At 42.4% G+C, this 288,358-nt stretch overlaps 1 protein-coding gene, 1 long non-coding RNA gene and 1 other non-coding gene across 4 annotated transcripts; 2 read left to right on the forward strand and 1 right to left on the reverse strand.

Moving 5' to 3' along the window:
* Window positions 1–66,304: 66,304 nt before the first annotated feature.
* On the reverse strand, window positions 66,305–163,761 carry LOC126299133 (speckle-type POZ protein-like). 2 transcript variants are annotated; one of them, XM_049990879.1, is made up of 3 exons: window positions 163,562–163,761; window positions 101,549–102,107; window positions 66,305–67,951 (listed from the first exon to the last, which is right to left on the reverse strand). In XM_049990879.1, the coding sequence occupies exons 2-3, from the start codon at window positions 102,094–102,096 to the stop codon at window positions 67,468–67,470; spliced, it is 1,032 nt and encodes a 343-aa protein (XP_049846836.1). In that variant the 5' UTR covers window positions 102,097–102,107; window positions 163,562–163,761; the 3' UTR covers window positions 66,305–67,467. The 2 variants fall into 2 exon arrangements, with proteins under 2 accessions (XP_049846836.1, XP_049846835.1); XM_049990878.1 differs by having other exon boundaries at window positions 163,683–163,757.
* On the forward strand, window positions 128,174–128,248 carry Trnas-cga (transfer RNA serine (anticodon CGA)). Its single transcript has one exon. It is a non-coding gene; the product is annotated as a tRNA-Ser (tRNA).
* LOC126299134 (uncharacterized) lies at window positions 139,062–237,347 on the forward strand. The gene is made up of 3 exons (XR_007552728.1): window positions 139,062–139,126; window positions 230,104–230,186; window positions 237,293–237,347. It is a non-coding gene; the product is annotated as an uncharacterized LOC126299134 (long non-coding RNA).
* The last annotated feature ends 51,011 nt before the right edge of the window (window positions 237,348–288,358 follow it).

Raw genomic sequence — 288,358 nt, forward strand, 5'->3', positions numbered from 1 at the left:
ATCTCTGACCTTGCCGGGAAACGAACACAGGCCCTCCTCATAGCAGTCAGACGTGCTGACCGCCCAGCTAGGGGTGGGCAAAGTAGGAGTCATAATCAGAATGAGGAGTTGGAGGCAAGCGGCTGGTAGAGCTCGTCACTGGTCGTTCTGGGGGAAGCAGTCAAGGCTGACGGTGTTTTAGACAGTTAGCTGTGGGACTCTGTGTTTTGTCCTGGGTGCCACTGACAGATGTACTTTAGAGCAGTGGAACAGTAACAGGCAGTAACCATCTTTGTTTTAAGACTTGGCCACTTCGTGGGTACACTGAGCCAGGGCAGTTGGCTTGGCCATTGTAGTAGTTCTGATAAACTTAGAAGTTGTTAATCTTTTCTAACGGGGTTTATTTTCTAAGTCACCTTTCACACAAGTCATTCTAACATCACAGCCAGAACAAGTCTCCTGTTTACAAAGGTCGATCGGCTAATTCCCCTATTACGAATCGTGTTGCCCAATCTAAGACAATAGCTCTGGTGTCTCCGATATTTCGCATAATGAGGCTTAAGGTTAGCACTACCATAGACACTACTACAGTGTATTCACCGAGAGATGGGACGAAACAGAAAGCTTCACGTGACAGAGGACAACCTGTTCCAGTGGAAGCAGGGGTGTCGAAAACATTTGGTGCACGCTGTGCAGTTGGCTGGCGGTCTGACGTCACAGGGCAGCGTGCGGGCTGAACGATATGTACGGACCCTGCAACGAACGAGGCCCACGAGAAAGACAAAAAAATGGTTCAAATGGCTTTGAGCACTATGGGACTTAACTTCTGAGGTCATCAGTCCCCTAGAACTTAGACCTACTTAAACCTAACTAACCTAAGGACATCACACACATCCATGCCCGAGGCAGGATTCGAACCTGCGACCGTAGCGTTCTCGCGGTTCCAGACTGCAGCGCCTAGAACCGCACGACCAATACGCGAGAAAGACAGGCCGCGCGCGTACGTCACGAAGGTAGGCCTGACTCGCTCACCTTAGCAGACAAACTATGCTTCTGCACCTGTTAACTCTAAATTGAGTGATTACGTGCAAATCTGAGTTGCATCTTCTACAGTGAATTCGCTATTGTGGAGTCTTATTGTTTATTAGTCCTACAACGATCGAAAGACCATACGTCTACTAATAATTTGTTACACTGTACTGCGTATAATAAAATTTTATCTGTTGGATGAGGCACTACATCCTGAATGAAATGAGGACTGTTAAGCTGTACAGACTAAATGCTATAACCGAGTTGTTATACCATTTACGCAGAGCATAGATCTCAAATTACAGCTATTGCACATTTGTGTATTTTGCTGTAGCACTAGTAATCAGTAAGACCATATAAAAGCAGATTTCAGTAGAATATGCAATTCTCGTTAGTATGCAAACACCCAGCTACGAGTTAACACGATTAGAAACGTATTTCGTTACCTGAACTGAGCGAGCGAGCGAGCTAGCTCACGCCTACCCTCGTGACGCTCGCGCCGCGGCCCGTCTTTCTCGTGGGCCTCGGCAACGGACTTGTGACGTCTCGCTAGTCGGCTTGTCCACCACATTTCACGAACGTTCGTCTCTGTGCAGGGCCCACGGGAAATCAATGTTTGCTTGAAAAAGTACCCAATTAAAAAAGCCTTAATTTTGTCGTGAGCTTCCGAGAACTTTCATGCATTTAAACACACAGTCAAAAATCATTAAACTTGTCTGGAATAGTTACTTGCTTCCCTCTGGAAACGGCTGCTGGCACTCTTAAGAACTGTAGTTTCACGGGCTGTGACGTACGCGCCACGACCTGTCTTCCTCGTGTGCCTCGGAAGCGCGTGTTGCTCGTGAGAATCTCTTTATTGTGGGCTACAGTGTAACGGAAGAAAGCGTAAAAAATCGACATGTGGTGTATCAGATTCAAACACAACCGAATTTAGTAACAATTCCAGTTACAATAACGTTAAAGGAACGATAAAATATTTTGATTCTGTCCTACCTGACCTTTTTCATTCAGGTTTACAGCAAAACGCACTTCTTTCTCCTCTGTAATGTAATCTAATTTCCACATTTGTGTTTCAAGTATTTCCACCAAATGGAGGGCACATTTGTTCCACTCTCCTGTAGTCACTGTTCTCACCGCTTTTTCTAACATTTTTTTTTTAAATTTCTGTGCGACATAACCTTTGCTTCTGGCCCAAACTAACTCGATGGCGTTTAATTTGCAGTGGTACGGAGGAATTCGAAGAACAGTTTTCCTTGCATTCTTAACTACTTCATCTACTGAGTATTCATTGTTTCGCTTTTTTTCTTTTTTTAAATACGGTTTCTTGTAATCCCTAGTGATAATGTTAGCCTTTCTGATATATCTTGCTTATTGGAATCCTCATGAAAAAATTTTTATTTTCGACCTTGAAACCATTATCAGTACATCTACTACACTGGCCGTACACCTCTGGTGATCGTCGAGGGGACACTGAATAGTGCACGGTACATCCAAACCGTCATCGAACCCATCCTTCTACCATTCCTAGACCGGCAAGGGAACTTGCTGTTCCAACAGGACAATACACGTCCGCATGTATTCCGTGCCACCCAACGTGCTCTAGAAGGTGTAAGTCAACTACCCTGGCCAGCAAGATCTCCGGATCTGTCCCCCATTGAGCATGTTTGGGACTGGATGAAGCGTCGTCTCACGCGGTCTGCACGTCCAGCACGAACGCTGGTCCAACTGAGGCGCCAGGTGGAAATGGCATGGCAAGCCGTTCCACAGGACTACATCCAGCATCTCTACGATCGTCTCCATGGGAGAATAGCAGCCTGCATTGCTGCGAAAGGTTTGATATACACTGTACTAGTGCCGACATTGTGCATGCTCTGTTGCCTGTGTCTATGTGCCTGTGGTTCTGTCAGTGTGATCATGTGATGTATCTGACCCCAGGAATGTGTCAATAAAGTTTTCCCTTCCTGGGACAATGAATTCACGGTGTTCTTATTTCAATATCCAGGAGTGTACAATATCGTAGTTATCCGTCGACACCAGGCAACCGACGTTCAAGTATAACGTCTTCCCTGTACCGGAATATACATAATAGATGTACGAGTACAGGTTGTAGACACATTGTTGACGACATATAGAAGTTTGGGTGTGGCCGTGAGTCGTGCTCGGATAGCCAAATGGTAGCCGGCACGGAAGCTCAGCGTTTTGGGTCAGAGGGTTATTTGCCCTCTGTGGCAAAAACTGAGTAGATGGAACAACAATGAACTTAAACGGATATCATGGGATGTCCGCCCCGAACAAATGCAACGAACAATAACGAACAAAATGAGACTAAAAAAAGTGGTAATAAACGGGAATTCCAGGTTCGAGTCCTGGTCTGTCACACATTACCACTGTCGTCATTCCATTATACAGCTGATGGTTGTCCATATTCGCAACTGCGAATACATTTCATGTGTTTCATAAGGACTGTAGTCGCTGCAGTGCCTGACCCTTTTGCATCCTAATTCGGAATAACTCAGGCAGTGCAATATCGTATCGTATATAAATGTAGGAAGGTGCAACAGTTGAGGTTTATCTAGAGTATGGATATGTATTCCATCTACCGGTTGATAAATTGTTATGTATGTCTACAGCTAAGCATAAGATACCAATAGCGTAGGAAAATGCAGGGAAGTTAGTGGATGCCAAGTCCTACAGGCTTCCGGAAGCACAGAGAATGATCTTAAGGCAGCATAATGAGCAAATGCTGAAATATGGTATAATTGTCGAAAGCGAGAACAAATGGAATACCCCGTTAGTATTGGTTCCAGGAAAGACAGACGGCAGTGGTAAACAAAAGAGGAGACTCATGACGGGCTGCAGGTAATTAAACGATATCTGTATAGTCAATGAATTTTCACTTCTGAATATCTTCGATATAAAGGACAAACTTGGGCAGGTAGTGCATTTATCGATGCTTCGTCTTGCGAGAGGATTGTGTGTGTGTATTGTGTATTGAACTGGGGACCTAGAAACGATGGAGAGGCTTCGTCCCGCCGTAGCCCTCAGTGGTTCACTACAGGATACAGGCCACAGCAGTCTACCCACCCCACCGGCGCCCCACACCGAACCCAGGGTTATTGTGCGGTTCGGCCCCCAGTGGACATCCCCAACCTCCCTCGGAAACGTGTCATACCAGATGAGTGTAGCCCAAATGTTTGCGTGGTAATTATGGTGTACGTGTACGTGCAGACAGTGTTTGCACAGCAATTGCCGACATAGTGTAACTGAGGCGGAATAAGGGTAACCAAGCTGCATTCGCCGAGGCAGATGGAAAATCGCCTTAAAAACCATACACAGGCTGGCCGACACACCGGACCTCGACACTAATCCGCCGGGCGGATTCGTGCTGGGGACCAGTACGCCTTCCCGCTCGGGAAGCAGCGCGTTAAACTGCGCATCTAGCCGAGCGGACTGCAAGAGGATACTATCAGATATTGACGGGCGAGAAAGACAGAAAGAACATTGCGTTCAGCTAGAATTAGGAGCACTACGGGTATAAGCGGATGCCAATGGGAGTGAAACGAACACCAGAATCTTTCCAGCGGCTCATGCACACTGTCTTGTCAGGCCTGCAAGACATAAAATGTTTTGTCTATCTAGACGCGATCTGGTCAATATAGTGTGCTATGGAAGAAACTGGCAGGAGACTGATGAGCACATCCTGGAAATTATTGATACACAGTATTGCGAGAGCATAATTTAAACACACAAAGTGACAATCAGTGAAGGAATATATTAGGGAATTTGTTAAAAAAAAGTTATTTCGCATCTCCAGTCAAATCTTTACAAGTTACTCCCTGAATAACTTTGGCTGTGCATACGTTACACAAGTTGCCTGCCTTTCAGAATCGAGGCAGTTCTGTTCGGTTGAAGCTGCCGACGAGAGACGCCTTTAGCCCTCTGCTGAAGCTGTTAGTGAATTGCATGATCCGTTCAGCGAATAACATGCATGGGAGACAGGTCACGTGTGTGGACACAGGTCACGTGTGTGGCAACCGGTTCTAGGTGCTACAGTCTGGAATCGCGCGACCGCTACGGTCGCAAGTTCGAATCCTACCTCGGGCATGGATGTGTGTGACGTCCTTAGGTTAGTTAGGTTTAAGTAGTTTTAAGTTCTAGGGGACTGATGAATTCAGAAGTTAAGTCCCATAGTGCTCAGGGCCATTTGAACCATTTTTTTGTTTCTGCAGAGCAGCCCTCGAGTAGAACACACATCTTTCTTGGGAGGAAATGCCTCTGGCTCTGCGCCTCAGGACCGGCCACCAACAGAACTTAACATATAGCGCCACCTCTCCTCGTTGTCCACTTCTTTAGTTTGTTCGTCCTCTTAGACTGGCCTACGCCTAGTAATTTCCTATCTTAGGTTGTCCCATGTATCCCTACACTGAATTCGGTGCATAGGACGGCTGTTTACTTTCGGTTCATATTTGATGTTGTGTGGAGTATTCGCCGCTCTTATTCAGCTGCGAGCCGAATCTGGGTGCTGCAGCGCTGCTGCTGTTGCCGCGCCAGACGCTGCTGCTACACATACCAGGTCCCGGGACAAAGTCTACTACGCAGCAGAACACCGCGCCCCACCAACACGTGCGCACTGAGTGCAACGAGCAGCGCTTTGCAGCGCATCAGAGTACTGTATGGGCGACGGTACCATTTGACTGTCGCAGCAGGCGTAGCTTCAGTCGCCGCGGCTGCGTCCTACTTTAAGCTGCGGTAGCGAGCGAAAGTGTGCGACAGCTTCAAGCAACAAACAGAAGCCCAGGTATAGCAACGGAAATGTCCCGCGCTACAACTTGCGACGTTTGAATTCAAACGTATTTGAACCTTATCGCTGCAGCGCGCGCGATAGTGAAAGCGACAGCTACGAGTCTTCTCGGTAAAGCACTGGAGCAGACACCAGGCTGCTATGAACTATTTATCCCCTGTCTACGGGGTGTTCAGAAAGTCTCCCCGCAGTGCAGTATGATTGTTAGCCGCGCGTGCTGTATGATTGTTCGCCTGCCTGGGTTACTTTCCTTCAAGTGGACTCTCCCAACATTCCACTTGTTCGTTTATCTCAGCCAGCGTCAGTAGTATCGTTGGTGTGTGTCGTTACGTGTTGACTTGTACGTTTAAGTTTTGTTCCTTTGTTTCGTTTCCGTCACTGTTAAAATGCTAACCATCGAAGAGCGTGTGTTTTTAGTCGAGCAAGTGTTCAAAGCTGGCGGTAAATACACAGTTTCAGTTCTTCAAACATTTAATTCAGTTTTCCTAGAGACAACACTCCCACATCGCGATTCTGTGCGAGATTTGACTAAGAAATTTCGAAGTACGGATTCAGTGACAGATGCACCGAGAAGTGGTCGTACTAGCGTCTTGTCTGAGTATACACTACTCGATATTTCCGAAAAAATGTCCATGAGTCCGAACAAATCAGTAAGAAAACTCGCCCAGGAAATCGATGTCAATGTCGGAACGGTCCACACAGCTCTAAGGAAAAAATAGAACTTTTCCCATACAAAGTGACAGTCGTGCAAGAACTGAAAAATACTGAACATGGCAAGAGACTGCATTAATGTCAATGGTTCAAAAATGTCGTTCAACAGAATGGAAGGGATATTCTTAATGAAATGTGTTTCACTGATGCGGCGTGGTTTCATTTATCCGGGTACATGAACTCACAAAATTCCCGTATGTGGAGTCCTGCAAATCCATTGTGTATTCATAAGGAACCACTTCATTCTGTGGAAATAGGGGTTTGGATTGCAATTACTAGACGTCGGATTGTGGGTCCCATATTTTTCAACGAAACAATAAACGCACAACGATACTGCAGTGATATTCTGTACCCATTCATAGGATAACTTGTGTTAAGTGAAAGACTGAACGGTTATTTTCAACAAGATGGTGCAACCGGTTCAAATGTTAGCTACTAGCTATGAAAATGAAGTTTAAAAAGGTCATCTCTTCAAGGCGTAGTTACTTTGCGCATAAAAACATACATTGGTGTGATATTAAACTGCCAAAAAGACTTCCTTCGAATCAAGCTCTAAATATTGTACATCTCGAGAAGAGAAGACGCTAGGAAGGCAAATGAGGTGTCAGTAAGTACAGAATTTCTGACTAAAATTTGTAAGTAAAATGATAAAAGAAATCGCTCAAACATTTTGTTAAATGATTTGTGTAAAAGAAATAAAATAATTTACATACGCATTAGATGTGCTGTCGAATGATGCTCGAAATAATGCGCTGCAAATGAGGTGCACCAAATGTTTCTCTATTCTGTTTTGTTTCATACTTTTAGACAAATCATTTCCCAAAACTTTTTACCTTTGTTTTCAAAAATTGTGTGTGTGTTTTTATGCAGACTATTTAAATTAATTGGAACACTTGGCATTAACACTGACTGATGGTTCAAATGGCTCTGAGCGCTATGGGAATTAACATCTGAGGTCATCAGTCCCCTAGAACTTAGAACTACTTAAACCTAACTAACCTAAGGACATCACACATCCATGCCCGAGGCAGTATTCGAACCTGCGACCGTAGCAGTCGCGCGGTTCCGGACTGAAGCGCCTAGAACCCCTCGGCCACCGCGGCCGGAACTGACTGAAGATGTACGTTCCCAACAATCAAATATGAGTAAAATTTCATGGTTGTTCAATGTGATTTATAAGGAATTTAATGTCTGTGATATAATGGGATAGATGCATGTTTATTTAAAGATGAAGCACTTTGGCAAGACCTGACAAATATCATTTGAAATGCAGTGTAAAGAGTATAGATAAAACTTGGTACCCAGAACAAGCGAAGACCACGAACAGCTCGTATCAAACACTTCTCATTATTTAGTATTTATATTAGTCAGTCATTCTTCTGCACTTATCGGTTGGTGAAAGTGCTTGATCACGTAAGAAACACTCCTCGGTAATTCATTTATAAGACACTAGAACGTATCTGCGCTCATCCAGCAGTTCCCAGAATTTGTTTGGTGGTCTTTGTAGCTGACTATACAAATTACGAAATAATCCATGAAGATTCCTCTGTTTGTAAATTTCATACACAGCGCTCCTTCATCTCCTTACAAGATAATTTTGTTGCCTTACTCTCGAATTACAACATTCCACGATTCGTTTTACAGGAAAAGATGGTCGGCTCTGTTAACCATCTTGTAGCAGGAGTTTGTCGCTCGCACGCAGGAGACGCTGCTGCTTTTATACTCTGTTCATCATAAGACTAAACCTGATGTAAACAGTACACAATTTCTTCCTCCGCGTCTGCTTGAATCTCATTGGATTTCGTTTCACGTGGAGCGGAGACCAATACGTCTCCAGTACAGTCAAGTACGATCTTAAGGATACGTTTTATGCTGTGCATTACACGCACATATACTGGGCGATAATGCGGGACAACAGCTTTAGCGGCGCATTTATCTTGGATAGTACTGGCCAGCCAGCTGGTCCAACTAACCTGCAATGGCGTGAGCAGTTGGAGTTTAGACTTAAAAAGAGAAGAGGAGAGAAACACTATAGCTTCGAGTGTCATTTAATTTTTAAAGAGAATGAAATATTCGACAAAACTCCAGCAATACCGCACGCTTCATAGGGGACAAGATGGAAAGCATAATTTAAACACAGGGTAATTTTTCTGAACGAGCTATATGTGATGCAAAAGCTTACTGCAGGAATTTCACCATATTGTTGAATAGCGCAGCCACTGCGGCTATTAATTACAGTAAGTCGTCTGGTAATCTCTTAGCTCCTTCCTTATCCTAATTCGAGAAATACATTTCAGTACTGGAACTGTTGATAACGAGCTGATCATCAGAATCCAGGAAGCCACCGCATTTTCTCCTCATCTTTTATGACGTGCTGTTCTATACACTGTACAAGCAATGATCACACGCACGGCACAGCGGACACACCAGGAACCGCGGTGTTGGCCGTCGAATGGCGCTAGCTGCGCAGCATTTGTGCACCGCCGCCGTCAGTGTCAGCCAGTTTGCCGTGGCATACGGAGCTCCATCGCAGTCTTTAACACTGGTAGCATGCCGCGACAGCGTGGACGTGAACCGTATGTGCAGTTGACGGACTTTGAGCGAGGGCGTATAGTGGGCATGCGGGAGGCCGGGTGGACGTACCGCCGAATTGCTCAACACGTGGGGCGTGAGGTCTCCACAGTACATCGTTGTTGTCGCCAGTGGTCGGCGGAACGTGCACGTGCCCGTCGACCTGGGACCGGACCGCAGCGACGCACGGATGCACGCCAAGACCGTAGGATCCTACGCAGTGCCGTAGGGGACCGCACCGCCACTTCCCAGCAAATTAGGGACACTGTTGCTCCTGGGTTATCGGCGAGGACCATTCGCAACCGTCTCCATGAAGCTGGGCTACGGTCCCGCACACCGTTAGGCCGTCTTCCGCTCACGCCCCAACATCGTGCAGCCCGCCTCCAGTGGTGTCGCGACAGGCGTGAATGGAGGGACGAATGGAGACGTGTCGTCTTCAGCGATGAGAGTCGCTTCTGCCTTGGTGCCAATGATGGTCGTATGCGTGTTTGGCGCCGTGCAGGTGAGCGCCACAATCAGGACTGCATACGACCGAGGCACACAGGGCCAACACCCGGCATCATGGTCTGGGCAGCGATCTCCTACACTGGCCGTACACCTCTGGTGATCGTCGAGGGGATACTGAATAGTGCACGGTACATCCAAACCGTCATCGAACCCATCCTTCTACCATTCCTAGACCGGCAAGGGAACTTGCTGTTCCAACAGGACAATGCACGTCCGCATGTATCCCGCGCCACCCAACGTGCTCTAGAAGGTGTAAGTCAACTACCCTGGCCAGCAAGATCTCCGGATCTGTCCCCCATTGAGCATGTTTGGGACTGGATGAAGCGTCGTCTCACGCGGTCTGCACGTCCAGCACGAACGCTGGTCCAACTGAGGCGCCAGGTGGAAATGACATGGCAAGCCGTTCCACAGGACTACATCCAGCATCTCTACGATCGTCTCCATGGGAGAATACCAGCCTGAATTGCTGCGAAAGGTGGATATACACTGTACTAGTGCCGACATTGTGCATGCTCTGTTGCCTGTGTGTATGTGCCTGTGGTTCTGTCAGTGTGATCATGTGATGTATCTGACCCCAGGAATGTGTCAATAAAGTTTCCCCTTCCTGGGACAATGAATTCACGGTGTTCTTATTTCAATTTCCAGGAGTGTATGTTCCTGAAGTCCACCACAATACACATATTGTGAAACGTCCCCTTTGAACAATTTATGCAAGATTGTGCTTAATCTGACACACAATAATTTTAGCGCAACGCAATCTGACTTTTAATAATCCCTACAAAACAATGGCCCTGACTGACATTAACCTATACCTTTCACAAATCACTTACCTCACCAAAAATCTTCGTTACTAGAACTACTGCAATACAGCGAGCGCCACTACTGCCAACTAAATAAAAGATTCAAACTACTGAAGGCACTAACTACTGATAGGCATAGTTAGCAAATGAAAGATTTTGATAGAGAACAAACAATGTATTTACCTTAATAGTCATAATATATATAGCAGTTCATGACATCCAGTCTTACAAATTTCAAAACTCCGCCATCTCTCTCCCCACGTCCACCACTGCTGGCGGCTCACCTCCAACTGCGCAACGCTATGTGCTGTTAACATCCAGCTGCCCAACGCTACAATGGCGTGTATTACAACAATGCCAACCAGCCACAGACTGCACACAGCACATCCAGTGATTTTGATACAGAGGTGGTGTTACAAATAAAAAATCCTAAACAGCCAACTTACATAGCCCCCACGCTCCCCACAAAAAATTTTACAAATTGTTTTGGGCACTGGCCAATACAGATTTGAAAAAAAAATTTTCATAATTATAATTACAATAACAAAGAAATCAAATGCACACACCTATTGATACAATGTTGGTCAAAAGCTGAAATTTTCTCACAGTCCATAAAGGCAGTCCTGGTCGTTCATCACAGCAAAATAGCAAAATTGAAACTAATATAAGGCAATTAAAAAAAATGGAAGTTGTCAAAGCAAGCAGCAGTATTACAACTAATATAAGGCAATGCGCAGCAAACAAGAAAAATAAATCCGTAGTAAAACTGGTTTAACAGAGTAATACAAAGTAAAATTCAGTAACATTATGCCTGGCAAACAGCAGCAGCAAATGCAATAACTTGTATCTAAACATGACAAAGCTGAAGCAGAAAAAATATTACAGTATAAATGTTTAATACCTATGTCACATCTTAACACTAGAGTGATGCATCACGAGAACATACGCTAGCAGATAAGTTACCAAATCGTAAAAGAATTATTTTTGCAACTCCTGTGAAGAGAAATGTCTATTTGTGCTCTCTTTTCTAAGAAACTACATCATAAAATGATTCTTTACTGCGTCTGTAGACAGAAAATAGTGATATTAGTACATCTATTAAATTTTATTTTAACCAATGCTAAAGTGCAGATAGAAACTGGATATTAAACAAATGAGCAATCTCTCAGCTAGAAAGACAGTCGATATAAAATGTTTCTCATCATTTCATTTCAGTAAATATCATAAATTAAGAGCTTCACAGTGTAATCATATGTTTTCAAGTTGGGGCGTGTCGTATTTCCGATGCTTTCTACAAAGGAATGTCAATAGCGAGGTTAATGGCCTCCTTTTTTCTCCACCTGTGCCTCTGAAAGGCACACACTAATGACTTTTCTCAAGGCGGCTGGCACACCCGGCCGCTCACAACGCATAACGTCACGGTCACTTACCTTTCTTACCGAAATATTTACGACAGGAGTTTCCGCTACAGTGACAGTCTCATGTAAAAATATTTTCCCAGGTTGAGAATTTGCGTTACAAACGTGTTGAAAATAAAATCCTATAAATATAACAGTGTCCAAAAAATTTTCGACAGCATTGTAATACATTCACGCATGTACACACATTTCATAATTCTTAAAGTACGATTCTTGGTTTGCAACATCCTTTTCCACAAATCAGAGTCCCTAACCACTACACATTATTCCTTACCTTATTACACATATACATATTCGTCACACTTCTTCAATATTTCATCATAACAGACACATAGCATAACCAAATAAATCATATGGCATCAGCTTAAACATACCTCAGCAGCATAATTCACATCGTTATCGTAATAATAACATCATAACACCTCAGTCAAATCTCAAAAATGTCATAGCTTTCTGCAATAATTTCAAAACCTAAAAAAAATTCTCTGCTCATGTCAAAAGTGTCATCTACCTCAAATGTACTTAACAAATCATGATCCCATACCAAATATGTCATTCAAAGCTCTCATAGTATCACAATGGTTCGGAAAAAAAAGGAACAGTTCACAAAGAACAGACAAAATACAATTTCGTAAGTGTGAAATTACCCAACTGTGTAATTACGTAAACATCTGTCACTGATGTAGTAAAATAAATGTTTGTCTCTCCCAGTTAAATGATCAGATAGCTGTGTAATTAATGTGTTAGAGAAATATGGTACCGATGTGTAAAGTTGTATAAGCAAATACTATATTAGCTAGGGCTCCTTGTGCTTGCCATTCACATGGTACACAAAGTAAGCGTGTACCCCCCTGAGGATTAATGCAATTATATCCTCAGGTGTTACAGATTACAGCAATGGAATGAAATGTATCACGGAAAAATTTCTTTGTAATTGAAAAATCTTGAAAAGTAAATGGTTTAAGTACAAAATTAATCACTCAAATGCGTGTCCTGTAGCGCTAAATGTGCGTCTTGCTGCGGAAGTGTAGTCATCGTCCTCTGTAAGCAAAGTTCTGCTGAAGTCAATGTACTTACGACATCATAAACGAAAGTGAAATGCTTTGCTTATAGATATCGTAGTTATTACGCACCTTACCATGATCAAGAAAGTACTATACTGTAACGTATTGTTGTGCTACAGAAAAGGCTGTCTCATTGTAGCTATACCACAAAGTTACTACTAAAACATGTTTTCCTTTCCAGAAGAATTCAGAAAAACTGTGCAGATATAAAACAGATACACCGCAAAAGCACAATGTAAATTGTGTCACACATTAGTAGCGTCGTGATATAACCGTGTAGCTATCAAAGAAACCAAATGCTAAGTCATCTTTAATCTCACAGACAGTACTTCAAATAAAGAATGTCTTTTCAACTAAAGCAAAATGTTGCATTAAAGTCTCATTAACAGTATATGTTCTAAGTATGTAAGCCTTATAGTCGTTACGTAATCGTGCAACTAACAAGCAAGAATGTACAAATAACAACACTGTGTCGTCTGTTCACTATAACAATGCATTCGTAATTTCTGTTTAAAAATGTCCCCTAGGTTCTAGACTGGATAGTTAACTTCAAAACATTGTTGCATGTTAACAGTTTCTCAGTGTGACAAAGCATACTAGAAATGTGAAGTGAAATGTTTTATGGCAAAGACAAAGTTAAAAAGCAGATTAACTTACAATAAACGGTTTTACATGTGAAATGTGGTGTAAACCTTTACTCTTCCTAGTACGCAGAGTTTCAACTTCAACGCAATTATCATGTGGTATACGTCGGATTCTGTAAGGTTCATTGTAAACTAGAAAGAATTTGTGAGTCAAATGTTTCTTCTTATGTGACAATGAATGAGCTTTAATGAGAACTTTCTGACCAATATATAATTTCTTTGCATTTGCTTTAGCGTGTGGTTTTCTCCTTTTGTCTGCAGCAGAATTTATATTTTTAATAGTCAAATCAATTATGTCTTTGTGTCGAAGTTTACGTGTATTCGGAAAAGGTACAAGCTCTCTGATTCTGTTCGGTGGTTCTTTATTCTTCAGTACAAGAACAGGTGGTAAAGCAGTGGAGTCATGAGGCATTTCATTCAGCACGTTTTGAAATAAGTGTAAATATCTGTCCCAATGCTGATGCTTTCTGTGACAATAAAGTCTGCAAAGCTTATTGATTTCTTTCATAATCCGTTCAGACGGGTTACAATGTGGTGAGTACAATGAAATAAAAACGGGTTTGATTTTATTATTCCGAAGCATGCGTGACTAAACAGCAGATCTGAATTGCGGTCCGTTATCTGAAATGACTTTACTAACATGTGCAACTTCACGTAAGAAATTTTTAACAAAGGCGTTGGATACAGACCGTCCAGTGGCTTTACGTAACGGAGTGAAAGAAACAAATTTTGAAGTAAGTTCAACAGCGACTAGAACGTACGAAAATCCATTCGATGTTCTGACAAGGGGTCCCAAGAGATCAAAAGCTGCAAATTCTTTTAATTTAGAAGGAATGATAGGAAACAACGTAGCACGATGTGAGATAGTAGATGGTTTCGCCTTTTGACAAAGTTTACAAATAGACAAGACTCTTCGAATTCTCTTTTCCATATTGTTAAAATAACAAGTCGTTTGAAGAATATGATAACATTTACGTGGACCAAAATGTGCGTAGCTGAAATGAATGTACCAAATGAGCTTATTAACGAAATCGTCTGGAATGCAAAGTACCCATAGCTTGTCATCAACAGTGCATCGTTTGAACAGTATGTTGTTTCTAACCAGAGAATAATGCCGAATCTGTGTGTGTGTCTTTTCATGCCATTTACTTTTGATGTCTTTCCAAATCGGATCTTTATCTTGTTCATGAGCAATGTCTTTTAAAGATGTGGTGATGACGTTTTCAAAGGCCACTTTCTGAATGTAAAGAATACTGAAATTTTTCTTGAGGTTGCTTTCTGTGTTACTTTTCTCGAGCCCAGCCGGTGCGCGTGACAGTGCGTCCGCAACAATGTTCTCCTTGCCGGGAATGTAGACTATTGTGAAGTGGAATTCTTGCAGAAACAATGCCCAACGTTTTAACCTGTCATGATTTAATTTTGAAGACATAAGAAATTGTAATGCACGATGATCACTGTATACTTTTACGTGCTTACCATAAAGAAAGAAACGGAATTTGTTAAATGCCCAAACGATAGCTAAAGCTTGTAATTCAGTAAGGGAATAAATTTTTTCAGATTTTGTTAGCACTCGGCTAGCAAAAGCAATGGTTTTCTGAACAGTAGTGTCATTTTCTATGGCTTCTTGAAATAAATGGGCACCAAGACCGACTTTAGAAGAATCCGTGCTAAGGCAAAAATCTTGTGAGAGATCTGGATGAGCTAGTATTGGCGCATTAAGTAGCAATTCTTTCAAAGAATTGAATTCCAACTGTGCTTGTTCTTCCCAGTTCCAAATAGTATTTTTTACATTGAGAGAACAAAGTTTTGGTGTAACTATAATTTGCATATTCAGAAAACGACGGTAAAAATTTACGAGACCTAGAAAACTGCGGACTTGTTTTTTTGTGGATGGAACTGGAATGGCTCTGATTGCTTCTAACTTTTCAGGATCCGGCTGAATGCCTTCAGAAGAAATAATATGTCCCAAAAACTTCACCTGTGTCCTACCGAATTCAGTCTTGTCCAAGTTAACTGAAATTCCAGATTCTGTAAAAATATGTAGCACGCTGTTGAGGATGCGATTATGTTGTTCCCATGAGGCTTCTGCTATCAGAACATCGTCCACATATAAGGTGATGTGACGTTTCAAGAACTCAGTTAATATGGAATATAGCCCGCGAATGAATGCTGCTGAAGAAATGTTCAAACCTAAAGGAAGTTTCCGAAACTGATAACAAACGCCGAAACAAAGGAAAGCTGTGTATTTTCTACATTCTGGATGAAGTTCGATCTGATAAAAGCTGGATCTGAGATCAATGGAAGACAACACTTTTACACCATTAAAATTTTGAAGAAGTTCTTCCAACGTTTGCGGCCTGTCTGTTTCAGGAATAATGATAGTATTGATTTGTCTCGAATCTAAGACAAGCCTGATCGATCCATTTTTCTTCTCATCAACATGTAATGGATTGTTGTATGAGGTTAGTGCACGCTCAATAATGCCCTCGTCAAGCATAGATAGTATTTCTGTTCTAACACGGTCCCTATAATGTGCTGGAATTACGTATGGTCTAACACAAAATTTAGTATGCTCACGAACTCGAAATTGGTATTGAAATCCCTTGATTGTTCCTGTTTTGTGAGTAAAAACTGTGGAATGTGCTTGTAAAATCTCAAAAAGGTTCTGCCTATCAGTGTCATTACAATTCTCAATTGTTTGAATTTTATTCTGAATTAACTCACTAGTTTCAAATGTGCCGTCGATATCATCCCTGTCAGTACTTGCAGAGTGATTGTTAGTGTCTAGTTACGTAGAAAATTCTGAACAGTTGTCTAACAGAAGGTAAAGCCGATTAATTTCCTCGTCATGGTTTGAGAGCCAATCTTCAAATTTCAAAGCTATTAACTTACCTTCTTTCTCTAAACTTATTTCAGCATCGTGAAAGTTTAAGATTGCTTTGTATTCATTTAAAAAGTCTACTCCCAGTACAATTTCCGTCGACAATAGTGGAACAATAAGAAAGTTCATAAAGAAGCTGTGGCTTTGACAAAAGAATTCTAAGTTGGTTTGTTAGCGTACATCTACACTTTTTCCAATGACTGCGCCTTGTAATTTTTTCTTGCGTAACGGAAGTGTGGGGCAATCGTTCGATTTATTGCATTTGCTAAAAGCTGTTTCACTAATTACTGAAATGGGACTGCCTGATTCAAGTACTGCCGTAAATTTTACGTCATTTACAGTAATGTGAATCACAGGATATGCAATGCTGTTATGTTTTACGTCGTGTTCCTGGAGTAAGATGTCCCTAATGTCTTCCATTTTTACGTAGTTACTAGCTACGGCAGCTGCGTCGTTAGTTTCATAAGTACGTTTTGTGGCTGCCAGCGATATGAGTCATTGCCTATTGTGTCTTTGTTGGCGCGCGTCGTTATTGGGATTTGGAGACCTGACTTCTACAAATTCACCTTGTCGAGACGGCCATGCTCTGTTTGAATTCCGCCAGTTCTGCTGCAATTCAGGTCTGTCGTTACGATCATATCGTCTGTCGTCATGTCGGTAGATTCCATAGTTTCTTTCTTGTCGGTCACGTGGTGGAGAATTTGTCCCTGAATCGTAACTGCGCGCTGGACCGTTGCGTCTTAAGTTATTCTGTCTCCCTTGATAATAATTATTTTGGTTTCCATATTGTCTGTTTCTCTGATTGTCTCTGTGATAGTCATTACCGCGGAGAGGTGATCTTTCCCTGTAATTATTACTACTCTGCCAACGGTTGTCATACGGTTGGTGTCTCTTTTGGTCACGATTTACCTTGTACAAATAGCCATGTCGTGTACTATTTATGTCATCGCGGAATTGTGACAGGTGTGACCTGTAATTGTTGTGCTACTGTTTTCGCGTTCCGCGATTGCCTATGTCAATTTCCAGGTCTTGTAACACCCCCTGAAAAGCTTCAATATCGTCTTTGCATCGTCCTGCTAAAATAATCTGTCGTAAATGTTCAGGTAATTTGATTAAGCAAATGCGGATGAGTTCTGAGGGGCTGTATGGGTTTGAAAGATACTGATTCTTATGCAACACGTCTTCGTAATATTTGACAAGACTGGAAAATTCAGATTGTTCGAAATGTTTCATCATTATGATACTGTGTTTTACTCGGTCTTGTGTGTCTTGAGACCAATACGCTGAGAGGAAGGCATGATAAAATTCTCCTTCACTATGACAATCGTGAACGACCGATCGCATTCTTACAGCTGGTTCATTCTCCAAGTAGCCACACACAAATTCTAATCTGTGCTCCAATGATCACTTGGGAGGAAAACAATGAGAGAATTGATGGAGCCACTCTTGTGGATGAATGTCGTTGCCAGAATTCTTATATGTTTTGAATTTACGTGCAGTAATGAACAGCTTATAGTCAAAATCATCATGTCGGCGAGTCGCATGTCGGTCATTGTTACGTCGTGTCGGCAGTTCCATCTCAAGATTCGGTGTACCTTGCCAATTTCTGTCATAATTTTCGAAGTGCCTTGTGTTATTATTTTGTGGCTTTTCCGTATTTCTAAGTTCCTCTTCCCGTGTTGGAGCGCGAGTGTCCTCTGAAATACGTAATTCTTGTATTACTTGTGTCAGCTGATCTTGAACTTCCCGGATTTCTTTTTGGTGTTGCGTATTAATTTGATTCTGATTTTATTTGAGTTTCTTAATTTGTTCATACCCTTCTGTGTCAGTGATGGCTACAGGTCTTGTATCATTCAGATCACATCTACCTTTGCAGATAAATTAGTGAACTGATCCGAAAGTAAGGCTACTTTCTCCGATAGTGAGCACATTTCCTCAGTGTGTTTTTCTGAACCAAGTTTCAGAGTGTCCATTTGTGTTGAAATCGAATCTACTGTGTCCTTTAAGTTTTCCTGAGTTCTTGCAAGTTGCGTAACCGAATCGGTGGATGCAACTGAGTCCATTTTAGCTTGCAAGGTGTCGTGATTTTCACGAACAATAGTCTGCAGTTCTTTTATGGCTGCTTCGTAATTCTGTAATACATTTTCATGCCGCGAAAAAATAGGTTGAAAATGCTCACAAATTTGTGTTTTTACGTCATTACAGATTTTTTGACATTTAGATTCATTGTTATGTAACTCAGTAGTTAAATCTTCACGTATTTGTTCAAATGTGGTGTCTAACTTCCGAAGGTTTTGTTCCATTGTGTCTAACTGTTGCTGTGTTTGTCTCTGATTTTGTTCCATTGTGTCTAACGTTTGAACATTTTGTCCCATTTGTTTCTGATTTTGTTCAAGCGTTGTGTCTAACTTTTGTAGCCTTTGTCCCATTTGTTGCATTAACTGTAATAACAGCGCACTGGTGTCTGAAACATGTCCCTCAGTGCTATTCGGCAGTGCATTTGAACCGGCAATATTCGCATTTTGAAAAGCAGAAAATGTATCTTGATTTATTTGAGAACACGGTAAGGACGCAAAATCTTAATCTACAGTATTTGCAAGATTGTGTCCTGTCATTTCGGAATCCTGAGGCGAGCCGTTGCCGACCGATCGATCGATAATACTTCCCTGTTCACTAATTGTTTCACTGCCTACACCATTATTTGCAGCCCGCTCCATTTCCCTATGCACAATTACCAAATTACTACTTTGAACATTAGTTAATTCATTACATGGTGGCGCTAACACACTGCTTTCGTCGTCGTCACTGTCATTTCTCAGTTTACTTTGGAGCCTTGTATTACGTTTTTCACACGCCATTATTGTCACAATATTTCACACGATAACACAGGAAAGCACAATTTGAAGAGCAAAAATAAGAGAACACATTAACGTAGCACTGAAAATAATATATAGTTAATTGCGAGTACAGCTGCGAAATACCTGGTGCAAACCTGCATGCATGCCACAACTGTTTTACTCTACAACAATGAAAAACTACAACTACAGAGGAAATTCTCTCTACAATTACGGGCTATCAATAAACAAAGGCTACACTAACTACACAAACTACAAGAAAAAATTAGAAGATTCCAGTGAGGTATCCTCGGCTAAGGGTCGACATATGAAACGTCCCCTTAGAAAAATTGTCCAGTGTTGCGCTTAAACTGACACACAATAATTTTAGCGCAACCCAATGTGACTTTCAATAATCCCTACAAAACAATGGCCCTGACTAACATTAACCTATACCTTTCACAAACCACTTACCTCACCAAAAATCTTCGTTACTCGAACTACTGCAATACAGCGAGCGCCACTACAGCCAACTAAATAAAAGATTCAAACTACTGAAGGCACTAACTACAGATAGGCATAGTTAGCAAATGAAAGATTTTGATAGAGAACAAACAATGTATTTACCTTAATAGTCATAATATATATAGCAGTTCATGACATCCAGTCTTACAAATTTCAAAACTCCGCCATCTCTCTCCCCACGTCCACCACTGCTGGCGGCTCACCCCCAACTGCGCAACGCTACGCGCCGCTAACAGCCAACTGCCCATCGCTACAATGGCGAGTATTACAACAATGCCAACCAGCCACAGACTGCACACAGCACAGCCAGTGATTTTCATACAGAAGTGGTGTTACAAATAAAAAAAACCTAAACAGCCTACTTACAATTGTACATAAGTTATGGTGGCACACTTCCTAATATTCTTGAAATGCGTGTTGAGCATCGTGATGTGTTATAAACTGGATGTTATTCATTAGAGTGCAAGAAAACTCAGAAGTTTACAAGATTATCTATAACAATTGCCACAGCTTTTATCTTGGACAGACCGTCAGAAGCTTCAGTATAAGATATCGAGAACACATGGTTGCCTTTAGACTAAAAAATTTAAATAAATGTGCAATAGGCACTCACATTAACCAATATGGACACACTGTTTCTGACATTAAGGACAACTTGCAGATATTACATATCACTACCAAAGGGAAGAAAAAGGACCTCTTGGAGTAACTAGAAATACGTGTTCATACCCTCAGCTCACTCCAATATATTCTAAAAGAACAACTGGAGCTAGCCAATAATCATTTTCTAAATAATATCCTCGGACTGTTCACAAAAATAAAAAAAACGAATTCCAACCCTAAAAGTTATACACTGCAGTTTAAAATAACAGCCTGTAAGTATATACAAATGTGTTGCTCTCATCCATCCTTCAGCTTTTTAATTTTGTATTTCCTGCAACAAAGGTATGAACTGTAGTGATAATAAATTTGTGTACATATACGTCTTCTTTGTAACATACGGTTCAAGAATCATAAAAGAAGGTTGTATACATGGAAGAATCCTGGAGATACTAAAAGGTATCAAATAGATTATATAATGGTAAGGCAGAGATTTAGGAATCGGATTTTAAATTGTAGGACATTTCCAGGGGCAGATGTGGACTCTGACCACAATCTATTGGTTATGACCTGTAGGTTAAAACTCAAGAAACTGCAAAAAGGTGGGAATTTAAGGACATGGGATCTGGATAAGCTCAAAGAACCTGAGGTTGTACAGAGTTTCAAGGAGAGCATAACGGAACAATTGACAGGAATGGGGGAAAGAAACACAGTAGAAGAAGAATGGGTAGCTCTGAGGGATGAAGTCGTGAAAGTTCAAAATGGGTCAAATGGCTCTGAGCACTATGGGACTCAACTGCTGTGGTCATTAGTCCCCTAGAACTACTTAAACCTAACTAACCTAAGGACATCACACACATCCATGCCCGAGGCAGGATTCGAACCTGCGACCGTAGCAGTCGCACGGTTCCGGACTGCGCGCCTAGTACCGCGAGACCACCGCGGCCGGCTACGTCGTGAAGGCAGCAGAGGATAAAGTAGGTAAAAAGACGAGGGCTGCTAGATATCCTTGGGTAACAGAAGAAATATTGAATTTAACTGATGAAAGGAGAAAATATAAAAATGCAGTAAATGAAGCAGGCAAAAAGGAATACAAACGTCTCAAAAATGAGATCGACAGGAAGTGCAAAATGGCTAAGCAGGGATGGCTAGAGGACAAATGTAAGGATGTAGAGGCTTATCTCACTAGGGGTAAGATAGATACTGCCTACAGGAAAATTAAAGAGACCTTTGGAGAGAAGAGAACCATGTGTATGAATATGAAGAGCTCAGATGGCAACCCAGTTCAGAGCAAAGAAGGGAAGGCAGAAAGGTGGAAGGAGTATATAGAAGGTTTATACAAGGGCGATGTACTTGAGGACAATATTATGGAAATGGAAGAGGATGTAGATGAAGACGAAATGGGAGATACAATACTGCGTGAAGAGTTTGACAGAGCACTGAAAGACCTGAGTCGAAACAAGGCTCCCAGAGTAGACAACATTCCATTAGAACTACTGACGGCCTTGGGAGAGCCAGTCATGACAAAACTGTACCAGCTGGTGAGCAAGATGTTTGAGACAGGCGAAATACCCTCAGACTTCAAGAAGAATATAATAATTCCAATCCCAAAGAAAGCAGGTGCTGACAGATGTGAAAATTACCGAACTATCAGTTTAATAAGTCACAGCTGCAAAATACTAACGCGAATTCTTTACAGACGAATGGAAAAACTGGTAGATGCGGACCTTGGGAGGATCAGTTTGGATTCCGTAGAAATGTTGGAACACGTGAGGCGATACTGACCTTTCGACTTATGTTAGAAGAAAGATTAAGAAAAGGCAAACCTACGTTTCTAGCATTTGTAGACTTAGAGAAAGCTTTTGACAATGTTGACTGGAATACACTCTTTCAAATTCTGAAGGTGGCAGGGGTAAAATACAGGGAGCGAAAGGCTATTTACAATTTGTACAGAAACCAGATGGCAGTCATAAGAGTCGAGGGGCATGAAAGGGAAGCAGTGGTTGGGAAAGGAGTGAGACAGGGTTGTAACCTCTCCCCGATGTTATTCAATCTGTATATTGAGCAAGCAGTAAAGGAAACAAAAGAAAAATTTGGAGTAGGTATTAAAATTCATGGAGAAGAAGTAAGAACTTTGAGGTTCGCCGATGACATTGTAATTCTGTCAGAGACGGCAAAGGACTTGGAAGAGCAGTTGAACGGAATGGACAGTGTCTTGAAAGGAGGATATAAGATGAACATCAACAAAAGCAAAACGAGGATAATGGAATGCAGTCAAATTAAATCGGGTAATGCTGAGGGAATTAGATTAGGAAATGAGACACTTAAAGTAGTAAAGCAGTTTTGCTATTTAGGAAGTAAAATAACTGATGATGGTCGAAGTAGAGAGGATATAAAATGTAGACTGGCAATGGCAAGGAAAGCGTTTCTGAAGAAGAGAAAGTTGTTAACATCGAATATAGTTTTATGTATCAGGAAGTCGTTTCTGAAAGTATTTGTTTGGAGTGTAGCCATGTATGGAAGTGAAACATGGACGATAACTAGTTTGGACAAGAAGAGAATAGAAGCTTTCGAAATGTGGTGCTACAGAAGAATGCTGAAGATAAGGTGGATAGATCACGTAACTAATGAGAAGGTATTGAATAGGATTGGGGAGAAGAGAAGTTTGTGGCACAACTGGACTAGAAGAAAGGATCGGTGGGTAGGACATGTTTTGAGGCATCAAGGGATCACAAATTTAGGATTGGAGGGCAGTGTGGAGGGTAAAAATCGTAGAGGGAGACCAAGAGATGAATACACTAAGCAGATTCAGAAGGATGTAGGTTGCAGTAGGTACTGGGAGATCAAGAAGCTTGCACAGGATAGAGTAGCATGGAGAGCTGCATCAAACCAGTCTCAGGACTGAAGACAACAACAACAGGTTGGCTTTGTAGCACACTGTGTGATCAAAAGTATCCAGACACACCCAAAAGCATACGATTTTCATATTAGGTGCATTGTGTTGCCACCTAAAGCCAGACACTCCATATCAGCGACCTCAGAGTCATTAGACATCCTTGAGAAAGCAGAATGGGGCGCTCTGCGGAACTCACGGACTTCGAATGTGGTCAGGTTATTGGGTGTCACTTGTGTCATACGTCTGTACACGAGATTTCCACACCCCTAAACATCCCTAGGGCCACTGTTTCCGACGTGATAGTGAAGTGGAAACGTGAAGGGACACGTACAGCACAAAAGCTTACAGGCCGACCTCGTCTGTTGACTAACAGAAACCACCGACAGCTGAAGAGGGTCGTAATTTGTAATAGGCAGACATCTATCCAGACCATCACACAGGAATTCGAAACAGCATCAGGATCCACTGCAAGTACTATGACAGTTAGGTGGGAGGTGAGAAAACTTGGATCCCATGGTTGAGCGGCTGCTCATAAACCACAAATCACGCCAGTAAATGCCAAACGACGCCTCGCTTGGTGTAAGGAGCGTATGCATTGGACGACTGAACAGTGGAAAACATTGTGTGGAGTGACGAATCACGGTACAGCATGTGGCGATCCGATGGCAGGGTCTGGGTATGGTGAATGTCTGGTGAACGTCATTTGCCAGCGTGTGTAGTGCCAACAATAAAATTCGGAGGTGGTGATATTAGGATGTGGTCCTGTTTTTCTCAGAGGGGGCTTGCACCCCTTGTTGTTTTGCGTGACACAGCACAGGCATACATTGATGTTTTAAGTACCCTCTTGCTTCCCACTGCTGAAGAGCAATTCGGGGATGGCGATTGCATCTTTCAACACGATCGAGCACTTGTTTATAATGCACCGCCTCTGGCAGAATGATTACACGACAATAGCATCCCTATAATGGACTGGCCTGCTCAGAGTCCTGACCTGAATCCTACAGAACACCTTTGTGATGTTTTGGAACGCCGACTTCATACCAGGCCTCACCCACCGACATCGATACCTCCCCTCAGTGCAGTTCTCCGTGAAGAATGGGCTGCCATTCCCCAATAAACCTTCCAGCACCTGACTGAACGTATACTTGCGAGAGTGGAAGCTGTCATCAAGGCTAAAGGTGAGCCAACACCATACTGAATTCCAACATTACCGATGGAGTGCGCCATCAACTTGTAAGCCATTTTCAGCCAGGTGTCAGGATACTTATGATCACATGGTGTATTTCATCAATAATTTCCACTGACAATAAAAAAACACTGCTAAAAACTATTTATGTTGCCGCCTTTTAATAATAAATTTAAATCTAAGGTGCAAACATTTTTCTGTTGTTAACATGTTACATTTTGCACATCCCACACATCACATTCACCTTATGGATCTGCAGCTCTAGTCCTTTCTTTCCGCATTTGCAGTTAAATTATGGGGTGTCAGTTCCAGTTTTTGCAAATGCACTGCTTCTTCTTTTTATCCAAACATGTTTCAGCACCTCTGTGCCATCATCGGTGGATTTTTGTATATTGAAAACTGTAAAAAGTGAAAATATTTTAGGTTATAAGTGATTTAACAAAGTGAGACCTTACGAAGCAAAACGAACAAAAACTTTCCTTTGGCCTCAAATCAATTATAACCTAATTATTTTCACTTTTTAGTTTTCAATAAACAAAAACCCACTGATGAATGCACAGAGGTGCTCAAACATGTTTGAGTAAAAAGAAGAAAGCAGTTTGTTTGTAAAAGGGCGGAACCGATATCCCACACATCATATTTGTGTCTATTTTTAATGACAATATTTGCGTTGTAAACAATAACATCGAGTGTGTAACACATGGCAATGCCCAATACGCATTTGAAGAATATTATGAAGTGTGCAACAGTAACTTACTTACAGTATGTGTGTTATGGTGGAATTCAAGAACATATACATCGAGCTAGAAAATCACATGGACGACAACAAAACAAATCGTCATTTACTGGAACATATGTAAGTGAACACAACTATTTTGCATCATATATATAAAAAATGCAAACAGTTAAGTGTATTTTTGTTTAAAAAACAACTGATGAAAACGTTACTAAATACTCAAATATTCTTGTGCTATGTGGAGCAGATGACACGGTGTTGATTAGAAAATCTATGTAACGAAAAATATTAGCCATCTGAAGATGGGCATGGTAGCTCTAAACTGGTTATGACACTAAAATAAAACATTTAAAAAGTGTTTGTGGTGGTTGCGTCATTCACCAACTATCATTAATGGTCTAGGAGTTCACAAGATCCAACATGGACAAAATAAAATACGAGACAGCCTGTTAACAAATACAAGCAGCACTTCTTCCGCAATTCTGCTGACGTATTCTACAGAGGTTAGAAAGAAAAATACTGGAGATGGGTAAAATTCTGCTGCCGTTAAAAACCAGGAAAAAGATAAGCAAACTAGTATGTCTTTTTAATAAACCATTATTTCATGGCATTTTAAGTGATACGGCATTTAAGCATTCTACTTTCATTTGTCAATAGTTGCCGCTTCTTTTCCTTTGGGAAAAATAAATTTAGGCTGTTACAGCGCATGTAAAATAACTTAAGCACAGGTCTAAATTTCGTTGAATCCGCCTGTGTCCCTAAAATAACAGCATTTCAGACAGTGTTTTACATGGTGTTAGTAGACATTTTAATAATGGTTTTCAGTTAAATTTCACTGTTGTAGCTCTAATACCTTGGGAGGTTGAATATTTTACCGTTTTATAAACAGAACTAAACAGTCCCGTTTTTCTGACTAAAATGTTTCTTTTCTCGAAAACTGCTACTCCTATAACAATGAAAATTTTACTGCTGTTTTAATACAGCGTAGAAATAAAAAAAAATAGCAATACAACGTGGGAAAAGTCCCTACTCATTTCGTCACCTCTATAGCAAATTTTTCCCCGATAAATTCGGTATCATAATAGGTCAGTTGCGTTCCGTGATATCTCACCATTGGCAACATTTAGACCTATTTTGACTGCAGATACATCACACACAGAACTCGCAGAAACAACTGCGTGCTCAGAATTCACCCAAGTGTTGCCAATCGGTAGTTATCGCAGCACAAAAGTGACCAATTTTGCCACTGGGTTTTTTTTTCTACGCTTGTGATTGCTATGGTGTACTGAAGCGGCATTAAAAATTTCATAACAGTAGAAGAAGCAGTTTTACATAAAGAAAACTTTTAGTCGGAAAAACAGAACTTTTTGTAGCTCTGGTTGCAAAACGGAAAACATAGACTCTCCTAAAGTATTATAGCCGGAGCAGTGAATTTTTAACTGTAAACTCATATTTCAGATCCGTAATAACATCATGTAGAACACTAACTGAAATGTTGTTACTTAAGGGACACATTTGGATTCTACGAAATTTAGACGTGTCCCTAAACTTTCTGCAAGTGCTATATTGATACATTTGACGAACTAAAACAGCAAATATTTTTTTGCAGATCTGTCTCCAATATTTGACTCTTTCAGTCGGAAGAAAACATTGACAGTATTGTTTCAAACAATGTGACTGATTCCAGAGACTATACAGAACTTGTATCCATATCACTTATATGGGAGAGCCTGACATGAGACAGGGATGCAAGGTCGATTAAATATTTCCGATGAACGTACGAATTTCGTGCAGGTAAACAGAGGCTCTTATCTCAGTGGCATAAATTTACATAAGAGAAAGAAGGTGAGTGTTGAGAACAAGATGTATCTTCTTCTTCGTCCTGTTAAGAAGCCACGGTAATATTACCGTGTCATGCTGTTCATCATGTTATAAATTATCTAATTAGTTCAAATCCAATTCCGTCATGCTTTTCTCCATCACGTTGCCGACTGCCCCGCTGGTGCCGCGGCTGCGCCTGGGCCGCTAGAGAGCCTGTATAGGGAGAGAATGGCCAACCGGACGATACGGCGACCATTTTTGCCAAATTGCGGGTGGGTCTTTTGAATGGCCAGTAGTGGAGTAATGGAGTACAGACTCACCGCATCAAAAGCACAAGACAATATGGTGAAATCATTCGTTAAATGTCTTTCTTTACAGCTATAATATACTCATAGTAGCCTACTACGTACAGCACAGGAAAATTTGATACAGTGGCTGTAAAAATTATTCGTTACTTGCATTTATCTCCTTTAAAGTTCGTTTACTGGACATTGCAATAAAAGTAACGCAAATAAAAAAGTAGTGTATAGCATTTGTTTTGTATCGGAAGTGCACAACGCTAAAGATTTAATTTATCTGTATTACGTCAGATGAGTGAAAGTCGTAAGCAATTGTTTAGTTGTGGCATGCAAAAAGTGTGAGACGTATTAGTACTTCTTGTCACGTCTTCAAACTTTTTGCATGTCATAAGTAAACAACTACTTACAACTTTCTTTCATGAATACCTCTCGTAGATAACAAACGGAAAAGATTACAAAAATGTTGGCTACTGTAATAACGACCAAATATAACAAGAAAACTGACGTATCCCTTCTACCCCACAGGAAGTAGGCCTATTAAAAACTGTCTTCAAGAGAACCTACAATTATTTACCACGAACAACGTTTCAGCAACATTAGATACACAATCCCATTTTAATTCTATGTTTATAAGAATAATGCATTACAATAATTTTCACACAGCCAATTTACAGGTCTGTTTTCAAATTTAACTATGTATATTGCAAGTTGTTTTAAATGTAGTAAAACGCAAAAACGACTTACTTCGCGTAGATAAGAGTACTTGGTTGGTTCCCACAAGGCTCCTGTTTGATTTGTGTCAGCCCTGTTGACTGCGACTGCCCACTGCTTTCGTCTTTCTTCATTGCGTGGAAATGCTAACTTGCGAAATCCACCTTCGCCTCTATTGGAACAACAAATGCAGCACAACCTGGCATTGTTTAAGAACGCCTACAGAACGAATTACAGATGTTAAAAACAATACTGTACAATTAATAACGTGTTTACTTCAAACATGTAGGCCTACCGACTCCATCACAATACGCTTCATTATTTCAACTCGTATTTAAGATCGCGAACGCTAATTACGTACTAAAAGCGATATACAACTAAATCGAACATGCATGCACAACACATAACAAGTCTCTCAATAATTCAAATACCTTTTAATCGTTTCCAAAAGTTCTCTGAACATCAATTCAACTCAAAAGCACGACGAACATAGGAAGCGCGAGAGACGTTTGGCAGAAAAATGGCGCCAAAGCTGATCAACCAATCACGGGCAACTTCATCTATAGCCACTCTCTCTGTATACAGGCTCTCTTTGGGCCGCGTCTTGGGAAACAGCGGCTACTGCGGACGAAATTCGGGTGCGTCGCAGGATACCTGAGCGAGAAGACAGCGTCTTTTGCCGCGGGGGTCTGTCGCTGACGCAAGGCGCGCCTCGTTTTATCGTCCGAGAAGACCGCGTCGCGGACACTGCGTGGAGACACCTGCCATCGCGCCGCCCCACGTTCGCCGCGGAGGACTCTTGCTGCCGTCTCTGTGATGGTAGTGGCGTCGACGCCCGGGCGCTTACTTTCGCCGCCGCGCCGTTCGGCCAGTGGGCCCCCAGCCCGTGCCGCCGCTAGGCTGGTGTCGCATCGCACCGACCGCCGCCCCCGCACTCCACACCGTCTCTCTGTCGCCGTCTACGCGCCGCAGCTATTGTAAGTGTCGACATAGCGAAAAGAGCAGACTACTCTCCTGATGGAAGTTTTCCCGTTTGAGAGGCCAAGACTAGTGTTTTTTGTGCCAAGAACTTCAATCCAGAGTGGCGTTTTGTGTTTCTATACCAGATTGTGGTTTTATACACCATTTCTGCTGCTCCTTGTGTGAATTATTTCCCTCAGTCATTGAAAGTACGTGGTGTAAAATTAAGTTTTGTATGTTATTTAGTTATCGCATTTTGATGAAAAGTATCTCTATACAGTAACGTTTTGAGTTTAGACAGCTCCCCTATTTTCTTGCAATATGTGTGTCAGCTGTACTGTTTGATATCATACTGAGCGCTGTTTATTTCACTGTCGTTTATTTAATTTAGTGCGTGGTTGTTGTGATGAGCAGAAGTTTCTGTGGGTGTATTTTTCAGAGTATTCGATTAATCTCCAGGGATTTGCAGCTGGCGAAATGTGTCTGTCAATCATAGAGACTCCCAGCCGTTCATGGCATTTTCTTTTCACTTTCGCACCACGATTCATCTTATTTTCTTTCATCATTTCTATAAGTACTATTCCTGCACCCCGATGAGAGTAGGCTCTTAATCCTTGCTAAACAGACGTGAGAGCACCACGGACCGCGACAAGCCCCTTCTGTCCGAAAGCCGTGTTTGCAAGGCCGCTGAAATAATCGGGGTGTTCGATCCCTGTACCTTGACGGGGATGTGTTTTTATTGCAAGACCTGGCACAGACGCGAAATCGCGTCTAGACCGTGTGAGAAAAGTAGCAAACCATTAAATTCTGACCATCCTGGCATTGTTTAGCAGACTACTAGTGGGGCTGCGCGACTTCAGACTCCAACCGCGTATACGGTCGTAATTACACGATTAGCACTTCCGTTGCCGCTGCCTGACATGCCGGATTGCGGGGGAAAAGGATTGAACTTTCTCGGTCTTGTCTTTCTCTTCTTTCAATATCTCTCTACATTTTGTCCCCTCATCTTGAAGTCTTTATCTGCCCGTTCCTTTTGTTTTTCATAACTACAAGTTGCTTAACTGGTTAACTCAGCGCACGAAGCTACGATGTATTAAGTGATGTACTGAAATATGGTGTATTGATCTCTTGTACCTATCTAAGTTAACGTGTTGCCCGCAGAATACAGCGAAGTTTTGTTGATATGAAGATATGTATGAAGTTGTTCTTATTGAGGTTATTTGTAAGCAGGCGAGAGGTCCTGTGGATAATATGGTTGAACGGAATTACGTGCAGGCAAGAGTTCGTGTGTCAATCATTGTAAGTAATGTCGTTTCTGTTGTACAGATAATGTTTTGTGGTAGAAGCTAAGGAGGATACGTTTTCTGATAATGTGGAGTTGACTGAGCGATGTTAAACGGTGGATTTTATGCTGTCGCCCCGAGAGGTCAGAATGAGCAGCGAACCATGTGTAAGTAGGCTGTTAAGGTTTTTTTATTGGTAACGCCACATAGCGCTCTGTATGAAAAATCACTGGCTGTGCTGTGTGCAGTCAGTGGCTGGTTGGCATTGTTGTAATACTCGCCATTGTAGCGTTGGGCAGCTGGATGTTAACAGCGCGTAGCATTGGGCAGTTGGAGGTGAGCTGCCAGCAGTGGTGGACGTGGGGAGAGAGATGGCGGAGTTTTGAAATTTGTAAGAATTGGTGTCATGAACTGATATATATATATATTATGACTATTAAGGTAAATACATTGTTTGTTCTCTATTAAAATCTTTCATTTGCTAACTGTGCCTATCAGTAGTTAGTGCCTTCCGTAGTTTGAATCTTTTATTTAGCTGGCAGTAGTGGCGCTCGCTGTATTGCAGTAGTTTGAGTAACGAAGATTTTCGTGAGGTAAGTGATTTGTGAAACGTATAGGTTAATTTAGTCAGGGCCGTTCTCTTGTAGCGATTATTGAAAGTCAGATTGCGTTGCGCTAAAAATATTGTGTGTCAGTTTAAGCACAGTCTTGTATAATTGTTCAAAGGGGACGTTTCACATGTTTCATTTTACTACGAAGCGCGTTTCAATTTCAGACAACAATGTGTCTTTGAAATCGTTTAAATTGTAGCGTCTGTTATGTGTGAACGCTTAGTAGTATAAGCAGAGACCGCATGGTACAAACACGTGGACTAGCACAGCTTTTGCCTTGCAATAAGCCACCCACGCACCCATATGCTACCACTTCCATTTCCCGTCTTAGTCTTCTCTGCCATAATTAAGTTTAATTTTCAGTCATTTGTGGTATAAGTTTTGAGTGAGTGTAAACGGTGTTGAACATCGTGGGTATCTGTTTTCTTTCGAAAGAATGCATTAATTTAACCTTACGTAGGTTTTTCTACAATGTTACTTTTTACAAGTCTGATTTGTTCGGTACTTCGCTTTGTTGTCAAATAAAGAATATACGGTGTCTGTTTTGTTTGCCTTTTATTGTTCACTGAACCATTACACTTCAAATTTTCATCTAATTCTTGTAATTAATGCCCCACTGCTCCGCAGACGAGCTAACTGCTAAGTCCATTGTCGGCTTAGAAGCATTTATTTCCGCTCCTTTCTTCCAAAGTATCAGTAATAAGAGCTAAAAATCGTTTTGCGTGTATTTTTAATTCCACTGTATGTTGAATAGCTTATCCTTCTTATCCTTTCTTTTTCCGATTTTCTCTTGCCCTGTGATCGGTGAAAAAATAAGCACTCTTTTTTTTGCTCATCTGACATCACCAGTATAATTTTCATCCGAAACTTATGCTACAATATCCCTTGACACGTCAGTTCTTTTACTTATTAAAATAGTGTTATCCTAGAGCGTCTGTGTTGTGTGCCAATGCAAACAAATCCCGTAAATGGCGGCCAACATTTTCTGAGTTTGATGTTGCTGAAAGTACACACAGAAACTCGCTAGGACACCACCGAAATCTGAAATTGTGTATTCTTTGTCTACCTGTTTGAGTCGTTACACTTTGCCTTATTGTAAAGATGAAATTCTACTGTACCACTCTATTTCTGCCACTGCCGTTTTATGTCAATTCAAGTACTGTACTAACGGTCTGAACAAACCCTTCTTAGACCTTGTTTTCGTCATGCAAACGTTAACATTCGTTCACTTACAAATTTAGTGTCACTCTCTGCTGGCAGTTACTAGTGTTAAAGTTGCTGTCAGATAGTATTGTCATACTGTTTTCGCGCGTACTTAGCGTTGTATCACTGGAACATACCACCAGCTATGAGTTTAGAAACATAGTTTCTCCGAGGTCGCTACAGCAAGCGCACGTAAAACACGAGCGCTGGCTGGTAGGCTTTACTCTCCCGTCTGACCCTTCCGTCCCCGAGCGCCTATACCTCCACTCTCCCCTTCACACCTCTATTACAGACCGCAAGCCACGAAAAGCAGCCAGCAGTTAGTGGTGGGGGAGACATCTATTACAATGCAGTCAGGCTGCGCTCTGTTCGGCAGTTGGAGACCGACTGTCGACAAGTAACGTTACATACGCATTCAAGAAAGGTGACAAGCACAGTGATTTACGCCTTTGTGAGGAAGACCACTTGATCAAACTGTATAAAACTTGTAACGTAGAAAAATAACAACGCATTGTAATAGGATGAACAATGATAATAATAATAGATTACATTATTTGTCGTTTCTGTCGATGAATGCAAGAAATTACCGTGATGAGTAACTGGGGAAAACCACAGCCCATTTATTTATCTTTCCCGTTCGAACTGGGAGTGAAGTCTTGCGAAATAAAATTTAAAAAGAAGAATAAAATAAACGTAACGAAAACTGTATATTTACTCGCACGTCCTGGACCAGCAGCGGCTTTTCATTATTCTGAAACAATATTTACAATACTCATTAAATTTTTCGCAGTACATGAGATTAATTGGAAAAATTGCGGCACATTTCAGTGATTTAAGCAAACGTCTAAGCGGTCTACATGTACAGTATCTTGCCGTTACGCAGCTGAAAGAATCTTATTTCAGAAAACATAAAAAAGGTCTGTCATACATTACAAACCATTATTTTAAAAAACAGTGGCTTTTTCTGTTTCTAGACACCTCACTTACATCAAATAATTTATGTTTGTCGTCGATATTGTTTCTATTGTACGGAGTTGTTACCATACCTAACATAAAACAAGTTTCCTCTCGCTTTTTGTTGGGGCTAATCTCGGGGAGAGCAAGCACAGATCTCGATAATCTATCGAATAAAGTGCGCGGAACAGGGCGTAGCGCATCTTTCCTCCTCACTCTGCCCCACTTAGGCGGCGTACAACGTGAGCGAACTATTGCCAAGGCTGCACGGCTCGGCGAGCGACCGCGCGAAAATACTTAACAGTGGCCAGCTGTTCAATTGTCCTGCGTGAACGCATACGCGCGGGGCGGACGCTATCGGTTGGTTTGTGGACGAGGTTGCGGTTTGTGGTTCGACTTGCAACGTCTGAAATTTTGGTCATAGCTGTTCTCGAACGTGGTGTATTGTGAGACGAAAGAAATAAATTTGGCACTTAATGGATTGTGGAAAGTCTTGTTCGCCGATCAATATATTGACGTGTTTCGATACACCACCATAACATAGCCGTGTTACACGGAAATGGAGAATTACGATATGAAATACCGCAGAATAATTGTATGCAGAAGGTCGACGTTCCATCAGTACGTCCAATGAAATACAAGATCGTGCCACATAGCCATACAGCTGCGAACACAACAGACATTGAAAACAGCTCATACATTTATGTAGCCTAGTGCCAAACTGAACGTACGTAGAGACCAGTAACGGTGAGGAAAACAACTGCCATCCCCAGACGGCATTGGTCAGTACAATACAGCGCATTAATGACTGCTGAAGAATGAAGATCATACACTGAATATCGAATACATACTACACAATTTGAAAACCATGGAGCGGCCATGCAGTTGTAGTATTATTTAAAAAAGTTATATGCTGCACAGAAAAACAGTAAATAATATAACAAAACATACAGATAATGTGGAATGTTAGCTCCTACAAACACTAAATGTATAGCAGATACCTATAAGCCGCAAACTATAACAACATGCAAGATATAAAATACAGAAATAATGACTTTAGTTCACAAACGATTTCAATATGAGCGTGAAATGTGACATAGATTCATGTGTATCACCTTACTGATACCTTCTTTATGTTAGTAATTATAGCATCCAACATTTCCAATAAAAACAGTATATTTTCATGTACGAGTATAATTTATTGTTATTCTGTTCAGCACATAATTTAAAAAAAAAATACTATGCCTGTATGACTCCTCCGTGATTTCCAAATTATGTAGCGCGTAATCGATGTCCAGTGCGCGATCTGTTAGTTACACTTTTCGAAAGTCGTTTGTGCAATGTATTAGTTGCCAACGACATCTGACGATTGTAACTGTTTTCCTTGCCACTACTTGTCTCAATGTACGTTGAGTTTGGCACTAGGCTTCATATAAACTCCTGGAAATTGAAATAAGAACACCGTGAATTCATTGTCCCAGGAAGGGGAAACTTTATTGACACATTCCTGGGGTCAGATATATCACATGATCACACTGACAGAACCACAGGCACATACACACAGGCAACAGAGCATGCACAATGTCGGCACTAGTACAGTGTATATCCACCTTTCGCAGCAATACAGGCTGCTATTCTCCCATGGAGACGATCGTAGAGATGCTGGATGTAGTCCTGTGGAACGGCTTGCCATGCCATTTCCACCTGGCGCCTCAGTTGGACCAGCGTTCGTGCTAGACGTGCAGACCGCGTGAGACGAAGCTTCATCCAGTCCCAAACATGCTCAATGGGGGACAGATCCGGAGATCTTGCTGGCCAGGGTAGTTGACTTACACCTTCTAGAGCACGTTGGGTGGCACGGGATACATGCGGACGTGCATTGTCCTGTTGGAACAGCAAGTTCCCTTGCCGGTCTAGGAATGGTAGAACGATGGGTTCGATGACGGTTTGGATGTACCGTGCACTATTCAGTGTCCCCTCGACGATCACCAGAGGTGTACGGCCAGTGTAGGAGATCGCTCCCCACACCATGATGCCGGGTGTTGGCCCTGTGTGCCTCGGTCGTATGCAGTCCTGATTGTGCCGCTCACCTGCACGGCGCCAAACACGCATACGACCATCATTGGCACCAAGGCAGAAGCGACTCTCGTCGCTGAAGACGACACGTCTCCATTCGTCCCTCCATTCATGCCTGTCGCGACACCACTGGAGGCGGGCTGCACGATGTTGGGGCGTGAGCGGAAGACGGCCTAACGGTGTGCGGGACCGTAGCCCAGCTTCATGGAGACGGTTGCGAATGATCCTCGCCGATACCCCAGGAGCAACAGTGTCCCTAATTTGCTGGGAAGTGGCGATGCGGTCCCCTACGGCACTGCGTAGGATCCTACGGTCTTGGCGTGCATCCGTGCGTCGCTGCGGTCCGGTCCCAGGTCGACGGGCACGTGCACCTTCCGCCGACCACTGGCGACAACATCGATGTACTGTGGAGACCTCACGCCCCACGTGTTGAGCAATTCGGCGGTACGTCCATCCGGCCTCCCGCATGCCCACTATACGCCCTCGCTCAAAGTCCGTCAACTGCACATACGGTTCACGTCCACGCTGTCGCGGCATGCTACCAGTGTTAAAGACTGCGATGGAGCTCCGTATGCCACGGCAAACTGGCTGACACTGACGGCGGCGGTGCACAAATGCTGCGCAGCTAGCGCCATTCGACGCCCAACACCGCGGTTCCTGATGTGTCCGCTGTGACGTGCGTGTGATCATTGCTTGTACAGCCCTCTCGCAGTGTCCGGAGCAAGTATGGTGGGTCTGACACATCGGTGTCAATGTGTTCTTTTTTCCATTTCCAGGAGTGTATGTATGAGCTATTTTCAGTAACTTATGTGTCCACCGCTATGTGACTCGTTCTGGTATTTCACTGTAAGTATTGATGCAACGGATGACCATTGTGCATTTGCATTTCATATTGTAATCCTTCTTCTTCTGTTTAACGCGACTATGTTCTGATGATGATAATGATGTATTGAAATGGGTTAATAAATTAAATTGCGACCAAGACTTTCCACAATTATGTACCAGTTCTGGATGGTTTCCTATCTCATAGATGGATGCATTTATCTATCAAGTGAAGACAAGAGAAACAGAAATGATAACAATCGTCATATTTTCCCTTCTCTGTATGAAATTTTGTTCAAAATACAATTTAAAATTTTTCCTCACTATCACGGTTGCTCGTGATGAGGCATTATGTCTCTAGCCTTGTGCTGTTTTTGGTATATTTCGGTACATATCCTAGAAAAATGCAAGTTCAGCCTTATTTATTGATTAGCGAACACAGATCATATTGAGTAAATAAAGTTATAGCTGTTCAAATACATTTCGGGCTTGCAGCCGGTCGTCGTAAACTTCTTCGCACGATATTTCGGCTGGACAACTGCCAGCCATCTTCAGGTGAGCCGAACGAGGACTGACGAAGACGTTCTCCGTCCCGTCTTATATAGTGCGCTGATAGTACTGCCGCGCATGCGTTGCAGTCGCGGAGACAGAAGGACCACACCGCCCAGCAACAGCGCCCTCGCTGGTGGAACTGCGAAACTCAGGTGCCGTCGGTATTGTCGCTGGCCGCAGGTATCGATGTCTTCTGGCGTCTTCGTCTCGAGAAAATTTCTGTGATGACGGGATTCCATGCATTATTCAATTGGTGACCACTGTCCCGGTTCAATAAATTTCCAGCACTGCGTATTTCAACGGATTCTTTAATAATGGAGTCCCAAAAAGTTGTTGCTGTGGCCAAAATCGAAGTTTTGTCGTACTCCATTGAATGTCCGTTAGAAATACAATGTTCCGCAATTGCAGATTCACTGGGTTGCAGTAGACGGGTGCAACGTTGATGTTCTGTACAACGCTCTTCCACAGTACGTGTTGTCTGTCCTATATAGGCCATACCACATTGACACGGTATTTTGTAAATTCCCGCCTTCCGCAGCAACAGATCATCCTTCACCGAACCCAGCAAATCTGAAATCTTAGAAGGCGGACGAAAAACAACTTTCACATGAAAAGTATTTAGAATACTTGCTATTTTAAAAGAGATATTACCAACGAAGGGAAGAAACGCTAGAGACTTGGCTGGCGCACTCCCTTCTTTATCCACTTCCCGGTTCCTGGCTCTAGTTGCGAAGGCCCTGTTAATTTTCCGGGTCGAGTAACCATTGTCCCTGAACACCGTTCTTAAATGTGCAAGTTCCTTAGGCAAATTTTCTGCATCCGACACCGTGTGTGCCCTGTGCACAAGGGTTTTAAGTACACTCATGGTTTGGGATGGGTGATGGCAACTGGAAGAATGCAGGTACAAATCAGTGTGAGTCGGCTTACGGTAAACAGAGTGTCCCAGCGAGCCGTCACTCTTCCGTTTAACCAGAACTTCCAGGAATGGAAGGACACCATCTTTCTCTAGTTCCATGGTAAATCGAATATTCTGATGGATGGAGTTAAGATTCTAATATTCTCACTGATGTAAGACGCTACGCGAAATTCAAAATAAATTTGCAATGAAAAACATGGATCGCTGTGCTTTTGCGTTTGGTGTACATATATTGCTGCGAATGAAATTTAGCTAAGATACTGAATTTTTCTTTAGTCTTGGAGGGAAGTCTCTATCTGCCTTCAACCTCGAGAAAATAAAATTTATGTAGCACATACACTTCTGGCTACACGCGCCCGAGAATGAAATATTCATGACGTATCTCATGTCTCGTAAACCAATCAAGATATCGATACCAGATTTTGGTAAGTTATACCATGCAAAGAGGAGAGTATTTTGCCATATGGGTAACATGTGACACTTTCTCATCTATGGCGATAGAGCAGAAGCTATGGTTTTTATGTTATTTTTTCTATCCATTACTGTAATTTTTTAGCCTCTTCGGCAACAATTGAATAGAGGATTTGTTAGTATGTAAATAAAAATGAAATTTCTTATCTTATGATACAGGAAACCGAGATAATGAGGTTTTCTGTAAGGTATGGACACCCTGATCACCTATCGCTTGTTTAATAAGACACTCTGTTTCAAGATTCTGCGACAATAGGTATTACTAGGTGAGTTTGTGCAATTTATACTGCGTTTTGGCAAAAAGAGCGGAATTAAACTCGCCGAAAAGAGAAATGTAATCCTTCTCTACAACTTATGAAGCTACTTGAAATGAGAAATGGCTAACAATTCAAACAAAGATAAATTACCAATTGTATTGCAATTTTGGCGGAATCCTGCAACGAACCGTATTTTTAAAAGTGACTTACTGGAATGGAAACTTACCAAAGGATTTTCTCCCTGTTTTTCATCTGAAAAATTAGAAAATAATTCGCAGGAAATACTGTACCATATTTCTGTTCCTATCCCCATTTAGAGCGAAGTGGCGAACTTCTCCACTATATTTATCTATAAATGTGTTAAAGATAGATTATAAATATATTTTATATATTGTAACCCTAATCAGTAGTCTCAAGCGGTTCATAAAGTAATGACTATCGAGTTTCTATAACATTCTTACCCGCAGATACACAGGCACTAATTTAGTTATTTCTAAAAGAACAAGATTGTATTTTTGCTGCAGAGTAGAACTGAATCAATAAAATTCTTGTATCCATGATAATGGAATCAACTTAGAAATTAAATACTTCAGTCATTCCTTTCATAAACTGTATTTTACTTTAACTCAACTGCCTTAAGCGGCTAAACTTATGATTTTGAATTGTTTACCTTAGGATCTATTTTGAAACCTCTTTTTAATCTTATAACCAAAACTACCTCTTCAAATGGAACAATCTACTTATATTTCATGAGCTGTTATTTTATCATTACTGTATGTCACCGCTATAATGGTAGAGCACAAATTCCTCGGATTCTAAGGAAATCAGTCACCTGTTTATATTCAGCAATCAGAAAATTTTCCGTTATTCGGAATGAGTATGTGCTGAGTAATATAAGAAAATATTTTGTACTTCTGTATTTTAGTGTAGGTTAACATAAATACTATTTTTGTGTGTTTTATGGTACACCATCTCTTGCATTTGCTAAATGAAATCTGTATTATACTGAAATTGCCTTAAATAATTGCAGTCTGTGGAACTTTGTGCAATTCTTTTAATTTACTAAGAATATTACATCCTTACACAAAAATTGAAAATTTTACATTTTACTATTTACTTACATTATGAAGTTTGATAAACTTGACTACATCTACGTCTCCTCCCACTTACAGTAAATGTAATATTTCAGTGGATCCCTCCCGTAGCATTAAGGCCACTGCTAGGGCAAACGGTCTTTTTGTTGTAAACGATGTTAGTCTCCACTCTTCTTGAAGGGGGAGGAATGTGAAAGGTGCAGACAGTCGAGGAATATTTTTAGGAAATTTATTTAAAAGATCCCAGTCAAATATGTAAAAGTTTTCTCCTCGAGTAATTTTGGCTGTGCCTAAGTGACCCAAGCTACCCGCATTTCAGAACAGATGCAGTTCTCTCTGGTTAAAGCTGCTGACGAGAGACGCCTTCAGCCCTCTGCTGAAATTACTAGTGAATTCATGCTGTGGGTTCAGCCAATAACGAACGTTGGAAACTGGTCACGTGTGTGGACGCTGGGGGGTTCTGCAGAACAAAATACAGTCGTTTCTCTCTCTTGTGATCCAGCCCTCGATTAGAACAGACGTCTTTCTTGGGAGGCAGAGCCTATGTACATAAAGCTGATAGTTAGGGACTATTGCATTATGGACAAAGGAATCTCTCCAGACATGACGAAGGTGGAAAATGTGATGTTCTTCCTTTATCCGCGTTGACGAAAGTACTAAATGACTTCTGGGGCTTACTTAGATATTACCAAAGATTTGTAGCAAATTTATTTCTGTCTCGGACTCTTTGGCCCATATTTGTTTAACGATGTTTCTGGTGTTTCGCCACCATTGTCAATGGTACACCGTCCATTGCTGAAGGTCTTTCGCCGCATACATATTCCACTCCTTTTTGGTGACCACCAGCAATGAATGGTGAACCTTTGAAAATGCCATGCACTTGTGCTGCCGAAACGTCAAAAAATCGTTAAACAAACGTTGACTGAAGATTCTGGCATAAAAACCAGCAGGCATCACGTAACAAGTGGCCACGAAAGACTTCAGTGAAAAAAAAAGAAAAAAAAAAACTCGCCATCACCAAGAAGGAGTTACGCGACATAAACGAAAGTTGGTAATCGTGTTTCTACATCGGAAAGATGATGTCTACTGAAATTTCGCGTCAGTCGCACAAGAGTGGCGCTACTGACACCACTGTGAGAATACAAATCAGATTTGCTTTAAATACACGCTGTAACGGTCGTGAGTGCTAGTTACCTTTGAGATTGGACGTGGTGAATTGACGTTAGTCAAGAATGCCTTCAAGGCGAAAAAGACGCCATTGTTAACGCCTCAATGAGTTTGAACACGTCCATGTAACAGGGCTACGAGAAGCTGGAAGTTCGTTTTGCGATATTGAAGAAAGACTTGACAGGAGTGTAGCTACTATATATTGTTGCTGGGAGCGATGGTTACGGGAATATACTGTCGCAAGAAGGCCGGGCTCCAGACGACCCCTTGGCACTACCGGAAGGGAAGATCATTGTGTTCGGCGTATGGCTCTGGCGCATCGTACTGCATCTGCAGCAGCAATTTGAACATCAGTTGGCACCACATTGACACAACGAACTGTTGAAAGTCGGTTACAAGGACAGCTCCGAGCCAGACGCCCATGTGACGTACATTCCACTGACCCCAAACCAACGCCATTTGCGACTTCCGTGGTGTCAAGCGATAGCTCATTGTAGGACGGGTGGAGGTCTGTTATGTTTTCTGCTGAAAGATGGTTCTGCTCCTGTGCAGGCACTGGACAACTCCAGGAAACCCTCTGGTTAGTCGACCTAGCCGTCTTCCTGCAGATAAGCTGTGGACAGCCAAGGAAGAATTCGCCAAGATGATTGCTGACGGATCTGTATCTCGTTCTCACAGTGTTGCTCATCTCCATTACAGATGGTTAAAAAGAATATCGGTAAATGGAGAATGTGTAGTGACTACAGAGACCTGAACCCTCGCACGATACCTAAGAGGTACCCAGTACTAAATGCAACAGATTTTACTAGGAGCTTGGCGGGTGCGCTTCTCTTTATTATGCTCGATTGTACAGAAGCTTTTGCACAGAATCCAGTGGCCCCTAAAGACAAGTAAAAAACTGCTATAACATCTCTATTCGGAGTATCTGAGCGAAATGTGATGCCGTTTGGTCCACGAAACGCGGCTCAGACGTGGCAACGTCTTACGCACAAGGCACTCCACGGTCTTTCTTCTGCTTTCTGTTACGTTGACGACATTCAAATTTTTCCTCACCACAAGAAGAACATGTGGATCATGTGAGTGCGGTGTTTCAGAGATTGGAAAGCTATGGGATTATGGTTGATGTCAATAAACATGCTTTTTATGGAGGAGGAAGTTCTTTTCCTGCGATATGTGGTATCATGCAACGTCATGTCACCTACACCTTAAAAAGTATCCGATATCGTTCAGATGCCCTTCCTGATACTTTAAAAGGGCTTCGCTTGTTTGTAGGTATGCAGAACTACTATCGTAGACACCAAACAATGGCGACTTAAATTCAAGAGGTTCTCAACAGCCTCCTGAAGGACAGAAACAAGTCGCAATAAGAAGATTTCTTTGTCTGTAGTGGCAACGAGAGCTTACGAGGATAAAAGAAGTGCACCCGCTCAGGCTTCATTGTCGGCGCATCCAATTGCCAATGCTCCCATAGCCCTGATGGTGGATGCTAACCAAACAGCAATAGGAGTGGTCTTACAGCAGTCAATATCTAGACGGTGGCAACCATTGGCTTTCTTCTCCAATAACGTCTCAGTCCAGCAACAATTATGGAGCCTCTTGTCCGAGAGCTTCTAGCTATTTATTTAGCGGCAAAACATTTTCGTCCGTTTTTTTATTGTTCATTTGGGACTGCAATATAGGAACATTTAGAAAATGACATTGTTATGAAGAAGGTCCAGAACAGCTGAATGTAATTATCAGTCTTTATTTTACGACACATCTGTTTCGGCTTTCATTGTCATTTTCAAGTAGTCTGCGCATACAATGTTGGTTACATCATTTATGTACATAATACATATTGCACATTTGACTGATTACCTATTAGTACTTACGTGTAGGTGAATGTCCATATTGCATCCATAGCAAACTGTTACGTAACTGCCAGTGCCCAGCTGTTGGTAAAACTACGTAACCAATACGTGTTATATGTTGAATGTGTTTTGACAGTAATCTGACAGTTCTGTTACTATGAAGTTCTATGTTTACAAAGTTGTAAGACGTGTATATTTCTATTGTCTATTGTCAAACCACAATTCATGAAATATGTTTATATTTTATTAATAGGATTAAGTAGGAACAATTAATATTTGTCATTGTGGAAATAATTGTGGTAGCAGGAAACGTCTGCACCAACGTATTGTTGGCAGGAGAGACCGCACATTGATATAATTTTAAAAAGGGCGGGTGAGACCGCGTATGGATAAATTTTAAGAAAAGAGCGGGAAAGACCGCGCATTGATACATTTCGTAATGGTAGCAGGGATTGTCTGCACTAGGAAGCATTGTTGGCGGGAGAGACCGCACTTTAGCGTTCGTAAGAAGTCAGTAGTAAGCGAGAAGTGAAGCGAGTCGGTAGCAGATCTGAAGCGAGATGTTGAGAGGAGCGGTGTGCCTGCCAGCCACCAGCTATGATTTTCAAGAAATTATTAACGGATGTACAGAGACACCAGCTAACTATTATCATAAGAGGAACTAATATTATTTAATTATTTTTTGAGAAACTCAAGACTACTGAAGGTATGTTCGCGTAATGCTAGTTGTAAGATTATTGTAAAAAGTAAGTCCCATTTGAACGTTTGTAAAATCATTTAATTCAGAATACAATTAATTTTTGCCAGCAATATTGCATTTCTGATTATAATACACTCCTGGAAATTGAAATAAGAACACCTTGAATTCATTGTCCCAGGAAGGGGAAACTTTATTGACACATTCCTGGGGTCAGATACATCACATGATCACACTGACAGAACCACAGGCACATAGACACAGCCAACAGAGCATGCACAATGTCGGCACTAGTACAGTGTATATCCACCTTTCGCAGCAATGCAGGCTGCTATTCTCCCATGGAGACAATCGTAGAGATGCTGGATGTAGTCCTGTGGAACGGCTTGCCATGCCATTTCCACCTGGCGCCTCAGTTGGACCAGCGTTGGTGCTGGACGTGCAGACCGCGTGAGACGACGCTTCATCCAGTCCCAAACATGCTCAATGGGGGACAGATCCGGAGATCTTGCTGGCCAGGGTAGTTGACTTACACCTTCTAGAGCACGTTGGGTGGCACTGAATACATACGGACGTGCATTGTCCTGTTGGAACAGCTAGTTCCCTTGCCGGTCTAGGAATGGTAGAACAATGGATTCGATGACGGTTTGGATGTACCGTGCACTATTCAGTGTCCCCTCGACGATCACCAGAGGTGTACGGCCAGTGTAGGAGATCGCTCCCCACACCATGATGCCGGGTGTTGGCCCTGTGTGCCTTGGTCGTATGCAGTCCTGATTGTGGCGCTCACCTGCACGGCGCCAAACACGCATACGACCATCATTGGCACCAAGGCAGAAGCGACTCTCATCGCTGAAGACGACACGTCTCCATTCGTCCCTCCATTCACGCCTGTCGCGACACCACTGGAGGCGGGCTGCACGATGTTGGGGCGTGAGCGGAAGACGGCCTAACGGTGTGCGGGACCGTAGCCCAGCTTCATGGAGACGGTTGCGAATGGTCCTCGCCGATAACCCAGGAGCAACAGTGTCCCTAATTTGCTGGGAAGTGGCGGTGCGGTCCCCTACGGCACTGCGTAGGATCCTACGGTCTTGGCGTGCATCCGTGCGTCGGTGCGGTCCCGTCCCAGGTCGACGGGCACGTGCACCTTCCGCCGACCACTGGCGACAACATCGATGTACTGTGGACACCTCACGCCCCACGTGTTGAGCAATTCGGCGGTACGTCCATCCGGCCTCCCACATGCCCACTATACACCCTCGCTCAAAGTCCGTCAACTGCACATGCGATTCACGTCCACGCTGTCGCGGCATGCTACCAATGTTAAAGACTGCGATGGAGCTCCGTATGCCACGGCAAACTGGCTGACACTGACGGCGGCGGTGCACAAATACTGCGCAGCTAGCGCCATTCGACGGCCAACACCGCGGTTCCTGGTGCGTCCGCTGTGCCGTGCGTGTCCGGAGCAAGTATGGTGGGTCTGACACACCGGTGTCAATGTGTTCTTTTTTCCATTTTCAGGAGTGTAGATAAGGTTTGTATTACATGTGTTTTATGGTACTCTATCTCTTCGACTTTGTACGCTAATCCGCCATTTTACTGAAATGTGTTAATATTTCATAGACTGAGCAACTTTGTGCAACCACTACCCTCAAAAATAGTCAGATGACATAGCAAAATTTTACTGAGGTTATGTGCTTAATCCAAGTCAAACCAAGCCATGTGTTAATGCTCTGCAATAAGTCGATTTATTATACAGGGTGAGTCACCTAAGATTACCGATGGATATATTTCGTAAACATCAAATACTGACGAATCGATTTCACAGACCGAACGTGAGGAGAGGGTCTAGTGTAATTGGTTAATACAAACCGTAAAAAATAATGCACGGAAGTATGTTTTTTAACACAAACCTACGTTTTTTTGATGGAACCTCGTTAGTTCTGTTAACACATCTGAACATATAAACAAATACGTAATCAGTGCCGTTTGTTGCATTGTAAAACGTTAATTACATCCGGAGATATTGTAACCTAAAGCTGACGCTTGAGTACCACTCCTCTGTTGTTCGATCGTGTGTATCGGAGAGCACCGAATTACGTAGGGATCCAAAGGGAACGGTGATGGACTTTAGGTACAGAAGAGACTGGAACAGCACATTACGTCCACATGCTAACACCTTTTTATTGGTCTTTTTCAACATCTCGTTGGCTAAGTCTCGTTATAGAGCTACCGCTTTTAACCTGTAAATCATCATAAGGCCACGAACGTCACCTTAGCATATGTATGAGTAATCTATCACGCTTGCGAACGCAAATTTTGAGGGAGATTTAACGTTATTTTTTATAATTTTGAGACAGAATGGTAATTATCGGAAATATGATAGGTAGGATTATGTATCATGGCCTGATGATTATCATGTACATCTAAACTGATACCACAATAAAGAGATTGACTCTGCAGCAATCGCTGTGCGTTTCAACAATATATTCAAAAAGTATTAGTTTTTTTCAGCTATGGTTCCGTCTTTTGGAATATCTCGCGAGTCAACATTACTTCCTCAAGACTGTACGTTTATGTTTATTTAAACCAGCAACGGCCAAACTGGCTATAATATTTCATGTATTCACAGACTTGTCCGCTCGAAAATGGCTATGGAGAATTTTTCTTAATTAACAGCGGAAACTGACACGGGTTAGTGTAAGCGATTATGGCCGTAAACATGGTTCTGAAGACGAGCCGTTTCCGATAACTGCGTGGATCCAAGGCGTCACTGACTTTAGTATGAATTACACTGAGGTGATACAACTCTTGGGATTCTTCCTTTTGCCCAGCGTAGTGCAGGAACTCGACGTGGGATGGACTCAACAAGTCGTTGTAAGGCCACCGAAGAAATGTTGAGCCATATTGCCTCTACAGCCATCCATAATTGCGAAAGTGCTATCGGTGCAGGATTTTGTACACGAATTGACCTCTCGTTATGCCCCATAAATGTCCGAGGGGATTCATGCCGGGTGATCTGGATGGCTAAATGATTCTCTCGAATTGTTCAGAGTGTTCTTCAAACCAATCGCGAACAATTGTGCCGTGGTGACATTATGTATTGTTATCCATAAAAATTCTATCGTTGTTTGGGAACATGAAGTCCATGAATGGTTGCAAATGGTCTCACAGTATCCAAGCATAACCTTTTCAGTCAATGATTGGTTCAGTTGGACTAGAGGACCCAGTTCATGCCATGCAAAAGCAGCCCACACCATTATGGAGCAACCACCAGCTTCCAGAGTGCTGTGTTGACAATTAGGGACCATGGCGTCGTGGGTCCTGCGCCACACTGAAGCCCTATTATCAGCTCTTACCAACTGCAATATGGACTCGTAGCCTATTAACGCCAAATTTCGCCGAACTGTCCTAACGGATACGTTAGGCGTACGTACCACATTGATTTATGCGGTTATCTGGCGCTGTGTTGTTTGTCTGTTAGCAATGACAACACTGACAACCCTGTGCAAATGCTGCTGCTCTCCGTCTGTATGTGAAGGCCGTCAGCCACTACGTTGTCCGTGGTGAGTTGTAATGCCTGTAGTTTGTTGGTCTTGGGACACTGTTGACGCTACAGATCTCGGATAACTGATTTGCGAAGTGGTATGTCCCATGCGTCTAGCTCCAACTACTGTTTCGCGTTCAGAGTATGTTAGCTCCCGTCGTGTAGCCATAATCACATCAGAAACCTTTTCACATGGGTATAACTGACAGCTCCGCTAACGCACAGCCCTTTTATACCTTGTGTACGCGATAATACCGCCACCGTAAATTTGCATGTCGGTATCCCATGACTTTTGTCACCTTAGTGTAGTACAAATGTATTTAACATGTGAGCTTTTTGATGAAAAGTCCCAATCTAGTTGGGCTCTAACTTTACTCACGGAGCATTGTTGGGAAATGTGGTACGAGCGCGCGCTGAAAAGTAATACCTTAGAATTTTTTATGCGGAAACTCTTAAAACTATTTAAATAGAAGAAACGTTATTAACATTCTACATCTTTATTTTCCATGTTTACATATTTACAGCCCTCTTCCGCTAGAGGGCTGCAAATTGTAGCTTATGACATGGAGGTGTGTAACTCAACTATGTATGTGCGTGGGAAAAAGCGTGCTGTAATTCAGTTTCGAAGTCGAAGAATTCGTCCACACATTGAGCACCCTCTCCTTCAGCATCACCTTGTTAGACCACACTCGAGCGCTGCGATATCGGAAATTCGGAAATTTGTGGTAAGTTCCTATGGGACCAAACTACTGAGGTCATCGGTCCCTGGGCTTACACACTACTTAATGTAACTTAAACTTACTCTACAGACAACACACACACACACACACACACACATGCCCGAGAGAGGACTCTAACCTCCGACGGGGGGAGCCGCACGAACCGTGGCAAGGCGTCCAAGACCGGACGGACACCCCGCGCGGCGCTGCGATATCGGAAACATCACTTTCATCGATGATCCGCCGCATAGTCCCAACTTGCCGCATATTATTTTCATTTGTTTCCAAAACTTAAAGAACATCTTAGAGGGTTTCACTTTGATAGTGATGAAGCATTGGAAGCACAGGTGAGGTTGTGGATCCGTCAACAAAGTTAAACGTTCTACAGTGATGCTATGAAAAAACCAGTCCCTAGTTGGGAATAATGTGTTTGTCGTCAGTGTGACTACGTTGAGGAATAAAAAAGTAGATATAAAAATAAAGATGTAGAATGTCAATAACGTTTGTTTTATTGAAAAGGCTTTAAGAGTTTCAATAAAAAAATTCGAAGGCATTACCATTCGGCATACCCTCATAGATCCACGACCAGGCACCGACACATTTTGCTACTGGTGTGAGGCGACATCTAATGAATCAATATTGTCGTGTCCAGAGGAATAGCCAAGTCTTACGTTACAATTATTAACAAGCCGGAAATAAGGACAAGTATTAGGGCAAAAGGCTAGTCTGCCAGGCCATTGAGTGGGCCGTTTCGTTACTGGATAGTGAGCCACTGACAGGCGACGCATCAAGTTTACTTACCTTATAATCACTCATCACAATCGAATATTAGCGAGACCGGCATCTCTGGTTAGAGATAATGTGGGGTGAGAGGAAGAAAGAGAGAGGTCCTTTTGGTGGGGACGACTTTATGCCATGAAAAGCCAATGAAGGGCTTAGGATGCAGTGTGTGACCATATAGAGAGAGGAGCCGATATCCCTCCACACAGCCCCTTGAACAACTGCTGAAGAGCAATGCGTAAAAAAGAGCCGATGGGGTGGCAAGGATTCTTCGTTATTATATCATGTCGGGGACAGGCGGAGTCGAAAGGAAAAAATAAACAAAACTCGGGAGCAGAACACTTCGAGGGCGTCATGAGGAAGTTCGTAGTCGTAGTCTAAAGTGAGAAGTTTCAGGTACGCAGCTGGAAGAGCTTGTCAGACGTTACTGCAGAGGTAGTAGCCGGACCTGATGGGTTTTTAGGCAGTTCTCTGTGAGACTCTGTGTTCTGTCGTAGGTGCCGCTGACAGGTCCACTTTAGAGCAGACGGAACGGTGATAGGCAGTCATCGTCTCTGTGTTACGGCTTGGCCACTTCGTGGGCACGCCTCAGCCAGGGCAGTTACCTGGGCATTGTTATAGATATGGATAAACTTTGAAGTTGTTAACCGCTTCCAACCGGGTTTAATCTCCAACTTATACCCCGTTCCTTCCCTTGCACACAAGGGATTATAACATCATAGCCATGTCACGATCTCCTCTCACAATGGTCAACAAGCAGACTCTCTTTGTTAGGAACCACGACGCTCAATCTTAGACAATACTCATGTCTGAGACGTGACAATATGGCCAAGATGGATAGGTCGCGCAGAGTCTGTATCCTGGACTCCAAGGTCACCTGTCCTGAATCATATGGACTTTTGTTTGCCACAGGTTGTGACAAAAGTGAAGTCTACAGCACTCCTGTTTATACGGTTGAAGAACTGAAGTAGTGAACTGCACACAACTTTCAAAACTTAGGACATGATCTGGTATGTTTGGAAGGATTCGTAGCTCACTGCAGAGCAACAGTAAGGTAGGTCATGAGTGAAATTTGAGAGCGATTAGAAGAGGCCTTAATCGGATATCAGTAGTGGTTCGTAACCACAAATTCGCAATTATCTCGCAAACGGCTCGTTTCTAGAGCCCTAATTCCTGGTTCCTTTTTGCTCACATTGTCGTCTACAATGTGTTTCACAATTCATGTTACACTCTTCTAGAGGTTGTAGAGGGGACTTAGTGGATAAAATTTTACATAGGAACCCATGTCCGGAAACATTTTCCAACGACGCTACAGAGCATTAAAGTTGTAGACGCCAGAGCCTGTAAATTTGTGTATATACAGGGTGCTTCTGTGATGACGTTACAGACTTTCAAGGATGATGGAGACGGATAAATTTATCAATTTGAGGTAAAGGTATCTTGTTCTGAAACGAACGAGTCGAAAGTTAAAAGCAAAAATTATTCTGATACCTCTGACAGTGGGATACATGCGCTGGTAATGTTGTTGTTGGGAATGTGGGGTATGCAACTTTCGGAGGTGGTAGTATGGACCAAGACAAGAAAAATGTCTGGTAAACATGGGCTCTATAATGCATGTCTGGGGAGCTATGAGCACTTGTCCATATTTTTTACTGTGAAACACATATCCTCTAATGGACAAGTGCTCGTAGTTCTTAAGGTACGCATTTTAGGGCCCATGCTTACCAGACATTTTTTCTTCTTTTGGCCCATACTACCACCTCTGAAAATTACCTATCCAACGGTCTTCTGTATTCCACTGTCAGAGGGATCATAACTTTCGACTCGTTCGTTTCCGCTACAAGGATCCTTACCTCAAATTGATCCTTTATCCTTCTTCATAATCCTTAAAAGTTTGTAACATGATCACGGAATCAAACTGTATATACATAGATCGATACTTTGAAACTCTATAGCGTCGTTGGATGACATTTCCGGACATGGGTTCCTATGTAAAATTTGATCTACTAAGACCCTCAACAACCTCACGAAGTGTGTAACATGAATTGTGAATCACCTTATATTTCCTAGCAGTCATTTATCGTTATTAATTATCATACACCCTTTCTGACCATAGCACCCCATAGGTAGTGGAAACAAATACAGTTGTGTTTCATAAAACATGTTTCACGTGTTTTCTTCTGTTAAACGTTTATGTGTTGCCGTCCCAGGCTGAAGATCGGGAACCAAACGATCATTCTTCTTAAGAGGTGTGAGAATGGTCTTATAATAATCACACACAGACTAACAAAGGTTCGTTATACATAACTGATAATTTGACACAGAGTGCTGACGAACATAGATGTTAAGGAAATACAGGCAACGTCTGCAGAGTACACTGAATTTAGTAAACATGGTCATTTCTTATTATGTCTGTCAATATTATTTTATGTTTTATTCATCATGATTGGAATTTCGAGTATCACTCCTGATCTTCAGGGAGAAGTCTAAAATATTAATTGGCACCCGGTCATAAACTCAGCCGTTAGTCCAAACATCATGCGAGTACTAATGTTGTCCAGGTCATAAGGCACATGAGTGCTCACAAAACGGGATATAGACCACGATAGTAACGTATTCCTTACGTTCGTATGGGCCCACTTGAGAGTAAATAAGTGTTCAGATAAACAGGCACGAGTAGCGCATTATTTTGTTTTTATTAATTTAGCCCTAAAACGTGATTGTCTTCGGATATTCATTGTTCTGATGGTAACACGTTCAGGTTTACTCTGAGGTGACAAAAGTCATGGGATAGCGGCATGCACTTAAGCAGATGGCAGTAAATTCGCGTACAGAAGGCATAAAAGGGCAGTACGTTGACGGAGGTGTCATTTGTGCTCAGGTGGTAAATGTGAAATGGTTTCCGACGTGATTATGGCCGCCCAGTGGGAATCAACAGACTTAGAACGCGAAGTGGTACTTGGAGCTAGACACATGGGATATTGAATTTCTAAAATCGTTAGGGAATTCAATATTCCAAGATCCTCAGTGTCAACAGTGTGCCGAGAATACCAAATTTCAGGCATTACCTCTCACCAGGGACAATGTAGTGGCCGACGACCTTCACTTAACGACCGACAACAGCGGTGTTTCCATAGAATTGTCAGTACTAACATACAAGCACAACAGCGTGAAATAACCGCAGAAACCAATGTGTAAGGTACGACGAACGTATTCGTTAGGACAGTGCTGCGAAATATGGCATTAATAGGCTGTGGCAGCAGACGACCCCCGTGAGTGCCTTCACTAAGAGCACGACATCGCCTGCAGCACCTATCCTGGCCTCGTGACCGTATCGGCTGGACCCTAGAGAACTGGAAAGCCGTGCTCTGGTCAGATGAGTCCCGATTTCAGTTGGTAACAGCTGATGGTAGGATTCGAAGGTGGCGTAGACCCCACGAAGCAATGGACCCAAGTTGTCCATAAGTTCAGAAATGGTTCAGATGGCTCTGAGCACTATGGGACTTAACTTCTGAGGTCATCAGTCCCCTAGAACTTAGAACTACTTAGTCCGCAGCTCGTGGTCGTGCGGTAGCGTTCTCGCTTACTGCGCCCCGGTTCCCGGGTTCGATTGCCGGCGGGGTCAGGGATTTTCTCTGCATCGTGATGACTGGGTGTTGTGTGATGTCCTTAGGTTAGTTAGGTTTAAGTAGTTCTAAGTTCTAGGGGACTGATGACCATAGATGTTAAGTCCCATAGTATTCAGAGCCATTTGAACCATTTTTAGAACTAATTAAACCTAACTAACCTAAGGACATCACACAAATCCATGCCCGAGGCAGCATTCGAACCTACGACCGAAGCAGCCGCTCGCTTCCAGACTGTAGCGCATAGAACCGCTCGGCCACAGCGGCCGGCCTGTCCATAAGTCACTGTGCTAGTTGGTGGTGCCTGTGTTTGCATGGGATGGATTGGGTCCTGTGGTCCAACGAACCGACCACTGACTGGAAACGGATAAGTTCGTCTATTTGGAGACCATTTACAGCCATTCATGCACTTCATATTCCCAAACAATGATGGAATGTTTTGGATGACAAGCTGGTGTTTGCACTCAAAGCAATTTTTCACGGTAATAGGACAAAGTACCATTTGGAATGCCATGAAGATCACCAACGGGCGAGGCAGCCACCTCGGCCGCCCAGGAGACTGCCGCCGTCCGTTTGGGCATGTCCAGCCGCTGGCCCCGCCGGCCGCTCCGCTTACAACGCAAGCGGGGCATAGGAACACATTTCACCACGCCGCCGCCACTGGCGCCCGTATCAACGAAGAATAACTACAGCTTTGCCTAAACTGCACTGTACAACACCTGAAATAACTCCCACCGGCACACAACACACCAGTAGAAAACGACTACATTGCGGACAACGAAATGGAAGAACCTCTGCCACACGAAGTTTCTTCATCGTCACAAAGCAAGGAAGAAACGGAGCAGCAAAACGAAACGTAAAATCCACAGGTGAATGAGTTTGAGACGGTGTAATATAGACGCTGTCACCACCGGCAAAAAACAGCGGAGGAAAATCTGCGTTAACGACAAGCGAAGGTGGAAACGGCCAGTCGATTTACTCAGATTGACACCTTCCCTCCTGCACAAGGAGAGGCACCAGCAGACACGAGCAACGCCCCTGCAGACACCGCAGGACCTGCAGAAGCGACACCAACACACTGCAGAATACCGCCAATAACCATATATTATACGAAAAATTATGTAGACTACAACCCTCAAACAACAGCTACAGGGTTCACTCAAAGCAATTTATCAGGGAAACAGGACAAAGTACCATTTGGAATCCTATGAAGATCATCATAGGGCAATGAACTTCTTCAAACAATACCAACTTCCATTTTTTACCCACCAGCCCTCTGAGACAAAGGAACTGAAAGTGGTAATTATACGTCTACTTGCATCGGTTTCAGTGGCGGAAGCGGCCAGGGCACTACGGGTAGAAGGCTTCCCGGCTGCAAGGGTACATCAGTATGACGGGAAAGAAGCAAACAGCGACTTGGTACCAATGCCAATCTTAGTCATGAACTTTCCCAAATCAAAGGAAAACGACAAGATCTACAACATACAACATCTACTGTACACAAGGGTGTGAATTGATCATAAGCATGAAAGATGGACCAAAACAGTGTAAGAATCGCCAGGGATTTGAGCACACAGCTAATTACCTGTATTGCTCGTTGCCAGCACGTTGTGTCCGCTGTACAGGCTTCCATGCATCGAAAGGCTGCACAGTGCCGCGCACAGCAAAGGCAAAATGCGCAAGCTGCGAAAAGGAACACCTGACTTCTCAGAAAGGCTGTGAAACAGAAACAAGAATTTCGTCGCAAGACCAAGACTAGGAAACCGAAGACGCCAAAAAGTGCAACTGACGCAACCGAAGCTGGTGTTTGCACAGCAAGAGACACCACTCCAGCAGACGCAGGGCCCACCACAGACCACAACACAACCCTCAACTTCGCACACAACTGATACACCTGCAGGAGTCAGGCGGACAGCAAGAACCTTCTCTGATACATTTCACAATTGTCCGGGAACGCAGGAATCAACACCCTTCGTCGCAAGTCACCTGACATCGCAAAGTATTATGAAGCCATTTTCACAAGCTTTGCCGGACATTGCATTGCTTCTCTCAGCGTTCTAGCAGAAAACCACATCCTTACTCAGCTTGGTGGAAGGAACAATCAAAGCGTTTGTGTCGCCTTAAATGGACCTACGAAAGGCAACGAAATACCTCCGCTTACTTAAGACGTTATTGGCCGCATGCGACCTCTCAGATAAAAAGCTATCTATTCTCGTAATAGCTCCCACCTCTTCTATTCCTCTAGCTAGTTGCGAGACTAATACAGTCTTTCCTACGTTGGAACACTCAAAAAGAACAAATGGCAAATCCCCAATGAATTGAAAGAGATAAAAAGGAAAGGAGCCGTTTTCTACTATGTTTGCATTCCGCAAAGAGGGCACTGTGGTGTCGTATGTGTCCATAATAAAAAGTAACAGGAAAAACGTCATTGCGAATTCCAGCATGCATATGGATGGAGCGATTGACGAAGAAAGTGGGGACAAAATGGCTCTGAGCACTATGGGACTTAACTGCTGAAAGTGGGGACAAAAAGAAATCGAATATGATTACCTCTAGGTGTGGACGTGGTCGATAAAATGTGTTCTGGATACAATGTTCAAAGAGGCGCAAAAAGGTGGCCAGTCGTGATTTTTTACGCGATGTTGAATGTTGCTGGCATAAACAACCAGATCATATCTTTAGCAAACAGAATCGAAGTGCCGGCCCGCCGAATCTTCCTCCGTAATCTGGTAAAAGAACTAAAAGAAGCCAGATGCAAAAGCGTTCGCTGCTGCCCCAGCTGCCTAGAATTATTTAATTCCGTCTTCGGGAAATTCTTCCCCAAATTGTAACACCTGCGACTCCCGGTAACACAACAACCGAGGGCACCAAAACGCGAAAGTGCTGCCAAATATGTTTGGAGAACAAGACTACAAGACTCTACCCACGGTCAATATTTGTGTGCAATGTTTTGTCCCGATAGCTGTGACGTTGATAAAGACATCGAAGACAGTGGGTGATGATACGTCTTCCGTTTTTACTTTACTTCCTTAGAAAGGGACGTTAGTTTTTACTGCTTCCGTACCTGTTTCGTTGTAAGATTCTAGATACATTACTGTATTCTGAGTAAAGTTTCTACATGGTAATAAATAAACGTTCTAGTGTTCCTTCTCACACAATAAATGTTCAGTTGCTATTGCTTTAATACATACATGTTTTGTTCAGCGCTATGTTTACGTATTCACTACAACATCTGAGGTTAACTGAAGCTAATGGGACAACGTTGATAGAGTATCTCGCAATACAACGCAACCACCAATGTGCCCGCTAGTGACGTGACCATTGGAGTATTAATCGGAGTGCGAGCGGCGTTCACAATAAAAAAGCGGAACTAACCGATATTACTACACGTCACCGCGTCGATGTTGCGACGGTGATGAAAACCAAGCTTACGGACTCAGTCTTCTCTCGTCTCCGTAATATGAAGATGTACAGGACGGTTAGGATGGACCGGAGCTGAGGTGACACAGCGATTTTCCCACGAAATTCGATATGACACCATATGGAGACACTACCACTGCTGCAGACATCGGAGGATACAGCTGTTCACACAGCAGTTGGAAACATTACGTTGGTGACAGGATATATCAGCCCAAACTGCTGGCTGATTCGAGAAGATTGCTCACAGTCTTTGACAGGTTCCCCAAACTTCTCCTAGCGGACGATTTAAATGCCAAACACTCTAAACATTCATGGTGGTTTCTGTTTGTTCTATATCGTGTCTCCCTACCACTTTCGCTCAACGACGCTCTGAGCGTGTTTTTTAGGGAATTGACTAGTTTGAACCTGGGACCTGTTGCTGGTAAGGAAACGCCAGACCACACATGACATGTAGAATTCAGAAGCGTTCAGTGAGACTAGCGATGATATAACCAAATACTAAATGATCTCAGCGTCAGCTCCACTGCACTCCCTGTAAAAGAATCTTAATACTAACTAAATTTAGTGTAAGGGGTTCAAGGCTTTCCTATTTTTAGTTAGCTGGTAAAATAACGTCGGAAAAGCAGTCAAGTTTACCATTGGAAATTTTATTCTACTCACAAAACATTGTTTATAAATTGCACTATTGATAAAAGGAAGTGTTTTAATACAGGATGGTAAAAACCAACTGCGTTCAACAAAAATGTGAACGAGTATTCCCTGAGTGGGTTTCCAGGTTCTACAAAGGATCGAAGGATGACCTATGCCATATCACATCTATAATCTAGGTTTAAATTAAGTTTCACAAAAGAGAAAACTATCAAAATGGTCTACAGTGACCCTCAATTATCTTTAATTACTTATCTAACTTATCTAACTGCTGATGTGGCTTCTCAATAACTATATAAAAGAAAAATTATCGTGTTTCAGATCTGTTCTTCAAGTGTCAAATGTGAACACCATGAGTTTTAATTAACGATCGACACTAGTATTACGAAAAAAGGGGGTGTAACAGATGAGACTTCTGCAGTTCTGAGTGAAGCCTTATGCGCTCAAAAATGCGGCATCGCGTGCGTTCATTACCTTGTCGGTGTTTAGGCAGCGTCAGGGCAGCGGCGGGCAGCACAGCTCCGCTCACTTCGCCATCTCGGAAGCAACTCCCTTCTCCTTACTACAATTTACCGAAGTTGGTTTTAAAAAAAACTATTTGGCTGTGTTTTCATCTGACCAATGAGGGTCTCAATGTCAACCTTAAGCTCCGCCTACAAAAATTCTGTATATCCAGTGAGAAACGTTATACTTTTCGTGGTGGGGCAATGTTTTTAAAGTTTGCAACGTAACAGAGACTCGAAAAAATCTCACGCTAAAACCTGCAGCTGGTGTGGTCCTTTTAGCGTTATCGTGAGGTCTATACTGTTCTTCTGGAGGGCTCTATCTTTTAACGTGGGCTGGGGGCTGGTCCTAATGTAACAGACACGTGAAAAAGTCTCACGCAAAAACTTGCAGGTGGTAGTACTCTTTTTGTGTTATCGTAAGATCTATACTGTTTTTCTGGAGGACTTTAGCTTTTAACATGGGCTGGGGGGTGGTCCTTGACGTAACAGAGACACGAAACAGTTTCACTCTAAAACGTGCGGATGGTAGTGGCCCTTTTTGTGTTATTGTAAGATCTATACTATTTTTCTGGAGGGCTCTAGCTTTTAACATGGGCTGGGGGGTGGTCCTTGACGTAACAGAGACGCGAAAAAGTCTCAAGCTAAAACGTGCGAGTGGTAGTCTTAGAGGTAGGCTGGCGACGTGGATGTCCAGTCCGTCCCTTATCGTAGGGCCTTCTAGCTTAACACGGTTCTTCTCTCGGCTTCTGTCCTCGTTTCTCCCCTCGAAACTGCGTCTGTCTCACGGTGGGAAGGTACGACATGCATTTAGGCATTCTTGTGTTAGTCTGTAGTATTCCATTTGCTCACTCGTTACTCGTATTGGTTAATTTAATGTCACGATTTATTCGGAGCTATGTGACATACTACTGGATTTGCTTATCATGTCAGGGTTTTCATGGAAGGTGTTGGATTTGCCTGACACCTTACAATACTCCGCTTGGAACTCCAGGAAAACAACCAGAAGGGTTACACACTTTTAGAGCTTCGATAGGACCTAATGTGTCGTGCACGGATCACTGCATCCTACCAAGATCAGTCACTTCCAGGGGCAATCAGATGATTTCCTCGACATTGCGTTAACAAAAGACATTGATTCAAACGTACATGTACGCGAGATAAATGACCTATAATCGGATCACCTGTCTGTCGTAGGAATCAACAGCCGCTGCAGATAGGTGAGACCACCCATTAACCAAACGGAAGTCAACTGGGATCAGTTCGAGAGGTTCCTCACTAAATTAATTGTTGGTAAGGCGGGTACCAGGTTGAGATTAATTGGGAGAGTCCTTAGAAAATGAAGTCCATCAACAAAGGAGGTGGCTTACAAAACACTCGTTCGACCTACACTTGAGTATTGCTCATCAGTGTGGGATCCGTACCAGATCGGGTTGACGGAGGAGATAGAGAAGATCCAAAGAAGAGCGGCGCGTTTCGTCACAGGGTTATTTGGTAACCGTGATAGCGTTACGGAGATGTTTAACAAACTCAAGAGGCAGACTCTGCAAGAGAGGCGCTCTGCATCGCGGTGTAGCTTGCTCGCCAGGTTTCGAGAGTGTGCGTTTCTGGATGAGGTATCGAATATAGTGCTTCCCCCTACTTATACCTCCCGAGGAGATCACGAATGTAAAATTAGAGAGATTAGAGCGCGCACGGAGGCTTTCCGGCAGTCGTTCTTCCCGCGAACCATACGAGACTGGAACAGGAAAGAGAGGTAATGACAGTGGCACGTAAAGTGCCCTCCGCCACACACCGTTGGGTGGCTTGCGGAGTATAAATGTAGATGTAGATGTAGATGTAGAATGTCAGGCCAACAATATTTCTACACAGGACAAAGACAGGTTGTTGACGACCTGGGTAGGATCGAGATCGAGATGCTGGAAGATTATTTGTGTAAACAGCACGATTTAGAGTAGGGAATGTCAAATGATAAGGCAGTTATAGTTACACAACAATTGCACCTGGTTGCACGTGATGAACATGGGGATGAGGCTTTGAGTGAGGTAGACGTGGATTCAGATGAGTTTAGTTAGAGTATGTAAAACCGAACGAAATCATACTGAACCAACCGGCACAATATAGGGCCGAAAGAACGAGTGGTAATGCAATAGCCCTCTGCTCTGAACTCAAGGAATCGCCACTGGAATCAAAGAATAGGGAAAGACTGCATGACAATGGTTACAGGGGAAGGTACGAACGTACCAGATAATGCGTTTGCAGTACTTGACTCAGACCATGCAAAACCATGCAAAAGGGGTTGCAGCAAACCCTGAAACAAACGAATACAGGGATACTAAATCTTGAAACGGAACAGAAAAAATGCTCGAGGATATCAGTCACAAAATCCAACACACGCTAAAAGATCTAAATAAACAATTATATCAAATTCGAAAGGACACGAAAGAATCACGAGACGTGATTGAAATGTGCACGGCTGGTCACAAACAAATGCGGAAAGACATAGATAAGATACAAAAGGACAGGAACACGTTGTGTGGCTATACTCAAGAGAGCGTCGAAAGAGTTAACCAGTGATTCAGAGTATTTTGCAAGGAGCTCAACTTGTCAAACGCAACATGTAACCGAGGAAAGAACAATAAAGAGAAGTGTTACAAAAACAGCTTTAAAGCGATTTAGTAGCCGAATTCTGAAAGTAGTGTAGTGTCACGGAATAGTAAAGAGTTGGAAACGTGGAATATTATCAAAGTTTCGTTGCCAATGACGAAAGCCAGAGGCAGTAGGTTAGCCAAGAGGTAAGAGAATTGCACATGTATTGGAATGTGTCGTCACACAGGGGCAGTGGCCTGGTTACACACAAGAGGCGAGAGAAAATTGTTTAGCACGCGGGTTTGTGTTAGACGGAGACTTTCGTAGAGTGTAAGACAGAGGTATAGCGTCAGCTGTACTGCATTTCATAACTTCGTGTAAGTCTGCTGTAATAACACGCAACTCTGTCAAAAGAACACCTAAGGGGCGAGTATGACAGATAAATCAGCAGTATGAGTGGAACAAATGCATTCATTACAAACGAGCATGACGTCAGGACGTTGCTCGTGCTTCCTTTAAATACGCCAGCCCGCATCTCGTGGCCGTGCGGTAGCGTTCTCGCTTCCCACGCCCGGGTTCCCGGTTCGATTCCCGGCGGGGTCAGGGATTTTCCCTGCCTCGTGATGGCTGGGTGTTGTGTGATGTCCTTAGATTAGTTAGGTTTAAGTAGTTCTAAGTTCTAGGGGACTGATGACCATAGATGTTAAGTCCCATAGTGCTCAGAGCCTACACCCCCCCCCCCCCCCCCTATAAATACACCAGCTTTGATAGCAACAAGGCACTCGCAGTTAGATGTGTACAGGGACGCTCCGTAGCGCTGAGCTCGGTGATCGACATGTTAATCTTTATTAAGGAGATGCTGCAGTAAGGGCGGCCCATCCAGCAGCAGACCTGAGGGACAGTACCAGCTCTGGTCCTCTCTGCTGCCGCTGTCAATCATCAACTCAGGATTAGCAGACGTCGCGGCAGATGCGCTCGCCGCCAATGCTGACCACATTAGTGAGCCATCGACGCTGGGGGACTGCAGCCCGTTCTGCCCGTCCACCGCGGACGAGCCACCAGCAGGAGCAGGGAAGAAGACAGGGTGGGATAGAGTACACATTACGAGAACGCTTCTCGTGACGACAGCGCCGGGACTCCAACCTGGAGCCTCCTACACGCAGCGGCCTGCTGTCCGCCGCCGAGCCGGCCGGCCAGCCGGGCGCCGCCAGCCACGCGCGGCCGATGTAAGGGCATCCCACCGCTACGTCACAGTACGCGGCGCTACGCTAGCAAGATTGGTGCGGCCCGGAGCTGGTGTCATCGCTCAGAGTCAGCGAGGACTCGGGGAAGGTCGTTGATATCACCAAGCTCAGCCATCCTGTGTTACGCGGGCCACATTGTACTCGGCAGGAATAAAGGTGTTCATGAATTAATAATGTTTCTTTGGCGTTTCTGACGCGTCCACAGTCTTTTGCTGGCATCCTGTCAACTGGATAGGTCACTGCTCGGCTTCCAGTCCACCGTAGGCCTCCAGGACCACTGGGGCGCCTACAGTAGAATCGGAAAGCAAAGAACAAATCCAATGGCTCAGATCAGATTTGTCGCAGAGTATTGAATGTCGGAGTGACAATGATAGCTTGTGTTCAGGGTAAAGTGTGACGCCACAGCCAACAATAGGTCCGCACAACAGAGCTGGTAAGAATGGAAAGAAATCACCTGCATGTGGTAATAACCCGGAAAGAGATCGCGAAGCAGTTAACAGACGCGAATGTGAGTGCGCGGTTTGCAAAGTGAAGAAACGTGCGAAAAGTCAAGTATTCCAATGCACACAATGAGTACTGACAATCAACACATGGAATCACGACTTTCGCAGGGGAAAACGATACCTCAGATAGGAACGGAACTCCGCGGAGCTCACCAGAGTCCACCACATCAGGCATAAAATGTAACTTGCGCTTACAGGTGTCAACAAATTAATATACAGCTCTATTGTAGTCGAATCAGGTAGCACAAGGTCACTGAATAGGACAGTACATACCGTACAATAGTCCAGTGCCACTGGCGAGACAGGACACAGACTTTGAAATTAACAGCATGTACCCAGGTCGCAAAGCATTACCCATGAGCCGACCGCGGTGGTCTCGCGGTTCTAGGCGCACAGTCCGGAACCGTGCGACTGCTACGGTCGCAGGTTCGAATCCTGCCTCGGGCATGGATGTGTGTGATGTCCTTAGGTTAGTTAGGTTTAAGTAGTTCTAAGTTCTAGGGGACTAATGACCACAGCAGTTGAGTCCCATAGTGCTCAGAGCCATTTGAACCATTACCCATGATAGACAGTCCAGTACTTACGGCGCAGTTTGAAGCACATAATGCGTATAGTTGCGACACCGTAATCTGAACAATTTGAACACGAGTATCCCTCCAGGTGTTGCAAGAGCAACAGAATCTGAACACGCGAGGTGATCAAAGGCGAAACGAACCACAACCTGAGGTCGAGATTAGACCGCTTAACTCAGGAAAACGTCAAAATTGACCAGCTATGGAAGCTGGAAACCGGAGGAGAATGCACAACCCAATGAAAATTGCGAAGTTGGCGGTAAACAGATAAAATAGACTCATTTATGTTACAGGAAACAAGCAAATAGTACCAACGATGGAACAGATAAATCGGAAGTCAAAATTAACATGTTGGGATACTATTGATTGGGATTCAACCAATGACGAGTGCGAATTACTACCAATAAATGTAACAAGACCTGAAGGTGCTGATCCGTTACATTGTTTGTTGCAAATGTTCTACACAGAGGCTGATGAAAGCAAAGCTCAGGAATATAATGCGCGCCCAACTGAAACATAGCCCATGCGCAATCGAAAACAAAAACAAATGTATACCACTCAGGGGATTATGACGCCATAGTGCTAACGTGCACTCTTGCTTATGAACAAATTTCACCCGTAAAGGCTAGACATGCAGTTAACGTTAGAGGAGACGGATTTGTCGATATATGTCTGCTGCGAAGCTTGGTTTCCAGAGCTAAACAAGTTAACCGACTTATCTGTGATTCAATTGAGGACACAAATCGAGGCTGGAGGGACAGAGAAAAATCACCCACAATATGCATGGACAGACAAACCAGTTCCCAAAGACGAGGAACTTATAGATGAAACAAAAAATTACAGCAATTAAGTGACGTCTCTGATCATGAAGAGTTCATTAAAAATTTGAAAACAAACGGGACGGTTAGCTTTAGACGTAGCATTAAAGATGATGGTACTGAACAACTATTTCATCCTCTCTGTATGAGACATAAAGTATGAAGCAGGTAACGCAAAGAACAGTGAAGGAAGTGTGTACATCCATGTTTGTTTAAGTTAAGGGTTATACTGAACTGCAGAAATAAAATGTTGCTATACGACCCCATTACGAATTGATTAAAAGCTGCAGTAAACGCATCACTAAAGGTGGTCTACGAAGCTGAAGTTGAAAACTCTCCTATCGCAGGGCGGGACATGTTGTCATCATTGCTGGTGGACTTAAAGAGCCTCAAAGTTTGAATGGAGGAAGGTGTAGGCCGAGGTTCCGTAAGCAGAATGCAACCAAATCATTAAAGATATTTGGGCTCATAGTAAAGGGCATGAGATACCGACATTTTTGTAGGACTCGGCGAAGGTATGAGAACCTTTGATAATAGTTAATAGGTGACAGGAAGGGCTGTAAGCGGTATTTTTGGATTAGCATCTAGGGACAAAAGTTGGGCGATTATAAGAAAGATAACTCGTTATATGAGGGAGAAATGTTGAGTAAGGAGGAGTAAGCCAGTAATGTTTTAACTTTCGTGTGGCGTTAATACGTCTTTGTTCATCATGGTCATTACAGTTGTACACATAATTAAGGAGAAATGGAGTAGATAGTTGGACATTGGCACATATATTATCCGGATAAAAATAACTATAGAAAAGATAAAGAGGCAAGGAAGAGTTTATAATGGTACAGTAAATCAATCACAGGTATTCGAATGATAATTCGAATAATAATTTTGAGATGCCTATCGAGTGAAAGAAAGAATCTAGTCGATAGCATAAAACGCCTATGCTTCGAAGGTTTCAGGTACCAACAGGAAAGACAGAGTACTGATGGGAAACTATAATGCCGATATATAGGCAAAGGTCAATAAGTAAAAAACGTTATATTACTAAACATGATCATACTAACCTTTTCGCAGATTTAGATTAGAAGGTCAAGAAAAAAATGATGGGTAACCAACCGCATGATATGACTAATCTCCCACATCCTGCATCATCATTATTCTATACCTGTACTTTCTGTATGAAACTGAGGAAACTTATAAGATTTGGATAAAGAAATTGATGTTGCCACTTGGATGCAACACCCGAAACATGTTTTTTACGGTTTAATATTAATTCCTTTTGTTCTAATTTAAATTTATGTTGAGTTTATACGCCTATTGTAAAGGCCATTGCAGGGCGACATGTAAAGGTAGGATTGCGTTATTATAGAGTAGAATTTAACAAAGACTAACATTGTAAGCATGAGAGGTCGACACTCACCACAACACAACGCCACAACTGATCAGCGATCTAGAGGCAGTATGAACTTCCAGCATCGGAAGATATGACAGCGGAAATGCGACAGAAAAAGACAGAAAGAGTTAACGGAGATGTGAGTGTAATTACCACTCATATTGTTGCAGTAGTAGACAATTTTAAGAAAGGTAAATAGCAGAGTCAGTGGAATACGAAAACGGAACCAGGCGTCAGGCATACACAGGGGCAGCAAGAATTTGGAAGAGCTGTTCGGCAGGAACCGTATACCTGATATTGGATGCGTGAAACGAACTGCTGAAAGAATGTGTTTTGGCAGTTGTGCTACAGCAAATCCTATAATTACCAGACCACACATCATATCCCGATATAACAAATATCCTGGTAAACCGAACCTACAAATTTTATATTTTAATACATTTCGCCATATACCATGCCAGAGAAGAAAAAAATACAAGAGAGAAGAGGGGAAGATGCGGCAAGAGCAGAAGAGAAGACCATAAAGAAAAGGGGAAGTAAGAAGATGGGCTATAAGCATGAAGAATTAACCTTCTCAAATCCCATCCCAGAATTTTAGTCATGAGTATGAGACAACGATCACTAATCTACATTGGAACAATTTAACTGCATGTCGTATCCATACTGACAGCACATTTTTTCCTTGGAAATCTACACAGCAATGTCCAAAGTAATCGACTCCAATGTTGAATTGATACAACTGCTACGGGGCGACACAAGCTGATATCTATGACCCATATAGGAGGCGTACCGATGCTCTGCTGAATCAGTCTGCTAATGAAGCTCATCTCTCATGGCACTTTCTATGGAGGCCGAACGTGACATTCTCCGAGTACACACCCTAAGCCGTACCCATCCCTGAATCCTTCAACCAAACGTCATCACTCGTCACGTTCTACAGACTGTGTCGTCGACAGTGACAAATAAATATATTGGTTTTATGTGACTGTGAATCACAGCCGATTAACAAAAAGCAAAAAATGTTCAGAATGTTGCGTCATGAGCAGTGCAATACCATTTAAGTGTCACCAGAAACTGTTTTGACATCGTAAAGGTGGACGACGCAGAATGGCATGATAATCTCATATCGCAACTATATTGTCAAACACCCTTACCGGACTGTCACGTGTAGCTATTAAGATAGTTTTCTAAAAGGAAAAAACTACGTTACAGTGGACGGCAAACGTTCATCGAGGGAAACATCAGAAGCAGGTCTCCGACAGGGATCTGTTATTTCACCACTGCTGATCAGCGTACATATAAATGACCTACAAACGATCCTCTGGTGACCTGCAGTTTATCTGCCGACGATACTGCATTTGTAATGTCGGGCCGCAACCAGGACCAGCTAATAAACAGGGCACAACGCCAAACAGATATCATCTCAACGCCAAGCAGAAGTACCAACTCTGTAGATCGACAGCCCAGTCAAAACTCGTCTACCGCTGTGCAACGTGGCGAGTCACATGCGATAACAAATACGTTCACTCCAACCAGTTCAGAACCTGTGCCTAAGTGGTCGCTGGGTACTCCTCAATGGACGAGAATCAGGGAGCTACACGAAGTTCTAAGTCAGATATACACGCACGAAAAAATAACAGACTATGGCACAAAGCTCTTTAACAAAGTGAACCACTGAAGAGATGAAATACTGCAGCTCCGGCTAATAGGCACCATTCAACTCCAGCGCTTGCATAAGTACAAAGAGCCACAGGCCTTGGTCCAATGGCACCCGCCATAAGTTTGTGCCCCAATCATTAAAAACTTGCTAGTACCACAGCTCGTGGAACGAATTAAGAAAAGGTCCCTACAATACCAAATACTCATATTGTAATGAAAAAACGTCCCTAATTAGAGGACCAAAGGATCCAATGAGCGTCCAGCTACCTCACAAAGTGTATAGTAAATTGTTAGATAAAGAGATATAAAGATGTGAGTACCTATCACACACCAAGAGTAAACTCCAGTCTTATGGTCCACTACTGACAATAAAAAAAAGAAAAAGAGAAATTAGGAGGTATCCCATGACTTTCGTCGCCTCAGTGTAAAGCTCCACTCTATATATACTAAGATGGTGTCTGTTCTTTCGGACATGTCCGGTGACCATGGAGCTCGTTAGAATGAAATTACAATGAAATGAACACCCTTAGCTGTTTACAGGCGTTGACATACGTCAACGGGGACAGATGAAAATGTGTGCCCCTACCGGGACTCGAACCCGGGATCTCCTGCTTACATGGCAGACGCTCTATCCACTTTTTTTTTAATGTCATTTTGTTCGATATTGTTCGAGATGGACGTCCGATGACACCCATTTAGGTTCTTCATTGATCCATTCACTCAGTTTTTTTGTTACAGAGGGTAGCTAACCTAACCGAACACGCTGAGCTACAGTGCCGGCAGCTAAGCCACCGAGGACACAGAGGATAGCGCGACTGCACGGATTTATCTCTGGCACGCCTCCCGCGAAACCCACATAATCAACGTATTGTCCCGCACTACATTCGTAGTGCTCCCGCCCATTATACTCATTACTCGCGGCGCGTTGGCGATTCCCGTAAGAGTTCGGGCACTGTTTGTGCATTAGCACAGAAGAAGAAGATGGTCAAGTGGCCGGTGAGCCTTAACTATATATATACTAAGATGGTATCTGTTCTTTCGGACAAACAGAGCCCGAGGAGCTCTTACGGGAATCGGCAACGCGCCGCGAGTAATGAGTATAATGGGCGCGGGCACTACGAATGTATTGCGGGACAATACGTTGAGAATGTGGGTTTCGCGGGAGGCGTGCCATAGATAAATCCCTGCAGTCACGCTACTCTGTGTCCTCAGTGGCTCAGGTGGGTAGAGTGTCTGCCATGTAAGCAGGAGATCCCGGGTTCAAGTCCTGGTGGGGGCACACATTTTCATCTGTCCCCGTTGACGTATGTCAACGCCTGTAAGCAGCTATGTGTGTCCATTTTATTGTGAAACTCCACACAGCACAGTCGTTAACACACTATAATACGCGACACGTGGTGACTATGTGTGGTGTGTGTACTGTAAGACCTTCCCGTACACACACCAGCAGATTATTTGACTTGTCGCTCTAGCGAAGTAGACGAGTGTCAGCAATATGTCTCGTGGTCTTATCGTGGCGTGCTTATCTTCTGCTGTTAGGTCAGACGATAGAAATGCCACTTGCACGCTTAGAGTAGCAGATTGACGGTGACCAACTTTAAACAGAACTTGATTAATTTTCATACACATTTATTAAAATAATAAAAAGCATAGACATTACGTAACTTGATTCTGGATGCTGTTTACAATTGACAATCTGAAGTTCCTTTGGTCTTGATACGTTAATCTTATTCTCACATATCTCTGATACTTGACAAAGTGTCTAATCATTTATCTTCATGGCTTTGTACAGGAATATGGTAATCTTATTAGGCACAGACTGAAACTTGACTATAGACTGGTACAGACTAATGCAGACTGGTACAGACTGGTGTAGATTGACTGATCGGAGGTCTGTACAATCGTTTAATACCTCGCGCATTCAGATATCACTGCACGAGTGTGATCCGCGAGCAGAAAAGGTCCTACGTTAGCAGCAATCTCATTGGCTGCGTTACATATTAATACGCGGATCGACGGAGCAGAATTTGGTCCATCTCTAAGGCAGCGCCATCTCGTAGTGCGGAGACGGACGAGCGCTACGGCTGCGTTGTTGTGGTTAGCAGGGCGCGCTCTAGTGGGGAAGTTGTGTACGCACTGGCTACGCGGAACTATGTACACGACACCTTGGTCCACTGGCACCCGCCATAAATTTGTGCACCAATCATTAAAAAGTTGCGAGTACCACAGCTCGTGGAACGAATTAAGAAAAGGTCTCTACAATACCAAATACTCATATTGTAATGAAAAAAACGTCCCTAATTAGAGGACCAAAGGATCCAATGAGCGTCCAGCTACCTCACAAAGTGTATAGTAAATTGTTAGATAGATATAAACATGTGGGTACCTATCACACACCGAGAATAAACTCCAGCCTTGTGGTCCACTACTGACCATAAAAAAAAAGAAAAAGAGAGGTGTCCGGTAAGTTTCGTCGCCTCAGTGTAAAGCTCCACTCAACACAGTATAATACGCGACACATGGTGACTATGTGAGGATGTTGACGACTTCGCTTCTGCCGTAGCGCGCGGCCAGGTCGAACGGCGTCTTGCCGGAGTGGTCGGTGGCGGTGGGGTCGGCACCGAGCTGCAGCAGTGCGCGCACCACTTCCGCGTGGCCCAGCTGCGCGGCGCAGTGCAGCGGTGTGCTGCCCGACGCCCCCGGTGCGTCGAGGTGCGCGTGTGCGGCCGCCAGTAAGCAGGCGGGCGAGACGCGCCGCATCCAGGCCGCCTTGTGCAGCGGCGTGTCGCCGCAGCGGTCCCGCGCGTCCACGTCGGCCCCGGCGCGCAGCAGACTCGCCACGACCAGCTCGTGGCCCAGCGCCGCAGCGCAGTGCAGCGCCGTCCAGCCAGCCGCGTTCCGCTCGTCCACCGGCGCGCCCGCGGCCAGCAGCCTCCGCACGTCCTCCGCGCTGCCTCGGATCGCCGCCTCGTGCAGCTGCGGCATCCTGTCCGACGACTCCTGCGCCGACCTATGGGAACACCAATCTGCTCTAACGTTTGCAGTAACTACTAGAGACAGAAGCTAGACAGGAAGAAGAACGGGGGCTTAATGTCCCGTCTATGACGAGTTTCCTAGAGTGCGCACGGTAGCGGAAGCAGGTTACCCGGACACTGGATGACAGCGTGAGACAGCTGGAAACAGAGCGAAGGATATCGACTTGTTGCTGTCCGGCTCACTACACTGCGGTAACGGCAGCGCGTGCACGCCGGTTGGTGTGTGGTGTTTCTCAATCGATTTTAAAGAAAGTATTAGATAAAAAAATTATTTTTTTCGCATCTTACAGTTCATTCGTCGCTTTCCTATCGTTTTCGTTAATCATAGTAGTTATTGCAATATTTCAAAACTAATTAACCTGCCACACGAAATTCGAATAGTTTGCAATGAAAAATAGGAGTCTCTATGCCTATAGGTTTGGTTCATGTTAAGTCACACATTGTTGCGCGCGAAATGTAAATAACATATTAAATTTTTCCTTAAACTTGGGAGGAGATCATATTTATGTCTCTTCTCCAGAAAATTGAACTATGTGGCGCACTCACTCTTTCCCGCGTGCGCAAATCGGACAGCTATTCGTAACATATGTCGTATCTCATAAACTGTTTATGTTTCCTTGTAAGAGGTATTCTCCGTTACTAACCATCATTTTATGGAGGACTGATGTGGGCATAGTATAGTTTCTGAACTGTGATCGGGTGTGGACAGTGGACGCTATACATCTCTGGAAAGTTATATTGTGCGTGTATCTGTCCACTTCTAAGAAAAAAAAAATTACCGAGCTGTACTTGTCAGATCAAATGAAAGGAGAACAACTGTAACTTCATGCAATTAGAAGTATCAGAGTTCAAGAATTGAGAAACCGTACTGAGGGATATTTGTGAAGGGAAGAGATATAAGATGCGTAAGATCAATACGCGCTCATTAAGACACATTTGAACCGCAGTTGGACGTCAACAGAAATTTACCATATGTTACGTAAAGGAGGAATATCGAGTAGCAAGTCGGATCACGGATTAAACACGAGATGGATCTATTTGAGACTGCGCCAAGAGGCACAAGCCCTGACGGTAAAGGGAGCTTTCCACTATACGTAAGTGGTAACATCGTGTGGAAACCTATAAGAGAAATCGAACATTAAAGTGTTTACGTGTTTGAGGAGCCAGCGAATGGAACTATCCCGAACGGATCTTATAGAAGGTCAGCCGCGACTTAGAACGGTATATAAGCAAGAGATTCTGAGAGCAATGGGCATAGCGGAATTCAGTTTAAGATTAAACGGAAAAGTGTTGGGTAAGCAGACTTTCCATGTATTACGCAAGGGAACAGATGTTCCATATGATGGACTATTAGGAAGAGATTTTCTACAACGGCAGAGAGCTATAATCGATTACCACAGGAGACAACACAGAGTGAATGGGCATGACATTCCGTTAGTAACAGAACTAGAAGGACAGCAAGGCAGGGCCAAGGGCACGTTACCACGACGATATCGAGCTGAGTACGGCACGTTAAGGTCACAGCATAGAAGGACACCAGATCTAGAGCTCCCGCAACGCAAACTTAGGGAAATAATCGGACCTAGGGAAGAAAGAGTAATGATAATTAGATTAACTAAACACACACACACAAAAAAAAAGAAATCCCGAGGGAGGAGATGTAATAATACCGAAACAAGAAGTACTTAAAGGTATGTACATTCCAGAAGCAATAGTGAAAAACATTCAAGGGAAATGTATTATTAATATGTTAAATGCTAATGAAGTAAAATGTGATGTGAGTTCTGTATGCTTAAGCACAGAACCATTATATGTGGAAGCAACAGTAAGGAGGGTAAATGAAACGCCGGAATAGGCAATGGATTACAAGAATCGTACTGTACAGGTTAGAGACCCATTACGAGTGGGTGATTTAAATGAGGAAGAGAAATATGAAGTGAAAAAACTGTCTAGTGAGTACTGTGATGTCTTCCATTTAAAAGGAGATAAATTATCATTTACAGAGATGGGAGAACATAGTCTTCCGATACTGCCAGAGCATGCAGGAAGTGTAATCAATGTCAGACCATATAGAATACCAGAATCATAGAAAGAAGCATTACGAGAGTACGTAGAAAAAATGCTAGCAGACGTTATTATTGTAGAAAGCCAAAAACAATGGAATGCGCCGATTCCATTAATCCCGAGGAAAGTAGATGCCTTGACGGATTATCGTAAAGTAAACGGGATTTCAGTAGGAGAAGCATTCCCGATCCCGAATACATCTGAAATATTAGGCATCTAGGACAACCAAGTACTTTTCCAGATTGGATTTAGCCAGCGGATATCACCAGATAATAATGGAGACCAAAGACATGGAGAAAACAGCGTTCAGCGCTAATTATCAACATTATAACAGAATGCCTATGGGTTTAAAAGGAGCGCCTAGTACGTTTCAGAGATTAATGAACGTAGTGTTATCAGAATTACAAGGAACCAAGAGTTTAGTGTATTTAGACAACGTAATATGTTATGGAAGTTCGCTAAAAGAACATAATGAAAAAATGGTTCAAATGGCTCTGAGCACTATGGGAGTTAACTTTTGAGGTCATCAGTCCCCTAGAACTTAGAACTACTTAAACCTAACTAACCTAAGGACATCACACACATCCATGCCCGAGGCAGGATTCTAACCTGCGACCGTAGCGGTCGCGCGGCTCCAGATTGTGGTGCCTAGAACCGCTCGGCCACTCCGGCCGGCACATAATAAAAAATTACGAGAGATTTTTGATAGATTACGTGAACACAGGCTAAAGTTACAGCCAGACAAGTGTGAATTTTTACGAACCGAAGTCATATTTTTGGGGCATAAGATAACAGATGAAGGAGTACAGCCAGATGAGCGGAATGTAGAAAAGGTAAAGAAATTCCCAGTACCAAAGACAAAGAAGGAATTGAAAGGATATCTAGGTCTCGTAGCATACTATCGCAAATTTCTAAAGGATTTCAGTGAAATTGCAGCACCTTTACATAAATTATTAAAGGATGACGAACAATATGAATGGGGAAGGGCACAGCAAGGAGCATTGGAATAATTAAAAGAAAGATTAATCAATCTTCCCATTCTGCAGTATCCTGATTTCGACAAACCTTTTATTATTACGACAGACGTAAGTGGAATAGCACTTGGTGCAATACTGTCACGAGGGAACATTGTAAGCGACCTACCGTACGCCTCCAGAACATTAAATAAAGCAGAAAGAAATTATCCAGCCACTGAGCTGAAATGTTAAGCATTAGTATGAGCAACGAAACAACTTCGACCATATGTGTATGAAAGAGAATTTAAAATAGTAACAGATCACAAGCCTTTAACATGGTTTTTTGTGTGAAAGATCCATCATCCAGGTTATTAAAATGGAGATTAAAATTAGAAGAATATACATACGAGATTGTATATACGCCAGAAATATTAAATGCCAATGCAGTTGACTTAAGCAGAATAAGGTACAGCGATGAAGATGCACAGGTAATCGAAAACAAGAACCAGTTAGAAGAATAAATGAGGACACGGCATTAAATGAAGACACCACAGAGCTAAGCGAGGAACAAAAGGCCGGCATTATGAAGAAAGTACATGACACTCCATTACGTGGACATCAAGGAATACAGAGAACACTGGATCGTTTAAAAAGATATGGTACATGGAAAGGAATAAAGAAAAGATATTGAAAAGAATATTAGAACATGTGATAAATGCCAAAGGAACAAATTTACGCAGGGAAAAACAAAAATGCCATTAGTTATTACGGATATGGCAGAAACAGTGTTTGATAAATGTTATATGGATGTAATTGGTCCATTAGACAAAACCATGGAAGGGAACAGATATATTTTTACATTTTAGGACGATTTAAGCAAGTTTACAGAAGCAATTCCAACAGAGAGACAAGATGCGGTCACAATAGCCGAGAAGTTCATAGAAGAAGTTATTTTGATGTTTGGTATTCCTTCACTATTATTGACAGATCAGGGATCAAATTTTCTAAGTCAAGTGTTCAAGAGAATATTTAAATTATTAAGGATAAAGAAGATACAAACGACCGCATTTCATCTGCAGACAAATGGAGCATTGGAACGAACGCACAGGACCTTAGTAGAGTATCTAAGGCACTTCATCAAGGAAGATCATAGTGACTGGGACAAGTGGATATCGTATAGTTGTTTTGTATTTAATACAACACCACACAGCAGTACACAGGCTATGCCCTGTTTGAATTAATGTTCGGAAGAACAGTGAACGTACTAGGAATATTGCAAAAGGAGACAGCCACAACAGGATATGATTACGACGATTATGTATACAAAGTAAAATCTAGGATGCAAGAAGCGCAACGAGTAGCGAGAGAAAAAATAAGAGAGACCAAAGAAATAGGCAAGGTGCATTATGACAAAACAGAGCATCAGAGAGCTTTTCAAATAGGCGACGGAGTGTTATTGCATGACGAAATAATACGACGTGGGAGATCAAAAAACTTATATTCTCAGTTGAGAGGCCCATATGAGATAGTGAAAGTGGAACTGCCCAATATAATCATATAGACGAAAAGGGGAGAGGAATTGAACGTGCGTGCAAATAGATTAAAACCATATTACTAAAGAAGCTAGACAGGTAACATCAAGATTTGTATTACAGACCCATCAGGATGGCATCAATCCTAATGACGTGGATTCTAATCATCATCAATGGATGGTTGGTTTACAGTTGCCACGGGCAAGGAAATATGGATGGACTTGTGAAGATTGATCAGATAAGAGTATCACCAGGAATATATTACCATCACTGAGGCGACGTTGAAATTACGAGTACAACATGGAAATTGGTAACATATGTAAATCTGAAAACGTTAGATGACAAATTTCACGCTGTACAAAGAGTAGGATTAAAAATTATACAGCAGTGCAAAGAGAGACTGGAACAGTTAAACATTAGTTAAGTAGAGTGTAATATGTTGACTAACGAGTTTACGCACCAAATTGAGCAATTGAAAGAAACCAAGTCCCTCATAAATCAATTAACCAGATCTGTTACTATACACCGATAAGGGGTGCTAACATCCTCGACATAGGAGCATATGGCGAAATCTTGTGTACTTGGATGGGCGAGAACTCGGCTAGCTCCATTCATTCACTAGACGCGGAATATAGCGGTCTACTTCCGGTCAGCTGCAGATTAAGTCGGTAATGGTGTTGCAGGGCGGGCTGGTCAAAGACAGTGTGTGGAGACTTTTTAGTCACTAATTTTAGCCTAAGACGGCAAGAATGCTCTGTGACTCCCACCCGCATAGAGATAGATCGTAAATTATGCACTATGCTCAAGGTGCTAGAAATTTTAAGAGCACTGTCTGGTATATTTGATGATGTGTGTGTTCGACAATTAACAATTAATGGGCGTACTGCACTGTCATCTATCTACATTCGCAATGATACTCGCAATGTGGAGAAGAGGTGGTTTAGCTATGATACTGAAAGTGTGAAACATGCTGGCACATCATTGGTTGGTGTTGAAATTACAGTAAATTTTCTAAAATTGTTCACACTGTCAACTGTTATGCTTATTATTTCAGTATATCGGCGCTCTCTTTTCCATCCCATCTGTCCACTGACACACTGTTGGTTACCACATAATGATTGACTGACAATGCTTGCTTGAGTTGGAGAAAGAGTTTTGTGGATAGGTGACATCTTCTGGGTATGGCTAGCACCAAAACAGTAAAAACAGTACATAAGTGTAATATGAGGAATCAGCCGAAACGGAACACAGAGCCATCAGCTCTTCCGTCACTGTGACAGATGAGTTTAAATGTAGAAGTAGCCTAGTTGACCTATCTTCCCTCCAAAATTCAAACTTTCCACCACGGGGGGCTTGGCAGGTGTGGGGGGGGGGGGGAGGGGGGGGCACTTTCCCGCTATCATGGGTAATGGTACTCGCTTCATCAGCTGACGTGGCAGTAGCGCTCTTGAATATCGTCAATCGCGTCACAGTGTCTAGTTTTCTGCAAGAGGCTGTCGATCAGAACGTGTTAATGTCAGCTTAGAACCTGACACAGACCTCGAAGTTGTGGCGGAAAAACAAAACGTATGGCAGTGTACAAAGCGTGCTAGAGCAGGGGGGAAAAGAACGTTGTTTCAAACAGCTACACGGGGTCACAGGAAGCGTCTCTTGCGATTTACAGTAAAGTCTATGGGATACAGTCGTCCTCCTACTGTACAGGTGATGAAACTTTAAACTGGTCTGTGCAGTTGATCAATACCTGTATATTTAGTAGGATTGTCACATGTGCTCGATGCCAGCATGCAGATGGTATTTGTTTTTTATATATGGGCACAGAGATATGCGGTAAGAATCTTATCAAGTTCTATATTGGATGAAGTTAGTGGAGCTTTTATATTTCGTAATTTTTCTCTGATAGATGGTACAGAATAATGATGATAGCATGTTGGCCTGATAGACATGAATGGGACCTGAGGGATGTAGCTCTGCTTTGGACTGTAGTATCGGTATGTCGTTTGGCTACGCACCATGATGCGCCCATTTCCACCGAATGGTCAAAACACGGACCTGTCGCACTAACTCTGGTTGCTCTGTTTCTACACGGGTTGTAGAACGTGGTGGATATGACTTTCTCCAACTTCTATCCAGTTCCAACTTAAATTGGAACGATCATATGCGCAAAGCTGAGGAAATGGCAGCAGTCACAAGATGCGTAGGTACTGATTAAAACCACATTGGAATTTTACTGTAGCAGACAGGTTCGAGAAAGGTGATTCGTTTCAAGATACGAGAGTGCCAGAAATATGATTCACTAGTGTTTCTGTAAGGTGACTCGGTTAGAGATATGAGAGTGCCAGAAACATGATTAGAGGACTTCCCCATAGGATCCAATGCAGGTATGTGGTTGAATGGAAAGACTTGATTCCAAATCATAGACATCATTTCTAGCAGATAGCGTAAAACTAGAGATATGAAAAGCTAGTGTATATTTCTATCTCAATCAGCACACCATCACCACAGTTAGTCATCTCCTATAACTCAGTGGATATATTGCAGAACCTCTGACATGGTATTTAGACAGAATACAATACAAATACTGGAGAAATATCTAGTGGCGGCGGCGTGGCGGGGGGTGGGAGGGGGGTGGGGTGGGGTTGCAAATAGTGGTTTCATACCACATTCCTTAGCCGAATCACTTTCAAAATACAGCGATTTCATGACGAGGTCGCATCATGGTCTACGTGTAACCAGACTGCTGGTCTGATAATATAAACTCCTACTACGATCACCGTCTCGGTCTTTGTCTGGAAAAATCACGTGATTCGTAGGTAATGCCATGTGTGGGTTTATAAAGCTGGTATAGCTTTTAGCATGGAAACTTGTGTGCACATGTAGAACCAAGACCGCTTGTGACAAAACATACAGTAGTTGTTGCGATCGGGTTTTTTAACGTCTGGCGGTCTGTAAGACGATTATACCTCTCTTTCTAAGACACGGTGGTAGAACTCGCAAGAAAAACTTATGAGACATGTCCACCCATCGTTGATTTTCGGTCAGTATTATTTCGGATCGCCAGCGATCAGTTAGTGGTAGGGGGTGCGTGATAGGTTTGCCTTGAGCATCAGGCTTATAAAGTATGTATATATGAAGATGGTATCTGTTCTTTTGGAATTGTCCGAAAGAACAGATACCATCGGTGATGGTGCAGCTCGTTAGAATGAAATTACAATGAAATGAATACCCTTAGCTGCATACAGGCGTTGATATAAGTCAACGGAGAGAGTTGAAATTGTGTGCCACGACCGAGACTCGAACCCGGGATCTCCTGCTTACATGGCAGACGCTCTATCCATCTGAGCCACCGAGGACACAGACTGCAGGGACTTATCTCTGGCACGCCTCCCGTGAGACCCACATTCGCATCTTATTGTCCCACACTATATTCATAGTTCCCCTGCCCATCATACTCATTACTCGCGGCTTTACTGCCGATTCCCATATGAGTTCAGGCACTGTTTGTGCATCCACACAGAAGGAGATGGTCAAATGGCCGGTGAGCCTGAACTATATGTATATGAAGGTGATATCTGTTCTTTTGGACATTCTCTATTTTTTAGAGTTTCTGTGTAAATGTCTTCGCAGACGTGACAACTTTCTAGTTGGTCAGTGGTTTACAGCACGCTCCACCTAGCTAAACTTTCGAGTTTTTAGAGAAATAATTTCCAGTCTATATCTTCGGAATTGTGTTAAACGAGCGATCGGTAGGGTGTGACTGATATCGAGAAGTACCGCGAAAATGGTATAATATTATGGCAAACCATGCGAAAATACATGTGTTCTTGTAATCCCAGAATCTGGATATGGGTGTAGAAAAGCAAGCAAGCAGGCAGGTCTGGACCAGAAACAGTAATGTATTTGTGCCGAGGAGGAACTAATCCGAATTTGCAGAACAGTTCTGAGAGTGACTTCGGTCCACTGAGGGCGCTCTGGTCACCCTTCTGGGGTGGATGACCGCCGACCTCGCAGGGAGCGTATGCAAAGAGTGTATACGGTGCTGTCTGACTTTGCTATATATGTACGAATGATGTAAAACGGCTGATTTTGTATGGTGCAGGATACGAATTGTATGTTTATTATATCGACACGATGCACAGATATATATTGATCGGTTGGAGATCTCTTTCACATTCTAATACTCAAGCTCCTGTCCTCAGTGGAGAGCAGTGTAATTGACTAGAGTCTTTCCGTATTTGATGATCTATAGGCCACTTTGCATGGTTTAATTGTCAGTGCAATGTGGGGATCTGTACAAAATATAGTCATAATGCTCTATTCATTCACAAGAAATCCTTTGTGCCACGACGTAGGAGTGTCTGCAAACTGATTCGATCAAGATGGAGGCAAGTTATGTAGAGAAAGTTCTGAGAAAGCAAGTGTTCAAAGACGAATTGAAGCAGACCATTCATATCTGCCGTCACTTATCTGCAACTGTAGCATTAGGACATGTCCAGACCTGCAGCTGTTGGATACGGAAAATTCTGGCCATTTTTTTCTCTTCTGTAAGACAGTACTTCATTGAATAATTGTTCTGATTTCCCCCCATCTGTGCTTAGACAGTGCTCTCTTTCCAAACAACAAGAATGCTTTTAAGATTAATTGTGTTTTCACGAGCGTGCACAGGCTTTTAGCGGTGAGAACGTTCAACGTTTCTGAGATGTATATTGATAGAAGGACAAACATTTCTTGCGATGCGTCAGCCACGCTGGGTACACGTGTGTGGCTAGATGCAGCTCTCATGTCCCATTAGAATCCCTAGGAACAATGCACGCTGTGCTATTCTGTGACGTCAGTATCCACAGGTATCGCATCAGCAATGGTAAACACACGTGCTGCCAGAAGCGTCTCGCGTATTGGGACTGGCGTGAGCGCGCCTTAAAGTTCTATGACGTCAGTATAACACTCGAAGAACTGTAACTATATTCCCGAAAATAGACCCAACTTTCACCTGCTAATTGTAGGCAGCAGCAGCGTGAGAGCGATGGCTTGTGCTGGCTTGCATCTGATGGTGGCTCACATCGACGTCGACGTGTGCGTGCCCTTGAAGCGTCTGTGCACTGCAAATAGGTCTGGTCATGTCTGCAACGGTGCCTAGGTGATCATGTATTTCAACAGGAATTTCTCAGATGTCAAGTATGAAAGTGATGCCGCTGTCTCATGCTTGTGGGATCCAAACAGACACCTGTGCATCGCTTGACAGTTGATGGATTCATCGCCACTTCGCGGGGCCTGCCGATGCACCCGGACTCCAGCGTCAGCATCGGGCATCAGTGCACAGGATTTGCTTTTTATTAGCGATCTTTTGTTTAAACTATATTCCATCGATTTCACCGACCAATAGGATGCTCTGAATTAAGAAAAACTACCCCATACATGTGAAGAATACCGATTTAATTAATTTGCATAAATTTTTTTATATCAACAGGGTATCAGCAGTACAATAGTTAAGGGGCAGGTGTGTGTGTGTGTCAGTGAGTGACATGGAGCAGAAAAGCAAGTTCAGTGCAGAGCACTACGTTAGTTTGAATAGTTTTTATGTAAAATGTAGTACAATAATTTAAGGGGGGGGGGGGGTGAGAAAGAGGAATGCGCCAGAAATGTCGTTCAAAAGCATGTGATAATCGAAAAGTGTACCAGAAGATGGTAGGAGGACATAACTAATTTCTTAATTTGGTATCAAAGGCAGTACAACAGTTTAAGGAAATGGGGGTGACTTGGAAACCACTTAACAGAACAATAGGTTAAGTGCCAACAAAAGCCCAAACATTAGGTTAAGACACCCAGAGTACAGTGCCAAACATTAGGTTATGCAACATGAATGCCCCATGTAACTGCTTCTTACAAGACCTATATGTTTCCAATCAGCAGAGGATGATGAGCAAGAGAAATCCAACCCCACAAACTGAATTTTTTATAAATAAACAATATACCTTTGAATTTCCTGTTATGAGATCCTTCCTCTCCACCAATTTCCATAAATTCCATACACTGTCTTGAATCAACTAAATTGTTTAAATAAACAATATTCCACACAATGTCTAAATTGTTTAAACAATATTTCATACACTACAATCGAATTCCCTCCAAATGATCGATCAACTGAGTCTTTTTCCCGCCAGTTCCTAGGAAGAGGTGGTGGTCGGATGACTTAGGTTAGTAGAGGTAGCCCAAGTGCCCTTTTTTCCCGCCATTTTCTTAGATTAGTGGGGATAGCCATGGTGTGCTCCATTGTACTGATGGAATTTGAACTTCCCTCCATTTTCTGGAGGAGGGAAGACGAAGGGGTTTACCAGAGGGTGAGAGGTTAATTAATAGTTCAATTTAATTAAGTAGCCAATCAAACTGATGAGGGTGAGAGGGGCTATTCCAATTACTCAGCCCTGAAAGTGTACCTGTAGCAGCAAGGGGGAGGGGGTGGGTTGGAGGTTTCCTGAGGGGGAGGGGAGTGGGAGGGGGTGGGGGAACAATAGGTTATGTGCCTGTCAATCAAAAGGAAGGATCCTTTTAGGAGAACAATAGGTGAAGTACCTGTCAATCAAAGGAGAACAATAGGTTAAGTACCTGTCAGTCAAAGGAGAACAATAGGTTAAGCATCTGTCAACCAAAGGAGAACAATAGGTTTGCCTCTGAGTGCATACCTGCCCCTGATGTAGGCAACCTGCACTAACAGAATGCGCTGATGCCCCTGTAGACCCCCTACTATCGCCGTCTCATGACTCTCACCTCACTGCAGCGATACGTAAAAATTTATGCCGGACTGGCTGCCCGTGGACACCAATTACATTAGAATTAATTTCAGACGGCTGTCAATCGTTATTAACGACTGTTCACCGAGACATGCAATTAAATAATACCTATGTTTTACTTTTAGATTGTAAACATGAATGAAAATTACACGAAAACTCCTGCAGTGTGTCCCGTAACAGCTGTTTCTGTTGGAAGTGGAGTTGATTTATCAGCTGAAAGACCCATAAAAGAAACATTAAGAAGTAAAGTAAAATTGTTGCAAGGAAAAAAAGGAAAATTAAGAAAAAAATCGCTTCAAGGAAAAACCGATATTTGCAAAAGGCGAAGTAGCTTCATTGTTCAAAAATGGTTCAAATGGCTCTGAGCACTATGGGACTCAACATCTGAGGTCACCAGTCCCCTAGAACTTAGAACTACTTAAACCTAACTAACCGAGGGACATCACACACATCCATGCCTGAGGTAGGATTCGAACCTGCGCCGTAGCGGTTGCGCGGTTGCAGAATGAAGCGCCTAGAACCGCTCGGCCACACCGGCCGGCAGCTTCATTATTATCTGAAGCTAAATGCAGTGGCAGTTCTCAGCCTGCAGATGTTAACAGCACAGTAGTGAATTTAGAAGTTTATATGATGAGTTTTTCACTACCGATTTATCACAACTTGCTTCATTAGTGTTATCTTTCGCAAAACTTCTCATTTATTACGGTTCATTAATTCTCTTTCGTAAGAATGTCAATTCGAGCCTTAGTAGTACAGGTAAGCAGCTACCGTTTCGCGTTTACAGCGTTTCAATATTGCGTCGAGCGCAACGCTTCACTTCATACAGGTCAATGGAGCCGCCCTCTCGTTTCCTTTCTGTATGCTTTCTGTTCTGCGGTATGACTTCGCAGGTAGCGGCGTATTGATTTGAAAATCTCGGCTGTCTTCGGCCAGTGTCGGTCGACATCGGAATCTGCCAATATCTGTGTTACTGTAATCGCAGTCTTACAGCAAGGCCCGCACATTTGCACAGGCTTTCTTGGCTGCAGCCAATGGGTCCGCACTACGACGATATCTGCATAACAAAAAAATTAAAATATATAAATACTTGCTTAACACTGTGGTGCGGTATCACTTCGCATGTAGCGGCGTATTGATTTGAAAAGCTTGGGTGTCTTCGGCCAGTGTCGGTTGACGTCGGAATCTACCAGTATCTGTGTTACTGTAATCGTAGTCTTACAGCCAGGCCTTCACATTTTCACAGGCTTTCTAGGCTGCAGCCTATGGGTCCGCACTACGACGATACTTACATAACAAAAAAATTAAAATAGGTAAGTCCTTGCTTAACACTGTGGTGTGGACTCTCTTACAGTAGTATCAGAGGTGGGAATAATAATTTTATTTGGGTTGATTCGGTTGAATTTTTCAAGAACGGCTGACAGAAATTACGGTAGCATTCATCTCTCAAATCCTGGACTCCCTCGTGTCAAATTCCCCGTGGCGTCCAGTCAAACGAGCGGCTCTTTAGTTGAGATAATCGCAAAGACTTTGAAAAGAATGGTTAACGGAGTTTTGGCATTTGGAAGTGAATTCCATTTCGCAGTACGTAGATTTCATGCAAACCTCATGTCATCCAAACTAGGGCCTACCTTATTTTTTTTTACTACCTGTCGCCAGATGCATATTCTTTGGCTCTTGGAGCTTGATCATTTTTAGCTAAGTTTATTGTCTTTGGATATACTGCGGAATACATAGAATATGTCTTCAGACACATGGTGCCAGGGCAAGGTCAAGCAACTGTTGCATCTTAATTAAATATAGGTAATATTTGATTGATTGTTGCATTCCCTTCGTTATCTTGTATTTGTTTAACAAGCCTTGTACCGCAATACATTAATTTTTAAAATTCAGATACTGATGTTTTTGAATTGAAATGATTATTCCTTCTTTTAAAAAGCGTTTAGTTACTCACTGAAATGTTACAAACTGTGTTGGATGCCTTAATAATCTCCGTTCACTTTATTTTTTAAATTTCATCAACACATTAAATCATTAATTGTACAGTGCAATTGTTTACAATTAAATAATAACCTTAAACGCTGCCTTGTAGGCTTACTACCCAAAAGCAGCTCTGAAATGCTGCATTTACGTGTTAGTTATCACAAAATTTTTCTTGGTAGCGGCCACACCATGAGTTCAGCATACAGGTCCTTAGATCCTCAATCTGGCCTCGTTACAACATCCGATTCCATCATAGCTGTAACAAAGGGTTCATGTCCCTCATAGCTGGGAGATCAGATTAGATTAGATTAGATTAATGCATGTTCCATAGATCATGAATACGACACTTCGTAATGATGTGGAACGTGTCAGGTTTATGAAAGATGTCTGTACAAGATATTACATTACACAAAATATTGCATGACACTAATGTTTAAGTTAGTTTTTTTCCCTCCCTTAATTTATATCTAAAAATTCAGCCAGTGAGTAGAAGGAGTTGTCATCTAGAAATTCTTTTAATTTATTTTTAAATGTTGGTTGACTATCTGCCAGGCTTTTGATGCTGTTTGGTAGGTGATCAAAGACTTTTGTGGCAGCATAATTTACTCCTTTCTGTGCCAAAGTCAGATTTAACCCTGGATAGTCAAGATCATCCTTTCTCCTGGTGTTATAGCTATGCACACTGCTATTACTTTTGAACTGGGTTGGATTATTAACAACAAATTTCATAAGTGAATATATATACTGTGAGGTTACTGTGAAGATCTCTAGATCCTTAAATAGATGTCTGCAGGATGACCGTGGGTGGGCTCCAGCAATTATTCTGATTACACGTTTTTGAGCAATGAATACTTTTCTACTCAACGATGAATTAGACCAGAATATGATACCATACGAAAGCAGTGAATGAAATTTGGCATAGTAAGCTAATTTACTGAGATTCTTATCACCAAAATTTGCAATAACCCTAATAGCATACGTAGCTGAACTCAGTCGTTTCAGCAGACCATCAATGTGTTGCTTCCAGTTTAACCTCTCATCAATGGACACACCTAAAAATTTTGAAAATTCTACCTTAGCTACAGACTTCTGTTCAAAGTCTATATTTATTACTGGAGTTGTGCCATTTACTGTACAGAACTGTATATACTGTGTTTTATCAAAATTTAAAGAGAGTCCGTTTGCAGAGAACCATTTAATAATTTTGTGAAAAACATCATTTACAATTACATCACTAAGTTCTTGGTTTTTGGATGTTATTACTATACTTGTATCATCAGCAAAAAGAACTAACTTTGCATCTTCATCAATATGGAATGGTAAGTCATGAATGTATATCAAGAACAGTAAAGGACCTAAGACCGAACCCTGTGGGAGCCCGTACTTGATAGCCCCCCAGTTTGAGGAATCAGCTGTTGTTTTAACATTACATGAACCACTTATTTCAACTTTCTGCATTCTTCCAGTTAAGTATGAATTAAACCATTTGTGCACTGCCCCCCTCAAACCATAATGATTTAGCTTATCTAAAAGAGTTCCATGATTAACACAAATGCATTTAGTATGCAATGAGAAAGGCAAGTTCAGAGAAAGCTGCCTAAGCTTCTTTCCTGTATCGAATGTGAATTTACAACGTACAAATAGACTGACAGATATGGTAAACGAAAGTAGCTCTTGAAGACAAAAATAAAGTAACGTTAGAGGTGGCTCCGAAACAGTTTCCTCAGCGTGGCACATTGCTAACCGAAGAGTCCCGTATTCGATGCCCAGCCGGGTTGGAGGTTTTCTCCGCTCGGGGACTGGATGTTGTGTTGTCCTTACGTTTGTATCGTCGGACTAACAAGAAAGTCGTCTTCCATTGCACTGCCGTATTGTCCATCCATTACTGAAATTGTTGAATGGGCACGAACCGAAAGTCAATGAATTGAAACGAAAAAAACAATTTCCTCATAATTAAGTATCACAAGACACGGTTGACGCACTGCGCCGGTGACGCAGTGTCGCAGGCACAAACAAACACGACGTAGATGTGAATAATGACCGTGGTGACATCGAGACTGTCGCATAAAAGTTAACTAGTGAACTCCTTGAAGAACTTCCAAGAGGTTTTTCAGCAAAACATGAAAGCAAAAACAGCTAAGTACTGAGTTTGATCCAGAAAACAGACGAAAATCTCTCACTGAAGCAAGTACCTATATTGAACATAACGGAAGAAATACACAACGAAACACTAGAAAACAATGAAGAGAAAACTCGAACAACGACCGCTGAAATTGTGGACACAATACAAGAAACTAAGCAAAGTATCAGTAAGAAATTTAAAAAATCACAGAAATTCCAGATTTCTTTGAGAAGATGTAATAAATAGGGTATTTATGGGTGAACAGAGAAAACACACATAGTTTGAGAGAATACAAAGGGAGAGAGTAACACAAAGAACGACATCGAAACCTAGGCACAAAGGACCGATGGGCAATGAATGCCAGCGATGGTGACGAACGGAAATATTTCTCCTGTTTGAGAGTCGTAAGCTCTAGCAAAATCTCTATACAAAAAGATGAGAAAAACATACGTTAAATAATGAACCGAGATCTAGGAAGGGAATAGACAATATAGAGCTCATGGGGAAGTAATTAATATAGTTAATGTCAATATAAATGTGATTAAGACTGAAGCTGTAATACGGTAATACATTTTGAAACTCTGGTTACATGTAGTATTCACAAAAACAAAATTTGGTTAGTAAGACAAGCTGAAGAGTTGGGGCTTCAAATAAAGAAACTGAACCTTGAAAAAAAGAAAAAAAAAGAAAAGCTCTCATGGAAATCTACCTAGAATCTTAAATTATAGACCTAGAAAGAGATAATTTTAGTTGGTTTGAATACAACGTTGAAATAGGAAGGACTAAGCTGACATGTATTTAAAAATGTATTACAGTGTATTAAGAAAAGGAGGAAAAGGAACTAAGGAGGAAAATCGTTATTCAATTATTTGTTTCATTCATTCTACTATTTATGTGTTTATTCAGTGTGCTGTACGAGAAGATCGTTTACAGTGAAGTACGAGTAAGGATGTGAACAGACTACACAATTCCAGAGACAAAACCAGAATTGAATCGAATGGGGAGAAATGAAATTTACAGCACACCTTTATTAAAAGAAAAAATGGTTCAAATGGCTCTGAGCACTATGGGACTTAAAGAAAGGATCATTTGATAGGACACATCCTGTGGCATCAGAGAACAGGTAATATCGTAATAAAGAGAAGTAAAAATTGTAGAATGAGACTATGGCTAATTTATAGTAAGCAAGTTCAAACGGACGGAGGGTGGCTTAATTATAACATCTATTAGTGGATATTAATATGGGGTGTGTCTGTCCTTTACCTTCATGACGGTTTGAACTCAACTGAGGGCGCTTTCAATGAATGGCTGTGGAAGAATGGCAGCCCATTATTCCTCAACAGCCGAAACCAAGGTAGGTAGTGATGTTGGATGCTTGTGTCTAGTGAAAGGCCGACGTTCTAACTTACCCAAAATGTGTTCCACTGGGTTCAGATCGGGACCATGGGCATATTAGAACTTTTCGGGAATATTATTATTCACAAACCATTGCCACACAAATGCTGCTTTATGACAGCATGCACCGTCATGTTGGTACAAACAATCATCGTCTTCGATCTATTCCTCTACTATACGCAGTACACAATGCTGTAAATGGCGTTGATATCCTTCCCCACTTAGCATTTTCTTAAGTGCAACAAGTAAACCACACCCAAACCACAGAAAGTACTTCCCTACCGCAACAATCCCGCCATTGTACTTCACTGTTGGCACTACAAATGAAGGCAGGTAACGTTCTTCAGGCATTCGCCAAACCTGGACCCTTCCATCAGGTTGCCAGAGGTTATAGCGTGATTCATCATTCAAAATCACTCGTTCCCACTCATCGACTGTCCAGCGACGTTGCTCTTTACATCATCTCAAGCGTTACTTAGCGCTGACTACAAACTCGTGTAGCTTACGACGAGCTGCTCGACCATTGTACCCCATTATTTTTAATTCTCCATGCGGTCATTGTGTGCTAGCTTCGCTACGTAGCACTTTGAAACTCACGAGTGATTCACTCCACTGATTTCATGCGATGCTTTACAACCACCATCTGCAATTCTCAACTGTCCTCATGCAGTACATGATATCTGCCTAGTCTTGGTTTAGCTGTGGTTGTTCCTTCACGTTTCCACTTCACCAGCAGTAGACTTGGGCAGCTTTAGAAATGCTGAAATGTCCCTGGTGGATTTGTTATTCAGGTTACATCCAGCCACATTCGAAGTGATTGAGCTCTCTTGGCCTCTTGACCGACCCGTTCTGCTGTTACTACTCTCCCTACTTTTATACTCGCGGGTCCGCTTGTCATGACTACTAGTGCTCAATTCCGCATTACATACGGGTATCCGGATATTTTTAATCAGATAGATCTACTTAAGAGGCAAACATACAGGGTGAACAGTATTTAAATCGACAAACTCTGGGAGGTTTTCCCTAATGTCATTTTTTCCTATGAGGAGTATTTAAACCGGTAGAGGAAGATTTCTCTCTTCGCAAATTTATTTAACCAAAAACTCTTTTCCATTTTTTTATGACCAAGAGACAACACATTAACACAACCCAATTTCAGTTACATTAGATTTTCAAAAATGCCTCAATTGATACGTAAACAAAGGTTACACCGATTTACAGATATTTTCGTCCTGTTACGAGTATACAAAGACAAAGAAGAAGGAGAGACATATGCTGATTTACCAAAATCCTTATTAGCTAGTTCGGAAATATGGTAGGTACGAAAAGCAATAACGTCTCTGTCCACAAAACTTTCACGTCCTGGAACATTTGGTACTCCTGTACCTCCTCGAACAATGGCTACAGTTAACCATCCGTTGCCATGATCAAATGAATCATTTATATCTAAACTAAAATTAAGTCTGCAACTGCAGAAGACAGCAGGTCCATCCAGTAGGGCTTGAGCAGCGTCAGACTTAACTGGAATACGATTCTTCTTGTCTCCAGCTGTAGTAGCAAACTCGATGTTCTCGATGGTCTTGTAGACTGTCTGCTTCGAACGGCGGCGATATCTTCTGTACGGCATCTTGGCAGCGTTCAATGCAGTTGTCTGTGCAGTAGCAGCAGCGCGACATAGAGCTCGCTCGCTTATATACAAGTCCCAACACGCGTGACCTTGTGTGGGACTTAGAATATTTGTGCCTGCTGGCGGAGCGTTATCCCGGACGCGAGCACTGGGTGTTCTAGGCGCTCGCGACCCTGTGCGCCAGGCAGGCGCGCTGCCAAGATTACGTAAGCTGGCCGTACAGAAGATATCGCCGCCGTTCAAAACAGACAGTCTACAAGACCATCGAGTTTGCTACAACAGCTGGAGACAAGAAGAATCGTATTCCAGTAAAGTCTGTCGCTGCTCAAGCTCTGCTCGACGGCCCCGCTGTTTTTGTCATTTGCAAACTTAATTTTAGTTTAGATATAAATGATTCATTTGGTCATGGTAACGGATGGTTTACCGTAGCCATTGTTCGTGGCGGTACTGGAGTACCAAATGTTCCAGGACTTGAAAGTTTTGTCGACAGAGACATTATTGCTTTTCGCACATACCATATGGCTGAACTGGCTAATAAAGACTTTGGTAAATCAGCATATATGTCACCATCGTCATTGTCTTTGTATACACGTAATAGGAGGAAAATATCTGTAGATGAATCTGTATTTATTTGGGTAAAAGGTAAAGGTGTATGTGAATATGTAAAATTTGTTGGTGATTGTACTGTATATTTTCATAAATAAATTGTTTATATGCAAACTGATCTGTAGCGTAGCTGAGAACCAGACAATTGTACATCTAGAACCGGGGGGCTCAAGGATGCAACAGCATGTCACGCCACAAAGGCGGCTGACGCAACTCGCTGAACAGCTTACGTAATCTTGGCAGCGCGCCTGCGGCGGACTGAGCGCACAGCGGATCATGTGCTGTCTGACACAGGCAAAAACTCCAGGAGTATCCTGAATTGTTCCTGCTGCTGCTACTATCCGGGCAACCAGATCCTCTTCTGATGCAACAGGAGTTGCGTAAACAGGATTGCGCATCTAGCCTCTAACAACCATACCTACATGACTACTCTGCAATTCACATTTAAGTGCTTGGCAGAGGGTTCATCGAACCACAATCATACTATCTCTCTACTATTCCACTCCCGAACAGCGCGAGGGAAAAACGAACACCTAAACCTTTCTGTTCGAGCTCTGATTTCTCTTATTTTATTTTGATGATCATTCCTACCTATGTAGGTTGGGCTCAACAAAATATTTTCGCATTCGGAAGAGAAAGTTGGTGACTGAAATTTCGTAAAAAGGCCTCGCCGCGACGAAAAACGTCTATGCTGTAATGACTTCCATCCCAACTCGTGTATCATATCTGCCACACTCTCTCCCCTATAACGTGATAATACAAAACGAGCTGCCCTTTTTTGCACCCTTTCGATGTCCTCCGTCAATCCCACCTGGTAAGGATCCCACACCAAGCAGCAATATTCTAACAGAGGACGAACGAGTGTAGTGTAAGCTGTCTCTTTAGTGGACTTGTTGCATCTTCTAAGTGTCCTGCCAATGAAACGCAACCTTTGGCTCGCCTTCCCGACAATATTATCTATGTGGTCCTTCCAACTGAAGTTGTTCGTAATTTTAACACCCAGGTACTTAGTTGAATTGACAGCCTTGAGAATTGTACTATTTATCGAGTAATCGAATTCCAACGGATTTCTTTTCGAACTCATGTGGATCATCTCACACTTTTCGTTATTTAGCGTCAACTGCCACCTGACACACCATACAGCAATCTTTTCTAAATCGCTTTGCAACTGATACTGGTCTTCGGATGACCTTACTAGACGGTAAATTACAGCATCATCTGTGAACAATCTAAGAGAACTGCTCAGATTGTCACCCAGGTCATTTATATAGATCAGGAACAGCAGAGGTCCCAGGACGCTTCCCTGGGGAACACCTGATATCACTTCAGTTTTACTCGATGATTTGCCGTCTAATACTACGAACTGCGACCTTCCTGACAGGAAATCACGAATCCAGTCGCACAACTGAGACGATACCACATAGCTCTGCAGCTTGATTAGAAGTCGCTTGTGAGAAACGGTGTCAAAAGCTTTCCGGAAATCTAGAAATACGGAATCAACTTGAGATCCCCTGTCGATAGCGGCCATTACTTCGTGCGAATAAAGAGCTAGCTGCGTTGTTTTCTGAAGCCATGCTGATTACGTGTCAATAGATCGTGACCACAACAAAGGTCAAAATTTAATAATGATTGTGGTGTTGCTCACGCTGCTAAATACTGCATTTTCGGGCAACAACAAAGTTATTATGTAGCAGGTGTCATTAGAGCACAGTTAATAAAGTCATTTCATGTAATAATGAATAAACTAGGCACTCATCCCCTCGTGTTTCCCACGCTGGTCTCGTTGTAAAATCATGGCTCAATCGTCGAAAATCTAGGTGGTGATGATTCCAAGCTCGGATGGAAAGAGGCCTAGGTTTTATTTTGCTATATTCAAAAGTTTTATAGATGTGTTTAACAAACCAGTCTTGAAGATTAAACCTTTGAAAGTTAGCACAATGGCGTTGTAAAAAAGAAAAAAAAAATGAGCACTCCTTATTTAAGTTACACTTCCTTTTTATTGTTTTTGTTGCAATATCGCGTAACATACAAAATATCACTTCACAATACAAAACATACTTGAAAACATCTTCCTCACTGTTAAAAGTTCACATTTTATAAGCTGACTACGTTATGCGTCTTTCCAAGACTTGACTTTCTCAAGGTCCGACCCTCTAACTACTTACTAATAATCGCTTACGCGCCCAAAGTTACAAAACGTCAAAGATCATAGTGACAAAAGAAAGAATACACATAAGAATAATATCATTGCAACATAAACATATCGATGTATCAAAGTATCTCTACATTAATGAAATCAAATCTGAATGTTGTCTCAGAAACATGTTAACTACTTTACAGAAACACAGTATAGCTGGTATCGAGTGGTTCAGGTGAGCTGCCGTAATGGTTACGTAATTCAAGTACCATTACAAGCCCCACACAAAAAAGTCCAGAAGGGACATTTCTGGGGATCGAGCACGCCATGGTACAGGACCACCTCTGCCAGTCCACGTTTCTGGGAACCGTCGGTCCAGGAATCGACGCACACGACGACCGAAATGTGCCGGCGCCCGTCATGTTGGAACCACATGCGTTGTCTTGTAGGGAGCGGGACGTCTTCCAGCAATTCTGGCAATGCTCTGGCGAGAAAATTGTAATAGTGCTTGCCATTTAATGGCCTAGGTAGCAAATACGGCCCAATTAAACAGTCCCCAACAACACCGACCCACACATTAACGAAGAACCGCACTGATTGAAGGATCCCGCTCCACATGCTGCAGGACAGCTTCCTCAAATTGCAGCGTTCTTACCGTGCGACGGCGTCCCTATCCAGGTAATCTGCTAAATGACCCGGTCTCACGCAGACGTTGGCACACGGCAGCAAAGGTCGCATGATGCGGGATACGGCGATTAGGATGTTGTTGTTGATAAACCCGCTGTGCAGCTCGTCCGTTGTGGTGCGCTACGTAGTACGCACCAACCATGTCAATGTACTCACTGCAGGTGTATCGCTCCATTAGTAAACAGAGACAATGCACGACTACACTGGTGGACAGCAGTTGCCTACAACTGAAGAGCGTAACACACTGTCTAACACCGAAGATCGTAATACGGTCTCTAACAACTGACGAGCATAATACGGCCTCCACCAGTTTAAATAATCCTCATAGGAAAAAGTGACATTAGGGAAAAATATTTGTTTTGATGTCTCTACAACCTCCCAGAGTTTGTCGGTTTAAATACTTTTCGCCCTGTATAACCCAAACGTCTTTTCAACAAATTCTAGCCGTAGCAGTCGTGCGGTTCCGGACTGAAGGGCCTAGAACCGCTCGGCCACCACGGCCGGCTAATATATAAAGTTTTCGACATTATTACTTTCAATTTTTTAGCTCTCGCGATGAGAGCGAATGAATGCGGCATGTATGTGATACATGAATCTGGACTTTTCTTAACAATTAATGATGAGCGTGTGAATTATATTGTGTAATAAAGCAGAGTCACATACAAGGTTTAACATGCTTAGTGTAAAGTAGTCAATTTAAGGATTCTAGAAGCAAAACTCTTTACGACAAATAAAGAAGGAATCATTTTCAGTTTATTTGATTTTCGGGAAATACTAAGTCTGGAAAATTATTTAAGTAAATTTTGATGGGAGAATTGGTCACGAACGGATATTACCATGCTGTCCGAGACCATCTTCAAACCGACTGGCCAATCAGAATTCTGGAATGGAGAGAGATTTGGGCGTGCTCGTCTCGAGCAGTCGTAATTCAGCTTTAATAGCGTCACGCCAATTGGTTTTATATTCTAGTAATTTGGAAACATTTTGTAATTTACTTTCACTAAAAAGTTGACTGGATTGGAAAATGATGAGATCAGCTATAAACAACGTTTCCCAAATTCTTGTGGATGGCAGACGTTCGCAGTGCCACGCCAAAATAATCCACACACTAACTTCACTGTCGTTGTTTCTGGTAGGAGTCAGACTTAAGCGCGCTTTTGGCTACGTTTAGTATGGTTACCCAAATAATGTCGCACCTGACATTATACCTTTCTAAGAGCGTCCAAAGTAGATATCTGACCGTAGCACTTGACATGCTATGGCATTTAAACGAAACAGCGAAAACATATTAGCAAAAATGAACTTGCAATAAACAAAGTAAAGATTTCAAAAGTAACAAGTGAAGAATCGACATTTTTGTATCCAATCTCATGTATAACCTCTCACTTATAGGCTTATGAAAACACACATGACATTAGTCTTGAGAAGAGGTCAATACGTCGAGATGTAAAACCCTCCATGATATGGCAATTGTCATCAGTTAGTGGAAATTGTGATCGTTTACGATATCAGATGGTTGTTTAAAAACATCTCACTTAGTGATTGAACGCTATGTCGATAAAAGTTGCGGGTCCATTACTGCAGTAGTTGACAACAAGTAACCAGCCATCAATGTAGGATACGCTAAAGCGAATTTCTCCCGCAGCTTGTGATTTCCCGACTACAGTAAACTGGGAACAATCAATCCAGCTCGCTGCATAAACAGGTCTCAATACCGTGGACTGTGGACGAAGTCCACTGCAGCTACGCGGGAAATGTGTGGCAAATGTTCAAATGTGTGTGAATGCCTAAGGGACCAAACTGCTGAGGTCATCGGCCCATAGACTTACACACTACATAAATTAACTTAACGCTAACGACAACACTCACACCCATGCCCGAGGGAGGACTCGAACCTCCGGCGGGAGAGACCGCACGAGTAGTGACATGGCGCCTCCAACCGCGCGGCCACTCCGCGCGGCAAATGTGTGGCGATCACCGTCTCCGTCACATTTTATAGTCACCTGTTCACCACTGTCTTCCACTTCCTTGTATCCACTGACTACTCAGCTACATACCTCCTGTAGCAGCATGAATTGTAGATGACCTGTAGTTTCGTTTTCACGCAGCTCAATGTTTATGACGTCATATCTCTTGAATTACATTGAGGTGACGAAAGTCATGGGTAGTGATATGTACATATACAGATAGCGGTAGTATGGTGTACACAAGGTATAAAACAGCGTGCATTGTCGGAGCTGTCATTTGTATTCAGGAGATCCATGTGAAAAAGTTTACGACGTGGTTAAAAGCCGCACGACGGGAATTAAGAGTTTGAACACCGAATGTTACACTATGTGATCAAAAGTATCCAGACACTTGGCTGAAAATGACTTACAAGTTCGTGGCGCTCTCCATAGGTAATGCTGGAATTCAGTATGGTGTTGGCTCACCCTTAGCCTTAATGACAGCTTCCACTCTCAAAAGGCATACGTTCAATCAAGTGCTGGAAGATTTATTGGAGAATGGCAGCCCATTCTTCACGGGATGCTGCAATGTGGAGAGGTATCGATGTCGGTCGGTAAGGTCGGGCACGAAGTCAGCTTTCCAGAACATCACAAAGGTGTTCTGTAGGACTCAGGTCTGGACTCTGTGCAGGCCAGTCCACTACAGGGATGTTATTGTCGTGTAACAACTCTGCCACAGGCCGTGGATTATGAACAGGTGCTCGATCGTGTTGAAAGACGCAGTCGCCGTCCCCGAATTGCTCTTCAACAGTTGGAAGCAAGAAGGTGCTTATAATATCAATGTAGGCTTGTGCTGTGATAGTGGCACGCAAAACAAGAATAGGTGCAAGCCCCCCTCCATGAAAAACACGACCACACCATAACACCACCGCCTCCGAATTTTACTGTTGGCACTACACACTCTGGCAGATGACGTTCACCGGGCATTCGACATGCCCACACCCTGCCATCCCCGCATTATGCACCGTGATTCGTCACTCCACACAACTTTTTTCCACTGTTAAATCATCCAATGTTTACGCTCCTTGCGTGCCTCAGCTATACAGATAGCCATACCGTAGAACCACAACGGAGGGGTATCTGTTGAGAGGCCAGACAAACATATGGTTCCTGAAGATGGGTAGCAGCCTTTTCAGTAGTTGCTGGGGCAACAGTCTGGATGATTGACTGATCTGGCCTTGTAAAATTAACCAAATCGGCCTTGCTGTGATGGTACTGCGAAAGGCTGAAAGTAAGGGGTCAACTACAGCCGTAATTTTCCCCGAGGCATGCAGTTTTACTGTGTGATGAAATGATGATGGCGACCTCTTGGGTAAAATATTCCGGAGGTGAAATAGGGATCTCCGTGCGGGGACTACTCAGGAAGGCACCGTTATCAGGAGAAACAAGAGTGGCTTTCTACGGATCGGAGCCCGCATCTCGTGGTAGTGCGGTAACGTTCTCGCTTCCCACGCCCGGGTTCTCGGGTTCGATTCCCAGCGGGGTCAGGGATTTTCTCTGTCTCGTGATGGCTGAGTGTTGTGTGATGTCCTTAGGTTAGTTAGGTTTAAGTAGTTCTAAGTTCTAGGGGACTGATGGCCATAGATGTTAAGTCCCATAGTGCCCAGAGCCATTTGAACCATTTGAACCATCTACGGATCGGAGCGTGGAATGTCAGGTCCCTTAGTCGGGTAGGCAGACTAAAAAATTTAAAAAGGAAAATGGATAGGTTAAAGTTAGATATAGTGGGTATTAGTGAAGTTCGGTGGCAGGAGGAACAAGATTTCTGGTCAGGTGAATAGAGGGTTATAAACACATAGTCAAATAGGGGTAATGCAGAAGTAGGTTTAATAGTGAATAAAAAATAGGAGCGTGGGTAAGCTACTTCGAACAGCATAGTTAACGCATTATTGTAGCCAAGGTAGACACGAAGCCTACGCCTAACACAGTGGTACAAGTTTATATGCCAACTAGCCCCACAGATGCTGAAGAGATTGAAGTAATGTATGATGAGATAAAAGAAATTATTCAAATAGTGAAGGGAGACTGAAATTCGATAGTAGGAATAGGAAGGGAAGGAAAAGTAATAGGCGAACATGGAATGGGGGTAAGGAATGAAAGAGGAAGCCGCCTGGTAGAATTTTGCACAGAGCGCAATCTAATCACAGCTGACACGTGGTTTAAGAATCATGAAAGAAGGTTGTATACGTCTAAGAGCCCTGGAAACACTGGAAAGTATCAGATGCATTATATAATGGTAAGACACAGTTTTAGGAACCAGGTTTTAAATTGTAAGACGTTTCCAGGGGCAGATGTGGACTCTGACCACAATCTATTGGTTATAAACTGTAGATTAAAACTGAAGAAACTGCAAAAAGGTGGGAATTTAAGGAGATGGGACCTAGGTAAACTAAAAGAACCAGAGGTAGAGAGTTTCAGAGAGAGCATTAGTGAACGACTGACAAGAACGGGTAAAAGACAACAGTAGAAGAAGAACGGCTAGTTTTGAGAGATGAAACAGTGAAGGCAGCAGAGGATCAAGTAGGTAACAGAAGAGCTACTGAATTTAATTGATGAAAGGAGAAATATAAAAATGCAGATAATGAAGTAGGCAATGAGGAATACAAACATCTCTAAGTGAGATCAACAGGAACCGCAAAATGGCTAAGCAGAGATGGCTAGAAGACAAATGTAAGGATGTAGAGGCATATATCACTAGGGGTAAGGTAGATACTACCTACAGGAAACTTAATAAGACCTTTGGAGAAAAGAGAACCACTTGTATGACTATCAAGAGCTTAGATGGAAAAGCAGTTCCAAGCAAAGAAGGGAAAGCAGAAAGGTGAAAGCAGTATATAGAGGCTCTATATAAGGGCGATGTACCTGAGGTCAATATTATGGAAGAGGACGTAGATGAAGATGAAATGCGAGATATGATACTGCGTGAAGAATTTGACAGAGCACAAAGACCTAAGTTGAAACAAGGCCCTGGGAGTAGACAACATTCTGTTAGATCCACTGATAGCCTTGGGAGAGCCAGACTTGACAAAATTCTACCATCTAGTGAGCAAGATGTATGAGACAGATGAAATACCCTCAGACTTCAAGAAGTATATAATAATTCCAGTCCCAAAGAAAGCAGGTGTTCACAAGTGTAAAAATTACCGAACTATCAGTTTAATACGTCACAGCTGCAAAATACTAACACGAATTGTTTACAGACGAATGGAAAAACTGGTAGAAACCAACCTCGGGATGATCAGTTTGGATTCCGTAGAAATGTTGGAACACGTGAGGCAATACTAATCCTACGAATTATCTTAGGAGATAGATTAAGGAAAGGCAGATCACGTAACTTATGAGGAGGTACTGAACAGAATTGAGGAGAAGAGGAATTTGTGGCACAACTTGACTAGAAGAAGGGATCGGTTGCTAGGACATGTTCTGAGGCATCAAGGCATCACCTATTTAGTGCTGGGGGGGGGGGGGGGGGCGGCGCTGAGGATAAAAATCGTAGAACAGGGCCAAGAGATGAATACACTAAGCAGATTCAGAAGGATGTAGGTTGCAGTAGTTACTTGAAGATGAAGAAGCTTGCACAGGTTAGAGTAGCACGGAGAGCTGCATCAAACCAGTCTCTGGACCGAAGACACAACAACAACAACGCCAAGCGAGGCGTCGTTTGGCATTTACTGGCGTGATGTGTGGCTTATGAGTTTTCTCACCTCCCGCCTAACAGTCATAGTACTTGCAGTGGCTCGTATTGCAGTTTGGAATGCCTGTGTGATGATCTGGATAGATGTCGGCAGTCTCTTGTCAATCTACAGACAAGGTCGGCGTATAAGCTTTCATACTGTACGTGTCCCTTCACATTTCCACTTCACTATCACATCAGAAATAGTGGGCCTAGGGATGCTTAGGACTGTGAAAATCTCGCGTACAGACGTATGACACAAGTGACACCCAATCACCTGACCACCTTCGAAGTCCGTGAGTTGTTCGGAGCGCCCCATTCTACTCTCTCACGATGTCTAATGACTACTGAGGTCGCTTATATGGAGTACCTGGCAGTAGGTATCAGCACAATGCACCTAATATGAAAAACATACGTTTGTGGGGGTGTCCGGATACTCTTGATCACATAGTGTAGTTGGAGCTAGACGACCGGGACATTCTATTTCGGAAATCGTTATGGAATTCAATATTCCGAGATCCACAGGTGTCAAGAGCGTGGCGAGAATACCGTATTTCAGGCATTACCTCTCACCACGGACAACGCACTGACCGACTGCCTTCACTTAACGACCGAGAGCAGCGGCGTTTGCGTAGAGTTTTCAGTGCTAACAGACAAGCAACAATACGTGAAATAACAGCAGAAACCATTGCGGTGCATACGACGAACGTATCCGTTAGGAAGGTGCAACGAAATTTGGCGTTAATGGACTGTGGCAGCAGACGATCGACGCGGGTGCGTTTGCTAAAAGCACGACATCGCCTGCATCGCCTCTCCTGGGCTCATGACCATATCGGTTGCACCCCAAGCGACTAGATAACCGTGGCGTGACCAGATGAGTCCCATTTCAGTTGGTAAGAGCTGATGGTAGGGTTCGGGTATGGTGCATACCCCACGATGCCATGGATCCAGGTTGTCAATAAGGCGTTGTGCAAGCTGGTGGACGCTCCATAATGATGTGGGCTGTGCTTACATCGAATGGATTGGGTTCTCTGATCTAACTGAACCGATTATTGACTGGAAATAGTAATATTTGGTTATCTGGAGACCATTTTCACCCATTCATGGACCTCAATGGTTCGATTGGTTTGAAGAAAATTATGCACAATTCAAGCGAATGATCTGACCAGCCAGATCGCGCGGTATGAACCCCATCGAACATTTATAGGACATAATCAAGAGGTCAGTACATGCACAAAATCCTGCACCGGCAATCACTTTCCCAATTGTGGATGGCTATGGAGGCAACATGGCTCAATATTTCTATAGGGGACTTGCAACGACTTGTTGAGTCCATGCTATGTCAAGTTCCTGCACTATGCTGGGCAAAAGGAGGTCCGACGTGATATTAGGAGGTATCCCATGACTTTTGTCCTCTCCGAGTGCAGTGCTGATTATCAAAACAGTGACAATAGGAAGGATAGGAAATAACGAACTTTTACTTTTGGTGTATGTGCAGTATTGTAGGATGAGTACGTAATTAAATTTATAGACGACTTGGGGGTATACAGAGTGCGAAATTTAGTACACGGAACTGGCGCCTCTGTCAGTAACAATGGCTCTAATTCACCTGGACATGGAGTTGAACTGTGCATGAATGAAAGATACGGCTACACTTTAGCATACAACGTCAACTCTTCATCAGTCGTAGTGGCTAGTGACTGGTGGCATGCCATTCCCTGAGCAGCCCATGACCAGCTGCTTTCGGTGGTTAAGATACCTGGAGAACGTGCTGGTCAGTGTAACAGTCAAACACCGTCTGTATTAGGGTAGGTCAGGACAATACAGGGAACGTGTGGTCTACGTGTTATATTGTTGAAAGGAAACGCCATGGAAACCTCCAAGATGCGGCACAGACACGGGTCTTAACATAACAGAAATATAATGGTTACTGGGTAGACGAATCCTAGGTCATCGTGTTGTGTACCGGATGGCATACAATACCATAAGACCAGATGTTGGGCCTGTTTGTAAATGACGAATGCAATCTGTCAACGTTCGATCTCCTCAGAGCGTCCATACATGTATACGTTCATCATCATACTATACATAGAACCGGCACTAGTCTGAAAAGAGACGTGGTGCCAATTCTGTATCCAATGTTGTCGCCAGCCACACCACTGTTGGCATGCCGCTCTCTGCTGCCGTGTCAAAGGAGGCGGTAACAGTGGTCACCTTCCTGCCAATCTGCACCGCTCCAGACATCGTCACACCGTCTGCGTGGACATTTGTCTTGCTCATTTTCTGACTCAAGGCACGTGACTAGGCTGTACAATACTTCATGGCCAACTGAAGTATATGTTTGTCCTGTCGGGCGCTAGTCGAGCGGTACCACTGACATTCTGCATAGTGTTGCGTATGGCCCTCCGGAACAAATTGGTTCCACGTGTGAATGGCAACTGTGGAATTCTAGTCAACACTATCATCCATGACACGGAAGAATTAACCACAGTCTTTATAAGCCTCGATCTTCCTGCTGTCAAATATCGATAATGCTGGTAGAAATTTCTCCTTCTTACTCGGCAGATGATACGATCTTATCGAGAAACCAACATTCGAATGAGACTTCTGAAAGATAAAGCATCTGCGTAATATTTCCTTATTTACAGAATGTAAGAGACACGTTCAATTAGTAATGCAACACATTATTTTCTGAAAGGAGGTTGGTGTTATGTAGGATTCCAGTACACCATATTATTTCCCACTCTTTCGGCTACAAAATCTTGGTTTTCAACATAATCTCCGTTCAATGCGACAGCCTTACATCACTCTACTGGATGTCCCGGTATGGTCGCATGGTACCACTCTAGTGGTCGGCGTCGGAGCAAATGTCTTACTACATCATTCAATAACCTCCCCATTATCCTCGTACTGCTTAATGAGGAGTGCATCCTTCATTGGACCAAACAGATGGAAGTCGGAAGGTGCAAGATTTTGGCTCTAGAGTGGGTAAGGAAGAACATCCCAATGAAGATTTTCGAAGTCCTCTCGGGTGCGCAGACTTGAGTGATACGTTGCATTGTCATGGAGAAGGATATGTTCGTTTGCATGCGGCGATCAACTCGAATGACAGCGTCCACATGTAACGCTCCAGGAGTCACAGATGTGTGCGGCCGGCCGGCAAGCTGGCGATCGGACAGGTTTGCGCGACCTTGCTGAGATTATGACAGATGTCTCGCCCAACGACTCAGAGTGCTTTTATTCACTGCCAGCTCTCCAGTAGACATTCTGCAAGAGCCTATGAATATCTGAGTTGCTCTGGTTTTACACCAAAAGAAACTCAATGACAGCTCTCTGCGGCCGGCCGGTGTGGCCGTGCGGTTCTAGGCGCTTCAATCTGGAACCGCATGACCGCTACGTTCGCAGGTTTGAATCCTGCCTCGGGCATGGATGTGTGTGATGTCCTTAGGTTAGTTAGGTTTAAGTAGTTCTAAGTTCTAGGGGACTGATGACCATAGATGTTAAGTCCCATAGTGCTCAGAGCCATTTGAACCTTTTGAACAGCTCTCTGCTTGGAACGCACCTTCGTTACAGACATCATTCTGAAGGCTACTCATAGCGCCGCCACCTGTGGGAACTTCATGAAACTGTAGGGGATGAAGCGGGAATATTCCACGAGATCTCCCAACAAATTCCGCAAACTTTTAACAGAAGTTCGCCTAAAAGTGTTACATTACTTACTGAACGCCCCTCGTAAATGGTGCTAGTCCTCCCTATTATGTGTGGTTGCGTAACCAAGAATTTAGTCCCTTTCATACCAGTCTAATGCTAGTTGCAACTGCCTTCATAGTACTGCAGTTTTAATCGCTAACAGAGTATACATGTTACCTCGCTTCCAGTTTCCTCATACTAAGTGGTTCGCAACAATGACCTGTTTAGGTTGTGTTTCTTCAAAGACAACACCTTCTTTCCTCATGGGTTTATTGTTGTATCTCATGAAATATCGTTTTTTGTATGAAATTCAGTGGTGGACCATAAATTCATGTGTATTACGGCAGAGATGAAGAGACCCAACGAGGTAGCGCAGTGTTTGGTACACTGGACTCGCATTAGGAGGGCGATGGTTCAAATCCCCATCCAGATTTAAGTTTTCCGTGATTTCCCTAATCATTCCAGGCAAATGTCGGGATCTTACCTTAAAAGGGTACCGCCCACTTCTTTCCCCACTCTTGAAACATTCCGTGCTGGTGTTCTGTCTGTAATGACCTCGTTGTGAAAGGGACGTTAAACCATTATCATCTTTCCTTCGGGTCAAATCCCCGCCCGGTCCACCAGATGTAAGTTTCGTGTGGTTTCCCTAAACCGCTTAAGGGGGTAGACCAGCGTAACATAACAAAAGAAATTACAAAACAGCGTAACATAACAAAAGAAATTACAAAACTGACCTTGGACCTTTATTGTCCACCATTAAAATTGTATTACGATTTTTTTAAATTGAAAAGCTTACTCCCAGAGGACACTACACGACATCTACTATAGGCCTTCGTATAATGCGAAGCTCTGAACGCCACAATTTTCAACTTAGAACAAAAATTGAAAAACTGCTTTGAAACTGTTGATATTGTCTAGCGAAATACGTTGGCTATTTTAAAAGAAGTTGATTTTAACAAAATGGTGGACCCTGAAGTAAAAATCGATTTCTTCCCAAAAAAGTAGTTATAAAAACGTACACCAAAATCGATATTAAAATGTATCATAAAAATATTACGTACTACAGTAGAAAAACTGCCGACTCACAAGTTACGAAAAGCTATAATGTAATTGCATGTATATTTCATGAGTTATAGCTCCTGCCAACTTGAAAACTGTTATTTTGAGAAAATAGCGTTTAACGTTTTAACTTGTTTTTTTTTTTTTAATACTGAAACTGATGTCGAAACACTCGCATTTTGACGAAATTATACCAGTTAACTCATTTCCACTTGCCAATCGAAGCGCTTTTTCACGTCTGGGATTACTTTTCGAACCTTTTCTATTCGTATAAATACATTTGATTGTCACGTTGTACTTCGTATGAGAACAAGCGAAACAAGTTATGCAGACACGAGACAAGCATGTGCTTTCAGCCTGTGTACTATGCACAAATCATGTTACGAAGAGAAATCTGGTTGAGAATCATATTGTAGTTGGTACTGTCAGAAACTAATAGGACCTCTATTCAGTTGGTACGGTAACTGTTACAATATTACATCGGTTATATTCGACCACTCAGATGCGCCAGACCGCCGGCTGCAAATCGCCGTTTGAACATATTTTAACATTTATCGTTCACTTTATATGAATCATTTTTCTAAAAAACAGACTCTCTAAGGAACATTTTAAGCCAATAAAAATTAGGCGCCAAAAAATTCTATCCTGTTCTACCCTCTTAAGACAAATTCTGTGATGGGTCCTTTGGAAGAGTACGACGGAATTTCATCCCTAAGACAAGCCAATGGTCCATTTTTAACGACCTCTTTGACGGAACGTAAGACACTAATCTTTCTTCAGTCTTTTACACAGACGCAGAGGTATATAAAAAGGACGGAAAGTTAAGCTGTAACCTCCTGTTGACGTCGATGTAATCCGAGACAGAGCAAAAGCTTATATTGGACAAGTGGGTGGGAAATGTGCTTTCAGCTTATTTTAAGGAACTATCCTGGCATTAGCCATGTGATTTATGGAAACTCGGTCAACCTGATTACGGATAATAAGACAGGTGCCACCCCCCCCCCCCCCCCCCCCCCCCATCGGAGGTTCGAGTCCTCCCTCGGCCCTCGGGCATGGGTGTGTGTGTTGTCCTTAGCGTAAGTTAGCACAAGTTAGACTAAGTATTGTGTAAGCCTAGGAATCGATGGCCTCAGGAGTTTGGTGCCATAGGAACTTACCACTACCAGTCATTAGTCTTCGAATACGAACACGTCGTCTCAAGCATTGCGCTACCTCGCTGGGTGTGGGAATTTAAAGTGTGCAGTAATGCGAACCTGTTGGGTGACGTCGTCGATGCGACGTGTCGACAGACTTCGATGAGTATTTGCGGGTGGTTCCGCAGCGCCTCCTCCCAGCCGCGGGTGCCCATGACCTGCACGGGGTGGCTCCTAATGAAGGCGGCGGCCGTCTCGCGTAGCAGAGGACACGAATGCAGCACTGCGAGCACGGCGGTTCTTGCCGCATTCTCTACGCACAAGTCACTCGCCAGCTGCAGCTCGCACCTCTTCTTGAGCAGCGCCACGTCGTACTTGTCAGCCGCCGCGAGAAGGTCGTGCGCCATGGTCGCCATCGCGGGCGCCTCGTCCGTGTAGACGAAGGCGAGCAGCTGGCCCAGCACAGGCTCGGATACGTCAGGGATGTGGACGTGGCCGCTGCTCGCCTCTTGCGTGGGGTGACGCAACATGGCGGCGAAGACGGGGCTGCGAGCCGCCAGCACGGTGCGGTGCGCGGGCAGCTGCGAGGCGCCGGCCACCAGCGTCACGTCGGCGCCCTCCCCGCTCACCATCAGCCCCTCCAGGTCGCTGGGCAGGTTCCGCGACATCGCTGCCGCCACTGTACCAGGCAAACCGGCATAACATGCTAAATATTGCTCGTATTCAAGTAGAGAGTTTTAATCTTTGTTGCGAGGAAATTGCACAACTAAAAGAAAAAAACCACTAAAAGATTTTTTGGTTTTATTTGTTTCTTTTTACCCCTGCCAGCCCACGATACTGATACAGCAAATACTATTCCTGAACCTTTCAAAATTAGAAGATGGAGAGCAATTATTGCACGAAGAAAGGAAGTAAAAATGAAATGTTACACAGAATGAGGTTGCAAAGGATATTTTTTCACAATACTGAGAGCGAATTCACGCAATACTAAGGACACCAGATAGCACCCCAAGTGTGGTCACACCTCCGGTTGTGACTGTGCATAAAGGTTTTACAGTGTTCTGTAAGTGCTGTGAATGTCCTCAATACAGAACTCCACCTACCAACTTTAAGAGGTGGCAGTGCGCACCGAAACAAGAAAAAAAGTCTAGTAAACATGGGCTCTAAAATGCTTATCTGAAGAGCTATGAGCGCCTGTCGATCTTCACAACTGCCAGACACATCTCTTCTACTGAATGACCCTCGCTTTCCACATTTTGCGAGATGGTAGTATGGACCAAAACAATAGAGAAATCTAGTAAATATTGGCTCTAAAACGCATACCTTAAGAGCTATGAGCACTTCTTCATTTTCGTTACTGTGAAATACATCACGTCTACGTAACAAGTGCTCATAGCTCTTAAGGTATGGATTTTAGAGCCCAAATTTACTGGACTTTTTTTTCTTCGTTTGGCCTATACTACCTCCTCCCAAAAAGTGGTAAACAAAGAGTGTGCAGTAGAAGAAACGTGTTTCACAGTGTCGAAGATGAGCAAGTGCTCATAGCCCTTAACCTGTGCAATTTAGATCAGTTGTTTACTACACATTTTTAAAGTTTTGGTCCGTACTACCGCCTTTGAAAGTTTGTCGGTGCATTTCTGGTTCCCTAGTTATATACAGGGTGTTACAAAAAGGTGCTGCCAAACTTTCAGGAAACATTCCTTACACACAAAGAAAGAAAATATGTTATGTGGACATGTGTCCGTAAACGCTTACTTTCCATGTTAGAGCTCATTTTATTACTTCTCTTCAAATCACATTAATCATGCAGTGGAAACACACAGCAACAGAACGTACCAGCGTGACTTCAAACACTTCGTTACAGGAAATGTTCAAAATGTCCTCCGTTTGCGAGGATACATACATCCACCCTCCATCACATGGAATCCCTGATGCGCTGATGCAGCCCTGGAGAATGGCGTATTGTATCACAGCCGTCCACAATACGAGCACGAAGAGTCTCTACATTTGGTAGCGGGGTTGCGTAGACAAGAGCTTTCAAATGCCCCCATAACTGAAAGTCAAGGGGATTGAGGTCAGGAGAGCGTGGAGGCCATGGGATTGGTCCGCCTCTACCAATCCATCGGTTACCGAATCTGTTGTTGAGAAGCGTACGAACACTTCGACTGAAATGTGCAGGAGTTCGATCGTGCATGAACCACATGTTGTGTCGTACTTGTAAAGGCAGATGTTCTAGCAGCGCAGGTAGAGTATCTCATATGAAATCATGATAACGTGCTCCATTGAGCGTAGGTGGAAGAACATGGGGCCCAATCAAGACATCACCAACAATGCCTGCCCAAACGTTCACAGAAAATCTGTGTTGATGACGTGATTGCACAATTTCGTGCGGATTCTCGTCAGCCCACACACGTTGATTGTGAAAATTTACAATTTGATCACCTCGGAATGAAGCCTCATCCGTAAAGAGAACATTTGCACTGAAATGACGATTACACATTGTTGGATGAACCATTCGCAGAAGTGTACCCGTGGAGGCCAATCAGCTGCTTTTAGTGCCTGCACACGCTGTACATGGTACGGAAACAACTGGTTCTCCCGTAGCACTCTCCATACAGTGACGTGGTCAACGTTACCTTGAACAGCAGCAACTTCTCTGACGCTGACATTAGGGTTATCGTCAACTGCACGAAGAATTGCCTCGTCCATTGCAGGTGTCCTCGTCGTTCTAGGTCTTCCCCAATCGCGAGTCATAGGCCGGAATGTTCCGTGTTCCCTAAGACGCCGATCAACTGCTTCGAACGTCTTCCTGTCGGGACACCTTCGTTCTGGAAATCTGTCTCGATACAGACGTACCGCGCCACCGTGCTAATCCACACATCAAATGGGCATCTGCCAACTCCGCATTTGTAAACATTGCACTGACTGCAAAACCACATTCGTGATGAGCACTAACCTGTTGATGCTACGTACTGATGTGCTTGATGCTAGTACTGTAGAGTCGCATGTCAACACAAGCACCGAAGTAAACATTATCTTCCTTCAATTGGGCCAACTGGCGGTGAATCGACGAAGTACAGTACATACTGACGAAACTAAACTGAACTCTAACATGGAAATTAAGCGTTTCCGGACACATGTCCACATAACATCTTTTCTTTATTTGCGTGTGAGGAATGTTTCCTGTAAGTTTGGCCGTACCTTTTTGTAACACCCTGTATACATATAGTGCCATGTGTTCCTTGTGTGTTGCAGGCTGTGCGATTGACAAAGCGACTGTAATCAGCAGAATGACCCGGTATTCATGTCGGGAACAAGCCGAGGTGGTATCTGTGAACGGCCAAGCAAGCAGATGGATGAGAGGCAGAACGGCTATGTCTAAACAAGTAACTTCACAGACTTCCAACGTACTCCACCGGTCGTTATGACCCGTCCTTATTACTTGCCACACACAAATACATCTGACAGAACTAAAGTACCTGTGAACCCAGGCCCTGCAGGGTAAGGAGATCCCAGATGAAGTCACGATTAGACATCAGAATAACAGCCGTCATACATGCCCTAAAATATTTCAGTGAGGAAGAGGTAGCCTCTGTTCTAGAACACACAAACAATTGTTACCCGTACTAAATATTTTTATCACAGAATCACCAGACACATTGGGTTCAGTTGTGTAGTTGGTGACATTGGAAAATTCTCCATAATTTGGAAGATCCGGACAATGAATTCACAATCTAAATGAAATTAATCGTGATAAACGTGAACACATACCACTCTTTCAAAAGCGTTCCTACAGGAGACAATAACCCCAAGCATAACTTACAATACAATAATCACAAAACAATTTACCTTCCAAAATATTACACTCACCGCACTTCAACATGCCTTATTGTCTATGCTATTTTAGCTGGAATATAACGTGTATTTACCGATACCTTTCTCGACTTTTAAGAACACACATGCGATACGTGGCTAGCATGGACACGAGGAAATGAGAAGAAAATGCATAACACGACTGCAATCTCCAACAGAAGTGAAGTGCACACACACTTTAGTAACTCCCGTACAGAATGCCTGAGAAATGCGATATTTACTGTACTTTGTCGGCGGCTGCTGTGGTCGGCAGAGGCGTATGATGACGGCGGCGTGTCGATGCTGTGCGCACCTGTAAACCTCAATACTATTCTGGTCTTGATTGTATCAGCAGTCGGAAATTGCCCTGAGTTATCATGAGGTGAAAAACTGTGTTTTTCCCTAGATAAACTATTGGCAATGTCCACTCGCTTTCGCCGGCCGCTGTAGCCGAGCGGTTCTAGGCGCTTCAGTCTGGAACCGCGCTGCCGCTACGGCCACAGATTCGAATCTTGACTCAGGCATGGATGTGTGTGATGTCCTCAGGTTAGTTAGGTTTAAGTAGTTGTAAGTCTAGGGGACTGATGACCTCAGATGTTAAGTCCCATAGTGCTTAGAGCCATTTGAACCATCCACTCGCTCTGGTTTAGTAACATGTACACCTCTGCCCTCTGTACTTGTTCCGCAGAAACAACTAATTCGGGTCGAAATCCATAATCTCCACCCCAGAGATGTTATGCGATTTTCGATCACTGTGAACGTAAGTGTACACTAAAAAGCTCTTCTAGGCTTACTGAACAGCAAGGGTTCCATCTACACACAGCCCTGGTCAGAAAAGAGATTTCGCTTCTTCTACCCATGGCCCTGGTCTCTATATCTTTTTTGTTCCCTCCACAGTTCCTTGTGTCCATCCCTTACCACAATTCGTAGGAGCCAATGCTGATTGCGATACCGACTTGCGTCGTTTCTTGGCCCAATGAAGCTTGAGTAGCGTATTGGGGTGGAAAGTATTTTCCTTCTGGCCTATAGCACTCATGTTGCGCTCCTATACCCTCAGACTCCGCCGATTCATGAGCTGTCCACGTGCACCCTCGTGTTCTCCATGCCTTCATCATATGATATGCCAGTATTTGTTAAAAATAGCAGTGCTTTCCACTGTGGCCTATTTCTGTTTTGTAAAAATTAAACACAGCGACAATGCTTTTCGTGCTTTTCAAAGACCTCCCGTGTTGATTTGCGAAAGCTTTCCTTTCCTAGAAGCTTCCCCAGGCATAGGGGTGTAGTCTTTCTATGTGTGTTCTGCCCCGTGACCTCTGCCCCGCTGTTAACTTTATTTTGTGCGACTCAACATTTTTCGTAAATGCGAATTCCGTGTATTAGTCTTCTAAGAGCGGCCACACGGACCCAAGATGTTTCTTTCCATTCTACGCAGGTGTGTCAGAAAAGCTCACTTAATGGCTTATTGTTAGCTAATGGTGCCTGCCTCCCCACTGTGAAGGGTCAGTCTTTAATGGCCTTCCTCAAAATGCGTTCCATGTTCTTCTTCTCTCGAATGCGGGGAACTCCCTGTTTGCACTTCTGTTCAAAGTGATAGCAATACTACATGAGTATTAACACGCATGATAGGGAATGCTCGTTAGTAATGAGTTCAAGCTGGCCACATATGAATGATTACTCTCTGTACGACACAGATTAGTATCACTTTACTTGAAGTAGGGCATGTGTGGTATCAAACTCCTCAGCTTGATGAGTAGATTATGTTTCTATATTTAAAATAGTATGTGATCAGATCCATAATTAAGGAGCTACAACAGAGTTCTGAAACATGCCATGGTGTATGGAGCGCTACACTTGTGTTCACAGGACACACAATCAGTCTTAGGTAAACAAGTGCAGCGAGTGGTACGTTTACGTAACAACCATGTTGCTGATACTGCAATTACTGTTTACTGGTATTGTCTCCTGTGTATTGTACACTTTACAATGCCATACAAGTTTTCATTGCAGGAGTATAGAGAGATGGTGTACATTTTGGGCTTCTGTGACGGTAATGTGAAAGCGGCAGTTGCCGAATATCACCGTCGGTATTCTAATCATAGCATTCTGAGTGCCAAAACATTTAGTGGAACATATCGAACATTGATAAAAACTGGTATTCTTCCCAGTATTCATATTCACTCCAGAAGACATTGTGCGGTTCAAGAAGAGGAAAACATTCTTAATTCAGTAGAGCGCAGCCCTCATTCAGGTTCAAGATGCCTAGCTACCTGATTGAATGTTCACAATCTAAGGTATGTAGGATTCTTCATGAGAATGGACTGTATCCTTTTCATGTGCAGGAAGTTCACCATTTGGAGCAACATGTTTGTGTCAACCGACTGAACTTTTGTAACTGGTTAAATGGAAATCGGAAGCTCTATTGCTTCATAATGTTCAGTGATGAGGCAACCTTTACAAGAGATGGCACCAAGAACATACATAAAATGCATGTCTGGGCAGACGAATATCCCCATGCGACGGTAGTATCTCAATTTCAATGCAGATTCAGTTTCAATGTCTGGTGTGGTGTTGCGTGTGACCAGTTACTGGGTCTGTTTATTCTCCCAGGAAATTTAAATATATGGTAACTTTTTACAAGAAGAGTTACCACAGCTTCTTGAAGATGTTTCTCTGGAAACAAGAGGCCACATGTATGTCGAACATGATGGGGCACCTGCACACTACCACCATGTGGTAACAGCTTATCTTAATCAGCAATTCCCAAATCGATGGATAGGTCGGGGGGGGGGGGCGGAAGCTATCATCTGGCGTGCCAGATCCCCATATTTAATATTCAAAATATTCAATCTGTTCACAAGAGGGACACCCACCTTTATTCTTATCTCTCATAAATGCACTAGTTTTCATCATACCATTCATTTAAAAATAATTTACTGAATATTTCTTTTGGATTTTTCTTTGTTAATGACACATGAAAATATTTGGCACAAAGTTTGTATATAGCTGTTTTTTTTATGTTGATATTGCAGTCTTCCTTGGCTGAGGTGTGGTGCCATGTAGACCGAAGAAATTGGGAGTCAGCGCAGAGTGATATCAGATAGTGTGTCATTGGAGTAACCGTCTCCTTACTGTTAAATCCAAAACTACACTCATGCTCATAAATTAAGAACAATGCTGATACATGGTGAAACAACGCTCTGGTGGGCGGTTTGTGGGCTTAAATCACCTCGGGGTATGACCATGCAGTGCATTTGACCTGCGGTCGTCGCACTGTGGTGCTGGCAGCAGTCCATATACGCAGAGGTGTGTTGGTGCATGTCAGAGTAAGGTGCAGCGAGTAAGTGTGCGGACGTTTTCAAACATACTCATGGTGACTGTGTGTTGAAAATGGCTCAAAGAACACATATTGATGACATTATGGAGGGTAGAATACTAGGGCGACTGGAGGCTGCTCAAACACAGCAAGTTTTAGCATGGACCCTCCATGTGCCACAAAGTGTAATGTCAAGATTATGGCAACGATTGCAGCAGACAGGAAATGTGTCCAGACGTTACAGTACTGGACGTCCACAGTGTACAACACCATCAGTGCCCACAGACGGCCACAGAGTACTGCAGGTAGCCTTCCTCGGGACCTTACCGCAGCCACTGAAACAGTTGTCTATAGACACACAGTCTACAGACGACTGAACAGACATGCCTTATTCGCCCGGAGACCTGTGAGGTGCATTCCACTGACCCCTGGTCTCAGGAAAGCCCGTAACGCCTGGTGTCAAGAACACAGTACATGGTCATTGGAACAGTGGTCCCAGGTAGCGCATGGCCCCACCAAACAGAAGATATCAGGCGAATGGAGTGGCCTGCCTGTTCTCCAGACCTAAACCCCATCGAGCACGTCTGGAATGCTCTCGGTCTACGTATCGCTGCACATCTTCTAATCCCTATGGCGCTTCAGGAGCTCCGACAGGCACTAGTGCAAGAATGGGAGGCTATACCCCAGCAGCTGCTCGACCACCTGATCCATAGTATGCCAACCCATTTTGTGGCCTGTGTACATGTGCATGGTGATCATATCCCATATTAATGCAACCTACATCCTTCTGAATCTGCTTAGTGTATTCATCTCTTGGCCTTCTTCTGCGATTTTTACCCTCCACGCTGCCCTCCAATACTAAATAGGTGATCCTTTGATGCCTCAGAACATGTCTTATCAACCGATCCCTTCTTCTAGTCAAGTTGTGCCACAAATTCCTGTTTTCCCCAATTCTGTTCAGTACCTCCTCATAAGTTAGGTGATCTCTTCATTTAATCTTCAGCATTCTTCTGTAGCACCACATTTCAAAAGCTTCTATTCTCTTCTTGTCTAAATTATTTATCGTACATGTTTCACTTCCATACATGGCTGTCTCTGTTCACTTGGGACGTTCATTTGGAACCTGTTTGTACCCATTGTGTGCATCGTAATGTTTGTTTCTTCACCCTTTTTGTTATATTGCACATTTGTTCATTGAGATAAGCCGCTTCACGCGCGTCTTTCTACGTTGTCGCGACCTTTTTGCGTCTCGTTAGCTGCTTCGGATGACCTTCCTATGATCTTCATAGTGTCCCTATCCGTATTTACCATGGACTCAGACGTCGTAATTGTCTCTGAACACACGCTGTTGTTGTCACCATGACCTTTCATACTTTGCAATGATTCGGTTTTCAGTCTTTGGAACTGCTCCTTGGTTTTCGATTCGATCTTCAAAATACGGTTATCTAATCTCTTTAAAGCTGCTTTGGCAACCTTTTTTGAACTGTCGTCTATTCAATGACCTGCCGTGCTTTTCGAGATTATTTTTCATAAAGAAAATTACCTGTTGCTTGACGTCTTTGACATTCTGGTGAGACTCGTCACGTAACTTGTCATGTCTTCCTGTACCTCGTCAATATCTGTGCACATCTGTCTGTGACCTACCATGAGAGCTTCAACCATCCATCGTGATTCATGTGCCTCCTTTCGAATCTGTTCTTGCCCTTGTTATAATTTTCGTGTGCCTTTGTTTGTCTGTTAACCTAGAGTCTGTATGTTCCAACGCGTTTCTGCACTTAGGTTCTGCATATTCGAACGCGTCTCTGCACTTAGATTCTGCATATTCGAACGCCTTTCTGAACTTAGATTCTGCATGTACGCATTCGTTTGTTTACATTGGTGAATCTGATGTTGCAACATTTCGAACACACTATTAGATAAATCTGGATCTTTACCATTAGCCATTTCATTCAACTTTTCCCTTTCCTGTTTCTAAGGAACCGATTCTTTGTGAGTGAAGTGCAGGTGCACTGACACACATTCTTTCTGTCCTATCACGTGACAATGGGTCTCTTACGACTACACTCGGTTCGCGACAGTACAACCATCATCTGAAATTACGTCTCTGTCTTGATCTGCTTCTGTCCCGTTTTCACCATCAATTCCTTGATGTGAGTGCCTTGAACTTATCTCACTTTCGTGACATTGATGACGTGAAATTGCGGCTGCTACGTCGTGCTGTTCATTCAAGTGTTCTGCCTGTGATACATGCTCCATCCCTTCCACCTTGTCTACCACCTGGCTTTGGTCTGGCCTGTATTCTTCCATCATTTCCGATCTTTCTGACGCTCTCTGAACTTCGCGTTGCTTCCGCGCCTGACTTCGCGTTAATATGGGATCGTACGACCTAACACGCCTCCAAAACAACATACATAGCCTTGTACGAATTCTAGTTTACAGTGGACACTTTCTCTCACTTTAACATAAGAACTTTTTCAGCGATGTTTGGAACAGAATCCCACGCAAACCAACAACGATGTGACAAAACCAGTGCGCCAGCCAAACGCAAAATAAAATTATTAAATATACCTAACTACTGACTTTAATTGAATTCAAAATTTTTGTTGTTCAAATTTAATCTAATTATAAAAAAGGACACAGGTTTAACGCTAAATTGCACTTCCAGATCTAACAAAGTTCGGACTTACTGAACCTCTAACTTCCAACAAGATAATGCCACACCAACTAAGTGCTGCTACTTTACTCACTCCAGAACACTGGGTGGACTCTGTGGAGCAAGTTGCGCCGACCCTCCACGCTGGAATAACTGCTCAACAGCAGTTATTCCAGCGTCGAGGGTTAGTGCAACTTGCTCCATAGAGTCCACCCACCGTTCTGGAGTCTGAAGATAGTTCTTAAATAGAATCTGAACCAGTCACTCCAATGAAAATAAAAAGCTGCGATCAAGACAATGTTTATTCTTTAAATTTTAATCGTGAAGATCGCTGATAATGTTTTCAAAAATTTCATATTAAGTATATCAATTTAAACCTCAAATTGACCTCTAACAATCTCCACATCCTTACCACACACATATTCTAATCGTGTCCAATACTAAATTAACGTAATTCTAACAATTCCACTCTGCTCAAAAATATTCAGTCTCAAATTTCGCCCGAAAACATATCGTAGCGCTCACCTATCAACTACAAAATTATTTTAGCCATGTTCCACTGTGCTCAAAAGTATCCAAACAGTGTGGTTTTTAAACCCATCATTCCCTGACAGTCTCCCTTCAATCACAAACGTAGTCTGACAATTTTTCCTTGTGGACAAAAATATCCGGACAATCTGATTTTCCACCAAAAACGCATGATTAGACATTAGAAAAACAGCCATCACACATGCTCTGAAATATTTCAGTGAGGAAGAAGTAGCCTCTACTCTAGAACTCACAAACAACTGTTACCTGTACTAAATCTTTTTATCACAGAAGCACCATACACATTGGGTTCAGGTGTGTAGTTGATGATATTGGAAAATCCTCTATAACTGGAAAGATCCTAACAATGAATTCACAAATTAAATGAAATTAATTGTGATAAACATGAACACATAACAACCTTTCAAAAGCATTTCTACAGGAGAAAGAACTCCTAGCATAACTTACAGTACAATAATCACAAAAAATTTACCTTCCAAAATATTACACTCACCACACTTCAATATGCCCTAATGTCTATGCTGTTTTAGCTGGAATATAACGTATATTTATCGATACCTTTCTCGACTTTTAAGAGCGATATGTGGTTAGCATGGACATGAGGAAATGAGAAGAAAATGCATAACACAAACCCAATCTCCAATAGATGTGAAGTGCACACACACGTTAGTGACTGCCTTACTAAGTGCCTGAGAAATGCGATATCTGCCGTGCTTTGTCGGTGGCTGCTGTGGTCGGCAGTGGCGTATGATGACGGTGGCATGTCAATGCTATGCCGATCTGTAAACCTCAATACTATTCTGGCCTTGACTGTATCGGCAGTCAGAAACTGCCCTGAGTTTTCGTGAGGCGAAAATATTTTCGATCCCTGTGAATGCAAGTGTTCACTAAAAAGCTCTAGGAAAACAGAACAGTAAGTGTTCCATCGACACACAGCCCTGGTCGGAAGAAATCTCCCTTCTTCTACCCACATCCCCAGTCTGTATATTATCGACACACAGCCCTGGTCTGAAGAAATCTCCCTTCTTCTACCCACAGCCCCAGTCTGTATATCTATTTTGTTCCCCCACTGGATGTTATGTTCATCCTCTACCACACGTCATGGTGTCCAGTGCTGATTGTGGTACGACTTGCATCGTGTCTTGACGCAATGAATCTTGAAGCTTCAGAAGCGTATTGGGGTAGATAGTATTTTCCTTCTGGCTTATAGCATTCATGTTTCGGTGCTACACTCTCAGACTCCGCTGATGCATGAACTGTCCACGACCACTCTCATGATCTCCACACCTTCATCATGCGATGTGCAAGTATATGTTAAAAAATAGCAGTGCTTTCCTTGTGGCCTGTTTTCTGTTCTGTAAAAAAAGAAACACAGTGACAATGTTTTTCATACTTTTCAAAGACCTCCCATTGTGATTCTGAAGGCATTCCTTTCCTAGAAGCTTTCCCAGGCATCAGGTGTGGTCTCTCTACATGTGTTCCATCCCGTCATCTCACACCTGCTGTTAACTTTATTTTGTGTGACTCAACATTTTTTGTAAATGCGAATTCCGTGTATTAGTCCTTTAAGAGTGGCCACACAGACCCCTGTTATGTTGTTTCCTTCCATTCTACGCAGGTGTGTCAGAGAAGCTTGCTTAATGGCTTATTGTTAGCTAATTGTGTGTGTCTCCCCATTGTGAAGTGTCAGCCTTTTATAGCCTCCCTTGAAATGCATTCCATGTTCTTTTTTTCTCGAGGGCTGGGAACTCCCTGGGTCTACATCAGTTCAAAGTGATTGCAATACTTTGTGGGTATTAATATGTAAAGTAGGGAATGATTGTCAGTATCGAGTTCAAGCTGACCGTGGATAAATGATTATTCTCCATACTATGATAATTAATATCACTTTACTTGAAGTAGGGCATGCGTGGTATCAAACTCCTCAGCTTGATGAGTTGATTACATTTCTAAATTTAAAACAGTATGTTAAGAGGCAAAATTATACTGCCACCTTACGAGATACCAACCATCCTTTAGGCGCTACAGTCTGGAACTGTGCGACCACTACGGTCGCAAGTTCGAATCCTGCCTTGGGCATGGATTTGTGTGATGCCTTTAGTTTAGTTAGGTTTAAGTAGTTCTAAGTTCTAGGAGACTGATGACCTCAGAAGTTAAGTCCCAGAGTGCTCAGAGCCATATGAACCATTTTCTTGAACCAATCATGCCACACAACATTTCAAGCTCTTTACGGGTGTTTGCATGATCATGGGTTCTTTCAAACAGACAAACGTGCAGGAAAGCGGTGGACTGTGATATCACCAGATTTGGAGGACCAGATTCTACAGGGTATTGAGACAAAGCATAGTACAAGCTACAGGCAAGTGGTGTGCCAATGTGGTGCAAGCAAAGTATGATTATGCATATCCTGCATGACAACTGCTAGTATCCCTGTCAGCTGCAATCCCATGGAGGCCATTTTGAACATCTGCTCAATTTACAGTCACGAATCCGTCCGTGCAGTTTGACGGTCTTATTTATGTTAACCCTGTATATATATTTTTTTCTTGGGGCCTTTGTCCCGCTCCAACGTGGGGTCGGGGGTGTTACTATTGATTTGGCAATGTTAGTTGCATAGGGTGGCCAGATGATCTTCCTGCCATCACCCCGAACCCCTTGGGATGGAAGTAGTGTACTGCGTGCGTCTAGTGTAAGCTATGTAATCGTGCGAACGTTTTCAAATGTCTTCAAGTAATATAACTGAGGCGGAACGTGGGGACCAGCCTGGTATTCACCAAGTGCAATGTGGAAAACAGCCTAAAAACCACATTCAGGGTAGTCGAAAAACTGACCCTCATCGGTAATCCGTCGGGCGGATCCGATCCTGGTCGTGCACGCCTACCAGAGTCCAGGAAGCAGCGCATTAGCGCTCCCCTGGCGGGTATATATATATATATATATATGATCAAATGAAACTATGTGGTTCCAGAGACCCTTTAAAGCCTCAAACATCTATGCTGAGGTACTGTTCCAATGCAGTTGGAGAGCTTCTGCAGGGATGTTCCAGTTTATGGTATATACCAAGTGGTCTATGACATGAATGGGAATTTAGCTCGAGGAGGGACGCATGTTAGGGTAACACATGCAGGTCTGCAAAGCCATTATGCCAGGGTGTCATAGTGGCTAGCATATCTACCTAGTAAGCAAGAGATTTGGGTTCGAATCCCAGCCTTGGTACAAATCTTTATTCGTCACTTCAACCTGCATACACACAACACATCAGATCATTGACATCGGATTGATTTTTCCGCATGGTCCAGGTTTCAGTCCACCCATCCTGTGTCCTACACACTGGCCCGTATGGGGTTAGTGTATACTGCACCTGGCTGGTGAGCTTACAAGGGGACTGCTCCTACTCGTCCTCACCGATTTCGTCCAATTTATGATATATGAAGGGCTTTGCCAAAAACGAAAATGATATAGGTGGGAGCTCCAGATAGCCAAGCGTATAGCAAAAATAGCATTTTTGACGCAGATCAGGAGAGACATAAGCCATTTATATTAGCGCAGTTTCTGGGCAGCGGCTGGAGCATCGGGAAGAGAAGGCAACGGTGATATCAGGGTCTTGGGGTCGAATAAAAAAAATGGTTCAAATGGCTCTGAGCACTATGGGACTCAACTGCTGTCGTCATTAGTCCCCTAGAACTTAGAACTACTGAAACCTAACTAACCTAAGGACATCACACACATCCATGCCCGAGGCAGGATTCGAACCTGCGACCGTAGCAGCCGCACGGCTCCGGACTGCGCGCCTAGAACCGCGAGACCACCGCGGCCGGCAGGGGTCGAATCCCTATGCGTAAATATTTTTATTTTCTGTTTCTATTTTCTAATTCATGATTGGTTGGTTAATAGGATTCGAGTTACATCTGATAAGGTAGACTGCTTACTGTGATTCTGATTTGTATGCATTTTTTGTGAAGATTCAAGGTCCCTTACAAGTAGATCGAGTAGATCGGCTTCTCTCTCGGGTTGGTTCTCAGGTGATGTTTACACGTCATAACGGTTCTGTCCTTCTTGCAAATGCGCGGCTCGAGTATATTCTGGTCGGAGTTTACAGTCTTCCACCCGAAGTGGACGATTTATTTCTTAAGGCAGAGTTGCTTCCTTATGGGGTCGTTCGGCGAATCTGGCGGGAACGCTGGTCCGCTCAACATAGTTTGCAATGTTACAGTGGTATCCGAACAGCAGAAATGTGTGTTCAAAAGAATATTCCTTCACACCGGAATGTTTGTGATAACCAAATTCATGTCATGTATGCAGGGCAAGAAGGAACATGCTTCTTTTGTAATGAAAGTGGCCATATCAGATCCAATTGTCCGCGATTTGTTATGGTTTTGAAGTTGTCCTATGAAAAACGTCGTCCGTTGACATTAGCTGAATTATTATCTTCGCAGTCTGCTGTCAGTACATATCTAGCTTTAGAGGCGTTGGTGAGACATTTCCCTCACTCCGTGCGACTTTCCGCCGTTACCAGCATGTTCATATGCGACCTCTGTTGCCTTTATGGCGCCGGCACCGGTAGCATAATTTAAACGCCGGCAGACTCATGATGGTGAAGACTTTGAAGTCACCCCTCCCCAACCTCGTCTCTCCCAGAAGGAGGTGATGGAGGGTGCTCCTTCCAGCAGTGACGCTTTGAATAATGACGATAATAACAGTCCTTGTTTCGTCAGGGATGACGAGGCTAGCTCTCTTGATGTTGAAATGAATGTTGCATCTCCTCTCCTCCACTCGCAGGAACGTCTGTTTCGGTGGGTTCCGATGATAAAACGGAGACATCATCTGCTGTTCTGCCTTTACAGTGTTCTAGTGCAATTCTGCCGGCCGCGGTGGCTGAGCGGTTCTAGGCGCTTCAGTATGGAACCGCGCGACTGCCACGGTCGCAGGTTCGAATCCTGCCTCGGGCATGGATGTGTGTGATGTCCTTAGGTTAGTTAGGTTTAGGTAGTTCTAAGTTCTAGGGCACTGATGATTGGTTCAAATGGCTCTGAGCACTATGGGACTTAACTTCTGAGGTCATCAGTCCCCTAGAACTTAGAACTACTTAACCTAACTAACATAAGGACATCACACACATCCATTCCCGAGGTAGGATTCGAAGCAGCGACAGTAGCGGACAAGCGGTTCCGGACTGTAGCGCCTAGAACTGCTCGGCCACCCCGGCCGGCGGGGACTGATGACCTCAGATGTTAAGTCGCATAGTGTATAAGGTGTCAGGCAAATCCAACACCTTCCATGAAAACCCTGACATGATAAGCAAATCCTGTAGCATGTCACATAGCTCCGAATAAATCGTGACATTAAATTAACCAAAGTAATAGGAGTAACGGGTGAGTAAATGGAATACCACAGACTAACACAAGAATACCTAAATGCATGTCATACCTTCCCACCGTGAGACAGACGCAGTTCCAAGGGGAGAAACGAGAACAGAAGCCGAGAGCAGAACCGTGTTAAGCGAGTAGGCCCTATGATAAGGGACGGACACCCACGTCGCCAGCTAATTGCTAGGACCACCCCAGCCGCAAGTTTTAGCGTAAGACTTTTTGCGTCTCTGTTATGTCACGACCACCCCCCAGCCCATGTTAAAAGATAGAGCCCTCCAGAAGAACAGTATAGATCTCACTATAACGCTAAAAGGACCATACCAGCTGCAAGTCATAGCGTGAAACTTTTTCCCGTCTCTGTTACGTTGCAAACTTTAAAAACATTGCCCCACCACGAAAAGTATAACGTTTCTCATTGGATAGACAGAATTTTTGTAGGCGGAGCTTAAGGTTAACATTGAGACGCTGATTGGTCAGATGAAACCACAGCTTCCGAGACGGCGAGGTGAGCGGAGCTGTGCTGTCCGTCGCCCCCTGACGAACTCCGACAAGGTAATGAACGCACGCGATGCCGCATAACAAGTAAGTAAAGATAATTGAGGGTCACTGTAGACCATTTTGATAGTTTTCTCTCTTGTGAAACTTAATTTAAACCTAGATTATAGGTGTGATATGGCATAGGTCATCCTTCGATCCATTGTAGAACTTGGAAACCCATTCAGGGAATATTCGTTCACATTTTTGTTGAACACACTTGGTTTTTATCATCCTGTATTAAAAAATTTCCTTTTATCAATAGTGCTATTTATAAACAATGTTTTGTGAGTAGAATAAAATTTCCAGTGGTAGACTTAACTGCTTTTTCGACGTTATTTTACCAGCTAACTAAAAATTGGAGTGTCTTGAACCCCTTCCACTAAATTTGATTAGTATTAAGATTCCTTTACAGGAAGTGCAGTGGAGCGGACGCTGAAATCATTAAGTATTTGGTTATATCATCGCTAGTCTCACTGAACTCCACATGTCGTGTGAGGCCTGGCGTCTCCTTACTAGCAACAGGTCCCAGGTTCAAACTGGTCAGTTCCCTAAAAAACACGCTCAGAGCGTCGTTGCGCGAAAGTGGTAGGGAGACACGATATAGAACAAACAGAAACCACCATGAAGGTTTAGAAAATGGCGATCCTGCCAGGATGGTAAAGTACCATGATTGAAATTCGACCACATGCCTAACTAGGTTAGAAAAATATCCTGTTAAAAAATCTTTCGTGATAAAAAATTTTTTTTGAAAGGCATAAATAGTTGAAAACTGTAGCTGGAGCGATAGATAGTGAGACATTCTAGCAGAGACAATAGCATAATTAAGTTATGAATTTTAAAAATTGTTAGAATTAAGTTTTCTCCTTAATGCAAGCGCACAGGTGTCGGATACATCGTTGACACGTTGGTTCTGACCCAACAAGTAAGTCAATGGTTTGTCAAGTCGTGTGAACAAAAAGTTTATGAAACGCGTGAGATCGTATGAGCGCATGTTGCCGCGAAGTAGGGCGCGTGAATTGCTTTTAAAACAGAAAATAAGGGATTCGGAAAGATTAGCAATGGCAGATCGAGACCTTGACCGAATTGAGGTAGAGACCCAGCATGAAAATGGACAGGGAATAGAGTAAAGTACAACAGACGATGCAGATAACGCACCATAACGAGGATAATGTACGTCAAAGCACAGAAAACTTAAGTCAGCATACGACAGAGGAGCAGGAAAGCAGAGAGAGACAGTCGATGAGGATTCTAACTTGCGTCTTTAATACGTAGAACCCATAGTAGAAGTAAACAGAGCTCCCTCGCCATAGAGAACAAGGAATTCGAGGAGAAACGTGTCACAACACAGTTCAATGCAATCGGTTGCGAACCAACACTTGGGCGAAAACACAGAGCGCAGGACGTCGGAAGAAAACGCAATAGGACCCACCAATCTGGCAGAATTATTACAACAAATTACGGAAACCATGACAAGGCAAAATAAAGACATAGCGAACCAAATTAAAATTCAGAATGCAGAAACCAAGAGACAAATGCGTGAGATTAAAGAACAAATCAAAAAAATTCAGTTACACCTAAGTCATTTTGAAGACGAGGCAAAAGAGTCTCGAAACTTAATAACAGGTCACAGTCAATTGAGAACAGATATTGACAAGGTAGAAGTGGACGTACAAACATTGCGTAATGACATTCAGGACGAGATCAAAAGGTTACGTAACAACACCCAGGAAGAAGTCAAGAAACTAGAGAAACAGATTACTAGACAAGCAGCAGGTACAGGGCGTAAAAATTGTTGAAAACAGTGTGTTACACAAACGTATCACAAAAGCAGTGCTGAAAAGATATGATAACCGCATAGTCAAAATAGAAGCGCAAACGAAGCGACAATTTCACAAATTGCGAACAGAGTTGTTGCAAACCTTTGAAGAGCGTAGTGAACAGGATCGAACAAGCACAGAGTCTGCAACCACATCCGTTCTGTAACAGCAGCAGAAAAACAAGCAATTATCGAAGATATCATGCATTTGCGATTCCAATCACAGGCGGAAAGTAACATACGTGACAGTGGAAGAGGTCGCGAAGAGTACAGTGCAATGCATTCAGCTACACGTTCACAACCTATGGAAGAAAATTATTACGTACCACTCCAACGATACTACGCAAGGGTATGCGAAAGTTACAGTGGAAAATATCCAATGGATCTACCACAACCGAAAAGAACGATGGGAGAAATGATCAGAAACAAAAGTGGCGAAGAATCGCGAATTTCATATGGAACTATGACGAAGTACGACAATGATCATTTCCTCACAGTCAGAAAATTTCAACATTCGAGAAGGAAACTCATTACATCCACGAACTTTTATTGATCAGTTCCGAGTAGAATTACCAGAAGGACGCTAGCATACAAATTAGACATGTGCACACATGTCAGGAACAGTCGCAGAAACCATGCAGAATGTTGCAGCGACAAGCCGATCGTACGAAGATTTCAGAGAGAAGTTTCTCACACGATATTGGTCCAGCGAAGCACAGAACAGAGTGAAGTACGAATTATTACAGAACCCATATTTTGAAAATTCAGGAGAGAAGAGTCCCGTGAAATTTTTCGAAGTAATGGCAAAGAAAAATCAATGCATAGATGTATCATACAGTGACGGAGAGTTGATTAAATTATGCGCGATGAAGCTACCATTGAAATACCAGCAATCATTAGTAGGTCGCGGGGGCAATGACGTAGAAGCATTTAAAGGTATTCTAAGGGAACTAGAGTTCATATTTTCGGAGGACGACGCAAGAAAAATACAAAGTTCACGTGAAAACGAAAGCAAAAAGCAGTGGAATCCACAAGACACGGTACGAAGAAACAATGATTACGAACCATGTGATAACTTCGCAGCAAGAAACGACAATAGATTTCAACAAAGAACCGGTTATGGATTTAGAATAGAATATGGCCAGAAGTATAATTCACACAGGAACGGCAACAACTATTACAGAGGGAATAGCGACAACCGGAATGGGTACTGGAGAACCAATAGACCGACAAATTATCAACAGAGAAACCACTATCAACAAGCTGAACAAGAAAAGAGAATACAGATAGAAGAGGTGGAGGTAAGACCACCAAACAACGATAAACGTTCGAATTGACAGCTAAGCGCCCATGCCAAAGAGAATGACGCACCGACCCAGGACAATTGCAGCACCTTGAACAGAGAAGTAAAAATCTTATCACGAGAAGAGAAGAAGGAAGAAACAAATACGCACCGACCAGATGAAAACGAAGACAAGAAAATAACAATATCGTGTTGGGACGAAATTAGTTGGGAGAATACTGACGAGGAAGATGAATTACCAGAGGCATGCACAACGAATGTAGGAGGAAAGGACGAAGTAATGAGTATTACAGAGTTATTTGAGATGGAAACCAGGGAAAGCGAATTCAATGAGGATAATGCGCAGTCGACAGAAGTTGAAAATAAGTTACGAGTGGGCATACAACCCAACGTATATAATGAAGGAAGTTATGAAGCGATAATTAGTGCATTTAGATACGATTATGTGGAAGTAGCGACGAAGAAGAAGAAGATACACTCCTGGAAATTGAAATAAGAACACCGTGAATTCATTGTCCCAGGAAGGGGAAACTTTATTGACACATTCCTGGGGTCAGATACATCACATGATCACACTGACAGAACCACAGGCACATAGACACAGGCAACAGAGCATGCACAATGTCGGCACTAGTACAGTGTATATCCACCTTTCGCAACAATGCAGGCTGCTATTCTCCCTTGGAGACGATCGTAGAGATGCTGGATGTAGTCCTGTGGAACGGCTTGCCATGCCATTTCCACCTGTCGCCTCAGTTGGACCAGCGTTCGTGCTGGACGTGCAGACCGCGTGAGACGACGCTTCATCCGGTCCCAAACATGCTCAATGGGGGACAGATCCGGAGATCTTGCTGGCCAGGGTAGTTGACGTACACCTTCTAGAGCACGTTGGGTGGCACGGGATACATGCGGACGTGCATTGTCCTGTTGGAACAGCAAGTTCCCTTGCCGGTCTAGGAATGGTAGAACGATGGGTTCGATGACGGTTTGGATGTACCGTGCACTATTCAGTGTCCCCTCGACGATCACCAGAGGTGTACGGCCGGTGTAGGAGATCGCTCCCCACACCATGATGCCGGGTGTTGGCCCTGTGTGCCTCGGTCGTATGCAGTCCTGATTGTGGCGCTCACCTGCACGGTGCCAAACACGCATACGACCATCATTGGCACCAAGGCAGAAGCGACTCTCATCGCTGAAGACGACACGTCTCCATTCGTCCCTCCATTCACGCCTGTCGCGACACCACTGGAGGCGGGCTGCACGATGTTGAGGCGTGAGCCGAAGACGGCCTAACGGTGTGCGGGACCGTAGCCCAGCTTCATGGAGACGGTTGCGAATGGTCCTCGCCGATACCCTAGGAGCAACAGTGTCCCTAATTTGCTGGGAAGTGGCGGTGCGGTCCCCTACGGCACTGTGTAGGATCCTACGGTCTTGGCGTGCATCCGTGCGTCGCTGCGGTCCGGTCCCAGGTCGACGGGCACGTGCACCTTCCGTCGACCACTGGCGACAACATCGATGTACTGTGGAGACCTCAAGCCCCACGTGTTGAGCAATTCGGCGGTATGTCCACCCGGCCTCCCGCATGCCCACTATACGCCCTCGCTCAAAGTCCGTCAACTGCACATACGGTTCACGTCCACGCTGTCGCGGCATGCTACCAGTGTTAAAGACTGCGATGGAGCTCCGTATGCCACGGCAAACTGGCTGACACTGACGGCGGCGGTGCACAAACGCTGCGCAGCTAGCGCCATTCGACGGCCATCACCGCGGTTCCTGGTGTGTCCGCTGTGTCGTGCGTGTGATCATTGCTTGTACAGCCCTCTCGCAGTGTCCGGAGCAAGTATGGTGGGTCTGACACACAGGTGTCAATGTGTCCTTTTTTCCATTTCCAGGAGTGTATACAATGGAGGAAGTTATGAAGCGACAATTAGAGCATTTAGACGCGATTATGTGGAAGTTGCGACGAAGAAAGAGAAGATAGACCAGGATGAGGAAAAAGTAGAGGATGTTGAAGAAAGTGTAAAAGAAGGAAGAAACAGAGTAGAGGAAATAAAAGAGAGAGAAGTAGCAGTCGAAGCTTATCCTACAGAAAGTTCGAATTCACAAGGGAAAATCCTAAAAAGACTCATGTATGATTCAGTGGAGGATTCTTTGATGCAAGTAGAAGAAGAACAGAACCAACCCTTTCAAATTCAACCAATTGTGAAGGCCATCGTAAAGCACATCCTAGTCAATATTTTAATTGATAGCGGAAGTGAACTGACTGCAATCTCAGAAAATTTATTCATGCAGTGTAATGCCAATGAGGAATTGCCAGTTCTGAAAACACATAAGATTAAAGTAAGAGGTCCTATTAGAAACAATTCTGCAGAAGTTACAAGACAAACAAGGTTAACTCTTTCGTGTCAAGGTCAAAAGATTGAAGCCAACTTCGTGATTATACCTAAACTAACTGTAGATTTGATTATAGGTGCAGATTTTTTAAATGAGAGACGAGCGATAATAGATATGGTGAAAGGTAGCGTACCATTCGGGAATGTCACACTTCTCTTTGAGCAAAAGCTAAAATTAGAAGAAATACCATTTATAACCAAACAATTAAGAATGATGCAAGATAAAAAGGATGAAGAATTAGAATGGTATGCACAAAAGGGGGAATCCCCTCAACTCATGTTAGAAGTTCATAAAGAAATCGACGAAAAATTGCAAGAAGTTCAAGGTATTTCAGAACACAGTAAAAGAGAATTAGAGGGTATTTTATGAGATAAAGAAGAGGTATTTTTACCTAAGACTGGCAGTATTAAACACTTTCAGTACAAGTTTGAATATTAATTTTAATACTGGTAAATAATCAGCACAATATTTCAAGATTATGTTGCAGATAACATTGTCAGAAGAAAGAAGAATGAAGAGAGAGGAAGGTGGGTAAAAGAAAGTAGTTAAAATAAAAACAAAAACAAAAATAATACCAATAGTACCATAGATTAAGGTGAAGGGATAAAGCATAGATAGTCTAACAGCGTGAAATACTAAAACACTATACACCACGACACCTCACAAATATAAAAAACGAATTTGAGGATTCTTATAGACATTAAGACTCAAAATATCTTAGAATAGCAACAGGGAAAAGGCGCTGAAATTTGTTAAGCTTTTTAAGAAGGTGTAAAACAATGTAGGTACTAGACATATGTTAGATGATTATAAGTAAAACTTTTTGTAAGAACCATTGTAAAAACTCTAGCAAAGACCAGATGCAACGACCCACAAGTTGCAACGCAAGAAGTATCAAGAAAGAAAAGGACGTAATTAGCAAACCACGATTCCTACAAGACAGAAGTGTCGAGAGAAGGGAAAGGACAGTGAGACAAACAGAAGGCCCTTGTATTGAAAGTGGGCCGTAAATCTGCCCCTAAGGAGAACCCTGCTGTGACAGAACATGGAAAGCAAAGAGGGTCTTGGGACTGACAAGCAAACACCGGACTTCCACCGCTCGTAAACCCCGGAACGCCCCCACTCAGTGGAGCGAGCAAAAAACCGCCCGACGAGAAGACCGCTTGGGCAAGCCACCACTGGCAAAAAAATATATGTAAAAGTCACACTACTGCTATTGAACAGCACACTGATGCACGAAACTGAAGAAAACTTCCACAAACTAAAAATGACATGACCAAACAATTTATCAAACTGTTACTAAGAGGAGAACTTCAAAGCGACTAGTTATCAATAAATATTTCCGTATCCTGCCCAGAGAAGAACCAAGAAGCAAGTAAGAAGCAGAGAAAAAGCAGGAAGAACGGAAGTTGAAGATTTGCAAGATTGAGACCAAGAAAGAAGATGGGTGAAGAATAGACGATATACCTTCCCAAATCCCTATGCTCTAGTAAACTAGTCGTCTGCGAAGTATTACAACGAAACACTACTGCTTTCATCGACACATAACAATGACTTTCACGCATGCAAAGCCAGTAAACCACGAGATTCTGCACTCACAGCTCCATTCCATTATGGGATCTCCACAACAGCAACACATACTTGCAAAGCCAACAAGGAACGATGAACGAAGCTGTACATCAAACACTTGCCCACATCCATCTCGCTCAAGTTCACCACAAAAACATTCGCCAACCTCATGCTTAAACATTCATAGGATTGTGTGAATGTGTGAACTCAAATTATGTGATGTAGGAATTGTGCAAAAGAAACGCGTGAAAAACGAAATAAGTTAAGCACACCAGACAGCTAATAAACCACAAAATAACAGTCATTGACTATGGACTTACGTAAAAAATAGACTATCGATAAAAATAAGTCATTAGTTCTGAAATGGACAGTATATAAAGAACAAAAGTAAGGTATAATAAACACTAAAACTATATGCCACTTATTCTCTCCTCATAAAAATAAAAGAATAACTATATTTTACTTATTTCCTCCTTATAAAAACAAAGAATAAAAAATTATCTTGTTGGAGGTTTTCCCTCGTCTTTAACATTTGTACCATTTGTTAAGATAATATCTCAATACTTGTGTATGTATATTTCTTTGTCAAAGCAATTCTTGGAAATAATTCTTATTTGTTAATGTAACAATGTTGAAATGAGTGTCTAGAAACAAAAACATTTTACTTGTACATGATATTTAGAAACTGTGTTAGGAATAGATTTTACTTAATCACCACATTTATAAATATATATATATATATATATATATATATATACATATATATATATATATATATATTTCTAAGAAAATAGATGTGAAAGACTCCTCACTTTCGATAACAAACTTCTTAAAATACAAACATCACACTTAAATAAAGAAAGAAAATAATTAAAAAATAATAATAATTATAATAGAATAGAAATATTCTTCCCTTGTAAATATAAACACATTTTTGATAATAATGTGCAAGAATATAAAAATATAAATTAGTAATACAATCTAGCATAGAGCAGAATAACGTGGCTGAACAGTAGGCAACAAAATTTAGATAACGAAATAACTGGCTTAGACAACGAATCAATCATTGCCTAACTTCAGTACAAAAATTAAGTTCAAAGAGTGGTGATATGTAAGCTGTCAGGCAAATCCAACACCTTCCATGAAAACCCTGACATGATAAGCAAATCCTGTAGCATGTCACATAGCTCCGAATAAATCGTGACATTAAATTAACCAAAGTAATAGGAGTAACGAGTGAGTAAATGGAATACCACAGACTAACACAAGAATACCTAAATGCATGTCATACCTTCCCACCGTGAGACAGACGCAGTTCCAAGGGGAGAAACGAGAACAGAAGCTGAGAGCAGAACCGTGTTAAGCTGGAAGGCCCTACAATAAGGGACGGACACCCACGTCGCCAGCTAACCGCTAGGACCACCCCAGCCGCAAGTTTTAGCGTGATGCTTTCTCGCGCCTCTCTTGTGTCAGGACCACCCCCAGCCCATGTTAAAAGATAGAGCCCTCCAGAAAAACAGTATAGATCTTACGATAACACTAAAAGGACCACACCAGCTGCAAGTTTTAGCCTGAGACTTTTTCCCGTCTGTGACGTTGCAAACTTTAAAAACATTGCCCCACCATGAAAAGTATAATGTTTCTCATTGGATAGTCAGAATTTTTGTAGGCAGAGCTTAAGGTTAACATTAGACCCTGATTGGTCAGATGAAAACACAGCCAGATAGTTTTTTAAACCAACTTCGGTAAATTGTAGTAAGGAGAAGTTAGGAGAAAGTTGCTTCCGAGACGGCGAGATGAGTGGAGCTGTGCTGCCCATCGCCCCCTGACGAACACCAACAAGGTAATGAACGCATGCGATGCCGCATAACAGCGCATAAAGCTTCACTCAGTACTGCAGAAGTCTCATCTGTTACACCCCTTTTTGCGTAATACTAGTGTCGATCGTCAATTAAAGCTCATGGTGTTCACATTTGCCACTTGAAGTAAAAATCTGAACCGCGATGATTTTTATGTTATATAGTTATTGAGAAGCCACATCAGCCACTGTAATTTACTAAAAGTTAGATAAGTAGTTAAAGATAAGTGAGGGTCACTGTAGACCATTTTGATAGTCCAGAATGAGATTTTCACTCTGCAGCGGAGTGTGCGCTGATATGAAACTTCCTGGCAGATTAAAACTGTGTGCTCGACCGAGACTCGAACTCGGGACCTTTGCCCGCGAAAGGCAAAGGTCCCGAGTTCGAGTCTCGGTCGGGCACACAGTTTTAATCTGCCAGGAAGTTTCATATCAGCGCACACTCCGCTGCAGAGTGAAAATCTCATTCTGGAAACATCCCCCAGGCTGTGGCTAAGCCATGTCTCCGCAATATCCTTTCCTTCAGGAGTGCTAGTTCTGCATGGTTCGCAGGAGAGCTTCTGTAAAGTTTGGAAGGTAGGAGACGAGGTACTGGCAGAAGTAAAGCTGTGAGTACCGGCCGTGAGTCGTGCTTCGGTGGCTCAGTTGGTAGAGCACTTGCCCGCGAAAGGCAAAGGTCCCGAGTTCGAGTCTTGGGCGGGCACACAGTTTTAATCTGCCAGGAAGTTTCATATCAGCGCACACTCCGCTGCAGAGTGAAAATCTCATTCTGGAAACATCCCCCAGGCTGTGGCTAAGCCATGTCTCCGCAATATCCTTTCTTTCAGGAGTGCTAGTTCTGCATGGTTCGCAGGAGAGCTTCTGTAAAGTTTGGAAGGTAGGAGACGAGGTACTGGCAGAAGTAAAGCTGTGAGTACCGGGCGTGAGTCGTGCTTCGGTGGCTCAGTTGGTAGAGCACTTGCCCGCAAAAGGCAAAGGTTCCGAGTTCGAGTCTCGGTCGGGCACACAGTTTTTATCTGCCAGGAAGTTTCATATCAGTGCACACTCCGCTGCAGAGTGAAAATCTCATTCTGGAAACATCCCCCAGGCTGTGGCTAAGCCATGTCTCCGCAATATCCTTTCTTTCAGGAGTGCTAGTTCTGCATGGTTCGCAGGAGAGCTTCTGTAAAGTTTGGAAGGTAGGAGACGAGGTACTGCCAGAAGTAAAGCTGTGAGTACCGGCCGTGAGTCGTGCTTCGGTGGCTCAGTTGGTAGAGCACTTGCCTGCGAAAGGCAAAGGTCCCGAGTTCGAGTCTCGGTCGGGCACACAGTTTTAATCTGCCAGGAAGTTTCATATCAGTGCACACTCCGCTGCAGAGTGAAAATCTCATTCTGGAAACATCCCCCAGGCTGTGGCTAAGCCATGTCTCCGCAATATCCTTTCTTTCAGGAGTGCTAGTTCTGCATGGTTCGCAGGAGAGCTTCTGTAAAGTTTGGAAAGTAGGAGACGAGGTACTGGCAGAAGTAAAGCTGTGAGTACCGGGCGTGAGTCGTGCTTCGGTGGCTCAGTTGGTAGAGCACTTGCCCGCGAAAGGCAAAGGTCCCGAGTTCGAGTCTCGGTCGGGCACACAGTTTTAATCTGCCAGGAAGTTTCATATCAGCGCACACTCCGCTGCAGAGTGAAAATCTCATTCTGGAAACATCCCCCAGGCTGTGGCTAAGCCATGTCTCCGCAATATCCTTTCTTTCAGGAGTGCTAGTTCTGCATGGTTCGCAGGAGAGCTTCTGTAAAGTTTGGAAGGTAGGAGACGAGGTACTGCCAGAAGTAAAGCTGTGAGTACCGGCCGTGAGTCGTGCTTCGGTGGCTCAGTTGGTAGAGCACTTGCCCGCGAAAGGCAAAGGTCCCGAGTTCGAGTCTCTGTCAGGCACACAGTTTCAATCTGCCAGGAGGTTTCATTTTGATAGTTTTCTCTCTTGTGAAACTTAATTTAAACCTGGATTATAGATGTGATATGGCATAGGTCATCCTTCGACCCATTGTAGAACTTGGAAACCCATTCAGGGAATATTCTTTCACATTTTTGTTGAATGCAGTTGGTTTTTATCATCCTGTATTAAAACACTTCCTTTTATCAATAGTGCAATTTATAAACAATGTTTTGTGAGTAGAATAAAATTTCCAGTGTTAGACTTAATTGCTTTTTCGACGTTATTTTACCAGCTAACTAAAAATAGGAAAGCCTTGAACCCCTTCCAGTAAATTTAGTTAGTATTAAGATTCTTTTACAGGGAGTGCAGTGGAGCTGACGCTGAAATCATTAAGTATTTGGTTATATCATCGCTAGTCTCACTGAACTCTACATGTCATGTGTGGTCTGGCGTCTCCTTACCAGCAACAGGTTCCAGGTTCAAACTGGTCAATTCCCTAAAAAACAAGCTCAGAGCGTCGTTGCTCGAAAGTGGTAGGGAGACACAATATAGAACAGACACCACGCAGAATGTTAGAAGTGCTCAGAGCCATTTGAACCATTTTCTAGTGCAATCCTATCCCTTTCTCTGTCTGGTACGATGTAGCAACTGGTTACTGCGGATTCTCTTCCTGGTAGCCAGATGATGCAAAGAGCATCAGACGCTGCATTGCCTGTCTGTTTTTTGTCTGATGATGATGTTCATCGCTGCCTGTTGCATTTCTCTCATTTTTGTAAGTGGAGTGGGGTCGCCTCCCTCTCTGCAGCAGACCTTGATGAGCTCCCTGCCCTTCCACGTTGTGTAAAACAACGTTTTTAACCTGGGCGTGAAACGTCGCGACGAAACAACAATGCATGGAATCTGCACCTTCCGGTGGAGAGGATTCAAATTATGAAGTTTCGACTCCACCGTCTGCCTGTGCTGTGAAGAGCGGGACGTGATGACTACATTTTTTCTAGCAGTACTTTCGTTCCTTGCTTGTGTTGAATAATGCAGGCGTATACATTTCTTACCCTAAATGTTAACACGGTAAGCTCTTCATTACGACTTGCTGCTTTACGACGGTTTGTTTGTGATTCCCAAGCTGATGTGTTTGCAAGAAGTGTTATTTGATGTGTTTTGTCTCACTGGGTATTGTATGTTTTTTATTGCTGTACAAGAATGTTCTGCTCGCATGGCCGTGCTTTATAAGGACGGTATTCCTTTGACAGACTTTGAAACTGCGTCTTACGTCCTATGAATCCGACTCCCAGCTATAACTATTGGCATCGTTGAGACTGCAGAGTGCTTGAATCCGCAGATAACCCACATTATTGTGTTTTACGTATTTTACAACTATTTCTAGTAGTTGACGGGACCCTTTTTATTTGTCTGCTTCCCTGTGTAGCCAACTTTTGTCATTTGATGTAATTCCTGCCAACTTCATTGCCCACTGATAGAAGACACGGCAATGAAGGGGTGAAAGGGGTGCACATCCCGCCATCCTTGAAGATCGGAAAAATTGTTTTAACTGCAAAAAAGACTGTAAGTCATGAATCAGGTTCGACCGATAACTCTACTCAATTCTGATTATAAAATCGTAGAGCGAGCGATAAATAGCCGTTTGGCGGTTCTGCTTGCTGACATTGTCCCGCGTTATCAAAGTTGTTCCCCAGATCGTACTCTTCTAACTTCCGTTCCTGAATGTCGTGATCTCACCTCTATTGCTTCCACTGTTCCTGTATCTTCCCCCGGTAGCTGAGTAATAGCCGGCACGGTAGCTCAGCGTGTTCGTTCAGAGAGCTGGTTGGCCTCTGTAATAAAAAACTGAGTGGAAGGATCAACAAAACGAACTTGACCGGATGTCATCACATCGATCAAAAACAAAAAAAGTGGCCAGCGCGACAGCATATCAATCCTAAGGGCCCGCGTTCGATTCCCGGTTGTGTCGGATACTTTCTTCGCTCAGGGACTGGGTGTTGTTTCGTCCTATTCATCATCCTTTCATCCCCGTCGACGCGCAAGTCGCCGAAGTGGCGGTAAATCGAAAGACTTGCACCCGGCGAACGGTCTGCCCGACGGGAGGCCCTAGTCACACTATTCCTGTATCGGGAGCTTTACTCTTCATTCATTTTAATCATGCGTTTGACCGAGTTAGACGTGATTTTCTGTTGTGAGTGTTGATGGCTGTTGGTTTGAATGATGCCGCACGACGTACATTTATCTCTCTAATTTCTGGTATTCAGGCGTTAATTGATGAGGATGGTCAAATTACTCCCTCACAGAAGTGTGTAGAGGTGTCTGGAGGGGAGCCCCCTTTCTATGTCATTATTCGTGCCATTTCTGGAACCCTTACTGCGATCCATAGCTGCTCGACTGGGTGGCTGACCGTTATTGGGGGAAAAAGTTCATCTTCCACGCGTATGCCGGTGACGTTATGGTACCTCTTCGTACTCATGACGACATACCGATGCACAAGGATGCGTTGGATGCGTTCCGTCGTCTTACGGGACCACAGATTAACGAACGGAACTGTCGGTTACTCAGTTTGCGGGAATTTGACGCGGTTAAAATTCCATGGGATGTGGCGGTCGCCCTACATCAAGACGTTCGTACCTTGGAAAACTGTGTGTTGAGCAAAGCTTGTTTTGCTGCCCAAATTTTTCCCCGTCCTGCGATGATGTCCCGAAAGTTACAACTGTTATCAGGCAAGTTTATCTGGCAAAGCCCTATTGAACTGTGAGATTATGGCGAGACCACAGCTAATGCGAGGTTTGGCCCTCCATGATGTTCGGGCCAAGGCTTCTACTTTATTTCTCCGACTCACTGTTTTCACGTGTCTTTGCGTCCCCTAATCACTTGCAGCTCGCCTTTTTGCCTGTCTCCGACCTGCGAGCTTACCCTCCTATAGATGTTAATAGGATAAATAATAAACTAATGCATATTCGTGAATTTTTTCTGGATTTCAGTTATTTGAGTGTTGATATTCTTTCTAGCGGCATCTCTTTGTCAAAATGCTGTTATGTCGCTGGACGTTTCCAAATCGCACTTCCTCTATGGGGTCCCTATCGCCAGAGACAGAGTGGAACGTTATTTGTTCCAATTTCAACCTACCTAATTTTCCGATAGAAGTGGGGTGCTCATCATACTAAGTCGTTCATAACCTTTTCACCACTAACGTTCGACTTTTTCGCATTGGCCTTAGTGAAACAGACTGATGCAGTTGTTGTCATAAAACGGATACATTATATCATCACTTGGTCCCCTGCGGACACTGACATTGGAGTTGGCTCCACAGACAACTGTCCATTCTTGCCAGGACGACGGAAGTGGCACTCTCCAGTAAGATTCTGTCGTATATAGTAAAATATTCGGTCCTAAGAATAGTAAAATGACCAGGTAGGAAGTATTCAGATTTTGTCAGAAAGACAGTTTAGAAACCGCTGCTGAGCGAGTGGCCTGTGAAATATTTGTCTGACACGCCGGAAGCCGCTTGCAAAGCTTGTTCTCCTAACAAGGAATGGACGCTGGAGCATCACCAGGTTTGTAGCAAGCACAACCGTCTGACCCATGGACGGCACAAGCACCAGCACAAGGGGAGCACTTGCAGAAGACGTTGAGCAATATCACGTGCTAGCAGCAAGAAGTGACGCGTTAGCCTCAAGACGGTCACAGATTAAACAGTCTTCATGGCACGTTCCAGAAGGGTGGCGACCCGCCGACTGGTGGGAGAGCGCAGATGGGTAGACGTCAAGGACGCTACCTCTGTGTCGGTCCGGATCAGGAGCCGGACTTGTCATAATCCGTAGGAGAAAGTACTTAGTAAAACTCCACTCGCCTCTGTGCAGCAGCTGGGCTGTTAAAGTTTCATACTTATGATACTTGTACATAGTAACGTGTTTATAGTCAGGGAACGTGCCAGGGGGTACTTCCAGGGAAAGTAACAACTTTTCTACGAGTAGATGACTTGCATCCTCTAACCGACCAGATTCCTAGCAAGTTCCACACTCTACGCTAGTCAATAGTCTTTTCAGCCGAGGTCGGGGCTACAGTAGGCGGCCCACGAGCAGTGCCTCGTCGGAATCGCCGAGTGAGGTAAGTTCCTCTGTCTCGTGCAGCGAGTGTCGGTCTCACTCCCTCTGAGGACACGACAATTCCCCTGCGTCCCGATTCCACCTTGTTTTCCAGAAAGAAGAACAACACGGTTATGTGGCTTGTTTTGCATGATGTTCATTACGTGATGGGGAGCAAGTATGACCTGGACCCTTGTGCCTTTTCCAAACGTATGGTTACTGCCCACTGGACATGGCAAATGATGCCACTCTATCGTGAGCTTTTTGTGAATATGCTGTACCCGGTATTTAATCGTCAAGGAGTTGGATGAAATATAGAACCCCTTTTCTGTTTCGTTCTCGTTGTCTTGCATTTGATACCTTGAAAAAACAAAAGAAAAAAAGGTGTTGAATTAACTCTTCCCCTCGGCACTGCTCTGTTATTTGATTTTTGTGGCCCTGTTTCTCTTGTTTTTGTGTAATTAATAAAAAATAAACAAAAATTGTTGCAGGCCACGAATGAAAATTAATTTTTTTCTTTTTAAAGTGGGAGAAACCATGCAGAATTAAGTCCGATTTTGTTACTTTTCCTTTTGAGTAGCAAGTCGTAAGGTTTCCATAAAAAATAAAGGTAAAAAATTTTAAAAGTCCAATATGATGTGTAGGACTACCATAGAGACGGACGGGGGGGGTAGGCATCGTGTTTCGTGGACGGGCCTCAGTATTGGACCCCTGACCACCTTGCCTACTCCCAGCCTGAAAGCTGACTGTGTCCGTCCTTTCTTGCCGCTAAGAAAATAAAATAAAATGAAAAACTGGCGCATGATGTAGCTATCGTTAGATTCCTCGTCAGGCTCCCTTTTTAGACGTCCGGTTCCTAGTCCTCGCCGTTTATAAGCAGGACATCATTTTATCTCATGACAGTAGCATATCACATGACAGCGAGATCCATTAAACTGCATGCATGTGCCTACTAAACCACACAGTGCACAACCATAACTGGTTCTATCGAGTTCATGTAGGGCGACTTCCAGATAGTGCACAAACGATGAAAACGTCGATAAGCTTTCGGTGAACACGATAACCAAACTGCTGCTGCCGCTGCTCGTGCGTATGCTGCACGGTAACCTCAAAGGTGCGATCCCAATAAGAACTTTTTCGTTGCCTGGATCAACGCCTTCAAGAAACCTGTAACATTCGTCCGCAAGTAATGGATAGAGGTCGTCCAAGGACTAGACGTACTTCACACAGGATGCGATTCTTCAAACCGTTCACCAATCACTTCGGCGAAATATCCTTGATTTTGCAATGCTGTTCCAGATATCTGAAGAATATCACCTGTATCATTACACGTTAACGCGACACCAACAGCCAGAATACCGCATTTGACGAGTACAGTTTTGTGAATGCCCTTTGCACCTAGTAGAAGATAACAAACATTTTATACAATGAAGCGCCAAATAAACTGCCACATATGTCTAATATCGTGTAGGGCTCCCGCGAGCACGGAGAAGTGGCGCAACATGTCGTGGCATGGACTAATTTAATGTCTGAAGCAGTGCAGGGGGGAATTGACGCCATGAATTCTGCAGGGCTGCCCATAAATCCATAAGAGTACGAGGGGGTGGAGATCTCTTCTGAACATCACGTTACAAGGCATCCTAGATAGGAGGCCGGCCGGAGTGGCCGAGCGGTTCTAGGCGCTACAGTCTGGAACCGCGCGACCGCTGCGGTCGCAGGTTCGAATCCTGCCTCGGGCATGGATGTGTGTGATGTCCTTAGATTAGTTTGGTTTAAGTAGTTCTAAGTTCTAGGGGACTGATGACCTCAACAGTTAAGTCCCATAGTGCTCAGAGCCATTCCAGATATGCTCAATAATGTTCATGTCTCGGGAGTTTGGTGACCACCGGAAGTGTTTAAACTCAGAAAAGTGTTCCTGGAGCCACTCTGTAGCAATTGTGTAAGTGTGGGGTGTCGCATTGTCCTGTTGAAATTGCCAAGCCCATCACAATGCACAACAGACATGAATGGATGCAGGTGATCAGACAGGGTGCTTACGTACATGTCACCTGTCAGAGTCGTAGCTAGACGTATCAGGGGTCCCATATCACTCCAACTGCACACGCCCCACACCGTTGCAGAGCCTGTACCGTCTTGAACAGTTCCCTGCTGACATGCAGGGTCCAAGGATCCATGAGGTTGTCTCCATACCCGTACACGTACATCCGCTAGATACAATTTCAAACGAGACGTCCAAAAGGCCATATCGATAATCTTTCATTGAATCGCTCGCACGCTGACAGTTAGTGATGGCCCAGCATTGCAATCTGCAGCAATTTGTGGAAGGGTTTCACTTCTGTCACGTTGAACGATTCTCTTCAGTCGTCGCTGATCCGTTTCTTGCAGGATTTTTTTCCGGTCGCAGCGGTGTCGGAGATTTGATATTTTAGCGGATTCCTGATATTCTCGGTACACTCGTGAAATGGTCGCACGGGAAAATCCCCACTTCATCGCAACCTCGGAGATGCTGTGTCCCATCGCTCGTGCGCCGACTATAGATAGCACCACGTTCAAACTCACTTAAATCTTGATAACCTGCCATAGCAGAAGCAGTAGCTGATCTAACAACTTCACGGATTGCTAAATAGTAAGCCTACTGCTCGCGATAAGCGGGAAATCCGGATTCGAATCCCGATCCGGCACAATTTTCATTGCCGTCATTCCATTCTACAGCTGATGGTTGTCGATATTCGCAAATACGAGTACATTTAATGCATAGAAAATGTTGTTCGGAAGGTGAACCAAAGACTGCGTTTTATTTGTAGAACACTCAGGAGATGCAACAGATCTGCTAAAGATACTGCTTACACTACGGTTGTCCGTCCTCTTTTGGAGTACTGCTGTGCAGTGTAGGATCGTTACCAGATAGGATTTACAGAGTACATCGAGAATGATCAAAGAAGAGCAATACGTATTGTACACTACTGGCCATTAAAATTGATACACCACGAAGATGTCGTGCTGCAGACGCGAAATGTAACAGACAGGAAGAAGATGCTGTGATATGCAAATCCTCTCCTCCAAATGCGAAAATATTTCGTTGACGCCGATCTACATAAGGAGAGACGATCATCATAATAAAATAAGAGAAATCAGAGGTAGCTCGTAATGATATAGGTGTTCGTTTTCTTCCGTGAGCTGTAGAATAATAGAGGATAAGTGTGAAGGTGCTTCAATGAGTCCTCTACGCGACAGTTAAAAGTGATTTGCAGAGTAGCCATTTCTGTGTAGATGCGTGTGGGATATCCGGATTGCGCACGAAGGCATCGTTGCCATGTATCGTTGACCTCCTGTTTCAGTTCTGCGTCCTTTAAAAGTGGCACGTTGAGTTGCCTCACGACCCTTCCCAGGAATTTTAATTGTTTGGTATGCTGCGCCGTTATACAAAATGCGCGGTAATCCGAAAAGTCAATGAACAAAATTTTAGTCAATTAAATTATGGATAAAGCCTTTCATTACATAGTCCATTTCTAGTCTGCTTGCCGAACTAATAGATGTGTACGTGTATACTCGTGCGTACGGACGGAGATAGCACAAAGTGTCTCTTTAAATCTAGTCCATTAGTTAACAACAAAGGCCCCTGGCAAAAGTTTAAATTCCGAACCTGATCTCCTTGATTCAATACGTAATTAAAATCACCACCCAAAATTATGTTCAAACGAGCATCTGTTATTAATGGGATGATTTCATTTCGAAACAGGTTGCTCCTCGCGCGTTTCCCGCTGGATCCGCAGGGAGCATATACATTTACAAGATGTAGGTCATACATTTTTGCAGTTATTCCTTGTCCAGATTCAAGTACAGCTTGTGCTGTATGCTTTTTTTTTTTTTTTTTTAGCAAAATTGCCGTTTCGCACTCACTCCATATGTTCAAGATTGTCTCATATCCGAACACGTCCGCTATTTTCGTCTTAATAACCTTTTGTATTATCACTATGTCAATGTCGGCAACGTGTAAGTAGCCCTTTAGAGATTGTAACTTCACGCTGGAAACAATCCTGTTTACACTGAGCGTGGAAATCTTACACGCCTGCGTCATTCAGTAGTACTACTAATCACACTCAGTGTCATCAGACCGCGCAACACCCTTATCAGGTCCACAGGGTGTCCTGTATCCATCTGTTCTTCAATTGGGGAGACTTGGTTCATATGTACAGCCTCATTCCTGTTAGTAATGTTTGTGTTTCCGACGTCAACGACGTCATGCTTCTCGCTTCGGTCTGTTTTGAGAATTTTCTCGGTACGTGGGAGTTTTTCCTCTAGCTCTTGAATCTCTTCAAGGCTCTGTTTACGTGGTTGCCGTTTGAGTTTCGCCGGCTTCTTTCTGAAGCTATTTTTCTCGTTATTCTTCAGTTCTCCTAATAGGGTGGTGTTTTGCTTTTATTGGAGGTCCATTCGATGAGAAGAATCGGTTCGCTTTGAGGGTGCTCATTCAGAATTGGTTCTTGCATTACGTCAGTCTCAACAGTGGAAGAATGGATCGGTTTCCCGTTACCTTCCGGGGTCCGTTGTGCTGAATCCGTTATAGTCGTCACGATTTCCTTGGACTCTGGTGGTCTTGGTCCTGTTGTGTCAGTAATGGCACTCTGGGCTGCTTCTTGGATTGTATGGTTGTCCCTGTTCATGTTAGGGCTTTGAATCAGAACTTGTCCGTGGGCAGTCGCAGTCTTAAGCCCTGGCCAGACAGAATCCGCCTGCCGCTGAGACGGACGGCGGAGCGGGAGGCGGGGCCAGTCAGCGGCCAGGGACGCCACACAGGCAACGGCCGGCCGCAGCGACTCTTGATGCGTCAGCTGTTACACTATGGAAGGGGCCGAACCCCATTATTGAGCTTGCATGCGTAGCGCGATTGTCTTGGCGCTAGACGATTTGGAAGCTTCAGGAGGGACACGTTATCTTTGTGCGAGGAAATGAGTAGCTCGCACTAGCGATACGAAATGGCACCAAGAAGAGATGTTGGGTGCACGACATTAATTACAAGAGAGAAAGCTTAGGAGAATACCATCGTCTGTGTATTGATCTAGAGTCTGACGAAGACAGGTTCTTCAAATATTTTCGTATGTTGCGAGAATGTTTCGAGGAAATGCATCGCCTGATAAAAAGGTAGCACCGAGAAGTGCACAACGAACTGGAGAAAGCCAATTGATTCAAGGCACAGACTAGCCATTTGTTTGAGGTAAGTTTTACCATTTGTGGCCTCTTTGGGCTTCAAACAGAAGTCATATAATTTATTCCATTTCCTGTATCATATGAAAGGTTCGGCGGAAGGAAGTGCTATCCCACAACATAGTTACGAGGGGAGTGATAAATTCATCTGCAGTGATTTCGAATACAGCAAACGATAGTAACATCTAGTTCCGTATGTCCCGCTAGAGAGAACTTTCTACTTAATAGATTATTTTGTTTCATTGTATTTATAACATTGTCATTGAATTTGAACAAACATATCTTTGGTCGTTAACTTATCTATTCGTTCCATTGGCATAATTTATTTTAATCTTTTCAACATACTTGACTACAGGCGACAGTCACCAGACCATAGCTTTTTCTTTTCGGTTAGGACGTTCAACAGTCTCAGAAATTGTGAAACAAGTGTGCCAGGCAATATGGACTGTTCTACAACCCAAGTATTTACCTACTCTTACAAGAGAGATGTGTAAGAAATCTGAAGGAGGATTTCTAGAACTTTGGGGTTTCCGAACTGCCTTGGAACCATAGACGGAAAGCACATCAGGTTACAATGCCCGAATGATAGTGGATCCCAGTTCTTCTGTTACAAACAATTCTTTTCAATGGTTCTCCTGGCGATCGTTGAGTTTACAGTAGTTGATGATGGAAATCATGGACGTCACAGTGACAACACTATTTCTGAGAATTCAGCTTCCTATCAAGAGTATATCGAGGGCAAAAGTATTCTACTTCCAAATCAGGATCGCGTGTATCATAAAGTTGTAGTGTCTCACCTCCTCTATAAGTCTTTCTGTGTCCATGATGCATGCACTACGAGCTGCAAGACAAAAACCGCCTCACGCCGCTGCTCTCAGCGTAACCACAGAGCAGTTGAGTGCGCCAACAGAGGCAAGCAGCCGCTCCGGCTTGCGGCGAAGCTGCAGTGACAACCCGGCGGCGGCCTGTGCGACAGACCGCACGCCGGTGCATCAAAGTCGCACCCTATGTGACCGCCGCCGTACAGTAACGAGCGATTCAACAGTGCTGCCTGCCGGCCGCGGTTCAAGGCCACAGGCCGTACGGCCAGGCCGCGTTCTGTCTGGCCAGGCCTTTAGCCGGCGGTGACGGCGCCTCGCCAGCCAGCAGTTGCGCCACTCGCTGCTGTAAACACTCAGCACAGGCGCGGCTGGGAGAGTTGCACGCCGAGCACGTCCTTGGCCGGACGTCATACACAGCGTGGCGCACATAAAACCGGCCCCAACCGGAATTCGAACGCGCGTGAGTAGCAATACTAGCTTGTCAGTTTCTTTGCCACCACCCAACAGCAGTAGCGTGTGAGTAGTTCATACGGGAAGTAGTCGTCATAAATCGTGTACTTCATTGTCATGCCTTACTCCACTGAAGAACGTGTGTTCATTTTTGAAGAATATGTGCGGTCTTAATCCATTAAAGTTGTTCGTGACACTTTTCATGAAAAGTTTCCGGAAAGTAATATTCCTGCAAAATCAACGATTCAGGATCTAGTGAGAAAGTGGCGTTCGACAGGCAGTGTTGTTAATTCAAAGAGAAATAAGGCACCGACTGTACGTACACGTGACGGTACACATTGAAAGAAGTCCCTACAAGTCAACACGACGATTCTCATAGCAATGTGGAATATCTCGCAGGTCATGTCAATGCATCCTTCGTGGCTTAAAAATGAAACCTTACCGTGTCAGTCTTGTTCAGCATATAAAAGAAGCGGACAAGGTTAAGCGTACACATTTTTGTAATTGGTTGCTGGAAAATGTCGCTGGGGGATATCTTGATTCGTTCCTCCTTTTTTCGATGGATGAAGCTTGATTTCATCTGTCTTGTTAACTTAATTCACAAAACACAAGACACTGGGCTACAGAGAATCCCCATGGCATACTGCAAAAGCCATTACACGATTTAAAAATTGGTGTATGGTGTGCTGTATCTGGTAACAGAATTATCAGGCCATTGTTCTTCAACGAACATGTTTACTTGCAAATCTACAACGAATTTTCGGCCCTGTTAACTTCAAACAAAAAATGTTGTGCATATTTCCAGCAAGATGGGGCAACTTCTCATACGTTGGATTTGTCCTTAGCTCGTATACATGCTGATTTTACAGAAGAGAGGACCATTAGTAAGGGCTTGTGGCCACCCCGCTCTCCCCACCTGTCACCATGTGACTTTTACCTCTGGTTCTTTCTAAAGGCTAGAGTCTACCGCAACAATCCCAAAACACTTGACACATTAAAAAACAACACATGTGAAGAAATTTCGAACACTCCTCAAAGACATTATTTTCATTATGTCAGCGACAACAGCAACCGTTACGAACTTGTTTCGAATGAAAAACAGCCCACAGTTGCACTAAATTATGTTTCTTTTAAACCTTGACCATGGTTTCTGCTATAATAATATAGCCTTCTTCAGAAGTCATAAACACTAAGGCATTTTTTATTTATTAGTGTGTATGACTTCTGAAGAAGGATATATTATTATAGCAGAAACCATGGTCAAGATTTAAAATAAACATAATTTAATGCAACTGTGGGCTGTTTTTCATTCGAGACAATTCCTCAAAGAGTACTGAAAAGTGTTTTCCTTAACATGCTTCGACGTGCACAACTTTGCTTGGATGTTGGCGGAGAACGTTTTGAACACAGACTTTAAATTACTTTCTAAAATATGCTCATTAAATTAATAAAAGTAAATCTGTTACTTAAACTTTTAATTACATTGTTAATAATGAAACTGTACAATAAAAATGTAAAAAAGCGATGATGTACGTTGATTTTCTTCATTCATATTCCTTTCAGCGCAAGAGCCGGTTTTATGTGCGCCACTCTGCATAACTATGCCTTGGTAACCACAGACGCTGATGTACGATGGCACATGCTTGTGCAAATCCACCTTCAACAGTCTCACTCCGCTGATCACTTGGAATTTGTGTGCATTGGACAACAGTTCGGCAACATAACTGACGGCTTTGCCGTACGGCGCTGTCACTAAATTTACCTGTTCTGCTGGTACTACCAATGGCAGTTCGAATATCCTGATCGTCCGTATTACAAACCCTGCATGAGCAACGGTAACTTCTCGTGTCTTCCTGTCACAATGTTTAAACTTCATCATTCTCCCGACAGACCCAAGTACCTTCTCGCACAAGTTAGCATCCTTTAGTTTGACAGAAACAACACTGCTCACTGTCGAAAGATGTATTCCAAAAACGTCCGCAAAATCAAGTTTTACTTCTTGTTCTAACCGGCCTTCGATTTCATGTAGCTTGGGACGGGCGTAATTGCAATCCAATAATAATTTCAAAGTACTTTTTCTGTTGAAGTGGGCCATCAAGATATCATATATCAAATTTCAATAAACGGAGATGTTTCTGCATCGCTGCAGTAAGCACTGCTACTTACGACACCGCAACACAGCGGAACACGGAGCACGAAAGCCACCACACGTTCGCACAGCACCGCTAACGCAGCCAGACTGCTAACGGGACAGCTCCGGCACAGCGCCGAGTTCATTGTACCTGTTCAAATGGCTCTGAGCACTATGGGACTTAACATCTGTGGTCATCAGTCTCCTAGAACTTCGAACTACTTAAACCTAACTAACCTAAGGACATCACACAAATCCATGCCCGAGGCAGGCTTCGAACCTGCGACTGTAACAGTCGCGCGGTTCCGGACTGAGCGCCTAGAACCGCAAGACCACCGCGGCCGGCGTACCTGTTCTTAGTCACGCTGCACGCAGTCATGACGTTGTCAGAGCCACGTTTTTTAAATCGTGTTTCTATTAAACCTACTGGTGCTACTAGGTTTTGTTAGATACACTTTTCTCTTGAACTGGGATGAGGAATCGCACGCCGACCGCCAAGTGCGGTATTTTCTCTTCACCCCGTACATTACTTCATAGTACCCATGTACGTCAGTTACTTTCACTGTGGCCACTTCTTGAGCCATGCGTTTTCTGTATCGGTTGCACACAAATATTCGCATAGATCTTTAAACTTAACCTGTAAAACTACTACATTGATCCAGAATGAGATTTTCACTCTGCAGCGGAGTGTGCGCTGATATGAAACTTCCTGGCAGATTAAAACTGTGTGCCCGACCGAGACTCGAACTCGGGACCTTTGCCTTTCGCGGGCAAGTGCTCTACCATCTGAGCTACCGAAGCACGACTCACGCCCGGTACTCACAGCTTTACTTCTGCCAGTATCCGTCTCCTACCTTCCAAACTTTACAGAAGCTCTCCTGCGAACCTTGCAGAACTAGCACTTTGGAAGGTAGGAGACGGATACTGGCAGAAGTAAAGCTGTGAGTACCGGGAGTGAGTCGTGCTTCGGTAGCTCAGATGGTAGAGCACTTGCCCGCGAAAGGCAAAGGTCCCGAGTTCGAGTCTCGGTCGGGCACACAGTTTTAATCTGCCAGGAAGTTTCTTACTACATTGATGTTAATCATAGCAATTTTATAAGCTTCAACCTACGTAGTGAAGACTGCTCACTCTCTGTGTCTCCCGGCCATGCCATCATTGTATCGACAGGTGGTGAATTTGCCATTTCCATTTGTTCCATTTCCGATAAATCAATTTTTTCACCTATCTGCAACAGATTTGTCAGTTTCCCCTTTTATGTCGACTTATATTATTTCTTCTCGCACCAGTTCCCTTGGTACTTTCCGTTTTGAGAAGCTTCTTGGTTTGTAGTAGCTTTCTTTTTTAATTTTGCACCTTCTTCTGGACTTCGTTTCTGCAACTGCCGTCTGAATTTAAATGCTGCTGATTTTGTGCTTCCCTGAGTTTTTTCGTTTCCCTCAGGGACTGACGTCTTGGGACAGATGTGTGGAAATTATTCTCTATGAGTTTGATTTAAGGGTGCTGTGGTTGGCAGGAGAGCCAACACCGTTTTACTAGAGGAGGCCGAAAGGCACGCGATTTAGCTCACGCAGGCTGGCGTGAGGTCTGAAACAGGACAAGGAAATTAGAATTTAGAAACAACGGACGTAGCTGGTGGAATACTTAACTTTAATCCATTAAGGATGAACGTCGCTCTTGACAGTACATAGTTCACAATACCAATAGTAACTGATAATGGCGCCTTGCTAGGTCGTAGCAAATGACGTAGCTGAAGGCTATGCTAAACTATCTTCTCGGCAATTGAGAACGTAAGTAGGCAGTGAACCATCGCTAGCAAAGTCGGTTGTACAACTGGGTGAGTGCTAGGAAGTCTCTCTAGACCTGCCGTGTGGCGGCGCTCGGTCTGCAATCACTGATAGTGGCGACACGCGGGTCCGACGTATACTACCGGACCGCGGCCGATTTAAAGGCTACCACCTAGCAAGTGTTGTGTCTGGCGGTGACACCACAAAGGGCAAGCGGGTCGTTTATGTGGCTATATGTAGCAATTTAAAGGGTTCGTTCCATCCACAAAAATCTATTCATTTCAGTATCCCTTGTGGTAGGGATAGCCATGATCCGTCTCCAAATCTATTCCCCAAGTCGTGTTACTTTGCATACTCTAAGGATGAAACTCTGATGGTAAATTCGGAAATCACAGATGATAGCATCACTGACCGTGAAAGTTTGAGTCAGACATGGTAGTATACCCAGATAGCCTATCGATTAAGGCGACTGCTCACGACACATCTACAACTACACGATTACTCTGCAGTTCACAATTAAGTGTCTGGCGGAGTTCATCGAACCAACTTCAAGCTGTTTCTCTGCCGTTCCACTCTCAACGGCGCATGGGAAAAACTAGCCCTTAAATCTTTTTGTACGAGCTCTGATTTCCCTTATTTTATTAGGATAATTATTGATAAGAACAGTGATGTAACACCTACAACACTGGAGAGAGTTCAATACGCAGCAACAAAAATTTTTGATCATTTGCACAATAACATAAAATGTCTGTAAGGTAGCGCAGCAAGTTTTAAATCTAATTTAAAATCATTTGTCCTGGACAACTACTTCTATTCCACTGACGAACTGGTAGCCAGTAGAAAAAAAAAGTTAGCGTAGTTGTATGTTTGCCAGATATAGTTCATTTATTACTCTTGTGAATCTGATAGTCATAACTGTGGTAACACACAATTCTTCTTCTGCGCCTTGTGCTTCAGTGATTTTTGCATTCGTTAACCTTTGAACATCGATTTTACACGAATGCAGAGTTTTATACAATTTTAACCACTGCAGCTGGGGTATTTCCCTTATCAGTGTGGTAGCTGTGTCAAATCGAATCCGTACACGAGCTGTTGGGATTTAGCATGCCTTTGACTGTAGTAAATTAAGAGAATGCTTTTACCGTTACGTGTGCCTCATTTAAACCCTCGAAAATGTGCTGTCACCGATAATGATGTCGTCATATAGAAGGACAAAAGTGCACTCGAGATCCCGTTGTCAGTAATGACACTAATGATGATGTCATATAGAAGAACGAAAGTGCATTCGAAAAAAGTGTGTTTGAAAACCTGCTGTTAATAATGTGACTAATGTTGATGTCGTTGTATAGAACGACGAAAGTGCGCTCGTAGGCCTGCTGTCACTAATGATGATTTCGTGAAACAGAAGGTGAAAAGTGCATCGCAAACACGATCGAATCTTGTCGTCCTCCAAGTCTATCACCAAAGGCAATGTTGCGCAGTGGAGCTCAGAACAGAGAAGGCTAGCTGTCGGCCGCTGTACCGATCGGAATGTCAGCAGATGTAACGCTGATGTCACCAACGCCAGGGCATGAAGCGAGCATTGCCACGCAAACTCCGAGTGAGTAGGCAGAAACGCAAATGTGGCAGTGCTACATAACAAGGAAGTGTAAAGAAGTAATACTTCGTAATTTCAGCGCCAGAGTGTCACTTCAAAATCAAAAGCAAGCAGAAAGATCTGAGCTCGGCACCCAGAATAATATTATTGAATTACCACCGTGAGACAGAGTGCTGACGAAACCGATAAACGGGGGTAAATGTGTTCATACACATAGAGCCACCACATCATACGTGCAGGCTCAAGGACATATTCAGTTATGCTGTCATTCTGTTGGTGTTGCTAGAACCAGAGAAATGATAGTCTATTGAGTTTCAGTGGAACCACGACAAGCCAATCGAGCCGTTGGCTGTCCACTGGGACATCATGTATGAGAAGACTGGTGCGCAGTCAGCTCTCCCCCACTTCGAATTATGCCGGCCGGAGTGGCCGAGCAGTTCTAGGCGCTACAGTCTGGAACCGCGCGACCACTACGGTTGCAGGTTCGAATCCTGCCTCGGGTATGGATGTGTGTGGTGTCCTTAGGTTAGTTAGGTTTAAATAGTTCTAAGTCCTAGGGGACTGATGACCTCAGAAGTTAAGTCCCATAGTGCTCAGAGCCATTTGAACCAGCCACTTCGGATTATCACAAACGATCAGAAAACATGGAACACAAGTGCTGCTTTTATTTACTAATGTATATGTAGGCCTTATGCCGATAGTCTAATGCATTTTGTCTAACGCTAATAACGTAATTCAGTTATCTAAACGGCATCAGACGTAAATCTGTTTTTATTGTTAATGCGGGTTTTGTGTGACTTGTGTTGATTAAAATCCGATTACGATCTTGACTACCCAAACTGAGTTTACATTGCCAATGTTATCATCAGTTGGTGCGTCTGTTTGACTGATTCACGCCTTTCTGTTTCGTTGTCTGTATGACAGAGCCTCCCTAAACTCGTTATTCAGTATGACTGAGACTGCATTTGTTATATTATTTAACTGTATCGACTGTATGGCTCCCGTACTGCTTTGTATAAGTTTTCTTGCGTTTGTGAAGAATACCTCAGGTGTGAAAATAATCAGCAGTGTATTTCTGTGAGTTCTATTTCTCTGCAAGTGCGTTCTAGCCCTGGTTTGTGATTTGCTCGCTTTATGTGTGTTGAATAAAAATCACGTCTGGTCAAGAAATGGAACCATGTCACAGCTGGATTTCACATGTGTCGTTTCTAGCCACTGCCTCATATCGGGGAAGAATATGTATATTCTACAGCCCTCATCGCAGTTTCTCCATTCGCTCTGCCAGGTATCCACCTGCTGTCTAGTCGACTGACGTTTGTGCTGTATATTCCTACATGTTATGGCCAAGACCTTGTCCATTTTCCCATCTTCAGCCAGTAGGCTGCAGCCCTGTATTTAACGGTGACATCTACAGACTACAATCCCAACAGCACATAAAGTTAGTCCACTGACGTCGTTCTGAAAGTTCCTGAGTCTCCTAAGAACCCCTCTCTTTCTTCTCGTGACTGCAGTGTTGTTGGTTGACAGGCTTCATCAGTAAGCCCATGCGTTTGTCGAAAAATCAAACAATGGACTCAAAAAGTGAGAAATTGTGTTTTGTCATACAACCTATATTCTGCCTAATGTATTCGACAAGTCTGTGAAAGAATTATTTTTTTGCACTGTGGACATCCCTTACGATCCCTTTGATCACCTTCCGGCTACCCGCAGTCGACACTGCTATTCTGTTTCAAAAATAATGAATAACGCTGTAGAGCGCAGGAGACGTATCTGCTGTTCTCTGGACCGCACAAACAGGGAAGGCCACCTAAGGTTGTCGAATGCGCTTGTGATGTCTGTTAATACTGCAACAGCTTACTTCCGACTATCTGCTACTCGAAGGGCTTAATCTGTCACGTCCTCTATACATTTCTTCACCCTGAATCTGAATTGATGTGGACTGTGACCCAGGAGGTTCCTGTATGCCTGAAATTGGTTACACAGGTGAATTTTCTAAATCACAGCCAGTATGGTAAGAAGGCATTATGACCTGTACGGTATTGGATCTATTGGTTCTTCATCCGCAGCCCTTTTTAAATATAGTGTTCGGTGCTTTCCAAGCTTTAGGTTTAGTTTTCACCCATAAAACCTCATTTAAAACCTGAGCGAGGACTTGTGCTACATGTGAGATTATTTGTTGGAGCATCTCTGCATAGTTATCATCAAGCCCAGGATTCGTTTTTCATTTTTAGCACTGTTATTCCCAGTGCGACCTCCTCTCTCCCACAGAGACAGGTATCGACGTCATTCGTGTAATTAATATCTGTGTGTGTATACTATTAGTGGACCGTCGTCCGGCAAGAAGTTGTACAGCACAAATTTCGCGAAATTTTCCCATCCTTGTGTCATGACGACGCAAAAAACTCAGGGAAGCACGAAGTTCACTTCCTCAGCCAAAGGTCTGTCTGTCTCATAGTTGTCTGTATAGATTTTTTTCTAATGTCTCTTCCTGGTCTCATAAATATGTATCTTATATGCAGGCTTTTTATCCTTACATATCAGTTATCTGAATTCTCTTTCCGTAGCTGTAATCAACAATGGTTCAAATGGCTCTGAGCACTATGGGACATCTTAGGTCATCAGTCCCCTAGAAGTTAGAACTACTTAAACCTAACTAACCTAAGGACATCACACACATCCATGCCCGCGGCAGGATTCGAACCTGCGACCGTAGCAGTCCCACGGTTCCAGACTGTAGCGCCTAGAACCGCAAGACCACCGCGGCCGGCAGCTGTAATCACTCACTGGTAACGTTTCCTACTTTTTCGTGTTCCTTTTCGTAACTTTTTTTTAAATTTATGACTCAAAGGAGATTCTGATGTGAGTTTTTGTTTCAAATGCAAGATGGCTTCTCTCTGTGCTTAATTTGCAAGTTCAGTCAGCGTATGCATTTTATAATCTATGCTCTATAATTTTGCATAACTTTGCCCAGTTTACCTATGTACACTCTAAGACAAAACATGGCACACCACCAATGCTTCGTTGCCGTGTCTTTGCGCTGTTGTCTGGAGTTCAGTTTTAGTTGTCATACTTGCGTCAACATGACGCACCTGGTACGGCTGTTGAAAGCATGTTGTCGCTGTCGAACTCTTGGAATTGCCTAGTACACTGGTGTCTGTTTAAACTGTACCATTCATGATACTACCCGATACGAACTGTACTGGTACAACGGATCATCACATTTAAAGTACCATAATTTTTCCTACTACAGTTTCTTACAGAGCTGTATATTGCTGGTACTAGTTTCATCTCTTTCTAGCTTTCCCTATGGTTTCAGTATCATTCACTACACGTACACTCACTGTCAAACACTTCCACTTCTGATTTTTCGACTCTTAATATAACAGCTTTTATCTCTTGGTCACCTCCACCTTGACAGTCCCCTCCCGAAGATCTAAATGAGGGACTATTCCGGAATCTTTTGCCAATGGAAACATGGACTGTGGCAAAACCGCAATGGAAGAGAACAGAAGCATTTGAGAAGTGCTGCTACAGACAAATGTTGAAAATTAGGTGGACTGATAAGGTAAGGAATGATGAGGTTACTAGTGGGACTAGGCGGCCGTCACCCCAAGTAACGCTATCCAAGATGGTGGCGATGACGTCATCTAAGTGGCGGCCGTGACGTTATCTGAGCCGGCCGGAGTGGCCGAACGGTTCTAGGCGCTACAGTCTGGAACCGTGGGACTGCTACGGTCGCAGGTTCGAATCCTGCCTCGGGCATGGATGTGTGTGATGTCCTTAGGTTAGTTAGGTTTAAGTAGCTCTAAGGTCTAGGGGACTGATGACCTCAGAAGTTAAGTCCCATAGTGTTCAGAGCCATTTGAACCATTTGAACGTTATCTGATGACATCATCCAAGATGGCGGATTTTGGCGGGAAGTTTGAATTTTGGTTGAAAGATAGGTCAACTGAGCTTCCTCCACTAACCTAACCCCACCCCTCCCCCAGAAAATGGTGGGAAGTACAAATTCCATCAGGACAATGCAACAAACCATCGCTACTTCTACTAACCTAATAAAATGGCGGGAAAATAGGTCACTTGGGCTACCTCCAATGACCTAAGTCGCCCGACCGACACCTCTTCCTATAAAATATTACTTAAACGGTTGGAGGCAATAAAAAAAATGATTCGAATGGCTCTGAGCACTATGGGACTTAACTACTGTGGTCATCAGTCCCCTAGAACTTAGAACTACTTAAACCTAACTAACCCAAGGACATCACACACATCCATGCCCGAGGCAGGATTCGAACCTGCGACCGTAGTTCCGGACTGCGCGCCTAGAACCGCTAGACAACCTCGGTCGGCCTTAGAGACAATACCTACATCCAGTGTGTTCACCAAGGGGTCCAGAGTCCAACTAACCTAGTACACAGTACTGCCACCAGAGGGCGCTGTCGTCCCTTCTGTGACATAATCCAAGATGGCGGTCTGGTGGTGGAGAGGAAGGGTCTCATAACAGGAAATTCAAGAGTTGTTGTTGTTGTTGTGGTCTTCAGTCCTGAGACTGGTTTGATGCAGCTCGCCATGCTACTCTATCCTGTGCAACCTTCTTCATCTCCCACAACCCACTGCAACCCACATCCTTCTGAATCTGCTTAGTGTAGTCATCTCTTGGTCTCTCTCTACGATTTTTACCCTCTACGCTGCCCTCCAATACTAAATTGGTGATCCGTTGCTGCCTCAGAACATGTCCTACCGACCGATCCCTTCTTCTGGTCAGGTTGTGCCACAAACGTATTTTCTCCCCAATCCTATTCAATACTTCATCATTAGTTATGTGATCTACCCATTTAATCTTCAGCATTCTTCTGTAGCACCACATTTCGAAAGCTTCTATTCTTTTCTTGTCCAAACTATTTATCGTCCATGTTTCACTTCCATACATGGCTACACTCCATACAAATACTTTCAGAAATGACTTATTGACACTTAGATCTATACTCGATGTTAACAAATTTCTCTTATTCTGAAACGCTTTCCCTGCCATTGCCAGTCTACATTTTATATCCTCTCTACTTCGACCATCATCAGTTAATTTTCTCTCCAAATAGCAAAACTCCTTTACTACGTTAAGTGTCTCATTTCCTAATCTAATTCCCTCAGCCTCACCCGACTTAATTCGACTACATTCCATTATCCTCGTTTTGCTTTTGTTGATGTTCATCTTATATCCTCCTTTCAAGACACTATCCATTCCATTCAACTGCTCTTCCAAGTCCTTTGCTGTCTCTGACAGAATTACGAAGTCATCGGCAAACCTCAAAGTTTTTATTTCTTCTCCATGGATTTTAATACCTACTCCAAATCATTATTTTGTTTCCTTTCCTGCTTGCTCAGTATACAGATTGAATAACATCAGGGAGAGACTACAACCCTGTCTCACTCCCTTCCCAACACCTGCTTCCCTTTCATGTCCCTCGACTCTTATAACTGCCATCTGGTTTCTGTACAAATAGTAAATAGCCTTTCGCTCCCTGTATTTTACCCCTGCCACCTTCAGGATTTGAAAGAGAGTATTCTAGTCAACATTGTCAAAAGCTTTCTCTAAGTCTACAAATGCTAGAAACGTAGGTTTGCCCTTCCTTAATCTAGCTTCTAAGGTACGTCGTAGGGTCAGTATTGCCGCACGTGTTCCAACATTTCTACGGAATCCAAACTGATCTTCCCCGACGTCGGCTTATACTAGTTTTTCCATTCGTCTGTAAAGAATTCGCGTTAGTATTTTGCAGCTGTGACTTATTAAACTTAATGTTCGATAATTTTCACACCTGTCAACACCTGATTTCTTTGGGGTTGTAATTATTATATTCTTCTTGAAGTCTGAGGGTATTTCACCTGTCTCGTACATCTTGCTCACCAGATAAAAGAGTTTTGTCAGAACTGGCTCTTCCAAGGCTATCAGTAGATCTAACAGAATGTTGTCTACTCCCGGGGCCTTGTTTCGACTCAGGTCTTTCAGTGCTCTGTCAAACTCTTCACGCAGTATCGTATCTCCCATTTCATCTTCATCTACATCCTCTTTCATTTCCATAATATTGTCCTCAAGTACATCGCCCTTCTATAGACCCTTTATATACTCCTTCCACCTTTCTGCTTTTCCTTCTTTGCTTAGAACTGGGTTTCCATCTGAGTTCTTGATGTTCATACAAGTGGCTGTCTTATCTCCAAAGGTCTCTCTAATTTTCCTGTAGGCAGTATCTATTTTACCCCTAGTGAGATAAGCCTCTACATCCTTACATTTGTCCTCTAGCCATCCCGGCTTAGCGATTTTGCACTTCCTGTCGATCTCATTTTTTAGACGTCTGTATTCCTTTTTGCCTGCTTCATTTACTGCATTTTTATATTTTCTCCTTTCATCAATTAAATTCAATATTTCTTCTGTTAACCAAGGATTTCTACTAGCCCTCGTCTTTTTACCTACTTGATCCTCTGCTGCCTTCACTACTTCATCCCTCAAAGCTACCCATTCTTCTTCTACTGTATTTCTTTCCCCCATTCCTGTCCATTGTTCCCTTATACTCTCCCTGAAACTCTGTAAAACCTCTGGTTCTTTTAGTTTATCCATGTCCCATCTCCTTAAATTCCCACATTTTTGTAGTTTCTTCAGTTTTAATCTACAGGTAATAACCAATAGATTGTGGTCAGGGTCCACATCTGCCCCTGGAAATGTCTTACAATTTAAAACCTGGTTCCTAAATCTCAGCTTACCATTATATAATCTATCTGATACCCTTTAGTATCTCCAGGCTTCTCCCATGTATACAGCCTTCTTTTATGATGCTTGAACCAAGTGTTAGCTATGATTAAGTTGTGCTCTGTACAAAATTCTACCAGGCGGCTTCCTCTTTCATTTCTTAGCCCCAGTCCATATTCACGAACTACGTTTCCTTCTCTCCCTTTTCCTACTCTCGAATTCCAGTCACCCATGACTATTAAATTTTCATCTCCCTTCACTATCTGAATAATTTCTTTTATTTGATCATACATTTCTTCAATTTCTTCGTCATCTGCAGAGCTAGTTGGCATATAAACTTGTACTACTGTAGTAGGTGTGGGCTTCGTATCTATCTTGGCCACAATAATGCGTTCACTATGCTGTTTGTAGTAGCTTACCCGCATTCCTATTTTCCTATTCATTATTAAACCTACTCCTGCATTACCCCTATTTGATTTTGTGTTTATGACCCTGTAGTCACCTGACGAGAAGTCTTGTTCCTCCTGCCACCGAACTTCACTAATTCCCACTATATCTAACTTTAACCTATCCATTTCCCTTTTTAAGTTTTCTAACCTACCTGCCCGATTAAGGGATCTGCCATTCCACGCTCCGAATCGTAGAACGCCAGTTTTCTTTCTCCTAATAACGACCTCCTCTTGAGTAGTCAAGAGTATATTTTTTATTTATAAAAAATTCAGTTTGTGGAGGTTGGATTTCTCTTGTTCATCATTCTCTGCTGTTTGCAAACATGTAGGTCTTGTAAGAAGTAATTACATGGGGCAAACAGGTTGCATAAACTAATGTTTGGCACTGTACTCTGGGTGTCTTAACCTAATCTTTGGCCCTTTATCACCACTTAATCTATCGTTCTGTTAAGTGGTTTTCCATGTCACCGCAATTACTTTAAACTATTGTACCGCTTTTGATACAAGTTAAGTAATTAGTAATGTCCTCCCCTTAACTAACACTAACAGCACCTTGATATAAAAAAATTATGAAAATTAGTTAAATCGATATTCTTCACATGTATGGGGTAGTTTTTTTAATTCTCAAGGTTCTATTGGTGGGTGAAATCGATGGAATATAGTTTAAACAGTCGATGGCTAATAAAAAACACATCCCACCACTCGACGCCCGAAGCCAATTTTGCCGACCCTGCACACGTCCCCCAGGAGTCGAGACGCACCAGCGATCCCCGCGAAGTGACGACGTGGTCATCAGCTGCCAGGCGACTCGTAGGCGTCACTTTGCGTCCTGCAAGGAAGAGGCGGCGGCATATCTTTCATACTTGACATCTGAGAAATTCCTGTCGAAAAACGTGCTCACCTAGGCACGGTTGACGCCACGATGATGATTAGCTATGGTGTGGGTCCAGCGCTGAGAGAGATGTTCCAATGCTTCCCAGAACAGCACAGGGTGCATTGTTCCTAGAGATCCGTTTCAAAACAGTCGTTTCTCGTTGCAGCGGCATCTTCTCACGAAATTTCAATCGCCAACTTTCTGCTCCCAATGCGAAAATATTTTGTTGGCGCCGACCTATATAGGTAGAAACGATCATAATAAAATAAGGAAAATGGGGGTTCGCACGGAAAGATATAGGTTTCCGCTTTTTCAGCGCGCTGTTCGAGGGTGGAATAACAGAATTGTTGTGACGGTGGTTTGATGACCCCTCTGCCAGGCACTTAAGTGTGATTTGCAGAGTAGCCATGTAGATGTAGATGTAAATAACGGAGAAACATGTTTATTCTGAAAATTAAAAAAAAATGAGGAAACTTGTTTTATTCGGTGATTACTTCAATTTCAAATCATTACTAATAACACAGAAATCATAAGAAAATTAAAACTGCCCTTAGCATTGTCACTATGTCAAAAAATCGCCATGTTATTGTTTTTCACGGAGCCTTATTTACTTCGGCTGGAACACCAGTGTTCCGCGGAACACAACTTGGGAAGCGCAGCCGTGCCAAAGCAGCGGCAAGAACTCCATTGTCGAACGTCAGTGGGGTGTGTAAGCGGGGCCACCTTGTGTAACAAACGCATGTACTGTTGCAACGTGATCCATGTCAGTGGTAGGAGTCTGTTGGGTATTGTTCATTTATTTATGATGCTACTTGGACGAAATGACGCTGTGATAACAGCGTATATTTACATCCGCAGATTGAGGGAGAGGCTTCTTCTCACAGGCAGAAGGCAGGAACACGAGGGTTAGGACAACTTACTTACCTTTCCCTGTTATTTTTCAAACCCTATTTCTTGTTATTTGTCCTCTCAGTTTTTGCGCCTTTTCTGTGCCTGTTACTATGGCATGGGCTTATCTCTGCACCCTTCCGATACTGCCCTGTTCTACTAAGAAGTCTTTATTTTCAAAGTGTGTAAACAGATTTACACGAATGAGCCAAAATATTATAAGCAATGTGTTGCATATATACGTCTCATTACTGAACGTGGAGGTCGGAGGCTTGCCAGCTTCGTAAAGCAGGATTAGAAGACAGGGTACAATTCTGTTGCAGACACAAGTGTTTCAGACGATACCGTTCAGTGTTCATTGCTGAATATCGGGCTCTAGAGCAGGCGATTCCGTATGTGTTACCACGTTGACTCGACGACATCGTCAATTATTGTTTCATTGAGCATAGGATCATCGAGATTGGACTGTGGCTCAATAACGTATATCCTGGTTGGATGAATGACATTTATTTTCATACCAGGTGGGAGTAAGATATACCGTCATCCGGGATAAAGGCTGCTCAATACATACATCGTGCCACTTGCGCAGATCAGAGTAGTAGCATTATGCTATGGGGGACGATCACTTCGGATTCCATGGGACTTATGGAGCTAAAGCAAGGCACTATCACGACTATGTACCACTTTAACATTATTGCGAACCACCTGCAACTTTTAATAGACGTAGGCGACCATAATGTCTTTTAAAATGGAGTTTATTCATTTCATTTATTAAATGGAAGAGAAGCATATTTCATGTTAAAGAGGTGAGAGGAGATACATAAATGGAGTACTCAAATGCAGTCTAGCGTTCACATGGAACGACTACTGACAGTAAGGAGCTGAAATCTGACGAATTTCGCGACTGGGCATTGAACTGTTAAATAACTAACCAGAAGCATCAAGGGAAACAAGTTTACTAAAACTGGATTTGGAGGGCTGTGTAAACGTCGGCAGCGGACGTTTACAACGCAACAGCCATTTAAACGGGGCGGCGCGCAAGACAGTGTTAAACGGCCTGCAGCTCGAGTTCGCTGTCCACTGCTGCGTGGATTTACATGTCTGCCGCCACACCGATGGTTATATTGTTAGCCAGTGCTACTTATCTTTGGCACAATTGTAGGGTACATACTTAGGTGTAACAAATGCGCTTCTCGGGCGTTTTAGAGAAATCGAGGTTAAAAATTTTGCGAGCCACACGAAAGCGCCAGCCGTCGAGCAATAGCGTTAACGTAACAGGCTAAGGTGTCAGACTAGAGGTCTGCACGTATTGCATTCATGTTAAGTTTTTTCTGATCTGCCACCACCAACTTGTACCGTTACAACGAGTCATATTTCTTAGGAAAGAAACAGTAATAATAATAATAATATAATAATAAACCCCGTGGAGGCCCGGGAAAAGAATAGGCCTCCGGTATATTCTGCCAGTTGTAAAAGGCGACGAAAAGAACAAACCACTAATAGGGCTAACCCTCCTTTTAGTGTAATTAGTTGGTTCAGGACAGAACTAATGAAGCCTCGGACAAGCGCTGTCATGTTCGGGGACGACGCTTGAACCCTATGACCGTCCACAATGGTAACGACACTACTAGCCACACGGGAAATGATTTAAATCCAAATAGAGGTGTTTTGCAGAATATGCTTCCTGCAACCACTCTAGAAGGAAAACAAAGACAGAGGATGAGATGGTCAGATGAAGTTAACCGACACCTCATGTTCTGTTATTACCAAGCAACAAACTTAGGAACCAGCACAACTGGATACAGATCACAAGTATACACAACATTTATTACCAGATACCCAGAATTAAAATTTTTAACAGGACGACGACTAGCTGATCAGATCCGTGTCATAATAAAAACAAAAAACAAACAGGATACCCCAGTCAGAATTAGAAAACATCAAACAACAAGCACAACAAATACTGGAACAAAATAATGTGCAATCAGAAGAAGAAGAAAATACAGTAAATGGACCCAAACATTCCAGAGCAAACAAACAAAGAACAACACGCATCAATTAAACAATCAGAGGAAAACGAAATCTTAAGATAGCCACCAGAACAAGCACAAATAGAACACGAAGTGACACACATGTTAGATATAGAAGAAAAATTTCAGCTGACATATATGGAATACAAAGACAAAAATACAGACATTAGACCATTCTTGCATAGACCACCAAATAACCCACAAGTCGAAACAACAATATCAACTATCAACACAATCATTCACAACAAAATAAATGAAAATACAACTACGGAAGAGTTACAACTACTGGTTTATATAGGCGCACTCACTACACTAAATATACACACTAGTCAGAGATCAGAACCAACCAACACACAGAAGAAACCCACAAAACCAGTATGGCAACACAGGCTACAGATCAGAACAGAAAAACTGAGAAAAGACATAGGACAGCTAACATAAATTATAAGAAATGAAATATCAGACGAAAAACGAAAAGGTTAGGTGAAACCACACAACAAGAAGCGATAGAGCAATTAGATGAAAAGAAGCAGAAATTACAAGCATTGGCCAAACGACTTAGAAGATACAAAAAAAGTGAAAATAGAAGGAAACAAAACCAAACATTCAACACAAACCAAAAGAAATTTTACCAGACAATAGATAACACACACATTAAACTAGACAATCCACCAAACATAACAGACATGGAACACTTCTGGAGCAACATATGGTCAAACCTGGTACAACATAACAGACATGCACGGTGGATACAAGCAGAAACAGACATATACAAGATGATACCAAAAATGCCTGAAGTGATAATTTTGCAACATGAAGTCACCAGAGTAATTAATTCTACGCACAATTGGAAAGCCCCTGGAAATGATGAAATAGCAAATTTCTGGCTAAAGAAGTTCATCTCAACACATTCACATCTAACTAAATTATTTAACAGTTACATTGCAGACCCATACACAGTCCCTGATACACTTACAGAAGGAATAGCTTTTCCGAAACCTGAAGATCAAGCAGACACAGCAAACCCAGCAAAATATTTCCCCATAACATGCCTACCAACAATATACAAAATATGAACTTCAGTCATTACACAGAAATTAATAACACATACAACTCAGAACAAAATTATAAATGAAGAACAAAATGGCTGTTGCAAAGGAGCATGAGGATGTAAAGAGCAACTGATAATAGTTGCAGAGGTGAAATATCAAGCTAAAACTAAACAAAGTTCGCTACACTACGCATACATTGATTACCAAAAAGCTTTTGATAGTGTACCCCACTCATGGTTACTACAAATATTGGAAATATACAAAGTAGATCCTAAACTGATGCAGTTCTTAAACATAGTAATGAAAAATTGGAAAACCACACTTAATATCCAAACAAATTCAAATAATATCACATCACAGCCAATACAGATTAAGCGTGGAATATACCAAGGAGACTCGTTAAGTCGTTTCTGGTTCTGCCTTGCTCTGAACCCACTATCCAACATGCTAAATAATACAAATTATAGATACAATATTACTGGTACATACCAACACAAAATCACACATTTGCTATACATGGATGATCTAAAACTACTGGCAGCAACAAATCAACAACTCAACCAATTACTAAAGATAACAGAAGTATTCAGCAATGACATAAATATGGCTTTTGGAAGAGACAAATGTAAGAAAAATAGCATAGTCAAGGGAGAACACACGAAACAAGAAGATTACATACTGGATAACCACAACGACTGCATAGAAGCGAGGGAAAAAACGGATACAGACAAAAAATAGGAATAGATAATACAACTATTAAAGAAGAACTAAAAGAAAAATATAGACAAAGACTAACAAAAATACTGAAAACAGAATTGACAGCAAGAAACAAGACAAAAGCTATAAATACTTACGTTATACCAGTATTTACCTACGTATTTGGAGTAGTGAAATGGAGTAACACAGACCTAGAAGCATTCAATACGCTTACACGATGACAATGCCACAAATATAGAAAACATCACATACATTCAGCAACAGAAAGATTCACATTAAACAGAAAGGAAGCAGGAAGGGGACTTATCGACATAAAAAACCTACATTATGGACAGGTAGACAATTTAAAAAAATTCTTTATAGAACGAGCAGAAACTAGCAAAATACACAAAGCAATCACTCAAATAAATACATCGGCTACACATTTGCGATTTCATAACCACTTCTACAACCCTTTAGATCACATAACATCAACAGATACAAAGAAAGTAAATTGGAAAAAGGAAACACTACATGGCAAGCACCCATATCATCTAACACAGCCACACATCGATCAAGACACATCCAACACATGGCTGAGAAAAGGCAATATATACAGTGAGACGAATGGATTCATGATTGCAATACAGGATCAAGCAATAAACACCAGATATTACAGCAAGCATATTATTAAAGATCCCAATACCACAACAGATAAATGCAGACTTTGCAAACAACAATTAGAAACAGTGGATCACCAGATGACCTAACAAGCGGATGTACAATACTAGCAAATACAGAATACACCAGAAGACATGACAATGTAGCAAAAATAATACATCAACAACTTGCCATACAAAATGAACTAATAAAACAACACGTTCCCACATACAAGTATGCACCACAAAATGTACTGCAGAATGTTGAATACAAATTGTACTGGAACAGAACCATTATAACAGATAAAACAACACCACATAACAAACCTGACATCATACTCACCAATAAAAAGAAGAAATTAACACAACTAATCAAAATATCCATACCCAATACAACAAATATACAGAAGAAAACAGGAGTTTTGGCTGAGGAAGTCGAGGACATGTGGCATCAGGATAAAGTTGAAATTATACCAATTATACTATCAACTACAGGAGTCATACCACACAATATCCACCAGTACATCAACGCAATACAGCTACATCCAAACGTATATATACAACTACAGAAATCTGTAACTATTGATACATGTTCAATTACCCTAAAGTTCCTAAATGCAATGTAACATATACCGTAGAGTTAAAAGGAAGTCACGCTTGATCAAGGTCCGTGTCACTTTCCATTTTTAACCAGACATAACGTCTGAGAAAGGAAAGAAGATAATTATAATAATAATAATCGCAGTAGTGCTTTCGTTGCGAGATATAATCTAGGTACAGTAATGAATCCTTATGAAACGGGCATTTAGCTACTGCTCGTTTCGTGTGACTGTTAAAAAATTATCGCATTCACTCCATTCGTAATTGATCGTCGTCATTGATGACACGACTGCATTTTGAGTAGTATCTATCATAAAAGAATGAAAAGCATAGCGTAATTATGCACCAAGTACATTTTATAAATGCACTTACTGACGCACACTTTTGATTTTTAATAAATGTAGTGAAATAAACACTTCATGAAGATTAAATAAAGAATGGTCGTCAAGAAATAATTTTTTGTGCAAAGCACGTGAAACGCACGTAGCAAATACCCGGGTGAGACCTACGCTCGTCTCGAAAGGGTTAATGGCAGAAGTCAATCCTCGATAAGTTTGTACAATAAATTGCTGAGAAGTGGAAGAACAGGAAAAGTGTTGTCCAAACATTTCCAAACATCGATATTTATTTACTAGAGAAAATATATACATGGACCACATCAAACAGCATTGATAAGACAATACAAAGAGCCCGTTTACCTTATTCATGGTGTTTTTTTTCTATGTACCAAATAACGTCAAAACCGACTGCACTTTTCCCCTTAAAGAGAGCTGCCGTGTTCACTGTAAAAAAAAAGTTTATTAAAGGAAAACTGCTGCATAAATTTACTTTCTTATTTACAGAGTGTAGGCTCTTTTTGTTCAGGTGATATAAAACCTAAAGCATTTTTCATTTTTCGGAAATCTAGCCTCTTTTGTGGAAGAACCCTCAACGGAAAAAAATATCCAAGTCGTCATTCCACTATGTCAAGAAAACATAGATAAAATAAAGTATAGGCGCTACTATAAAATGAGCGAGCGCATCGAAAATAGGTTAACTTCCGGCATTAGCAGACGGCGACACCATCCTCTCTTCCATCAACGTCTGTCTTTCCTCTCGAGAAAGCTTGTGTGAATTGGAAATCCTTTGTGGAACATTTTAACGTTCCGTTCCGTCCCGTTATGTGTGAATCATACTTCAGCCGGTTGCCCTAACGCTGCTGCTCCATGGCTGGCACTCTCGTATGGTATTCAAGGGTCTCATAAAATAAAACCACGCACCCCCATTTCTCTAAAAACATTGTGAGACACATCGTAGTTGAGCAGCCTTTATTACATCTACTACAATCGCGCCACCAGCAAAATCCGTGACCCATTTGGGTGCATGCTACCCTTGACAGTGAGAATGGCGCTGTTGGGTGCCCTGTCAGTGGCATAGACCTTATTGCGGAGGTCAACATCCAAGGTGTTTTATTCTCTGCGCTCAGGAGTTTGCTGCCCTACGATCAGGACTGATCGAGGGGATTTTGGGGTCCCCTGCAGGAAGCTATTATTAGATGTTATACAATAACGAAAAATGCTGAGCAGGAATTATTTGCCAGGTTTGTAGGTAACGATGGGACAAAAATCGACCTTACTAAGCCAGGAATGACGTAAATGGTTTGTAGTGAACGGAATTCAGGAAGAGGTCTATGGGGAGGGGTGGGGGGAGGGACCGACTTTGGCCGGAAGAAGTCGAACTGATAGTGAGATTGTGAGTTCCGTTTCCTGCGCCGTACTTGTTACATATGAGGGTAGCGCGTTGCCCGTAGCGTGCCGCTAGCTTCGTGTCGAAAAACCCTGTGAAAATTCTCAACTTACGGTTTTAAAAAATGTGATCTACGAAGTGCATGTGCAGGTGTTTGATCCATGCAAATGTCTGCATACTCAAATACACTCCTGGAAACGGAAAAAAGAACACATTGACACCGGTGTGTCAGACCCACCACACTTGCTCCGGACACTGCGAGAGGGCTGTACAAGCAACGACCACACGCACGGCACAGCGGACACACCAGGAACCGCGGTGTTGGCCGTCGAATGGCGCTAGCTGCGCAGCATTTGTGCACCGCCGCCGTCAGTGTCAGCCAGTTTGCCGTGGCATACGGAGCTCCATCACAGTCTTTAACACTGCTAGCATGCCGCGACAGCGTGGACGTGAACCGTATGTGCAGTTGACAGACTTTGAGCGAGGGCATATAGTGGGCATGCGGGAGGTCGGGTGGACGTACCGCCGAATTGCTCAACACGTGGGGCGTGAGGTCTCCACAGTACATCGATGTTGTCGCCAGTGGTCGGCGGAAGGTGCACGTGCCCGTCGACCTGGGACCGGACCGCAGCGACGCACGGATGCACGCCAAGACCGTAGGATCCTACGCAGTGCCGTAGGGGACCGCACCGCCACTTCCCAGCAAATTAGGGACACTGTTGCTCCTGGGGTATCGGCGAGGACCATTCGCAACCGTCTCCATGAAGCTGGGCTACGGTCCCGCACACCGTTAGGCCGTCTTCCACTCACGCCCCAACATCGTGCAGCCCGCCTCCAGTGGTGTCGCGACAGGCGTGAATGGAGGGACGAATGGAGACGTGTCGTCTTCAGCGATGAGAGTCGCTTCTGCCTTGGTGCCAATGATGGTCGTATGCGTGTTTGGCACCGTGCAGGTGAGCGCCACAATCAGGACTGCATACGACCAAGGCACACAGGGCCAACACCCGGCATCATGGTGTGGGGAGCGATCTCCTACACTGGCCGTACACCTCTGGTGATCGTCGAGGGGACACTGAATAGTGCACGGTACATCCAAACCGTCATCGAACCCATCGTTCTACCATTCCTAGACCGGCAAGGGAACTTGCTGTTCCAACAGGACAATGCACGTCCGCCATGTATCCCGTGCCACCCAACGTGCTCTAGAAGGGGTAAGTCAACTACCCTGGCCAGCAAGATCTCCGGATCTGTCCCCCATTGAGCATGTTTGGGACTGGATGAAGCGTCGTCTCACGCGGTCTGCACGTCTAGCACGAACGCTGGTCCAACTGAGGCGCCAGGTGGAAATGGCATGGCAAGCCGTTCCACAGGACTACATCCAGCATCTCTACGATCGTCTCCATGGGAGAATAGCAGCCTGCATTGCTGCGAAAGGTGGATATACACTGTACTAGTGCCGACATTGTGCATCCTCTGTTGCCTGTGTCTATGTGCCTGTGGTTCTGTCAGTGTTATCATGTGATGTATCTGACCCCAGGAATGTGTCAATAAAGTTTCCCCTTCCTGGGACAATGAATTCACGGTGTTCTTATTTCAATTTCCAGGAGTGTATGAAGTATGCTGTTATCAATCAGCCGGGAATCGAACCAAAGTAAAGACGATGGCCCAAACCTCGTTAATTAAAGGAACCTCTTAAACAACGTTATGTTCTAGCATCTTTAATATGTAGATATTGCTCCGCACCAACACCATTTCACGGTAACTCTTTCCTGATACTATATAAAGGACTTGGCTCAAATGACTCTGAGCACTATGGGACTCAACGTCTGAGGTCATCAGTCCCCTACTTAAACCTAACTAACCTAAGGACATTACACACATCCATGCCCGAGGCAGGATTCGAACCTGCGACCGCGCGGATCCGGACTGTAGCGTCTAGAACCTCTCGGCCACCCCGGACAGCTATAAAGAGCTTCTTAAAAAGTTTAATGCCGACATTTTTCCAGCTTTTTCATGAGCAGTAATCACGATCGAACTTTTCCAAAGCTGTCAATGTTTCCGGTTTCATTATAATATCAAGATACGATGTTAGGAGTGTTGACTGTCACGAATGATGCAACATATGCACTTTTATAGATGAGAAACTCTTTCACATCTAGTTCAAATAATCATTGCCAAGGTATTTTCAGACTGGAGACATCCAGCTGTTTGAGCACTTATCAGAAGTACAGTGATAATTTCGTTGTGGCTGCGAACTATCCAGGATCTGTCTTGAATTGTTATCTGTGGAAATGTCAAAGTGTAACTCGCACCTGTTGAGCATGAGATTACTTCTCATTTGTGTTGTCGGCAAACCGTAACACACGCCGCAGACTTCAGGCACCTAAATTGTGATAGGCGTACTCGAAGTAACACAATGCAACAAGACTCACATAACACGTAAATAAATCTTCTAGTGAAAGGGAAAAATGACATCAGCCAGTTCATATGCAAAACATTCTGTTTATTGAATAAAAACGCAAGGTAAACAAAACTATAGAAATAGTATTGCAACTGGGATTTTAACAAACAACTTCGTAGTGCGCGAAAATCTGAACACTGAATATGGAGTCACGGGAAACTACAACAGAAAAGAAAAAAGAAGAACGTGTTTCCAAGTCCTATTAAATAATAACGGAAAGATATATATTACGAAATAGGAAAAGCTATTTCAGCTTATTCACAAGCCGCATACGAATGAAACACATTCCCATTACTGACAAGGGAAATTAATCAATGTTTCTCGCAGCATAAAAACATAACATTACGTTACCTCATTTCAGTATAACTGTCTCATTATAAACAACATATTCGTCGTCACTCTTGTTTCCACAAGTGCTTTGACAAATATCCGAAATTTTTTAAGTAATTTGTTGCACTAACCTCAGTGTCACGAATTTTTTTTTCTTTTTAGTTTATACCTGCTGCTGTAATTTGTTAACAGTAGGCCAAACGAATTATGCAGTTATCTTATCGAGTAACAGCTGATCAATAGCAGTTCACTGTTCCTCATATAGAAGGAGACGAATAAGCCTGCAGCGGAAGACAGCCCAAACCAATTTTTATGAAAAGCATTCTACAGGGCAGCTGCTGAGGTGGTTCATTTGGAGTCTATTTTATGTTTCCAACGGCTAGGACAGTACAATTATGTTAAAATGCTTCAAATTATTTCTGTAACTAACCAATGTCTTTATTTTCACTCTTGTAGTGAATGAATTTCTCCTTGACGTCCAAAACGATGTGTTCTCACTCAACGTGGCTCGGTTATCACATTGCAAATGCTTTTCCTTTTGTGCTACTCACAGTAAGTGCCGACTTATCCGATGAGTGGACAGCGTCTGCAGGCGTGATCTCAGCTGTTTGGGATTAGGTCACACACTGCCGTTCGAGGTCCCTGTAGCGTCCCGACGCGGCGATGCTGGCGCTGCCTCTGCGATAAAAAACGGCCGCGTTGCCAAGCCGCCTTCCCCGATCACATCGACGTCCTCCTAGATTTTACTAGCGCAGTTTTCAAAACGGAAAACCGGGCCAGAATCCCGTTTCTTGTATACGGCGCGAGGGAGGGACTTTGATCGGAATTGGTCGATCGGATTGTAGTCACGGTTTCCAGGAAAGTTTTAGGTACGAAGCAAACATCTGCACTATCTGATCAAAAGTGTACGGACACCTAATAGTGGACATTAATATGGGAAGTGTCTACCCTTCGCGTTTATGGCGGTTTGAACTCTGCTGGGTACAGTTTCAGTCAGGTGTCTGGATGTCTGTGGAGGAATGACAGCCCATTCTTTCTCAAGAGCCTAACCCAGAGAAATTATTGATTTATTTTATTTTACTTATTCTTCTTAATTACAGCCTATTATCTGAAAAGCAAGAAAAGCCATACAGAAGCATTTTCTTCGATAGTATTAAATTTATATAAACTATTTATTCCTGTATTTCATTTTTTAAAATAATACTGTACTTGTACTACTACAAACATAAAATAAAACCCTTAACGAGTTACCCTACTACTAGCATTTCTACAAGTCTTACAGAATCTGTTCTCTGCTCATTTATTTTGGTGAATTTAATTTGTGGATGGTTGTTTCTGCTACTGGACCCGCCCTCATCGAACCCCTCTATATGATGTGCAAAGTTACGACGTTCGTCCAGAAATACCCATAGATATTTCGTTACTGCGCATCTTCTAATCGTTATATCATTTAATTTTATTTTAAGGTTTCTTACTAGGCTCACTTTCAGTAGGAGGTACGTTGTTTTGTGAGGTGCTGGTGACAATTTATCGCTTCGGCATCATCTCACAGGCGGCCGGTGTGGCCGAGCAGTTCTAGGCGCTGAGTAGTTTTAAAAAGAAAAATGAACATCAAAATTAAATGGGATTATGATTTTTGTGTCCAACTTCTAACTTATAATTAGTTTTAGGACCTACCTCAAGATTTTATAATATAAAAAAATAAAAATTCGTTTCTATATTCACCTCGAAGAGAGGGGTGAATGGAAACAGCGATGTTCATCTTTTTATTGTTTCTGCTTATTGGTGCTTCGGGTGAATAGGGACATGTCAAAATCTATTTTGTTTCTAGAACGATAAGTAACAAAATTTATGTGGTTCAAAAAATTTTATCCAGTACAAAATTAATAATATTTGCATGCATTGTGATTTTTTAAATTCTTTTTTTCCAAATAAACAGTGTGTTGCCTGTAATATTATGGTATTTTGGTAATTTTTACTTTTGTACCGTCTAATTACAACTGTTATCTAGAATGAGATTTTCACTCTGCAGCGGAGTGCGTTGATATGAAACTTCCTGGCAGATTAAAACTGTGTGCCGGACCGAAACTTGAACTCGGGACCTTTGCCTTTCGTGGGAAAGTGCTCTACCAACTGAGCTACCCAAGCACGACTCACGCCCCCTCCTCACAGCTTTACATCTGCCAGTACCTCGTCTCCTACCTTCCAAAGTTAACAGAAGCTCTCCTGCGAACCTAGCAGATCTAGTACTCCTGAAAGAAAGGCTATTGCGGAGACATGGCTTAGCCACAGCCTGGGAAACGTTTCCAGGCAAAGGTCCCGAGTTGGAATCTCGGTCCGGGACACAGTTTTAATCTGCCAGGAAGTTACAACTGTTATATCTCTAATTACGTTATTGTTACATTAAACTAACGATCTTGATTTGCCTGTTAATATATTAAGCAACTGACATCTTTGAATCTAAAAGTCGCAGGCAGCCCCACAAGCAAAGGAGAGTCTTCGAACAACTTGACTCCTGATCTGTTAAAATAAACTTATTTAATCGCCCTTGATTTTTCAAATAAACGCTATCACAACCTGTGCCTTCTAAACAACAGATTTTACATACATACAATCTATATGACTGCTGTCCACCTGTTTAGCTGGGTGGTAACGTGCTTGCTACCCATACGCTGGGCCGGGGTTCGATTCCCGGCCGGGTTGGAGATTTTCTCCGCTCAGGGACTGCGTGTTGTGTTGTCCTCATCATCATTTCATCCTCGTCAGCGGCCGCATGTTGCCCAATGTGGCACCGCCTGAAGTAAGACGAGCTTGGCGGCCGAACCCGACAGGGACCTTCCGACCAACAATGCCCTACGATCATTTCATTTGTATATGACTGTTTACTCTTCCATATACTTAAACCACAACGTGATCTCTTGAGCTGAGAACAGTGAAAAGTGATTCGTCATTTTGTGTCAAATTTTTGGTCTACTTCTGAAGAAACACTGACGGCTATGGTTTCTATTCACCCCACAAATTCCGAAAACATAACTCTTCCTTTTTCAGTTAGCTGAAACACAAGTCATATTAGAGCATACTTTACAACGGAACTTGTGATTAACGAAATGATGTAGAAAGATCAAACGAAAGGTATTGCAAATTTGCTTGCTAGGTACCGGTACTTCAATTAAAAAACATAGTTGGATTGGTACTCACAGCTGCAGTTCGAAGTATACAAATTCAGCTCCACATCCAATTATTGTCATACAGTAAACAAAACATTAACTGACAGTCACCAACGTTGAAATTCATGCTTTCTCTGTTAGATCGGTTCACTACTAATCTGGACAAACAAATCTTTGTATAATCCTCGCATTCGTCGTCAGAAACGACAGCGTAGAACTTTTATAGAAGTTTCTTTTCCATTCACCTCATTATTTAAATTCTCGCCATTTTACGGAATATATTAATTTTATCTTTCATTCGAGTGATGTATGTAACGTGATAAAGCGACTGCTTGTACATCTCTATGTGGACTGTCATCTGATTTAATCTGCATCATCTCTGCGAGATAGATGTGTAGGAGGCGGGAGAATATTCGCAATTTCTGCTCTAAAATACGGTGTTGAAAGTTTTCTACGGATGTTCTCGCGATATGTATGGCGTCTTTCTTCGAGTGATTGCCAATTAATACTTTTTCAACATTTCTGCCACATTTTCACGCCAGTGAAATAAGTCTTACACGATTCGGACTACCCTTCTTTTTATAGGCTTCCCATGTTAGTCCAACTTAATATTGGTCCTAGATACTGGAGCGGTACTGAAGTATTGGCCGTGCAATTTTTTGTATGAAATCTCTTTTGGAGACGAACTTGCGTTTCTCCATATCCTCCTACTGCATCGTAACCTCTCATTTGCTGCGTCTGCGTTGTTGTTCCACTTCATACTTATGTATATTGTTTCACATAAATATTTGGGTGACGTTACCTACTACTTTTAACTCATTAATCTGGTAGTAAACGGATATCACGCTATACATGTCGCGAAGTGGGTAACTCTGCATTTCTTTGCTTTGAGAGCAGTCTGCTGGGCTGATACTTTGTCGAGATCTAATTGCACTTTACAGCAGTTTTCACCGGATAGATTTTCCTAATTGATTAGTGAATCAACTGCAAAAATCCAGAGACAACGACGATACTATACTCTTTGTCGTTCATATACGACGTGAACTGAAGCTGTCATGTTTCACTACCCCGTAGAACCTTGAATGGACAAGCAATAGGCATTTCAACGTTGATAATGGTATTAAAGACATAAAAAATTGTTATGAAGCAACACATTCCATCCTGTATTACGGTGCACGATTTTAGGGCGTCGTTCATCAGTTACGGACATGCAACGACATCTGCATCGTGCATGCTACCGTATGGTGTGTGACGGATATTACTTATGTCCCACTGTTACTTTCCGTCTTTCCTATTCCAGTCGCGAATGTTCCGTGGGAAGAACGAAGCCTTCCTGTAAGCTCTAATGGCCCTGATTTTACGTTCGTCTTTTCTTGAGACACACGTTGAAGTAACTCTTGTATTGATTGTCTTTTCTAGGAACGCACTCTCTAGAAATGTTAACATTAAACAACAGCATGATAAGAAACGCCTGTGTTTCACTGCCTGCCACTGGAGCTGGATGAGCGTTTCCGTGACGCTTTCGCGTGACGAAACGGTTTGCCCTTCTTTGGATGGTCTCTGTTTACTCTATCAATCTACTCTGGTATGAATCGCAGATTGACGAGCAATATTAAAGTGTAGGCAGAAAGAGGGTTTTCAAACTGCTTCCTTCTTGGGAGGTCCGCACTTCCTGATCATCCTTCCATCGAATCTGTCTGGCATCTGTGTTGCCTGCTATTAGTTTTAGGTGATCATTTCGCTTTAAATTACTCCGTACGCTTACTCCAAGATAATTAACGGATATTTTTGCTTTCCGTGACTGTTCTACAATGCTGTAACCATACACTAAAGGGTCATTGTGGCTATTTAGAGACAGAACATGACATTTGTTTATGATGACGATCAGTCGCCATTCATGGCACCAAATTGCGATCGTACTCGTATACAGATTTTTCCTGCATATCGCTTCAATTTTTTAGCGTCATTAGTTCTGTGTAGACAACGGCATCATCCTCAAAAAGCTTCATGAAGCTTACGACGCTATTCACTACGTCATTTCGATATAATGATAAAAATAAATTTTCTAAAATACTCGCTTGGAGTACGTCCAAAGTTACAGGGTGATAATTATTGAACTATATGAAATAAAATCGTCATAACTTCAGAACGGTTTGCGTTAGAACGTTCAAACTGCACGGTTGGCCGCGGGAAATAATGCGAATTAGCATGCTTATGCATGGTTTGGTTTAGCGGCGAAGCCCTTTTACATTTGGATGGTTTCGTCAATAAGCGAAATTGACGCATCTGGAGACTTAGATTCCGCATATCGCGGTCGACAAGTCTCTTCACCCTCAACGGGTGACTGTGTGGTGTGCAATATCCAGTCAGGGTATATTCAGTGTGATATTCCTTGATGGCACGATAACTGCCGAAAGGTACGTGAAGGTTATGGAAGATGATTTCATCACCGTTATACAAAGTGACCTTGATTTCGACAAGATGCATAGCGTGCAAGACGGAGCTCGACCCCATCGAAGCAGGAGAGTGTTTGATGTCCTGGAGGAGCACTTTGGGGACCGCATTCTGGTTCTGGAGTACCCAGAGGCCACTGTCGTAGGCCTCGATTGGCCGCCATATCCTCCGGATCTGAACACATCTTATTGTGGGGCTATATTACAGACAAGGTGTACAGCAATAACCCCAAAACCGTTGCTGAGCTGAAAACAGCCATTCAGGTGGTCATCGACAGCATCGATGTTCTGACACTTCAGCGGGTCATGCAGAATTTTGCTATTCGTCTTTACGTCATCGCCAATGATGGTAGGCATATCGAACATGTAAATCTAAATTCGAATGTCTGTAGTGATGTTTGCATGTTGAATAAAGTGTGTTCACGCCGTAGTTTGTAACTAATTTACTTTTTTTCCGTATAGTTCAATAACTGTCACCCTGTACTTTTACGTCTGAAAATTTCTTTCTCTCTCTTAAGAATGACATGCTATGTTCTGATTGCTGGACGCTGTTTAACCCAATTACAAACTTGTCTAATACTCACTACATCCCTATTCTGTTCTCTAGGCTGCAGCGCGGAAGTGTATCTAACTTCAGAAGTCCAGGAACGCTGCAACACCCTGAGTGCCGGTATTCGCCGCTTTCTGGATCTCGTGAACGAACAGAGAGAGATAGGTTTCACTTGATCGTTGTTTGCAGAATCCATGTTGGTTCCTTTAGAGAAGATTTTAGATCTCCAGAAATTTGGTAATACGTGAACGTAAAAAAGTGTTCCGAGATTCAATAACCCTGAATAGTTTAGTGCATCTGTTAGATGATCCTCCATCTACATCTACATCACTCCGCAAGCCACCTAATGGTGTGTGGCGGAGGGTATTTTCGGTACCACTATCTGATCCCTCCAAACTTGTTCCACTCGCGAGTAGTGCGTGGGAAGGATGATCGTCTGTAAGCCTATGTCTAATTTCTCGAATTTTCTCAACGAGGTCAATACGCGAGATGTACGTGGAGGGCAGTAATATGTTGCCCTACTCCTCTTCAAAAGCGCTGTCGCAAACATTCAATAGCAAATCTCTTCGTGATGCATAACGCCTCTCTTGAAACGTCTACCAGTGGAGTTTGTTTAGCATCTCCGTAATGCTCGACCGCCAACTAAACGACCTCTCGACGAAACGCGACGCTCTTCGTTGGACCTTCTCTATCTCCTTTGTCAGCCCAACCTGATAGGGATCCCAGAGGGATGAACAATACTAAAGAATCTGGCGAACAAGCGCCGTATAAGCCACTTCTTTCGTGGATGAGTTACATTTCCTTAAGAATCTTCCGATGAATCTGAGTCTGGTATCTGCGTCTCATACAATCTGTTTTATGTGGCCATTCCACTTAAGGTCGCTCTGGATAGTTATACCTGGATATTTTACGGCAGACGCTGTCTCTAGCTGTTTGTCGTCAATAGTGTAGCAGTACAGTAGCGGATTTCTTCTCCTGTGTATGCGCAATATGTTACATTTATTTACATTTAGGGTCAACTACCAGAGCCTGCACTATTCACCAACTCTCTGCAGGTCGTTCTGCAGATCTTACTATCTTCCGGCGTTGCCACTTTGGTGTAAACAACTGCATCATCTGCGAATAGCATTCAAGACATCCGACGCTTTCTACTAGATCATTTATGTATATTGTAAACAGCAACGCTTCTATCACACTTCCCTGTGGTACTCCTGATATTACCTTCACATCTGTCGATTTTGTTTCGTTAAGAGCGACGTGTTGAGCTCTGTCTGTAAGAAAGTCTTGGATCCAATTTTCAAGTCTGCTCCGATACTCCGTAAGCTCGTATTTTTTTCATTGAACGGCAATGCGGGACGGTGTCAAATGCCTTACTGAAATCAAGGAACACTACATCAACCTGAGCGCCGTTGTCCACTGCGCTGTGGATCTCATGGAGGAACAGAGCGAGCTGAGTTGCGCAGGATCTCTATTTGTGAAGTCCATATTGATATTTTTCCAAAAATGTCATACTTCTTGAGCATGAAACATGTTCCATAATTCTACAACAGATTGACGTCAACGATATACGTCTATAGTTGTATGGATCTGTCCTACGGCCTTTCTTAAAAACGGGAATGACCTGCGCTGTTTTCCAGTCGTTAGGTACCTTTCGTTGCTCAAGATATCTACGACAAATTACTGCTAGAAAGGGAGGAAGTTCTATCGCATAACCTTTATAGAATCTCATAGGTATCTCATGTGGTCCTGACGCCTTTCCGTTACTAAGCGACTGTAGCTGCTTTTTCGATTCCGGAGCGGACAAGACATCCAGAACAATGCCACACGAATCCCTGCCTCTGGCACCAGTTTTGATGGCATAACACTCCCAGTCTATGCCTCGCAAGTTGAAGTCACCCCCTATTAAAACGGCATAATCAGGAAAATTACTAATGATATTCTGCAAGTTCTGTCTGAAGCGCTCTACAACTACAGATTCTGACCCAGGTAGTCCGATAACCATTTTTGACCATTCTTTGATACTCAATTTCACCCAGATTAATTCACATTCGGAATCCGTGATAGTCTCTCTAGATTTTATCGAATTTGTTAGTGGAATAAACACGACACCACCGTTGGCGACTAACATATCTTTACGATCAGTACTATCTTTGCATTATAACCTTCATCAAGCGATACCAATTCTGGGACCTTTCCTTTGATGCTTCTGCGGTTTACTAAAAATCTTTTCAATCATTGATCTGCGAGGACCAAGCTTCTCTGAGGCCACTGTGGCTGATTAAACAGGCAAATCGTCTTTGATCTCAAGGGAAGGGTTCTCTTACGTAAAAAATCCCTATGTGCGCCCCACACGTACTCCGCTACCCTAGTAGCCGCTTCCTGCGTGTAGTGCACGCCTGACCTATTAAGGAGAACCCTGCAATTCTGCACCTGATAGCGGATGTGGAAGAAATTTGCATCCTTTACCGTCGCAGAGTCGTCTTAGCCTCTGGTTTAGACCTTCCACTCTGCTCCAAACCAGAGGACCACGATCGACCCCGGGTACGATGCTACAAATAGACGGCTTAGTCTGCACACCACATGCGCTGCTACAGGGTGTTTCAAAAATGACCGGTATATTTGAAACGGCAATAAAAACTAAACGAGCAGCGATAGAAATACACCGTTTGTTGCAATATGCTTGGGACAACAGTACATTTTCAGGAGGACAAACTTTCGAAATTACAGTAGTTACAATTTTCAACAACAGATGGCGCTGCAAGTGATGTGAAAGATATAGAAGACAACGCAGTCTGTGGGTGCGCCATTCTGTACGTCGTCTTTCTGTTGTAAGCGTGTGCTGTTCACAATGTGCAAGTGTGCTGTGGACAACATGATTTATTCCTTAGAACAGAGGATTTTCCTGGTGGTGGAATTCCACCGCCTAGAACACAGTGTTGTTGCAACAAGACGAAGTTTTCACCGGAGGTTTAATGTAACCAAAGGACCGAAAAGCGATACGATAAAGGATCTGTTTGAAAAATTTCAATGGACTGGGAACGTGATGGATGAACGTGCTGGAAAGGTAGGGCGACCGTGTACGGCAACCACAGAGGGCAACGCGCAGCTAGTGCAGCAGGTGATCCAACAGCGGCCTCGGGTTTCCGTTCGCCGTGTTGCAGCTGCGGTCCAAATGACGCCAACGTCCATGTATCGTCTCATGCGCCACAGTTTACACCTCTATCCATACAAAATTCAAATGCGGCAACCCCTCAGCGCCGCTACCATTGCTGCATGAGAGACATTCGCTAACGATATAGTGCACAGGATTGATGATGGCGATATGCATGTGGGCAGCATTTGGTTTACTGACGAAGTTTATTTTTACCTGGACGGCTTCGTCAATAAACAGAACTGGCGCATATGGGGAACCGAAAAGCCCCATGTTGCAGTCCCATTGTCCCTGCATCCTCAAAAAGTACTGGTCTGGGCCGCCATTTCTTCCAAAGGAATCATTGGCCCATTTTTCAGATTCGAAACGATTACTGAATCACGCTATCTGGACATTCTTCGTGAATTTGTGGCGGTACAAACTGCATTGGACGACACTGCGAACACCTCGTGGTTTATGCAAGATGGTGCCCGGCCTCATCGCACGGCCGACGTCTTTAATTTCCTGAGTGAATATTTCAATGATCGTGTGATTGCTTTGGGCTATCCTAAACATACAGGAGTCGGCGTGCATTGGCCTCCCTATTCGCCAGACATGAACCCCTGTGACTTCTTTCTGTGGGGACACTTGAAAGACCAGGTGTACCGCCAGAATCCAGAAACAATTGAACAACTGAAGCAGTACATCTCATCTGCATGTGAAGCCTTTCCGCCAGACACGTTGTCAAAGGTTTCGGGTAATTTCATTCAGAGACTACGCCATATTATTGCTACGCATGGTGGATATGTGGAAAATATCGTACTATAGAGTTTCCCAGACCGCAGCGCCATCTGTTGTTGACAATTGTAACTTCTGTAATTTCGAAAGTTTGTCTGCCTGAAAATGTACTGTTGTCCCAAGTATATTGCAACAAACGGTGTATTTCTATCGCTGCTCGTTTAGTTTTTATTGCCGTTTCAAATATACCGGTCATTTTTGAAACACCCTGTAGTTGCCTTCACCAAATCAGCCAGCCGCCGAAAGAAGCCGAATATGGCCTCAGAACCCAAGCGGTAGGCGTCATTCGTGCCGACACGTGCCACTACGTGCAGCCGGTTGCACCCAGTGCGCTCGATAGAACCAGGGAGGGCCTCCTCCAAATCGCAGATGAGACCTGCCGGCAAACATATCGAATGCACACTGGAATTCTTTCCCGATTTGCCTGCTGTCTCTCTGAGGGGCTCCATCACCCACCTAACATTGAAGCTCCCAATGAGAAGCATACCTACCCTCTGTACTTGTCCGGACTGGGCATGAAAATCGACTGCTGGCCCAACAGGAGAGGCATCCAGTGCTGCCTCAGAGTTATCACCAACATTGGGTAGCACCTCATTCCTGTTGCTAAGACGTAAGGAGTCAGCCACAAGGCCTGCTCCCTTCTTTCGTATTCTGCTCAGTGACACGCGAACCCACCACTGTCTGCCACACACTCTAGAATGAGGAAGGAAGTAGTGGGACAAAGAGACCGTCGCCCCACTCTCCATTGTTTCTACATTTATTCAAGATGGTGGATCCAAGACAGCAACGATAGTTATGGCAACGTCGCAATGACATCATGGTAGGAAGTTCAAATCTTGGCGGGAAAATAGGTCAATTGAGCTACCCCCACTAACCATCCCCCCTCACCTAACCCCTCCCCCTTCCACCCCACTCGCCTCTCTCCACCACAGAAAATGGCAGGAAGTTCAAATTTTAGCAGGGAAAAAAGGTCACTTGGGTTACCTCCACTAACCTAATTCATCTGACCACCACCTCTTCCTTGGAATAGCCAGGAAAGGACTCAGCCTGTGCTGGGCTGATGGATAGGATGAACCCAAGTCTTTACTTTGAATGCAGTGTTTATCTAAGCAATTTATGTCAGTAGCTCCATTAAGTGTGTTCACCATGAGGTAATGGAGTCAAACTGAAGTAGTACACAGTAGTGCCACCAGAGGGTGCTAACATCCCTACCATGACATAATCTAAGATGGCGGTCTGTGTGTGTGTGTGGGGGGGGGGGGGGGGGGGGATGGCAGCAAAGGGACTCAGCCTGTGCTGGGCTACTGGAGAGAGGAAGGACTGTACTTTATTTATTATGGAACCATTTATTTAGGGATGGATTTCACAAAGTTCATTTATTACACTGATACAAAACACTCGCCGTGACGTGCTGAAGATCACGCTATATAGCCTACAGACCTGCAAACTACTTATAAATTATCGAAATAATGCAGTACACTGATTACAGACATGCAAACAACTCGTAAATTGTAAAAAAATAGTGCATGTAAAAGGCTCTGCAAACACACTCACAATGCTTAAACAGCCGAAAATAATGCTATGCACAAACACTCAGTGCCTGTAAAAAGTGCTTTCGCACTATTTTCAACCACAATGTATCAGAGGTAACAGCGTGTGCACACGCCAACGCCACCGACACTGCACAGGCGATTTACAGGGCACCTGGATGCAGGGTTATGAGCCATCGCTCTCAGGCTGCTGCCATCTACAGCAAGCAGGTGAAAGTCACGTCTGTTTTCGAGTATACAGTTAGTATTCTTTGAGTGTTATACTGACGCACATGTCTATAAGTCTGGCCACGCATGTGGTCACCTAACCACCGTGGCTGGTACAATGACATATAGCTATGAGGCCAGCGCCGAGAGAGATGTTTGCATGGCGGCTCACCCTCGCAGATGCAGCTAAAAGGTTCTTAATGTTATACTGACATCTCAGGTCGTGCTATAGAAATCTGTCCAAATTCTTCCCAGAATAGCACAGGATGCATTGTTTCTAGTGATCCTAACAGGATATGCATGCTGCAGGTAGCCATGCACGCATCTACCTGCCCTGTGTGGTTGACACATCACTGCAAAATATTTTCATGGTGATTCGCCATCGCAGGCATATCTAAAAGGTCCTCAATGTTACACTGACATCACATGGCGATGTAAATAAGAGCCAAGTCTACCTCTCGGAAATTGTAAAGTGTCACAGAAATAGTTAACGGTCGCTTTTATGATATCTCATTTTGTCTGCATGGAAATTCTTGTCCTAACAGAACCTGTTTACGAAAATAGCCCAGAATAACGCTGAATGGTCCTAATGTGGCACCCCGTCCATCACGTGTTACCCTTCCTGGAAATCTTTAACTCCTGCTTTCAACAAACATCTCCAAAACACAAACGTTCTCACTGCTGTGTAGAGGCACCTATGTCCCAGCACAAAAGATGTCTTGTGAATCAGTCCAGCATTATGATTGGCTGTTACTGAATTTAACCTCGAAATTACTGATGCTGTCGGTGTGGAAGCACTGTCTACCTTTTTCTTTCTGCAGACGAGACTTTCAGTAGCAAAACTTTTTTGTACAGATCGCCATATTGCACTGACAGTTAAACCTCACAAAATGGTCTACAGCTCGTCAAATACATCCCACATGCTCACCGTGCCATTGTGCAGTGCTGACGGAGGAAATTGCCGCTGTAAAGGCGGCCCGTGACCGCAGTTGCGGAAGCACATGTAAGCCAGAGAGAGGTCAGCTGGCCGTGGACGACCCCCAAACCCCAGGAGGTTTTGAGTGGTAGTAGTTCGACTGCTATTAGTACTCCCAGTGCAAACACTCGTCGTATTGGATCTTCGCAAATTTGTGCAGAGTATACATGCGGCACATGCGGTCTTGAGGGCAACTTAGTATTAGTTCACTATTTGCCTGCCCAGGTGGAGCCACGAGCCAATTCGTCATAAGCTGGAAGCTTTCTCGGACTCTCTGAACAGGTGTACAATGGATGGGCAAGCCCAATCTTGGAAGAAAGGCATCTGCTGAGATGCTGTTTCCGGCCCCGACCTGCTTGCTTGCTACTATACTTTCTACAGCCACGTCCAGACTCACAAGAATACTGGGAACCAGACACATATTTATCAGTGTAGCTACAATCAAATATTAGGATTGCAGCCACAGTCTGACACCAAGCAATGTACTGGATATGTCTCCTCTTTACGACCGTGATTCTAGTTAGTGTTTATAGCGCATATAATTTTCCACGTAAAAAAAAAGTCTTTCGTTCCCCTTACGACTATAGATGTGCTGAATCTAAACCTCCGTCAAGACATAACACGCAGTAGCAACCATCAGATATTCACACATATACCGCGAAGACTGCTGTACAAAGACTGGGTCGGTTCCCCTCAGGCATCACTGTTTCTGGTCCTGACCTCTTTGCTTGCTTGCTTGTTTTCTACACACATCTATAGACTCTGGGATTACAAGAACACATGCATTTTCACATGGTTTGCCTGCATATTATACCATTTACGCGATACTTCTCGATATGAAGCACATAGCAGTATGCTACCGATTGCTCACGCAACGTAATTCCGAAGATATAGACTAGAAACCCGAAACTTTAGCGAGGTGGAGTGTGATGTAAACCACTGACTAACTGGAAATATGTCACGTCTGCGAAGACCTTTACGTGGAAACTCGAAAAAAATAAAGGAAACTGATATTTCCACTCGCGAATATCGATGTCGGTGATGTAACAGATTCCAAATCTCCCAGATACTTTACAAAGTCAACTAAGGCGTTTCTCATGTCTAGAGAGCCTGCAATCGTGTCTTCCGCCCGTCTGCTAGATGCACACACCGCAATCGATGTTCTCTCAACTAAATAAAGGCACATATGTGTAGAAGCAGTCAACCAGACAATTTACATGGGAGGGCATAATGGTCCGGCGCAAGCACACGTCCATATTGAATCTTCTCAAATTTCCACACGATTACAAAAGCTGTCCAACACATACTAAGTGTTAGTTCGCTATTAGACCGTCTAGATAACGACACGGTTAGCTCAGATACATTTCTGCATCCCAACAGGCCTCTCCATTCGGGGAGCTCCAACCGTTAGCCGGATACGTGAATCATTCCCGCCACAGGCTACCGGCGCAGACACAATCATCCTAGGAAACTGGTCACACATATATTTTATCAGTGTACTTACAATTAAATGTTACGATCGCGGTCTCAATTGGACAACATTCGACAATGAGCGAAGTATCGGAAATACACCCTGCTAACGACTGTGGCTCTGGAAATAGAAATATCGGTACCATTCTTATGACGTGACATACTTTCCCCTTTGCTGTCACAGTATTCCAGGTCAAATCCATACCTTCCTTACGACTGGATATAGTCATTTCCTTTGCATATGTCGGAACACACACACATACTTTATAAGCCTAATGCTCAAGGTTAACCTATCACGCATCCCCTACTACTAAGTATCATACTCCGCCAATAACTGATTGCTGGCGATATGAAATAATGGTGACCCAAATCAGCGATGGGTGGACATGTCTCATAAGTTTTTCTTGTGCGTAGCACCACTGTCTCTTAGAATAAAGAGCCGTAATCGTCTTACAAACAGCCAGATGTTAAAAAACACAACCATATTGCTATCACAAGCGGTCTTGATTCTACAGGTGCACACAAGTGTCTATGTTAAAAGCTATACCGGCTTCATAAATCGAGGTATGGCATAACCACTAAATGGATTGGTTTTTCCAGACAAATACTGCGACGCTGAATGTAGACGGTGATCGCCAAAGTGTATATTATCAGATTAATAGTGTGGTTACACGCCGCTGACGGTGCACCGAATTCAGAAAGTGATTCGGCTAAGGAACATAGTATGAAACCGGTATCTGCAACTCCCTCACACCACTGCTAGATATTTCTCCAGTATTTGTAATGCATTCTATCTCGATACTACGTCAGAGGCTCGGTGATATAACGACTGGTTTATAGGTGATGGTTAATTGAGAAGGATCACAAACAGTAGATGGTGTGCTAATTGAGGCAGTAAGAAATATACACTTGCTTCACAGATCTCTAATGCTATACTTCCGGTAGAAATGATGTCTATGATTTGGAATCAAGTCTTTCAGTTCAACCACATACTTGCGTTGTATCTGATGGAGAAGTCCTTTAATGATTACAGCCATTAGTGAATCATATTCTTGGCACTTTCATATCTCGATACGAGTTACCTTTTTCGAGCCTATCTGTATCAGTAAAATTTTAGACAGTCCCCATGCTTCTTGCAACTGCTGCCATTTCTGCAGCTTTGTTTATGTAACTGTTCCAATTTAAGTCGGAACTGAGCAGAAGTGGGAGAAATCTACTACTTTCTGCAACCTGTGTATAAACAGGCTAAGCTGAGTTGGTGCGACAGGACTGTGTTTTGACCATTTGGTGGAAATGTAAAGATGTTGTCATAGCTCTACCAACAGTGCACGATGTGTAAGGTCAGCACCAAATGAAGCCTGCTCCTGCAACACCAGGTCGTATAAAAGACAGTACAGGAACAGGGAGAAGGACGAGTATTTTGCTACTGCATCGTAGTGCTTTACAGATACTGCAGTCCAAAGCAGATTCGAGTCCCGCAGGGCCCTTTCACGTCTATCACCCCAATATTTTATCATCATTATTCTGTAGCATCCAACAGAGAAAATTAGAAACTATGAAAGCTCCACTAACTTCATCTGATAGAGAACTCGATAAGATTTTTACGGCATCTCTCTCCTCCCATATGTCGAAAAAAATACCGTGTGCGTGCCGGCACTGAGCACATGTGGCGATTCTATTAAATATACATGCGTTGATCCACTGTACAGACCAGTTTAAAGATCCATCACCTGTACTGTAGGAGGATGACCATACCATGCAGACTATACTATAAGTCGCAAGAGACGCTCTCTGTGACACTGTGTCGTTGTTTGAAACATGGCTTTTTTCTGCTGTAACACGCTTTGTACACTGCCATAAATTTTGTTTATCCGCAACAACGTCGAGGTCTGTGTCAGGCTCTAAACTGATCTGCATTCTGACCCATTGCCTCTCACAGAAAACTAGACGTCGCACGGCGTAAATCACGTTATAACTGCTACTACGATAACAAACCACACACGCACTGGATGATTTTAAATAAAAGATAGTTGCAACATAAGGAAACTGGGAGAGTATAGCGGCGTTGTGGAACGTTTCCTAACTGCAGACCAAAGGTGGTTAAACACCTCTACATTTAAATTCATCTCTCACAGTGATGGAATAGCTGATGGCTCTGCATTTTCTTTCGACTGATTCCTTATATTGCAGTCATATATGCAATCACTATTTCGGTGCTAGCCACCCCCCAGAAGGTGCAATTCCACCAAAACTCTTTCCCCATCTGAAACAAACGACGTCAGTCAATCATTATGTGATAACCAGCAGCGTACCAGTGGACAGATGGGATGGAAAAGACAACCTTGCTGTACTGTAATAATGAGCATCACAGTTGATAGTGCGAACAACTTTAGCTATTTTACAGTAATTTCAGCACCAACCAATGATGCGACAGCATGTTCCCCAGTTTAAGTATCATAGCTAAATCGCCCCTTCTCTACTCTGCGAGTATCATTGTGAATGTAGATAGATGACTGTGCAGTACATCCATTCATTGTTAATACTCGAACATATGCATCATCAAAGTATACCAAACAGCACTCTACATATTTCCAGCACCTCGAGCATAGTGCATCATTTACAATCTACGTCTATGCGGATGGGAGTCACAGAGCATTCATGCAGTCTTAAGATAAAATTAGAGACTGAAAGACCTCCTCGCACTTTCTTTGACCAACCCTCCGTGTAGCACCGTTATCGATTTAATCTGCACCTGAGCAAAAGTAGACCGCTACATTCCGCGTCTTGTGAATGAATAGACATCACCAAGCCCTCGCCCATCCAAGTGCACAAGATTTATCCAGATGCGCCCATGTCGAGGAGGTTAGCACCCCTTATCAGTGTATAGTAACAGATTTGAAAGTGTTATAAAAGTAGACGATTAAGAAGAACAAGAAACAGCTGGTTTTTATACATGATTGAGACGGGTGGAGATCGAAGTATTTTATGTAAATTAACTATGCTATCAATTTTAAAGTATTGTTCTAGTGTGTGGGATCAGTACCAGGAGGGTACTGGTAAGTGAGAACATAAACACATGCACTCCTAAGGCTACACGAGTCTGCACTTAAAACAGGCTATATGCAGGCTAGACGCAGCTCGCATGTTCTCTTAGTATCGCTAGGAACAATGCACCCTGTGCTACTGTGAGAAGCATTGGAACAGATGTCTATAGCGCGACTTGTGACGTCAGTATAACATTGAGAACAGTCATCACGCCAGCTACAGTGGGTAGGTGACCACGTGTGCGTCCAGGGACATAGACTTGTGACACCAGTATAACACTCGAAGAATTCTAACTGTATACTCGAAAATAGACGCGAATTTCACCTCCTTGCTGTAGGTGGCAGCAGCCTGAGAGCGATGGTTCGGACCCCTGCATCTGGCTGCCCCTGCAAATCACCTGTGCGTTGTCGATGGCGTCGGTGTGTGCACATGTTGGAGCCTCTGATACGTTGCGGTTGACGATAGTTCGAAAGCATTTTTAGGTGCACTGAGTGTTTGTGGAAGGCATTATTTTCCGTTGTTTAAGCATTGTGAGAATATTTGCAGTGCCTTCTACATGCACTATTTTTTGACAATTTACGAGTTGTTTGCGTGTCTGTTCGTCAGTATACTGCATTATTTCGACAGTTTACAATTAGTGAACGTGTTTGCAGAGCCTTTTACATCCGTTATTATGATAATTTACGAATTGTTCTCGTTTGCGCACATCAGCGCACTGCATCATTTCGGTGATTTACGAGTAGTTGGCAGGACTGTATGCTGTGTACTGCATTATTTCGGTAATTTACGAATTGTTTGCGTGTCTGTACATCAGTGTACTGCATTATTTCGATAATTTACGAGTATGTTTGCGGATTAGAACTTAGTGGTATGACGGAGCTCCTGGAGACGGGAAAATTTACACTACGAAGCCGCCCTACACAAGGATATTCACAAGACCTACGCAAAAACAAGAACTACAATCAATTTTCTAACCGCTAGTCTACGCAGTAAAATACACATGTATTGCGTGAAAAGAGAAAGACTAAATTAATATACTGTTTATGAGACAACTGCTGCTGCTGGCGGCCCTGCTGAGCGTCCTCTCACCTCGGCTATTTGCAAACATGAGTGACCTGCGCTCTTTTTCCAGTTACTGTTACCAATTCGCTCCTGCAGCGTCCTAAGGTAGACTGCTGTTGGAAGAGGCGCAAGTCAGTCGTCTTTCCTCTGCTGAGAGATTTCAGCTGATCTTATGTCCTCTCATCACTTATTTCTATATGTGTCAATTTGATATTCGTACCACGATTCAACGGAAGAACTGCAGTACTGTCCTCATCAGTGAAACAGTTTTCAAAAAATCGAATTTGCTATTTCAGTGTTGTCTCTGGCATTCTGTGTTGCCTGTTATAGTTGTCACAGAATGTCTGGACTGATGGCTTCGATCCGTTTACTGATTTATCATAAGACTCAAACTTATCAGGATTTTCTGTCATACCAATAAACGAATTACTGCTTTTGAATTCGTTGAATACTTTATGTGTGGTTCTTCTTATGCTAATTTTAGTTTAGGAGAACCTTTTGACAGGTGTAGACTATTTCCAGTAAATCAAGTGAGGAAGCATGAACCCCTGTCATGTACATTGGCATCATTACACGAAGTCAGGGACGACAAGTCAGCAGCTGGTGATCTTGTGGTTAGCGTTGCTGACCCTAGTTATGGGACTCTGGGTACGATTTCCGGCTTGGTCTGGGGTTTTCTCCACTCGGGACTGAATGTGTGTGTTGCCCTCATCATCATTTCGTCATCATCGATGTGCAAGTCGCCGCAGTGTGCGACGATATCTAATGGGCTACTGCTGGTGAGTTGCTCTTCTAAACGGCATCACATATGAGCAATCCAGTTGCGTCTTTACCTGCGGTTACTCGTACTTTAGGTACACTGCACGACTCTGTTTAAAAAGGGTAGCTCGATGCAGTCACAGGGTCGAGCTGCGCACGTCTACTTTCGTGCACAACAGCCATTTTGCTGCAAGTAATAATCTGTAGCTGCGATCCTGTATTCAAAGAGTCTGTGGATCGGCTAGAACTGCGACTTAATAAAACACACAGAAATAAAAAAAATAAAACCTAAATGAGTAATGTAATAACGAGGGTTCTATTCTAACGTCTGTAATTGATGCAGACAGCAGAGAATTATGTTGAATAATGTTTATTCTAGAAAGGAGATCTCAAATAAAAGGGGAGTTGTCCTACGCTATTCATTTAAAATACGGACAGAAAATACCATCATCAAATGTAGTAAAGTTACGTTGAGACCGTTAGGGGAATGTTAGTAAAATCACCAAACTAAGCTGGAATCAAAGACACCCAAAAACGAAGTTACTTCGTAATCGCATACACGAAATATTCACCAGCTCAAAACAGTTTAGAGTTTAGCATGATGATTTACGAATTATCACACGCGATACAAGGAATAGTAACTCATACTCTGTCTATCCTCAGTTCCGTTATACAAGTGTAAAATGTTAGGGTCCAATACTGAAACACATTCAGACTGCTCGAAATATATTTAATCCCTTAAGAAGTAAAAGTGTGGTAGCGGCCGTTCACCGCTCAGGATCAATCACCTATACGAGCGAATACAACTCGTGAGGTCTGCCTCCTTGACACACAAATGTAGAAGTATCCAGAATCACTCCCTTGAGCTCTTCACTCGAAAAAGCCCCAGTCTCCACTTGAGTCCAGTAATGTTCCGATACTGTCTGTTTTACCATTGATTGTAGGCCATCCCCACCAAAATCACGTTGTTCCTAATTTCTACATACATGATTTTATTCAACTTGACCACTTTCCCCGCACTAAACTAGCATATTACTACAGTATTTAAATAAAAGAAATATTATAAACATTTGGACACCATGCACAGTCAATATAAATAATGTTTTATTCATCAATAAATAAGCCAGCATTCTTGCGCAAGTGTGCTCACGATAAATGAAAGCAAATTGTTGCTAAATATTGTTTTAACAATTATTTAGGCCTACTTTCAGAAACGTCTTTTGACAAACTTTTACAGACGTGCTATCAGCTAACATATACGATTGACCACGCCTTAAATTACCATGATTTTGCATTATCAGGTGCAATTAATATTTACATAAAGTTACTGGCCAAATAATAAATTAGTCATAAAATAAATACTTAAGTATGGCAAAATATGAGGTATTCATATTGTATTTATTTGCTAGGTAACTGTGGAGCATATGATATTCTGATAAACATTTGCGTAATAAAAAATACATAAAGACTTCATAAGTCAATAAATAAAACAGACAGATATTCGGCTTTCAGTGATGATAGTTATCGTGCAGTGCTATCATCTGAGATATCGTTTGTTGAAATTGCATAAATCGTTTAAAAATTCTTAGTTCAGAGGTTCCTGGTGAAATGTTTATTCATTGTGAAATATCAATTTCTGTAGTTTTAAAGATATTGAAAATACCGTTGTGGCGTTGGTTGCGCCTCATTTATTAGAGGTCGCTGATGTATTCAGATTTGTATTATTAGATGACTGCGAGTTATTGTAGATTCTCAAAGAGCTGTAAGAAGGGCCATCTTTCAGCTTGTCTGACACTCCGTCATATTTGGTGCATCTCCTTTACAAAGGCCATGCGAGCAACAGCTGTACATATTCTTATATTTAGTATTTTCCAATTTCCGGCGAAGCTACTTATCTTTGTACCTGGACTCGTTCGAACTAGTCACTTAACCGGACCTGCCGCGGCGTGTCGTGAGCCCTCTGCCCGCTAGTGTTTAGTTGTACAACAATGTCACCTTCCCTCGCACCACCTCCAGGCGGCCAAATCGCAGGTCTACATAGCGTAACGTTGCGTGTGGCGTGAACTAAAGAGGCTGGCAGTAGGTGGCCGAATTCCCCAGAAGAGGGATCCCGGCCACAAATGCCATAATCAAATTTCATTTCATCAGGGGCAAGTAGACACAACGACAAAGAGAGTACATTCATCATTAGATGAGAAAAGGAGATATTCTAATCACGTTCCAAGGATATAGCAAAGAGCGTAGGTTCTGCAGGACACTGGAAATAAGAATATGGAACAGTGTGCAAGTTTTCAGTTTCGAGACAAGACACAACGGCAAGTAAAGCCACAAAAGGGAACAGTTTATGAGGAAGAATGGTGTGCAGCTACCACAATAACTAATCCCAAGGGTACGATTAACCGGTGGCAGATACTTTAGATGAACAGTACAAAGAAGGAAATCGTATGGTACACAAAGAAAATCCTTTCACATAGGTGGAAGGAGGAGATAATAGAGCGGACCAACGTAAACAGATGTGACAGAGAAAAATAATATTGCAAAGAAACAGAACAAGATTTAAAAAACAAAACAAAAAACGACAAGATAAGGAATAAGGATAATAAAAGAAGATCTCATGTGAAATCAAAATAGATAACTAGACTATTGTGCCCTGCCAAACTGAAAAAATGGCTTCTGAAGCAAATATGAAAACTACAGAAGTTCAAAACCCAAAATTGGGTTGCGTAGCAATGACCACTCCATGGAGGTCGCGCTCGAAATTTGCCCTTCAGGTATTAGTTTGAGACATTATTTCTGTTATCATCTGAAGATATTACAACCTTCCGGTCATACCGTGGGTTCTTTTATCGCTCTGGGAGATCGGTGGTCGGAACTACAACATACGAAACACTAGCCCACTTTACTACAGGAATGATAAAATGCTATACTTAACTTTATACTGTTCATTGGCACAGGAATGAGTCGAATATTTACAACTGTCTTTGAACAGTGAAGCTTCACTTGATGCACACAATTAGAAATTGTTCTCTTGAAGTACTAGTTCAACATTTACAAGAGCACAAGAGCACAGTTCCATCTGATACTTGAATAGTATGGGAGTCCTAACTACATGGCGTCGACTGTTTCATCGGAGGATACGAACTGGGGCAGAGTGAGCCCATACTCGGCTGTCTATCGACTTCTGTGCGATAGCGCTGTGATGCTAAGGGACAAGACATGTCTTCAGGAGCACCTTCCGTTCATTGCTGCGGACTGCAGCGAGACATTGCTAATGACTGTGGTATCTATGCACATTGCCGACTTTTGTGTGGCACCTCGGTATTTGGACGATACCACAGTTTCGGGTTCCAGGTGATACCTTAACTGTGTGTTAACTGTTTGTCACGTGTGCATTCTGTCATGCGTGTGGGAAGGTCGGTGGTCAAAGTGGTGAAGATATGGAACTGCTCGCCACTCGTAATCGTTCGTCAGTAGCACCACACAGGTTTCTGAACGCTATTTACATTGCTCTTCAGCCCCTGAACACTGACAGAGATCATACGGACGAATTAGCCAGTGATGTCAGCTTCTCTGATAACCAATAGAAGCCTGTCTCCAATCCACCTATGAAATGGCAATGTGAAGAGGACCCACAGCTGCTCATCAAGGTCAGGAAACTGCCGATGTGACAGAAGGTTCTGGGGCAGCTTCACAACAAGCAACGAGCACAGCAACAGTTACATTCATCACTGCGAGTCAAATCACCAGAAAAAGGTAGAACACACTGCTAAAAATTTTAATGAACAGTGTGACGTTGGACATTATTTGCACTCATTGGAAGTGTGCATATAGAAACAAGCATTGGAAGATTGTATCTAATGGCTATACTTCAACTTATATATAAACAGGGTCCGCAGATTTCTAAGTGTCATGCTGTATGGTTTTTGTGTTGTGGTCTTCAGTCCTGAGACTGGTTTGATGCAGCTCTCCATGCTACTCTATCCTGTGCAAGCTTCTTCATCTCCCAGTACCTACTGCAACCTACATCCTTCTGAATCTGCTTAGTGTATTCATCTCTTGGTCTCCCTCTACGATTTTTACCCTCCACGCTGCCCTCCAATACTAAATTGGTGATCCCTTGATGCCTCAGAACATGTCCTACCAACCGATCCCTTCTTCTGGTCAAGTTGTGCCACAAACTTCTCTTCTCCCCAATCCTATTCAATACTTCCTCATTAGTTATGTGATCTACCCATCTAATCTTCAGCATTCTTCTGTAGCACCACATTTCGAAAGCTTCTATTCTCTTCTTGTCCAAACTATTTATCTTCCATGTTTCACTTCCATACATGGGTACACTCCATGCAAATACTTTCAGAAATGACTTCCTGACACTTAAATCTATACTCGATGTTAACAAATTTCTCTTCTTATGAAACGCTTTCCTTGCCATTGCCAGTCTACATTTTATATCCTCTCTACTTCGACCATCATCAGCCATTCTGCTCCCCAAATAGCAAAACTCCTTTACTACTTTAAGTGTCTCATTTCCTAATCTAAATCCCTCAGCCTCACCCGACTTAATTCGACTACATTCCATTATCCTCGTTTTCCTTTTGTTGATGTTCATCTTATATCCTCCTTTCAAGACACTATCCACTCCGTTCAACTGCTCTTCCAAGTTCTTTGCTGTCTCTGACAGAATTACGATGTCATCGGCGAACCCCAAAGTTTTTATTTCTTCTCCATGGATTTTAATATCTACTCCAAATTTTTATTTTGTTTCCTTTACTGCTTGCTCAGTATACAGATTGAATAACATCGGGGAGAGACTACAACCCTGTCTCACTCCCTTCCCAACACCTGCTTCCCTTTCATGTCCCTTACCCCTGCCACCTTCATGATTGAAAGAGAGTATTCCAGTCAACATTATCAAAAACTTTCTCTAAGTCTACAAATGCTAGAAACGTAGGTTTGCCCTTCCTTAATCTAGCTTCTAAGATAAGTCGTAGTGTCAGTATTGCCTCACGTGTTCCAACATTTCTACGGAATCCAAACTGATCTTCCCCGAGGTCGGCTTCTACTAGTTTTTCCATTCGTCTGTACAGAATTCGCGTTAGTATTTTGCAGCTGTGACTTATTAAACTGATAGTTCGATAATTTTCACACCTGTCAACACCTGCTTCCTTTGGGATTGGAATTATTATATTCTTCTTGAAGCCTTTTTTCGACTCAGGTCTTTCAGTGCTCTGTCAAACTCTTCACGCAGTATCGTATCTCCCATTTCATCTTCATCTACATCCTCTTCCATTTCCATAATATTGTCATCAAGTACATCGCCCTTGTATAGACCCTCTATATACTCCTTCCACCTTTCTGCTTTTCCTTCTTTGCTTAGAACTGGGTTTCCATCTGAGCTCTTGATGTTCATACAAGTGGCTGTCTTATCTCCAAAGGTCTCTCTAATTTTCCTGTAGGCAGTATCTATTTTACCCCTAGTGAGATAAGTCTCTACATCCTTACATTTGTCCTGTAGCCATCCCTGCTTAGCCATTTTGCACTTCCTGTCGATCTCATTTTTGAGACGTCTGTATTCCTTTTTGCCTGCTTCATTTACTGCATTTTTATGTTTTCTCCTTTCATCAATTAAATTCAATATTTCTTCTGTTACCCAAGGATTTCTACTAGCCCTCGTCTTTTTACCTACTTGATCCTCTGCTGCCTTCACTACTTCATCCCTCAAAGCTACCCATTCTTCTTCCACTGTATTTCTTTCCCCCATTCCTGTCAATTGTTCCCTTATGCTCTCCCTGAAACTCTGTACAATCTCTGGTTCTTTTAGTTTATCCAGGTCCCATCTCTTTAAATTCCCACCTTTTGGCAGTTTCGTCAGTTTTAATCTACAGGTCATAACCAATAGATTGTGGTCAGAGTCCACATCTGGCCCTGGAAATGTCTTACAATTTAAAACCTGGTTCCTAAATCTCTGTCTTACCTTTATGTAATCTGCCTGAATCCTGTCAGTATCTCCAGGCTTCTTCCGTGTGTACAACCTTCTTTTAGGATTCTTGAACCAAGTGTTAGCTATGATTAAGTTGTGCTCTGTACAAAATTCTACCAGGCGGCTTCCTCTTTCATTTCTTAGCCCCAGTCCATATTCACCTACTACGTTTCCTTCTCTCCCTTTTCCTACTACCGAATTCCAGTCACCCATGATTATTAACTTTTCGTCACCCTTCACTATCAGAATTATTTCTTTTATTTCATCATACACTTCTTCAATTTCTTCATCATATGCAGAGCTAGTTGGCATATAAACTTGTACTACTGTAGAAGGTGTGGGCTTCGTATCTATCTTGGCCACAACAATGCGTTCACTATGCTTACCCGCATTCCTATTGTTTTATTCATTATTAAACCTACTCCTGCATGACCTCTATTTGATTTTGTGTTTATAACCCTGTAGTCACCAGACCAGAAGTCTTGTTCCTCCTGCCACCGAACATGCTGTATGGCTGTGAACGTATATCGAATTCAAGACAGCAGCAGCAGCTGCTTTTTATGTGGTTCAAAACGCTGTTCCCGAGCATGAGGATCTTGCAGTGTGTTTACCAACTTTCCTTATTAGACAATAAAAGACGTCATGATTGAATTTTCATAATAAGAAATAATGGACATCCTCATTACTATAGGTACTACCTAGCCCACCTTGAATTTTTACGGTTTTACGGATCTTCAACACAATCATTGACCTTCTTTGAAAGTCATGCATGATATCATCAATGACCTTGAACTCATAACGTTATCATACTAATATGTGACATCATTATTCTTATCACTGTGAAGCCACACCCCTTCCTTCCTCCCCCCCTACCTTCCTCCCTCCTCATCTCCAGAAAATCATAATGCAATATTTTAAAAAAATCCACGATTATGGAGATACGCTAACTCAACTGGTGGAAAATTTAAAAACTCTTCCCCTCCCCCAATCCCAATCAATCACACAGTGCAGTACGTCCTATCTCCAGCCAGTTATAGTGTGTAAAAATCGAAGATTGTGGAAACAGCTAAATTGTGTTATTGGGAAATCAAAAGTTCCATCATCCCAAATATCTCTAGCCCATCATAGTGCGGTATTAAAACTATAAATTGATAGAAATAGACCAATTGTGTGTGTTATAACCCACACCTCCTCTGATTTTCAATCAGTCAGACCATTGTATTAAGTGATGTGTAAAAATGGTGTCAGATAACATTAATAGGGGGACAAGGCCAGCATCAGCGCGTTTTGTTAGTGCAGGTTGCTTACATCAGGGGCAAACATACAGTAAGGGTCAAACCTATTGTTCTCTTTTGATTGACAGGTCCTTAACCTATTGTTCCCTCCCCTCCCCCTCCCCCCCCCCAAACCCTCCCCCATCACCCTCAGTGATACAAGTACACTTTCAGGCCAGAGTTATTGGAATAATTCACTCCATCAATTTGATTGACTACTCAATCAAATTGATCAATTAATTAACCACATCCCCTCTGGTAAACCCTCCTACCCTCCCCTCCCCTCTCCTCCTCCCCCAACTGGAAATTGCCGGGTCTGTGCTGGAGAGGAAGGAGCTCATGACAGGAAATTCAACTACATATCAGAGGGTATATTGGTTATTTATAAAAAAAAAAAATTCGTTTTGCATGGGTTGTATCTCTCCAGCTCATCATTCTCTGCTGTTTGGGAATGATGCAGATCTTGTAAAATACATCGAAAAGAAGTAATTAAATCGATCGTTTTTTATCCCGATCGCGTAAGGAAACACGTAATTACGCTGTTAAAAATCTTTCGATAGTGAAGCACGTGCGTTCGGTGTTTCCGGTCCGCTGGCCCGCACCCACTGCCGGCTCGCACCAATGCATACGCAGCTCGCTCGGGGTTCTGCAAGGCGCGGTCGTGCCGAGCGCCTATCCAAGAGTGTCCACACAGGCTCCGCGACTGGCAGACCGGATGCCACGATGTAATCTCCACCCTCCTTCCTTCTGCCATCTATTGTCCACATTAAACAATGCCCAAGTAATTAATAAAGCAAAGTTCTTTATGAAGATCTGAGAGGGGCGAAGATTAAAATAAACTTTCAAGTTTATTTAGCTTATCACGTTGAGATGGCTCCAGTTCTTCTTGTCTAGGGGCCTGATTGTTGAAGCTCAAAATCTAACATGAAGTCCTCATGGTTGCTTTGAACTAAATAAATTGGAAGATTGTTGCTGCTGAACTTTTCTCATAAATACTGTATATTTTCCACTTATTTTCTCACATTTTAGTATATCCTATAGTATTTTGATTTTCCACATTAACAAAGCCGAAATTACATTGTTCGCACCCATTATACAAAAATACGTCTGATCACATCAGGGGCAACCTTACGACTCTCACACTTTGTGGAAGTAACAATATTCCAAAGGGTTTAAAGTTTTTCTTAACAATTGAATTCCTACCAGTCTTAGTTGCGTTATTAATTTCGATTTTTATTTCATAAATGAATCCAGAAATAAACATAGAAAACAGTACAGGATTGCGTAATTAATATTAGAAATTTTAAGTGTGCAAATAATTTGTAATTTCAAACGTTTCTAAAAAAAAGTAATTTTAACTGAACAGTCAGAACTAGTACTTGTCGATTATAACATCGAAACTAAAATATTTTATAAAGAAATTCCTTTCCAGAAATTTTAGCTTTAAACATAAGATAATTTTTATAAAATAATATGTAAGTTTTCAAAAAAAAAGGTAATATTGACCTGTCCAAAATTCGAAAAATAATACTGTTACAGACAACTACTGTTAAGGAAAAGTAATTCTAGAGGAGGACGTCCCGTTGAAATTCTAGTCCCTGAACAAATGCACCCGAGAAATTCCCGTCGAAACATTGCCCCTGTGGAATACCGGACGCATGCAAGAACTCTTTCCAAGGCAAATTCCTGACTGAGAATGGATTCCGCCATGGGCTCTAAGCTGTCGTCTGTGCTGGAAAGAAAGGATCTCACGAACAGAAATTCAATTATATAGCATAGTTCATCACATAACTAATGAGGAAGTATTGAATAGGATTGGGGAGAAGAGAAGTCTGTGGCACAATTTGACCAGAAGAAGGGATCGGTTGGTAGGACATGTTCTGAGGCATCAAGGGATCACCAGTTTAGTATTGGAGGGCAGCGTGGAGGGTAAAAATCGTACAGGGAGACCAAGAGATGAATACACTAAGCAGATTCAGAAGGATGTAGGTTGCAGTAGGTACTGGGAGATGAAGAAGCTTGCACAGGGTACAGTAGCATGGAGAACTGCATCAAACCAGTCTCAGGACTGAAGACCACAACAACAACAGCATAGTTTATTTATAATATTTAATTTGCAGGGGCTGGATCTCATTTTTCACATCCAGCAACTACAGATCCTGATTATGTAATTACACTGCTGCAGACTGAAGTTGTCGTCTAATATGAAATTTTCCTGCTTGTGCTCACCTTGACATGCAGGGGTCGACTGAGCTAGTGCACAGTGCCACTACCAGACGACGTCCCAACCCCCTACCCCTCGCGCCTCTCTCCCCACCACTCCCAGAAAAAATTGGTAGGAAAAATACTCACTCTGTGCTGGAGAAGAAAGATCTCACTACACGAAATTCAAATCGAAGTTAACAATTTATTGATACATGTTCTTTATTTAATTAGTTTGTGGGAGACGGGGTTCCCCCACTTGGTTAGACATCTCGACTGCACTCCGAACCCTTGCTCTCCATGACATAATAACTGTAATCACAAGGGAATGGAATGAAGTGCGATATAATAGCAACCATTTGAGGTGTCCCAAGCGTGCGTCTATCGTCAGGGCGCCGTCATGAAGGTCAAAACAGTTCAATGTCCTATTTACAGTTCACCTTACTAAATATCACCGTGTAAGTAGGCTGTAAGTAGGCTGTTTAGGTTTTTTTATTGGTAACGCCGCCGCCACGTAGTGCTCTGTATGAAAATCACTGGCTGTGCCGTGTGCAGTCTGTGGCTAGTTTGCATTGTTGTCTGCCATTGTAGTGTTGGGCAGCGGCAGCTGGATGCTAACAGCGCGTAGCGTTGCGCAGTTGGAGGTGAGCCGCCAGCAGTGGTGGACGTGGGGAGAGAGATGGCGGAGTTTTGAAATTTGTAAGAATTGGTGACATGAAGTGATATGTATATTATGACTACTAAGGTAAATACATTGTTTGTTCTCTATTAAAATTTTTCATTTGCTAACTATACCTATCAGTAGTTAGTGCCTTCCGTAGTTTGAATCTTTTATTTAGCTGGCAGTAGTGGCGCTCGCTGTATTGCAGTAGCTTGAGTAACGAAGATTTTTGTGAGGTAAGTGATTTGTGAAACGTATAGGTTAATGTTAGTCAGGGCCATTCTTTCGTAGGGATTTTTGAAAGTCTGACTGCGTTGCGCTAAAAATATTGTGAGTCAGTTTAAGCACAGTCTAGTATAAATTTTTCTAAGGGGACGTTTCAACCGACGACGGACCCGATATCGGCCTCCTTCGATGTCGCGGCCCCCAAACAAAGCATTAAGTGACAGCGTTATGTTGATTGGCAAATTCCAAACTCGCTTCCTGTATCTGTCGCTCTCAAAAAGCGACTTCTTGCTTGTCCATCTTGAAATACAACACCGTTGGAGTTTCGAGTCCTCCCTCTGGCATGGGTGTGTGTGTGTGTGTTGTCCTTAGCGTAAGTTAGGTTAAGTTAGATTAAGTAGTGTGTAAGCCTAGGCATCGATGATCAAAGCAGTTTGGGCACATAGGAACTTACCACAAATTTGCAATTTTTTTCCAAACATGAAGATGGAGGTTTTTATCTCTCCTCAGAATACTGTATTCCTATTGGCTAATGCTGCAGACAAAGGGGAAGCTAACGTAATTTTGAGATCAAAAATAGAGTGAAGTAATCCATTTGCACTATCCTGTCAAATTAATTATTTAAAAATTTACAGGAATCAAATAGATCGCTTAAAACACTCACTTCCACCTGACAATGATCTATCTTCATAATAAAATATATTTTCAACGTTTGAGTATTGCCGCAAACATTATGCAAATCAAGTAATGAAACTTCTATCACAAGTAGATTGTATAACTAAACATATCCGAGGTCCTGTACGTGTCCTCCTGCACGACAACGTATCTACTAAACATATCAGATGAAAAAAAAAAATCCTGCCAATCACACAAACTAGCGACTGCGATGCACGCGCTGTTGGCCATCTACAGTGTTGGTACTAGGCGGGTTCAGCCCCAAAGTACCGTTACGGCGCCGATGACGTCATCCAAGATGGCGACCATGCCGTCAACTGATAACACAAGACCCGTTATCCAAGATGGAGGCTTTTGGCGGGTAAGTGCGGCACCCCCTTTTCTCCCCTAGCCTAGAAAATTTTTTGGATACCTCCACTAACCAAAGTCATCTAACTGTCATCTCCTCCTAGGAACTGTCGCCAAGTTTGAATTTTGGCGGCAAAGATAGGTCATTTCGCGAATCATTATGGAGCTAAGAAAATGGCGCGAAAAAAAGGACACTTGGACTAACCTCAGTCACCCGACTGCCACCTCCTCCTAGGGATTAGTGGGAAAAAGACTCGACCAGTGCTGGACATAAGTCCTTATTATTTTGCATGCACTATTTTATTTAAACAATTAGATGCACTATTAATATCCAGTGTGGTCGCCAAGGGGTCTGAAATCCAACTGACCTAGTACACAGTACCACCAGCAGATTTCTCATCTGTAACATAATCCAAGATGGCGGGGGAAAATGGCGACAGACAATATCTCCATCAAGAAATCTAGAGTCCAACTGACCTAGGCCACAGTACTGCCACCAGAGGGTGCTGTCATCCCTCCTGTGACATAATCCAAGATGGCGGTCTGAAGGGGTGAAATGGCACAAAAATGACTCAGCCTGCGCTGGGCTGCTGGGGAGAGTAAGGAAGGAGTGTACTTTATTTATTTTGGATCAGTTTGGATAAGGATGGGGTATATTTATCACACTGATACGAAACACACGCTTTGGGTCACAATACACAGTCTGCAGACCTGTAAACCACTCCTAAATAACTCTCGGCAACCACACAAACAACTCCTAACTTACCAAAATAATTTCAGTACAGACCTGCAAGCTGCTCCTAAATAATGCAGCACAGTGATGTGTAGACATGCTCACTACTCATAAAGTGTCCAAATAGTGCATAACACAGCCTACAGACCCCCGCATCTGCGTTAAAGGATAACGGAGAGTGGAGGGGATGATCGATTGAGATGGAGCTGTAACGAGGTAAGATTTAATGCTTGACTGATGATGCATTCTAGAGAAGGAGAAGTTGCTGGAGGTCAATTTTGCCACTGTTCTGTCAGGATGCATCAGTCACGGTACATAGGCTGCGATCTACTCATATACAGCCACGTGTCCTGTACGTGGTTTAAAGCACTGTCTACTTGCTATCGCTAACGGTCATCAAAGGACCTCCATCCCATGTGTGAAGAAACGTGGCACATTCCTCTAAACAAACTCTGATTTATGCGATGTACCTCATCCCCCCTGTCGCATCTTGGGTGTAAAATCAAGACTTCAGTGTCAAAACTAAGTTAACGATAGGTTCCTGTGAGGCAGTGCAATCCCTGTGTCCACATTTGCCTGACAGGTGAGCTGTTTACAGAGTTAGTGACGAAATGACCTGTAATTTTCGCATGTCGGACGCTGCTGCTATGCGTTTATCTGTTTCCTTGTAAGAGGTATTCGCCGCTACTAACGATCATTTTATATAGGGCTGATGCAGATATACACTCCTGGAAATGGAAAAAAGAACACATTGACACCGGTGTGTCAGACCCACCATACTTGCTCCGGACACTGCGAGAGGGCTGTACAAGCAATGATCACACGCACGGCACAGCGGACACACCAGGAACCGCGGTGTTGGCCGTCGAATGGCGCTAGCTGCGAAGCATTTGTGCACCGCCGCCGTCAGTGTCAGCCAGTTTGCCGTGGCATACGGAGCTCCAACGCAGTTTTTAACACTGGTAGCATGCCGCGACAGCGTGGACGTGAACCGTATGTGCAGTTGACGGACTTTGAGCGAGGGCGTATAGTGGGCATGCGGGAGGCCGGGTGGACGTACTGCCGAATTGTTCAACACGTGGGGCGTGAGGTCTCCACAGTACATCGATGTTGTCGCCAGTGGTCGGCGGAAGGTGCACGTGCCCGTCGACCTGGGACCGGACCGCAGCGACGCACGGATGCACGCCAAGACCGTAGGATCCTACGCAGTGCCGTAGGGGACCGCACCGCCACTTCCCAGCAAATTAGGGACACTGTTGTTCCTGGGGTATCGGCGTGGACCATTCGCAACCGTCTCCATGAAGCTGGGCTACGGTCCCACACACCGTTAGGCCGTCTTCCGCTCACGCCCCAACATCGTGCAGCCCGCCTCCAGTGGTGTCGCGACAGGCGTGAATGGAGGGACGAATGGAGACGTGTCGCCTTCAGCGATGAGAGTCGCTTCTGCCTTGGTGCCAATGATGGTCGTATGCGTGTTTGGCACCGTGCAGGTGAGCGCCACAATCAGGACTGCATACGACCGAGGCACACAGGGCCAACACCTGGCATCATGGTATGGGGAGCGATCTCCTACACTGGCCGTACAGCTCTGGTGATCGTCGAGGGGACACTGAATAGTGCACGGTACATCCAAACCGTCATCGAACCCATCGTTCTACCATTCCTAGACCGGCAAGGGAACTTGTTGTTCCAACAGGACAATGCACGTCTGCATGTATCCCGTGCCACCCAACGTGCTCTAGAAGGTGTAAGTCAACTACCCTGGCCAGCAAGATCTCCGGATCTGTCCCCCATGGAGCATGTTTGGGACTGGATGAAGCGTCGTCTCACGCGGTCTGCACATCCAGCACGAACGCTGGTCCAACTGAGGCGCCATGTGGAAATGGCATGGCAAGCCGTTTCACAGGACTACATCCAGCATTTCTACGATCGTCTCCATGGGAGAATAGCAGCCTGCATTGCTGTGAAAGGTGGATATACACTGTACTAGTGCCGACATTGTGCATGCTCTGTTGCCTGTGTCTATGTGCCTGTGGTTCTGTCAGTGTGATCATGTGATGTATCTGACCCCAGGAATGTGTCAGTAAGGTTTCCCCTTCCTGGGACAATGAATTCACGGTGTTCTTATTTCAATTTCCAGGAGTGTAGAATAATTTCTGAACCGTGATCGGATGTGAACAGTGGGCGCTATACATATAAGAAAAGCTGAATTGCATTTGTATCACACAATGTGAATGTTTTAAGGAAGTATTTTTTTTTTCGTTTTACTATTCGAGAACATAGTTTATCGTAGAGAAACCGGGAAGAAGGATGTATGTCCTGGGCTTGAAATATATTTCTAACATTGAAATATTAACAGCGCTACATTCCATACGACTGATAGGTTCGAAACGCAAGCGATCTAACATTGTAGCCCGTTTTAAGTGCAAAACATTGTAGCCTTAGGAGAGCGTGTGTTTATGTTCTCTCTTACCAATACCTTCCAGATACCGATCCTAGACTCTAGAACAGTACTTTAGAGTTGATAGCTTGATTGATTTATGTGAAAATGCGTCGAACTCCATCCATCTGGAGATCGATCGCATATAAAAATCATTCGTTTCTTGATCTTCTTAACCGTCTGCTATTACATCACCACACTTCGAAATCTGTTACTATACATGGATAAGGAATGCTAAGCTGCTCAACATGGGTGCATCTCAAGAAATCTCGTGCGCTTGGATGGGTGAGGAGTCGGAAAGCTCTATTCATTCACGAGACATGGAGTGTAGCAGTACACTTCTGATCGGTTGCAGATTAATGCGGTAACGGTGCTGCAGGGCCGGTTGGTCAATGTCAGTGTGATGAGGGTCTTTCACTCTCTAATTTTACCCTAAGACAGTGAGAATGCTGTGTCACTCTCATACCCAGAGAAATAGATCGTAAATTAAACACTATACTCAAGGTGTTAGAAACAGGTAGAGTGCTGACTGATATTCTTTGATGATTTATGTGTTCGAGAATTAACAAAGAATGGATTTACTGTGCAGTCATCTATCTGCATTCGCAATGATGCTCGCGAATAATAGAAGGGCAGTTTAGCTATGATACTGAAATTGGGTAAACATGCTGTCATATCATTGGCTGCTGTTGAAATTACTGTAAAATTGCTAAAACTGTTCGCGCTATCAACTGTGATGCTTATTATTGCAGTACATCGGAAGTGTCTTTTCCATCCCATCTGTTCATCAGCGCGCCGTTGGTTATCGCATAATGATTGACTGACAGCGCTTGTTTGAGTTGGGGAATGAGTTTTGTGGATGGGTGACAGATTCTGGAGGTTGCTAGCACCGAAACAGTGATCGCATACATGAGTGCAATATGAGGAATCAGTCGAAAGGCAATGCAGACCCATCATCTATTCCATCACTGTGACAGATGAGTTTTAATGTAGAGGTCGTCAATCACTTTCGGACATCAGTTTGGAAACTTTCCACAATGCAGCCAAAGTCTTCTAGTTTCCTTGTAATTCCTTCTAGTTTTCCTTGTAATGGTCTTTTATTTAAAATCGTCCAGTGTGTGGCGTGTTACGGTAGCTGTCGTAACAGATTAGATTAGATTATTACTTGTTCCATAGATCATGAATGCGACACTTTGCAATGATGTGGAACGTGTCAGATTATTAAAAGGTGTCTATACAAGATATTACATTATACAAAATATTACATGACACTCGATATTTTTAATTAAAATTTTTTTTAATTTTTTTTGTGGGGTTAGGAAATTACCCACTTACTATATCCAAAAATTTATCTAATGAGTAGAAGGAGTTGCCATTAAGAAATTCTTTTAATTTCCTTTTAAATGCTATATGGCTATCTGTCAGACTTTTGATGCTATTAGGTAAGTGACTAAAGACTTTAGTGGCAGCATAATTTACCCCCTTTGAGCCAAAGTTAGATTTAACCTTTTGTGAAGATCATCTTTTCTCCTAGTGCTGTAGCCATGTACACTGCTATTACTTTGGAATTCGTTCGGATTGTTAATAACAAATTTCATAAGTGAATATATATATTGTGAGGATAAAGTGAAGATTTTTAGCTCTTTAAATAAGTGTCTGCAGGATGATATTGGATGAGCTCCAGCAATTATTCTGATTACACGCTTTTGTGCAATGAACACTCTTTTACTCAATGATGAGTTACCCCAGAATATGATACCATACGAAAGCAGAGAATGAAAATAGGCGTGGTAAGCTAATTTACTCAGATGTATATCGCCAAAATTTGCAATGACCCTAATAGCATAAGTAGCTGAACTCACACGTTTCAGCAGATCCTCAGTGGGTTTTTTCCAGTTCAACACATCATCAATGCATACACCTAGAAATTTTGAATATTCTACCTTAGCTACCAATTTCTGATCGAAGTCTATATTTATTAGTGAGGTCATTCCATTTACTGCGTGGAACTGTATATGCTGTGTTTCGTCAAAGTTTAATGAGAGCCCATTTTGCAGAGAACCACTTAATGATTTTCTAATAGCATAAGTAGCTGAACTCAAACGTTTCAGCAGATCCTCAATGTGTTTTTTCCAGTTCAACCCATCATCAATGCATACAGCTAGAAATTTTGAATATTCTACCTTAGCTACCGATTTCTGATCGAAGTCTATATTTATTAATGAGGTCATCCCATTTACTGCGTGGAACTGTATATACTGTGTTTTGTCAAAGTTTAATGAGAGCCAATTTTGCAGAGAACCACTTAATGATTTTCTGAAAAACATCGTTTACAATTTCACCAGTTAATTCTTATCTGTCGGGTGTGATAGCTATACTTGTATCACAGGTAACAACATGATTTACATTCTGTGATGTCTAGTTTGCTGCGAGAGGCCGTGGATCACAACGTCTTAATGTCAGTTTAGAATCTGACACAGCTCTCTAAGTCGTGGCAGAAAAAGAAAATGTTTGGTATTGTAAAAATTGTGTAAGAAAACAGTGTTTCAAACAACTAAACATGACCAGAGGGAGCGTCTTTTGCGACTTAATGTAGTCTGTGGGACACGAACATTCACCTAGAGTATAGGTGATCAAACTTTAAAGTGGCATCTGTACTGCCTGTATATTTAATAGGATTGTGCCAAACAGGCAGCAGTAGCACCAGCAGTTCGAGGTGTAAATTCGGTGAGGGACGGGGTATACCGTTAGGAATGCTTGGAGGGCTGCACGCTGCGCTATTCTGGGAAGCATTGCGAAATCTATGCCTCCTCGCTGGACCGCACTGCAGCTATGCTTCACTGCGCCAGTATCGGTGCCTAGGTGTCATCTATATCGGATGAAGTTAGTGGAGCTTTTATAGTTCATAATTTCTTTCTCTTTGGGGGTGGGGGGAGGGGGGGGGAGAATAACGATGATAGCATGTAGGGCTGGTTGATTTGAATGGATACGAATCTGCTTTGGACTGTAGTATCTGTATCAAGTTTGGAGACGTACCACATTGAGCGCATTTCCACCGAATAGTCAAAACACGGTCCTGTTGCACTAACTCGGGTCATTCTGTTTCTACACGGGTTGCAGATGGTCGTGGATATGTCTTTCTCCGACTTCTGCTCAGTTCCAGCCTAAATTGGAACGACCACATGCGGAAATCTGTAGAAATGGGAGCAGTTGCAAGATGCGTAGGGACTGACTAAAACCACGTTGGAATTTTATTGTAGCAGCTAGGTTCGTGAAACGTGACTCGTTTCGAGATATGGGAGTGCCAGAAATATGATTGAGTAGTGGTTGTAATCATTAAAGGAATTGTCAATAGGATCCAACGCAGGTACAGGGTGTTTCAAAAATGACCGGTATATTTGAAACGGCAATAAAAACTAAACGAGCAGCGATAGAAATACACCGTTTGTTGCAATATGCTTGGAACAACAGTACATTTTCAGGCGGACAAACTTTCGAAATTACAGTAGTTACAATTTTCAACAACAGATGGCGCTGCAAGTGATGTGAAAGATATAGAAGACAACGAAGTCTGTGGGTGCACCATTCTGTATGTTGTCTTTCTGCTGTAAGCGTGTGCTGTTCACAATGTGCAAGTGTGCTGTGGACAACATGGTTTATTCCTTAGAACAGAGGATTTTTCTGGTGGTGGAATTCCACCGCCTAGAACACAGTGTTGTTGCAACAAGACGAAGTTTTCACCGGAGGTTTAATGTAACCAAAGGACCGAAAAGCGATACGATAAAGGATCTGTTTGAAAAATTTCAATGGACTGGGAACGTGATGGATGAACGTGCTGGAAAGGTAGGGCGACCGTGTACGGCAACCACAGAGGGCAACGCGCAGCTAGTGCAGCAGGTGATCCAACAGCGGCCTCGGGTTTCCGTTCGCCGTGTTGCAGCTGCGGTCCAAATGACGCCAACGTCCACGTATCGTCTCATGCGCCAGAGTTTACACCTCTATCCATACAAAATTCAAACGCGGCAACCCCTCAGCGCCGCTACCATTGCTGCATGAGAGACATTCGCTAACGATATAGTGCACAGGATTGATGACGGCGATATGCATGTGGGCAGCATTTGGTTAACTGACGAAGCTTATTTTTACCTTGATGGCCTCGTCAATAAACAGAACTGGCGCATATGGGGAACCGAAAAGCCCCATGTTGCAGTCCCATTGTCCCTGCATCCTCAAAAAGTACTGGTCTGGGCCGCCATTTTTTCCAAAGGAATCATTGGCCCATTTTTCAGATCCGAAACGATTACTGCATCACGCTATCTGGACATTCTTCGTGAATTTGTGGCGGTACAAACTGCATTGGACGACACTGCGAACACCTCGTGGTTTATGCAAGATGGTGCCCGGCCTCATCGCACGGCCGACGTCTTTAATTTCCTGAGTGAATATTTCAATGATCGTGTGATTGCTTTGGGCTATCCTAAACATACAGGAGTCGGCGTGCATTGGCCTCCCTATTCGCCAGACATGAACCCCTGTGACTTCTTTCTGTGGGGACACTTGAAAGACCAGGTGTACCGCCAGAATCCAGAAACAATTGAACAGCTGAAGCAGTACATCTCATCTGCATGTGAAGCCATTCCGCCAGACACGTTGTCAAAGGGTTCGGATAATTTCATTCAGAGACTACGCCATATTATTGCTAAGCATGGTGGATATGTGGAAAATATCGTACTATAGAGTTTCCCAGACCGCAGCGCCATCTGTTGTTGACAATTGTAACTACTTTAATTTCGAAAGTTTGTCTGCCTGAAAATGTACTGTTGTCCCAAGTATATTGCAACAAACGGTGTATTTCTATCGCTGCTCGTTTAATTTTTATTGCCGTTTCAAATATACCGGTCATTTTTGAAATACCCTGTATGTGCTTGAATGGAAAGACCTGATTCCAAATCATGGACGCCATTTGTAGCGGATAGCGTAACACTAGAGATCTGAGAAGCTAGTGTACATTTCTTACGACCTCAGTAAGCATATGATTTACTATTGTTTGTGATCCTTCTCAGTCAGTCATCGCCTATAACTCAGTGAATATATAGCAGAACCTCTGACATGGTATCGAGACAGAATAAATTACAGATAGTGGATAAATATCTAGCGACGTGAGGGTGTCGCAAATACCTATTTCATACCACATTCCTTAGCTGAATAACTTTCAAAATTCAGCAATTTTATCACGAGGTTGCGTCGTGGGCTACGTGTAAGCGCGCTGTCGGTCTGATAATATACACTCCAGTGATCACCGTCTCTGTATTTGTATGGATAGAAAAACCACCTCATTCAGAGGTAATGTCGTACCTCGATTTGTAAAGCCAGTATAGCTTTTAACATGGATATTTGTGTGCACCTGTAGAACCATGAGCACTTGTGACAGTAACATAAAGTAGTTTTTGGGATCGAGTTTTTTTTAACATCTGTCCGATTACGTCTCTCTCTTTAAGACACAGTGGTAGCACTCGGAAAAAAACTTAAGCGACATGTTTCTCTCAGTATTATTTGGTATTGCCAGCGATCAGTTATTGACGAAGTATTATACTTAGTAGTAGAGGCTGTGTGACATGTTCGCATTGCGCATCAGGCTTATAAAGTATGTGTTTGTGTTCCGACATATGCAAAGGAAATAACTATGACCATTCATAAGGAATGTATGGATTTGACATGGAGTACTGTGATAGAATGGGAAGAGTATGTCAAGTCATAAGAATGGTACTGATATTTCTATTTCCAGAGCCACAGCCGTCAACAGGGTGTATTTGCGACACTTCGCCCTTTGTCGAATATCGTTCATCTGAGACCGAAAACGTAACATTAGTTGTAAGTACATGAATAAAATATATATGTGAGTGCCGGCCGCGGTGGTCTCGCGGTTCTAGGCGCGCAGTCCGGAACCGTGCGACTGCTACGGTCGCAGGTTCGAATCCTGCCTCGGGCATGGATGTGTGTGATGTCCTTAGGTTAGTTAGGTTTAAGTAGTTCTAAGTTCTAGGGGACTAATGACCACAGCAGTTGAGTCCCACAGCGCTCAGAGCCATTTGAACCATTTTTATATATGTGAATGATTTCTTAGGATGATTGATTCTACCTGTTCGTGCTTTGCCTGCAGCGCTGGTGACCTGTGCAGGGGTGATTCATGTTTCCCATTAACGGTAGGAGCTGTCAGAATGGAGATGCCTGTTGGAGTCTAGGAATGTAGATGAATTCACTGTGTTGTCCTCTAAACACTAATACTTAGTGTTTGTTGGATAGCATTCGTGATTGCATGGAAATTTGAGATTGAATATGGAGGTGCGTTTGCTCTGGATCGTTATTCCCTCCCATGTAAATTGTTTGGTTGACTGCTTCTGTATATTTCAGTCGTTTATTTAGTTGAGGGAACATCGATTGTGGTGTTTGCATCTAGCGTGTGCAAGAAACTTTTGCTGATACTCTAGACATGAGACCTTGACCTTGTAAATTATAGGGATGATTTGGAATCTACTACATCACCAACATCAGTATTCAAGAGTGGAAATATCAGTTTCTTCTGTTTGTTTCTAGTTGCTGAGTAAATGTCTTCGCAGACGTGACAGGTTTCTAGTAAGTCAGTGGTTTACATCACTCCCCACCTAGTTTCGGGTTTCTAGAGAAATAATTTCCGGTATATATCTTCGGAATTATATCACGCGAGCGGTACTGCTATGCAAGCGATATTGATATGTGCTTGATATCGAGAAGTACTGCGAGAATGGTATGATATTTAGCAAACCATTCGAAATTACACACTCCTGGAAATTGAAATAAGAACACCGTGAATTCATTGCCCCAGGAAGGAGAAACTTTATTGACACATTCCTGGGGTCAGATATATCACATGATCACACTGACAGAACCACAGGCACGTAGACACAGGCAACAGAGCATGCACAATGTCGGCACTAGTACAGTGTATATCCACCTTTCGTAGCAATGCAGGCTGCTATTCTCCCATGGAGACGATCGTAGAGATGCTGGATGTAGTCCTGTGAAACGGCTTGCCATGCCATTTCCACCTGGCGCCTCAGTTGGACCAGCGTTCGTGCTGGACGTGCAGACCGCGTGAGACGACGCTTCATCCAGTCCCAAACATGCTCAATGGGGGACAGATCCGGAGATCTTGCTGCCCAGGGTAGTTGACTTACACCTTCTAGAGCACGTTGGGTGGCACGGGATACATGCGGACGTGCATTGTCCTGTTGGAACAGCAAGTTCCCTTGCCGGTCTAGGAATGGTAGAACGATGGGTTCGATGACGGTTTGGATGTACCGTGCACTATTCAGTGTCCCCTCGACGATCACCAGAGCTGTACGGCCAGTGTAGGAGATCGCTCCCCATACCATGATGCCAGGTGTTGGCCCTGTGTGCCTCGGTCGTATGCAGTCCTGGTTGTGGCGCTCACCTGCACGGTGCCAAACACACATACGACCATCATAAGTGGCGGTGCGGTCCCCTACGGCACTGCGTAGGATCCTACGGTCTTGGAGTGCATCCGTGCGTCGCTGCGGTCCGGTCCCAGGTCGACGGGCACGTGCAACTTCCTCCGACCACTGGCGACAACATCGATGTACTGTGGAGACCTCACGCCCCACGTGTTGAGCAATTCGGCGGTACGTCTACCCGGCCTCCCGCATGCCCACTATACGCCCTCGCTCAAAGTCCGTCAACTGCACATACGGTTCACGTCCACGCTGTCGCGGCATGCTACCAGTGTTGAAGACTGCGATGTAGCTCCGTATGCCACGGCAAACTGGCTGACATTGACGGCGGCGGTGCACAATTGCTGCGCAGCTAGCGCCATTCGACGGCCAACACCGCGGTTCCTGGTGTGTCCGCTGTGCCGTGCGTGTGATCATTGCTTGTACAGCCCTCTCGCAGTGTCCGGAGCAAGTATGGTGGGTCTGACACACCGGTGTCAGTGTGTTCTTTTTTCCATTTCCAGGAGTGTATATGTTCTTGTAACCCCAGTATCTGAATATGGGTGTAGAAAAGCGAGCAAGCAAGGTAGCAGGTACAGACTAGGAACAGTAATGCATTTGTGCCGAGGGGGGAAATGAGAACGAATTTGTAGAACAGTTCTGAGAGTGACTTCGATCCACTGATGGCTTTCTGATGTAAAAGGGATGATTTTGTATGGCGGAGGATATGAATTGTATGTTTACTACATCAACACAGTACACGGTGATATATTGCTGAGCTGGATATCAGTTTCATGCTCTAATATTCAAGCTCCTGTCCTCAGTGGGAGAGCAGTGTAATTGAGTAAGAGTCTTTCCGTATTTGACAATATGTATGGCGCTTTGAGAGGTTTAGTTGTCGGTGCAATATGGCGATCAATTTTTTTTCCGGCGCTGCACAGATGTAAAAGGTAACAGAACTCTTTGTGAAAAATGTGTATATACTGCATTGTAAAGTTACTGTGGCTTATGAAGTGTAAAATGTGTATGTATTGCATTGTAAAGTTACTGTGGTTTATGTTATGGTATGACTAGAGTAGGTGACTGTGTGTCCTGTCATGAGGAACTTACAGATTCAGCGCATTGATAACTGCAAGGGTATGAGAGAGATTTTTTTATGTGGAAAATTATGTGCACTATAGATACTGAGATTCGTTCCAGAAGCACAGCCGATAAGAGGAGACATTACCTGTACATCTATTGCTGTCAGACTGTGGCAGAAATCATAATATTTAATTGTAGTGTTCCTGGCTTCCAATATTCTTGTGAGTCTCGTATGTATTTGATGATCTGTGAACAACTTTGCAGGTTTAACTGTCAATGCAATTTAGCGATGTGTGCAAAATAATTTTACCGCTGAAGTCCCATCTCCAGAAAGAAAGGAAAGGTGGATGGTGCATCGATAGCGACGGCAGGTAAATTCGATAAGAGCCAGTCATAATGCTCGATTCATTCACAAGACATCCTTTGTGCTGGGATATAAGAGTCTATACATAGCAGTGAGAACATATGCGTATGTTGAGAGCAGGAGGGTATCACGTTAGGACCGCTGAGATGAGTGCATTCGATGTTATTCTGTGCTATTTTCATCAACAGGTTCTGTTTGGGAAAGAATTTACGTGCATATGAGATGAGACATCACGAAAACTCCTACAAAAGCACACGTTAAGTGTTTCTGGGACACTATGCAATTTACTAGAGTTCGACTTAGTTGTTATTTTAGATAGCCATGTGGCTTCAGTATAACATTGATAACACTGCTAGATGGGCTTGCAAAGGTGTGTAGCTACGTGCAGCGATGCATCATCCACATGTCATGAATGGCCTGTTACAAGCGCTAAGGAGAAAGCCAATTGTGCTATTCTGGAACGTATTTCGCTCAGCAATAATCTCTTCACCAGACCGCATGTAGAGAGAGGATTCAGGCCAGCAGCATTGAACATGCACGCACAGACTGGCGCCTGTGTGTCGTTTGACACCTGATGTCCGTGTCACTTCGTAGGGCTGACTATGTATCCCGACTTCTGGGAGCATGTGCGATCCAATGGACAGGGGGTGATGGGCAGTGTCTGCGTGTACCTGTTGCATTTTTTTGGTGAGGGGGGTCTGTAGGCTGTGTTATGCACTATTTGAACACTTTATGAGTAGTGAGCATGTCTACACATCACTGTGCTGCATTATTTAGGAGCAGCTTGCAGGTCTGTACTGAAATTATTTTGGTAAGTTAGGAGTTGTTTGTGTGGCTGCCGAGAGTTATTTAGGAGTGGTTTACAGGTCTGCAGACTGTGTATTGTGACCCCAAGCGTGTGTTTCGTATCAGTGTGATAAATATACCCCATCCTTATCCAAACTGATCCAAAATAAATAAAGTACACTCCTTCCTTACTCTCCCCAGCAGCCCAGCGCAGGCTGAGTCATTTTTGTGCCCTTTCACCCCTCCAGACCACCATCTTGGATTATGTCACAGGAGGGATGACAGCACTCTCTGGTGGCAGTACTATGTTCTAGGTCAGTTGGTCTCTAGATCTCGTGGGAAGACTCTGCCTGCACAATAAATACTCTCGTCCAGCATAGGCAGAGTCCCGTCATTTTCCCCCACCCCAGACCATCATCATCTTGAGTTACATCAAAAAACAGATGACAGTGCACTCTGGTGGCAGTACGGTGAACTAGGTCAGTTGGACTCTAGATACTGACTGTAGCCATTTTCCTCCACCATCTTTGATTACATCACAGATGAAAGCACCCTCTGGTGATGGTACTGTGTACTAGGTCAGTTGGAGTCCAGACCCCTTGGCAACCACAGTGGATGGTGGTAGTGCCTCTAATAGTTTAAATAAAATAGTGTATGCAAAATAATATAGACTTATGTCCAGCAATGGTTGAGTCCTTTTCCCACGAATCCCTAGGAGGAGGTGGCGGTTGGGTAACTGAGGCTAGTCCAAGTATCCCTTTTTTCACGCCATTTTCTTAGTTTAGTAGACATATGCGAACTGACCTATCTTTATCATCAAAATTCAGACTCGGCGCCAGTTCCTAGGAAGAGGTGGCATTCAGATGACTTAGGTTAGTGGAGGTAGCCCAAGTGACGTATCTTCCGCGATTTTCTAGTAGAGATAACCGTAGTGTGGAGCATTATCCTGTTGGAATTTGAGCTTCCTGCCATTTTTCTGCATGAGGGGAGGGGAGGGGGGAGTGGCACTTACTCGCCAAAAGCCGTCATCTTGGATAACGGTACCTTGGGGCAGAACTGGCCTAGTACCAATACTCCTGTCTGCACCGGCAGGGAGAGAGTTCCACACCTGAACCCATGCATACATGCAGTACAACTATCAGAAACAATAAATTGATCACTCAGGAATTTCACACCGCGTTTGGGTTTTTAAAAGTACCATGAACTTCTTAAATTTATTCTCTGTGCTCCATTCGCAAGGAGGGAGGAAGATTCTACTACGTGATAGAATAGAAACAACAGCAAATAACACTGCAAGAGAGTGTCCACTGCGATGTACTGAGAATCACTAAACACGACACACTAAAACCGCTATCCAATCGATAGCAGTAATCTGTCATGGATAGGTGTCGGAGACAGCTAAAAGCACTTGCACGCTCCGCAAACTCCTGTCCCGAGGTCCATATTCAGCGAATTTCCCCATGTACACCGTCAGCGCCGCGTAAATAGGTCAGAGAAAATTTCCGCCGCTGCCGCAGTCGCATTCATGGACTCGCATGTACAGTATGCCAGAGTGGACCACCCCCCTGCCATGGAGGGCATCCAAGGATGATTGAAGTGGTAGGAATTCGGATATTATCAATACGTCCACGGCAAACGTCCACTATTACGAATCTTCTCTTACGCAACAAATACGCTTCTGTTTCTTCACGCTCATCCAGCACACTGGTCACTTCGCCGCCCCTAGCTGCCGCGGGCAAGATGAAGCAAGTAGGTGCATTCTTTTTATACATCAAAGGCTGAGCTAATCCGTTACTTTTGGTTGTCGACTTGTCATGACCGCCCTTGTAGGCAGCTGTGGTCCACTGCGAAACAAGCAGCTGCAGCTTGGGAGTATACAATAGTTCTAAACAATTCCATCCCTATATAGGTCCATCAGTTTCAAAAATCTATTTTACCCAAACTAAGGAAACGATGTTGTTGACTATGCACTTCGAGTTTCTCACACGAAATGTAGGTTCCTCCCGTTTATACGAGTTATTTTCGAAAATAGAAGAAACACGACAATATACACGTTTTCACGTCGATAGAGTATCGCTACTTACTGTGAAAATCCTGTACAGGACTATGGCATAGGTTATATACCCTCTAAGTATTTTCTCAGCAGGTAGAAAATTATCTTTTATCTGTCACGTGATATACACAGAACTGGTATATTAAATTCATTTTTGGCACATGACGGAGTGCTAAGATTTACCAATGTCACCGGACACCTCCTCACTTTCGAACTCTCTCTTAAGGTAACCAAGTGTCTCCGCAAAAACGAAGTTCTCTTAAGGTAACAGCACAGTGAAGTTGTAAATATAAGTTTTATGTTACGTACCACTCTATGAATTCGGTAACAAATATGATTTTTTTACGATGGTTGTCTCTCCCTGTACAGGTGGACGATTGAAATATCGTTAAAAGATATCGCCACAACGAAAAAAAACACCAAGTGAAAGATTATATTCATGGTGCACTATCCATCGGCTACACCCAACAGTGGGCATGTCACAGATATCAAGAGTCACTTTGCATGGCGAGTAATTTTTTTTTCAGTTGTTGATTACACTCACCAGGTATTTCACATTGGAATCCCTGGAGGGAAGACGATGTTCTTTTCGGGGAATACTATTGACAACCGACATTTGCAGCTGACCACAGAAGGATTCTACCTCCAGCAACATACATTATGCGTAAGAACCGCTCTATTAAAATCACGATCACAGCAACTATGTTACTGTCACCCAACATAAAAAGCAGTTTTGGTTCTACATGCACACACAAGAGTCACTGATTAATAACGCTTTCTGGTAGAAATGTTGTCAGCGACTTGGAATCAAGTCTCTCAATTCAGCCACATACTTGCGTTGCATCCTATGGAAAAATCTTTCAATGATTACAGCCACAGCTGAATAATATTCGTGCCACTGTCATATATCGAAACGAGTCACTTTTTTCGAACCTATCTGCTACATCAAAACTCCAACGTGGTTTAGGTAGTCTCTACGCATCTTGTAACTGCTCCTCAGCCTGTCACCGCCACCCCTGCAGTTTTGCGCATGTGATCGTTCCAATTTAAATCGGAACTGAGTAGACGTCGGAGAGCGCTTTGTCCACCACCTTCTGAAACCTGTGTAGAAACAGGGTAGGCTGAGTTAATGCAACAGGACCGTGCTTTGACCACTCTATGTGTTGTGGCCTCGTCGTCATTGTTGAATCTTCTAACATAGGAATCAAGGGAGAGGATGTTGTTTGAGGCCCGTTATCCTCTTTCTACAACCCTATTGCACACATCTATTAACATGGTTCCATATTTAATTGAACAGGAAGCTACTTATCTGTAAGAGAGTCCATGTATTGTGGTACAAGCTGATCAACATTAGTTCACATTAACCTGATTGCTGGTGAATTACGAGTTCCGCTGTGTGATGAATGATAGACGCCAAACTGGTATGTGAATTGGTGCATCAGTGACTGAGCTAGTGACTGAGCGACTGCACTAGTGAGTGGGGTTGTGACTGTCTGCAACCCTCTGGTCAGTGGCGGTGATCTAAATACTTGCGGTCAAGAGGTCATTGGCGACAGCTTACGCCAGCACATTTCTCCCCCCCCTCCCCACCCCACCCTACCCCAATCCCTCGAAATGCCGCACCGTTGTCTTGTAGGGAAGATGCGAACCACAACTGGGAGGGAAGCAGGACACTGGACGTAGAGATGAGCTGGGAGCATTGACTGTGGAGGACGGCGTACTTCCGAATGTCTTCCACCATCTGGCATGCGATGCAACGGGAATATCCTCTGGAAAACTGCTGCCAGGGTACAAGTCAAGGCCTGAGAGCGTGTCCTGTGGCGATGACAGCGACGGCGACGGCGATGGCGGGCCCAATCCATAGGGTCGGCGAGTAGGGTTGGTGGGGGCGAGGGAGCATCATCCATCTGCTCCTCCTGGGTGACATGGCGGCATTAGCAGGTGGCTATGAAGGCTCCACAGTCCCATGAGGCCGTGAATCTGGGGGAAGAAAAGCAGCAGAGCTCTGGGGCAAGTACACTCACGAATTTGGTTCTGGTAGCAGCACTGCACACCATTACAATCTATTACTAGATCCCGCCTCTTTCCCAGCGCCCACAGTTACCATAAGTAGTGGGACAATGTTAGAATGGCTCCACGTTGCATTGTTGCCAAATTTATTGAAGATGGTGGATCCAAAATGGCGGCAATAGATATGGCAACGTCGCAAAGACGTCATGGCGAGAAGTTCAAATTTTGGAGGGAAAATAGGTCAACTGGGCTACCTCCACTAACCTAACCCCTCCTCTTTTCCTACCACTTCCCTCCCCTCCCACCCTCCCCTATAAAATGGCGGGACTTTCATATTTTGGTGAGGAAAAAAGGGCACTTGGGCTACCTCCACTAACCTAAGAAAATGTGGGAAAATAGGTCAATTGGGCTATCTCCAATAACCTAAGTCACCCGACCACCACCTCTTCCTTGCAACTGGCAGGAAAAGAACTAAGCCTGTGCTGCGCTGCTGCATAGGATGGATGTAAGTCTTTATTTTTCATGCAGTGTTTAATTAAGAAATTTGAGGCAGCAGCTCCATTCAGTGTGTTCACCATGAGGTCCAGAGTCCAACTGACCCAGTATACAGTACTGCCACCAGTGGGCACCGTCGTCCCATGGAGGTCTGGGTGATAAATGATGAGAAAAGGACTCAGCCTTTTCTGGGCTGTTGGATAGGAAGGACTGTATTTTATTTATTTTGGAACAATTTATTTAGCAATGGATTTCACATAGTTCATTTATTACACTGATACAAATCACTCACTCTGACTTGCTTGGAGTCACACTACATAGCCTACAGACCTGCAAACTACTCGTAAATCACCGAAATGATACAGTTCATTGATGTACAGACACTCAAACAACTCGTAAATTGTCAGAATAATACATATTTAATACTCTTACCAACACGCTCACAATGCATAAACAACCGAAAATAATGCACTGCACAAACACACAGCGTGTGTAAAAAATACTTTCAAACAATCGTTAACCGCAGTGTATCAGAGGTTCCTTCGCATACCACCGCCGACGCCTCCGACTCCGGAGGTGAGCCACCACTGGAGAGACGAACACAGAAGTCAGGCCGCTGCTGCCGACAGTCAGCAGGTGAAAGTCGCATCTGCTTTCGGGTATACAGTTAGAATTATTCGATTGTGATACTGATGTCACATGACTATGTAAATAAGAGCCAAGTCAGCCTCTGGATGTGTACTTGTTCACCTAGCCAATGTGACTGAGGCGTACCTGGATCCAGCGCTGCGAGAGACGTTTGAATAGTGGCTCACCTTCACAAACACAGATAAAAGGTTCTCAAAATTATACTGACGTCACATGTCTATGTAAATAACAGCCAAGTCTTCTTCTGAACGCGCTATAGAAATGCGTTGCAATGCTTCCCAGAATAGCACAGGGTGCATTCTCCCTAGCGATTCTAACGAGAAATGCGAGACGCCTCTGGCTACGCCCGTGTTACCTGCCCAGTGTGGCTGACACATAGACGCGAGATGTGTGTTAGTGTGGCTGGAACTTGCGGTGTCCTTCAGCTACTGGTCTGGATATATCCTAATACCACAATGTCGGATGAGGAATAGCATCACACCAGAGATGAATGGTCTGCTTCAACTTGTCTTTGAACACTTGAACAAAGAATACATCACCTTACACTCGTAACTTTCCATAGATACCTTGCCCCCTCCCCCCCCTCCGCTAATCTTGTTCGAACCAGTCTGTAGAGGCTCCTATGTCCCAGCACACAGGATGCATTGTGAATGAATGAAGCCTTATGGTTGGTTCTTACTGAATTTACCCATCAAATTACTGATTCTGCTGGTGTGGAGGCACAGGGCACTGTCTGTCTTTCTTTTTCTGTAAACAAGACTTTCAGCGGCAAAAAAATATTTTGTACAGATCGCAATATTGCACTGACAGTTAAACCCTGAAAAAGTGGTCAAATACATCCCACGTACTCACTGTGTCGCTGTGCAGCGCCGATGGAGGTAGTTGCCACCGTAAAGGCGGCCCATGACCACAGCCGCGGAAGCGCATGTCAGCCAGAGAGATGCCAGTCAGCCGCGGTCGACCCCTCATCCCAGGAGGATCTGAGTGGTAGGAGTTCAAATGTTGTCAATACTCCCAGCGCAAACACTCGTCGTATTGAAACTTCTCAAATTTCCGAAGAGTATACATGCGACACACACAGTCTCGAAGGCAACTCAACACAAAACGGGTATTAATTCACTATTTACCCATCCAGGGGAGCCGCGAGCCAAATCATCATAAGTCGAAAGCTTCCTCGGACTCTGAACCGTTGTACAAAGGATAGGCAAGCCCCAGCTTGGAACAAAGGCGTCCACTGAGATGCTGCGACCTGCTTGCTCGCTGCTGTGCCCTCAGTACTTATCAGTGTAACTACAGTTAAATATTAGGATTGCCGTCGCTGTCTGCCACCGAACAATGTATTGGAAATATTTCATCTTGACAGCTGTGGTTCTGGAACGAATCTCAATATCTATGGTACACATAATTCTCCATGTAAAAAAAATAATCTTTCATTCCCCTTATGCTATCGATGTGCTGTATCTATACCTTCATCAAGATAAGACACACAGTAGTGACCACCAGACACTCGTACATATACAATGAAGACTGTTGTACAAACACTGGGTCGGTTCCACTCGGCACAAAGGCGTCACTGTTTCTGGCCCTTGCCTGCTTGCTTGCTTTCTACGCCCATCTCCAGACTCTAGGATTAGAAGAATACGTGTATTTTCACACGGTTTACCAGAATATTATACCATTTACGCGATACTTCTCGATATCAAGCACTTAGACACTAGAACAATACTTTAGAATTTATATCGTAGTTGATTTACGTAAAATGCTTCAAACCCCATCCGTCCGGAGCTCTATCATGCATAAAAACGACCCGTTTCTTATCCATGACCGTCTATTATATCATCACAACACATTCATATATACTATACACCGATAAGGGGGTGCTAACCTCCTCGACATTCGGTGAAATCTAGTGTCCTTGGATGGGTGCGGGATAGCAGTTACGGACTCGGTTCGCTCTGTTTTTCACGAAACGTGGAACATAGCGGTCTGTTTCTGGGGAGCTGCAGATTAAATCGGAGACAGTGTTGCAGGGAGCGTTGGTCAAAAACAATGCGAGGAGATCTTTCGGTCTCTATCTTTATCCGAAGAATACGAGAATGCTCTGTGACTCCCATCCGCATACGGCATCGGCAATCGTAATTATAAATTACGCGCTATGATCGAAGTGCTAGAAATATGTTGGTCGCTGTCTGATATTCTTTGATGTATATGTTCGAGAATTAACAATGAATCGACGTACTGCACAGTCGTCTATCTACATTTGCAATGGTACTCTCAAAGTAGAGGTGGAGTGCTTAAGCAGTGATACAGAAATTGGGAAACATGCTGCTGTGTCACTGGTCGGCGTTGTAAAAAACTGGTAAAATTGCTAAAATTGATAGCACTATCAACTCTGATACTTATTACAGTTCACCAGTGGTTTCTTTTCCATCCCACCCATCCACTGGTACGCCGTCGGTTACGCCAGAATGATTGACCAACAGAGACTTGGTGGCGGGCAACACCTACCGGGGTTGGCTAGCACTGAAACACTGATTATGTGCATGATTGCAATATGAGAATCGATCGAAATGGAACACCGTGACATCAGCTATCCAGTCACTGTGAAATATGAGTTTAATCGTAGTGATCGTCAATCACTTTCGGCAGCTGTTTGGAAAGTCTCCACAGTGCTGCAGAACTCTCCCAGTTTCTTTATGTTGTGACTGTCTTTTATTTTAATCATCCAGTGTGTGTGTTAAGGGAACAGCAGCAAATGGTTTACACCGTGCGATGTCCAGTTTTCTGTGAGAGCTAATGGATCAAATCGTGTTAATGTCAGTTTAGAACCTGACACAGTCCTCGAAGTCCTACCGGAAAAAACAAAATGTGTAGTGGTGTACAAAGTGTGTTACAGCAGAAAATTCACTGTACGAGACAACAAAACAGGGACCCTCGCTTGTGACTGATAGTCCGTGGGATATGGCCCTCCTGCTATACAGGCGATGAAACTTCACACTGGTCTGTGCAAGAGACTTCGATCACTGGTGCCGCCTGGTTTGAGGTACAATGTGACGGACTGCGCAGCATGGTGTGTGTGTGTGTTGTTCTTAGCGTAACTTAGTTTAGGTAGTGCGTGAGTTTAGGGACCGATGACCTCAGCAGTTTGGTCCCTTAGGAATTCATCCACATTTGAACATTTTGATCACTGTCCACCTGCTCCAGTGGAGTTCTCTGTCGGATGAAGTTAGTGCAGCTTTGACAAATCGTAGTTATTCTCCGTTGGGCGTTACTAAATAAAGATGATAGAATGTTTGGATGAGAGACGTGAATGCACCCTGAGGGATGCAGATCTTCTTCAGCCTTTAGTACCTGTATCTAATTTCAAAATGCATCACAATGCAGTTGCAAAATCCTCGTTCTCCTTCTGGTTCCTGTATGATGTGGAGTCTTCCTAATTTCCCTGATAAGAAACACCACCGTAACTGTTTGAATTGTCTTTCATACTACCTCGTGTTTCAGGAGAGAGCTTCGTTTTGACATTGACCTTAAACATCGTATACCATTGGCGGGGCTACGACAACGTGTTCCCATTTCCATCGAGTAGTCAACGCACAGTCCTATCCATTAATATAGCTTACCCTGTTCCTACACGGGTTGCAGAAGGTGGGAGACTTCTGTTCGGTTCCGACCTAAACTGGAATGATCACAAGGACGAAACTGCAGAGGGGCCGAGGCTGAGACTGAGGAACAGTTACAAGATAAAGAGGAATTGTCTAAAGACACGTTGGAATTTTGCTGTAGCAGATAGGTTCGAAAAATGTGACTCGTTTTGAGAAATGAGAGTGGCACGAATATTATACGCCAGTGCTTGCAAACATTCAAAGGCATCTCCATGGGATTCAACACGAGTATATGATTCAATGGAGAGACTTGATCCTAAATCGCTGACAGCATTTCTACCAGAAAGCGTTTAACAATCAAATATTGTTGTGTGTGCCTGCAGAACCAAGACTGCTTTTTATGCAGGGTGTCGGTAACGTAGTTGTTGTGATCTTGTTTTTAATAGAGCGCTCCTTATGCCTAAAGTATGTTGCTGACGGTAATATCCTTCTGTGGTCAGCTTCAAATGTCGGTTCTCAATAGTGTTCCTCCAAAAGAACATCGTCTTCCCTCCATAAATACCCATTTGTGCTACCTAGTGAGTGTAATCCGACTACTAAAAAAGAAAAATTACTCACTATGCAAAATTACTCTCATGATCCATTTAATTATTTAACCTATCAATTTGGTAGCCGCCAGGTGGGTGTCGATGATGGCTTGGATGCCACGGTTATGATTTTTCACTTGATGTTTTTCTCGTTGCAGCGATATCATTTAACGGGTTTGCACTCGTCCATCTATACAGGGAGTGACAAACGTCGTAATAAATCAGATGTGTTACCAAGTTTATAAAGTGATACGCAGTATAAAACTTACGTTTACCAATTCTCTGCGCTGTTGCCTAAAGAGACTTCGTATGTTGCGAGACATTTCTTACCTTAAGAGAGAGTTTGAAAGTGAGGAGGCGTGCTGTGACAGTGGTAGATCTTAGCACTCTGTCATGAGCCAAAAATGAGTGTCATATTCGAGTCCTCTGATGCATGACGTGACAGATAAGGAAATATAGTATTATTTCATCAGGTAGAAAAATAAGAGGGAATATAGCCTATGCCATAGTCCTGTAAAGAATTTTCACAACAAATAACGACACTTAAAAAGCGTGTATTACCCTATTTCTTAATTCTTCGAAAATAACCCCTATAAACGGGAGGAATCCACATCTCGTGTGAGAAATTCGAAGTGTATGGCCACGTTACCTCGGATTGGGTAAAGTAGATTTTTTAAAGTGGTAGGTCTATGTCGGAATGGAACTGTTTAGAAATACTGTGTACGTCCAATCTGCAGCTGACTTTTTCGCAGCGTACCACGGCTGCCTGCAAGAGCGGTCATGAGGAGTTGGCAACCGGAATTAACAACTTAGATCAATTTTTTGTTTCCGATAGTTGTATTGTATGCGCGCATGCGTTCGAGTGTGGGTCTCTCTCCTGGTAGGTGCGGACAGGGGCTACACTGCGGACGGCGAATGGCGCACTCCTCGCGTTCGCTAGTTTGTGTGATCGGTAGTATATTTTTTTCCCATCAGATATGTTTAGTGAAACGTTGTGTAGGAGGAGAGTGTTTGTTCTCTCAAACGTTGGTGTGTACAAGACATCGGATATACACTACTGGCCATTAAAATTGCTACACCACGAAGATGACGTGCTACAGACGCGAAATTTAACCGACAGGAAGAAGATGCTGTGATATACAAATGATTAGCTTTTCAAAGCATTCACACAAGGTGGGCGCCGGTGCTGACATGAGGAAAGTTTCCAATCGACTTCTCATACACAAACAGCAGTTGACCGGCGTTGCCTGGTGAAACGTTACTGTGATGCCTCGTGTAAGGAGGAGAAATGCGTACCATCACGTTTCCGACTTTGATAAATGACTGTTAGCAGAATATGGTATCGGTGGGTTCAGGAAGGTAATACGTAACGCCGTGCTGGATCCCAACGGACTCGTATCACTAGCAGTAGAGATGACAGACATCTTATCCGCATGGCTGTAACGGATCGTGCAGCCACGTCCCGATCCCTGAGTCAACAAATGGGGACGTTTGCAAGACAACAACCATCTGCACGAAGAGTTCGACGACGTTTGCAGCAGCATGGACTATCAGCTCGGAGACCATGGCTGCAGTTACCCTTGACGCTGCATCACAGACAGGAGCGCCTGCGGTGGTGTACTCAACGACGAACCTGGGTGCACGAATGGCAAAACGTCATTTTTTCGGACGAATCCAGGTTCTGTTTACAGCATCATGATGGTCGCATCCGTGTTTGGCGACATTGCGGTGAACGCACATTGGAAGCGTGTATTCGTCATACCCATACTGGCGTATCACCCGGCGTGATGGTATGGGGTGCCATTGGTTACACGTCTCTTTCACCTCTTGTTCGCATTGACGGCACTTTGAACAGTGGACGTTACATTTCATATGTGTTACGGCCCATGGCTCTTCCCTTCATTCGATCCCTGCAAAACCCTACATTTCAGCAGGATAATGCACTGCCGCATGTTGCAGATCCTGTACGGGCATTTCTCGATACAGAAAATGTTCGACTGCTGCCCTGGCCAGCACAGTCTCTAGACCTCTCACCAACTGAAAACGTCTAGTCAATGGTGGCCGAGCATCTGGCTCGTCAAAATACGCCAACCACTACTCTTGATGAACTGTGGTATCCTGTTGAAGCTGCATGGGCAGCTGTACCTGTGCACGCCACCCAAGATCTGTTTGACTCAATGCCCAGGCGTATCAAGGCCGTTATTACGGCCAGAGGTGGTTGTTCTGGGTACTAATTTCTCAGGATGTATGCACCCAAATTGTGTGAAACTGTAATCACATGTCAGTTCTAGTATAATATATTTGTCCAATGAATGCCCGTTTATCATCTGCATTTCTTCTTGGTGAAGCAATTTTAATGGCCAGTAGTGTATTTAGGGCTATGTTCCATTTGAGGCGGCCGGCCGGTGTGGCCTTGCGGTTCTAGGCTCTTCAGTCTGGAACCGCGTGACCGCTACGGTCGTAGGTTCGAATCCTGCCTCGGGCATGGATGTGTGTGATGTCCTTAGGTTAGTTAGGTTTAAGTAGTTCTATGTTCTAGGGGACTGATGACCTCAGATGTTAGGTCCCATAGTGCTCAGATCCATTTGAATCATTTTTTTCCATTTGAGGCAGAAATTTCATTACTTGATTTGCTTAATGTTTGTGTGTGATACTCAGATGTTGAAAATATGTTTTATTACAAAGAAGGATCATCGGAAGGTGGAGGTGAGTGTCTCAAGCCGGCTTATTGACTCCAGTAAATTGTTAAACAATTAATTTGAATGGGTAGTGCAAATGGCGTATTTCACTCTATTCTGGATATCGAAATTGCATCAGCTCTCCCTTTGCCTCCAGCATCAGCCAATAGGAACACTGTATTCTGAGGAGAGATGCAAACATCCGTCTACATGTTTTGGGACATTGGTTCACACAGCCAGTCACGGAGTGGCCTCTGAGAAAGAAGGAGATAGGAAGCGAGTCTGAAATATCCTGGTCAATAGAATGCGGCCACTTGATCGTTTGTTTGTGGGCCAAAAGATCAAAGGAATCTGATACATACTGCATGGTTGGTGATATTTAGTAACGTGATCTGTAATTAGGACACTAGGTGGTTTTGACCTTCGTTGTGGTGCCCTGACGGTAGAGAGAAACTGGAAACCCCAAACAGTGGCTTCTATACCGCACTTCATTCCATTCATGAGTTGTAGACCACTTTTGCAGGGTTTAACTGTCAGTGCAGTATGACTGCTGTGTGTTTCCCCATGTGTACATAATAATTAACTGCACAGATTCTAGTAATATGTCCGTTGCAAGAAAGTAATGGTGGGTTTCGAAATATCTCATGAACTTTTAGAGATGTAATTATTTTGATTTTCCTGTCTGGGGAGGAAAATAAATAATAAGAGCCTCACATTCCTGACTTCGGCAGCAAATATAAACTAAGCCTACGCACCGTTTCCAAGCGCGATCAGAATAAAAAAGTGCCGAAATTGTTTAAATATTCCGTACTGTGATCAATTTCCTGACAAATTCATTAAACAAACTATATTCCATACACCATCTGGTAGCACGTAAATTGTTTAAATAAAAATATTCCATACACTGCAGTCAGTTCCAGACAAATTCTTTAACTAAACAAATAAAATAGATACCAAAGATCACATTGTATCACGAAAATTGTTTAAATAAACTATATTTCACACATTGTATAGATTGTTTAAACAATATACCATATACTACAATCTATTTCCCTCCAAATAACCGATCAACTGAGACTTTTTCCCGTCAATTATCAGGAGGAGAAGGGGAGAGGGAGAGCTGGGAAGTTTTTCACAGGGGGGATTAACCAAGTAATCGATGTAATTCATTAATCAATCAAATTTATATCAATAGTGTGCTTGTATTGGCAAAGTGAGTTCCGTCAGGGATGGGGAAGGAGGAGGTGGAGGGGGAAGACGAGGATGGGGAAGGGTGGGGGAACATCAAAAGGATGGATTATGCCCAGGGTGACATAATCCTCTCAGCACAATAATCGTTTAAGGACTTGTTAATTAAAGCAGAACAATAGGCTTGCCTCTGAATGTAGGCAAGCTGCATTAACAAACTGTGCCTAAAAGCAGTTTGCCCTACTACTGATGTCTCCATAGGATCCAACGCAAGTATGTGGCTGAATGGAGAGACTTGATTCTGAATTGCTGACAGCATTTCTATCAGAAAGCTTTACATTATCAGTGGCTGTTAAGTGTGCCAGTAGAAACAAGACCAGTTTCTTGCAGGGTTATGGTAACATAGTCAATATCAATATGTTTTTAATAGCAAGATCCTTCTGTGTAATGTATGTTGCTGGTGGTCGAATCCTTCTGTGGTCAGCTTCAGATGTCGGTTCTCAATAGTGATCCTTGAAACGTGAAATCCCGAAGATTGGCTAAAATTTACAGACGCGCGAAATTTGGCACGGACTTCGATGCGAGATGCCTTTAATAGGTCCCACAACGAAACATTGTCTCGAAATTTGGTAGAAAATCCGAAAAAATTCTGGTCGTATGTAAAGTACACAAGCTGCAAGACGCAGTCTATACCTTCGCTGCGCAGTGCCAATGGTACTGTTACCGACGACTGTGCCGCTAAAGCGGAGTTATTGAACGCAGTTTTCCGAAATTCCTTCACCAGGGAAGACGAATGGAATATTCCAGAATTTGAAACACGGACAGCTGCTGGAATGAGTTTCTTAGAAGTAGATACGTTAGGGGTTGTGAAGCAACTCAAATCGCTTGACACGGGCAAGTCTTCAGGTCCAGATTGTATTCCAATTAGGTTCCTTTCAGATTACTCTGATACAATAGCTCCCTACTTAGCACTCATATACAACCGCTCGCTCACCGATAGATCTGTACTTACAGATTGGAAAATTCCGCAGGTCGCACCAGTGTTTAAGAAGGGTAGTAGGAGTAATCCATCTAACTACAGATCTATATCATTGACGTCGGTTTTCAGTAGGGTTTTGGAGCATATACTGTATTCAAACATTATGAATCACCTCGAAGGGAACGATCTATTGATACGTAATCAGCATGGCTTCAGAAAACATCGTTCTTGTGCAACGCAGCTAGCTCTTTATTCGCACGAAGTAATGGCCGCTATCGACAGGAGATCTCAAGTTAATTCCGTATTTCTAGATTTCCGGAAAGCTTCTGACACCGTTCCTCACAAGCGACTTCTAATCAAGCTGCGGGCCTGTGGGGTATCGTCTCAGTTGTGCGACTGGATTCGTGATTTCCTGTCGGGAAGGTCGCAGTTCGTAGTAATAGACGGCAAATCATCGAGTAAAACTGCAGTGATATCAGGTGTTCCCCAGGGAAGCGTCCTGGGACCTCTACTGTTCCTGATCTATATAAATGACCTGGGTGACAATCTGAGCAGTTCTCTTAGGTTGTTCGCAGATGATGCTGTAATTTACCGTCTAGTAAGGTCATCCGAAAACCAGTATCAGTTGCAGAGCGATTTAGAAAAGATTGCTGTATGGTGTGGCAGGTGGCAGTTGACGCTAAATAACGAAAAGTGTGAGGTGATCCACATGAGTTCCAAAATAAATCCGTTGGAATTCTCAAGGCTGTCAATTCAACTAAGTACCTGGGTGTTAAAATTACGAACCACTTCAGTTGGAAAGACCACATAGATCATATTGTGGGGAAGGCGAGCCAAAGGTTGTGTTTCATTGGCAGGACACTGATGAGTGTGCCAGTAAAAAACAAGACCAGTTTCTTGCAGGGTTATGGTAACATAGTCAATATCAATATGTTTTTAATAGCAAGATCCTTCTGTGTAATGTATGTTGCTGGTGGTAGAATCCTTCTGTGGTCAGCTTCAGATGCAACAAGTCCACTAAAGAGACAGCTTACACTACACTCGTTCGTCCTCTGTTAGAATATTGCTGCGCGGTGTGGGATCCTTACCAGGTGGGATTGAAGGAGGACATCGAAAGGGTGCAAAAAAGGGCAGCTCGTTTTGTATTATCACGTAATAGGGGAGAGAGTGTGGCAGATATGATACGCGAATTGGGTTGGAAGTCATTACAGCAAAGACGTTTTTCGTCACGGCGAGATCTTTTTACGAAATTTCAGTCACCAACTTTCTCTTCCGAATGCGAAAATATTTTGTTGAGCCCAACCTATATAGGTAGGAATGACCATCAAAATAAAATAAGAGAAATCAGAGCTCGATCAGAAAGGTTTAGGTGTTCATTTTTCCCGCGCGCTGTTAGGGAGTGGAATAGTAGAGAGACAGTATGATTGTGGTTCGATGAACCTTCTGCCAAGCACTTAAATGTGAATTGCAGGGTAGTCATGTAGATGTAGATGTAGATAAGAACATCTACTTCCCTCCAGCGATTCCCATTTGAATTGCCTGGTGAGTGTAGTCCGACTACTGAAAGAGGAAAAATTACTCGCCATGCGAGGTGACTCCCAGGAGCAGTTTAATTAATTAGCCTATCAATTAGACGTCACTGACATGCTGCCTTGCGGGTTTAGGCGATGGCTAGGGCACCATGGGTATGATTCTTCACTTGATTTTTTTTCGTTGCTGCTATAGCTTTTAACGATATTGCAGTCGTCCACCTATACAGGGAGTGATAAACATCGTAATAAAATCAGATGTGTTACCGAGTTTATAAAGTGATACACAGTATAAAACTTATATTTACAATTTCTCAGCGCTGTTGTCTAAAGACGATTCGTATGTGGCGAGACATTTGATTACCTTAAGAGAGAGTTCGAAAGTGAGGAGGCATCCTCTGACAGTGGTAGACCTAAACACTCCATCATGAGCCAAAAATGAGTTTAATATTCTATTCCTCTGATGCATGACATAATAGATAAGAAAAAATGTTTTTCTCTCTGATATAAGAATACTTAATGGGAATATAACCTATGCCATAGTCTCATACAGGATTTTCACAATTAACGATACTTTAGTGACGTGAAAACGTGTGTATTGCCCTATTTCTTAAGTCTTCGAAATTAGCTCCGATAAACCAGAGAAATTCGAGGTGTACAGTCAACAACATGGATGCCTCACGGTGGGTAAAGCAGATTCTTTTAAACTGATGGTTCTATGTCGAGGGGAATTGTTTAGAACTACACTGTTTGTTCAAGCTGCAGATGCTTGTTTCGAGGTGCACTGTGGCTGCCTGCAAGGGCGGTCACGTGGAGTTGGCAACCCGAAATAATGGATTAGCTCAGCCTTCGATGTGTAAAAGGAATATGTCTACCTGTTTCATCTTGCCCATGGCAGCGGAGGCTGGCGAAGTGACCAGTGTGCCAGGTGAGTGTGACAGAAGCAAACGTGTCTATGAGAAAGGTTCAAAATGATTGATGTTGGTGCTGGAGGTATTCATAGCATCTGAACTCCTACACTCCAATTCTCCCCGGATGCTCTCCATAGAGGAGGGTGGTGCACTCTGGCATACATGTGTGTCCACTACTGCGACTGCACCCGTGGCGGTAATTTTCACCGATCTCTTTATGCAGCACTGGCAGTGTACATGTGGCCGCAGCACTGTGTTTCGACCGTGGGACAGGAGTGTGCGAGTGTTTTCAGCTATCTCCGACATCTAGCCATGACAGCTTACTGGTACAGACTGGATCATGATTTAAGTGTGTCATTTCTAGGTCTGCTCCGTACATCGCAGTGGACTCCATCTTGCAGTGGTATATGCTGTTGTCTCTAGTCTATCATCCAGTAGAACTTATCATGCGGCAGAACCTTCTGAATGTAATGTAGAGAATCCATTTAGGAAGCTTATAGTACTTTTAAAAACCCAATCGCGACGTCAAATTCTCGATTGATCAATTTATTGTTTCCGCTTGTTTTATTGTGTGCACGCATGCATTCGGGCGTGAGTCTCACTCCCAGCCGGTGCAGGCGATGGCTGTGCTGTATATGGCAGACAGCGCATGCCTTGCAATTGCTATTTTGTTTGATTGGTAGGACTTTTTCCATCTGATACGTTTAATGGGAGCATTGTGGTGGAGAAGGGCACATTTAAGACGTCAGTTATATGTAGTGTACCACCTATTTGTGACGTAAATTTCATTACTTGATATGCATAATGTTTGTGTGTGAAACCAAAAGTTGAAAATATGTGTTATTATGAAGAAGGATCGTTGTAAGGTGGAAGTGAGTGTTTTAAGCGATACATATGGATTATCTCACTCTAATTTTTATATCGAAATTGCGTCAGCTATCCATTTGTCTCCACCATTAGCCAATAGGAATAAAGTATTCTGAGGAGAGAGGAAGACATCCATCTTTTTGTTTGCAGACGTTGGTTCACACGGTCAAGCAGGGTGTGGCTTCTTGAGAGTGACAAAGACAGTAAGCGAGTATGGAATTTGCCAATCAATAGAATATTGTCACTTGATGTTTTGTTTGGAGCTGCGAGATTAAAGGACGCTAATATCTGGCCCATGGTGGTGGTATTTAGTAACATGATCTGTAATTAGGACATTGGACTGTTTTGACCTTCATGGTGGTGCCCTGACGATAGACACACAAACAGGAGAACCCAAACGGTGGCTACTACACTGCACTTCATTCAATTCCCTTGTGATTACAGTTATTGTATCATGGAGAGCAAGGGTGTGGGGTGCATTCGTCATATCTACCGAAGTGGGGGAACCACATATCCCACAAACTGATTAAATAAAGGATATGTATCAATATATTAGTGACTTTCATTTGAATTTTGTGTCATGAGATCCATCTTCTCCTGCACAGAGTGAGTATTTTTCCCATTAATTTTTTCTAGGAGATGTTGAGAGTTAGGGGGTTTGTACTTCATCTGTTGGTGGCACTGTGCACCAGCTCTGTCGAGCCCCACATGTCAAGGTGAGTACAGAGAAGAATGTTTTCCACTAAGATGACAGCTTCAATCTGCAACAGTGTAATTACATAATTAGGACATGTAGGTGGTGGTTGTGAACTTTTTCCACAGAGATAAAAGTGAGATCCAGCCCCTGCAAATTAAATTTTATAATTAAACTATGCAATGTAATTGAATTTCTGGTCGTGAGATCCTTCCACTCCATCACAGACAGCAGCTTATAGTCCATGGTGGAATCCATTATCAATCAGGAATTTTCCTCGGACAGAGTTCTCACATGTGCCAGTATTCCACAGGGGCACGTGTCTCTGGTGCATTTGTTTGAGATTAACATGACATCTGGTCTGACAGTCATGGGGCCCTACCAGACACTCTTGGATAGGCATGTGGCAGGGCTGTGCTTTTCAGAATCCCAAGCAAGCTGCATTTGCAGTGCAGGCCAGTGGACAAGAGATGGTGGACTGTACGCGCTTCACAACTGAAAGATTTTTAACAGCGTAATTACATGTTGCCTTACATAATCAGGATAAAAAACGATCGATTTAATTACATCTCTTCAATGTGGGGATGACAATAAAATGAATTTCTTATAAATAATCAATGTAGCCTCTGCTATGTAATTGAATGTCCTGTCATAAGATCCTTCCTCTCCATCACAGACCCGCCAATTTCAGGTAGGGATGGGGGAGAGGAGGGTAATGTTTGGGTGTTTATCAGAGGGGGAGTGGTTAAATAATAAATCATCCATTTAATTAAGTAGCCAATGAAATTGAGGGAGTGATTGGGGGCTATTCCAACAGCTTGGGCCTGAAGGTGTATCTGTATCAGCAAGGGGGAGGGGGGAGGGTTGGAAGTTTCCTGAGAGGTTGGGGGAGGTGGACAGGTGAGGCAACAATCGGTTATGGACCTGTCAATCAAAAGGGTGGATTATCACTACGCGGTCTTAATCCTCTTAGCAGAACAAAAGATTAAGGACGTGTCAATCAGAAGTGAACAATAGGTTTGCCACTGACTGTGTGTTTGTGCCTTATGTAGGCAACTTGCACTAATAAAACGAGCTGATGCTGGCCTTGTACCCCTACTTACATAATTTCTGGCATACACTTCTCTATCTCTAACCAGACACTGCAGTACTCAAAATAGTGCTAAATACGCAGTAAAAATCATGTAACCCTCAGATTACAGTCAATGTTACTCATTATTCCCAAAAGACATTCACCTCTGACGTAAAAATAATGTCAAATTTTATAATTTCATACACACATATACCTCTGAGAAGATACTAAAATGACTGTATGGTCAAAGATATACACCATATGTGTGAAATACCACACACACACACACACACACACACACATATTGCATGGAGTTCCATTCCATCTTTCTCTCTGGTGCCTAGTATTAATACACAAGATCTGATTTCAATGTAACCCAATCTGGGCTATGATCTCTCTCTCTCTCTCTCTCTCTCTCTCTCTCTCTCTCTCTCTCTCGCTCTCTTCCTCCCCTAACATCCAATCAGAGCCTAGTATTACTATTGCAAAGTAACCCCATCTGGGCTGTGCTGAAAGGTATCACAAACATTTTTTCTACGAAAAAATATGTCAAGTTATCTGAATTGCATAAAATATCGAAAATGAACTTAACTATGTTTGCATTACTGACTTCCAAAAAATAGTTTGTTATCTATCTTACCAATTACATAAGTAAATTTCATTCGAAGCTACATATCATTTGCTATGTAATATTGGAATGAGTATATAACATATTCACAATAAATAATTAAATATCAACATTTGCTTATAAAATCTTACATCTTAAACCTTTTACGAAATATGACGATTGTTAAGACTACATCATTCCCGATGTGCAGGGATAGAATTGTATGTAATGCACATATTCATCTGCTGGATATAAATACCAATAAGCCGAGACCAAAATAAAGTATCATTCTTCTCTCAGTTTTAAATAAAACTTCGATATCTTATCTGCATTTCATACAAAGAAAAGTATGAGCTACAGTCTACTGTATGCAATTTTTCTGCAGTGCGTTTTTACCTTTGAAAACTCTTTCGTGCAATGCTTTACTTAATTTGATGCAGCACAGTAACTGTGATGAACAACGGAATAACGAAAAGAAATTAAGGCCTTTAGCGACTGAAGATATCAAATTGTGAGATGTGGAAACATCAATTTTTTAGAAAATATTTTTCATAAAATTGTATGATAAGTATTTCACAGTGGCTAGAGTGCCATCTCCCAGCACCAATAGCAGCATTATCAAGCAGTACAGTGACAACATAGATGCTCTCAGTAGAGAATGCTAAAAACACACCTGTAGTAGTGAAAGTGTTAAGAATCGACAGAAGTTCTATCTCTACGACGAATTTTTGTCACTGTAATCAACAAGTGTCTGTACTCATAAAAACAATCAAAATTCGATACATGTACCATACTTCGATTAAGACACAACAAAGACTTAAATAAATTATTTTCCACACGTATGGTATCATAATGTTTTAAAATGTTTGCAAAATACGACGGCAACGCAAGAACGACGATGTTTCCATCGATTACCTCAGTGTTATTTTTTGTCAAGTTATGTTCCATCTACAAAACATAATTTAGAGCCCTAAATTATGTGTTAGGGTGTTTGAAAGAGTGAAGATAATGTATCACTAGAGAAATATAATAGATAACAACTTTTACAAGTGATTGTGCACCTACTTGTTATACACAAGAAGAACGTTGTAAGGCTCTAATTAATTATTTTATCTCAGCTATAATGATTATCAGAAATATCACAGTATTCTAAAATCTATCAGAAAATATAATGTTTACATTGCAACATTATATAAGTATGTAAAGTTTATTGTCCGTGCAATAAGTGTGATGTTTATTTACATCAAATTATTTTCCACACACATCTATCTTTATATGGATTATCAAATGTGTTTACATCAAGTTAATTTCCACACATAGTTGTCTTGATTGCAAACTAAAATATGTCAGGAGAGGGGAAAGCCAAGAAAAATACAATCAGTAACAATTATTGAAAAATGATTGGGACATAGTTCAGGTTAAGTACAAGGCAAATGATGTAAGGCTGAAGTAAATTATTATACATCGTGTATAATACTTGTAAAAAATGCTACAATATTCTAAAATGCATCAGAAAATGTAATGTTTATGTTGCAACACTATCTAAATATGTTATGAGTACTCACTCTGACTATTTTTTCTTCTGTCATTACCTAACACTTTTTCTTTCATCGTCAGTTTAGGAGGGGAAACAAAGATAATGCTTTACAAGAAAAAAATACAATCGATGAGAAGTGTTAGAAACAAACTTCTGCTAAATCATTTAGGAAACTATGGTTCATGAAAACAAAAATGTAATCGACTACACAAACATCTTGAATGATTGAGACTTCTGCCAGTTGTTTGTAACATTCTTGCACAGTATTTCGACGTTGTAGTTCACTGTCTTCTTCAGGTCCTCCCTGAGAATGGTGCGAGAATGATGCAAAGAAATGTCAGATGTCCTAATCAACATGTCAACATATTACAAGGAAAGCCTGAAGAAATACTACACAAAAATCCAATAAAAATGACATGGACTGTTTATAAACACACTCATGAGAGATGACCAAAGATGGTAACAGTGAAAGATATGACATTTCCAAAGAATCTCGAAAGTAAATAGAATCATTTACCATTTATTGTGAGACTTCTCACACTTTACAAGCACAATGAAGCTTCAAATTAAATATTTCAGCATCTAAATTGTCTGTATTACTTACATTGTATGCTTATCATAAAACGCAAGACCACTATGAAAATCAGAGCAAAAATAATGTTGTGTTTTATGTGAGATGTCACACACTTTTGTAAGTTTCAGGTTAAATATTTCTGTAAATAAATATGTGTATTCCTCGTTAACATACTCACTACTTGCTTATTGACACTATTGGCAAGAACTTTAGGTTCAGCAGTATTGTTAAGAGCTAGTGTACTACCCCTAAATATTCCACTGTGAAAAAGAAAAGTAATTACATTCTTTCTAAAATAGTGATTTATTTTTCACAGTTAAGAATTTACAAAAATGTTTATGTTAACTTTCCATTTTATATGTCAAAACTCTTCGTTGATAGTGAATTTATTATGACAGATATGCTGTTACTGTAGCTAAAATATGATTCTGATACATTCAGTCGTTTAAGAAAGGGAAAGTAAAAAGTTAATAGAAACAGCGATGTGTCTGTGTAGAAAGAATGGCACGCCCTTTTCATCTTGGAAGCAAATTTTACACAGGCAAATGTTGTCCAAAGAAGCCTTAACCATTTTATGGTGAGAATTACATGTTCCACCCATCATGGTTAGCGTCACTGCTTTTGTGTTAAAGAATATGGATTGGATTCCTGGTATCTCCTAAGATTCTTCTGAGTCAGGGAGGCGTGGAACTTGGTTGCACAGCATTCCATAACTTGGTTTGATCGTAATATGGGCAAATGCAAAGACATGACAGAAATTTTGGGACAGTTTGGTACAGTTTGAGGGGCCAATCTGATACCCTTTTGGGTCTCGCTGATACGTTTTTGGGGCTAGTAGATACAGTTAGATGGGGAAGTTGATCCACTTTTGGGGCGAGTTGATACACATTTGGAGCAAATTGATACAGTTTGAAGGGCAATTTAATACTTAACTAATACACATTTGGGGCTAGATGCAGCAGTTTGATAGGAAATTTAGTATAATTTTGGGGCAAGTTTATACATATTTTGGGCAAATTGATGAGGTCTGAGGGGCAAGTAGATACACTTTTTTGGCAAGTTGATAAAGTTTGAGGGTTGATTTGATACAGTTCTCTGGAAAACTGATACAGTTTTAGGCATCATTTGATACACTTTTCGGGCAAGTTGAAACAGACTCAGCAGTAATTTCATACATTTTTGGGGGGCAAGTTGACGTATTTTTGGGGCAACTTAATACAGTGTGAGGTTTAGTTTCATAGACTTTTGATGCAAATTGAAATAGTTTTGAGGTAATTTGACACTGTTTGAGGGGGGGATTTGATATAGTTAAGGTAATTTGATGCAATTTGCTACTGCATACAATATCAAAAAGTTACCTGCTTTATTTACACATCTGCCTCAGACTCATCTCTCTCATTTATACAATGCAGTAAATTTCTTCTCCCTCTTGGTAATGAGTATTTGAATGAGATAACAAACTACAGTCTCTCGAGTTATTAAGTCTCAACTTGTTTGCTCTTGTTTTGCCTTGCAGGAACAGGTCTCATCTTGCTTAGTCAACACCATGACAACGCCTGCACATGCTCATTGACGCAGGCTTCAGTCATGTATAAAAAGGTAATGTATGGGCAATTTGTTTAATTTTCTTGTGATTTATTGTGAAGGTAGCATGAGAAACTACACAAAGAAGATGTACCTAACGCTGGATGCAAAAAAATTTGGCTACATTTTTACAGAGGAAGAGTAGAGGGTGCAAGCAATTCAACTTCCCACTAGATAGAGTGAGTAAAAATATTGAATAAGGATATTTATGTATCCCCTTAGCATTACTTGAAGGAGATATTAATGAGTTATTGCTCTGAGTGTCAGATCCTAATCCAAGTTGGATGCAAAAATCTCTCACTAAGTTTTTTCATAGAAGAGGATGCTAGCACTTCAACTTCCCATCAGACTCGGTGCATAAAAATGTAAACTAACGATAATTGAATAATCGCTTATCATTACTTAACAGCGATATTAATGAGATATTATTTTTCGTTTCTGACCATAATCCTGCTATTCCTAAAAACAACTTGTTTGGGAGAGGAGAGGAAGATATGGTTCAAGATCAAGTGTGCATTTCAACTTCCTATCACACGTGCTTCTTAGAGACTGAAACAATTATTCTGAAAGAAGACATATAAAGATGTTAAAAATTGTATTTGTGAAAGTAGAAGAAGATAAACACAGTGGTGAAGAAGAGGCAGAAGGTGAACTGCTGTCATCGTCGGTGAACAAACAGACAAAATGTGTGAGACTGTATACAGCTAAAGGTGTGAAGCAACATCAAGGGTGTGGATAACTGGTGATTCACTGGTAGATGTCAGTGGGAATGATTTAATTATTTGCAATGTAAGCTACCTGGGAAAAATACGATTATATAATCTATTGTTTGAAATTAAACCTCCTGAAAAAATTAGACAGCAAAGATCTTCGAAATCATGGTAAAATTGTCAAGGCTAACAGTCCTCATAAACAAAGCTATTTCGCCTACAGACAAGTAAACTTCAACAGAGGTTACAAATAGTTGAGGCTGCATCAGATAAAACTGTTGGATCATTTTTGGGAGATGATGACACACATAGCATGGGCGAGAACGCAGTTCCAGCTGTACTTAAAAAATCTCGCAAGTTATTGTCAGAGGGTAAGAAGAATATGCAATTTAATAAACTTGCACTTCAACCCACTTCTCAGAGATTGGGGCAGCTGTGCTGAACGGAGACTGATGAAGACATTAAAAACAATGTATTATGAAAAAAAATGGCTCTGAGCACTATGGGACTCAACTGCTGTGGTCATTAGTCCCCTAGAACTTAGAACTACTTAAACCTAACTAACCTAAGGACATCACACACATCCATGCCCGAGGCAGGATTCGAACCTGCGACCGTAGCAGTGTGTATTATGAAAGGAGAAGGTGGAGAAGAGGAAGAGGATTGTGATCAGGAAGATGGAGCTTACGGCACAGAAGTTGAGGATGATGACATTCATGACTGCAAGATGGTCTCGAACAAATCACCAGCACATTTCGACACAAGTAAAAAGGTGGAGTAGCTAGTTTCCTTGCTGGATTCGAAAGCAGCGGGCATTAGGTTACACTGATCGCAAAACGAAGCATCACCAGATTTGGAGCAATGGTACTGGTTCATCGAATGGAATGCAAGGTATATCTACCATTAAGTTTCCTGACCCTCAGTCCTGCCAAACTTGACTTCCTCAACAACAGTAAAGTGTGCATAATATAGTATAGAAGAGAGGATAGCACAGAAACTGAAAATTTAGAAATTAATGGTATGTAGTTGTTTGTGTATAAGAAAATGTCTGTTTCTATGTACAAAGTATTACACTGTGGAAGAATAAGAGATAGTAATATTAGAGCTCTACAACAAGACTATCGTTTTATTTCGAAGTGTTGAACCCCACCTATTTGTAATTTCAAGGTTTTTAGACAACACATGAAATATATTCGGAGTTGCGAAAATGGAAAACCATCAGCTGTACTTAAGAATGAAGACAATGAAAATTTGTGCTGGACTTGGACTCAAACCAGGATTTACCACATGGCATGAACAGTCACCTTACCATTAGGCTACCTGAGCACGACTCACAGCCAGAATTAAACATCGATATTTCGTCAACCATCTGTCTATAACCTGCACTCATACATTCATTATGTGTATTCCCGTACAGGTGAGACATTTTACTCAAAAGTCCTTTGCCTTGTGTAGGTGGATAAATGCGACATTTCAGTGCCTGTGTTATTCAGAAGTATGATGCAATATTCCTTCAGAGATGCATGTTTGGGTGTGGCGATGAGTCGTGCTTGGATAACCTAATGGTAAGGCGACCACTCGCAATCAGTGGGAAATCTGGGTTCGAGTCCCAATGTGGCACAAACGTTCATTGTCGTCATTCCATTATACAGCAGGTGGTTGTCCATACTGGCAGCTGCAAATACATCTGATTCATTTCATAATGGCTATAGTCACCACAGAACTTGTTCCTTCATACATGTCTGCATGCCCAGAGGAACATTGCCTCATACTTCTGAATAACACAGGCACTGCAGTATCATATGTCTTTTACAGAAGTCAAGGGCTGAACAATATAATCGCTTCAGTGAGGGTGCTTTAGTGATTCCCAGCACTATAGTAAGGGCCTTACATAAACTGCATAACGACGATACCGAATAAAATCGCCAGCAAATAACCATATTATTGACAACAGGAAATAATTAGTCATCTCATGTATGGAATATTTAACGATTTACCCTTTTAACGACAGAGGCATGAGTAATATAACAAAGTGAACGCAGCTTGTAGATGGACAGGGCAGGTGGCTAATGATATGGCAGGGTGCAGCCAGCTGCAGGTGGTGGCACATGTCAGCACTAATGACGTGTGTCGCTTTGGATCTGAGGAAATTCTCTCTGGATTCCAGCGACTATCTGATTTGGTGAAGGCTGCCGGTCTTGCTTACGAGATGAAGGCAGAGCTCACCATCTGCAGCACCGTTGACAGAACCAACTGCGGACCTTTGGTGCAGAGCCTGATGGAGGGTCTGAATCAGAGGCTCAGGCGGTTTTGCGACCGCGTTGGCTGCAGATTCCTTGACTTGCGTCATAGGGTGGTGGGGTTTCGGGTTCCGCTGAATAGGTCAGGAGTTCACTACACTCAGCTGGCGGCTACACGGGTAGCGGAGGCTGTGTGGCGTGGACTGGGCGGCTTTTAAGTTAGAAGGCCTCGGGAAAGTACAGGGTGGGCTGCAATCTCAAAGGGTGCATGGCAAATACAGGACGTGCTTGGATCAAGGAACAGTCGGAATTATGGTTGTAAATTGTTGTAGTTGCGCTGGAAAAGTCCCTGAGCTTCAAGCGCTAATAGAAAGCACAGAAGCTGATATCGTTATAGGTACAGAAAGCTGGCTAAAGCCTGAAATAAGTTCTGCAGAAATTTTTACAAAGTCTCAGACGGTGTTCAGGAAAGATAGATTAGGCAGAATTGGTGGTGGAGTGTTTGTGTCTGTCAGTAGTGGTTTATCTTGTAGTGAAGTCGAAGTAGATACTCAGTGCGAATTGGTATGGGTGGAGGTTATACTTAACAGCCGAACTAAATTAATAATTGGCTCCTTCTGTCGACTCCCAGGCTCCGATGATATAGTTGCGGAACAGTTCAGAGAAAATTTGAGTCTCGTAACAAATAAATACCCCACTCATACGGTTATAGTTGGTGGGGACTTCAACCTTCCCTCGATATGTTGCCAAAAATACTTGTTAAAAACCGGTGGTAGGCAGAAAACATCTTCCGAGATTGTCCTAAATGCTTTCTCCGAAAATTATTTCGAGCAGTTAGTCCACGAACCCACGCTAATTGTAAATGGTTGCGAAAACACACTTGACCTCTTAGCCACAAACAATCCAGAGCTAATAGAGAGCATCATGACTGCTACGGGGATTAGTGATCACAAGGTCGTTGTAGCTAGGTTCAATACCGTTTCTTCCAAATCCATCAGAAACAAACGCAAAATAATTTTATTTAAAAAAGCGGATAAAGTGTCACTAGAAGCCTTCCTAAAAGACAATCTCCATTCCTTCCGAACTGACTATGAAAATGTAGACGAGATGTGGCTCAAATTCAAAGATATAGTAGCAACAGCAATTGAGAGATTCATACCTCCTAAATTGGTAAGAGATGGAACGAATCCCCCGTGGTACACAAAACAGATCCGAACGCTGTTGCAGAGGCAACGGAAAAAGCATGCGAAGTTCAGAAGAACGCGAAATCCCGAAGATTGGCTAAAATTTACAGACACGCGAAATTTGGCATGGACTTCAATGCGAGATGCCTTTAATAGGTTCCACAACGAAACATTGTCTCGAAATTTGGTAGAAAATCCGAAGAAATTCTGGTCGTATGTAAAGTACACAAGCGGCAAGACGCAGTCAATACCTTCGCTGTGCAGTGGCGATGGTACTTCTACCGACGACTGTGCCGCTAAAGCGTAGTTATTGAACGCAGTTTTCCGAAATTCCTTCACCAGGGAAGACGAATGGAATATTCCAGAATTTGAAACACGAACATCTGCTAGCATGAGTTTCTTAGAAGTAGATACCTTAGGGGTTGCGAAGCAACTCAAATCGCTTGATACGGGCAAGTCTTCAGGTCCAGATTGTATACCAATTAGGTTCCTTTCAGATTACTCTGATACAATAGCTCCCTACTTAGCAATCATATACAACCGCTCGCTCACCGATAGATCTGTACGTACAAGATTGGAAAATTGAGCAGGTCGCACCAGTGTTTAAGAAGGGTAGTAGGAGTAATCCATCGAACTACCGACCTATCTCATTGACGTCGGTTTGCAGTAGGGTTTTGGAGCATATACTGTATTCAAACATTATCAATCACCTCGAAGGGAATGATCTATTGATACGTAATCAGCATCGCTTCAGAAAACATCGTTCTTGTGCAACGCAGCTAGCTCTTTATTCGCACGAAGTAATGGCCGCTATCGACGGGGGATCTCAGGTTGATTCCCTGTTTTGGTATTTCCGGAAAGCTTCTGACACCGTTCCTCACAAGGGACTTCTAATCAAGCTGCGGGCCTATGGGGTATCGTCTCAGTTGTGCGACTGGATTCGTGATTTCCTGTCAGGAAGGTCGCAGTTCGTAGTAATAGACGGCAAATCGTCGAGTAAAACTGCAGCGATATCAGGTGTTCCCCAGGGAAGCGTCCTGGGACTTCTGCTGTTCCTGATCTATATAAATGACCTGGATGACAATCTGAGCAGCTCTCTTAGGTTGTTCGCAGATGATGCTGTAATTTACCATCTAGTAAGGTCATCCGAAAACCAGTATCAGTTGCAGAGCAATTTAGAAGAGATTTCTGTATGGTGTGGCAATTGGCAGTTGACGCTAAATAACGAAAAGTGTGAGGTGATCCACATGAGTTCCAAAAGAAATCCGTTGGAATTCTCAAGGCTGTCAATTCAACTAAGTACCTGGGTGTTAAAATTACGAACCACTTCAGTTGGAAAGACCTCATAGATAATATTGTGGGGAAGGCGAGCCAAAGTCATTAAAGCAAAGGCGTCTTTCGTCGCGGCGAGATCAATTTTCGAAATTTCAGTCACCAACTTTCTCTTCCGAATGCGAAAACATTTTGTTGAGCCCAACCTACATAGGTAGGAATGATCATCAAAATAAAATAAGGGATATCAGAGCTCGAACAGAACGGTTTAGGTGTTCGTTTTTCCCACGCGCTGTTCGGGAGTGGAATGGTAGAGACATAGTGTGATTGTGGTTCGATGAACCCTCTGCCAAGCACTTAAAAGTGAATTGCAGAGTAATCATGTAGATGTTGACTCAAATAGATTTAACAAATAAAGCCCAGGTGCACTGCAGAAAGAATTAAGGCAAAATCAATGTAATACCTATCAGAATAAACACGGCCGAGACGCAAGTAAGTGGTCAGAGTACATTAATGAGTTGAGACCCGGGCAAGTACAATAACTTGGGAGCGGTCGGCTGAAGCCAGACGTGTGACGTAGTAGAATCATGGTGGGGATGATAACGTCATATAAAAGTACTTTGAGAACTCAGTTAAGACACAAAGACAGAGAGAGCAGGCACTCGCTTCTAGCGGCGGGCCACACACCTGCGTGTGGTAAAGGCTCGACTCTGACTACTTTACATTTGCAAAGTGAGGGCGATGCACTTCACTTATCGTAGCGACAAACGTAAAGCGATAGTTCCTGCGGGAATCTTTTCTGGCTAAATTTTGTGCATTTCGCTTCAATCCAGAGCGAGTGTGCAACTGCCATTAATTACGATTAAGGAAGATTGAACAATCCACAAAACGCATAGCGTTTGAGACTGATTACTTTCAGTCAAGGCCAGAGTAGGGAATTAGCGACTTCAGATCCAGCATGGAGGCAACGTCGCCGCAGTTGCCATTTGGTAATGTACGAAGCGCTTTTGGCGATATTAAATGTTGAGTCCAATTTTGTGAGAGTTGCATACGTTAAGATGCGTACGCTTTGATTAGCGAAATTCAAGAGCTAATTACTAACCTACCCTCCAATGAGTACATGTGGATAGATTAGATAAAGTCATCCTCTCCCAACTTAGTTAATTGTACAGTTATGACGTAGGTGTAATTTTCACTGCCAAAGATATACTTGTTTCAATTGATAACATTTTCACATATAGAGATATAGTTTGATTAACTGCGTATTCAATCTTTAAATATTACTTGATTTAGTGAGAGAAGACGTAATTAAACTTTGCTTATTGATTATAACTTGACTCTTGAGAGCTTTGGTAAAATAAATGTAATGGAAAAGGGAGAGATTGCTTTATCCTTTTAGGTTAAATCCCAAACTTGTCATTAATTTCAATTTATGTATTTTTGGGATGTCACAGTAGCATTTTTGATTACTTTGAGATAGGGCCAGAATGAATAGCTATGTGGAATGTCTGTTTACCACCCTGGGCTTGAGATGACAGTCACAACGTTATCCTTTGCCACATTCAAAATTAACAAATCCAACGACACATAACACTATGTTGTATTTTATGTAATTCATAGGTACAAGTATGTCTATTACACATAACTGCTTCAGTTCCAGTGTAAAAAGCTGGTCGTTTGCTACATTAAAGATATGTTATTTATAATGTTCACAGCTTCCTCACAAAATGCTGCTTAGCGCCGTTTGAATTTCATTAATGCAGATAAAGCCGTGAAATCTCGGTTGTCTGATGCAATTGTTTTAAATATCTGCTCAGATTGCAAGAGACTACGGTTTGGAAGAGACAGTGTTGTAAAAAGTGTGTACGATTATGTATGAAGTGCATTAAGTTTGTACTTTTTCACAATATAAAATGTAACAGCTAACTGTAAACATTTTTATATAATAAAGTTTTTATATATTGTTTTTTTTCTTTTATTCCTCAGTAATGTATTAAAATTATATTAATTCTGATACAGTTGTGTGTGTGTGTGTGTGTGTGTGTGTGTGTGTGTGATGCAAGAAACGATTACTAGAAAAAAAACGGTGTACAGAATTTTCAGTGTAGAAAATATAGAAATAAGTGTGTATGTAAATGATACAGAACTTTTTGCCCTTGGGTTCATTTTCTAATGTTATGCCAAAGGTATATTTATGTACACAATCATCATTGACTTTCACAGACATAAATTACATTGCTACCACTTTTCATACATCATAAATTTTTGTAGAAATCTGTAATAATACTTGAATTTTGAGATAGTGTTTAGTGTCTACTGTTTAACAATTACCATATAGTGCTTAGAATTTGATGTTTACTATTTCCTTTTCAGTATTTACCATTTAGTATTTAGCGTTTACTATGATCATTTAGCATTTCCTGTGTAGAATTTAGTGTTTAGCCTTTACCATTAAGTGTTTAGTTTTTACTATTTATCATTTACAGATTAGAATGTAGCGTTTCCCATTTACTATTAAGAATCTACCATTTTGCATTTAGCATTTACCATTTACCATTAAGAATTTAGTGTTTACTTTTACTCATTTAGCGTTTACTACTTACCATTTAGTGTTTACTGTTTAGTGTTTAGCATTTGCTGTTTATGGTTTTGCATTTACTCTTTAGCATTTAGTGTTTAGCTATTAGCATCTACTATGTAGTGTTTACCATTTACTATTTAGCCTTTACTGTTAATAATTTAGCGTTTATGGTTTAGCCTTTACCATTAAATGTTTACCATGTAGCATTTATCTTTGCTGCTTATCATTTATGGTTAAGCATTTACCATTTACTGTTTAGTATTTACCTTATACTATTTAGCATTTACTGTTATAAGTTTAGCATATAGTAGAGAGGGCATGGGATGTAAAACACACAGCTCATCTATTTCCATAAACTTGTAATTTTAATATCACGATGGAAAGAGATGGGGAGGGGTGGATTATAAGGTATGTAGTTGGTCTGTACACAAATGATATAGCTTGACACCATTTTTGTTAGAAAATAATGAACATCTTTGACTTTCAAGGGAATAGTGTGACTTTCGAGTGGCACCATTGTCACAAATGTTTTAAATACTACGTCATCATGGTTAGAAAGGGGAGAAGATGGGGTACAAAGAACACAACCGGTCTGTTTACATATATGGAGGTGGGGGGTGCTCCATTAACACAGCTGTGCTGTTTCTGCCCTCTTGGATATTTAGTTCTGTCCTATTATTTGATGGAAATAAGGAGGGAAAGGGGGTGACATGATGTGTACATCAAAAATAATGTTATTTGACACCATTTTAATACCATGTTCTTACTGGTTGGAAAGAAGAGGGGAAGGGCACATGAAACACATAATGGGTCTGACTCCATGTAAGGAGTTGAGGGGGTTTTCAATATTCAATTAACATAATTGTGCTATGTCCATCATTTTGGATTTTTAATAACGCAATATGATTGGCTGAAAGCAACCTGTGTGATTTGTTGTTGGTGATAGGGAGAGGGAAGGGGTTTTCTAATTTTCCATTAATGCAGTTAGGCTATTTCTGCTGTCTTGGATTTTTTAATACTGCATTATGATTACCTGGAGATAAGGAGGTGCATGACCTCCTGATACAAAAACATTACATCACTGATAACATCATTAGTTCAAAGTCATCGATAACATCATGTATGACATCACTGAAAAGAATGATGACAACACTAGGTCGATGACCTCAGTCATTTGATGTAAGCAACACCAGAATTTCCTATGTAAACAAAGTGTTCCAGGCAGTACATACCTATATTACACCTCTCACCCTCCGTTCCTAATCTCCACTGCAGTATTAAACATCGTAGTCTGGGGCCAATTAGAGCATAGAATTAAAAATTGCTCCAGATATGTAGCAGAACAAAATTATATCTCATCCACCTAAAAGTCTCAATATCTCCATGAAAATTAAAGAGATTCATTGTATCTGGCATTAAAAATTGTGTCAATTTTCATTATTTACATACAGGCCAATTATGTTCTTTTGTACCTTATCCCAGTCAGCACATAGTATTCAAACGATGCTCCAAACATACAGTAAAATTACGTTACTGACCATCATTGACCACTGACCATCATTGATCACTGGCAACCAGCGCCAGTTTAACGCCCAAATAACACAAGCCACCACTTGCGACACCAAGCTGAGTGGATCGACAGATTGTAAGACTGTAAGATTTCTATACAGGACGTATCACAATTGGTAGTGGCCGCCTGGGGCACCAATGTGAAAGGAGTTCCCATGTGTAAGATGTGTAAACAGTGCATATCACAGTTAGTACAAAAACTGAAACAGGCGAAAGTGTAGAAGGGAAGAAGAGAAGGGCGCTAAAAAAAAGTCGCTTATGTGAAAAAATGTTCTTGGACCAGCCCTGTTGACCATTTATCATTATTGAATCGCTGAATATCGTTAATCACTGACCATCAGTGATCACTGACCATCAGTGATCACTAACCATCATTGATCACTAAACATCAGTGATCAGTGAGCATCAGTGATCACTGATCTTGATTGATGACTGACCATCATTAATCACTTCACATCACTGGTCACTGATGATCATTGATCACTGAGTATCACTGGACACTGACAATCACTGACTGCTGATCACTGATCACTAACAAAGTGTGGTGCTACTGTCATTCTGCAGTAACATGAACATGTAAAAGTGGGCTTGTATACAAGTATACCTTCAAATCATACTCACAGAAAGGTTAGGTAAACTATTCTTCATCTGCCTACTGTATTAATTATAGCCTAACAGCTAGTTAATAATGCCTCCAGGCAGCAGCGTTATAATACACAGTTTTCCACCTTCCCTTCCTACATCCATCTGCCATTAGAATGCTATTTAAGACCCAGTAGCCCCTAATGATTAATGGCTAACACATAACAAAATTATATTACAGAGGGAGTACAGTTTTCACCTGTTCAGTAACTGACATCCCCCTGATGTTAGAATACTATTTAAGACACAGTGACCTCTAACGTCTAATACTGTGAGGAGTGGTATAAACTGAGACATTTGCTTGTCATGATCGAGCACTGCAGTAGTCAACATGTCTCAGATCGATTGGATGGAAGAGTAGTCTTGACAGACAGATGTTGAAATATCCATAGGAGACTGGTATTGCTTCAAGAAAGGCAAGCTCAAGCTTCTGACTCTGTATTGGGAAGAGCATTGAGACCCATTTGTCAACCACAAGAGAGTTTGGGAGGACTATTCTGGTGAAAGAATAAGACTTGCTCAGACAAGGGAGGGGTATCTAAACACTTAGGAAAGCAGAAGACGAAGATGATGGCGATGGAGATCAAGTAGAGCCATGAGAGAAAATTATGCCAGAGGCATGCTGTAGACTGGTAACATAACATTTTAGTAAACTAGTAGACAGAATGCATTAGGCTATACTGAGTGTGAATGATTACTGATTCACCGTTAGATGTTGATGTCGTTAATTTAGTAATTCACAATGGAACATTCGTTGGTACAGGAGGATTATGCAGGCTATTGTTTAAAATTAGATCTCCTAAAACGAGTTACATGGCACGAGATCTTCAAAATTCTAGAGGCTATCAATTCCTGCAGCCAAACCTACCTTTCTCACAAACCATTAAATTCAAAGCGTCGCTACAAATACATTCAAATAATTAAGCCTGCATTAAATAAAACTGGTAGATCGATAGTGATAGACGATGACACACGTATTTGTAAGAGAGATAACGAAAATGCACTTGAAGTTTGCGGAGGAGGGTACCACTGTTTAATATCTCGTTGACAATGAGGTCATTAGAGGCAGAGCGCAATCTCAGTTTAGGGAGGATGGAGAAGGAAATCGGTTGAGCCATTTCAAATGAATCATCCCGGTATGTGGCTTAAGCAATTTGGGAAAATAATGGAAAACCTAAATCAGGATGGCTGGATGCGAGTTTAAACCCTCATCCTCCATTGTGGTAACCACTGCGTCAGCTCACTTGGTTTGAAGTTCGTGATTGGAAGATAGATAGAGGATGAACTGTAATGCTTCTTGTCAGTGAAACCCCCTATTTGGTTATGATTAGAGCAATGGTACCACAAATGGTCATGTTCTTATCTTTGTGGTTGTAGGTTCCCAGGAATCCCTGTGTAAAGTTTTTAGGTTAGGGAATCATTTACTTTTGTGTATTAATTATCTTTAAGAATTACTTTGTCATTTTTACTGAATACTGTTCATTGCCTGTTTCCATTTGCTGTTACTAATATTTTCTCCACAGGAGGAAAACATGTTACCTTATAATTTGACATTGAATTGAATGTTTATTGATCTAGTATACATAGCTGACACGTATTTACTATCAGAAAGTAACATAGAATATGTAGTTTGTTGGTCACATGCGTTGTGATAGCTAATGTAGTGGGGTGTAAATTATTGCGATTAGTAAAGAACATATTAGACCAGATTACAAAGAGGTGTTTGCAGTATTATGAACTTTGCAGAATAAGTTCACTCTGCAAGTAAACCATAACTACATTAATAGTAAATGCAATACAATTTATTAAGAAATGTTAATCATGCTTAGCAATTATGTGCACTAATGACATACTTATAAATGTGTAAGTTAACCAATAATTCCATGTGTAATTTTGTTAATTTACCTGATTACTCGAGCATTATATAAGAGATAATGCATTATTTTGATTGAGAAGTGGTGATAACCAGTTTAATTATACTTGATTTAATATGTTTCATGTAAGAAGAAATATGACTACTTGAGGGAGAAGGTAATAGACTGAGACTACCAGCAGAACATGAGAAGTCCAAGCCAGAGAATGGGCCATTGTGAAGGAAGCTCACCTGAGATAGTAGGGCCAAACAGGTTCCAGCTGTGCGACCTTCAACAGTCAGTACTATCAAGATGAGTTTTCCCACATGTAAGAAGCTTCTATGTCCTCCACCCAAAGTTTGAGAAAGTTTGTTTTCAGGTGATCAGAACCAATGTTGATATTAGCTCACTCTGCAGCCCAACATGTGTTACAAAACTGTGATGAACACTTGCATAAAATGACAATTGTACCGTTACCTACCATCAGTGAGTGAGAGAGTGAACTAATTTTTGCTGCTTTGAACAGTCCAATCCAATTAATAACGTGTGGTGTTAATTTTTTCATTTATCCAACAACTTTTTATATATATTATTTAATGATAACCATAAACTTTCAAACATAATCAGACTTCAACAAGATTTCTTAGATAATCATTTGTATTTGTGTTAAATCGGAGGCTATTCACTTTGCTGAACTACTGTGGTAAGGCCACTGGTGCGACGATCTTATGAGTTTAATATACTGATAGGTCCAAAGACGCCATGCTTAAGTAAAAGGATCATGTCTGTGTAATATTTCAGGCAGTACTTTTGAAGTTATGGGTATATAGGCTCAGTAGTAGCAACATGTTTAACCTCTATTGTTTCAGAGCATTTTTTACATTATTAAAAAATGTTCATACCTTTTTTGTGCATATAAAGTCTACAGCAAAACCATATTTGAAATTACATCTTTTTCAGTTTTATAATTTATGAGCATCTTTTCTATTTAATTTGAAGATGTTCACACCTGCTTCTATGTGTGACATCATGGTAACAATGAGGCTATGACTTTAAATCTATTTCCTACACCTAGCACCTTGATAACTTACATATGCCTTTTGTAAATGGCACTTCTCTACTTACTTTTTTTTTACTTTTATATAACATAACAAATTTAGGCCACACTACTGTACTATTTACAGCAGAAGTAATGCGCCTCTATGAATATTTTAAAAAGTTGTTACATTTTCATTTCAATGATTTTTGCATAGCTTGTGCATTATTATGTGAATATTCAGACCATACCATGGTGTCATTAGCACAGATGACACAACTTATTGTGTATTTAAAGCACCTTCCACATTTTGTTAATCTGAAATTTTCTGTATAATTTTTGTATTAGTGTGTCAATATTTGAATTATGAAATGTGACTGCTCTTTTACAAATATTTAGAAGAATTTTGTTATACCACTCTAAGGTTAATGAGGACAATGAGTCTTAGTTTGTTTCAGTGTTTCAAACCTTTTGAACTATATTGATTATTGTCCTACTATGGTGAATGACGACCACTTTTATGCTTGTTAGAATGGTTTAGACTGTCAATTTGGAATCTGTTCTGTTGGTTACTCTACAAAAACATTCTAATATCCTCTTCAATTCCAGAGAAGTGTGACGAAAGCTATCGCTCATATTTGCCAGCTTCAACACATTATGTTTGTTACATATCTACTAACGAGCAACATTTGCTGTCACATCTGCTTCCAATGATTGACTTTTGTATATCCACTTGGTAAGGGCACAGATATCGATCTTGTCTCTGATGGATCGTATCTATCCTTACACATTTTTCCTCGAGCAATGTGGTGTTGCTGATGGGGATGCTCGGAAGGGTACAGTTTTGGGGTCTGTAGATTCTTAGTTCAGTCGTGCTGAGATACCTGGCAGGGCAGGTGCCGGGTGATTGCTCTTCACATGATTATAAATAAAAGTGAAAAACACTGAAAGAAACAAACTTGAAGTACCAAAAAATAGTTAATGTAGCGTAATCAAATTTCTGGATTACATTTGTCTAGGTAACATATTTAAGTGACTAACATTGCAAGATAGCAGGTTATACAAGCTCGAGGTAAGCTGTTGCAAATATGAACTGCTGGTACATCAATAACTGGTATAACAGCCAGAATGTTGAATGTAAGCATGCAGACGTGCTTACATTATGTCGTACACGTGGCGGATGTCAGTTTATGGGATGAGTTCCATGCCTGTTGCAGTTGGTCGGTCAATACAGGTACAGTTGTTGATGGCTGCGGCTGATGTCGGCACTCAATAGAGCATGTTACGATACAACAGCGGTATGTGGGCAAGTGTTATCCTGCTGGAAAACATCCCCTGGAATGCCGTTCATGAGTGGCAGCACAACAGGTTAAATCACCAGATTGGAGTACAAATTTGAAGCCAGTTTGCGTGGGATAACCTTGAGAGTGCTTCTGCTGCCAATCGAGATTGCACCTCAGACCATAACTCCAGGTGTATGTCTAGTGTGACTAGCACGCAAGATAGGTTCGCTGCAGGCCCTCAACTTTCCCCTCCTAACGAACACACGACCGTCATTTTTACCAAGGCAGAACCAGCTTTCACCAGAAAAAAACAACGGACCTCCAATTAACTTCCTATTAACACAACTGAAGTCGCAGATGGTAGTGGTTTGGTGTCAGTGGAATGCACGCTACAGTGCGTCTGGCATGGCTCGGAGTAGTCCTTGACGTAACCGATTTGTAACAGTTCGTTGTGTCACTGTTGTGTTAACTACTGCTCAAATTGCTGCTGGAGACGCAGTACGATGCCCCTGAGCCACACGTCGAAAATGACGTCTGTGGCTACATTTCTGCACAGTCGTCCTGCAATATCACAGAAGGAACATTCAGCTTCTCGTAGCCCTAATACACGATCTCTTTTCAGCTCAGTGAGGTGACCACCATGCAGATGCTGGACGACACCCTCCCCCCCAGCAATGAGATTTCCTTCAGTACTTTTGTATAGACATTACACACTATGACATATCTCCAGAGTCTATTGCTAATTTTAATGTTTGTCCATATAATTTGATTTTTATTGTATAATTACTAACTAAACTAAACAGCATCAGAACAGGTCTCGGAAGACCCTAACGATGCTGCCTTCTTTAAATAAATTTAATTCCCATAATAATCATTCTTGTTTTCCATATCAGACTTTGTAATACTTTTGCACCTCTACCTGCTTGTGAGCCAATAAGTTTTGTGTATTCACACTAAAGCAGCGTGCTACAAGTGCTATTATTCCCTCTTTTTCGCCTTTGCCTTTCTAGTGGACGGTGTTCTTGATACCGACCATGCTTGGATTTAGTTTACGATTTTAGACATTCGTTTTTCTCTCTTCTGACACTTTCTACAACTTTGCGTCCTTTAATATATGGTCCCCATTAATCATTTAGTCTGATTTACCATTCCTCTTCAAAATATTACAGATGTGCCGAGTGAGCAGCGAAGGGCACTCAGCATGGTATTCATTCCACCTTTTGTGCCTTTCTGTCTTTGCAACTTCCCTTTCCAGCAAAAATACTGCACCCAAAACCCAACACAGAACCCATCTCATTGCTGGGGGGGAGGGTGTCGTCCAGCATCTGCATGGTGGTCGCCCCTTAACCACGTAGAGATCATACTATTGGTGCCTGAACTGGAAACGAACCATGTACCAAGGAGTATGTACCCATGATGGTTGGGGCACAGGGACTCCAGGCAATGGTTTACTGACCAGGTTGTCGTTGGCTGTGGCTGAGTGGCCCCCATGGAGTTAGCACCAGTTCGAAGTGTGTGACACCAAAACGAATGACCTGGAACTGAAGCTGATCAATCTTTATTCTGCTGGTGGCCACAAACCATAGCAATCTTTTCTGAAGTGAAGGACTACTACAATGCAGACAGATATGACCCCATCATGTTCCCTTCCCTGACTATACCATGGGAGGAGCGTAGGGCTATGATGAAAGGGAAGAAATACTCCTCACAATATTTAGTTTGCTCTAGGGCAAAAGGAGATTCCTTTTTTACCATAAAACCATTATCCTTTGTTGGACAGGTTTGGGGACGCAGCAGCAATTTCTAAAATGAAAAGTGGTTCAATTGTGACTGAGTGGCATCCTCCACTCAATCACACGTGCTGTTCACCAGTGACAAGCTGGGTGAAATTCTGTAACTAGAACTCCCACAACAGTTTCAATATGGTACAAGGTATCATCTTTCACTGTGACCTCCTTTTACAGACCAATGACGAGTTAAGTACCAATTTGGAATGATGAGGTGTGCATTTCGTCTGTGTCCAGTGGGAACCAAAGGGTAATAGGGTTCATACTGGGGCATTTACCTTGGCGTTTGGAGGCGATTCATTGCCTAAAAAGATCAAGGGGCTAGTGTGCCAGTGTGATCTGAAACCATATGTTCTTCCTCCAATGTAGGGCTTGAGATGCACGAGATTCGTGTATATGTCTTTGTATAGTAATACCAGTCTGTAGGGATCGTGGACTTCAGTCGTACATGGACACTGCTTGTGCCCCATTCCTCATCTTTGTCAGCTGCAGGAAGCACCATTCCCACTCTTCACCAGACTGCACAGTCATTCAAAGAGAGAAACAAATGTAACAATACAAGACTCTTGACTGACTCAAGTATCAGGAGGCCAAGAAGAAATATGATTGTCTGTATTTCGTATGTATGTATGTATGGTGATGATGACGATGATGTATGCTATGCCTATGACATCAGCCTCTCTATCACTGGTATCCTTGCCTTTGTACCTTCTATGTCAGGCCCTTGGGACCACTCAGCTACACCCATTCCTCTGGTACTTGGGGATCCCCTCCTACTGTTTCCCTCACACAGACTTTTCGATTATTGACTCCCTACCCAATGGGACTATCAATCCCCACCACCCAGCTGGAGAAGCAACACCTTCCTATGGTATATCACGAGGACATGGCCCTCAGGATGCTCCCCTCCCAGGATTCTGCTGATCTGTAACCAGACACTAGCCAGTGGTTGATGGAGCCACAGGTTGCTGGTCACGCAGCTTTGTGTTCCTCCTCCATCCCTGAAACTAGGACACACAAGCCCTCATGAACATCAAAATAATCCAATGAAAAGAGGAACAAAAAGAAAACCTCCACGATGAAGGAGGTTCCAGTGGTCCCCATACCTCCAGACGTCACATGATCTGTTTCAGTGCATGAGGTGGAACTCCCAGTGGTGCCTGTGGTACAGGATATCCCCACATGATCTCATTCAGAACCAATGTGTATTGATGCTGTATCCTCATAAATGATGGCAGAAGGACACCAAAGGTTATGACCTGCCTCTTTGGTCCCTTCACGCCACCACAGGATATTGATAGCATGATCTTCCAGTGAAACCTGGTTGAGGTACAATACCTCTTACATGTTTCCCCTAGTTTCTACATTGTTCTCCAGGGAAGTTTTTACCCAGCATTGAGAACTTTTACTCTCCTTGGCTGTCAGGGTCATTTTAAGAACTGAATTACGTTGAAACATTGGGCAGATTTACATCCCTTCGCCTTTCCCATCGTCTTTAGCAATCTGTCATCTGAAGATACTGATGCCCCTGTCGAGAGCACAACCACAGTCATTCTGTTAACAGGATAAGTTCACCAATAGATGCCTGTACACTTTTGCTTCTTGTGAGGGGTAAGGTTTTTGTGGATAATATTTGTCAGAAGAGAGATGCAAAAATTACTGCAGGCTGCAGCTAATTTTAAAACTCCATCAGATCTTCTGAAAACAGCATCAGAACACCATGTGACTGAGAGAGCTTCTGACAATGATTAGCTGTATAAAATCTGTTTCCACGAAGAAGTGGGAGTACTGTTCTTTTCCTACAGAAATACTGCTGCTCCTGTTAAATGTGAACCTCCCCTTTCCTCGTGTGCTGTGTGTCAGAGCCCTGTTTTAGCTACAGTAAAAGCATCTTTGACGATGGCAACAATTTTTTAAGAGAGAATATATTTTACAATGTATTTTTATACTTCATTAACACATACTGTGAACGATAAAGCATTATAGTTAAAATGGGTTCTTGTCTTTTTTTCCCTACATCAATCACACTTAGGTTTTCCCTTAATATGATAACTATGATTACATCTTAACAGCTCTTGGCCTGTACTGAAGAATTGTGAGTTTTTACTGTCGAGGCGTGGAACTGACGTACAATACTGCCATTCTGTCAATGTGTGCAGACTTCCATGGGTTCAGAAAACATCACTTCCTTCCCCAGCAGAGTACTATTGTTAAGATCTGTGCTAAAAAGTTCCATATGATTCAGTAACAAGTGCTTTGCGACATATGCACCCCAATAAGATAGTAGGGACTAGATTCTGTATTGGGGTAAATTGCAGGGAGAGACCTTCTGCTGTTGCTCCATTACACCATTGACAAGAAATCACTAGAAGCAACACCAGTCATAAAAAATATCTGGATGTAAGCATCTGCATTGTTGTGAAATCCTTCCTGTACATTACTCTGCTAATTTTCGTACCAGTGATGGGTAGTGGGCTCGACAGCCTTCTAACTATTGGAACAATGCTATCAGGATATGATGGGATTTCCAAAGAATTAGCAGGGGTCTGTGACTTGGCTGGGACATCCTTACTCGTGAAATTTAGGTGATGTAACTCCAAAATTTCGAATACTGGAAAATTCATAAGATTGTGGGAGGGTACGTGATCCACCGACAAAAGGGGAATCGAGAGGTGAGCTTCTTCATCTAAATGTTGTGTAGGACCATATTGCGAAGTGACTGCTACGACAAAATTAGGGGATAATACAAAGTAGCAGAAGTTCCGCCTTTTGTTTTCCTGATAAATGAGAGGCAGCATGCTTGTGTGAGTTTTGTTTGCCTATCAATGAATAAACAGACATCTTAATATGTAGACTGAAAGAAATGTCTTGAAAACAAATCTTTAGGACCACACACAGAGCGTGTCATCCAGGGAAATACGCTTAAGGGGAGTTACAACGGAAAAACTCACATTATTGGATTTTTATCTCATTATAAAATTTGCAATTTTACCAATAAAGTTATATACATATCACCTAGAAACTCACATGACAACTGGCTTCTGAAATTTTCCCGGCGTATTTCTTCTTCAATAATTTCCGAGTATGCAGACGGATCCCGTCGAGATTCTGCCACGATATTTCGGCTCAGAGACGTCCGGCAATCAGCAGGTGAGTACACAACTGCTGATGAGCCCAGGTGCAGTCGCGGTATTTATGCCGAATCTCGCGCATGCGAAATGTACTGGCATCCTACAGCGCATGCGTCAGCTGTTGACATGCGCGCCATAGCCTAGTTGTATGTGCTGCCTTCGGCGGTGAAAGTAAAAGGTCATCTAGTCACTGGGTATAAAATGACGCCGTCGATTCCGCTGTGATTGTATAATTTTAATAACAGGGTTCCAAGTTTTATACAGCTGAAAGCCGTTGTCACGATTTATAAGATTATCGGCAAGACGTATTTCCACTGATTCTTTGATTACAGAATCCCAAAATCCGGAAACCGGAGCTAGAATTTTTGTTCCATTGTATTCCATTGAATGTCCCAAAGGAATACAGTGTTCTGCTACTGCCGATTTAGATGGTTGCAGCAGACGGGTGTATCTTTCATGTTCTGTACATCGTTCATGGACAGTTCTTGTCTGGCCAATAAATGCAGAGCCCCATTCACAGGGAATTTTGTAGATGCCTGCTTTCTTCAGTTGTAAATCGTCTTTAGCGGACCCAACCAGGATCAAAATAGCTCTGAGCACTATGCGACTTAACTTCTGAGGTCATCAGTCGCCTAGAACTTAGAACTAATTAAACCTAAATAACCTAAGGACATCACACACGTCCATCCCCGAGGCAGGATTCGAACCTGCGACTGTAGCGGTCGCTCTGTTCCAGACAGTAGCGCCTAGAACCGCACGGCCACGCTGGCCGGGATCCAGCCAGGTTCCGGATCTTTGCTGGTGGACGGAAGATAACCTTGATTTTATTTTTCTTCAGTAATCTGCCTATTTTCGACGACACAATCCCGGCGTATGGAAGAAACACAGTTGATTTATAGTCGTCATCAGCGTCCTCAGTGCGTTGCTTCTTGTTATGACAGTTGCGCGTGGCCTTTCATATTTGGCGTGAAGTGTAACCATTCTCTTTAAAAACCTTCTCCAAGTGTTCTAATTCTGCGTGGAGGGTTTCATCATGCGACATTACATGCGCTCGATGTATTAAGGTACTGAGAAACACTGGCTGCGTCTGCTGGGTGATGGCAGCTTGACGCCTGGAGATGCAGATCTGTGTGAGTCGGTTTCCTGGACACAGAATGTGCTAATGCCTCATCATTTTTACGGCGTACTAGCACGTCTAGAAATGGTAAAGTGCCACCTTTTTCAATCTCCATCGTGAATTTGATGTTCTCATATAATAAGTTTAAGTGATGAAGGAATTTCTCCGGTTCCTGTCTGCCATGAGGTCATACAACAAAAGTATCATCTACGTACCGCCAGAAGATCGAAGGCTTTAAAACAGCAGGCTCAAGTGCTTTCTCCTCAAAATCCTCCATGAAAAGATTAGCTACCACAGGAGACAAAGGGCTCCTCATGGTGATGCCGTCTGTTTGTTCAATGAATTCGTCATTGAATAAAAAGTACGTTGAGGAGAGTATATGTTCAAACAAGGCCATCAGTTCTGCACTGAATAAGTTACCAATAAGATGTAATGAATCCATTAACGGCACTTTGGTAGAAAGTGAGACCACACCAAAGCTGACTAATAAATCCGAGCTTCTAAGCTTAACTTCCTTCAAGCGACTGACAAAACCCTCGGAATTACGTATATGGTGGCAACACTTACCCACATACGGCGCAGGCCGCGGTGGTCTCGAGGTTCTAGGCGCGCAGCCCGGAACCGTGCAACTGCTACGGTCGCAGGTTCGAATCCTGTCTCGGGCATGGATGTGTGTGATGTCTTTAGGTTAGTTAGGTTTACGTAGTTCTAATTTCTAGGGGACTAATGACCACAGCAGTTGAGTCCAATAGTGCTCAGAGCCATTTGAACCATTTGAACCACATACGGCTTCAGTAGTGAGACCAGATATTTTGCTGTAGAATAGGTCGCAGCACCAATATTACTCACTATTAATCGTAATGGGGCACCATTCCTTGTGTATCTTGGGAAGACCATAGAGTCTTGGTGGTACTGCGTTGTGTGGTCTCAATCTCTTGATACCTTGTTCAGGTAGAGAACAGTTGTTCAGAAGGATAGCAGTTTTCCTTGATATTCGGCTTGCTGGGTCCTCTTCCATTCTGCAGTACATAGAATCATTTAGCTGACTATATATCTTCTCGTTGTAGGCTTCTCTTGTCAGAAGAACTGTGGCATTACCCTTATGCACAGGCAGTACGACTGTGCTAGTATCTTCTCTGAGGCTGCTGAGAACAGCTCTTTCAGCTGGAGAGATGTTACTTCGTTATGGCGCACACTTCAACAACGTTCGGCAAGATTCATGCCGAATTTCGTCAGCAGAATCAACAGGGAGACGTCTAATGGTTTGCCTGTTCGTACTGTTCCTGTGAGCCCAGTCTGTCTTGGCCCAGGATACGCCGTCAAGCAAGTCCCAGCAGAGGGAAGAACATCTTGCTGCAATCTTCAGATGTAAATAATATAAATTCCAGGAAACAGCGTTTAACTCACGACATGTAAAACGGATTCGTTCTGTTACTAAGGCCAGACTCGCCTTGCGTTTTATATTGTTGGCGGCCACACTATAAATAAAATGAAGAACTCTTGCGAAAGTTGGAATCAAGTTATTGTCTCTACATTTCAGTAAAAAATTTAGTGAACACAGCAACCTGGCTCTTTCTCCCGTAATTTATCCAGTCCATGGATATCCTAAGCCATCTCCTCCCCGTAGAGGTATTTGATGTGACTTCTGCATATTTTTCCTTCTAATAATTTCCAGGTATACAGCCAGATCCCGTCGACATTCTGCCACAATATTTCGGTCCAGAGACGTCCAGCTATCATCAGGTGAGTACACAACTGCTGAAGAGCACAGTTTTTTTTCTTTATTGTGATTTTAGTCCCCTGCCCCATATGGGCAGGGGAGGGCTGTCAGCGGCACAATCCGCCGCTCTTCAGCCGAGTGACACGACAACTAAAACAAGAATAAAATGATACATACATAAGGAGATAAAAAAGGGGAACATAAAACATTGACGTGGAGACGTTCATGGGTGACAGATAAAAAAGTCACCAGAAAGTTAAAGAACACAATTGGCGATCCTTAAAACACAGAGAAGACACTGAATGTGCAGGCACAGTAGTAAAAACACTCTGGAACGACACACTTAAAACCCACTTGGAGCACACACGAGGAACAATAAAACTGCCAGGTGGGACCTGCCGAGGGAAAAGGTCAGAGAGTATGGAAAAGGAGGGGAGAGCAAGGGGCAGCTGGGGAAGCGGCGGAATGAAGAGAGGAGGGGCATCAGTGGGTTCTTGAGCACAGGTGTGTCCCGGTATTTGAGCCGAATCTCACTCATGCAAAGTGTACTGGCATCCTATTGCGCATGCGTCAGGTGTTGACATGCGCGGCATAGCCGAGTTGTATGTGCTGTCCTCAGTGGTGAAAGTAAAAGTTCATATAGTCATTGAGTATCGAATGACGCCGTCGATTCCGCTGTAATTGTATAATTTTAATAACAGGATTTCACCAAATACGTAATTCCGAGGATTTTGTCAGTCGCTTGAAGGAAGTTAAGCTTAGAAGCTCGGATTTATTAGTCAGCTTTGGTGTGGTCTCACTTTCTACCAAAGTGCCGTTAATGGATTCATTACATCTTATTGGTAACTTATTCAGTGCAGAACTGATGGCCTTGTTTGAACATATACTCTCCTCAACGTACTTTTTATTCAATGACGAATTCATTGAACAAACAGACGGCATCACCATGAGGAGCCCTTTGTCTCCTTTGGTAGCTAATCTTTTCATGGAGGATTTTGAGGAGAAAGCACTTGAGTCTGCTGTTTTAAAGCCTTCGATCTTCTGGCGGTACGTAGATGATACTTTTGTTGTATGACCTCATGGCAGACAGGAACCGGAGAAATTCCTTCATCACTTAAACTTATTATATGAGAACATCAAATTCACGATGGAGATTGAAAAAGGTGGCACTTTACCATTTCTAGACGTGCTAGTACGCCGTAAAAATGATGGGGCATTAGCACATTCTGTGTCCAGGAAACCGACTCACGCAGATCTGCATCTCCAGGCGTCAAGCTGCCATCACCCAGCACACACAGCCAGTGTTTCTCAGTACCTTAATACATCGAGCGCATGTAATGTCGCATGATGAAACCCTCCACGAAGAATTAGAACACTTGGAGAAGGTTTTTAAAGAGAATGGTTACACTTCACGCCAAATATGAAAGGCCACGCGCAACTGTCATAACAAGAAGCAACGCACTGAGGACGCTGATGACGACTATAAATCAACTGTGTTTCCTCCATACGCCGGGATTGTGTCGTCGAAAATTGGCAGATTACTGAAGAAAAATAAAATCAAGGTTACCTTCCGTCCACCAGCAAAGGACCGGGCCTTGGTTGAATCCGTTAAAGACGATTTACAACTGAAGAAAGCAGGCATCTACAAAATTCCCTGTGAATGTGGCTCTGCATATATTGGCCAGACGACAAGAAATGTCCATGAACGATGTACAGAACGTGAAAGATACACCCGTCTGCGGCAACCGTCAAAATCGGCAGTAGCTAAACACTGTATTCCTTTGGGACATTCAATGGAATACAATGGAACAAAAATTCTAGCTCCGATTTCTGGATTTTGCGATTCTGTAATCAAAGAATCAGTGGAAATACGTCTTGCCGATAATCTTATAAATCGTGACAACGGCTTTCAGCCGTATAAAAATTGGAACACTGTTATTAAAATTATACAATCACAGCGGAATCGACGGCGTCATTCGATACTCAATGACTATATGATCTTTTACTTTCACCACTGAGGGCAGCACGTACAACTCGGCTATGCCGCGCATGTCAACAGCTGACGCATATACTGTAGGATGCCAGTACATGTCGCATGCACGAGATTCGGCATAAATAACGCGACTGCACCTGGGCCCTTCAGTAGTTGCATGGGGAGCCCAAATGGCCTGAGCAGATCGGCGAATATTTCGTCGGTCTGCGCATGACGTCAGCATAGGAGCACGTTGTGTCGAGGCGCCAAAAGAGCTTTTTTATCGGTGTTGTTGTTTTGCTTTAGTTTGTGGTGTTGTTGCGGTACTTTGTTAAAGATTTGCATTAAAATGCCTGAATGTGCTGTAACAGGGTGTCTGTCGTGCAGCCGAAAGACAAATGGCACGGATATAATTTATCATTCGTTCTCAAAAGACGTTAAAGTGCAGAAGACCTGGATAATGAAGTGCCACCGAAAAGATCGCTTCATTGTTGCGACGTCAACTGTTTGTTTGCTGCATTTCACATTCGATGATTATCTACGTGACTTGCGAGCAGAACTTCTCAATTTATCGCCGAAGAAAACAATTAAACCAGACGCAGTGGCGAGTGTAAATATACCAAGAAGTGTACCCACAGTTTCTCCGAATAGAGCAGACAGGTTGCAGGCAAGAAAGACAATGAAAAATGCAATTGAGCACCTGGCTAGTGTCTCTCCGGAAAAAAGAAAAATGGACCAGTCAACAGCGCCAGATGACTGAGACACTGATAGTAAACAGATCAGCAAACTCTGTAAACGTATAGAAGAATTAGAATACAGGAACCGCAGACTGACAGCTGTGTGTGCAAACCTCATGTGTAGTGAGAAGTGTTTGAAACTCAAATTGAAAGCTTGTGGTGAGAAAATAAAATATCAACAAAAGTGTCAAAAGAAGCAAGTGCAGGAGAAAGTGACTCAAATATTAGGCAAATTGTTTTCAAAAACACGGATAAACTGCTTGTTGAGTGGAAAGAAACGAGCAAAATGGCAAAGGGAAGATATTTGTAAAGCGGTTACACTTCGTGCTATGTCTAGGATGTGTTATTTGTTTCTAAGAAATCAGGTCGGTTTACCACTTCCAGGACTGTCAACACTTAAGAGATGAACGCCACGCTCTTCCAGATGCTTTCCTGGTGTGCTGACATATGTTTTGCAACTAATGAAAGCCCACTCATACGTATTGGCAAAAACTGAACGTGTGTGTGTGCTATCATTCGACGAAATGAATGTAGATAGCAATATTACTTATGATCCTGTTGAAGATCGTGTCTCTGTACGAGATGTTGGTTACGATGTTGTTGCGGTAGTGTGCGACATTGGAACAAAAAATCGATCTGTGTGGAAAGATTTTAATGTAGCAGAAACAAATTCCTGCTTTTCCAATCTGCAGTATGAAAAGAAACGAATGTGGGTGTTTTCAGATGTTCCGCGTTTGTTTAAATTAATGAGGAACCACTTTCTGGATGGCGACGTAAAGCTTCCAAGTGGGAAAATTGTTAATAAATCTATTGTAGAAAGACTGCTCGCATTAGATAGGAGTGAAATGAAGTTGTGTCCTAAACTATCACAGCTTCATCTCAGTGTCAAGGGGAGAGAGCGTCAAAAGGTTTATTTGGCAATGTAACTTTTTTCGAGTACCACAGCTAAACCCATAAAGTACCTAATGCCTGAAGAAGAGGAAGCAGCAAATTTTTTTTCAGTTAGCAGTAGCTCGGAGGTACAATAAGAATGCGTTATCATATGGTTATGGGATACATAAGGATGTTCAAGAAAGAAAATTGAGAGAACTGTATAAGTGTGCCGAAAAAATGCTCGTAGACAATGCAAATCACTTGCTTCCATTCCAGAAAGGCATTATGACAACTGTTCGGTCATTATTTGGACTGCTTTAAGACCTTCGGCCACTACAAATGACGTATATTTTAACTGCAAGATTGAACCAGGATGCACTGGAAAAAAATTTCTCACAGATAAGAGGAATTGGTCATTTCCATTTGAACCCTTCTCCAACAGAAGTAAAATATCGATTACGGCTGTTACTGCTGGAACACAGCGCTCATGATATTCCTCTGTCAAGTGACACATCAGTAGAGACAGATGAGTGTGACGGATTTTTAACGTCATACCTGTTCACAGGAATTTTGCCTGACATGAGCGAAGCACTGCAGATGATAGATGGTGAAAAAGAGCTACGAGATATTAACTTTCCTCTTCAACCTGCACCAGAAGAATCTGGTGTCAAAGAGGGATGTGACTGCTTTGCAGAAGGATTCCGTTACCTGGCTGGCTACATTGTATATCGAGCAAAGAACTGTGACAAGACACTGGGAACGCTGTCTCTGATATCTTAAGTCCTCCAACAAATGAAAATTATGGTTGGATTGAAGCCCTATATCGCGGTGGGCTTACAGTTCCAACAGATGAGTGGCTACATGAGGTATCTCAGTTTGAACTAATTTTTAATGGATTGGATAGTATTTCCAAGGGAAAAAAAATAGTGAAAACTGCTGTCCAAACTAAATTTCTGGATTGTTCTTCACAAGTTATAAAACTGTATGTCTGAACACGACTTTTCATTCGTATGCGGTTCCTCAATACGAAGCATAAAATGCAGAAAGCAGCAGCAGCACAGAAGCGGAAATCAAAGACAGTGGCACTCTTCTTCCATTGTAAACATCTAAACAGGTAAATCAACTGTTTTAAATAATTTCCTGAGAACTTATTGGTGTTATAAGTAGTTGCTTGTCCTTAGTAAGAGTCGCTTGTAGTTCTACCTGCTGCCTCGCATTGCTCCTGCAGTGACGTCACTGCGCCAGCCAATATAGCTTCGGGCCCAACGTCCCTTTTAAATAACCTTGAGTAGTTGTGTACGGACGACCCCGGCCCGAAATATCGTGGCAGAATGTCGACGGGATCCGGCTGCATACCCGGAAATTATTAGAAGTACACATGGGAAGTACTTTAAATATAATCTACACCGGTTGAAAATGTTAACATTTTTACTTTCATTGCTTCAAGATCTAATAAAATCAGTAATTTTTTATATAGAAGGCTGTGGATTGGTGTGTTATGAACGTCATGTCCAGAAGAGGATGGGCACCGGGTTGATGAAGTTGAAACAAAGTTTGAGAGAAAAGAAACTTTCTGATGGTAGAACAATAAGAGGCAGGCTGACAGACAAAATGATTGATAAACTACAACAATATTATGTGATGGCCATTAGAAATAATACTGAGGATTTGTTGAAAATTAAGCAGGCAGTATGGACTACCTTATTCCACAGACTGTCAACTGATGAAAAATCAGTTCATTACCTTTGCCCTCCTGGCCCTGATTCATGGTGCAATTACTGCAATGCCCAGTAGTCAAACACTTCATACATCCATAAACATTCCATCCCAGCAGCAGTCATGGTTATCGTAAAACCTATTTACAGAGACCTGGCAAATCCTGAATTACTGAAGAAGTTTCTCTATGGTCAGACTCAAAATCACAATGAGTCATTCAATAATCTTATATGGACTCACGTACCAAAAAATGTTTTTGTTGGAACGAACTGGCCCTGATTCATGGTGCAATTACTGCAATGCCCAGTAGTCAAACACTTCATACATCCATAACCATTCCATCCCAGCAGCAGTCATGGTTATCGTAAAACCTATTTACAGAGACCTGGCAAATCCTGAATTACTGAAGAAGTTTCTCTATGGTCAGACTCAAAATCGCAATGAGTCATTCAATAATCTTATATGGATTCACGTACCAAAAAATGTTTTTGTTGGAATGAAGAGATTAAAGTGGGGGGTCAGTGATGCTGTTATTGCAATGGCAACATTGGTAGGGTGAAAGTGCTACAGCATATGGGATATAATCCTGGAGCAAACGGCGTCAGAGAACTTAAACGAGTCGACAAGGTTCACATTGATAAAGAAGAGTATGCAGCACAGTTGGCCACTAAGGAGTCCACAAAGAAGAAAATACTTGGAAAAAGATCAAGAGGATGATATACAGTATGGCGCAGGGTACTTCTGAGTGGATAAAAATAAAAAATTAAGCATACAGGTATATTAAGTGTGTTACAGTCTTTTGAAACTTTAGAAGCCGTTCCTGAACATTTACATTTTCTGTTGCATTTTTCCCCAAAATCTCAGAAATCACTTCTAGTAGAGTATTCAAATGTTCAGGCAGGAATAACATACATATCCTGAGTCTACTGAACTGAAAGAACAACATAATGTTATGTATAATTAAACTTATTTAGGATAACCTACAGAACTGTACACAAAATTTTAACTATGTAATTAAAAATTGTATTTCCCAAAACAGTGGCTGAAATGCAATTTTTGTAGTTCAGTTGGCTCAGAACATATAGTTTAGTATCCTGTATAAGTTTCACATCATTGGCTACAGTGGTTCTTGAAATACAGGGAAGCCAAGTCACTAAATTTAATATTCTCAGGATAGGGCATTCCAAATGCGCTTAACGATTTTCAGGTGGGAAGATGGGAAGCGTATTGTTTGCTGTTGGTGAAACGTTCTGGTATTTCCCCAGTTCTGGAGGTTGGTGGCGTTTAAGTGACCACGTGTCCATCACTCCTTCTGAGAAGAATAGGATGGATTTTGCGAGTCTGGACAAGTTGAGGAATATCTCTGAACCACCCTCAAAGCACCCTCTTGTGTTTGAAGATACGAATCCCTTTGCTCTTTGTCACGCCTTTTACTGTGCAAGTGTTCCAGGAATAACAAGTACTCTGGGGGCTTACACAAAGCAAGCTGTTAGGGCAGCGCCAACACAAAGCAAGCCGTTAATGGTTTTCAGGTCCTCAGAGAGGAAGCATGATGGTGTTTCCCATCAGTTATGGAGGTAGGTCACAGAGCTTAAAGCCTAGTTTACATGACGACACTAGGTCGCAGGCAACTGTGCTACCGGCTATTGTGCACGCGCGCCACGCGTTTGCGCAACTTGTCGGTGAAACTAAACAGTTTCGGCGTGTTCCAACTTTAGCCACACTAGTTGCATGAGTTTTGAAATTATGTGTGTTCATAGAGTGTAGGCAAACTGAAATATGAAGTGGGGAACGGAGAATAATGTTCGCTTTTTGAATATCTATGCTTTACATAGGTGTTTGTGGGATTTCAGTGATGCTGATTACAAAAATAAGCAACATATCGCTGCACCTGACACCGTCACGTGCGATCAGAGCATAGATAGTTTGACAATATGTGAGCTGCAGGGCAAAATTTATTGAATTAGGAGCACATATACAACTGGATTAAGAAAAATACAAGCAAATGTAATTCTAGCTGTAGAAATGTTCTTGCTACAAGACTAAAATCCCATCGTTCGAGTTCGCCGACTCTCTTTTTTTTTTTTTAAAAAAAAAAGAATATTGTTGGCAGGAGGGAAGGCTATACAAATAAAGAAGCTACATTCTTTATTCAATATTCCTCTATTTAAAACGTCGCACAGCGCTCCTCATTAACTTATGTCAGAATTTTGAAATATTGCCACTGTACACATCTATCTTCCAGAGAGTAGTTCGCAAAGCATTCTCTTCTTAAAGCGACCTGCTGTTAATGTTAATAATTATTACTGTTAATAATTATTGGTGTTAATGAAAAAGCGTCATCACCAACTAAAACCGCATCTCATAGCATTCTGAGTGTTCTGGATTGTAATGCAAGAAATGTGATATGTAATTTCAGTTCTGGCGACAGTGCTTCATGTATTGTAATATCTTTATTCCTTATCGCATAATTAACTGTATTTAGAAGAAACGTTAACAGTTCTGGTGACACTATAAGATAATTAAAATAACTTCTTGGGTGTCCCATTACAAATTATTTCAGAAAGTATGCTGAGCAACCCAGCTGACCTCTTTTCTTCATCCACTCTCTAATCGAAACACATTTCTTATTTTTTTCTTATGCAGTGATTCCATGCAACAAGCTTTAACTCTATCACAACTCAAGCGATGTGCAGCTGCCAAAACTTTCATTTCAGACGTGACTCAGGAACCCACAAAACGACGAAACTGAAGTATATACTGGTTTCGTTGTGTCTACAGCCAAATGTGAAACCATCTGCGTGCAACTCATTCCACACAACGAGTGGCGCAACCCAATGTCGTGGAGTAAACTAGACTTTAGTGTGTAGCTGTTCCAGAAAATTCTTCGCTCTTTGTATGTGTCTTTCAAGTGTGTAGGTATTCCAGGAATCCTTTCACTCTTTGTTGGTGTTTCAGGCAGAAATTCAAGAGGGCATTATGAGCAGCTAGTCAAGAAAGCAAGAAAGATCTGAGGAAAACCCAGTTCTGGAGACTACCTATGGATTCAGAGCAAGATCCATGGGCTTTTTACGACACTCAGTAAGCTGGTGGGGCAGCCTGAGGAACAATAGGCCACCCACCACCCTGCAGGTCTTCCAAGGTCTCAACCGCCAGAGCACAGGTCTGAATTTACTCGTCAACCACCAGATGGCTCAGGCATGCAGCCTCAGACAGTCCACTGTCAGGAGAGATGGCTGCGCTGCATGAGCAGCAGTGCACACATGCCCCATAGTTTTTCTTTTTATGTTTATATCTACAGTCACAATTTATTTATTTTGTCTACTGGCTACCAGTTTTGGTACATATATCATCCTCAGGCTATCCCTTGTCACACAGTCCTCATGCTTCTGTCCCAAGTGGGTATGTCAAATAATTGTATACAACAATTGAATAGAGATTTTGAGGCCATACAGCGTGCAGTTACACCTGCATTGCACGCGTTTTCCTATGAGAAGGGACACATTTTGGCATCATTAACAGTGTTGTTCAGTCGAAATAAGCCATATTTATGCTTAGCACAAGTGACCTGGGAAAGTAAGTCAGATGGTTCAAATCTGACAACTGTCATATAGCATGATGTCACAGCAACCATGCAGGCTGTGTCAGCTATGAAATGTCATTATTCTTGTATTACATTCCTGCAGCATTGTCAACAATTTGCACCAGTCAGTCTAGTGCACTACCTCTGCAAATGACAGAGTGGAGGTGGCTCTCAGATGACTCATTTCTTTTCAGTCACTGTCTGATTCGATCACAATTTATTATTTCTTCTTTAGCCAAAAAACGTTCTAGATTTTGGGATGCATAATTCTTTTATGAATATTGTTTATGGCTGTGTAACACCATCTTTCTTTCTCTCTCTCCCTCTCTCTCTCTCTCTCTCTCTCACACACACACACACACACACACACACACACACACACACACATACACACTTACTAAAATACAGAACATGTAACAGTATTGTACAGTAATATTGCAGGAAATAAATGATTTTGTTGCTTTATCTACAAGAGTGTGTGCAGTATTTGCAGTGTGATATTTTGCCAGTTCATGTTTCAAGTTTTGTGTTTTACATGTTTTAAGAATCCTGCTATTGAATAGAAAATATGATCAAGTAAGAATGGCCTTAGGATTTTACTAAAAAGTGAGAATGGTGAAATAATTTTATCTTATGTGGAAAACTGTTGTAGATTTATGTCATAGTGTTTGTAATGGGACTTTTATAAGCTGATGCAGTTATTGACTGGATATGGAACTTTTCTTTTTGTTTTATAAAATGTTCATGGATATCGAATTTTTTATTAATGTATGTTACAGACTGACCAACATGAATAATACAGGAGCAAGGGCTGAAATGGGCGCTTTAATAGAGCTTAGGGAAATTTTTTCATGTCCATTTTCATTAACAAATTTTGTGGTTTGCGAGTCTGATACAGCTGACATCTGCCGTGGAGTGCACTGCAGCAGCAAATCGTGTTAAACAGCACATCCCATGCGACATGGATGTTGTGTATCATGCAGTTGGATTTCCCATATGCATCCACGTCAACAACAGTTACCTTGTACCATGTGAGGGTTGTCTTAGGTCTTCTCCTGCGTTACCACTAATTGAATTTGTGTAGCAAGCCCTGTATTCATCTTACCAGAACTATTGTTGTTCCCGACACCAAACTTCAGTAATTCCAACTCTATCTAATGTCAACTTACTCATTTCCATTTTTAAATTCTCCAACCTATCTACCCACCTAAATAGTTTAACACTTCAGATTCCAACTCATAAAATGCCAGTTTTGTGTTTTCTGATGATGACATCCTCATGACTAGACCCAGCTGAAGATTCAACTGAGGTACTATTTTACCTGTCGTTAATCATGTCCAAGAGAATTCCATCATCACTTAACAATACAGAGGAGCTGCATGTCCTCAGGAAAAAAAAATATCAGATAAATTTTACCTTGCTTTCAGTCATTTTCAGTTCCAGTACAAGTTCTACTTGACTCATGCTACAAGGCCCGATCATTCAGTTATTTAGACTGTGGCCCCTGCAACTACTGATAAAGCTTTTACCATCTTCAGGAGGCACAGGTTAGTCTGTCCTATCCATAGATACCTCTCTGTTGTGCTTGCACTACGCTACAGCTACCTTTATCATTGAGGTGGTAGGACATGCAACACACCCCTCCTTGGCAAGGTCCCCAGCTCATGATGTGGGAGATTATCAGTACTAGTGATACCTAAACCCTCCACCTAAATTTAATGCATAAGAATGATGTCTCCCACAAGGTGACGTGATATAACTATTTATTTGTAAAACCTGCTTCCTTATTAAATTTCAATATGGGTAAGGTACAAAGAGTACAGGAGCTAGTGTGATGTAAGCTTAAGTAGAACATTATATAGAGGAGGCAGTGAGCTGCTTCGGGGTGACAGTGCTGTTTCAGGTGTATATGGTCAGAAATGGTGCATGGGAAAACAGTTTCTTTCTCAAGTGTTACAGAAGTTCTTGTTGGATGAAGAGCTTCTGTAGCATGAGAAATACATGGAACAACTCTTCCATAGGCGAATGGCAGGAGGTGGTCTGCTGAGGAATACACTGACATCACGAAGTTGTACTATCAGTTTACTAACCTTTCGGGTTATGTAGCATTTTGTTAACGAAAAATTCAAGCAGAAAGTGTAGAAAATGGCCTACTCAGGTAAATTCTACTTCAGTAATGAATGACAATTCATTACTTTATAAACTGAAATTTACATACTAATTTAACTTTTGAAAGCATATGTAAAGTGGAAACAAGTGTCTCCTGATGCCTTGATGTGCAGTCCTCCGAGATTCGATATTCGACTTCCATAGCAGACGATCACGTACATAACGCTCCATGAAAATACTAGCCTTTGTGCTAATAAAGTACTTTTACGCATACTAACTTTTGTATCCCACTGGATACAAACACAGTTTGCTCATTATAACCACAATAGTCAAGTACATATTGCTCAGAGTAAATTTCGAACCCGGTTTGTATACTATGTTGCTGTCTAAATAAATTCTGAGTGGCAGCAAGTTTTAATTCCCCTCAAATATACATAAGTTATGTGTCGACCAGGCAGTGACTTAAGTCATGTGAAAAAGTATAATTTGTACATGTGAAGCTATTTATAATTACGGTAGTTCCAACGTCTTTAGACATGATACTGCTACATCAAGACAGGTAAGTAATTCTGGAATTAAGTTTTCATTTGCGTGATTATCTGTGTTTGCTTAGATGTCATACATGTTGATGGCCCACTGGTCGTATGATGAAGTTTTAACTCTCGTTTCAATGTTAAGTTCGGAATATGGAGGTGTGAAAGCATTGCGTTTTGAAGCACACTTTTACTTTCTGTCTCTGAAGGATGATGTAGAGGCACACATGGCAGAGCAGTTTATGTTTCTACTGTTTGTCACTTTTACTTTTTCAAATACAAGTGAAAGTCACAAATTCTGTTAGATTTTACTTTCAATCATATTCTGGCCAACGTTAATTAGTGAATATTACTCTCACGACCTTTGATTGTAAGCATCATGAAAGCCATCTCGTTAAGCTTTGCATGATAAGGCGAATGCCTGAGAGCAACTCTTTTATGTGCTTCCTTACACACTTTTTTTTATAAGATACCATACAGTATTGAGTAGTTACAGGATGTAACACAGCTGAGTAGCAGGTCACCCCTTGGGTAAGTGCTGGATTGGCATTGTTCAAGACGCATATATATGCTCCTATCTGTAGTTACTCTGTTTGCAGGTAGTCAAGAAAGTAGCAAGTCTCCAAATACTTAAGTCAATGTATGCTGACATTGTTCACTGGTATTATAAACCTTTGTCAGATATAGAGATAGAGGTAATTATTTGGAAACACCAAACTTGCTGAGATCTGTTCTATAACAAACTACTATCAGCAAAAATTAGCACAATTTCTTGTGAGATCCTGATAAATTTTCAGTATGGTTCAGATACTGTCAACTTGTCTTAAATGTTGAGAAATGTAAAACTGTAAGCCTCTCAAAACAAAACCGATAATGCATGGATCTATGAAAAGGACTTTCTGATCATTTTGACAGCAACGTAAAGTATATGGTGGTAGGAACTCACAAACAGGAGAGGAAAATATGCAGAAAGGTATGTCAGGCAAGTGAAAAAATATTGAAGCCTTCAAAGAGAACCAAAAGCAGTCGATAGGACAAACAAGAGCCAATTCAGCAAATGAAATTGTTTCAGAATCAACAAATAAAATGAAAAGAGTGAAGGATATAACTAATAATGAGAGGGGTTACAAAAACACACAGAGAGAGCAAATTAAATGTCAAGTGTTAAAGTGAGTGACAAAATCGTCATGGATAAAACAGAAACTGCCAAAACCATTAATAATAACTTTATCAATAAAGTAGAAATGATACAGAATGGAATAAATAGCCAAGTAAGTCACTAGACCACAGTTACAAATAATCCAAACCACTCAATGTCCTTTTAACTGGTACAGTCGTGCTCAAAAGTATCCGAACGACCTGAATAGCATTTCGCCTGATTCGCATGCAACCCACATAACGCAGGTGTCTAGCAGGTCCTCTAATCGCTCCTTGGTACAGTCGTTTGACTATTGAAAATGGTTCGAACACGTCACCACTAGAAAACACTGCTCTGTATCGTAATAACTCAAGATGTAAAGTAAGACTCCGATACTAAAAATATCAGGAAACACCTTGTCACAGGTAAGACTGTCCTTAAGGCTTGTAAGCTCACATTTATTACAATAAATGACATACCTGAAATGTTACCACTCTCGTTATTACGTCAGATAGGTAATGCACGTAGTAAGTTCGTCGTATTCATGATTTCCTCTTCAAAGTAACATACCGTACTTATTATTTAATACAAAATGACATTAAAAATTTAAGTTATTCACGAGCAGCTAGTTGAGAATATGTATGAACTTCAAATGACACGACGAACCGTCTCGTTCTGCATATGGATTCAAACCCAGGTCATGCAGACTAAGCAAAGATTTCGTGACTGACACCTCGATTTTAGACAGTATCAGTTAGCAAATACCAACTTTAAATTACATAACGCAAACATTTTTAACGGGCGCGAATTCCTACCCAGCACCTATTGTCCGTGTTAACGAACTACGAGAGATGTTAAATATTGCTTCTTAACAAGTAACTTATTTGAAATGCCGTGTGATAAAGCTTGGTGTTGACAGGGATTCGAACCCAGAACCTAATAAGATAGATATCGAAACACTATCAACTGCGACATATCGGATTTTCTCGGTAGTAGCTAAATGTTTTAACTGAAATGACGAGACGAAACATTAATTTTTTCCTTCCCAGGACTCCAACCCGGCACCTATCGCTGTTAGATTCTAGAGAAAACGAGCGTTAAATATGGGTTTGTTGCACCAGCAGCGACATGTGAGCATGTTTGAACTAGAAATAATATGACGAAGAGTTCAGTGCTGACTGGGAATAGAGCGCCACGCATATCGTTGTTGACTACACACAAAGAGACGTCAGCTACCGAATTTTTCTCCACCAGCAGCTCGGAATAACATCTTGAACTTACAGTGATCTCGCAAATAGTTGTGTGTCTCACTGGGAGTCAAAAACGTCAAATATCGTTAGTGTTGACAACGAATGAAAATACATTAAAAATCGACATTATTAACCACCAGCAGATAGGTGTTCTCATGCCAGAGGTTTATAATACATAATGAAAACTTTAGTTCTGGACCAGGATTCGAGCCCATTCACGCGCAATATGTAGAGATGTTTAGGAATCTGGAGTTTTGAACAAACAACAAACTGTAGCCAAGCTGTAGTGTCACGACGGGATCAAATTCCGCGTTAAGGGTGGTCTGAGTTGTGTTCCCAGTTCAGAGCCAATTTTATCGACATACAGAAGCTCAGGTAAAAGATGGAATAAGTGTCCTGTGAGCCTACATAGCGTTTGTTTCGTCACTAGAAATAAATAACTAGTATAAGAAAGGTTACTGGTGATAGAGTTCCTACATGTCGCCACTCAAGACTTTATTGTGACTCAACCTAACGTCTACTTGGTAGAGAAGGAATATCATTTTTCATGTGAATTTCAGACCACAATGCCATTATATCTTCTTCACTTAGTGTAGCCAGAAGAGAATGGAATCTGTCTCTCCCTATCTAAAATCATTGACCAAAGTTGAAATTGAACCCAGACCATAGGTATATGAACTTATAATCAATTGAACAGACCACCAAATCCTTTTCTCAGTGGTTCATTTTTCTATCATAACGCCATCATACCACACTGGTTGAGAATTCTGACACACAGGCTCCCTGTATCAATTAGCAGCATGTTCAGTAAATTCATTTACTTGGTTGACCGAAAAACCATTAACTAGCTGCCTCGGCTACCCAGTGCATTCGTCTTTATTTTGTAATCACCATAATAAAATAACGTAACTGCCTCGAACACAGAACTGCCACCAGTGTAGGATGCAGAAATTAAAGTAGGAAGTGTTCCTTTCCACTTGAGCTACTCTATTGCGCTATCGGTTTGTTGAAAACGTCGTGCAGTGCAAAAGAAAAGATATAACTGTTTGTCTCTGATAAGTCTTGACCTGGCGATATGCATTATCCCACAGCGCTGTGGAATGCAGAAGTTCTGGAGGAATTGTTGTTGACTTTTGGAGCTGTTGTAGCTACGTGTCAGCTAGTGGCGTAATGGTAAGTATCGTGCACGGTAGATAAGATGTCGTCACTTCGAGTACATTCACTGCTGTATTTTTTAAAACTCATTTCTGCTGTCTGCTAAAATTATCAATCTAATGGAACTTGTAACATAATTTCCTTCACTTCTCAACCCAAAATAGTCGTATGTGGAAAAAGGGCTAACTTCTGCGACATTTTGCTCATTTCAGGTTTAATAGACAGCCAGAGAGTAGACGCAACTCGAAACTTTTGTATTATCTATGGGTAGAGCGCTTCGTGCCAAAATACGTCAGAAAAGTTGTAATGTTGTTGCTTTAATTTGTTATGTGAAAGCGGTGCTGATAGACAATAAAAGGGGGTTAAAAGCTGTGAGCTATTTGAGGAAGTTAACGTTGCATTACTGAGCAACTGTTTCACCAGGTATCCAATCTAGCTTACCAAATTTCCAACCAGACTAACTTTAATTATAATCTTTTAATAGTCATACGAAAACCGGTGATACACATATAAAAAAGAGAATTTAAATAAAAATAAATAAATCAGTTTATATTTGGAAATTTATTTTAACATTGATCATTGAAATTTCAGCATATTAAACTTGAGTCATAACTAAGCTGGTGCCTTATTTTGGATTGTGAAAATGTGAGTTTGTAATCTTATGGAACACATCAAATAGGGAGCCAAGATTGGGAGACTGCATACAACACTACATTCATAAAATAACACACGAAGAACATTGAAACATATGTAAGAGGAAATTAACCACAACCAACCGATTCAATTTTCACCCAAAGAAGTAACGTTCGTAGCGCAATCCTGTCCGTCATGCAATTACCACACACTGGTATACTAAATTCATACTAACTCTCTGTGAAATCTTCCCGAAAAGAATAGCTGAGAGCTACTTTGATGATTACACCACATGCTTCACGTGGTTAACTTGATTTACACAAAGAGTGTAACTCCACAATAATTTTGATAATTAAAATAAATTAGATCGAAAAGCAATCTACAAAAGAAAAACCTCGAACTGGTTACTCTCGTCTTACTATTAACCTGATGGGTCAAACAATTGTATAAGCACGTAGTACTGGTCTCACGAAGTACACCCCACGTGGGTTGAACATAAAGAACAGTTGCTATATTGAAAAATATTGTTAAGGCGAGAGGTTATAATCTCACGCACATTCGCATTTAAGACTGATGATCTTAGTTAGAGTTACTGATCAGCACGTGGTTCCACTTTACTCACAAAGTAGTGACAAAGCAACTACTGTAAAATATTCTGAAGTTCACACTCGAAATACACTGCGTTGCAATTTAAGATAACATTAGATATCTTAGAGCTAAACCTGAAATAAAGTTGATAAATTTTCAGTTAGGCTGAACTTAAGAAATCCACTGTCCTCCGGACTTAAGCAGACACGCGCTTAGCCGGAGATCTTACCACTTCAGACGCTCGCCGCGGACAGACTGACCTGCGCTCCTACCAAGGGTGCTTCCGTATACAAAACAGAAGTGACCAGAGGGGCAGCTTCCTATACCAACACGACAAGGGACGGACAGAACCATACTAAGGATAGAAACCTCTTTGCTTTTAGAAAGCGTAGCTACTTGTTCCGACGTTGGTCCTACTGTTCTCTAGCAGACAGGCTTGCTGCTACCCTCAAGCATGCAACTAGAAATACATTTGCTCATTCATCCTCTCACACAGAAGGGAAGGGGGATGACAGTATCTTATCATATACAGTACATAAAAGAAAACGGATGTAGGTTCCTTATGAGACTGTGTGACTTGAATTGCATATAAACTGTGTTTTAAAGTGTAGTAGTGTGACAGATCGTTCTTGTTTATGTGTAAAAGTAACACGTTCCACTACTCAGTCTCCTCGCAGATAGTCAGAAACGCCACAATAAATTTAGAAGAGGAATTTATGCCGTAAATGACAACAGATTTAAGAAATTAACATGAAAGGAATCCAACAGAGACCTTTCATAACCCCAACGCTCCGGGAAAAGACTGTGCAGGGAATTTTCTGGCCATGCTAGGACATTCCCAAGCAGGCTTCTCACACCCAACTTAAACCAAAAATGTAAAGAAAAGGCTAAAGGTCACCAGCTACTTGCTAAAATACCACAATTTCAACACATCATTAGAATCTACTAATTTCAAAGAGAAAAATAAACAATCTGTGACACCTATTTAAAAGATAGTGTAGACTTAATTCGGTCAGCAAGTAAAAACAATGGTTCCTGTGTCATTAATATGAAAACAATTTCTGGTTGTTACCCTTATGGAGTTCACCAGTATTTGCTCATTGCAAGAGCCAACTGATCACAGGAAATTTTATGACTGTTTATTAACAAGTAAAATTTATGAAAATTACAAAGGTGTCACAATAATTTAAAAAAACGTGAAAATAACATCAGTATTATAAAGCAGAAAATTACAATGCAGAATCCGCAAAAGCAAAAAAAAAAAAAAGATAAGAGAAAAAACATGTTTTACAAAGCGGTTATCGCAAAAAATTCTATATCTCATAAAACTAATAATTTGTAGAATTAAAATAACTTTGTGGCACTAATTTAATCACTCTACTATATTTCAGTTAGTTATCAAACAGTGATCACTATGTCATTATACTGAAACTACAATTAATTATGTGATTGTTAGCCTTAAGGGGTTCCTCACTATAAATATGCCCCATGCAAAGGCTAATCGATCACTGTCCAATGAGCATGAATAGCTGTCTGACTGATAAACGAACCAATGCCACAGGAACGAATTTACGAAACAAAATATCACAAATCTAATACAACACACAAAACAAACATTGAGAAATAAAACAGCTCTGAAAGTACAGTAGTCAACGTCTAAAAAAACACCAATAAATAAAACACCTGCAAAATACAAGAGTCAAAGTCTAAAAAAAATAGAACACCTGCAAAATACAAGAGTCAGTCTAATAAACACTAATAAATCGAACCCCTGCAAAACACACGAGTCAAAGTTTCTCTGGCAGAACACACGTATATGCATTGGACTAAGAACCGTATAGTCACTGTTCACTGACACACTCAGTAGTTTCACTGTTCCGAGGCACAATATAAGGGGAGGGGGGGTTCGTCGCCGCAGCTGTCAGTAGGGATTTTTTTGTACATCTGTTGCGTGCAATCCCGCCTTCTCTGCCCTCTCATGAAGTTTCTCTTGGTGGCCCGTGTCACCTACATGTCGATTTGGTTCCATGTTTGTGTTGTCAAATTCATGCGGTATCCTCGTTTGACACGCCAGGTTGATATTCCTGGGCAAGGATGACACTTAATGGCTCTTCTTTGTGCCACCCTTAGCTACCAGATAACATCGAACTTTGATTTACTGTCGCTTGACAGTGGGCATCCACCAGGAAATGTTGATAAGCGTCGTTGAAGTCTGCCAGTTTCTCTGGACAGTATGTGTCAAAAGGCTCCACGCCCCTTGTGTTTTACATTCTGGAGTTATCCTCATTTGGCTCGCCGGTTTGATATTCCTGGGCAAGGATGACGCTTAATGGCTCTTTTTTGTGCCACCCTTAGCGACCAGAAAACATCGAACCATGATTTATTGTCGCTTGACAGTGGGCATCCGTCAGGAAATGTTGACAGGCGTTGGTGAATTCTGCCATTTTCTCTGGACACTACCTGTCAAAAGGCTCCACGCCCCTTTATACCCTGTCTTCTGTCGTTTCACCGCACCCGTCTCGTCACGGTCGCGTGCGTGTGGTGCGTTGCCAGCGGATGGATTTCCGCGCGGTGGACCGCTCGGCCATCTCAGGTCATCGCCTCCACGAAGGGTCGCACTGGTGCGGCCGGCCATTAGCTCCAGGTGCAAGGGAAAGTGCTTGCCGCGCACCCTTCTTTTGTTGTCGACCGCGCTCTCGAAGTGGCCCGGTTGACACTGTGTTCTGCTGGGAAACCCACCGGTTTACAACTAGTCCTCCTCGCTGCTCCCGCTGTCTCGTAAGAGTTTAGCCGGTTCGCTTTCAGGTTCTCAACTGCATTCACAGAAATTGTTCATCATAGTTATGTGACTACAAAATGTCATACATAATACCACTTAGTATTGTCTTATACATTTTTTTTAGAACAAAAGTGAGACTTATTTTTTTTTAAATTAAAATAAGTTAGATGAATCGACAATAAAAAAATAAAAGTTAAATGACTTGATAATATAAAAAAATAAAAGTGAAATGACTTGCAGTATAAAAATAAAAATTAAATGAACTGGCCATATAATATCTAAATCCACATCACTAATGTGGTTCACTTACGTTTTAATAAATCACTAAAATGAATAGGATTATGACTTGTGCAAGTATAGGTCAGGATAGCATAGGGTTCACATGTTATTTACACACACACATGCACACCTGTTGTCTATTCTACAAACTAACTACCCATAAACATGCATTACTCAAAATTCTACTTCAATCCACTACTAGTTAATCCCACAAGCTACTTAAACACCGTATTTATACCACTACAACATTTTTCTAATTCGTCCTCTTCTTGACGCTCGCGGCATATGTCTTGTCACATGGTAAATATGGAGAAACTTTCCTTAAACATACACAGTACAAAAAAAAGGTTATTTACACGCCAAAACATTTATACCAGCTGACACACCTGATAAGAGACTCGCAATTATACATTTATCATACTCATACACTCCTGGAAGTGGAAAAAAGAACACATTGACACCGGTGTGTCAGACACACCATACTTGCTCCGGACACTGCGAGAGGGCTGTACAAGCAATGATCACACGCACGGCACAGCAGACACACCAGGAACCGCGGTGTTGGCCGTCGAATGGCGCTAGATGTGCAGCATTTGTGCACCGCCGCCGTCAGTGTCAGCCAGTTTGCCGTGGCATACGGAGCTCCATCGCAGTCCTTAACACTGGTAGCATGCAGCGACAGCGTGGACGTGAGCCGTATGTGCAGTTGACGGACTTTGAGCGAGGGCGTATAGTGGGCATGCGGGAGGCCGGGTGGACGTACCACCGAATTGCTCAACACGTGGGGCGTGAGGTCTCCACAGTACATCGATGTTGTCGCCAGTGGTCGGCGGAAGGTGCACGTGCCCGTCGACCTGGGACCGGACCGCAGCGACGCACGGATGCACGCCAAGACCGTAGGATCCTACGCAGTGCCGTAGGGGACCGCACCGCCACTTCCCAGAAAATTTGGGACACTGTTGCTCCTGGGGTATCGGCGAGGACCATTCGCAACCGTCTCCATGAAGCTGGGCTACGGTCCCGCACACCTTTAGGCCGTCTTCCGCTCATGCCCCAACATCGTGCAGCCCGCCTCCAGTGGTGTCGCGACAGGCGTGAATGGAGGGACGAATGGAGACGTGTCGTCTTCAGCGATGAGAGTCGCTTCTGCCTTGGTGCCAATGATGGTCGTATGCGTGTTTGGCGCCATGCAAGTGAGCGCCACAATCAGGACTGCATACGACCGAGGCACACAGGGCCAACACCCGGCATCATGGTGTGGGGAGCGATCTCCTACACATCCAAACCGTCATCGAACCCATCGTTCTACCATTCCTAGACCGGCAAGGGAACTTGCTGTTCCAACAGGACAATGCACGTCCGCATGTATCCCGTGCCACCCAACGTGCTCTAGAAGGTGTAACTCAACTACCCTGGCCAGCAAGATCTCCGGATCTGTCCCCCATTGAGCATGTTTGGGACTGGATGAAGCGTCGTCTCACGCGGTCTGCACGTCCAGCACGAACGCTGGTCCATCTGAGGCGCCAGGTGGAAATGACATGGCAAGCCGTTCCACAGGACTACATCCAGCATCTCTACGATCGTCTGCATGGGAGAATAGCACCCTGCATTGCTGCGAAAGGTGGATATACACTGTACTAGTGCCGACATTGTGCATGCTCTGTTGCCTGTGTCTATGTGCCTGTGGTTCTGTCAGTGTGATCATGTGATGTATCTGACCCCAGGAATGTGTCAATAAAGTTTCCCCTTCTTGGGACAATGAATTCACGGTGTTCTTATTTCAATTTCCAGGAGTGTATATTCACAAATAAACAGTAAGGAAATTTCATTTAAAATTAAGTTATCACAAGAATTACTCACACATATGACTCTGAAAAGGGTAAAGATATTTTAATTATACAGGTTATACTACATTTTCTTACCCATATTGCTCCCATTTCGTTCATTCTTTAAGTTACCTTTCGCTTTCAAATCAGTTATTTCGCCTGTGGTGGTTATTCTGTATTCATTTCTCATGAATGGCAAAATTGTAATCACCTCTATTCTGTAAAACAGTTACATCTTAACATATTGAACTTACAACAGACACAAAAGATCCGAATCCTCCTGTAGTTTAAATGACAAATGTTTTGCTTCCTCCTTATTACATTAAACCAAGCTTTCCTTCGGTCCCATAATCAAAATTATTTAATCTTCCTCTACCTTCAAGAGGGAAATTTCCTCAGTACAAATCATATAGGCTGCAGTGCATCCCGCACCAGCGAAAACAGTAAGCTGTAATGCTTACAGCATCAGCAAAACACATAAACGTCGCTTTTCTAGGACAAGTATTAACGCAGAATAATTTTTCAGGCTCTGGCTCAACATCAATCAACACTACAAAAAGGATCCATATTTCCGTTCCATTCTCCATTTGCTGGAAAACTGCTCGTCATTTGACTGCCATAAAACTATTTCAGGGCCACGTAAATTACACAAACCACAATTCTTCTTTCACCTTGAAGGGAATCAATATACTGACGAAATCCACAGACAGTGCTTTACATACTCAGCTATAAAGAACAAAAAGGACATATATCATCAATATTAACATATCATCGCATGTTGGGAAGCCAATGGTTAAACAATCGTATTATCGCATCCTGTTTTCAAGATTCTAAACTTACTCATTTCTTTCTCAGAGTTCCCTTATCTTAAAATATTCATACAGCCTCCATACTATAGTAAGAGATCCTCAATTATACTGACAGATATAGAATAGTAATAGATAGATAGTAGCACTGAAAGCAGAAAATCGGAAACAAGGATACTAACAGCTAGGGACCTGGGTTTGCCAGACCCATAATACCCACAGATCGGATATTCCCCTGAGTTTTGCATTAATTCAACATAGATCTTGCTTCTCTTAGGAGCGACTCTTTTCAATTTACACAAAAAAACCATAAACAGCATTTCAATCGTTCACAAAGAAACGTTTTATCTTCACATGTGGACTAACCTAAATCCTAATAGCACACAAAAAAACCAAAAACATCACTTTAATCAATCACATAGAAACATCTTTATCATTATTTTTACCAACATATTATTCAAATGCATTTATCTGAAATGTAAACTTATCAATTGTTTCTCTTCACCGTCCTCTCTAATATCTTCCCTCTCTATATATCCTATGTTCTCATTTGCATTGCCGCTCATTTGTTCGATTGGGCGCCTTCTTCGCTTATCATTTGTCATTGCCGGTTTTGTTCATTTCCATTTGCTGGATTATGTCTAGGGTTAGCCGGCCGAATTTCAACATCATGTGCTCCTCCTACAATCCTATTCCCACCGTGTTCATCGTAGTACCGATTCTGGTTGCCGTACCTGTTGCGCTCACGATCTTGTCCACGTCCTCGATCATTTCCGTTGTTCCACCTGTGTTCGCAACTGTTACCCCAGTTTCTATACGGCCGGTCCCGATTATTGTTCCGTTCGCGTCGCGACGACCAGTCACACCGTTGATTATTACTACGGCCAAGACTGCTGTCGCGCTGCTGTGCCCGGTAATAACTTTGTGTCTGACTAGGCGGGAATTCTCCTGTATTATATTCCAACTCTTGGAGAAGGGTCTTAAACGTTTCCACGTCCTCTTTGCATCGTCCCGCAAGAATGACGTGGCGCAAGTGCATCGGCAATTTGGTGATGCATATCCTAATTAGTTCCGCAGGCCCGTATGGGTCGTATAGAAATTGATTTGCCTGCAGCGTGTGGTCGAATAGGCGTGCTGGCCTGCCGAAACCAGACTTGTTCAAATTTGGCAGCATAATTATGTCATGCTTGACCCTATCTTGTGCTGCTTCCGACCAATAGGCGGACAGAAAGGCTTGTCGAAACTCCCGAGTGGAGTTGCAGTGACGCGCTGCCGACCTCATGCGAATCGCCGGTTCGCCTTCCAAATAGCCACACATATATTTTGTCTTATGTGAACTTGCCCAGTCGGGGGGAAGACAGAATTCAAATTGCTCGAGCCATGCTCGTGGATGTATTCCTTTTTGAGAATTTCGAAATATCTCAAACTTTCTCACCGTAAGGAAATGTTTGAAATCAAATCCCCGCATTTCCTCCCGGCGAGACCCTTGAATGTTTCTATTTTTCTCATGTCTGTCCCTCAACATACATTCTTCCCTGTCGTCAAAATCTCCCTCGTGGCCGGAGTCCCTCTCTGCACTGTCCGTACGGCTATTTGTGATGCTATTGGCGAGTTCGGAATCACACCCAATAGGGCTTTCCAGATGCGCCACGCGTTATTATAATTCACCTGTTACAGCTTTGTGCCGCCTGTTCACTTTGTAACATTACAGGACATATTGGGACATATTGAAGTATTCGATACTGTAGACTTTTAGGGGATGTCGACACAGATATGCAAAATGTAAAGGGAAACTTTGGTGATGTTTAAATATTGTACTGTGTCAATATTAGGACATTTTACACAGAAAGAACAAAAATAGAATTAATGTAAATATATATTAGTGTTAGTAACCTATTTTCATTCAATTTTGTAATTATATTTCATTTTGTAAAAGAAAGACTCACTGTTTGCTGTAGCTCTGATTAATTGTATAAATTATCAGTTTTGAGCTAAATTATTTCGTATAATATGGACAAGATACTTTTAAAAACTCACCAGCTAAAGAGAAAGTCTCTAAATGAACGTTTAATGCACACTTCTGGAACTTTCTATGGAGAAATTCTATATTATGATCGCAAAAATACGAAAACTTGTGAAAACTGTTTCATAACCTAATTTCGAAAGACGATTTGTATCAATAAATATTGCTAAAAAGATTTATTTACGTTTTGAAACACGATTTAAATCATTTTACATATAAATAGTTGTTCTAAATCACTCAAGAAATATCCAGAATCAAATGTCAAGATATTTCTGGAAACATCGGTACAAATCTGGTGAAGGTTATCCAGAAGCTGGTAGAAAAATGTTATAAAATCTATTTGGAAATTATGCTTGTAAGAATTTATATGTACTGATCCTTTTACTTACTTTAATCTGTACTAAAATTCTGTAATGTCTAATTTAGTTTTAAGTTGTGAATTGCTATCGTATTGTAAACAAAACATTGTCAAAGACTCTCATTGTTTGGAAAGATATTAATACACCTAGGAGTTGTCAGTGGCCAGTTCGGATATGTAGTGCGGTTAGCTCGGAGAGTCAGTTGTTGAGTCTGTGAAATCTGTCAGTTCTGTTTGTAAATAAACGTCTGTAATGAAGAATTACTTGTTGTCGTCAATATGAACTCAAGACCTTTTGCACGAAGCAGACACCTCCTAATGCAACGCTTTAATTTGGTTGAGGAAGCTGGGATCACTATAAGTGCAAACAAATTGAAGTGGAACGTTTTAATTTGGTGTTGAGGAGATGAAATGTTATAACTTCGAACTGTCCCTTCTGAAATCTAAGAAGCGAACGCACTTCTTCAGTCTCTGCGACCGCTACCGGTGTAGTATTGTTATTGCTCTCCGTCACCTTCATCATGCCTACGATGTCCGCTAATGCCGCAATCTTATCATGTATTTGTCTGTTGTCCTCCGCCCCTGTCTGCTTCAATTGTTCTACTTGCTGTTCGAGTGCGTGAATCGATTGACTGTTGTCCGCTACTGTGTTGCTAATCGACGCGGGACAATGCGTTTCCGCCTCCTGGACCCTCGAGAGTACCTGCTGGTGTTCTCTTTGGCATTGTTCTCTCAGCGCTTGGAAATTCCTAAGTAGCTGTTCTTCGCTCTCTTTCGATTCCGCATCGCGACTCCGCTTGCCCTGTTCTAAGGCTTGCAGACGGTCATCGATTTGTTCAAATGTATGGCCTAATTCTTTCATGATATCACTTTTTATTTCATTTGCCAAATTGTTTATTCCTTGTGAGATATCCTCGGACACTCTCTGCATCGACTTGTCAACTTTATTTGTCTGCTGGATTAGTTTTTTGTCTATTTGCTCGCCTAGCTCCCGGATCGATTTTTCAGATTTTTGAGTCATTTGTTCGCCTAGCTCACGGATCGATTTTTCAGATTTCTCTGTCATTTGTTCGCCTAGCTCACGGATCGATTTTTCAGATTTCTCTGTCATTTGTTCGCCTAGCTCACGGATCGATTTTTCAGATTTCTCTGTCGTTTGTTCGCCTAGCTCACGGATCGATTTTTCAGATTTTTGAGTCATTTGTTCGCCTAGCTCACGGATCGATTTTTCAGATTTCTCTGTCATTTGTTCGCCTAGCTCATGAATCAATTTTTCAGATGATTCTTTCTGTTCTCGAAACGAGTTTTCAGATTTCTCTGCGCTTTCTTTATTTTGTTGCAATAAGGCTTTCATGAGTTCTGCCAAATCAATTTAGTTAGTTGGAGGCAAATTAATTTCTGGCTCTGATGTGAGCCCGTTCGTCCAGTTTTGCATTTCCTCTGATGTATTTCCCACTGCATTTTCGGAACCGTCCGATGCGTTAATATTCGAAATCAGATTATCCCCTTGGTCCATGTTGCTTAAGTTGTTGGACTGCCTACTTTTAGCTTGGCTACGTCTCAGCATTAGTTCAATTTATTATACCTGGTTCGCAACACACTAATCAGAATAAATGTATCCCCCAAAAATCACGACAGTCACACTAAAGGTACCCAACCTAGTACACACTTTGTCACACTCAAAACAAATTTATATCTTTGATCGAAACAGAACAATTTACAAGACAGAAAAAAACACACACACATATGAAACACACAAATATAGAAAACAAAACAAGACAAACAACACAACGCCGCTCAACAAAGCCGTGAATCTATTGAAAGTATGCTCAAAAACAACGCAGAAGTTGTTTGAGGGCTACAGGGGGAAAAAAATTAAGATTATATAACGCTCGCAATCTAACGTTTCAGAGATTCCAGAGTCTAGCGGAATCACAGAACAGGGTCGCCATGTGTAATGTTGTTGCTTTAATTTGTTATGTGAAAGCGGTGCTGATAGACAATAAAAGAGGGTTAAAAGCTGTGAGCTATCTGAGGAAGTTAACGTTGCATTACTGAGCAACTGTTTCACCAGGTATCCAATCTAGCTTACCAAATTTCCAACCAGACTAACATTAATTATAATCTTTTAATAGTCATACGAAAACCGGTGATACATATATAAAAAAGAGAATTTAAATAAATATAAATAAATCAGTTTATACTTGGATATTTATTTTAACATTGATCATTGAAATTTCAGCATATTAAACTTGAGCCTTATTTTGGATTGTGAAAATGTGAGTTTGTAATCTTATGGAACACATCAAATATGGAGCCAAGATTGGGAGACTGCATACAACACTACATTCATAAAATAACACACGAAGAACATTGAAACATATGTAAGAGGAAATTAACCACAACCAACCGATTCAATTTTCACCCAAAGAAGTAACGTTCGTAGCGCAATCCTGTCCGTCATGCAATTACCACACACTGGTATACTAAATTCATACTAACTCTCTGTGAAATCTTCCCGAAAAGAATAGCTGAGAGCTACTTTGATGATTACACCACATGCTTCACGTGGTTAACTTGATTTACACAAAGAGTGTAACTCCACAATAATTTTGATAATTAAAATAAATTAGATCGAAAAGCAATCTACAAAAGAAAAACCTCGAACTGGTTACTCTCGTCTTACTATTAACCTGATGGGTCAAACAATTGTATAAGCACGTAGTACTGGTCTCACGAAGTACACCCCACGTGGGTTGAACATAAAGAACAGTTGCTATATTGAAAAATATTGTTAAGGCGAGAGGTTATAATCTCACGCACATTCGCATTTAAGACTGATGATCTTAGTTAGAGTTACTGATCAGCACGTGGTTCCACTTTACTCACAAAGTAGTGACAAAGCAACTACTGTAAAATATTCTGAAGTTCACACTCGAAATACACTGCGTTGCAATTTAAGATAACATTAGATATCTTAGAGCTAAACCTGAAATAAAGTTGATAAATTTTCAGTTAGGCTGAACTTAAGAAATCCACTGTCCTCCGGACTTAAGCAGACACGCGCTTAGCCGGAGATCTTACCACTTCAGACGCTCGCCGCGGACAGACTGACCTGCGCTCCTACCAAGGGTGCTTCCGTATACAAAACAGAAGTGACCAGAGGGGCAGCTTCCTATACCAACACGACAAGGGACGGACAGAACCATACTAAGGATAGAAACCTCTTTGCTTTTAGAAAGCGTAGCTACTTGTTCCGACGTTGGTCCTACTGTTCTCTAGCAGACAGGCTTGCTGCTACCCTCAAGCATGCAACTAGAAATACATTTGCTCATTCATCCTCTCACACAGAAGGGAAGGGGGATGACAGTATCTTATCATATACAGTACATAAAAGAAAGCGGATGTAGGTTCCTTATGAGACTGTGTGACTTGAATTGCATATAAACTGTGTTTTAAAGTGTAGTAGTGTGACAGATCGTTCTTGTTTATGTGTAAAAGTAACACGTTCCACTACTCAGTCTCCTCGCAGATAGTCAGAAACGCCACAATAAATTTAGAAGAGGAATTTATGCCGTAAATGACAACAGATTTAAGAAATTAACATGAAAGGAATCCAACAGAGACCTTTCAAAGTATTATCTACATTAGCTGTCGTCTAGTAGTGGCATTTTATTCTTCTTTAAATCTTGTTTGACAGCTTTAACTCAGAACAAGTTTTCTACATGCATGTAATCAATAAACTGCATTTTCAGACTGTTATAGATGACATCAAAGAATTCGCATATATCGTTGATGATTAATTTCTCTCTCATGTTTGCAATTGTTTTAACAACATTAAAGGAAACCTTATGAAAATTGTGAACTGTATTATAAAAAATGAAACAAAACTACCCACGATAACCTTGTGACGAGAGTCTGTTTTAATAAAACTGAGTATCTGTACACAAGCGTGCCTCTATCGTCACTAATTGGTAAAATACTACTCACTTAGATTTTGATTGGGTCTGTGTTTAATTGGTATGCTGTGTCATACTCAAGAGGTATGCAAATGTGGCATTTCATAAATAAAGTTATGTACTACTAGAAACCCAAAATTTGCTTGTCAGCAGCGGAAAGAGGCGTTATCTGTTGTGCACCATTGTAAGTTTTTCACCATTGCACTAGGAGCCGAAAGTATTTTGTTGCGATTTTCTTATCGATGTTTGATCTGACTGCTTGTAGCTCTTTCACAGAAGGGATAAAAACGCCACACTCAGTGAGACTGGAACTGCGAACCGCATCACACGCCTTTTCACAGGTCAGCAGATTACCACAGAGCTGGCGAAGAAGTATCTGTCTTAGCTTCCTCTTACGAGACCAATAGTGAATAGAACTCGTAAACCGCTATTTGAAGGACGAGATTAGTTGCGATTTCCACGTGCAACGACTTTCCTGGGCTGAAAACCGTAAATTTAGAATCTTTTGTTACACCTCAAGCGATAATAACTCAGATTATTCAATGGAAATTACAGGTAAAATCAAGTGAACTTTGAGGCTTAATTCCGTGCGCACCAGGAAGTAACTCGTCGATCACAGTGTTGCCAAGCATACATCGCCCTGTTGCCAAATCTCAGTTACAATACCAGCAGGAAGAAGACGAACCGATGTTATCTTACAGTGGGCTGGGAAGTGACCATAGCTGGTGTCTCCAAGTCGCGGCTGCTACGGCCTGGAATACGTACTGCGTCTGATTCGCATTTCTGTAGCTAGGTTTAGGGACTGGAGCGTAGTTACTAATAATACTCAGAATGGACTGCAAACTAAGCAACATAAATCAGTGACTCTCATAGATGTTTTTATATTCTTTCCTAAGTGTACTCAAAACTAAGAAATTCATTCACAGACGTTTTCGTGTCTCGCCGATAGTCGAGCACAACAAATAAAAAAAAAGTGTGTGTGTGTGTGTGTGTGTGTGTGTGTGTGTGTGTGTGTGTGTGTGTGACAGAGAGAGAGAGAGAGAGAGAGACAGAGAGAGAGAGTGATAAAAGTCTAAAATAATGAGAGAGAGTGATTAAAAATTTTAAAGAAATTGAATCATGGTATGTAAAGAAATTTCCATTAAAATGGCACATTCCACATTATTACGAAATGTCGTATTCATGAACTATGATACAAGAATTAATCTAATCTAATCTAATCTAATCTAATCATATCATATTGCTGACTAGCCATGAAAAGTGTGTGTGTGTATTGCCAAAAGGCAAGAGAACTTACTGCCTTCCGATATACGTCGCTGTCAGTTCTTCCATATGATTTGGTCGACATGACCTGTTTCAAGTTGTGTATGACAGACAATGTTTTAGAAAATAAATTTGTTTTCTTTGCAATAAACAGAAAGATTTTCTTTCTAAGCTATCCAAGTACAACATTTTCGCAATATTAGTTCAAATTTAATATTCGCTTCTGTAATGTAGGAAAGTATTTCACAGTTGCAAAACTCGCAGCCGACTCAGTGACCTTACACAAAGTCGCTGACCATAAATTCTAGCTCAGAGTGACACCAGATTAAGTAACCTAATGTAGCGAAGACTGTTTGCCAGTGCTCTTTCTCACCGGAAAATACGCAATTCACTCATTGGGCTCCACAAGTACGCTGTAACAGTAATTTCTGTGTGTAATCAATGCATACGGATTAGAATTTAGTGGTGCTCTCTCTTCCACTTCTGTATACAATATGCCTGACCTAAACGGTCCCTTTGTCATTACAGGCCCTGGGCAGTGCAACATCATACTGACAACAGTAATGTGCTTATAGTGACAACCTGACTGTTCGTTTTACCTGATTTTGCAATCATTTAAATAAAACAACATGGCCCTTTAGTGGGAGACATTTCGTCCCTCTTTTCCTTCTGTGAAATTTGTCAGTAAGCTTTTTGCCTTTCAGCCAGCTGTAGAGTACGGCCGGTAAACGATTCAGAAACCACGATTTAGTGCCGTTAAGACGATTTCTTTAAACATTGTCGTAGCTGAAGGAATTTACTTTTGTCCTAAATCATCTCAAGCAGCAACGTTCACAGACATCTCAAATAGGAAAAAGCCCATTATCCTGGTACGAAGGTTGTAAAACAAACTTCCCCCAGTTTGTGTCAGGTTGATCTTTTCGTCTGATAGCACTGCGTAAGTATTTTGTCTATGAAGTACCACACGTAGTGTTCCTGTAGCTGTAGGAATCATTGGTTAAAAACGAGTTTAACACCAATGGGTACAGTACTGCTAAATATTCAGAATGATTATCAACCTAACTCTGAGTTCATCCACAAACTGAGGCGAATTTATAATATTGAGCCTAGACTATGTATCCTTGTCTTCCTTGAGTCGGAATTGGAAGGCATTTACACACACGTATACAATACTATGAATATTTCGAACGCTATAGTTAACGTTACTCTCATAAACTACTTTTGTTTTTTTAATTCTTCTGGGTCTTCAGCGTCCAATATGTGCTGTAGATACAGTCTTAGAGCAATAAATTGGCCGCCGAGCCGTTCACATAAGGTGGGCAATATAGTTGTGCTCTTCTCAGAATCCTATGTCCGGCAATATGCTCGATCTGGCAACATCGTAGACTGTGGCACATCCCAGAGGAAGTCTTGACTTCAGTCTTAGTACTTTATTCTTGACTACGACCGTATTCTTGAGGTAAAACGCGAGACTAGCTAGTATGACGTCTGGTAACTAAAAGCACACGTCGACAAAGTTTTTATCTCCCCTTTCCTCTCGGTGCTGAAGCTATGAGTGTAATTCAAGCGAATCTACGATAGATTTCCCTTTCTGACACACTGGTAATAATAGTTTGGTCCAACAATGTTTTAGCGAAAGATTTCTTTGCCTACCATCTGCCTCTGAACATCGCATGCGTCTGACTTCTCTGGGACCCGTTTACTGCCTACCGGTGGGGGCTGAGGCACTGCATTGTCTCGCCTTTTGCCGGCAACGACTGCTCCACTCCACACTCTCGACCATGTAAAATGCTTTAATGTTGTTGAGTGGGGACCCATAAAATCTGTCTACGATTTGTGTTTCACTCTTGATAGCAAAGGAGGCGCAAAACCGTTTTTATTTGATGATTATGTTATTATACTAGAATGCAATACATAAATGTGGCACAGACTTCATTTCATTGTTACTGATCCAGTGCACTACAATTAAAGCGTCACATTCTGTTCTTTTTCCTTTCACGGGAGGTTCCTCAAATAATTTATTATTGTCATGGATTCATATGTGTTAGTCAAGGCACAGAGAGTAAATGCAATGTAATGTGTTTGGTTTCTTTCTTTGATTCTATATGGTAAATGGATGCAAAAGATTGTGTCAATACCTATCAGAACCTGCTCTATAGCTACTCAGGCAAATTGCTTGTTTTGAGGTCTATACCTTAATTAATGGAGATGTGAACGCTGTTCACAATTGATATTTAAAATATTCAATTGGATTTAAGGCGACAAAATTGCCCATGTGCGAAGCTGCGCAGAGAAAAAATAAGTTGCTAGAGCTGCTGTTAGCAAATGTCTGCGGGGAGTTCCTAATTGCTACTGTGGAAATTTAGCATAGAGGCCCTATAGTAATCAAGAGGTTCATTTCCTTAAATCTAAGTTGGGCTGACCACATAACTGCAATGTGCAAGAAATCATCAGTATCTCTCTGTACCCTACAAAAATATAAAAAGTTCTTTCTTCTGGACCTGAAAAATAAACTTGTACAAATATTTATACCTCCAATTATTGATTACAGCGATCTTATCTTGCAAGTCATTTATCATGAAAACTCGAGGTGCTTGGGAACTGGTTATGAATGCCTGTCTTTACTAAATCGGTGATGCTCGACTCTTTGATTTCATTTCACCGTCATTTGCACAGTTATCCTGGCTGCATGCAGACAAGTGCATATATTTCTGTACTTGCTTTCTTCTCTACTGTCTTATCATTGAACACTCTTACTCTTATCTCTCCTTGTCTGAGCAAACAGTACACCCACGTCATCGTTCAGGAACCTTCTCAAAGTCCTTCTCAGTAGCAGAACCCAACTCTGGAACAAACTGCCAAATTATATTAGCGAGCTAAATAATACTTCGAGCTTCAGAAGACAGATAATGACATATCTACTAAAGCACCAATAAGAATTATCACTGTCCCTGCACTCATTACCCTTGTACACCCCTCTTTAGAACTTGGTCTTCCTCTTTTTCCTGTACTCTTAGCCAATGTAGTATCATCACATTTCCTTCTCCCAGAACTCTCTGTATTAGACAACATCTGTTTTTCCACCTATAAACTCTTCTTATACCTGCTACTGTCATAATTGTTCTTAACGTCACAATTACTGTCATTTTATTATTGTTGTTGTTGTTGTCTTCAGTCCTAAGACTGGTTTGTTGCAGCTCTCCATGCTACTCTATCCTGTGCAAACTTCTTCATCTCCCAGTACCTACTGAAACCTACATCCTTTTGAATCTGCTTAGTGTATTCATCTCTTGGTCTCCCTCTACGATTTTTACCCTCCACGCTGCCCTCCAATACTAAATTGGTGATCCCTTGATGTCTCAGAACATGTCCTACCAACCGATCCCTTCTTCTGGTCAAATTGTGCCACAAACTTCTCTTCTCCCCAATCCTATTCAATACTTCCTCATTAGTTATGTGATGAACTATGCTATATAATTGAATTTCTGTTCGTGAGATCCTTTCTTTCCAGCACAGACGACAGCTTAGATCCCATGGCGGAATCCATTCACAGTCAGGAATTTGCCTTGGAAAGAGTTCTTGCATGCGTCCGGTATTCCCTCAACATCACCTGACTTAATTCGAGTACATTCCATTATCCTCGTTTTGCGTTTGTTGATGGTTTTATTATTATTATTATTATTATTATTATTATTATTATTTTCACAATTAGTGGCAGCAACTGCAGTAATACAAGTAATGCCAGTATCAACTTTGTTGGTTCATAGTCCTTATAATTTACCCACACTTCCATTTTGGATATTAAAATCATTTGAATACTCATTCTCATATTAAAATTCTTATTTCTTTGGTAACTATGATGTAATGGATGTTGTACATGTGAAATCCTGGTCTTTTGTAAGAGAGGACCTGATGACCCTAATCAGATCATGTTAACAAATAAATAAAATAAGATACTGCATGCAGATGATATGATTGTGCTGAATGTGACCAATAACATTGAAGTGTTTGAGAAAAACAGTTTCATATCTAGTAGTAATACAGAACAATGGATCATGAAAACTGACCTAATTATTAATCTGATAAAAATCTGTGAGCACAAATGTTCACATTATATAAAAAGGGAAACACATGGATTGATAGTTTGATGCATAAAGACTGGAAGAAGTAGATTTAATTTAGTTTTAAGGTATAATAACAAACAGTGAGCTAAACTGAAGACTGCAGGTAAACATAGTTTCCAATAAATTTAATTCAGTGACATAAGTGTATACCAACTGCTCTTGTTCACTGTCTATAATGGGTTTTTTGAGCTGTATGTCCAAAATGGAATCACAATATGGGGGGACTCCAGCGCCACAGGAATAGAAACAATATTTACTCCACAGAAAAAAGCCATTCACATTATTCAAAAAAATACATTAGTGTAGGAATTGTTTTAAGGATCTTGAGATTTTAACATTTCCATCAGCGTCTATATTCAAGACTGTTGTGGCTGTGTTACAGTATCCCACAAAACTGGAGACCAATGAGATTTTTTGTCCCCATAATACAAGAAACAGAAAATTATTGTGGTGTCTTTCGTATTGACAACCGATTTTTAAGAAAGGACCTCAATGCTTCAATATAAAATTATTACAGACATTTCCAACAGAACTATAAAGTCTCAGAACTGAAAAGACTTTCCCCATAATCCTAGAAAATTTTCTGATGGAAAATAATTCTTTAGTGTAGCAGGATATGGGAACAGAAAGTGAGCTAACAATACTTGTTTACCCCGCGAGCAATGAATTTTATGTACCATATCACATAGACCATCAAAAACTATAATACGTCACAAAATATTGTTTTTATCCTATTTTATGTTATGATCGCCATTTAAATTACGTTTATGTCGTGATTCATGTTTGTTTTTACACACTTCATGAATTATTATGAAATAATTGTGCCAGTGTTAAGGATTTGGATATTGCAGAAGTTTTACCTTCTTACTGTAGGATAGATGGTTTACTATATTTCTAATGGCAACGTCGTTTCTCACTTTATGCCTACATAATAAACTGCTAAAGAAGTTCACCGAAATAATCTGCTGCCCTATCAGCAGTTAACTCATGACTGATATACTTTATATCATATGATGAAAAGGTTTAATGAAGGTCTTCGTCCAGCTTCTCAGTGCTTGTACCATGATAGTATCTACATCTCTAGCGTTCTCATTACTGTATACAGCGTGTTCCAAAATGACTGTTACAAATTTCAAGGGCTTGTAGAGGAGAGTGAACGGATAAAACTTTGAATAGAAACTCATGTCCGCAATACAGACATTTAATAACATGCTTGTTAGGCAGATTTGCAAAAGGGTAGTCATGGTGGGGGCTGCTTAAGTTTGATTGGCTGATATCATTTGAAGTCTATCCTTTCTCACCTAGTTCAAGCCTCATTCACATGACTGAGAGTGTTAGAGCAACGTGGTTGAGTACACATTTGCAGAATACGCCGACATGGTACTTCTGTGTGATGAAGTGCCCAGTAACGGTATCATCATGACCAGGCTACATTTCCCTTTGTAGAGAAAAACTGATTTACAGAATATAGTGGTTGTTGCTTGAGCACATGCGTCAGTCTAGCTCTGAACATCCTCAGTGGCAATGTTTGGAAGTCCAGTGGTAGGTGGTTGAACACCTGCAGGACTGCTGTGGATAAATTTCCCAATGTCTTAATTACGCGACAGCTTCAAATATCAATGTCGCTCTTATTTCATGTGTTGTAGTTCTGAATATCTTTTCTCATGCAGAAGGCTTTTATTTTCTTTTATGTAGAGAAAAGAGTTGAAAACATACTGGCTACTACTTGAAAATTAGTCTACAATGGTCAAATATCTTGCTGGAAGATATTATTCTTACAACCTCCTTTTGTAGTAGTAATATGATTTTGCTACCAGTAGTGTGTCCCCAAAGCAGCAGTTTATATGTGATGTTGCTGTGGATAATATTATGTGATTCAGTGATGATCTGTCATGATACATTTGAGCTTACTGAGGAGATATTTACTCTTGACAGCTTAGAACATGCATGTACAGTCTATTGTGTCCACATCAGCTTATTGCCTATTGTGATTACCAAGACTTTGACATTATCAACATCTGCTATAGATCGAGAGTCACCAAGCCTGCATTATATTTTCTGGGTCTTATTTTCATTCCATTTCATTTCACTTGTTATGAAATACTTTTTGGCTACTTCAAACAAACTATCAGCATCTTTTAGTGCCTCAACTGAATTTATGCCCTTCGCCATTAATATTGTTTCATCTTTAAAGAGCAAGGATATGACCACCACAACTTAAGTGACTGACAAATATTAAAAAGAACAGAGTGACAAGTACTGAGCTCTGTGGGACTTCCATACTGTAATCCTTGTTCCATAGATCATGAATACGACATTTCCTAATGATGCGATACATGTCACTTTAACAAAAGTTTT

The sequence above is a fragment of the Schistocerca gregaria genome, chromosome X, assembly GCF_023897955.1.
Source record: "Schistocerca gregaria isolate iqSchGreg1 chromosome X, iqSchGreg1.2, whole genome shotgun sequence".
NCBI lineage: Eukaryota > Metazoa > Arthropoda > Insecta > Orthoptera > Acrididae > Schistocerca > Schistocerca gregaria.

Coding starts and splice junctions, on each gene's coding strand:
- LOC126299133 (XM_049990879.1), bottom strand. CDS start 102,096: ATGTCGCGGAACCTGCCCAGCGACCTGGAGGGGCTGATGGTGAGCGGG. Junction 67,952..101,548: donor TCGACGACGTCACCCAACAG/GTTCGCATTACT, acceptor GTGTTCCCATAG/GTCGGCGCAGGAGTCGTCGG.